The sequence below is a fragment of the Mustela lutreola genome, chromosome 17 (assembly GCF_030435805.1).
Source record: "Mustela lutreola isolate mMusLut2 chromosome 17, mMusLut2.pri, whole genome shotgun sequence".
NCBI classification, from domain to species: Eukaryota; Metazoa; Chordata; class Mammalia; order Carnivora; family Mustelidae; genus Mustela; species Mustela lutreola.
In genome coordinates, this window is record NC_081306.1 from 20,567,465 (window position 1) to 20,770,428 (window position 202,964).

General features: G+C 46.8%; 1 protein-coding gene across 2 annotated transcripts; it reads left to right on the forward strand.

Annotated features, from left to right (window-relative positions):
* The first annotated feature begins 77,163 nt into the window (after positions 1–77,163).
* Positions 77,164–201,975, forward strand: CREBBP (CREB binding protein). Of its 2 annotated transcripts, XM_059155206.1 has the most exons (31): positions 77,164–77,815; positions 100,272–100,984; positions 133,082–133,258; positions 149,537–149,777; positions 151,117–151,230; positions 158,681–158,923; positions 160,358–160,460; positions 160,781–160,927; positions 162,210–162,327; positions 162,990–163,161; positions 163,470–163,514; positions 165,537–165,661; positions 166,432–166,620; positions 168,007–168,423; positions 170,056–170,235; positions 171,165–171,354; positions 174,984–175,102; positions 175,920–176,159; positions 176,607–176,695; positions 181,922–182,002; positions 183,494–183,550; positions 186,363–186,440; positions 186,745–186,812; positions 190,934–191,084; positions 191,608–191,754; positions 192,400–192,513; positions 193,615–193,780; positions 193,991–194,158; positions 196,586–196,747; positions 196,973–197,254; positions 198,690–201,975. In XM_059155206.1, the coding sequence occupies exons 1-31, from the start codon at positions 77,731–77,733 to the stop codon at positions 200,835–200,837; spliced, it is 7,329 nt and encodes a 2,442-aa protein (XP_059011189.1). In that variant the 5' UTR covers positions 77,164–77,730; the 3' UTR covers positions 200,838–201,975. The 2 variants fall into 2 exon arrangements, with proteins under 2 accessions (XP_059011189.1, XP_059011191.1); XM_059155208.1 differs by lacking the exon at positions 163,470–163,514.
* Positions 201,976–202,964: the final 989 nt, after the last annotated feature.

The window sequence follows — 202,964 nt, forward strand, 5'->3', positions numbered from 1 at the left end:
CAAAAATAAAAAGCAGGTCACAGGACAAGTTTGGCTTGCAACGATATCCCTATTTTATTAGGCCTTCGATATAGTTTTTCCTGCAAGGTCTTAGGGGAAGGAATTGACCAAGAAAATGAAGGCAGTTTTCTGAAAGGACACAGCTACACAGCCTGTCCTCACAAAGTTCCTGGGGGTGTCCACATCAGGGAAAGTCATACACCCATCTCAGAATCCATTTAAAGTCATAGAGCCTCTTCCCAGAAACCATTCAGCCGTTTGTACACATCTTGGGCGTTCACAACACCTCCAGATCCAAAGCAAAACTGTAGAGCTATTGGGGTGTAGAGCCTTCTCCCCCAGTGAAGTCTTTCCTGGTGACTGCAGTATTTGTCAGCAACTTCAGAGCACAGGACCCTCTTGAAGACTCAACAGAGGGAGGTGAAGATACGGTCCCCCATCCTTGTTCATCCCCTAAAGAGGGATCGAGCTTCTAGGTTGTTCTCTGCTGGAACATGGCGCCTATGAGGGCACTACTGGTTGACGTGGGCATCCTTCCCTCCCACACCCTAGGAACCTTTTTGGAGGTTAGAGAGTCATGGTCTGTGCTGCACTGAAGGTCTTGTGAGAAGGTGGATCTCTACTAGAAGGGGTACCCTGGGGACTTTTGAAGACTTAGCATTCATGAAAGAATTTTGCAGTAAGACTCAGAACTTAGCTTTTGTGATTTCTCTCTTGCATGTGGTTACTTTTCTGTGGGGAATCTCCTTGTGGCCACCTGGAATAGATCCCGAGGGCCAGGTAAAGGAAGCTAAGTGGGGAAGAGATAGGTAAGAGGAAGTGATTAAGAAAGGTACACACTTGTACACCTTATACGTGTAAATTAAAATCCTCCCTAAGTGTCTATTTTTATATAGTTCCTACGTGAAAATTATTATTTTTAATTACATGACTCCGAAGAGTTGTCACTATCTATTAAAGTAACTTAAGTCTGGGGAATTCTCCCTGTTCCTGTTGGGCCTGGATGCCAGAAGGAGAAGCAAATTAAGTGGCTGTGTATCAAGAGCCCAGTGCCTCCTGAAATCTCAGTCATTGAAAACAGTGATCTTAACCTTTCTTGACTCACAGAGCCTTTGATAATTTGATGACAGTTGTGTCTCTTCTCTCCAGAAAACAAACACACACATGCAAATACACAACACAAATAAACCATCTATAATGTTGCATACAATTTCAGAAGTCCCCAGATTCAGATAAGGTGCCCCCAATCTGCAATGACTAAGGAATGCTGATTTTTCTATTGTAACTCTCTGCAGGTGAGGTTCCCAAGCATTTCCGGACTCTATTGGAAATTTGTCTCACCATGTTAATGCTGGTTTGTTTGCATATGCATTCCCAAGCAAATGATATTTTCATGTATTATGTTTGAGTTCTGTTTAAGTATATTCAAGGAGCCACTCAAAGGACTTTACAGTTTCATAAAGTTAGAGTCTTCCCAACAGATAAGGAACACTCGGCCAGTATTCGCTGAGCGACAACGATGTGCCAAATAATGCCAAACGTCCCTTTCTTTGGACCATTCAAGTTGTTGTGAGGCTGGAGTATATTCCAGCAACAGCCGAGATGAGAGACACTGCTTCTCCTGTTGCTTTCCCATGGTGAATTCTTCAGTAAACAGAAGGGCACTTCCAGGTAGCTGGGCTGGCACAGTGACAGCCTCTCCTTGCTGACGTTCTTACGCAGTGGGTTCTCAGAGTCATTCGTAAACAAAGAGGTGATTTTTGTACTCATGGTCTTAAGGAGTGTTCAGACTGAAGAAAGAGCAACACGCGAGAAGCAGAGAAAACAGCTTTACCCGTATTGTGTTGATCCCTCACGGAGAAAGAAGCTACTCCAAGTACAACCCATGAAATAATCTGTTTTATTTTTAAAACCATCCTCTCCAGATGGCAGGTGGGGCCCCAGCACGAGGGTCTCAGAACAAGGCACTGGCTTGGACTGACTTGGCTGGAGGGAGCCTTTCTGAAATAGCACCACCCTGAGAGGAGTGCCTGGGAGGGAGTTGGGGGCCAGAGGTCTCTGCTCTGACCCCATCTCTGCCCTGGGCCCTGTCACCAGACAAGGCAGCGGCTTCTGGCAGGGGAAAGTTTTCTGAACAAACTGCTCTCTCGTCTTCATCTTTCTCTGACTTTCTTGCCCTTCTCAGCAAAGAAAATTCTTGCCACGTAGGTTGGAAGGCCAGCGAATGGTGTCAGAAAGGAGGGATTGTTTGGATTTGTCCATATGATCCTGGGAAAAGGAAGCAGAATGGGAAAGGGAAGAGCTGCACACCCGCACACTTGCGGGACTGACTCCCTAGTGACACCGTGTACCCAAGGCCAACCTCACAGCTCACCGAGCCCTTCCTTGGGAAGATCTCCATTCATGTTCTCCCTGGCTTCCAGCTTCTTGGGTCTCCAGCACTGGCCTCTTGGGAGGCCTCCCACAACTACCAGCCAGCCCCACCTCATGGACAGCCATGCCTCTCCAAGGACACAGGTGCCTCCACTCTACCTGCTTCCCACCCCCTTCCACTGCCCTCTTTGACCTCCCAAGTAGGTTTCAGTTCCATGCCATATGCCATCCTCACTGTCTAACTTCAGGAATACAGATAACCCTACAACAACACAGTGAGCTGCTATTCTACTGATTGAAAGAAACAAACCCTTTGGCCACTACATTCAGTTCTCACCTAGGCAAACATGTCTGTGCCCACCAAGCAGTTTCCCGTTACAGCTTTCCACGAAAGAACTCAAAACACAGGGGACCCCTTTGGTCTTCAGGATGCCTCACCTGTGTGGATAGGCAGAAGTGTTTTTTCTGTACAACAGATCACAGAGCATAGCTGAGGGGGTTGCCCCAGTCCAGCCGGTTGCTGCCCACGGTTCCCGGCTGCAGAGCTGGACCCCGGAGCGTGCTGCCAAGTCCACGTGACTGCCTGTCATGGCCTCCCCCTTCCTTGCCAGGAAAGAACAAAGAATCCAGGTGGTGGAGTGGGTCATCGTGCAATTAAATGGAAAAATTAGATACCAGGTCCCCAAGCACTCAACAAGGTAAAATAAATCTTCCCTTCTCTCCCTCTCCCCTTCTTTTTGTAAGACTGGCTATTTGAATTAAATGTGGAGTATTTAAGCTATTACCTAGTGTGTGCCTAGAATGGAGACGTTTCGAAATTATTCCAGGGACCGCATGGACTGGTGTCCATGTGCTAACCAAGAGCGCCATGGGAATGCAAAGTTTGCAACTTGTCCGTGCCTTCAGAAAGATCTGTGGAAAGCGCAGGTTATGTTGCTGTCCTGTCCTTCCTGCGAATGGAACAGAAACAGATCGCGTACCTTTAACACAAAATCAGGTTCCCCACCCCCCACAACTGTTAATCACACGATAAATTCTTTATATGTATAATGTTAGGTCATTTTAAAAACACCTTTATCATACATCTGTACATTTCTAGTGTTTCAGGGAACTATTAGAGGGAAAGAAACGTATAACTCAGCTGTTTAACTTGAAGTATCATAGAATGTAATTGTAATTTCCTCCAATTTGGGGCTCCTGGGTAAAAAGTGGACTTTGTTGGCTATGCACAAAGGACTGAGGAAGCCAGTAGTTTAATTTTTAGTGGCAAGTCTTATGTGCTGGGTTGATGGAACTTTTCTTTGGTAATTTTGGTTTGCCAGAATGTTACCTCTTCCTCCTCAAGAGAAGGCTTCTGAGGCATCACAGATATGTTTGGAATTTTCATTTAACGCAGAAAAATATGGCTGAATATTGCCCCAATCTCCTGTTTCTATTATTAATTGCATGTTGTGTTGTACTTTCTTAAAAAGTTCAGTCAAAGACTTCTGTAGACTTCTGAAGCACTTTAATCTACCATGATACCTGGAGAGCATTTGGATTTGTTTGTTTTTAATGTTGAAAAATGTAATTTACATGAACTTCCAAGAAATTAGTTCAATTTAAACCTAACAAGATAAGATAAAACTATGTTTGTGTGTTGGAGGTGGGGGAGATTTGAAGCAGTCATCCAGATAATTTAGGACATAAGCATCCTTATCCCTAAAATATTTCTAATGAGACAAAGTAAATTGATTGCACCGATCACATCATGATCCAAATTCTTCCATTCACGTTTCTTGCGCAGCCAAAACAAGGAGTCTCCTCATCGCTTTCAGTATCTCCTCTCCAAACTTCCTCATCTCCTCCTTCAGCTGCCCATTTTGTCGGCAGAATACAGGAGGCACAGATCTGTGTGCTGTGAGAGCAAACCTAACGTGTTCTAGTGAACCCACTATCTGATCGTTACTCGAATTCCCAAAGAGTCTGCCTGTGTTCCCAACCTGTGGCTCCGGCCACCGCCTCCCTCTGTCATCAGTGCCTCTGTCATCAGTGCCCATAGCAGCAGCCCCTTCGATGTCTTCTAGCAGGAGCACAGCCAGGCCAGCGTGAATGTCTTGTATGCCCTCAGACAGTTGGGCAGTGAGGAACAGAATGGCCACCCTTCCCCTAGTTCCTCTGCCATGCAAGAAGACAATCTCCAAGCACCTACACTGCACCAAGCCTCCTGCTGCCTCCTTGTCTTCTTAGTGAACTCTGGCGTCCTTCAGGTCGTGCTTGTCACACTCCGCCCCACCCCCACCACATCGGTACCTCACACACTGGCCCACCTTCCAATGCTCCAAGCCCCTCGCATAAACTGTCACAAGGTCCTAGGTGAAGCCTGTGGCACCCACGACCCTTCAGGAAATAATCTGCAAGACCCTTCTGTTTTTAGCTCCAAGAAGCTGCCAGAGCAGAGAGCTGGGAATTGCGAGTCTAAACTGAGCTCACAAAGCAGATATTCCAGGGCCATCCTGGGCAGCAGCAAGCCTGACTCTCAGAGACCCCCACCAAACCCCAGTATCCCAGGATTCCCAAAGCTGTCCTTGGACTTGGGGGAGGTCAGGGACAGAACAGAGGACCATCCAGGGATGCCCAGAGAAACAGATGTCCACAAAGAGCAGTTCACCAGCGTCCGTGACCCGGTGCAGCAGGTCTTGGATCCCACACAGCCCTTTGCCACCTCTTCAACCCTCAAGTGCCACAGCTGCAGGTGTGCCATAAGCCATCAGGGTGCGCCAGGCAGGGCGTCCAGGTGCACCCTCTTCACGCTACAGCATCTAATGAAGCACCAGTCACAACACAAGGATGAGCATCCAGTGAAAAACCCAAAGCCTTAACATCCTCTTGGAAATCCTGTGTCAATTTCACGACCTGTAATGGACAGCATTTTAGGATGAGCCGTCCCTGAGATGATCCAGTTACTAAAATCAGCTTCCAAACGTCTCAATTCATGCAATGATCCTTACACCAAAATCAGTTCTGTGAGGCACGCAGGTCCTAATGGAACCCCACGTGCCAACATTGCCCCTTCCAGCTTTGTCCTGACGGGTTCCCCGGGCATAAGCTCCCCCATTCATGGTGGTGAGTCACTGTGGAGGGGCGACAGGGGTTTGTTCAAGTAGCCTTTTGACCTGTGGGTGGTCATACATTCACCCAAAACCTGGCCTTCTTCCACACGTGCTGACGGAGAGCCTCGTACGCATGGGCTTTGCTTCTTGCTTGTCATGAAATGCAGAAAGAAATCCCAGATTCTAATAATCTTTCCATTCTAAAAGCATGGATAGCTTTCTTTTTAATCCAATTTTCTAGAAACTGCTTGTGGCTCTTTCTTTGGTCCCCTCTGAACACATTCCCTCCCTTCTTCTCTCTTCTGAGAGACAAAAGCACTGATGAGAGGGGAACTCGAAGACTGTTTTCAGTTAAAGGGAAGGAGCCTAACTGTAAAAAATAACTAGATACCTAAGAAACTGCTTATGCTTTGTCAACCACCAAAACCAGGAAGAATTGTATCTATGAGATACCAAGCTATATCTGTATATAGATAGAAGCACATTATCTTTAATTCATTCCTACAGACCTTGTAATCTGTTGTATACTCAACTGTTGTCCTGTATTAGAGAAAACTTCACACTAGACATGGAGAAGGCTGGGAAAATAATTCAAAATACAGTATAATTAACTCTGTTTTGTTGTTTGTTTATTCCGGGGTTGGCGCAATTTCAAACAGAAAACGTGCTTCATAGAAATTATCAATCAGAAAGTGAACTTATCTGCAGGAATCCTGAAACTTCCCTTTAACACAGCACGGACTCACAGAGCTTACCCACGTGTGTGCACTCACCACGCAGGCTGAAGGGGTGGGAGGGGGAGAAGGTGCTACAGACCCCCTTCCAGCCGGCCTGCAGGGGCAGGGCTGCCTTCAGTGCTCCCTAGCTGAGTCCGCATATCAGGAACACACAGTGTGGCTGCAAGTTCCCAGGGCCTCACATACCAGCCTGGGGATTAGCGGGTTCATTAGCCCCTCTCTTCAGTCAGCAATGTGTGCAGACAGGCACGTAGAGAAAGAGAGCAAAGAAGTGTACCCTCCCCAGGAGTCTCTCTCCTCCCTCCGAGGGGAAGGTGCCGCCCCTCTGAATCACAGATAGGACACACCATGGCATGTCTGGTGCTAGCTTTCTCTGTGACTTCTCCGGAGTTTGTTCGACACCAAGCTGAGCTCACAGACAGGAGTGAACCAAAACTTGTTTTCTTTGGACTGCTTTGAGCAAAAATGGAAGAAAAGGGCTCATTTTTTCCAGTGATTTTTTTTTTTTTAATCAATAGTACAGATCCAAAGTAAGCATTTATTCACTGGCCCAGTTTCCCAATCTTTTCACTTGGAAGTGTGACTGCCAATTCCCTGGGTTGTAAGAATAGGCTGGAAACAAGCCGACAAGCTGAGGTGCCCGGAATCAGAGAAACCTCTTTCCAAGTGTGGTTGGGTCAGCTTCCCTGGGCAGACTGTTAGGTGTGTACTTCTCAGCTCTGAGTCTGACTGTTTTTAGCTGGTGTTGGGTAAACAGGTGTGTGAAGCCAGCTGGTGAACAGGTGTGTGATGCTGGTTAGCAAACATGATACCAAGAGTAGCTGTGCTCCCTCCAGGAGGAGACCAGGCTTGTTTTCATTTTTGTTTTAAAATTCAGCCCAACTAGCTGGAAAGAGAATAGGCTTGCTCTCCTAGCCCCTTAGTGATATGCAAGGGAGGTAAGAAGTCTTCCGATGTGCTTGTTAACAAAAGCCCTGTGGCAACTTTTTTTTTTCTGTCCAAGAAGGAAATATTGTTCATCTTTTTTCCCGTTGCTAGTTTGTGGGAAAATAAGAAAGCGTTTCTTTAAATAGAATCATACCCTGGAAGGGACCCCTTTCCAGCCCACTGGCTCTCCTGAGTCGATATGGTCATCCAAGTTGGCCCCTAAGACCTTCCCCTTGAGGTTGGAGTCCATGGTTCCCTGCCCATTTGCACCTGAGAGACACTGGATGAAGCCAGCACAGCAAGCCTGTAACATTTGCAAGGAACGCCTGGGTGGCTCAGTGGGTTAACCCTCTGCCTTCTGCTTAGGTCTTGATCCCAGAGTCCTGGGATCAAGCCCCACATTAGGCTCTTTGCTCAGAGGGGACTCTGCTTTTCTCTCCCTCTACCTGCCGCTCTGCCTGCTTTGTTCTCTCTCTGTCAAATAAACGAATGAAATCTTAAAAAAGAAAGGAAGAAAACAAGAGAGGAACTTGTCTAACAAATTCTTACAGCCAAAGGGATCTAGGAGCAAATGCTAAAACTTGGGGATATCATTTTCAATTTTTAAGCTGTATTAGCTTTAAAGTATCCGTTTTTCTGGAAGCATTCGGTTTTGTTTTTCAATTAAATTAGTCACTCTGGTATGTCGTGAGGTAGTCATTTTAATTTCAAGGTTTTCATAAGTTTATACGAACATAAAAATGTGATGCCAATGTAGAGTCCTCTGTTATCTTGTGGTTTGAGTGCCCACCGGTCTCAGTACGTGTTTCCAGCGGTGGCTGACATGGGTTCTCCTCTTATACGGGTCATACGTCTCCTTACTCTGCTCACAGGGAAGCGTAACTGCTGGGAGACCGGAGAGCGGCTGGTAAAATGAGGCCAGCTCTGACTTGGATTCCCAGCCCCACGGAGGAGAGTGTCCCCGAAAAGCACATGTGCACTGCCGAGCTCTCGAGGACTAGACTTCGAAGCCGTCCTTTCAGCTCAGCAAATGTCATTCCGCTTCAGTCTGCTCACCCTTCCATTTGCAAGAACCTGACAAAAACTGCCAAAATGAAAACAGGAATGTTCGTTTGTGAAGGAGAAGTTGGCAGGCAGCCACAGGCTCAGAGGGCGAAAACTAATTCTGCTTTGTTTTTATGTCAGTAGCTCCTGGGCTCCACGCCCCCTCCCCTACTCTGCAAAGGCAGGGCCTGAGGGCGGATTCTCACAGGTCGGAGGCACGCAGGCCACGGGCAGCCCTCAGTGGAGAAGCTGACTGGTAGAGGCCAAGGGAAATCCCTCTGCTCCTGAGCGGACAGCTTGCCTCCTTGTCCCACCTCTCAGCCCTTACAGGTGCAGCGATCCCAGCCCCCGGGGCTGTCAGCTTCCTCAGCCCCTCTGCCGTACAGGGAACGTGGGCCTCAGGCCTTACGCCAACCCAGGGGAGTCCGTGAAGTCTGGCTTACCCAGCCTTCCTCCCCAAGGGGAGAGGATCCTCCACTGCACAGAGGGAGGAAGGAAAGAGAGGAGAGGGAAGGAAAAAGAGGAGGCAGGCAAATGTCTTTACTACCTTTAAAATGCATTTGGATTTTTCAAATGCATTTCTAGATCACATCTCCTGTGGGGTTAAGTGTCCTGCCCCCTCCTGGTAAGGCCCAAGGGGAGGGGGCTCCCCTGTGAAGTTGTTTTGTTTTTGGTTTTTTTTTTGTTTGTTTGTTTAAAATTTTTATCTACTTATTTGAGAGAGAGAGGAAGGAAAGACAGAGCACAAAGTGGCGGGGGATGGGCAGCAAAGGGAGGAGAAGCAGATTCCCTTCTGAGCAGGGAGCCTGACTCGAGAGGACCCTGGGATCCTGACCTGAGCCAAGGCAGCAGCTTAACTGACTGAGCTCCCCCGGCATCCCTCCCCTGTGGAGTTTTAAGCTGAACAAAGCACAGGGGTTCGATTCCTTTCCTCCACTGCTGCGGCCAGGTGGGCAGCCAACCATCCTTCTGATTCGGTTGGGGGGGGCATCCTAATTTTCCAAACTGAGGAACAAGATTAGCCTGGGGCCAAACAGGGCTTGGAGAGAAGATTCAAGGCTCCTGAAGCACGCAGCCATTCAGCCCCACCAGAAGAAGGGGTGGGGATAAGCAGTGAGAGTTCAGCCCTTTCCCAAGCTGTCCTGGACGGGGCTGGGCTCAGAACTGGGAACGTTGACAGGACAGGGCAGGCAGTTAAGGAATCGGCACTGCAGGAGAGACCCCTCGCCATAGCAACATGTAGCCTAGCAGTGGGTCCTAGAATGTTCCAGAAACATTAAAGCCTGGGGTGGGTGGGGAGAGAGGGCTCAGGAGCAGGTCCATGGCAGGAGAAAGGAGCCGTTGCATGAGGCCCTTTTCATGCAGAGTCCCAAGGCTATAAATAGCTGGGCAGATGCCCAAACAGCTAGTGCAGAGAATCCCTAGCCAGGGATGGCGTTGGGAAGGGTGCAGTAAGACAGTATCCTACCCTGGGGCAACTTCGGGCACCAGACTAATCCTAGAGGCCACCTCCGCTGCTAGGCACCCCCTCTTTACACCTGTAACCCATAGCTGGTCAAGACAGGACAAAAGAGAAGCAGGGTCTGCTGTGTGACTCTTGGTGGCTAAGGAGATTGCCTGCTGCCATGTCCATGTGGTTAGCCCAGTAGGGCTGGCTTTTTTTTTTTAACCTTCTTACTTTTTATTGAGATATAACTTACACATGCAGCCCAATGAGTTTTTATGTATTATACACCTACATCACAATCACGCACATCCAAGTATAGGACCCTCTGAGCGCCTGGAGAGACTCTCCCATGACACTGTGGTCAGTGCCCCACCATCCAAGGCTAACTGCTGCATGGACCTCTGTTATCATAGATGGCTTCTTCCTTCTGCTCCACAACTGAGCCACCTCCCAGGAGTCCTACATTAAGTACTGTTTTGTGTCTGGCTTCTTTCACTCCTTGACACTCCTGTGAGATTTCTCCATGTTGCAGGTAGCAGAACTTCGTTCTTTTTCATTGTCCTGTAGGGTTCTGTGGTATGGCGAGAACATACTGTGTCTCTCCACTCTCATGTGGTGGGGCATTTGGTTGTTTCCAGTTTGGAGTTATTATGAATAATGCTGGAATGAGCATTCTCATCAGTGTTGTCATATGTCAGAGTGAGTTTGGGAAAAGAAAATCCTAGAGGGATCTAAACGGATGTGCCCTCCATGGAAGGCAGTTGGTAACAGCTGTCAAAATGAGAAAAGCACACACCCTTCTGGGAACTGATTCTATAGATGCGTTCAAACGTGCAAGTATCTTCTCTACAAGGTTTTTCCGTACAGCATTGATTTGTAAAAGATAGATTTTATCTTTTCATTGTTAAGTTGTAAGCATTCTTTATATAACCAGGATACTAGACCCTTATCAGATCTGTAATTTGCAAATATCTTCTACTCTATACGTTGTCTTCACTTTCTTGATATCCCTTCATACACAGAAGTTTTCCATCCTGATGAGGCCCAATTTATCTATTTGCTCTGTTATATCTAAGATTCCATTGCCAAAACCAAAGTCGCAAAGATTTACCCCTATATTTCTTCTAAGAGGTGTACAGAGTATAATACAGTCACATAATCCCTACCATGGGACAAAACCTATGATGTGGGTTGTACATCATGACTTCTCTCCAAAGAGCATGTATGGGAATAGGAAAGAAAAAGATAACCTTACAGTGGAGAAACCCAGCAAACACACCTCAGCCTGGTGACTGAGGTCAACAAACACAATGATAAGTCACGTCGATAGTACAGACCCTGGATAGGATGAGAATGACACTGTTAGGGGCTGGACTGTGTTGCCCACCCCCACCTCTCCAAGTTTATATGTTGAAGTCCTCTAACTCCCAGCACCTCAGAATGTGACTGTATTTGGAGATAGGATCTTTAAAGAGGTTGTTAATAATGCTACCTGAGATCATGGGAGCGGGCCCTAATCCGACAGAATGGAGGTCCTCCTAAGAAAAGGAGGTTAGGACACGGAGTAAGAACCATGTGAGGATATAGGTAGAAGAGGTTCATCTGTAAGCCAAGGAGAGAGAGAGAGAAGCCTCAGGGGAAACCAGCCCTGCCAGCACCTTGACATTGGACTCCCAGCCCAGAACTGGAAGCGAATAAATTTCTGTTCGTGGCACTGCCTGGTCTGTGGTATTTGTAGGGTGACCCAAGCCAACCTAATGCAGGCACTTTACCTCTGAAGGCTTCCTCGCAAAAACCTATAGCTCCATTCTAATCACGAGAAGAACCAGGGACAAATCCTGATTAAGGGACGTTCTACAAAATACCTGATCAGTCTCCCTCAAAACTACTAAGGTTATCAAAGGTCAAGGTAAAACAACAACAACAACAAAGAAAGAAAAGTCTAAGAAAACTGTCACAGACAGGGCAAGACCAAGGTGACACAACTGAATGTTATGTGCTGTCCTGGATGGGACCCTGGCACAGGAAAAGGGCATTAGGTAAAAACTCAAAAAAGGAAATCTCAAGAAAATGTGGGCTTCGGGGAATTGTGACAAATGTCCGCGACTCGTGTCAGATGGTAACAGCAGGAGAAACTGGGTGTGAGGGATGCAAAGGGTCTGTACTCTCCTCCCAGTTTTTCTGCAAATCTGTAACAAAGTAAAAAGTTTATTTTAAAAACTGGACAACAGGTTTGAATGAACATTTCCACAAAGACGTACCAATGGCCAATAAGCACACAAAAAGATGTTCCATGTTATCATTCATTAAGAACATGTAAGTTAAAACCACAACTAGAGGCCCCTCGACACCCACCAGAATGCTTAAATCATAAAGAAATGACAAGTGTTGGCAAGGGTGCTGAGACACCAGAATTCTTATACGTCACTGATGGGAATTTAAAGTGGTATGTCGGAAAAACAAAAATTTGGCACAAGAATCTTAAAATGTTACATTTACCGTAACATCCAGTAATTCCAATCTTAGATCCCTACCAAAGACATGGGCAATCAAATGTCCAAAGAGTGACTCGAATGTGGACTCCAGTGTGTTAGTCATAACAGCCAAAAAGTGGAAATAACCCCAATGTGCCAACAACTAATAACGGGTAAATACTTATGTGGTCTAAATAATGAACACGTGGTCTCTTCATACAATGGAACGTCATTCTGTAGTAAAAAGGAATGAAGCTCTGATCTGTATCACGACATGGATAAACCTTGAAAACCTGATACTCAGGGAAAGCAGCCAGAAGCAAAAGACCACATATTCTGTATTTCTACTATCTGCAATGTCCAGAAATGGCAAATCAACAGAGATAGAGAGATTGATGGTTGCCTAAGTCTAGAGAGGAGAGCAGGAACTGGTGGCAGAGTCACCTTAAAAATAGTAGTAGAAATATTCTAACATTGCATGGGGTTGATGGTTGCGCAAGTATATATATATTTACTAAAAATCATTCAGTTGTACATTGGGAGTGAGTGCAGTTTTATGGTTGGTGAGGCAAAGATGAGGCAAGACTGGCAATTTTGTAAGTCAGGTGGCAGGTAGACAGGATTCACTTTACTCTTCCTTTTACTTTTGTTTCTATTTGTAATTTTTTTTTTTTTTGTAATACAATGTTTAAAAAGTAATGAGTTGCTCCTTTTTGGGTCCCCTAAACATGTTTCCATAAAATCCCAAGCTCATCTTTTGGGCATTATTCCCCGACCTCCCTCTCTCCCTGTTAGATGGGGCGGTTCCTAGGAGTATGGATGGTTTTCTATTATTTATTGGAGGATTGGGGCGGGGGGGATACTGGAACATTTTTACCCAGAGATTGGCAAATACCTGTTAGTTGAAGAAACTGTTTCAAATAAAATGGGGAGGGAGAAAGGAGACCGGTAATACAGGAAACACCATTTAGCAAAGGTTAACTCAAGCCTCGCAAAAGGGAGTATGTTAAGTGGTCAGACTTGCAAGATGACACCTTCCTTCCAAATGCTTGTTGCCTGTTGGGTTTTCCACGACATTCTGCATCAGGGAAGGCTACCAATAGTAGTCAACCTCAGTGATGGGCCTCTGCTTCAAAATTGTTATAAAATATTTAAAGCACTATACGTGAAAATAACACGGAAGAAAATGGAATCCTTTCGGACTGGGGACTGTGGAGAGTCTCAGGGTCCTCACTGGGACTCTCATTTCCCATCACATAAGTGTAGAGAAAATGCGTTCTTGGACTATTCTGATAAATTTCCTGTTTAAAAACAGAAACAAAACCAAAACAAAACACGTGATTTTCTTGCCAATGGACAGTTCTCTAAGACCTGCCTTGAGTTGGCAAACTTCGCAGAGCCTTCCAGATGTGCTACCAGAGAGGAACGACTCACCTGCTCACACAGACCCACCTATAGTGAGAGAAGGCACGACCGGGAGGGGAACAGGGACCACATCCTCTCCAGGGTCCAGGCAAGGGCTAGGTAATTGCATGTAATCCGCCCAACAGTCCTGCGAAAGAGGCGAGGAAACAGGGCCACGTGAGCGGCCAGGCTCTGCTGCCCAGCCTCGGACTCGGGAACCCGTGGGCCACCGCTCCACCTCGCCGCACCCCTCTGCCCGCCGCTCCCCCCCCCCGCCCCCCGCCCCCTGCCCCGGCGCTCTCCCCAGCCTCCCAGGAGCAGGTCAGGCCCTACTGTCTGGCGCCACCTAGCGTCAGATCCCCGAAGCCTCTAATCCATCCAATTAGAGGTCGTGTACACTGACTGGTTTGGTGGGTCCCGGGAATCACAGGAGACCTTCTTGAAGGACAAGTATATGGGCCCCACCCCAGACCAATTAAACTGGGCGAGGAAAACTGTGCTTTCCACTTTTGCTAGCTGATTCTAATACAAGACTAAGGGGTGAGAGCACAGCCTCACACCTGTAGTGAGCCCACTTGTACCCCTGCCTCCCCCTCCTCTGCTTCTTGAGCCCACCCTCATTCACTGCCTTTGTCCATACTATCGCCTCTTTGAGTTCACCTTCCCTGGATAGGGAAGGCTTGCGTGCAGCCCTGCTGGCGGCCCATCCCAGGCTCTCCTGTCACATTGGACGCTGTGGGGCAGGAGTGGGGCAGAGAAGCACTAGTCTGCCTTTGTGCGGAGAGAACCAGCGGCAGAATCAGGACTAGAGGGTGAAGGGCAGACAAGGCAGGGGTCACCATGCAGGAGCAGAGCGGGGAGCCCAGATGAGCTGGGGACACCAGGGTCCGGCAGCAGAGAACCCACCCCAGGGAGGCAAAGAGCTGGTGGGAGGTGAGGCCCTGAGACGCCAATGTCCACAGAAGACTGCTACCATCTGCAGAACAAGCGCTCAGAGATCAAACTATCAGGAACTTCAAGCTGTAAACAACAGAGCTTTGAACCAGGTATGGGTCCTCGTGAGCATAAGGCCATGTCCCTGCACAGACCAGGAGTGCCTGAAGCCGGTCCTGCCTGGGACCCTGCCTAACTGTGGATTCTTGGGCGCTGCCACAGACCCCAGCCTCAGAATCTCCAGCAAACACATTCGGGAATCTCTGTATCTGAAAAGTTCCCCCAGGGCAGTTTTTTGTTTTTTGTTTTTTGTTTTTTTTTTATCACGGAATTGGGCTGGGTTTCCGAATTGGGCTGATAATGAGGTTTGGGGGCCTCTCCCCTACAGACTCACACTGAAAATTCCTAAGTTCTCTTCTTCTCCTGTGTCCCCTCACCTCCTGGAAGCCCGCTGGGTCTTTGGAAGCCTGCTCCATTTGGGTTCAGATGGTGCATCCCCCACCCGCCTGCTGTGGGACCAGGAGCAAACCTACGTCACACGGAGCAGCTGTGCGGCTTCCATCAGCTCATGGGGCACAAAGGGCCCAGAAGAGCTTCTGCTGCAGAATAAGGACGAAATAATAACTCTTACTATTACCAGCGGCCCTCAGCCCCCCACTGCTCTGGGCTGCATGTGAGGAAAAACCTTTGTCTGCATTTAGCTTATTTGTTTGTAAATACCCATACATGGATCTCAGTCTGGAGCCATCCGGTGAGCATCCACAGTGACTGTGGTGCAGGGACTTGAGGCCCGCCAGTTCCGCACAGGATTTGCTTGGGCCTTTCGGCTATGGGTTGTGGAGCTGCTTCTTCACATCCAGATATATGCAGATATCTGCAGGTCTTCTCTGTCATTTTTTTTTTTTTAACTTTCTATTTTAAGATAACTACCCTATCATTTTAACAGCTGTGTGTTGGTCTGGGGCCCAGACATGGCCTGATCTGGTTCGTCCCATGTTAATGGTGTCAGTCCATGCTGCTCCCACCAGCCCTGTAAAATAAGACTGTCTGCCCTCCTTGGCATGGGGGAGTGCTGCCAAATTCAGAGACTTTCAAGTGCATCATTCAAGGTCAAGAAGCTGGAAAACGGCAAAATAGCTAAGTGATCTTTCCGTGGATTGTTCTGAGCGGCCTCTCAATGAGTCAGGCATAAAGCCCTGTTCTCGGACATTCTTGTTCAAGAGGGGTCAAATCTGGATTTGTTCCCTGTTCTGGGCTGAATTGTGTCTCCTCACCACCACCGCTCCCCAACGCCCCCCCCCCCATTCATATGTTGAAGCCCTAACACTCAGAACCTCAGAATGTGATGGCATTTGGAGTAAGGGTCTTAGACGATAATTTACGTGTGCCTCGTTGGCACAGTTGTAGAGCATACGACTCTTGATCTTGGAGTCATGAGTTCAAGCCCCATGTTGGGCACAGAGCCTACTTTAAAAAAAAAAAAAAAAGGAAAGAAAGAAAGAAAAGAAAAAGAAAAAAGAAGAATAAGAGGGATGTTACTTCTACAGGAGGCTGTTAGGTGGGTCCTAATCCAATCTGACTGACATGCTTACAAGATAAGAAAAGCCAGAGACACAGGGATGTAGAAGCATGGAGGATACAGGATTGGAAGGCAGAGGGAGAAGGTTCCTTTGTAAGCCAAAAGGAGAAACCCTGGGAGAAATCAGATCTACCAGCACCGCCATCTTGGACTTCCCCCTTCCAGAACTGTGAGAAGTCAATTTCTGTTGTATAAGGAACCCGATCTGTGGTAATTTGTTATGGCAGCCCTGGCCAACTAATACCTTCCCTGCTCACTCCCCAGCACCAGAGTTCAAGGGTGACAAGGTGCCAGGAGAGGAGCCTGGCGCACACATTTCTTCCCATCCAGTCTGCTTCCCTTCTATGCGGACTGCTCAGCATAGTGCCTGGCATAGAGCTGTTCTTTTTTTCTTTTTTCTTTTCTTTTTTTTTTTTTTTACAAAGAGAGAGATCACAAGTAGGCAGAGCGGCAGGTGGAGAGAGGGGGGAAGCAGGCTCCCTGTCGAGCAGAGAGTCAGATGTGGAGGTGATCCCAGGACCCTGAGATCATGACCCGAGCCAAAGGCAGAGGCTCAACCCACTGAGCCACCCAGGCGCCCGCAGAGCCGTTCTTAATATGTATATGACACTGAACACAGCCAGGAATATTCCCCCTCCTGTGTCTGAGTGGAATCCTCATTTTCCAGATGAGGAAACTGAGTGTTAGAAAGGATAAGTAACTTCTCTGTGGTCACACAGCTTTTAAACTGGGGAACCAGGATGAAACAGTCAAACCCAGGTAGTTTAATTCCAGATCCCATGTTTTTTTTCCCCCCATGCTCTTTTTTTATTTAGTCAAGTTTACTGAGGTGTAAATTTTATATATATATATATATATATATATATATATAATATTATATAATTATAATCATATATATAATTGAAATGCATAGGTTTTTAAGTCTACAGTCTGATGAATTTTGACAGATGTAGACATATACATAACCACTCTCACAATCAAAATATAGAACATTTTCATCCTTCCAGAAAGTTCCCTTACTCTCCTTTATAGTCAGATCCCCAACCGCAACCACAATGCTCTAGGCAACTACTGACCTGATTTCTGTTGCTTGTTCCAGAACTTCGTATAACCACCACCATGCCACGGGTACTGTTTGCTTTTCATCGTCACAGTGTCTCAAAGACCCAACCGCAGTTCTTGTCCATCAGCTCTTCTTTCCTTGTGATTGCGGCATTGAATTCTGTTGAGCAGCTACCTATCACAGTACATTATCCATTCCCCCACAGATGGACATTTGGGCTGCTTCTACTTTTTAGCTATTATGAATAATGCTGCTGTGAACAGGTGTATAGGAGTCTTTTTTGGACTGTATCACTTTTGTATCACTTTCTGTATCACTTTTGTATCACTTCTGTAAATACCTAGCAGTGGAAATCACAGAAAGGCAAATGTTTCATATTATAAGAAAATGGTCAGACTGTTTCCAAATCTGTTGTAGCATTTTACGCTCCTACTGGCGGTGTTGGAGGGCTCTGGGAATTCCACAACTTCCTCAACCCTTGGTACTGGCCTTTATTATTATTATTTTTGAAGATTTTATTTATCTGAAAGAGAGAGTGTGTGAGCACAAGCAGGGGGAGCAGCAAAGGGAGAGGCACCAGGGAGCCTGATGCAAGGCTGGATCCCAGGATCCTGGAATCATAACCTGAGCCGAAGGCAGACACAACTGACTGAGCCGCCCAGGAGCCCCTAAGGACTGGACTTTAAAAAACCATTTGAGTCATTTCAGTGGGTGAGGCCAGGTACGTGTTGCGGTTCTAATTGGCATGTCCCTGGCACTGATGATTAGTGCTCTAAAGGGTCTTATAAAAAGATGAAATATAACATGTGTATTGTCTACTCATATATCTTCTTCTCTGAGGGGTCTATTCAAGTCTTTTGTCCATTTTGAGAGCATTTTTAAAAAGTCGAGATATACGTCACATAAGAAAATTCGTCTTCAAGTGTGCCTTTCAGTGTCTTTCTGTGTATTCACTACATTGTGCTTGCATCACCACTAATTTCAAAGCATTTCCATCACTCCGAAAACAGCCCTGGTAAGATTTGCTCCGTTTCTAAGTGGATGGTTTATCTTCTATTATTGGGAAAGCCAAGAGGTTTGGGGTTTTTTGGTTTATTTGTTTCTAAGTAGGCTCCATGCCCAGCCCACACAGGGCTTGAACTCACAACCCTGAGAATCTGACCTGAGCTGAGATCAAGAGTAGGACACTTGACTGACTGAGCCACCAAGGTGCCCCAGGAAAGTAAAGACGTTTTTAAGTGTTCTGGACACTATTCTTCTTGAAAGAGGAATAGTGTCCAGAACACCTAAAAACGTCTTTTTTATGAGTACTGGGAATATTTTCTCCCAATTTATGACTGGCCTGTTCATTTGTATTTTCTTTCTTTCTTTTTTTTTCAGCTTTACTGGAGAACGATAGACATATAAAATTGTAAGGCGAAGTGTACGTCATGTTTTGATATATATACATTGTGAAAGGGTTCCCTGCATTTAATTACTCAACCATTTTCATTTTCTTGGTGGTATCTTTGAAGTGCAGAAAATGAAATTTTTAAATAAGCCCATTTTACCTGTTGTTTTTTTTTTTTTTTCTTTTACTGTCAGTCCTAAGAAAATTTTATGTCCTAAGGAATTTTTGTTAACCCCAAGGTTTTCTCCTGGCAGTTTTACATTTAGGTTTTATGCTTGGACCTACGACCCATGTTGAATTAATTTTTGTTTAAAATACATTCTTTCTATACTGATATCCAGTTGTTCCATTGAAAAGACTCTTTCCTGAGGCACCTGGGTGGCTCAGTCGGTTGAGTACCTGACTCAAACTTGGCTCGAGTCATGATTTTGGGGTCATGAGATGGAGATGCTTAAGATTCTCTTTCCCACCCTGGAAAGAAAGTAAGAAGGAAGGAAAGAAGGAAGAGAGGGAGGGAGGAGAAAAAGGAAGGAAAGAAGGAAGGAAGAGGAAGGAAGGAAAGAAAAAAAGAAGGAAGGAAGGGGAACCTTTCCCTCATTGAATTGCCTTAGCACACTCTTGTCAAAAAAATCAGTTTACTGACATTTCACCAAGGCCAGTTTCCTGATTTTCATGTTTTTTAAGAGGTTGCCATTAGTGGAAACTGGGTAAAGGGCAGAGCGGATGTCTCTGTTATTAATTTTGTGATTGTCCTTCCTTCCAGTCTGAAATCATTCTATTTCTTTTTCATGCCTTATTGTGGTGGCTAGCACCGTAAGTACAATGATGACGAGATGTAGTGAAAGTGAACGTCCTTGTCTTGCTTCCAATTTTAGGAGGAAAGGATTCAGTGTTTCGCCACGAATTCTGATGTCCATTGTAGGTTTTTGCAGATTCCTTTTATCATTTTGAGGGAGTTCTATTCTCTTCTTCATTTGCAGAGAATATTTCTCACGAATGGATGATGAATTTTGTTAAGGTCTTTCCTAGGCATTTATTGAGATGAATTTGTCTCATTTATTCTATAGTGGGGCATTGCGTTGGTTAATTTTCAAAATGTTGAACTAACCTTATATTCTTGGAATAAACCCCACATGTTCATAAGCTTTTAAATATATTACTAGATTTTATTTCCTATCATTCTGTTGAGGATTTTTGTGCCTTTGTTCATGAGGTCTATTGGTCTGTAGGTTTTATGTATTACATATAAATATACATTTATATACATATATAATGTCGTTATTACAGAGCCCTACTTCCTCCTTAAATACAATGTGAGGGCTGGGGAGGTGCCCCCACAGAGATTATTTCCAAGCCTGAGATTCTCCCCAGGTGGGGCCCTGATCCCAGGTGGGCCCCTGTTCCCAGGTGGGCCCTGAGTAATAACCCGCCAGTGTTGATGAGATGAGATAAGATAAGCGGGCCAAGAATTCCACCTGCGTCGCTCAGCATGCATGTTTGATGGGAAAAGCTGGGACCAAGGTCTGAGCTTCTACTGTCCAGGTCCAAGAAGTCAATTTTATCAGATGACCCAAGGGTGACAATTTCCTAAGGAATTGTGTCATACTATAGGTACCCATAGAGACGAAACAATTAGACCAGAATGCCGTTTTATTAAAATTTGTAATTGAAGTAGACTTGTCCTCAAATCTGAAAATTCATACCTTTTATTCAAGGAATGCTCTCCCTGTCTTGATCTCTATCTTAGTCTCTAATCAAGAAACCAAATTAGCCACGTGGAGGCTTCTCAGCACGCCCAGAAACGCAGGGGCTGGGTAAGGCTGTTTGTTCTGTCTGGCCTGAGGTGGGACATGATTTCATCCTGTCCCTGGCTCGTGATCTGGTGCCAGTCAGAGGTCTCTCTCCCATTGTTCATATTATAGAAAACAGCAGCTAATGCTTAGACTTGGGGGACAGTCTTTTTTCCCAGTCTCAGCCCCAGCCACTACCTTCTCTTACGAACTTGATCATGTTATGATCACATCATTGGACAGTTGCTGAATTTATGGGTCCTTTCATTTTGCCTCCCTGATGGAGACATAAAGCGCCCTGATTCAGGAATGTGGGAAACAAATACTCTGTGGCTTTCCAGCATCGTTGTGAAATAGGACACCCATACGGGAAAGTGCACAAAACGGTCATAATGGTTAATCATAAAGCAGATTCTTGTACAATCACTACCCAGGCCCCCTGCCAGCAACTCAGAACCCACTGTACTCCCCTCCCTGTCATGCTTCTTCTCCATTCCCCGTCTAATTCTTATTTAATCACTTCCTTGTCCTTAGCCATCATTTCCCACCTGAACATGCATTTCTAAATCCTAGCGCTGCATGCGTGTGTGTCTGTGTGTCTGTGTGTGTGTGTGTGTGTGTGTGCGTGCGAGTCTGGCTTCTCGACAGTCATTCATGTCATTACACATTATTAATTCATTGTCATTCCATCCCCCGGATATTCCATGAGTTATTTACCTGTTCTGCTCTTGGTGGACTGCGAATCAGTTTGACAAGTTTTATTTTAATTTAATTTAATTTATTATTTGACAGAGAAAGACACCTAGAGAGAGAGCACACAAGCAGGGGGAGTGGGAGAGGGAGAAGCAGGCTTCCCACGGAGCAGGGAGCCCGATGTGGGGCTTGACCCCAGGACTCTGAGATCATGACCTGAACCGAAGGCAGAGGCTTAACGACTGAGCCACACAGGTACTCCATCAAGTTCTATTTTTTTAAAAAGATTTTATTTATTTATTTGACAGAGAGATCACAAGTGGGTAGAGAGAGAGGGAGAAGCAGGCTCCCCACTGAGCAGAGAGCCCGATGCAGGGCTCAACCCCAGGACCCTGGGATCATGATCTGAAGCACCCAGGTGCCCCCCATCAAGTTCTATTTTTTAAAAACCTTTGAAATTTGGAGTAGAATTTCTTTGTATCTACAGATCAGTTTGAGAAGTGACGTACTTACATTTTTGGATCTTCTTGTCCGTGAATGTATCATGTCTCCAATTATTGATGTCTTTTCAAATTTCTTGCCATAACTTTTGGGGGTTTATAGTAGTTTTTCATGTGGAGCTCTTTGCCTATCTTTCTCTAGGGTTTTTTTTTTTTTTTCTTTAGGCATTAGTTGTTTGTTCTTTTAAGGCATGGTAGCTAGTATCTTTTAAATTTATTTTTCTGCTTACTACTGGAACACTCCTGATTTTTTCCATATTGAGTCTGCATCCAGTAACTGCTAAAATTCTTTATTATTTCTAATATTTATCAGTAGAGTCTTTTGGCTTCACTTGATATACAATCCTTACCAGAGGATAATGGCTATCTTAGGGTTGTTGTCCGCCCCCCTTCCCAGCCCTTATGTCTGTTCTATCCTTCCTTGCTTACTGCACTGGCTATAGCCTCCAGTACAGTGCGGAATAGAAATGACAGTAGCGAGCTTTCTTACGTCAAGCAGAAAGCAGTCAACTTTTTACCAAGCATGATGCTTGCTGTGGGCTTTTTATTCATGTCCTTTATTCAGAAAGTTTCACTCTTTCCTATGAGTTTTTATTGTATTGGGACACCAAGTTTTGGCAAACACTCCTCCTGCAAGACTTGAGGTGATCATGAACATTCTTTCTTAATCTATTAATGTGGTAAATTCCATTAATTAATTTCCTAGTGCTAAATTGATGTGCATTCCTAGGGTAAGTCCAATTTGATCATGATATATTAGGCTTTTTAAAAATATACTTATTTATTTATTTGAGAGAGAGAGAGAGAGCAGGGGGAGGGGCAGAGGGAGAGCAAGAGAGAATCTCAAGCAGATTCTGCACAGTGTGGAGCCTGAAGGGGGTATGGTGTCACCACCCTGAGATCACCACCTGGTCGGAAACCAGGAGTGGACCACTCAATCGATTCTACTACCCTGGCACCCCGTGATGCATTATCCTTTTATATAACCCCTGATTCAGCTGGTTTCATTTCATTAAGGATTTTTGCATCTATATTCATGAATGAAATTCATCTGTGCCTTTTTTCTAGTGCTATTCTTGTTGAGTGTTAGTAGAAAGTTACCCTAGCCTTCCAAATTTAGTTGGTGAACTTTGTCCTACTTCCTAGAGACAGATAATTAAGAATTTTTTCTTTCTCCAGTGTTTGGTAGGATTCACCCGTGAAGCCATCTGGGTCTTGAATTTTCATCATCAGATGCTGGTTGATTACAGATTTAATTTACTTAATAGTTATGGGACAAAGATTTTTGATGTTTCTTTGTGTCAGATATATCACATTTGTCTGTGAATCTGTCCATCTCACCTAAATTTTCTAGTTTATTGGCATAAAGTTGTTCCTAATATCCTCTTACTTGTCTGGTGAGTCTCTTCTTCATTTCTTATCCTTGCTGTTGTGCCTTCTCTTTTCTGATCATTCATTCTCATTGTAGGTGTATCAATTTTGTTAGTTTTTTCAATTTGGACTTTGCTCATTCTCTCTGTTGTGTGTTTCCTTTTACCTTTGTTTATACTTTTAAATTATTTCCTTTCACCTACTTTTGTTGGGTTTATTTTCTGTCCTTTTCCTAACCTCTTGAAATGAATGCTCAGCTCCTATCTCAGCATTTTTTCTTCTCTAAAATATGCAATCAAGGCTATAATTTTCCCTCCAAGTACTGCTTTAGCTTTATTCCACAAATTTTATTGTGTCATTTTCCTGTATTATATGTAATTTAGTTCAAATAATTTCTGATTTCCATTTTTATTTCTTCTAGGACCATGTATTATTTAGAATGGTATTTTGGAACATATTATTCAAAAGTGTAGTTTGCAAAGATACAGGGATTTTTTCAGTTATATTTTTGTTATTGATTTGTAACCTATTTACAGTGTGGTTAGAAAACTTTATTTATTTTGTGTCTGTTCTTTGAAATTAATTAGAACATGATTTTGGGGGTGCCTGGGTGGCTCAATGGGTTAAGCCTCTGCCTTTGGCTCAGGTCATGATCTCAGGATCCTGGAATTGAGCTCCGCATTGGGCTCTCTGCTCAGCAGGGAGCCTGCTTCCCCCTCTCTGCCTACCTCTCTGCCTATTTGTGATCTCTCTATTTCTGTCAAATAAATAAATAAAATCTTAAAAAAAAAAAAAAAAAGAACATGCATTTTGGTCCAGCATGGAGCCAAATTCCCCCCTTCACACAGAACTTTTTTTTCTAAATTTGTTTGTATTTGTTACAACCATTTATTTATTTATTTATTTATAAAGATTTTATTTATTTATTTATTTGACAGACAGAGATCACAAGCAGGCAGAGAGGCAGGCAGAGAGAAAGGAGAAGCAGGCTCCCTGCAGAGCAGAGAGCCCAATGTGGGGCTAGATCCCAGGACCCTGGGATCATGACCTGAGCCAAAGGTAGAGGCTTAACCCACTGAGCCACCCAGGCGCCCCTTTACAATCTTTTAAAGTAGAATGTGACTTGAGCACTACATTTCCACTCACAGAACTTGTGGGGTTACTTCTCCAACAGCTTTACAACACGCCTAAGTAGGCTGAGAATGTCACTACTCTAAACAACGGTGGAACCAAAATTTTTAATGGATTATTGCTTCTTGAAAATAAGGTGTTCTGTGATTGTTGGGTACACTGTTCTATATACGTCTATAAAGCCAAGTCCATTTATCACATTGTTTCAAATCTTCTACAGAATTATTTCTCTTCTGCTTAGGGACTAGTCTATCTTTCCATATAATTCTGTCTGCATTTGCTCTATATTATTAAGTTCATCCAAATTTAGAATAATCTTTTATTATTATAGAGTGACTCTTAATTCAAAATATGCTTTTTACCTTAAAGTATGTTTGTTTGATATTAAAATTGCTACACCAGCTGTCCTACTAGTATATCAATGGTATATAACTTTTCATTAATTTTCTTTCAAGTTTTCTTTACCCTGATGTTTTAGATGAGTCTCTTGTACTAAGCATGTATTGAATTTTGTTTCTATCGCCTGTAATAATCCTCGATCTGGAGCGGTTGACTCTCTTATCATTAATGTAATTATGGACCCATCATCATTTTACTATGGATGTATTTTCTGCTCATTTAGCCTCTTCTTTGTTCCTTTATCTTGGTTTCATTGGTTAAGTTTTTTATATCTCCCTTTGTTCCTCTGTTAGCTTATGATGATTCAGAATTTTACCATTGTTTTTAGTGATATTCTAGAAATTACGATGTCCAACCTTGACTTACCACCATCAAATAGGAATCATTACCTTTACTCCTAGAGAAATCAAGGAATTTAGAAATTGACATTTCTCTCATAGTAGATGCTTTCATTGTTTTGAACTTTCTCTCTTTCTAGATCATATGAACTTTCTTTCTTTCTAGATCATAAGCCCAATATAATATTCTTTTAAAAAGTCAAAATTCAATTGGATTTTACATTCACATTTGACATTTTTTTTTCTACTTCTATCCTCAACCTCCCTTCAGGGACAATTTTTTTCCTGTTTGAAGTACAGACGAGAATTCCCTTTGGTGAAGTGTTTTTTTTTTTTTTTTTTTTTTTTTTTAACCAGGTAGAAGTCTAGGTTAGCAAGTCTGCTATTTTTATATTGTTTCTTTTTCTTTCCAACATATTGGAGATACAATTCTACTACTTCTGGCTTTTAGTTTTGCTGCTGAAAAGTCAGCAAAACTCGCACTTTTGAAAGTCATCTTGTTTTTCTTTGGCTACTTTTAAAATTCTTTGTTTTGGAGTTTCTGTACCAGGTATGGATTTCTCTTTTTTTATCCTGTTTGCAATTTATTTGGCTCCTTGAATTTGTAGATTACTGTTTTTCATCAGTTTCAGAAAATCCTCAGTTTATTCATTCAAACATTGCTTCTGCCTCACTCTTACTCTTTTTCCTTCCTAAAACTCCAATTAAACATAAGTTAGATATTCCTTCCATATAATTTATATTTTAGTTTACTATATTTTCTATTCTTTTGTCTCTTCATACTTCACTCTAGATTGTTTTCTTCTGGGTATTAACTCAAAGTTAGCCATAAAAACATAAATTCAGTGTGTACTGAGAGAAGCTACTGATCACAGACACACAGTTCACATACATACACACACCCCTCTTCACCCAAGCAGGGAGCAAGTCAGTGGGAGGGAGGCATGGTAACAGGCAGGCACACGTGACTTTATTGGCATTGTTCAGTCTTCTCCTTCAGCCACTGCCGATGCTCAACTGGCAAATCCATGACCTCTGCTAACAACACCTCCCTCCTCAAACCATGAGTTGGAGTCTCCTCATGGTCTGTGTTTTATGACCTGCAAAACACCCAGTTCAGAAATCTCTGGAAAGATGCAGGGAGATTGTTGCTGAGTGTCCACTAGCATTAGAGTGGGCCACTGTTTTATGCTAAAATTTGTACTAGGAGGTTAGAGATTATATTAGCCAGGAGTATTAGCATAGTTTGTTTATTTGTTTGTTTTGCCTCCTTAGGCTTTCTTTGAAATGTAAACCACTTTTTTACATTAATTTTTCTTCATGTATAAACATATTTTCCTTTGTTAAAAAGTTTTCCTGGGATCCCTGGGTTAGCATCTGACTCTTGATCTCAGCTCAGGTCTTGATCTCAGGGTCCTGAGTTCAAGCCTTGCATTGGGCTCCACACTATGCTTGGAGTCTACTTCAAAAAAAAAAAAAAAAAAAAGGGTTTTCTTAAGAGCACCATGTTCAAAACAAGTTTCACCTGAATATATGACATTTTTTAAAGAACAGAGTGTTTTAGTATAACAAAGTGATATGAAATCACTGTCAAAGAATTTCACTTTGACAGGAAAATGAAAAATCCTTCACAAATTCTTATACTAATCACACACGGCACTCAGAACTTTCATTTTACTAAATCTCTCTTTAGCTGTGTCTAATTTTCTGATAGACCCATTGAGTTTTTAATTCTGATCATGCTATCTTATTTTAGCTCTAAAATCCTATTGGATTCTTTTTCAAAACTTTTCACAGCTTTGCAAAATACAATTTCTACTTCCCTGCCAAAAGTTTCAAGCTTGGTTTTTATTTTCTTGAATATGGCAAGCAGAATTATTTTTATAGTCTGTGTTTGATGCTAATGTCTGGGAGCCTCATGGAGCTATTTCTGGGATTCCTGTTATTTATGATCAAGCTGCCTCATGAGCCTTATTATCTCAGTGCTGGATTTTGTATTTGAATAATTATTTGTAGAGTAATCTGTGGCCTGGGATAATGGTATCTTACTCCAGAAAGGATTTTTTTTCTTTTGTCAGGTTATTGAAGACATTAGCAATATGAGACCTCCTGAATCCTTTGTCAGGGCTGTGTATGGTCGGGGACACCTGGGGATGTGCCTCTGGGCTATGATCATGCAGCAGCTGCATTACTTTGGGTCACACTTCCTCCTAATGTGCTGCTCTTTGAAATCAGAGCCCAAACCAAGGGGTGGTTTTCCAGAGCCTTCTCCAGTGGTAGGCCCTGGATCCTGGCTTTTTCCTCAGATCCCCACAAAGTTGGAACACATGCAGCTCAGCTCTTTAGCTGTCCCTTCAGATCAGCAAATAGCCTCTGGATGAGAGCAACAACGACACCAGGGTCATTTCTCAGGATCTCTGCCCCACCTGAATGTTGGCCTAGTGATTCTCACAATTGTGCTTACTCTTCACTGTCTTCTATATATATATATTTTTTAAGATTTTATTTATTTGTTTGACAGGCAGAATCACAAGTAGGTGGAGAGGCAGGCAGAGAGAGAGGAGGAAGCAGGCTCCCTGCCGAGCAGAGAGCCCGAGGCGGGGCTCGATCCCAGAACCCTGGGATCATGACCTGAGCCGAAGGCAGAGGCTTTAACCCACTGAGCCACCCAGGCGCCCCTGTCTTCTATATTTTGTCCAGTATTTTTAGTTGTTGCCATTGGGCAGGTCACTACCAGTTACCTAGACCACCATTATTGGAAATAGAAGTACACCCCCATACTTTTTTTTTTTAAAGCAAATATCGATTGTGTGCCTATTGTGCCTAAGTTACTGTTTTAGAGATACCAAGTATTCAAAGATAAATAAATGAGAGATTTCTGTCCTAAAGGAGCTTAGAACTTCCTAGGGAAGGCACCTTGTGTTCAGTTTATCCACAAGCCAGAGATCAGGACGTGCAGTGACACTGCGATGAACCCTCAGGGAACACAGGAGTGTAGAGGGCTTCTGGATCACGCAACCCACCTGAGCTCACAGAGCCCACAGAGCCTCATGAAACAGGCCCGTGCCGTCTCACATTGCTGAAGCTCGCTGCTGTTTCTGTGCTGGTTCTTGTTGGCTCTGAATCTGCAGGGCGCCCTCTTCTTTTCTGATCCTTATGTTCTGTGGGGGCCTCAGGTAGGATCTGTACCCCTTCTCTTATGCACTTAATAAACCAGAACGTTCTTCATTGCCAGCCCTTTCTTGACTCCAGTCAGTCATTCCACAGACCCAGTGGCGGCTTATGGGGTTATGTGGGATGCCCCTGACTGGCTGAGAACAAACTCCCTACCCCTTCAGGATCCTCTTCCTTTAGGTGGCTTTATTGAGATATCATTCACACCAGACAGTTCATTCCCATTTATGGTGTACAGTTCAGTGGCTTTGAATGCTTTCACAGAGTTGTGATCATCACCACTAGCCATGTTAGGACCCTAAAAGGAGAGCCCATACCCCTTAATCATCACTTCCCTAACCTTCCCATTCCCCACCCCCAGCCCCCAGCAACCGCTCATCTGCTTTCCGTCTTCATGGCTTTGCCAGTTCTGAACATTTCATCGAGATGGAATCACACCATATGTGGTCCTGGGCGTCTGGCTCCCTGCACTGAGAGTGATGTTTTCAAGGGTCATGCACCCCGCAAACAGATGTCAGTGCTTCGCTCTTGTTGTATGGCTGAATAATGTTCTTTCATGGAGGGACCACATTGTGGTTATCCGTGCGGCAGTCTATGGACCCTTCAGTTCTTTCCACTTTGGGCTGTTATGAATAGTGTGTCCATCAACCTTTGTGTACAAGATTTTGTGTGCCTGACAAATTTTCATTTCTCTTGGGTAGATACCTAGGAATAGAACTGCTGGGTCATTTGGTGACTCTGGGTTTAACCTTTTGAGGGACAGCCAGGCCCTCTTCCAAAGTGGCTGCTCCATTTTCTGTTTCCACCGGCAGCGAGTGAGGGCTCCCACACCTCCGCAACCATGTCAACACTTGCTATTCCTGGTGTTTTTGACTATGGCCAACCCAGCGGGTGTAGAGTGGTCTCTCCTGTGGCTTTGATTGGTGTGTTCCTGATGATGAGTGATGCCGTCAGATTTTGACCTGCCTGGAACAGCGCTTTTCTCTCTGGTTTTACTTCTGTTTCTGCTTTGAGCTTTCCTGATGGTAGCCTTTCTACCCATCAAGATAGAGGTGAACCCACTGAGCTTGTTCTGCAGAAGAAAGACATCTCCAAACCTTTGTTAGCAAGACCAGCAAATGCCTAATTCCATCTTTGTTAGAATTCTCCCTCCCTGGCAGGCTTCTCTCCCTATTCTGTAATGCAGAGTCTCTCATCTCATCCCCTTCCCCTCTCTCCCCATGAAACATTGTATCTTACCCAATTTACGTGCAGCTTAAAAAAATCTTCCTGCCAGAGAGATAGGAGACCATTCAAGATTAGCAGAAACAATGAAGTCCTCCAGAGACAGACGTTCCCCTGTCTCCCCCGCTCAGCTCCTGTGAGCGGGGCTTCCTGTGGCACAGCCTTCCCCAAACCAGAACAGGTTTTTCCAGTTCTGGGGCGCTTCCTTCCTCTCTTTCCCAGTCCCCTGCCCGAATGCAGGGGGTCTCACCAGCGAGCAGACTTCCCAGGAGCTGACTGGCAGCGGGTGGACTCGGCAGCTCTGCCCAGGGCTATGCCTGACAGCAACCCCCCAACCCCGTGACCAGCAGGTGGGGATCCCTCCACTGCTGTTTGTTCAGGGGAGGGAACGAGAGCATGGGTGTGTTCCTCCTAGAACAGAATTGCATTCAGCTCCCTGGAGGATCCATCCCAGGAAACATTTGGCTGAAACCTTCCCCATTTAGGCCACTGAATGACAGAAGACCTGTCATCTCTTGCTCACCCTCAGTGTGTTACCCTTAGTATGGAAAGGATGGAATATCACAGCCTTTTGATTTAGCCTGTGCCCTTTAATTAAGGCTCCCTTTTAACCACTTTGGTTTGTTTTACCACCTTTCCAGCCAGTGTAGAAAGATTACATATTTCTAGAGGTAGAGAAAAAAAATCCCGGGAGAATAGTCAAACAGAATGGAGAGAGAAATCAAATAGCATGTTATTTTGTTCATGGCAATGCCATTAATGTTTCTTACCCATGGGTTTGAGATAGGTGCTAAAGGTGAGACAAGGGAGGAGATGTCTGTGCTAAAAAGCTCCCATCAGCATAGCAGCGTGCATCCTGGGCAACCTTCCACTGCACTCAGTTCAGACTTCAAAGGTCTGGCCCTTGGGGGTTGCTACTTTGCTCTCATATTCTGTGGCGGGATCTAGCTACCCTTGCAGCCCCCCATCTGGGCTCTCTTGGCTACAGTGGTCCCAACATCCTTTCAGATGCCACATTTTCCTGACCGTGAGTGGTACCACCTAACTGAAGATGTAGACACAGAAGGGGTGATAGCCCACACAGAGAGTGGTCAATTTTAATCTACTAGTTCATTTGTTCATGCATTAAGCAAATATTTAATGAGAAGTTGATAGACATCTGTTGTAGTTCTGAGCCTCTGGGCTGAGTTTAGTGGGAAACTGTCATCCCTTTGGAATTACAAACTGAAACATGCACCCGCAGTCAGGGCCTGGGGAGGATGAGTGTTTGGGTGGGGGGCACAGGGGGACTATGGGACCTAGACCAGCCTTGGGGGAAGGAAATCCTCCATGGGAATGGGACAACTGAGCTGAACTTGGAAAGGTGTGGAGGGGTTTTGTTTGTTCACTTGTTGTTTTTTATTTTTTTAAGATTTTATTTATTTATTTGACAGACAGAGATCACAAGTAGGCAGAGAGGCAGGCAGAGAGAGAGAGGAGAGGAGGAAGCAGGCTCCCTGCTAAGCAGAGAGCCCATGCGGGGCTCGAACCCAGGACCCTGGGATCATGACCTGAGCCGAAGGCAGAGGCTGTAACCATTGAGCCACCCAGGCACCCCTGTTGTTATTTAAAGTCTGTATTCTCTTTATTTTTTAAATTTTTTAAAAAATATTTTAATTTAAATTAATTTAGTTAACATATACTGTATTATTATATTAGTTTCAGGGGTAGAATTTAGTGATTCATGGGTTGCAGATAACACCCAGAACTCATCACATCAAGTGCCCCCCTTAATGCCCATCACCCAGTTATCCCTCCCCCTCCCCACACCTTGAGGAGGGGTTTTGGGGAGAGCAAAGACTGGACACTAAGGCCCCAGGGAGTGCAGGGTCTTCCAGGGACCACTGGAAGTCTTGGTGGCTCGACTAGGAGAAGGTGTGTGGCCAGTAGGGAGACAAGGCCAGACCTGCTGAGGCTGACTTCATCTGGCTTGTACTGGAGAAGAGGCTCCAGGCATTTAGATCTCAATACTTCTCCCTGCCACCCAATTCCCCTGCTCCAGGGACCCCTGGACCTCCCTGAATGCAGCAAGTGAAGGAGTATGTCTGGCCCAGGGCAGCCTCTGGGAGCAACAGGGTTCCTTCTGGCTGGTCCTGCCCACAAGCCACCTGTTCTGGTCCCTCCTGCTCCCCAGGGTACAAGTGTAGCTGAACCCAAGTGTCCTGTGCTCGCCGAATTGGCCCCAAATCTCCCTGGCAATGGCAGTGACCCCATGCCTATTAGCTGAAGCTGTTGCTCTCCCCTAAGCTCCTCACCCAGAAGAAGGACACACAGGATGCTCTGTCCCCAGCTGCATGAAATGCACCAGAGGGCCACAAGTCCACTCAGCTTCACTTGGCCACTGGGCACCTGTAAGGTCATGGCACTTTCTCCTGATACCTTCAGTCTCTCCATCCTTGGGTACTCCCAGCTCCTCTGCTTCTCCTGGGCTAAGGTCTGCTTCCTGGACACTGTCTTGTGGACATCCCCAGCTCTCCCATCCCTTTCTGCTGGACACCACCTCCCCACTGGCATCTCTGCACATGCCTGCCCACCAGGAGACACAGCCAGGGTGTACCTAAATCATCATCTCACTCTCCAGACCTGACTGCCATTTTCATTGCATTTCCAGTCATGCCTCCTTGACCGTAGATCTTCCTAGTCTTTCACTCAGTAGGTATGTTCTTAATGTCTGCTGAGTACCAGGAAATCCCCAGGCTGTGCCCTCTGGGTGCAGTGGTGAGGAGGTCAGGCAAGTCCCTGCTGTCAGGGGACTGTGGCATCAAGGGAAACAGGCAGTAACCAAGCACACTCCCCAGAGCTGAAAGCCTGGCAGTGCTGTGCCCCCACAGGATAGCAAAGGGGGTGGGATGGGACTGGCCAGGAGGTCCTGGATGTTCTCCTTCAGGAGGGGGCATAGTGGAACAGTTCTGCAGCTTAGGGAACAGAGGAGGCCAAAGCTGGGAACACAGTGAGTGTGGTGAACAGGGATTTGGGAAGAGGTGAGCAGACAGCTCGGAGTGGAAATTCGGTGTGAAGTTGAGTCTGTGTTGACGACAGGGGGAGTATCTCAAGCAGAGGACTGAGGTCATCTTACTGGTCGGAAATGACTCTGTTTGGTGTTCAGCTGCCAAGAGAAGCAGGGAGGCTGGTTAGTGTTGAGGCTCTCTGGGAGCCTGTGCAGCTCCCCAGGTCCTGGAAGCAGGAACAAGCAAAGCAGAGCCTTGTGTGGTTGGCACTGTAAGCCACGGCCACCTCCCCCACTGGCCCAGGGTGCTGGACATCGGCCCATTAGTTGTTCCTTCTGGATGAGCCCCTATCCCACTCAGGCCCATGCTGTGTCCCACTTCCTCCTTTCTCTCTTCCCTCTTCCAACCTCCAGGGCTTCAGAACATTCTGGCTTCTTCATGTTCCCCTTGTTCATTCCAGCCCTCCTGGTGTGTGGGGAAGAGGTTTACATCATAGGGCCACGTTGTCCACAGACTCCTGATCTCCTCAGAGGGACAGTTGCCTGGGTATACCCCAGGATTTGTCTCCCCTAGGAACACCAGTGTTTCTTTCAAAATCCCTAACAAGACCCTTCCTGGATTTAAATGATCACGATGCAGGTAAAACTCACTGTTAGAAAGCCTGAAGGTAATTCATTCCCTTTATGAAGTGATTCTCCAGCATGTTCTCCATGAAGAAAGCTGTCTCTAAAGCTTTCAGAAGGAAGTTTGACAGATGTTCAGAAAGCCACTCAGCCCACAAATGTGAGTGCTGGATCCCATTCTAGCCCTTGGAGTCCAGAGGTACCCTTGCCAGAGTGAGCTTCAGGCGAATGACAAGCCAATGGGTCATTTTAGCTGGTGATAAAAGGTTAAACTAAGACAATGTGTGGGTGAGGAGCTGGAGTGGGTCTTGGGCCCCCAGGAAGTGACATGGACAAAGGAGGAGGCAGCCTCAGGAAGGTCTGGGGGCAGAATGCTCTCCATGGGAGAGGCACAGTGCACATGCTTGGCATGGTTGAGGGTCAAAAGGAGGAGGGAGCTTGGAGAGTAATGATCGGCATACAGCCGGGGTGGGGCGTTTCGCAAGTCTTGTGGCCACAGTATGAGTTGGGATTTTTGCTGAGGGCAAAGGGAAGCCACTGGAGGGTTTTTTCAAAAATTTATTTTATTTTATTTTATTTATTTGACAGAGAGAGATCACAAGTAGGCAGAGAGGCAGGCAGAGAGAGAGGGGGAAGTAGGCTCCCTGCTGAGCAGAAAGCCCAATGTGGGGCTCAATCCCAGGACCCTGAGATCATGACCTGAGCCAAAGGCAGAGGCCACTGGAGGGTTTTTAAGCAAGAGGTGGTATGAATTGATTTACAGTTTGAACATCCCCATTGTGCTGTGTAGAAGGTGATCCTGGGAAGAGAGCCTGTGGTGTTGCTACAGGATTTGAATTAGACCGGTTGCCAGTGAATTTCTTTGATCCTTTGTATAAAATAGAGAGTGGGCCTACCCCTGTGTGTTGATGTCTCTGGGCAAGGCCAGGAGCCACACTGGGGGAATGGGAAGGAAGCCAGGAACCTGGCTGGAGGGCTGGCCCCTGAGAAGGCAGAACCCACAGCCCAAGACTTTACCCCTGGGAGGGGAGCACTGAAATTCCCGAGAGGGAAGGAGCTATCAGACAGAGTGTGCCTGGGGCCTCTGGCCCTTTGTGTATGTTATCTCAGCAAATCCTGAGAAGTACCTCGAGATGGGGGGCATGTATCTGTCACCTGTTGCCGCATAACAAATGATCCCCCCAAATTTACTGGCTTCAAACAGCAAACATCCCTTATCTCACAGTTTCCATGGGTCAGGAATTCAGGAGCTACTTAACCAAGAGGTTCCCCTTTAAGGTTTCCCATGAGGCTGGGGTTGTGTGGGGCTGGAGGATCCATTCCAAGATGGTGCCCTTACACGGCTGTTGGCTGGAAGCCTCAGTTCTTCACAGGCAGGCCTCTCTTCACGATGTGGCTGCCGGCTTCTCCAGAGCGAGTGGTCCAAGGGCCAGAGAAGGGACAGGCGGGAAGCCACAGTGCCCTTTATGGCCAGGTCTCTGAGGCTGCACACTGTCACTTCTGTTTTATTCTGTTAGTAACAAGCAAGTCACTGAGTCTGGCCCACACTCGAGAGGAAGGGAACTGGGCTCCACCTCTGGAAGGGAAGAATGTCAGAGGATCTGCGAACGTATTTTGAAATCACCCAGCCCAGGCTGAGAGTTGTTAGTCTCCCCCAGACATGCTACAAAGACATGGCAGGAGTAGGATTAGAACCCAGGTCTCCAGAGCCTACATCCTTCCTCCAGGGCCAGGCTGCTGAGGAGGTGCTCACGGCCACACTCAGGGAGTCCACGGGCCTCGCCACAGCCCCCGAGGAGACAAGTGTGTCAGTGAGGACACTCAGACAATTGGCCACGGCGCCTTCTCCAAACTCATCTGCTCTCCCAGGGCATGGCGGCTGCTCTAACTGCTGGGGCATGTCCCCATACTGTTTTATAGGGTCGACCCACTGCGCTTGTCTGTATCTACAAGCTCATATCCTTCCCTCTCCCCCAGCTCTCTGCTACTGCCCAGGATGCTCCCAGCTTCCAGGCTGTGGACACAGCTGCCTGTCACGGGATCAGACTGCTGGGCCTGGCTCCCCACTTCCTCAGGTGAGTTATTGTCTGGAAGGTCCTTGGCCTCTGTAGCCAGCTTCTGAGGGGCCTAGACCCCTCCACTCAAACTCATGTTTCCAGAAATGTGTGAGTCTAGCCGTGGGCCCAGCCCGTGCCCAAATCTACGGTTTCCCTGTGGGGGATGGAGACCACAGAGCAGGGCCCAGTGTGTGTCCAGGGCAGCCGCTGGGCTCCAGACCATGGGACGGGGCACTGCTGATCAGGGTTGGGGCAGAGCCTGGAGGAACCCACCCACCGGCTGGATCTCAGGGCGCTCAGCAGAGCGGGGCTGGAAAGGAAGGCTCCTCCTGGCTTTGCCTCTCTTCCTCTCCCTGCCCTCGGCCCATCACCAGGAGGTATTTATGGAGTCTTGTACGAGCCAGTGGGGACTACAGTGATGGGATGTGATAGAACTTGTTTGACTCCTCCCAGCCATGCAATTAAGGGCAGACTCAAGCTCTGTCCACAGCAAGGGACCAACGCTCTGTCTTCCCAGTCGGCTGGGCCATCCTTGAATATGTTTCTGAGCTCTGGGCAATCCGTGTGTAAAATGGAGGTAATAGGAACGCTGACATCCCATGACTGTGGAGAGGATTAAACATCATGTGTGGCAGGGCCTGCCTCATGGTAAGCACTTGGCATGTAGTAAGTGCCCCATGGGCACCATTCAGGAGGCAGCCCCATTTCCTATACTTGGTGCCCGGGTGCCAGCAGTCTGTGCTGTAGCTGGTCGAGGGATGCCGTGACCTCATCGCTGCTGACTCTGACCTTCCCACTGGCCTCCAGTCTGCACGCTGCACGTCAGACTCCTGAGCAGGTCTAGACAGGGGGCAGGGGGCTTGCTGGGCACAGGGCAAGAGCCTCCATGGCTCAGCAGGGGGGGGTCACCTGTGCCCCAAGAGAGCAGACGAGGCCCAGTTCTCCTACATCTTGATGGCCAGCCATATGCGTTTGCCCTGGAGGGGTGTGTCCCCACCAAGGAGCATCGCATTGTCTGAGCAGGGAAGTCTACCGTTCCCTGTGGACAACTGTGGGTGTCATGGTTTATGCGTGGGTTAGTGAGAGGGTTAAGAGAGGTAGAGGAGGGACAAAGGCACCCCAAGTACGTGGTCACACATGTGGGGCATAGAGAGAAGTGGCATGAGGACCAGGAGGACGTAAGCGGGAGAAGAGGCCACCAGGTAGCAGGAAGGGGTGCCCAGAGGCACAGAAGTCCTAGGTCGTTGTCCCGGCCCCAACTCTAACAGGGAGGTCAAGCCCCCAGAGCACCCAACTCCCCAGGCGGAAAGGAGCCATGTAGTTCTGCTCTCTGATCCCCACAGCGAGCCGGCGGCATGTCCACCTGCATCTCAGAGATGGGCCTGCCGGGCGGGCTACACGTGTGTACACGGATATGCGAACACTCAAAACCACGTCGTGGCATGTGTGTCACAAGTCACCAAGCATGACTGCCTTCCTTATGTAGAACCCCATGGTAGGTGAGTCTCAGCGGCCTGAGCCGGGGGCAGCCTTGGGCAAGTCGTTACATTTTCATGTGCTTCAAGTTGAAGAAAACCGTGAACACACAGTGAGGTGACAATCAGGGGTCCCTGGCCCGACCTGGGCACCTAACAGCCACCCTCAGGGCCCCCATCCCAGGACGCGAAGACTCCCATGGAGTCCTTCTATGCTACAGAGGGGAAGGAATTCATGAGTGGAGCCCTCCCCGAGGGCCTGGCACTGAGCTCCCTGCTCCCATGGCCACTGTTCAGGGCACACCTGTGATGCTCCCTGCATTCCAGCATTAGAAACAGGGCTCTAGGAACCCAGTGTGCCCAAAGTCACCATCCTGGGGGGTAGGAAGGCCTGAGGAGGAGCCGCCCAGCCCTGCCAGTGTCCAACACTCAACATCTGCGCCCAACCCCAGCCCTGCCCCCTCATCTGGGGCCCGTGACAACCTGGGCAGGGGTGGTAAGCATGGATTCACCCGACAGGCCAGGGGCTGCAAGTCCCAGGCTGATGTCACACTCACCCCACTGTTCCTCCAGGCCCTTGACACCTGCCGTGTCACGGGGAGCACCTCACATCCTCACACCTCCAGAGATGAGGGTGAGCAGAGCCCCCTGCCCCACACGCCAGCTCACATGTCACCCCCAATGACCATCCTGCATTCTGTCTGAAGGTGTTTGTCCCCCTCGGGTGCTGCCCCTTGAGAACTAAGCATTTCCCCTCCCATCTCAGCTCCATGTTTCCCTTTGAGTGTCTCTGGCTCCCTGGACCAGAGCAGAAGGGCCAGAATCCAAATAAGGACTTGTCCAAATGAGGCCCCAGTCTAGGAAATCAGAGCACAGAATGACCGGAAACCATCACAGGGACGGGGCTAACAATTTCCTTAAGGAGCACGTTCCCCATGAAAAGTGGTTGGATTTACCAGTGGAACCTGGTGTCCCTCAGCTGGAAATCTCAGGGCCACTTTAGCAGGGAGGGTCCCTGAGACTGGCTTAGACCCACCAAAGACTTTTGAGCCTTTATCCTGACAGCTCCGTCCGAAAATAACCAAAAATGGTTATTCTTCCCTTCTTCCCAAGGGGACATTTCAAAAGATGTCCAAACTATTGCCTTTGCTCCCTCTCCTCTGAGCCCTGGGGACATCTCAGGGCTCACCTGTGCTGGACAGCTATGACAGGTGGGAAATTCTTTCCCTCTGGCTGCAGCTTTGCGGGTGTTGGCATGGGGGATAGGCTGTGCCTCCCCCTGCTCTGTGTTGCTCTCAGCACCCCCTTTGCGGGGCCGTGGCCAATGCCATTTTCATGCTGTCTCCCCTTCCGAGGGGCCCCTGGAGGCCGAAACAGGTGCAGCAGAGATCCCTGCCCTCTTGGGAGCTCACAGTTTCCTCTTCCTGTTACCATGGAAATGGAAGCCGTCCAGATGTAGTGGGTTCAATCGTAGCCCCCCAGTATTCGGCCACTTGGAATCTAGAACTGTGACTGGATTTGGAGTGAGGTTCTCTGCAGACATCATTAAAAAAGGGTCTCAAGATGAGGTCCTCTTGGGTTCTCCAGGTTGGCCCTAAATACAAGGGTCCTTGTAAGAGAGGGGGAGTGGAGACACACGGGGTGGGGGGCATGTGAAGATGTGAGGAATAAGGTAGGATTAGGGTGACCCGGCCACAGGCCAAGAGATTTTGGGAGCCACCGGGAGCTGGAGGGGGCAAGGAAGGACCCTCCCCTGGAGCCTCTGGAGGGAGCCTCTGGAGCCCTGCACTTCCTGTATCAGGCTTCTGGCCTCCAGAGCATGAGAAAGACCCATTTTCCCTCATTTTAAGCTGCCTGGTTTGTGGTCATTTGCCGGGGCAGCCGCAGGTAACTCAGCCTAGTGCTGTTGTTGCATCTGCCAGGAAATGCCTCTGAGATGGAGGTGAGCGTCTGGGAGGCTGGGGTGCTCCTGTGTGGGCTGAGAGGGCCGGCCCGGGGAAGGAACCAGGCTGCCACGTCAGGGTGGCACCTCGGAGTGGGGTTGGGTGCATGGCTGACCTTCTCCCCGCAAAGCCACTATCTTGGAGGCAGAGAATCCCCAGTGCATTCCCGGTGGCTGAGGAACCAGGTCCTTCTCTCTGGAATGGGATGGGGGAGGGGGAGACTCATGCAAATGTCCCTGGAGCCCTGGTCACTTCTAGGCCAAAAGTGGGGAGGGGGCGCCCCCACTGCAGGGGACGAGGGATGCCTTGCCCTGAATCAAGTGTGACCCAGATCTCAGCATCCCCCTTGAGCCTTTCTCAGCCATGGGGACAGAGCTGTCAGTACGAGGCTCGGGGGTCCCCTGCATGGGGCGGGAAGGCTGAGGCTTGAGTCTCACTGACTTCTAGTCACAGGGACTTGAGAGGGGTCTCCTCACCAGTTCCTGGTCTCTAACCCTCTCCCTCCCCACGGCTGACTGTGGAAATGCCTGCTGACCTGTCAACAGTAACCCTGATGGTGTTGTTTGCATGGAGGCCTGACAGCGCGGGACCCAGCAGGGGTCACGCGTGGCACGGAAGTTCCATCAGGACAATCCTGCCTCGAGTGTGTCTGCCCGCAGCTCCACTCCCGCATAAGCTCAGCCTCCACCGTGCGGTAAGGTCATCTGCTCTCAGCCTCGGGTGAGAAGAAGCAGTGTCCCCTGGGCTTCTGCCGATGGCTTCCTGGGCCCTGCTGGAGTCCCCAAGGGGGCGGAACAGAGCTCAGCCCCACTCTGGCGTCTTCAGTCAACCCACTGTGGGCCTCGTGCCCCTGGAGCTGTCAGCAGGCATCCAATGCCTCCTTCGGCCCATCCTTCATGCTGACGGTGTTCTCCAGGACACCCTAATCACTGACAGTTTCTCCCGTCATTGAGTTTTTCTCGTGATTTTCAAAACACTTCATTTTCTAAAATTATGCCAGTGAGACATGAAAGTGTTTGTCGCTAGTCTTTCTCCACGCTCAATTTTCTAAACCAGGCCCAGAGGTTTAGGTGACTCGAGCTCTTCAGTTCACGTGGCATCAGTCTGGGCAAGGCTCCTCTTCAGTGGCGGAAAGACGGACCTGGCATGCGGCCTGTGGGCGGAGGGTCGTGCTGCCCACCTTGGAAGCTACGGTTTCCACTCTCCCCATGGCAGAAACCCACACGCAGGCGGCGGCCACCTTGGTGACACTGGCCCAGCAGAGAGCATAATGCTGAGGTCCTGGGGCGGGGGCCAAAGCCGGAGTCCTGGTGCTGGAAACAGACATTCCCAGGCCACCTGTCCCATCCAGAGACTGTCCTGATGGGGTCTCTGGCTTCAGTTGCTCTAGTCCATGGAAGTGGCAGGAAGTCAGTAGACAGAATCCTGAGCCTGACCTGGGTCTCTGTTACCAGGAAACAACCAGATCTGGCAAATGAAATGAAAAAGAAAATGAAACTGTTTACATCATATGCCATCTCTCATGCCGATGAGAAGTGGGCTCTCAAAGACACGCAGCCTCCAGAAGGGACAGTCCCCCAGTACCCAGTTCGGGTGTTTCCACGATGGGCCACACAGGGTCTGAGCAAAGGCTGCACTCGATCCTTGCACGGAGAGGAATGGGGCTGGGGGCCTCATCTCTGGCCCCGGGCAAGGGCTTCTGACTATTCTGGATGTCAGAGTGTATGTGCCCTGGACTGGGGACATACCCAGTCCAATACCCCTCTCCATGTGAGAGTTGTTTGGGGTATCTTGCTAGAATACCCCATTCCTTTGTATGCCCAATGGGCTGGTCAAGTTCTTCACTCAGCCATAGGTGGCCAGACCATGAGGACCCACATCAGACCTACTGGGAAGGTCAGCATGTCTCCCAGAGATTACAGTCTTCAAGAAGGATACTGTGACCGGCTAAAATTTGAGTTGTCTCCCCGGGGGGAGGGAGTAAACACATTTTGAGTATATAGGCAAATGCTTCTTTGTAGGCAAGAGGGAGAGTAAGGAGGGAGGGTGTGTGTGGCTGTTGGGCATCCGGGAAGGGGAAGCACGGGCTGTGATAGCAACTTAAACCTTCTGGCTCCTCTGGTTGCTGTTGCCTGATTTTCCCATCCCTGCTCTCAGTGCAGGTGAGGCTGAGTCAATGAATCAGGATGAACCCCACCGGGGCATCTCATCTCCCAGCAGGAGTGGTGGGTTCATGGAGGGCACAAAGCCTGTTAGACTCAAGGAAGCTTTTGCTGCTTCTGGGGTCAGGCTGAGGGGCAGAGAGAAGCCAAGTTGGGTTTTTTGTTTTTTGTTTTTTAAAGATTTATTTATTTATTTGACAGACAGAGATCACAAGTAGGCAGAGAGGCAGGCAGAGAGAGAGAGGAGGAAGCAGGCTCCCCGAGAGAGCCCGATGCAGGGCTCGATCCCAGGATCCTGGGATCATGACCTGAACCGAAGGCAGAGGCTTTAACCCACTAAGCCACCCAGGCACCCCAAGAAGCCAAGTTTTGATCATATGATTTGAAATCTTGAAGCCTGGGGTATCTGAAGCCAGATCTCCTCAGGGACTCAGACTCGGCTGCATCACCTGTGCGGCCCCTCATTCCAAATACGGGAGTAGAGTGCTAGGAAAGCTACTAAAACAGAGAGGTTTCTTTCCTTTCTTCCATGGCCTCTGTCGACTTCTCGTGGCATTTTAAAATTCGCTCTTTAATGTCATTCTGAGTCAAGAGAAATTAAATTGTAAATTATTAGTTTGAATGTTGCTGTCCACCTTTACAGGTGCAATGACATTTTTAAATTGAAATACGAGAGCACTTAACTTGTATGTGGAATGACCGAGTTACACAGTTTGTGTTGCATAGCATGGAACATGCATGTACGTCTCGTCCTTACCTGAACAGCAGAAATGTGCACAAAGTTAACTCCGTTGTCCCTGTTTTACTTCTTGATAGGAGTACATTCTACCGACTCTCTGCGCCCACTGCTCACTGCTGTGCGAGGAAGGACTGGCAGCTAGAGGACCGCGCTGGCTGTCTGTTTCCCATGATGTCCGCATCTTTGGTGTCATTGGCTGGTGGAGGCAACAACGTCACCTTCGGGTCACACAGGTAGGACAGCGTTCCTTGGTCATTCTATTTCTTAAAGCACCACTGGGTTCTTCTGCATTGGAAACAAGTTCTGGTTCTCTTGAGGGTGTCAGGGCCCCCCAGTTACTCCATCACAGAGGTAAAATGCTGACTTTTGAGTCTTGCTGAACTCCTGGCCATTGTGGGTCCCCAGAATTCTGTGCTCATGGGGCATCTCCACTCGAGAAAAATGAGCGTCATGTCTCCTCTACCTCCATGCTTGCCCTGTGGCCTCACCAGACTTCACTTACAAAACGCAAGTTCAAAGGCGTTCCTAAGAACTGCAAGACAGTGACAGCAGACCATTACCCCAAGCCTGGGGCCCTTCTGAGTGCAGGTTGCCTGCTGCTGAAGCGAGCTCTGCCTAAATTTTTCAGGGTACTCGAGCCCACAGCTTCCCTTTGGTTAAGACAGCTTCCGTGAACTTTCTGTCACTTGCAACTAAAAGAATCCTAGTGGAAAAGGGTTTCCCACATACAGCATCTCCTTATTCATTTCTCCAGCAAGGATTTTCTGCCAGGCTTTACACGGAGGCCTTTCCTCTGATTCTGACTCAGGAGAGCCATGAGTGAAGTGGGCCACGGCCTGTGGGCAGGACACGGAGGCCTGGCCACTTGGCTCTCCCTGTGGGGTTTGCACCACAGGGGTGTGGATGCCTCCTTAAACCTTCCAGGAAGGTCAAGAGTTTTTTGGGCACGTGGGAAGGGAAGAGAGCATTGCAGCAGATGAAACTGGAAAGAGGAATGCACAGTTTCGGGGTGACAGTGGCTGCGGGGTGGTAGGCAGTTGGGTCAGGAGTGATGCAGAGTTTCCACACCAGAGACAAAGGTTGAGGATGTCAGGAGACAGGTGGATGGGCCTGGTGTTCTGTGCTTAAGATCTTAGATGTTATCCTGAAGGCAGCAAGAAGAGCCAGGAGGACTTTCAAACCCCAGTTTCTATTTCTTTATTTTTAGTTTGAAGGATCTTTCTGGAAGTGGTGGATGGGGTGAGTTGGAGAGAATCAGCTAAGGCCACGGACAGCCGCACGGACTCCTCTAAGTGTGCAGATCAGAGCTGAGGGCTCCCACGGGCCCACAGGGCTGCAGGTGGCACTGCTTCTGTGCGAGGTAGAGGGGAGGGAGAGGCTGGGGGTGCTGCCCCGTCACAGGCTTGAACACTTGGGCTGGCTTGGGGGAGGGTTTGGGGATGGGGGAGGGGACCTAGTGGAACAGGTTGAGCTGAAGGGGGCCGTGGGGCAGGTGTGTGGCCTCGGAGAAAGCTAAGCCTCTGGGGGTCCCCAGGCCTGGAAGCCGCAGGTGGTGAGACTCCCCCTGAAGGAGAGCGTCACCTCAGGGACCCGGGTGTGTCCATTTTTTAAAATGTTCCCTCCTTTAGTTTTTATTTTTATCAAAGATAAAAGTAAAAGAATTTTTATAAGACTCGTCGAAGGAAGGAAAGAAGGAAGGAAGGAAGAAAGAGAGAAGAGAGAGAAAGGAAAGGAAAGAGGAAAGAGGAAAGGCAAGGCATTCTCTGCCCAAACACCCCCTTTTAACTGTTTTAGCTGATCCCCCCCCCCCTTATTTCCCACCCTGTCTGTAAACAACAGGCTCCTGTTCCTCATTCTTCGCTTTAAGAGATGGTGTGTATGGAGGGAGACGAGTGCCCCCCCTCCCTCACCACACTTCCTCTGTCCTTATCCTCCAGAAGTAACTGGGTTCCCCCTAGATCGATGCTCAGGTTTCAAGGTATTACAACTGTCGCACTATCCCGACCCCTGAGCCACATGGATGCCATGGTTCCCTTTCCTTTCCTGAGCAGCATTTTGTTTTCTGGGAAGATGTTCGCTGTGCAGTGTTTTGTTTTGTATTTGGCTCAGCTGTCTTTGATGTCGTCTGTAACAGTGCGCAAGCTCTCTCGGGGAAGGACACACGTCTCTCAATATGTTCCAAAACGTTTTTGAAGTCCATTTCACCTTGAAGTGGTCTCCCTGCTCCCTGTGGGCTCCAGCGGCCAAGCTGCCCCCGTCAGGTGTCCTTCTGCTCTCCCTCTGGCAGCAGGATTCTGAGTGAACACGGTGAGCCTGACCCTTGTATGATGCTCTCCCCCGAGGGCAGGCAGAACCCATAGTGATGATGAGATGTCACTTCTGTGACTGGTAGTTTACACAACCCGGGACCATTGGCAGATGCAAACAAGACTTCCCATCACTGGCCTTTAAAACGGAGATTTTCCGGGCGGGCCTAGTCTAATCGCACACACTCTGTCCAAGCAGGTTTTTCTCTGGCGGTGGGAGAAGAGGAACTCAGACGATTCTGAGCAAGACAGGCCTCAGTGTGCAGGACTATGAGACTGAGATGTATTTGGTCTTCCTGCCTAGGTCCTGGCGCAGAGCTTCTAAAACCCTTATAATTTCCTGAGTGACAGGTGACAGGGACATCTGTGGTCACTCATCACAAGGGCCTTTCGACCACAGCCGAGTCTGTGCTCATGCACAGACTCTAGGTGGCCCCCGAGATGGTTTCAGGATGGGGTTGGTCTTGTATCCGGAGGACTCAGCCGTGTGGAACTGTCCGCCCCCTGCCCCCTGCCTTCCGGGGAGAGGGTGGTGCTCAGGACTGAGGATGGACTTAATCCCCCACGGAGTCCAAAAAAACCTAAACGGAGATTCTGAGAGCTTCCAGGCTGGTGAATGCGTCCATGAGCTGGGAGGGTGGTGCACCCCAGTCTCTCCACGGGGAGGAGCTCCTGTGCTCAGGGCCCTTCCAGACTCACTCTGTGTCCCTCTGTATTTGGCTGTCCCTTTAGATCCTTTATAACAAACCAGTAACACCAAGCACTGTCTCCCTGAGTTCAGTGAGCCATCCTGGAAAATGATCTAAACCAAGGAGGGGGCTGTGGGCTACACCTCTCTCTACAGCCACATTAAACAGAAATGTGTGTAACCTGGGGACCCCACACCTGCGATTGACATCGGAAGTGGGAGCAGCCCAGTGGGTAGGGTCAGAGCTGAGTTAAACTGGAGGATACACAGCCAGTGTCCACAGAGAATCGGAGAATTGCTTGGTGTGGAAACCGCACACATTTGGTATCAGAAGTATTGCGAGTAGAGAGTCTCCCTTTAGGGATGCTATCCTTGCTGAGATGGACCAGGCCATAGGACAAAGACCTAAGAGCAATCCCCAGTTGCTGAGAACAGCCAATAAGACAGTGAGGCCTTCTGTCCTGCAACCACAAAGAGCCACATTCCACTGATAACCTGGGTGACCTTGGGAGTAGATCCTTCTCCAGACCCTTCAGGTGAGACTGTATCTCAGTGAACACCTTGGTTTTAACCTTGAAACAACCCAGGCAGAGAACCCAGAGTTCAGTCAAGCTCCCCGCTGACTTCTGACCTGTGGAGATGGAAGGTCAGTGGGCACAACTGTTACATGGCAACAGAGAATGCGGACGCCCACCCTGGGAGGCCTTCGCTTCTCTCTGCAGTGGGCCTCTTGTTTTACTGGACCCTCCTGGTTTATTCTCTGGTTTCAGTGTGGCACGTGCACCAGTACCTTCCAACGAGAGATACATGAGAAGTTAAGTTTGCATGCCTGAAACTGTCTTTATTCAATGTTCACACCTAATTGAAAGCTTGGCTGGCTATTATAAACTTCTTGTTGAGAAGCCACTTCCCCCCAGAATTTTGAAAGTATCACTTCTTGTCTTCTAGTTTCTAGTATTACTATTGAGAAGTCTGTTATCATTCAGATAATCGTAGCTGTTTATGTGAAACCTATTCCCCATCTCTCTATAAGTTTTAGAATCTTCTCTTTCTCCCAGTGTTCTGAAATTTCACAGTGATGTGCCTTGGTGTGGGTGTCTTTCCACCCATCAGGCTACTAAGTACCCATGCCCTGGCAATGACATTCCTGGAATTCCTTGCCCAGATAGCCTAAAGCCCACTTCTAGGACCCACGCAGGCAATTTTCCTAGATCTGTCCTGAGGACAGACCACACCACTGTGGTTTGCAGCCCCAGTCTTTGGAGTAGCCAAGCAACAGCTTTTTGTGGGAAATAAGGATGGAGCTCGGCGTGTCCACATGCGAGCGCGTGAGGCTCTTCATGGCGTGGGACAGATCCAGGAGTTAGACGGGAAAGCGGGTGGGCGAAGGATGTCAGCAGGGACCAGCTCTCCCCACGCTTCCACCTTCTGGAGCAGACCTCCAAAGAACCTGAGTATTCTATATCAGAACCTGGACTCCAGGGTAGTTCTGCAGGTATGTTTGTCAAGGTAGGAAGATAGAACATATTTGACTTACTGGTTTGTTAGCTTCGTTTATAACTTTAAAAATTTAGATATATGGGGCATCTGGGGGGATCAGTGGGTTAAGCCTCTGCCTTCGGCTCAGGTCATGATCCCAGGGTCCTGGGATCGAGCCCCACATCGGGTGCTCTGCTCAGCAGGGGAGCCTGCTTCCCCTCCTCTCTCTTCATGCCTCTCTGCTTACTTGTGATCTCTCTGTCAAATAAATAAATAAAATCTTTTTAAAAATAAATAAATAAAGATTTATTAGACGTATGGCAGATTGGCCCCCACTTATACTCCTAACCCAGACCCTATAAGTGTTAGGAGTGGGCTTGGCACTAGGTAGTGGTGGGTGTCCTCCTATTTGGTGATTCATGTCCATCCATTCTGGGAAATTTTCTTGAGTTACTTCTTGGATGATTTTCTCTCTGCCCACTTTCTGTGTTCTTTCCTTCTGGAGCTCTGATTAGTTGTATGTTGGACCTCCTCTGTAAGTTCTCTAATTTCTTTAGACTTTTCTCTTTTCTTTTCCTTTTCTTTCCTTTTCCTTCTTCTTTCCTTCCTTCTTTACTTTTTTCTTCTGTTTTTTCCTTTTCCAACCTTTCCATTTAAAATTGTTCATTTGCTTTCTTTGAATATTCCTTTAAAAAATGCAATCTCCTCTTTTTAGTGAGCATGTAGTTTTTCCTTCTCTCTGCATGGTCTGTATTCTCCAAGTTATCCTCTTTGTTTGTGTGCTTTGCCAATGGGGGTGGTGCATTATAAGATGGTTTTCTCAAATGTCTGATGATCCTTGATCACCCACTGCTATTTGGCAGTGAGCTGCTAAAAGGCAGACTGGAAGCTCGGTGCATGTGGGAGAGCAAAATCACATTTGCTATTATTGAACTGGCTGGAAATATTGTGAGGAGAACTCACCTGTGAACATTTTTAGGTCTTTTATCTTGGGCTGTCGGATTCTACAGAGAATATCTTTCCATCTCCTGCCTGGGGGTGGGTCTAAGCCCGATTGCTACCATAATGGGATTTGAGTGGGTGGAGAAGGCTGGGTATCTCTGCATTAGTTTGTAACCTTTCAAATAGTCCCTCTGTTTTCAATATCAGAGCTTTGCTTTTCCTGTGTTTCCTGTTCTCTAGCCCAAAGACCATCTTTTGGGCCCTAACCAGACCCTGGCTTCTCTAACTTATGATATTTTTGAGTTCCGTTCATGTTATATAGCATGTATTGATAATTCATTCTTTTTTTTATTGCCAAATAGTATTCTATTGTATGGATATGCCCCATTTTGTCCATCTGATAAACCTTTGAGTAGTTTCCAATTGCGGACTATTATGAATAATGTTGCTAAGTATTTGTGGGCAATTCTAGGTGCAGATTCATGTTTTATTTCACTACTATTCATTTCAAGAACTTTTTCACCATCCCCAACTGAAACTCTGTACCCATTAAACAATAATTTCCATTCAGGTTACAGCCTGGTAACCGCTATTCTACTTTCTGCCCCTATGCACTTGATGTTCTAGGTACATCATGTAAGTGGAATATCACATCTGTACCACTGTGTCTGGCTTATGGCACTGAGCATAATGTCTTCAAGGACTACCCTTGTCATATCATGGGTCAGAATTTATTTCCTTTTTAACACTTAATCATATCCCATTGTACGTATACGCCACATTTTATTTATCCATTCATCTGTCAAAGGACCCTTCTGTTGCTTCCACTTTTTAGGTAGTGCAAATAATGCTTCTATGAACATGGTTATACAAATGTCTGTTTTGAGTCTCTGCTTTGGCTTCTTTTGTGTTTATACACAGAAATGGAATGCTGGGTCATATGGTAGTTCTATGTTGAATTTTTGAAACAAACACGATACTGTTTTCCACAGCGGCTGTGCCATTTTACATTCTTACCAGCGATATTGCACAAAATTTCCAATTTCTCCACATCCTCACCAACACTTGTCATTCTATCTGTGTGTGTGTGGTGTGCATACGCGCGTATGCGTGCGCACGTGTGCGCGCACCATCCTGGGGTGTGAAATGGAATCTCATTGTGGTTTTGATTTGCATTTGCCCATTCCTAGTGATATCAAGTATGTTTTCATGTGTTCATTGTCTTTTTTATGTAGCTTCTTTGGAGAAATGTCTATTCTAGTCCTTTGCCCATTTCTTGACTGGCCTGTTTGTTTTCTTGTTGTTGAGTTTCAGAATTTCTTTGTATATTTGGATATTAACCACTTACTAGATAAATGATTTGCAAATATTTTCTCCCATCCTGTTGGTTACCTCTCACTCTGTTGATAATGTTCTTTATGCATAAATGTTTTCAGTGTTGATAAAGTACAAATTATCGATTTTTCCACTTTTACTAAATGGCCAAATTGTTTTTCCAACGTGGCCACATCATTGTATATTCCCACCACCAATGCTTGTGTTCTGTTTCTCTACATTCTTGCCAACATTTGTTATTATCTGGTTTTTGTTGTTGTTGTTCCTTATTTTTTACTGTAGCCATTCCAGCATGTATGAATTATTATCTTTGTGTGGTCTTAATTTGCATTTCCATAATGATTAATGATTTTGAGTATCTTTTCATGGATGCATTTTCTATTTGTGTATTATCTTTAGTGAAATGACTAATCAAAACTTTTCCCCATTTTTTAAATTAGATTGTCTCTCTTCCTAATCTGTTGTAAGAATTCTTTGTGTATTTTGGATACAAGTCCTTTTTTTTTTTTTTTTTTTTTTTTTTTTGGATACAAGTCCTTTAACAGATACATGCTTTAGAAGTGTTTTCTCCCAGTATTGTCTTGCCTTTCCATTTTCTGAAAAATCGTATCTTCTGCAGAACAAAAGATTTTTTAAAAAGTAGGCCCCAGGCCCAGTGTGGGATTTGAATGAACCACCCTGAGATCAAGAATTGCATTCTCGGGGTGCCTGGGTGGCTCAGTTGTTAAGCATCTGCCTTTGGCTCAGGTCATGATCCCAGGATCCTGGGATTGAGCCCTGCATTAGGCTCCCTCCTCAGTGGGGAGCCTGTTTCTCCCTTTCTCACTTCCCCTGCTTGTGTTCCCTCCCTCGCTGTGTCTCTCTCTGTCAAATAAATAAACAAAATCTTTAAAAAAATAGAGTTGTATTCTCTACCAACTGGACCACCTAGGTGCCCCCAAAAGATTTTTATTCTGATGAGGTCCAATCAATCAATGTTTTCATTTATGTCTTGTGCTTTTGTTATCACATAGAAGAACTTTTTGACTAACCTGAGGTCACAAATACTTTCTCCCATTTTTTTTTTCTATAAGTTTAATGTGTCTTTTTAATTTTTTAAAGTTCTTACACTGAATGAAATGCCACCACTTAAAATTTTGAAAAACTCAAAAAAAAATTTTTTTTAAACTCCATCTATTTTAAGATACTTCAGGGACAAGAAAAAAGAGAAACAAATATAACATGATATAAATAAGTGCCAAATCTAGGTGATGGGTGAGTGGGAATTCATTAGACATTTTGTGGGTTTGAAATATTTTATAAGCAGTATACACGTATAAAATGATGTTTTTAATATCATTTTAGTAGGGTGTTTTGAGGGAGTAGAGCTAAATGCATATGTTCAGTTTGCCATCTTCAACGGGAAGTCTTAAATGAACATGCACATATTTTTTATTATTATGTCTTCCCGATGAGAAGGGTCACCTTTAATCATTATGAAATGTCCGTCCTTTTTTTCTGGTAATCATTTGTGACTTGAAATTAGTTTTATCTGCTATTAATATAACCACTGCAGCCTTATGTCTACTGCTTGTATGAAACATCTTTTCATCTACTTTCAACCTATGTCTTTTTATATAAAGTCAGCTTTTTGGGGTTTTTTTTTGTTTTTTTTGTTTTTTGACAGAGAGTGAGATCACAAGTAGGCAAAGGTAGGCAGTGGGGGGGGAGCAGGCTCCCTGCTGAGCAGAAAGCCTGATGCTGGGCTCGATCCCAGGACCTTGAGATCATGACCTGGGCCGAAGGCAGAGGCTTAACCCACTGAGCTACCCTGGTGCCCCTAAAGTCAGTCTTTCATAGAGAGTATGTCATTGCGTTTTGCTTAAAAAAAAAAAAAAATCCATTTGGGGGTGTCTGGGTGGCTCAGTCGGTTAAGCATTCAACTCTTGATCTCAGCTCAGGTCTTGATTTCAGGGTCATGAGTTCAAGCCCCACATTGGGCTCCACACTGGGCCTGGAAACTACGTAAAAAATAAAATAAATTTAAAAATAAAAAGATTGTGTTGACCATTTTACCTTTTAATTGGACTGTTTAGTTCACTAACATCTAATGTAATTATTTCCATGGTTGGAATTAAGTTTACAATTTTTGATTTGTCTACTCTGCTTTTGTTCCAGTGTTTCCCCTTTCCTGCCTCCTTGTACACTAATTGAATATTTTTAGCAATATTTCTGTACAACATTTCTTTAGTAATTGTTCTAAAGATAGCAATGTACATCCTTAATTTCTTTCAAGTCTACTTAGAGATAATGTCACACTACTGTGCTCAAAAGGTAAAAACCTCATGGAAGTCCATTTACTCCCTACCCTCATCCTTTATGCTAATATTATATCTACATCCATCATAATCCTTACCATCCAATCCTTGGACTTTTGCTTTAAACACAAAACACTTTTCAACAAAGTCAACGGGAGAAAAATGTTCTTTTATATTTTCCCACATATTTATCAATTTCTGTATTGTTCATTTCTTCTTGAAAATTCAGTTTTCCAAGTGGTGTAATTTCTCTTCCATCTATAAGGGCTTCATTTAGCATATCTATAGTAAAGGTTGACTGGCAATAGGTTCTCTTATTTGTATCTGAAAATGTCTACTTCACCTTCAGTATTAAAGGCTATTTTCACTGGCAGATTTTTTTTTTCCCCTCTCAGAGTTTTGGAGATGTTGTTCCACTCTTCTCTGGTCTCCATTGTCTCTGAAAAGTCACTGTCATCCAGGTTCACTTTTCTTTGCTTTCATGATTATCTCTTTATCTTTGGTTTTGTAGCAATTTGACTATGAAGAGCCTGGTTTTCTTTGTGTTTATCCAGGTTGGGGTTTTCTGAGTTTCTTGAGTCTATTAAGTGTATGTCTCCAAATATGGAGAAATCCTATCCATTATTTATTCAATTTTTTTTTTCTGTTCATTCTCTTTCTTCTTTCATTCTAGGACTCTAATTCCACTTAATACTATCGCACCAGTCATTGAGGGGAAAACCTAGAAAGAATAGAAACAGAGACAGAGTGCTCCAGGTTCTGTGTATAAACTCCTGAAATCTCAGCTGACTCATGAACAATGTATGCACATGGAGTCAAGCCAAGGCTAAAGAATTGACCTGAAGTTTCAGCTGCTGCCCACTATGGGGAAGACAGAGTTTGGAAGACAGTTCAGCCAAGTTGAATGTTTGCTTTAAAACGAAACAAAACAAAACCAATACTCTTTGGAGGAAGATAACAGAATTCAGAGTATCTGCATAATATCATTCACCACTCAATGTTACTAGACATACAAGGACACAGGAAATGTGACCTATTCTCAAATGAAAAGACAACCAGTGGATACTGACCTCAAGATAAACAAGCCATTGGAATTAGCAGACAGGGAAGTTACAGCAATGCTTATAGCTTGTATTTGTCTTCCAGGGCAACCTAGACTGGATGGCTTAAACCACAGAAAACTTCTCACAGTTCTGGAGGGTAGAAGTCCAAGATCAAGGTGACAGCAGGGTTGGGTTCTCCGAAGGTCTCTCTTTGGCTTGCAGATTGTCACTTTCTTACTGTGTCCTCAAATGGCCTTTCCTCTGTACATGCACCTCCCTGGTGTTTCTTTCTCTTCTTGTAAAGATGCTGGTCATATGGGATTAAAACTCTAGGCTTATGACCTCACCTGACCTTAATTACCTCTTTAAAATCTCATCTCTAAGCATAGTCACATGGGAGTTAGGGCTTTAACAAATGAATAGGGTGCACAATTGAGTCCATAACATTTTTTTCCTCAAGGACACTACATACATAAGATAGATAGAGATAGAGATAGAAATATAAATAAATAGAGATAGATAGGGATAGAGATCTATGACCTTCTGGCATTTCTAGGTCCCTTACTTTTCATATACATTCTTCAGGCAGCTCTTGTGTGTTTCTTTTAAAAAGTCCTGCCAGGATTTTGATTGGGGTGGCATGAAATCCATAAGTTAATTTGGGGAAAATGGACATGCTAGCAACATTGAGTCTTCCAGTTCAACATGTATCTGCCTTTGTCCATCAGGGTTAGTCTAACAAAGTACCACAGACTGGGTAGCTTGAAAGCATCAGAAATTTATTTCCCACAGCTCTGGAGGCTGGAAGGCTGAGATCAGGGTGCCACACAGACTTCCAGTCATAGACTTCTCATTGTGTCCTTAGACAAAGAAGGGGCTAAGGAGCGTTCTGGGGTCTCCTTTATAAGGGCACTAGTCTCACTTATGAGGGTTGACCTAATCACCTCCTAGAGGCTCCACCTCCTAATACCATCTGCTTTCAACATGTGAATTTTGGGAGAACACATTCGGACCATAGCAGCATCTCTCCTCATTTATTTATTTGGATTTATTTTTTCAGAAATGTTTTACTGTTTAGAGGGTATGTGCCTTGCACATCTGTTGCTAAATTTATTCCTTAACGTTTCATGTTTTTATGCTATTTTAAATGTTATAGTTAATTAGCATCAATTTCGAATTTTTTGTACTAGAAATGCTACTATAGTTATAGAAATGCCTCTGGCTTTTATTTATTGACCTTATATCCTATAACCTTGATAAATTCGCTCATCATATCTACTACTTTTTTCTGGCTTCCTTGGGATTTTATACCGAGACAATTATGTCATCTGGAATTAAAAGTTTTACTTTTTCCTTTGCTATTTCTATATGCATTTTATTTGCTGTCTCTGCTTTGTTGAACTGGATAGGACAACCTTTACAAAGTTAAGTAAGATGATTAGAGTGGGGTGCCCCGATGGCTCAGTTGGCTAAGCCTCTAACTCTTGAATTTGACTCAGGTTGTGATCTCAGGTTTATGAGATCAAGCCGTGTGTGGGGTTCTGTCGCTCTCGGCCCGCAAGAACGACTCGGAGACTCACGTAGCCGCGAACCTTCTTCTTTAATCGCTTTTTTCTTTCTCCTCTTTTTACCCTCGGCGCATGCGTTTTTATACAGGCAGTGTTACCCAATCACAATGCAGTGCTCATGCACCTCCCGCGAGAGTGGACCTAAATGAACAGCCAATCATATTCAGTCCCTTACGGCTCTTAGAGTAGGCCTCCTGTACCGGCTCCCGACATCTCCCCCTTTTTTATTTATTTATAATGGCTGAGATCGTGCCTGTCTTAGGTTGCCAATCCTCAGCACACATGCTTACCCGTCATTGGGTACTCTCCCTGGTCGAAGAGCCCCTGTCTTAGGTTGCTATGGTGTGGGATCAGTCTTACCCGTCTTTGACTACCGATCTAGCATACTTAGCCATATCTGGGGGGAGGTACCAGCTTCAAGAGCCATCATGGCTTGAACCATGAGGTGTTATTGTCGTTGATTGCGACGGACACGGCCACACACCCAACGTAACATTAGTATGTTAGCTGTGATTAAGAGAACAGCCATGGCACCAAGTCCGGCCCACTGTTTGAGGAAGGAAACAGATTGCTGTAACATTTTTTCCACTCACTAACAGGTGCAATAGTTACTTTGGTAGAATATATGGATATAATTTGAGCTCGTAATTGCCTAGTTAAATTTTGAAATTGACGGTTCCAGGTACCATTAAGCATATTTCCCAATTGTCTAGAGAGGTTAGCTGCTAAGGATAAGTTGTTATGAGCTATAGGGGTGATACAAAGTCCGGCCATATTATGTATGCATCCTATCGACACAATTGACTCTAGGATATCAAGTTGTTCCTGTACAAGATCAACCCTTTGATTTACAATAAGGATCCCAGCATGCAAATGTCCGTTAATTTGTTCTTGCGTAGCCAATGCTTCAGCGACCATTCCTGTGACGTTGTTGAGCACAGCTGCTGTCTGTACTGAGGTTGTCAACGCTACTACGGCAGCAGTAGCAGCGGCGGCAGATGCTGCGATAGCTGCAATAATGGCTGCTGTTATCCCAAAATCTCTTTTATGCCGTAGCAACACAGGCAAGTTATCGGAGTTCACTTGCACCGGCATAGGGATGTATGTCGGTATCTTGGCTAATACTGCCGAGTCTCCCACCACGGCGTTCCAACATTCTGATAGCAGACAATTCTGGGACTCACAAGAGAGACTAGATGACTTGTTAATAGTAGAAGCATTAAAAACTATGAAGAGAAAGGGAGCTCTAACACAGACGGGCGTTGGTGAGTAACTTACATGCTTAGCTGAGGTGCAATTGCAAGTAACATTTGTTTCAAATCGAGAGCCTACGTGATAGTTGTACGTACAGTTACGCCATGTAGACCCATTAATAAAGTGAAGGCTTTCCAAGCCTGTACATGCCTGTGCAGCGTTGCAGAGCAGCCACCTATCTAGAAGGTGAACTGACGTGCCTTGCGCCGGGTCTTGGTAGGTATAATTATAGCCAAAAATGGTGGAGTTAGAGTAAGTGAGGATTTTAGGACTGAAGGAGAATCCTGTTCCCACCCAAACTCCTGAGAGGCTACTATGGCAGCCACTCGTGCGGTGCAGCTCGCACAATAGCAGGCCTTGGTGCAGCAAGGTTTATACGGAGGAGGCCCCTCGTAAGGTGGCGCTGTTGGGGCTGGGCGCGTGGGCACAGGATCTAAGTTATCTACCACTTCTGTCTTTGTTTGTAACTGCGCCATAGCTCCTTCTTCCGCTTTTAATTTCAGCTGGGCCATAACTTCCCCCTGCATTTTGAGCTGCGCCATAGCCTTCTTTAGCTTTTCCTCCTTTTTTGCAAGCTCCTTTTGCATCTTGCTCACCTTTTGGCTTTTGGGCCATTTCCCTCCTCTGCTCCTTTCCAAAAACCAGGGAGCCGTTTGTCCCACTTCTCTCAAAAACAAATGAGCTGTTTTATTTTTTAAAGGAGTAAGGATATCAGAAAGCGGCCCCAGCATTTTATATGTGGCCATCTCGTTTCCCATACCGGAAAGCTTTACTCTCGTCCTTATCCTAGGAACTTTGCAGCCATCTCGTTTCCCATCCCGGAAAGCTTTCTACGCTCGTCCTCGACTTGAGGAACTTTCCCTGTCACTAGACAGAAATAGGTGCACTCTTTACCTGATCGTCGCCGACTCCATGCGTCTCTCACGATGAGATTCCCGGGTCTCAGCACCACTTGTCGCTCTCGGCCCGCAAGAACGACTCGGAGACTCACGTAGCCGCGAACCTTCTTCTTTAATCGCTTTTTTCTTTCTCCTCTTTTTACCCTCGGCGCATGCGTTTTTATACAGGCAGTGTTACCCAATCACAATGCAGTGCTCATGCACCTCCCGCGAGAGTGGACCTAAATGAACAGCCAATCATATTCAGTCCCTTACGGCTCTTAGAGTAGGCCTCCTGTACCGGCTCCCGACAGGGTTCCATGCTGGGCATGGAGTCTGCTTAGGATTCTCTCTCTTCCTCTCGCTCTGCGCCCCCTGCCCCCTGCTCCCTGTGTGGGGAAAAGAAAAGAAGGATGAGAATAGGTGGCATTGCCTTGCTTCTCATCTCGGGGGAGTAGTTCAGTCTTTTACCACTAAATGGGATGTTAGTTGTAGGTTTTCTGTCTATACCTCTTACCCAGGTGAAGCACTTCCTTCTACTTCTGTTCTAGTTTTCTGAGAGTTCTTCTTTTTCTTTTGTTCCCCAGTTTTTAAAAGGAAATTTATTTAACAAGCTTCACTTGGTACAATCTGATGGAAATCACCATACAAGGAAAGATTTAAATCAAACACGCAGTATCTCATGCAAACATGACTAAACCCTTAAAGAACTGGTATTACATATTGAAGTTGTCCCAGATCTTTAAAAGAGAAAAGTGGAAGTGTGCACTCATGTGCATTATAGGGTATTAAAGCAAACAGCTAGAATTTAAAAACATGCCACATGTTTTTGCTCCGAATCGTAGACACAGGCATCTGAAGTTTTCAGAGAATTGTGGTATAAGAGCAACATTTAACAATAAGGGCAACTGCCTTAACCTACACATGCTTGCTGCTGAGGTACACTCCTGCAACATAACTAACTTGACGAAAGCCAAAAATTGTTTTAACGGTGATGGTCCATATCGAACTTTGCTGTTACAACCTGGATGAATGTTTCAGTGTTCAAAATTACTGAGCTTGAAGTTCGAAAACAACCTTGACCCTCACCTTGACAATAAGCATGAATCACAAGCCTATAATGCAAAACTGTTAAGCCTATTCTATTTACTTTAAACAAAGACAGAAGAAAGATAAGAAAGAGGAAGCTGATCAAGAGTGATCAGAATCAATATTTCCCATTTACCAATCATATTCGGTATGCTAGACATCCCTCCTATTCTATAACTCTCATAAATGAACAGCTTTTATTTCTGTAAAGGCTGTTTTGTCTTCCTTCTTTACCTAAATGAGGTTTGACTGATAGTCACTGTAGTTTTCCTGCAGTACTTGGTCATATCTTCTTTTCTTTTTCCTTTTTCTTTTTTTTTTTAAGATTATTTATTTATTTATTTGACAGAGAGAGAGAGAGAGAGATCACAAGTAGGCAGAGAGGCAGGCAGAGAGGGGTTGGGGAAGCAAGCTTCCTGCTGAGCAGAGAGCCGGATGCAGGGCTCGATTCCAGGACCCTGAGATCGCGACCTGAGCCGAAGGCAGAAACTTAACCCACTGAACCATCCAGGTGCCCCTCTTTCTGTTTTTTTTAAATCATGAATTTTTATTGACTTTTGTCGGTTTTTTTTTTTTTTAATGAAAAGAGATAATCATAAAATTTTTCTTTTCTAAGCGGCATATTAGGTTTCCTAAGGTTGTTATAACAAATGACCACACACTTGGTGGTTTCAGACAACAGAATTTAATTGACCTCTTTCCATTCTTGAGTCTGATGTCAGAAATCAAGGTGTGGGCAGGTCTCCCCTCCCTCTAAAGGCTCTGGGTCAGGGGGGATCCATCCATTCCTTGCTTCTTCCAGGTCCTGGTGGTCCCAGATTCCCAGGTCCCAGGTTCCTTGGCTTGTAGTTGCATCAATCAAATCTATGCCTTGGTCTTCACATCTTCCCTTGTGTCTGTGTCTCAAATATCCCTCTGCCTTTCTCTTGGAAGAACACTTGTCATTGAATGTAGGGCCTATCTGGGGAACCCAGGATCATCTCCTCACCTCAAGTTCTTTAATATAATCACATCTTCAAAGTCACTTTTTCCAAATCAGATCATCTTTACAGGTCCCGGGGATTTGACATAGATCTCCTTTTAGGCTTATGGCACTCAGCTAATATGGTTCATTGCGATAATTGATTTTCTAATAGTAAACAAATCTGACATTCCTGGAATAAACGCCACTTGGTTGTGATATATTAAATTTGTTTTCTGTGTTCATCTTCACTAGGAATATTCATCTGCAGGGTGTTTTGGTAATCTTTGTCTGCTGTCGGTGGAGAGGAATACAGACTTCATGAAATGAAATAAGTAACCCCTCCTCTTCTTTTTCTAGAAAACCTTGTGTGGTTTTGTTTTTCCCTTAAATCCTTGGTGAAATTCGTAAGTCACCTGAGTGTGGAGTATTCTTTGTTGGAAAGTTAACAACAAATATAATGTCTTCAAGAGACATAGACATTAAATCTATTTCCTCTTGAGTGAACTTTGGAAGACCATGTCAGGGAACTTGTCCATTTCGTCTAAGTTTTTGAATTTGTCTGCATAAAGTTGGATTCTTTTATTATCACTCCCACCAGGATATGTATAGTTTCTCCTCTCTGATTCCTAATATTGGAAAATTTTTGTCTTTTTTTCTAGAAGTTTATCAATTTTATTGATATTTTCAAAGAAGCAAGCAGCTTTTGGTGTCATTAATTTTCTACATTGTTTTTCTGTTTTCTTTCATTGATTTCCCCTCCTTATCTGCTTCTTTTTTCTTATTTTGGCATTCATTTGCTCTTTGGTTTCTAGTTTCTAAGCACGTAAACTTACATCATTGACTTGAGACCTTTTTTCTTTTCTTTTTTTAAAAATATAAGCCCTTCATGCTAAAAATTTCCCTTTAAGCCCTGCTGTTTGTACATCGCACACATTTCAATATGTTGTAGTTTTATTTTCACCCAGTGCAAGATTTTTTCCTACATCTCTGTTGTTTCCTCTTTGAAATAAAATGCTTTTTAGAATAGGGGCACCTGTGTGGCTCAGTCTGTTAAGATTCTGACTCTTGGTTTTGGCTCAGATCATGGTCTCAGGGTGTTGAGGTCTAGCTCTTGTGATCAAGCCCAGTGTCAGGTTCCCTGCTCAGCAGAGTCTGCTTCCCCTCTCTCACCCCCCTTCTGCCCCGCCCCCAGCTCACATGACCTCTCTCTCTAAAATAAATAAATAAATCTCTGGGCACCTCGGTGGCTCAGTGTGTTAGACCTCTGCCTTCAGCTCAGGTCATGATCTCAGGGTCTGGGATTGAGCCCCACATCAGGCTCTCTGCTTGGGGGGGAGCCTGCTTCCCCCTCTCTCTCTGCCTGCGTCTGCCTACTTGTGATCTCTCTCTGTGTCAAATAAATAAATAAAATCTTTTAAAAAAATAAAAATCTTAAAAAATTTAAAAAATAAATAAATCTCTTATAAGGGATTTTTAGAATTGTGTTATTTAATCTCCAAATATTTGGTTCTTATCCAGCTATCTTTCTGTTATTTATTTCTAGCTTCTGTTGTGGTCAGGAAACATACATTATAATTTAAATCCTCTTATATTTGTTTGAACTTGTCTTATGACCCAGAATATGGACTGTCTTGGTGAGTGTTTCATAAATGTTTTAAAACAATGTATATTCTACAGTTGTTAGGTGCTGTGTTCTAGAAATGTTAATTCAGCCAAACTGGCTGACCATATTATTCAAGGTCTATGTCCGTCTTGCAACTCTGAATGCTTGTTCTAGCAATTACATTACTGATAAAGGAATGTGGAAATCACCAAGTCCAGCCATGGATTTTCTATGTATTCAACTCTACTAAGTTTTTGCTTTATAGGTTTTGAATCAGGTGCATATATTTTAGTTTTATTACATACTTTTAATTATTTGATGTCTGTATCAGTGTAAAGTGTTCCTCCTTATCCCCAATAATAATCCTGCTGCTGAACCTGAACCTACCTTGTCTGGTAGGAATACAACCACTCTATAGCCTCCTTTAAATTAGTGTTTGCATGCTCTTCCCCCACCCTTTTATTTTTAACTATCTTTGTCTTTAAAATTCAAGTGCAATGAGAAATTAGAAAGAAATTTAAAGTTTCTTATAGACAGCATAAAATCATATTTTGCTTTTTTACCCAGTTTGACAATCTTTCCTTTTAATTGCGGTGTTCAGGCCACTGACATTGACATTCATATGCAACAGGGATTAGTGAAATAGAAAACAACCAATAAAGTGGATCAAGAAAAACATACTTGGTTTTATAAAAAGAAAAATAAAATAGACAAAACTCTAGTGAGATGGATGGACACACACACACAAATAGAGAAATGCAGGTAAACAGCATCACTCCAGCCATAGTAAACTCTTCAAAAATCAGATTTCTGTGGACTTTTACCCAAACTATTAAAAACAGATAAAATAAGCAGTTTTGAAAAAAAAATGGCTTATTACATGCATTAATGTACAACCATAAGAACTCTGGAGTCAGTAATCATATTCATAAGAGAAACACAAAAATACAACAAACACAAACTTTGTCTTATAGTGAGTTCTACTAACCATTAACCATGATTATATTGTATCTCATACAAATTGTTCCAGAACAGAAAAAAGAAAAGAAAAATGAGAGAAAGCAACTTACCTAATTCTATAAAACAATGACAATTTAAATACAGAAAATTAGAAGCCAATCTGATTTATAAAACTTGATGCAAAAATCCTAAATAAATGCTAACAAAGTCCAGCAATGTATTTAAAAAGGTAACAATCAGGAAAACAAATAAATTCCATTGTGTTATGATCCTGTAAAGTTTGTCTCTAGTGGAGAATGAAGGTTTAACCTGAGAAAATTGACTAGCATATTTCATAGTATTAACAGATTAAAGGACAAAATATATTGGTTCATCTCAAATTCATAAAAACTGATGAAATTCAACATTCTTTTTGATAACTCTCAGTACACAAAGGGGACAAGGGTGACCTTCTTTACTTCAAAAAGTATATCTACCAAAGCCTAGTTTGGTCTGCTGAGATCTGACTCCCAACTCTCTCACCCCAAAATAGTCGGCCACCAGCCCCCTCCCGCTTAGTCAAGGGCAGCCTCAGTGGTCAGATGCTCAGACTAAAGCTTGGAGTCATGCTTGACTCTTTTCCCCTCTCCCCTCTCCACTTTGTCGGGAAATCTGGTTGGTCCTCCGTTCAAAATATGCCTAGAATCCAACCACTTTTCACCATCTCCACTGTGCTAGTCCAGGCTTCCCCCACCTGCTTCAAGGTGTTACCTGGAACTGTGGTTTCCAACACTGCCCCTTAGCCCGTATCTGTTCTCAGTGCATCAAAGACATCCTTTTTTATTTTTGTATTACATTTTTAATTTAAAGCCCAGTCTAGTTAACATACAGTGTTATGTTCGTTCCAGGTGTGCAATATAGTGGTTCAACAATTCTGTACATTGCTCAGCGCTCATCATGATAAGTATACTCTTTTTCTTTTTTAAGACTTCTGGGTTTTGTTTTTTTTTTTTTAAGATTTTATTTATTTGAGAGAGAGAGACAGAGAGTGCATGCTCAGGGAAAGGGGCAGAGGGAGAGGGGTAAGCAGACTCCCTGCTAAGCGGGAAACCCAACGTGGGCCTCGAAGTCAGATGCTTCAGCTGCTGAGCTGAAGTCAGATGCTTCACCAGCTGAGCCACCCATGTGCCCCAGGATTTTTGTTTTTTAAGTAATCTCTGCATGCAACGTAGGGATCGAACTCAGAACCCCAAGATCAAGACTCACATGCTCTACCAACTGAGACAGCGCGGTGCCCCATGATGAGTCCCATCACCTGTCTCACCCATCCCTTTCCTCACCTCTCCTCTGGTAACCATCAGTTTCAGAACCATCATAGTGCAGAGTCTGTTTCTTGGTTTGTCTCTCTCTTTTTTCCCCCTTTGTTCATTTGCTTTGTCAAAGACATCCTCTATTAGAAAACAGCTTTGTTGAGATATAATTCACTTATACTACAATTCACCCATTTAAAGGATACAATTCGGTGGCCTCTAGGGGATTCACGCAATTGTGCATCTATTACCACAATCAATTTCAAAACATTTTAATTACTCAAAAAGAAATCTGCGCCCCTAAGCACAATAACTACCAACTCCTCCATCCCCCACAAACCTAGGTAACTAATCCACTTTCTGTCTCTATAGATTTGCCTGAACATTTCATATAAATAGAATCATATACTATGTGGTCCCATGTGACTGGCTTCTTTCACTTAGCATGTTGTTTTCAAGACTGATCTGTGCCGTAGCCTGTATCAGTGATTCATGCCTTTTATTACTGAATCATACGACCTGGTATGAATATACCACGTTTTGTTTATCCATTCATCAGTTGGCAGACATTTGGGCTGTTTCCTCTTTTTAGCTATTATGAATCATGCTGCGGGGAACATTCCTGTGCGTTTGTATAGACATACGTTTTCATTTCTCCTGGGAACATACCTAGGAGTGAAATTGGCGGGTTGAACGGTGACTCTGTGTTTAGCATTTTGACAAGCTGATGGACTGCTCCGAGGTGGTTGCCTGACTTTACAGCTCCACTGGCAAAGTCTGAGTGCTCACATTTCTCTACATCCTTCCCAGCACTTTGTTTGTCCTGTCTTCTTGATTATAGCTCTGCTAGTGGGTATGGAGGGGTTTCTCATTGTGGTACCACGTGTATTTCCCTGCCCTACAAGTTGCTTATCTGATATGTGATTTGTAACTAAAGGGACCCTTTTAAATCAATTCAAATCACCTCATTCCTCTGCTTTGGGATCTTTCTGTGGTTGCCATCTCATTCAGACTAAAAGCCAAAGTCCTTATAATACCCTGCATGGCCTTACAAGGTCCACTATTATGTCTCCTACCTTCTCCTCCACCCCTCTGTAACTCTGGTGAGGAGTGGTGGTCTATGTCCTTGCTCTTCCTAGAGCATGTCTTGCCTGCTGCTGCCTTTGACCTTGTTCTGTGTATTCCCACCATCTGGGGGCCACTCCTCCAGGAGGCCTCCCAGCTGACCTCCTCCTAGTCTCTGCTCAAATGTCTCTTTCTCAGTCAGGTCTACCTTGACAATCTGATTTAAAATTTAGCTCGCTCGGGACACCTGGGTAATGTCTGCCTTTGGCTCAGGTCATGATCCCAGTGTCCTGGGATCGGGTCCCCCTGCCTCTGCTACTCCCCCTGCTTGTATCCTCTCTCTCTCTCTCTCTCTCTCTCTCTGTGTCAAATAAATAAATAAATAAAATCTTTAAAAATAAATAAACGAAATTAAAAATGGAATTTAGCTGGCTAGCTCAGTTGGTGGAGACTCTAAATCTCAGGGTTGTAAGTTCAAGCCCCACACTGGGCCTAGAACCTACTTACAAATAAATGTATGAATTAATAAATATTTTTAAAAATGTTACCCTGGCCTCCGCTTCCCAATCTCATTTGACTCTGTACTATCGATTTTCCTCAGTGGCGACTTATCCTCTTTTAATACACTGTAGGATTTATTTGTTATGCTCTTTATTTATTAGCATCTCCCAATGTTAGACTCTCTCCCTGTAAAGGTAGAGACTTTCCACTGATTTGTTCACTGATGTATTATAAGTTCCTAGAACAGTACCCAGCCCATAGGAACCTCACAATAAATAGTTTTTTAAATAAATGAATGAATGATTGACAAGTGGGAGGGCCATAGATGGTTTTGAGCAGAGGAGGGTCCTGGTTTGACTTAGACTTTCAAAAAATCATTGTGAATATTGAGTTGCTTGTAGTCTGTAGTGGCACGAGATAGAAACCAGAGACCAGTTAGGAGAGTATTGTAATAATCTAGGCAAGAGATGGCAGTGACCTGAACCAGGGAGGTAGCAGTGAAGTGATGAAGAGGGGTTGTTGGATTTTGGATATCCTTCTGAGGTAGGGCCTAGAGGATTTTTTAAAATTAAAGATTTTATTTATTTATTTGAGAGAGAGAGAGCAAACACAAGAGGGGTGGAATTGGGGGTGAGGAGAAACAGACTTCTTGCTGAATAAGGAGCCAACATGGTGCTCGATCCCAGGACCCCGAGATCATGACCTGAGCTGAAGTCAGATGTTTAACTTACTGAGCCACCCTGGTGTACCTACAGGATTTTTTTTCTAATGAGTTGGATATGGGGCAAAGGAATTAGAAGTATCCAGAATTATTCCAGGTTTTTGATGTAACTGCAAAAACTGAGTTGTGGTCAACCAGAAGAAGACCCTGGGTAGGACAGGTATTGTGGAGGAAATATCAGGAGATCAGTTTTGGAATATATGAATTTTGAGACATGTGTTGCACCTGTATCTGGAGTTCAGGAGAGGGGTCTGGGACAGAGGTGTCTGTTGGAAATCATAGGCCATTAGGTGGTACTTAAGGCCATGAGACCAGATAAAACTATCAACAGGATGAGTGAAGACAGAGAAGACAAAGGAAAAGGACAGAGCCCTGCAGAATCTTGATGATTCCAGCATCAAGAGCTCAAAAGAGGAGGAATCATACAAGGAGAGCGAGGAAAAATTAGTCAAGCTAGGAAGAAAACTGGACAATGAGATGTCCTGGAGGCTAAGAAAAGAAAGTGGACCGAGAATGAGGGAGTCAGGGGTGCCTGGGTGGCTCAGTCGGTTAAGTGTCTGCCTCTGGCTCAGGTCATGATCCCAGGTCCTGGGATTGTGTCCTACATTGGGGAGCCTGCTCCTCCCTCTGCCCCTCTCATTCTCTCTTTTGCTCTTTTGCTCTCACTCAAATAAATAAATAAATAAATAAGATCTTTTTAAAAAGGAAGGGAGGAAGGAAGGAAGGGGGAAGAGGGAGTCCTTAGCTGTGTGTGATGCTGGCAGGTCAGGAAAGGTGAGAACAGTTGCATTCAGCCACTTTAACGTCACTGATGTCCTGGACAGTTGTTGTTTCTAGTGGAAAGGTCGGGATGAAAGCCCACTTGGATTGGGTTTAAGAACAAATGGAGAACTTCCGGTTCCTGCCACGATGAAGTCAGTATTTCCTGGACTAGCCCTGCAAACACAAATGACATTAAAACCAGAGGAATCCATGAAGAGCTATTTTCAGGCATTGGGCATCAGGTGCAGTAAGACTGTGGAGTCCCAGACAAGGGACATCCGTGACTGAGCCCCACCGCTGCTCAGTGCTCTGTCTCAGAACTGTGTCTCAAGCCAGCCAGTCTAAGAGCTGGATAATGAAAGGTCATAGTGGCCACAGGAAGACAAGGAGGCAGAAATTAGGGTTTGGCAAACATAAAGTAGCAGGAATTCCTGGGGCGAGGTATTGGAAAGGTGATAGCTCTGAATTGAGGGACCCTGCAAGTCTTTGGGGGAGTCCCCCATGAGTCATGACTGAGGCCAGGCTGGTACTTGTGCAGGGTGACCCTGCCCCAGGCTTGCCAGAGGGCGACTGGTACAAGAGAGTTCAGCAAAATAGGAGGAAGAGGAGTGCTGGGGGCACTGGGGTTCTGGTCCTTCTCTGGTACAGTGACCTCACGAATATCTCATTAGGACTTTCTGGGAGCCAGCTGAGAGCAGGGGCATAAGAGTCAGGACCATGCCCTGAAGCAGGGGCCAGCAAATGTTTCCTGAAAAGGATCAGTTCTATATTACAGATTTTGGGCTCTGTGGTCTCTCTGATCTCTGCAGCAACTTTTCAACTTCACTGTTGTAATGTGAAAGCAGCTGTAGACATGCACAAGAAATGGATATTGTTGTGTTCTAACAAAGCAGAAAACAGGTGACAGGAAAGTTTGGCCCAGGCGTTGGTGTATTCCCAACCCTGTTCTAGAATCAGGTGCCTTCTAGACTCCGCCGAACGAAGTCTAACACTAAGCCATGGAAAGATCCAAAGCAGAAGCAGAATTTGAAGGGTGAGTCCTGCCAAGTCAGAGGGGCTGATAAAACCCCTAGTTTCTACAGATTTATAGGAACAAGTATGAAAACAAGTCTATAGAAGTTCAAGGGCATCAGCCAGGGGTGGGACTGTTTGCTAGAATAAAAATCAACACTTTTCAGAGGAAGATAACAGAATCCATCATCTCCACAATGTGGAGACCACAATATCTGTTATCCAATCAAAAATCACTAAATGTACAAATAAACAGAAAACCATGATCCAAAAGTCAAGAAAAGAAAAGAAAGAAACAGTCAATAGAAACTGAACAAAAGATGGCCCAGATGTTGGGCTTAGCAGATAAATATTTTTCAGTGGCTATTACAAATATATTTTGAAGGGAAATATGTTTAGTGGATTAAAAGAATTCTGTACTTTTCATTATCGATCTCCCCCTGGACGGCCTTAAAATGGGTTGGAGATGGTAAGAGAGTCAGTAAATGTGAAGACACGTCAATAGAAATTATTCACTCTGAAGAAGAAAGAAAAACGAACAAAGCTTCTAGGACACTATCAAGCAATTTGACATTCACATAACTGGTATCACAGAAAAAGAAGAGGAAGATTTTTTTTTAGTTTTTTAAAGATTTTATTTATTTATTTGAGAGAGAATGAGTGAGAGAGAGCATGAGAGAAGAGAAGGTCAGAGGGAGAAGCAGACTCCTCAAGGAGCTGGGAGCCGGATGCGGGACTCGATCCCGGAAGTCCAGGATCATGACCTGAGCCCAAGGCAGTCGCTCAACCAACTGAGCCACCCAGGTGCCCCAAGAGGAAGATTTTGAGGCACAAAAAGTTTAAGAAAATTATGGCTGAAAATTTCCCAGTTTGATGAAAAATACCAGTTTACAGGGATAAATTTGGAAACAGCACTCTGAGTGTGTGCTGAACAGTTTATTAGCAATAATGGGGGCCAGTGTGCTAGACCAGACTGTGCTAAGGCATCTTCTAGGTGTGGAAAGGAAAAAAAAAACACCTCATCAGCCCCAATTTCATATCCATAAAAATATCCTTCAGATGAGGGTGAAATACAGTGATTTTCAGACAAACGAAAGCTGGGAGAATTTGTTGCCAGAGGTCCTGCAATGCTAAGAGATGCTAAAGAAATCCTTTGGGCTGGAGAAAAATGGTCCTTAATGGGAACTCATATCTACCAGAAGAAATAAAGAGCACAGGAAATAGTAAATAAAATGTTTTTTTGTTATAACTTAAACACAAATGACTATTTAAAGTAATAATAACAATGTTAGATGAGGTCAATTAATGCATGCTGAAGTCAAAGTTATGACAGTCATATAGGAAGGAGGATGGGTAAATGGAACTTTTTTTTTTTTTAATTGAAGGAAAGAAATCGGACACCACACATAGGGACAACTCTTAAAAGGTGTTTTGCGGCAAAATGGAGCTGGGATATGAAGAGGTGACTGACAGGGAATGGGACCAAGAGAAGGCTGTTTTGTTGGTTGGTTGGTTTCTCTTTTTGAAGACAGGAGAAGTAAGAGCACATTTATGTGCTGAAGGGAATGATTCAGCAGAGAGGGGGAAGTTGATGGCCTGGAGAGAGTTCTGGGAGGGTAAGTTCATGGCAGGTAAAAGGAGGGACAGTCTGCAGGTGAGGTGGAGGGGCTGCTCTGGCTGGAAAGCAGGTCAGTGCACATTCAGGGGAGGATGTGCTTCCGGGAATGCTGGGAGGTTCTCATGCAGTGGGTTCCATCGCTCAGCAGAGCCGGATGATGCCTTCAGCTAGGAGCGAGGGTAGGGACGGGGGCAGGCATCCTGGGGTCTTGGGGACGTGCCAGGAAGCCCCTGTGGAACTGCATGATTGCCCAGTGGCAGTCATCACCCATTTGGGGCCTGTTGTCACTAAGGGGATATCAGTCTGTGTGGTCACATTCTTTTTCTCAGCCTCGTGCAACTGATCAGGCAGGGGTCGGGTGAACCAACCCAGTGGTGGCTTCCTCCAGCAAGGGCAACAACGGTGAGCAAGGAAAAGGGAGCCTCCGTGCAGCCTGGTGTCTGGGACAGTCAACCAAGGACTTTAAGGTGGGTAAAAGGGGGAAAGAGGGAGATATTTTAAGATTTAAGATAATTTAAGAGATAGAGGGAGAGAGAATCTCAAACAGACTTGCTGTTCAGCATGGATCTCATGATCCTGAGATCATGACCCGAGCCAAAACCAAGAGTCCAGACGCCTAACACACTGAGCTACCCAGACGCCCCCAGAAGGGATAGTATTCTTAACTGAAGGTCTCTGGAGGGTCTAAGTATTATCGAAGTCAGGATGCTATGTTTGGAGAATGAACTTAAACAAAAAGAAAAAGGAAGACATCTGAGAACGCAGTCAGCACCCCTACAGTGGGCTCCCACTGGTCCATTCCTCCGTGAGCTCACTTCCTTCCTCCTCAGCCTCCCCCAGCCCTGACAGCTTCTCGGGCCCCCTTCTCAACTGCAAACAGCCCAGGGCATCCCTGCTGCAGGGCTGCAAGCTGACTGTGCCGTGTCCCGGACACTCACACACCCACTTCTTTCCTCCTCTAGGTCTCTGCTCTAATATAATTTTCTCCGCAAGGCCCGACTCCATCACCTTATTTAAAATTACACCTGTGGGACACCTGGGTGGCTCAGTGGGTTAAGCCTCTGCCTTTGCTCAGGCCATGGTCTCAGGGTCCTGGGATCGAGGCCAGCATGGGGCTCCCTGCTCGGCAGGGAGCCTGCTTCCCCCATCTCTCTGCCTCTCTCTGCCTACTTGTGATCTCTCTGTCAAATAAATAAAAAAATAAAATCTTTTAAAAAATTGCACCTGTTCCTGCCCCATCCCATCATTGAACTCCGGGATTGAGCCCTGTGTCAGGCTCCCTGCTCAATGGGCAGCCTGCTTCTCATTCTCCACCGCTTCACTCTCTCTCAAGTAAATAAATAAAATCTTAAACAAAAAACAAAAACCAACAAACCAACATTCATCTTCTCTCTTTGCCTACTGGAATGTGAGGTCTGTGAGGACAGGGACCTCTGTTTCGTTGGATATATGTGCATATAACAAGACAAAGAAATGGAAGTTATGAGTACTGGCCAAAAGAAACAAAATTCCATTGTTTTCTTTTCTTGTTTTACATGAGATCCAATGGCTTATACAGAAAATCCAAGAGACTCTAGACAAAAACTATCAGTGCTTTCAGAACCAATTTCAGAAATTGGCAGATTTCAGAAACTGGCAGATTGTTGAATCAGCCAAAGGTGTGCAAGACCTTATAGAAAAAGGTATAAAATTCTATTGAAAGAAGAAGAAAATTTAATCAAATGAATGGCTATATCATGTTTGTAGATGGAAAGAGTCGATATTTTAATATTTTACAAATTTTTTAGTATGAAAATTTCAAGATACACAAAAGGACACAGAATCATATAATGAATCCTTGCCCACCAGTCAGCATCTGTAACTACCAATTCCTAGGCAGACTTGTTTAATCTGTTTTCCATCTACCCCTCCCAGCTATATATTATCCCATCTACAAACATTTCAGCATGTACGTCTAAAATATAAGGACTGTTTTTTTTTTTAAATTTTTTTTTTAAAATTTATTTGACAGAGATCACAAGTAGGCAGAGAGGCAGGCAGAGAGAGAGAGAGAGAGAGAGAGAGGGAAGCAGGCTCCCAGCTGAGCAGAGAGCCCGATGCGGGACTCGATCCCAGGACCCTGAGATCATGACCTGAGCCGAAGGCAGCGGCTTAACCCACTGAGCCACCCAGGTGCCCAATATAAGGACTGTTTTAAAGATACATAATTACAATGTCATTATCACACATAAAAATTAATTTCTTTTTAAAATCTATTTATTTGTAAGTAAGTCATCTCTACACCCAACATGGGACTCAGACTCACAACCCTGAGCTCAAGAGTTGCATGCTTCTCTGACTGAGCTACCCAGAAGCCCCAACACCAGTTTCTTTCTTTATTTTTTTAAAACCTTATGTATTTATTTGATGGACAGAGATCATAAGCAGGCAGAGCGGCAGGCAGAGAGAGGGGGGGGAGGCAGGCTCCCTGCCGAGCAGAGAGCCCGATGCTGGGCTCAATCCCAGGACCCTGAGGTCATGATCCAAGCCGAAGGCAGAGGCTTAACCCACTGAGCCACCCAGGCACCCCCGGACACCAGTTTCTTAATATAATTCCGTACCAGTCAGTAGTTCAATTTCCAGTTGTCTCATCATTTTGATTTGCTGGAATCAGGGTCTGTATAACATCCTCACACGACTGCTTGTTATAAATATAAATATATATAAATTTACTTTGAAATTTATTTGTTAAGGGAAACCAAGTTGTGTTTCCTACACATCTTTCCAGATTATGGGGTTTTGCAGATCACATCCCATAGGGTTGTGTGACGGGCTCCTCCGTCCTCCATCTCGCTTGCCAATTGATAGGAAGACTTGTTATTACGAAAATGGCAATTCTAGGGGCCTGTGGGTGGCTCAGTTGATTAAAGGTCTGACTTTGGTATTGGCTCAGGTCGTGATCTCAAGGTTGGGGGATCGATCCCGATGTCAGTCTCTGTGTCCAGCAGGGAGTCTGCTTCAGGTTCTTTCTCTCTCCCTCTTTCTCAGATAAATAAATAAAATCTTTAGAAACAGATAAGTAAAATATCCGCTCTACAAGTTAATCTACAGATTTATAGAATTTCAATAAAAATTCCAATTTCTTTTTTTTTTTTTTTTTAATGGTTCAGGAAAAAACTAACCCCCTAAAATTTATATGGAAGAATAAGGGGTCAGGAAAAATCAAGACGACTTTGGAGAGGATGAAGGGAGTGGGGGACACTCTCCTTACCACCTAACAGGAATTACTCTAAATTTGAAACATTTGAAACATTGTAATAATAGTGCGGTAGAGTCCAAACAGACTAATTGAATAGAATTGAATAGAGGAGGTAGGAATTAGAAAGCAGTTGACATTACAGCTCAAAGAGGAAAGGATGAAGCACTCAATAAACAAAACTATCTGTCTGCCAGGAAAAACAAGTTGGTTCCTACCTCAAACCACATATAAACCTACAGGTGAAAAAGCAAAACTATACATTTTTTTAGGAGAAAAACATAGAAGAATGTTTTTATGACATCAGGATATGGAAAGAAATCTTAAGCCAAAAGTACACACCATGGAGGGCAAGAGTCATAAATTTGGAGAAATTAAAATGTAAAAATTTCCATATGATAAAAGATGCTAACCGTGTGAAGATAAGCCACAGACAGGAGAAACTATCTTCAATGTACTTTATTATTTGGAGGATTTGCTTCAAAATTTTAAAAGAAACTCGTGTGAATGAATGAGAGAAAGACGAACAATCACATAGTAAACAAGCAAAGGCTACATCAGGCAATTCATTGCATGTAAAACTCCAAACAACTAATAAGTATATAAAAATGCTCAGTCTCATCAGTAATTAGGCAACTGCATATTAAAATTATAATAAGATGGCATTTCATCTTTAAGGACTGAGGGGAAAATTATTAAGTCTGGTAAGCAGCCAATATTGACAAAGATGTGTGGATATGGATTACAATACCATGCTGGTGAGCATGTAAATTCCTTCTAAAGTTGAAGACAAGTATACGCTACATGCCATATATCTGTCATATACGTCCCCCCTCCACGCAACCTTCTCTTCCCAGCCCCATGCTTCAGGAAGCTGAGCTCAGCAGGCTGCCATGCTCTCCGGCTTGAGTTCACAGGGGACAGCCGGGCAGGAGACCAGAGTGGTCAGGGACACCTGCAGCCAGCTGAATCCTCGGAAGATGGCCATCTCCACACAATTCCTTTCTTTCCTGATTTCAGCAAGCATTCCTTTCCACATTCCTTGGACCTCATGGTAGAAACGGCTCAGCTGTCACTAGCCCCTGACTTGCTACCTTGTCCCTTATGGTTTCCGTGCAACCTGTCCTGACTTTGTAAGTGGTCCTTTTATGAACCTTTCCATGAGTTTGTCTCTTCTACAGATGCTATCTCTTTCTACCAGAAATCTGCCTAAAATGCCATCGAACCCAGGAAACCTGCTTCTCAGTGTTCTCCCTGGAGAGACTCTCTTAGGTACAGTTTCAGTATGGGAAGCTGTCTAAGAATATTCATTGCAGCCCTGTTTGCCATAGGAAAAGTAGGAACGGTCTAACTGTCCCTTAGGAGGAGAATAGCTAGATGTAATGTAGTTTGTTCCTGGGACAGAGTGCAATATAGAAGTTAAAAGGAATGAACCAGAAGATACCACCTCACGTCCACTAGGATGGCTACTATCAAACAAAACAAAACAAAAATACAAACAAACAGAAAATGATGTGTTGACAAGAATGGGGAAAAACTGGAACCCTTGTGTACTGTTGCTGGGAATGTAAAATGGTGCAGCTACCATGATCTTTAAAAAATTAAGAATAGGATTATCATATGACCCAGCAATTCCACCTCTAGGTATATACCCAAAAGAATTGAAAAGCAGAGTCTGAAAGAGATATTTGTACCCATTGCTACAGACTGAATGTTTGTGGCCCTCAGAATTCGTATGTTGAAACCTGATCTCTGGTGTGATGGTATTAAGAAGTGTGGCCTTTAAGAAGTGACTCGGTCATGAGGGTGGAGCCCCCATGAGTGGGATTAGTACCTGTATAAAAGACCCGCAGAGCTCCCCGACTCCTTCCACCATGTACACAGTGAGAAGACACCATCTATGAACCAAGAAGGAGGTCCTTGCCAGACATGAAATTTGCAGGCACCTTGATCTTGGACTTCAGCCTCCAGAGCTGTGAGAAATAAATTTCTATTGTTCATAAATTACCCCGTGTATGGTATTTTTATAGCAGTCTGAATGGACCGAGATAGCACTGGGCCTCTAAGAGATAGTCATACACCCACGCTCGCAGCAGCCTTACTCCCAACAGCCAAAAGGCAAAGCAACCTAAGTGTCCATCTGATGACTAGAAAAATGTGGTTCATAGGAGCAATGGAATATTATTCAATCTTTGAAAGGAAGGGAATTCTGCACACACTACAACACAGCTGACTCTTAGAGTCAAAAGGTGATTGTCAGGGGCTGGGGGGAGTAGTAAGTGGAGAGTGATTGTTGAACGGGTGCACTTTCAGTTTGGGATGATGAGAAAGTTCTGGTGCTAGATGATGGTGGTGGTTGTGCTTGTGAATATACCTGGTGCCATAGAACTGTATACTGAAAAACAGTTAAAATGGGCAAAATACTATGAGATACACACACACACACACACACACACACACACACACACACACGTCTTACCTCGGTTATTTGAAAAACTGAATGTTGCATGCAAAGAAGATATTTCCAAAGGGAAGCATATAATATGCCATTTATGTAAACAAGTCTCAGTATTCAAAACAAATACTAATTTTTTAATGATATTATTTATTTGAGAGAGAGAGCGGGGCTAAGGAGGAGCAGAGGGAGAGAGACAAGCAGACTCTGCATTGAGTGTGGGGCTCCATCTCACGACCCTGAGATCATGACCTGAGCCGAAACCAAGAGTCAGACACGTAACCGACTGAGCCACTCATGCACCCCAAAGCAAATATCATTAATGGTTGGTGCATATGTCATCTTAGATGAACCAGAGAAATTGGCCGTAGGAGGGGGAAAAATGGTCAAGTATGGCAATTTCATGTACTTCAACCTAAGGAAAATACACATCTGGCATGGTAACTCCAGATGAATGGTGACTTTGGGGGAGGGAGGCAGGGAAGGATGGCTTTAGTTCTATCTCTGACATGTTAGTTCTTAAATAAATGAATAAAACAAAGATCTGAAACCAGCGTGGCAAGGTGTTAGCATTGCCGGCCTCGATCATGTAGACCTAAGTGTCTATTTATTATTTTCTATAACTTGTTTGAAATTTTTTATGAGTAAAAATAAAAGCAGTGAATGGGAGAAGGGGAAGCAGGTCGGGTCAGTGCAGACAACTGGGTCAAGCAGCTGGTGTGGGAATGGAGGAGATGGGGCCGCATCCGGGTTAACTGTGGAGACTGTGTTTATTGAGGAGTCATCCCTGGGGGGCAAGGGGGCTGAGATGAAATGTTCAGGACAGAGGAGGTGGAAAGCTATGCCAAATCTCACCGAAAAAAGCCAGGGCCGTTCCTGGGATGGGGAGATTGGTGAGGAGGAGCTGGTGTGGGGAGAAGGTTGTGGCCTCTGTTTGGGGCCCACTGAGTGTGAGATGTCCACTGGGGGCTGAGGCCAGAGGCCACTGGAGCCAGCGGGGAGGGCTGTCTCTCCTCAGTTTCCTCTTGGCTGTTCCATCTGTGATCTCGGTCCCTATTTTCTGCCTGCTGGTCCATCCCTCAGCCCCCAGGTAGGAAATGCCAATCACATTGACTCCAACCCTATCCTTGACCCTTCCTCTTGGCACCACAAAAGAAACCCCTTTGTGCTTTTCCAACTGGACCCCTTGACTTGTTTCCTTCTGTGAGAAGGCCTACCTCCCTCTGTCCTTCCTGATTTGTCTTCCCTCCTTCCAAATCGGCATGTTAAAAGCCAGCTTTACTGACATACAACCCACAGACCATACAGTTCACCCCTTGTGTAGATTCTCACGGTGCTTACCATGTTCCGTGTTGTAAAGTCATCATCACCATCGATTTTAAGACATTTTCATCACACCAGACAGAAACCCCATAACATTTGGCTGCATTCACCATCTCCTCTCTGTCCAGCAAGCACTGAGGTGCTTTCCGTCTCTGGATTTGCCTTGTTCTGGACACTTGATACAAATGGAAACAGACAATATATGGTCTTTGGTGGCTGCCTTCTTTCTCTGAGCATCCTATCTTCAAGGTGCATCCATGCCATAGTGTGTATCTGTACTGCATCCCCTTGTGTAGCCAAATGATATGCCTTTATGTGGCCTAACATCTGTTGATCTATTCATCAGTTGATAGATTCATATGGACTTTTCTCACGAAATCTTTCCTTGTGCCTGTTCTGGCCCCTCCCCACTTTATCCTTCTAGCTCTTACTCATTCTGTAAACAGGGATTCCTTGGTCATATGGCCTATGAAACCGGGGTGAGGTTTGTGGAACACACTGGAGCCCCTGTGTGGCTGGGAGACTGGCCCTCCCCTGGACCTTATTTCCTTGCCTCTAACATGAGGACAAGGGTATACCCTTCCAGGACTGTGGGAAGTGCTGACCCAAGGGCAGTGTGGGGCAGAGTGGCCTGGGGCATACAGAGGGCACTTAACAGTGATGTTTTGTTGACCTTGATCCCAGCCAAGAGTGTGTAGGCAGGAACCATGCTTCCTTCCTTGCTATTCCCTATCAAATGTCTTCACACAGTGTTCTTTGACAAGAGTCAGACCAGGGGGTAAGAAATAGAAAGGAAAGAAAGAGCAGGTATCAGGAAATACCAGAGGAACTGATCGAAATGATTCAAATGAAAGAGGAAAAGTAGGTTTCAGGGTTGAGCAGGGTGAGGCAGGAAGACCATGGGGCAGTTTGAAGACTTCGGTTTCAGGTCTGGCCCTGACATGTCCAGATCATTTACCTCTGGGTCATCTGGACTAGATCCCCTCAATTTTCCTCTCTGTAAAGTAAGGCATGACCCATGCCATCGCTGCCCACTGGTGGGGGGATGGTGGCAGATCATGTGCCCCATGTGCCCACTACTGTGTAAACCATGTACTGAGGGACCCAGAGCGCTGGGTAGTGTCCTTACTGCCCTAAGGCAGGCACTGGCTGAGGCCTCATGGGGACCTAACATATTGTGCTCTGCGGAGGAGTCACCTGGACTGTTTCAGGCTGAGCCCATTCTTTTCAGTGTTCTGGAGACCTGTGGGACTTGGAGGAACCTGACAGCATTCTTTCATTCTTCTGTTCACTCATTCATTCATTCAGTTTTACAAACCTACTTCTTGCTGGGCACTGTGCTATGACTAAGACATACCCTGGCCTCTGGAGAGCCCACAGACTCATGCTAATAGGGACATCCGTGACACACTCCCATACAGATGCTGCCAGCCCTGTGTCACCCTATGACTTGATACATTTCGTGCCTTACTGTGCAAACTGACTTCTTGAATACCTGTTTGTGATTTCCAGGGCTTGCTATTTGGCCTCCTTGAATATGTAAGAACTTCTTTATTCTTTGCCCAAGAGATTAGCACAATGACAATGCCCTCAGGAGATTCTCAAGGGATGCCGGATGAAAATAAAAACATGAATGGATGAAAAGAAGTGTGCCTGGAAATGCTGTGGGAGCTCTCAAGTGGGCTAGGAGGGCTTCCTAGGGGAGGTGACATTTGAAGAGGGTCTTGGAGAATCTCAGCATGGGGAACAGTATTTACCAAAGTATAAAAAGGCCTGAATGATGAGAACTTCCTCGAGGCCAGGTGGGTGTGAGGGGATGGTGCAGAGAGAGATGAGAAGTTGAAGAGACAGATATGGGGGCAGCTCAAGGTCTCAACACAAACAGGAAAAGGTAGAGCAATCACTCGGTCTTGACACTGGAGGAGGATCGTTTTTTCTGGTACCTACACTACACATTCTTTATTTTATTTTATTTTTTAAAGATTTATTTATTTATTTATTTGACAGAGAGAGATCACAAGTAGGCAGAGAGGCAGGAAGAGAGGCAGGCAGAGAGAGAGGAGGAAGCAGGCTCCCTGCCGAGCAGAGAGCCCGATGTGGGACTCGATCCCAGGACCCTGAGATCATGACCTGAGCTAAAGGCAGCGGCTTAACCAACACTGAGCCACCCAGGCGCCCCACATTCTTTATTTTAAACAGCTATGCACGCTTTTTTCTGTTTTACAGACTATATAGGTACAGCCCTTTCCCCTCCTCCTCTGTGCAGGAGCCCTTTGTTTTCAACAGAGTTCCTGCTCTTTTTTTTCAGGAACTTAACGCGGGTGCTGCGTGGGTTAAAATGTGTAGCACAAGGGACACAGGTGGGAAGCTGCCACCGGAGCCACCCGGGCGATGCAGGACGACTCTGGGGCAGCGGGACGGGGAGGGACAGGTAAAGGACGTGGGGAGGGCTGCGTGGAGCGGGAGGGAGGAGTGTGCGCGGACTGGCGGGGCTCTGGCGGAGGAAACCCGGCCGCCGCTGGTACCCTTCAGATGAGGACTTCGGGACGAAGCGCGGGCAAGTTTTGAGGAGCAGATAAGGCACTGAGACGTGAACACCTTAGCGTTCTACGGGACTGTCCCGCAGGGGTTGGCAACCCCCGCCTCCGCCGGGCCGGTCTCCCCCGGGCCGCACACATGCCTGGAGCCCCCGTGGGGTGCCCGGTGGACTTCAGGGCGGGGCGCTTCCGAGACGTCCAGGCCCGAAGCCCTGATGTAAGGGGACCCCAGCCCGGAGGCAGCGCCCGCCACCTCCCGCGCAGCTGAGGGTGTCGCATCGCGCTGGGGAGCAGCGGCCCAAGGGTCTCGCGACCCCCTCGCTTCACTTGGGGGTGGGGGGGGTCGAGCCCTGACCTCTGCCACTTCCTGCCTCAGTTTCCCCATCTGCACACACTCGCGGGCGGTCTGTAACCTGCAGGAGACCCGACGCGTCGCTGGCATCCGGCGAGAGGAGGCAGCCAGGCCTGATCACCCGGGGAGAGTGGCGGACTGACAGGGCCCTGAGGAGCCGGGACCCGGCAGAGTCGCCCAGCGGGACTGGCGGGCCCAGCCGGCGCCGACTGGGGGCCCGGCTCGCCGCCAGGCCGCAACTCCGGCCCTCGCCGCCCGGCCGCAAGCAGAACAAAAGTGGCGGCCGCGCCGGGCGCAGGGCGTCCCACAGGCGCTGCCGCTCCGCCGCCGGGGCAGTCCCGCCGCCCCACGCACGCTGGCCGCGCCTTCGGCCCCTTCCGCCCGATCGCGCTCGGCTCTTTCCGCCGCGGACGGCGCAGGTGGAGGGGGCGGGGCGGGGGCCGTGCGTGGTGACGCCGCGGGGGGGTGACGCACCGGCGTGCCCCGCCCCCTCCCCCTCCCCGTTCAGGCTCTGGAAAGAGAAGAAAAAAAACTTTCTTTTTTTTTTAATTGAGGAATCAACAGCCGCCATCTTGTCGCGGACCCGACCGGGGCTTCGAGCGCGATCTACTCGGCCCCGCCGGTCCCGGGCCCCACAACCGCCCGCGCACCCCGCTCCGCCCGGCCGGCCCGCTCCGCCCGGCCCTCGGCGCCCGCTCCGGCGGCCCCGCTCGCCTCTCGGCTCGGCCTCCCGGAGCCGCGGCGGCGGCGGCGGCGGCGGCGGCGGCAGCGGCGGCGGCGGCGGCGGAACGGGGGGTGGGGGGGTCGCGGCGGCGGCGGCGGCGGCGGCGGCCCCGCTTCGCGCATTGTTTTTCCTCACGGCGGCGGCGGCGGGCCGCGGGCGGGGAGCGGAGCCCGGAGCCCCCCGGTCGTCGGGCCGCGAGCGAATTAATTAAGTGGGGCGCGGGGGGGGAGCGAGGCGGCGGCGCGGCGGCGGCGGCGGCACCATGTTCCCGGGGACTGCCTGAGCCGCCCGGCCGGGCGCCGTCGCTGCCAGCCGGGCCCGGGGGGGCGGCCGGGCCGCCGGGGCGCCCCCGCCGCGGAGTGTCGCGCTCGGGAGGCGGGCAGGGGATGAGGGGGCCGCGGCCGGCGGCGGCGGCGGCGGCGGCGGCGGCGGCCGGGGGCGGGCGGTGAGCGCTGCGGGGCGCTGTTGCTGTGGCTGAGATTTGGCCGCCGCCTCCCCCACCCGGCCTGCGCCCTCCCTCTCCCTCGGCGCTCGCTCGCGGCTCGCGGCTCGCGCTCGCTCCTCTCCCCTCGCAGCCGGCCAGGGCCGGCGCCGACCCCCGCCCCGGAGCTCTTGCCAGCCCGGCCGCCCGCGCTCGGGGCTGTTTCCGCGAGCAGGTGAAAATGGCCGAGAACTTGCTGGACGGACCGCCCAACCCCAAACGAGCCAAACTCAGCTCGCCCGGCTTCTCGGCGAATGACAGCACAGGTGAGGGGGGGCCGGGCGGGGGGCGGGGGCCCCACCCGCAGGTGAGCGCCGGGGAGACCCTCTCCGAGGCGCAGGCCCGCGCAGCCGCTTTCCGGGACCCCGCCGGGCCGGCCGAGGGGAAGTTTGTGGCCACAGTGCGCCGGGGCCCCGAGCGGGGGCCGGCCCTGCCCGGGCGCTCGCGGCCGGTCCCGGAGTTGGGGAGCCCTCCGCGCGCCGAAAGCGAGCGGTACTTGCTGGGAGGAAAAGTAAAGTGGAGCGTGCTCGTCTTCGTGGGGATTCCACGCGCCTCCCTGTGCCGCCGTGCGTCGGCTGCCCAGAGGGATGACAGCACAGGGTAGGTTTCACGGTTAGGGAAGGGGAAAGTGCAGCGGAGGGGAGACCCAAAGTGTTTTCTGAACTAGTAGCACAATTCGCAGCTCTGCGACCAGAAGACACACGAGTAGCAGCAGCCAGCCTGCGAGTTAAGACTTGGAAGTTTCTTGGAATGTGCTCCTTGGGAAAATGTTGAGCAGTTATCCTGAAAACTCTCGTTGTTCGGTCACTTATTTCGCCCGCCCAGACTTCGCTAGCAACATGTCATCAAAGTTGCTCTGGTGTGTTTAATTTCAGAGGCATAACCTTAAAAGAAAGTTAGGTAGCAGATCCTTTTGGGCTACAATGTCCACTTGAGCTGATGCGGTTTTTACAGTGTAGATGTATAAAACAAATATGTTAACGAATGTGGGAATTGCAGTTTTTTTCCTCCCCCCCCATTTTTTTTTTTTTTTTAAAGCAGGGTCTTAAATAAAACGTCCTTTGAAACAGCATCTCTGAGAACTTTCTGAGATAATCCCATCAGTTGCTTAAGAAGTATTTTAGTTTCTATTCATTTAATAACTCTGGGCTCTTGTGGGCTGGTCCACGGTACCATTACGATGGAGCTGTATTTCCTCTTTCAGAGCTCCTTTGCAGTAAAAACTTGTGCGCTGCTGGGAACAGTTCTGTCTCCAGCGCAGCCTGCGTTTCTCCAGTACAGTCTTGCAGTAGCAGCATCTGAAAATCAGTTTATAATGAATGGGTCCAAATTGAATTATATTGCTGAAGGCAGCAATGCCTTCAGATTTGCAGTAGACACAGCTGTTCAGCTTGTGCAAATATTTCTGTGGCCACTGGCATATTTCTACTAATGGTCTAAAAAACCTATTTCTCCTGTTGAAACAAAACTACTTCAATTCTATGGCTTCGGTTTTAACACAATTCCTAGAATATTAGGGTAGGCATGAGAGAAACGATTTTTTAAAAATTCGCCCTAAGAAGATTCTTGTCTAGTTTAAATACAGTTTGCGGAATGGTGGGTGGGGGTAGTAAATAAGTTTCATGGGACATAAAAGTCACTAATACTCTTTATTTTTATTAATTTTTTTAAAGATTTTCGTTATTTATATGACAGACAGAGATCACAAGTGGACAGGCAGGCAGAGAGAGAGGAGGAAACAGGCCCCTCGCGGAGCAGAGAGCCCAATGCGGACTCCATCCCAGGACCCTGGGATCATGACCTGAGCCGAAGGCAGAGGCTTTTAACCCACTGAGCCACCCAGGCACCCCCTTTTTTTTTTTTTTAATTGATAAAGAAATGAATGTGATGTTTATTTTGTCAAGTCAACTTGTTTGAAGTAAGAAGTGTGGAAACAGCCATGATTTAAATGCCCTTTTACTGCAAAACAGATCTCCTTTGCTTCATTAATCTTGCTATGTTTGAGTGAAAAGTCTTTAATCTTATGAAACGAAGATCATACCAGGCAAGTTTGGCTTTGAAGCTTGTCTTCCGAAACTGGTAACTTTTTGAATGGCTTTGCAGCTTTGTTGTTGTTGAAGGATTTTATTACAGATTGTGTTTTCTATAGAGGGAGAAATTACTAACACAAGACTTAACAGAAAGGCTTGTGCAACTATATACTTTCCGTTCTTTCCAAGATGGAGCTGAGAGAATGGCCTTTTTGGGTAGTTCTGTTACTGGATGGTCACATATTTACCTGATGCACTGCTAAATCACAGCAAAGTTTATCTGAAAGGATTTTTCCCTCTTGGTCACCTTTCCCCCCCTTCCTTTCTAACCTTGATCCTCCCAAGTCAGGAGCTCACTCTTTTCCAAATGTGGAACAAAAAAAAAGTTTTTAGTAGCTCCAGTTTAAATCATTTAAAGAATAAAATTCTTTAAATCATTAAAGAATAAAATTCATGCTCATACTTGAGTTGAGTTACCCATTCATCACATCATGTTAATGGGCAAGAGTCTGTTAGCATGGGGCTGGGGAAAGGACCATCATCAGGCACATGAAACGAGGCACAGCCTTGTGTCCCGTAACTGCTAGTCTGAGACAGAGATCTTAAGGATATATATTAAGCAAATAAAGGACGAAAGGAATCGCATTGCATACACTCAGAAGAGTGAGGGCATTGGGTTAAATGGGAAAGTAGGGAGACTCAACCGTATTTGTAAGGGGATGTATTTTTGAGGCTCCCAGGAGAAAGTTGTACGAGGTGGAGCAAGGTGTGTTTCTTTCTGTTATAAAATTTGAGTGATGGGAGCTCTATGCATGGGAAAAGCTGAGGGATTAGGAGGAGGAGGCCTGGTGATGTAAGAAACGAGTGATTTGGAGTGCCACCACGCAGTACATGTCTGTGGGACTGGCCTTGGGAGCCTTTGGTGTCCGTTGCGTGTATCTGGGGGGCTGATGTTGGGTGGAGAGGACAGTACTCCTGACATTGGGGAGCTTATTAACCAGGGTGCTCCCTACAGGGCACTTGCAACCTAGTGGGGGGGAGTGTGGATGTGCCTAAAGCATGCCAGCGAGGTAAGGTGGCATCTCTGAGTGATAAATGTCATTGCCACTGATGACAAACAGGAGAGGCTGGGAGTGCTTCTGAGGAGAGTGTGGAGAGGGGATACAGAACTAGAGAATGTGCCCCAAAGGAAGGTAGCAAGAGGAAGAAGGAAAAAATAGTACTTCTGACCTCACCCAGACCTCAGCTCTGGAGTGGCCCTGGATTTAATGTCATGAGATGTTGTGGAAGTAGCATCTTCTTGTTCCAAATCAAAGGCGTAAATGGTTTCTTGCAAGTGCTGTCTTCCTTCACTTGGCATCCATTGGAAGAGGTACGACTGTGTGTTTCCAGTATATAGTTAATTGTGTGTTTTGGAAACTTCTTTATTTAATATGTCCAGATTAAAACAGCATATTAGTGTTTTTCAACAGCAGGGTTTCATGATTTAATAGTGAGGGAGAAGTAAAATACCCATGCAAGCAGTAAACTTTTTTTTTTTTCGGCCAGCTTTATTGAAGCCAGATTTACATACAACAAAAACTTGTTAAGTTCAAGTTTTTTAAGGCTGTCTTCTGAAAATTGCACACAGATCTATTTCATCCTATCCTGTGTAAGTGTCCCTAAGCAGTAGTGATTACACTTTATAATGTGAATCTCTTTAAATGCCATAGGAAACGATATTTAAAGAAAATCTGGAGTGAATATAGTTACCAACCAAAACACCTTTCACAACAAAACGGTGAACTGTTCTTTACGTGTTGTGTGTTACTTACCCGAGCGCTTAGCTCCTGTCCCCTCAGCTCAGGCCTCAAAGTGCGCTGTGAGGCAGGATGGGAAGACACTCTTTCTGCCGATTCTCTGTAAGGAGCCAGACGTGGGAGAGGTGATCCGCCGAAAACTAGAACCAAACCTAGATGATGAGAGTAAATAACTGTATATTCATTTTACAACTCCACGTCCATAAATGTGAAATTTGCTTGAATTGTGGGTTTACGAGCTTGCAGTACTTGGCAGGTTTCAGTAGTGTGACTCCAGCAGGTGGAGTACATCTCGGGGGGAGGTCTGCCACCAGCTCTGGGGGAGCGGGATGTGTTCTTCCTACTGTGGGTAGCAGCAAGGGCTGCCCCTTCCCTCTGGTTCCGGTGCAGCAGTTTGGTCCCCCCTTCTTGCAATGACAGTGGAAAATTGAGGACCAGTCACTTTTTTTTCATCTCTTCATTGAGTTCTGGATAAATAGGAAACATAAACTTTTATAGAGACTTCTAGGGACAGGGATTTTCATGACTTTGCTTTACTTTTATACGTGTTGGAAAAGTAGGGACTTTTGGATAACCTAGGGCTCCGTCGAAGTTGCTTGGGGGTGATGATAGGTAAGTACGAACCCCGCTAGGGGTGCCTCACGGCACAGCAGACCGCCAAGCGTCACTCCTGTTTGACATTGGAGTGTGATCCCCTGATTCTAAAACGGTATGGAAACAGCTTGGAAAGGGATGAAGGAGCTTCTGCTTAGCAGTAGCTGTGTTTGTACAACTTCTACCTCTTGCCTCCGCAGCTCTGTGACCAAGTATGTGATTCCTTGGGGCCATATAAGTGCTGATTTCGTGTTCTACTTAGTGTGTTTGAAAACACAAGAGTTAAAATAACTCTGCTAAAATGTGCCTTCCCTGGTTAGGATGAAACGTACCTTGTTGTGACCTCTGGAAGATGAGCAAAGCTTGCGTTAAGCCAGTTTAGTTCTTGGGTACCATTAGTCGGGACACCACCTCTGCCATCTTAATTCAAGCCAGCATTCCGGGTATGTGCCAGGGAAACTAGAAGTCATGCAAAGAAGCGTTTCTCAGAAAAGGTTTTGTGCTCACATGAGGCTGGGAGCAGCTTTACTGCAAGGCCTTCCCAGAGCCCTCGCATGCTGCGGGGCTCTGGGCCTTGGGGTGCAGGGCTCTGGTTTGCACATTCATTCCCACACCCTTTTTATGTAATGCAGGCGTCCTCGGACTTTCTGTAAAGGGCCAGAGGTTATATTTTTGGCTCTGCAGGCCACAAGGTCGCTAATAGCTACTGAACACTGCCATTTCCAGACCACCTGTACGTACACCAGTGGGCGCCGCTGTGTACCAGCAAACTAGTAACTTCTGTTGGAGCCAGGAGCTGGCCCTCTCGCCACAGTGTGCGACCCTGATGTAATGTGGGATTTCTCGGTTTTCTCTCCTGAAAAGTGAATGTGCCCCATAGTCCCAGTCCCTTGGACAGGAGACCCATTGGTCAGTGGATCTGTCAGAGACGGTAGCCATGCACGTGCGTCCGATCTGTGGTGTAGCAAACACAGTCAGTGAGGATGTAGCCAAGAATTCTGTAGTCAAGACTATTGATCTTGTCTCCATTTCCAGTTATGTTTTTGTAATAGGAACGGGAGGACCATGAAATTTTAAAATTGCAAAAAACTTAGGAGGCGCAGTGTGTTCTGAAGATTCTTAACTGACTTGAAGCATTTTTCATGGGGTTGTTTAAGCAGCAAATGGATAGGTTATTCTGGTTCTTTACTATTGATACGACAATTCAGTCTGAGGTACTGTTAACAGAGTAAGTAGCAGCATGCAGAGGATTCTTATGCGTGGCTCTGAGTAGCTTAGAACCATGTTGACAAAAAAAACCCCCAAAAACTTGGAGGCAAAACTCAAGAATACAAAAGGCTATATTAAGTGCCAGAATGCTTGAGTCAGAAAGGGCAGTCCAGGAGGGCTTCCTGTATCACGTTCTGGTCCCTGAACGTCCCTGCGTGGAGAAGCCCAGAGCTGGATGTCCAGTTGGGGGTAACACCTCAGAAATCCGCTGATCAGCGAGGGAACCTTGACAGAGCAAGGCGCCAGACAGCCGGGGAAGCGGGTGGGCGTCTGTGCCTTCTATAGTGTTGAGAAAAGCTCCCTGTCCATTCACAGCAGTTTCGTCTCTGTGAGTGTCATGGTGCACGGCCTGTGGATATGATCTGTGGCCGCTTGCTCTCCTCGAAGTCCTCTGGTTGTCCCAGACAGTCTCTCCTAAGCTCTCAAACTCCCAGCCATCCGCTCTGGTTTTCGGCACACGTGCCTGCTGTCCCCTAGCCTGCTCTGTGGCCGCTGCTTAGTGGTACATCCGTCCTTAGAAATGCCGTCCTATGACTGATGGGCTCCTCGCGGCTGGCGTGGTCGTGCACAGCTCTGGCGTTAACTGGGGGAGGGTTGCCACACTTGTCCAGCCAGTCTTAAACTTTGCTTTCAGGAAAATTCTCACATTGCCGCACATCCCTGACGAAGAAATCTAAGTCCTTGGAGCAGTGCCTATTGGGGACCTCTTGTACATTGGACTTTCTTTGGGGGCTGTGCTCCTCTGTCCGGAGCGCTGAGATGGAGCCACCCATGGGGTCCCATGGGAGGGGGCAGAGGGTGCTCATCTCCAGCCTGGACTGGCCGGCCGGGAATCACTCAGATTTACGGGATGGCCGGGAATCACTCAGATTTACGGGAGAGCTCTTTAGACGCAGGGAACGGGTGCAGGAAAGGCATGCAAGTAAGCAAAAGTGACTTCTTTTCCCCCCAGGATTTTAGACAATATAGGGAATGACTGTTGCTCACATTGAAAAACTGCCTTCGGGTGTTTCTGGTTCTAAATTTGAGAAGCAAGGCTGTCTCTGAGCTCTGTGTCTAAAAGTTGAATTGCTTTCTTTTTAAACCTTCCCTGTAGAAAGACATCATCCCATGTGACAGCCCCCCCCCCCATGTTTCATTTCCATTAATCAAAGGGATGTTTAGTGAAATCTAATGGTGAAAAAAATGTCACCTGATTATATCTGACTTTCCTGTGTCTAGGTGTCCCATCTGCTACTGTTTGAAAATCTGTTAATTTGCACCTCTTTCTGATCCACCCGTGCCACCGTGTAGACAGTAGGTGGTTCTTAACAGTGGTGAGCTGTTTAATGGGGTTGTACAGTTCTGTTGTGAAGCAGAGTTTTATTATTTCAAAGGCTTCCCTTTGCCCTACCACCCAAATATTTTGGATTTTTTTTTTTAACCAGAACTGTACCATTTATACATGTTTTAACTTTGTAGTTAGAATAACCAATGAGATGGCAAAAAGCCCCAACAAAACAAAACAGAATAACCTCTTTGTTATGAGAGGCTTGTGTGATGTTTAAATAAGGAGATTTTGGTATTTGATTATAAACCAAATGATGACACTCGGAACTGTAGAAATCTATCAAATAATTAGGGTTTGCTTTGACAATGATGGGCTATAAAAGCTTGACCCAGTTCCTTTGGATTAAAATATTTTGAGTATTTGTCACCTGATTAAAAGTAGAACCTTCTACCCATGACTCAGAGTTGAAGGAAATGTCAGAGCTTTTTATATGGGAGGCGGGTGGCGCGGTATTAAGGAAGGAGCCCTGGCCTCTGCTTGGAGTGGACGCTGCATCTCAGCTTGTCATTTCTGAGACTTGGGCCAGTGACTTTACATTGGAGCTTGGGTAGGCGAGGGTAGCAATCTTTTTCTCCAGGGGAAAAAAAGGCCCTCATACTAGGTTACTGTGATTCCTGGTATAAAACAGGCTGTGGTAGCTGTTGCTGGTCTTTAATTGTGTGGGGAACCTTAGTTGTGCCCTTCCTTGTGGGCTGGTGGGGGTTGGGACGATGTAGGTGAGGAGTCTGACCCTGAACCAGATCCACGGGAGTTTCTTGCTAAATGGAAGGTGCCACCCCGCCTGGTTCTCTTCCTACACCAGTGCTACTGTGAGTGTCGTCTCCACCAGCTTGCGGGAGAAGGAATTGGAATCCAAGATGCAGGCATCCTACAGACCGGACTTTACCCAATCTGTGTTTGAAGTTGAAAACGCTTCTCTGTTGGAAAATTGAAGTCTAAATGGAATTGTTTCTCCACGAGGAGTTGATTTAGGTTAGGACTTAGTGAAAAAGGAAAAGCAAGTGTGGAGAAATCATAAAAACAGTCTTTTTCTAAAACCAGTGTTAGGGGAGAAATGGCCTCAGGATCATGGTGCAGTTTAGTCAGGTCGATGGGATGAAAGAAGTGTTGGTGGCGTTCACTTCAGAGCGAGGCTTCTGCCGTTGTGGGGGATTGTCTCTCCTGCAGATTCTGTCCTGGAAGCTGTTGGAATGGAGTTTACTCCTTTCCATTCTCCTGGATAGTTCGGGTGTGGTGATTTGTGGTTTTGCTGGCAAAAAACTGTCTCATGGTGGACAAAGAGCCTTTCTTCTAATTTGTGGGTGTCTTTACATTAAATCTTTTATTTTTAGTAAACAACTTTCACTGACTATGACGAAATGGCATGAAGCTCTCATAGACCTTCTGTGCTGTCTTCGTTGTGCCTCTAGTAATGATGGGGTTGGGTTCTGTTTGCAGAAGAGCATTGTCTGCCCACGGTTGAACTTCTCTTTAAAAATCTTAAGAGAATCATTTGAATTATTGGGAGATAGTTGGCTGTTTTAGCGTACTCTGGTAACTTTCTCAGACTTTGAAAGTGGAAGGAAAAACTGATTTCTTCTAAGAAGGCCGATTGGTACATCTGAAATGCCCGTGTTCTTGTGGTATTCGAGTGAGCAGCATGCAGTAGAACTTTAGGTGATGGTGCCGTGTTCTGATCTGCACTGCCCAGCACTGGAATCACCAGTTACTAATGTGATTCAGGAAATAAATTTCAAATTTTGTTTAATTTTAATTAATGTGCATGTCAACAGCAGCACATGGCTAGTGGCACCCCCCTCAGTGTGTTTATTTATGTCATTCATTAATAGTTGAAGATAATTATGACGAAGTTTCTTCCAAGGGACCATCTTCTAAAGACACTTTCAAAAGTATTTGTTACTTTAGATGTAGGACTTTCCATTTAGAAAATATTTATTACACTGTGGTGTCAGCCCTGGAGATACAGTGTCTGCCTTCCTGGGGGTTCGGCTGTAGTTCGGTGTGACCTCGGACCTCAGAGGGGAGGTCTCTAGGCATGATGTGCCCATGCACGGTGGGGGCAGAGGACAGAGTCTGCTCCAAAAGGTCTTGGAAGGCCTTCTGGGAGAGGTGTCACTTGCGTGGAGACCTGCTGATGGACACCAGATGGGGGTGGAGAGTACTGGACGGTTCCAGGTGTAGGAAACAGCGTAAATAGCCATTGTGAAGGTCTGGAATAGAGAGTCCTGAGCAGGTAATAGTTTTTGCAGAAACCAGTTCTATTGTTGGTTTACACTCCCTGGGCTACCAGTCAGAGGTCACCTGGTCTTGCTTCTGAGAGGCAGAGATTGCCAGGGTGGTCCTGCTCTGGGTGTGGTGGTGGGGAGCTGGGCCAGTCTCCACTGTACTGCTTCATTCTTGGAGGCAACAAAGATTTAAATGCTTATGTCACTCGAATCGGCGATATGTTCTTACTCTGTGTGGGAGACTGCGAGGCTGTGGTGACCAGCACTGTGACGGGAGGCTTCCGGGCCCGAGGTCAGGGAACCTTCTTCATAGAGGAAGGACTGTTGTGGGAGTCAGTCTGGGCACCCGAAGGCAAGGTAAGGTTGTGGAGAGCCTCCGGTGTCAGACCAGGGAGCCCAGATCATCTTTTTAGGGTTTGAAAAACAATACAAAATTTGAGAGACCCATTGTGTCCAGGGTATTTGGAGGAAGCAACCGTGACTTGTTCTCCAGAAATCTAAATAAGCTTTTCCCAGAATGTATTTTTCCATCCGTGTTCCTATCTGCTGGGAGAGTTGACAACTGCCTTCTCTTACCCCAAGCCCTGTTTGTGAGAGGAAAAGCCCCATGAATCAGAATTCATGTACTTATTTAAGATGTTAGGAATTTTTTGTACAAACATAATTTTCTTTCAAAAGCTTTTTAAAAAATCGTTTTCAGTATGGGTAACTTATTCATAGGGCTCAAACTTGTAAACAGCACAAAAGAAGGTGCTGCCTCCCGAGCCCTCAGGCCACCTCCCTGGAGGCAGCCCGTGCTGGCCACTTGTGCGCTTTTCTAGAACTCGCTGTGCGGGTGGCAGCATGTGCTCTCTTGTGCTCTTCCTACCAGAGTGGCACAGCGTACATGTCCATGTACTCCTCACGGAGAAGTATCTCAGAGCTGGTGCAGATACTCATGTTTGAAAAGCAGGCTTCATTCTAAAAATCCCCCCCCCCCTTTTTTTTAAGATAAAATATCTTGGTGCTGTACTTAACACAAAATGATTTTAATGTTTTCACTGTACTATAAATAGGAAGAATTGAAGTTTGTAAAAAACATGAATTTGGTGTCACCCTGAAGACTGTCGGAGGTTTTGTTACTGTCATTATGTTACACATCATGCAACCAGTTCGCACCAAATCTCTGTTATAGTTTCCCAGTTTCTGGAAGAGATTCCCAAAACCAGAGGTTTTTATTAGTCACCTTATTAATTAATGATACACACATATCTCTGGCATAACAACCTACTTGTACACCAAGCAGATAAAGTAAAAATCAGTCTCTTGTTTGGTAGGACTTCTAAGAATGTTCACGTTAACTCCAGACCTTTCATTAATTTAGTTAATTGACCTACAGTTGGCAAAACATGAAGGTGACGGAAGGGTCCTTCAGGAGAGGAGTGGCTAACTCCCCTGCTGTGGCAGTTTGGGGAAGGGAAAGCAATCTTCCCTTCCAAAGGAAGAGAAGTCTGAGGGTTACTAAATTTAAAAAGGAGGGAAAACGTACATGTTAATTAGGTCCTTATTAGGAGTAAAAAGTGGGTGTACGTAGATTTCCAGAAGGTAATCTCTAGAAATTCTTTTTCTCGGTACCGGGGGGCTGAAGATGTTTGGGGAGCTCTCCACTTTGCACTTTATAGTCTTCTGAATGCTTAATAAAAGGTCCATAAACATCGTAATTTCATCACAAAACTAGTGAAAGTAAATCAAATCCAAAGCAAAACATCTTAGTCTTTGTGATTAGAAGACTTTGTTAAATGGCGACAGGTGCAGTTTTGATTAGTTCTGTTGCAAAACCCTTGGACCTCTAGCAAGAAGGATTTGAACAAGTGTAAATTAACTTGGAGGTGTCATCCAAAGATAGGAAAATGTGATCGTGTTTTAGTGCGATGTCCAGTTACCACTTCCTTTGTTACAACTCCAGTTCTAACAGAACCCTTTCTATTAGAGGTTTCTCCATGGATGAGCTGGAAGCTGTGGGACCTTACGGCCACCTAATGTTTGAGTATTTCAAGCTGCTGCCCGCTTTCCCAATATGGGCAACATCATCTCATTATTACGTTGGGTGCAAAATATCCTATATAGATTGTAACTTACCTTTAGGAAAAAAAAAAACAGTAGTTTTTGAAAAATCCTTCTTTAAAGTATTTTTTCTTTTCCTGCCTTTTAAGCTCATGTGAACACTAAAACTATTTTAAACTAATACTGAGCCCGTTTCAAATTTCCTCTTCAAACTACAAACGCTCCCAACTGGAAGTGTTCTGGGTGTCATCATCCGGGCTGAATGAAACTCATCACCTGGGCCTGGACACCCCAGGGGCTGCCGTAAAAAATCAATTTTCTTAATTACTTAAATGATTCGTTCATTCACAGGGTTCAAAAATCAGAGGACATAAAGCTGTAGAGTGAAAGCCTCCCTCCCTTCCTCCCTCTGCCTGGTGCCCCCGGGTAACCACTGTGCGTAGCTTGTGCACCCCTCCTATCTTGTGGAGCAGACACGGTCTGTTCTTGGCTCCCTCGCCCGCTTCCTACCGTCTCCTCTCCTGGAGGTGGCCTGCCGCACACATGCTGCACCCCGGTGCATGGCGGCATGAGGAGGACGGCGTCAGCTCCTTCCACGGTCGCTGGTGTCCATTACAAGATTCGTGCCGTAATGGCTTTAATCTGCTCCCCACTGATGGGTGTTGAGGTTACATCCAGTCTTGTTCTTGCACAAACAGGGCTGTAATGAATAGTCCTACATGGTCGTGTGTGTCTCTGTAGAACAGATTCCTAAACAGGGAAGTGATGGTTAAAAGGAATATGCACTGGTAATTGTGATCATATCATCACATTGTCCTCCCCAGTGCGTGCATGTTGGAGGATTCTTGAAGCTTGAGAAGCCTCACACTCATATCCAGCATCGCCCTCGCTGCGTGTCTGGGGTGTATTAGTTACTAACATAGTCTCGTTGACGGACGGTCGAGTTACTCTCCAGCTTGTGATTCTCCATCATATTGTACATCTCCATCACTTGCAACTTAGCTATAATTCTGTGGTGCTCTTTCCCATGAAGACCTTTTTTAGAGCAGCTTTAGGTTCATGGTAAAATTGAGGGTGGCATACAGAGATTTCTCAAACCCCCCAGCCCCCACGTGCAAGCCTTCCCCATTACGGGCCATCCCACTTGCACGTGTTTGTCATAGCTGAGGAACCTACACGAACACTTGGACACTTGGCGTCACTTTACCTTAGGCTCTTGGTGTTGCACATTCTGTTGGGACAAATGGATCCTGACATGTATCCATCATTGTATTATACAGAGTATGTTCCTGGTTTTGTCTTAAAAACCGCCTGGGCTCCCACCTGTCCAAACCGTCCCCCAACCAAGCTGCTGACCTTTTTACTGTCTCCATAGTTTTGCCTTCTCCGCTTCTCCAGGGCATCAGGTAGATGGAACCACACAGTCTGTAAGCTTTTCAGATTGGCGTCTTCCATGTAGTCATATGCATTGAAGGTGCTTCCGTGTCCTTTTGTGGCCTGGTGGCTCATTTCTTTCGAGTGCTGAATTATACTCTGTTGTCTGGATGTTGGTGTACTTTTTGGACTCAATACATTCACTTCCTGCCAGCGGCGCTCCTGTCGGCTACACACAAGCTCGCTTTTATATGCTGTGCACTGACACCGCAAGTGCAGACGGTGGTCTTCCCCCTTTCTCCTGACTCGGTGTTGCTGCCTGCTGGTCATAGCCCCCAGCATTTGGGCCAGAGGACCTGTCTCTCTGGGTGTCTCCGGCTTATTCCTTACACGGTAGCCAGATAGTTTGAAGAGTCCTGGGGTGGTTTCTGCAGAGGTTCGATCCTAGCTCAGCTACCAACCTCGCTCATCCTCCAGGACTCTGGAGATGCAGAGTGGATCGGCAGCTGATGACAACCCCTCACTTAGGTCTTGGAGCCCCCTCGGCTGTGGTGGTGGTAAACAGTGAACCCCTTTCTGCTCCTTCTGCTCCAGATCATCTGGTTACCATTTGGGGGGGCCGCTGAGGGAATTGTGTTTGGTTTAGTGGTGGCTTGCTGCTGTGACAGCATCTTCTGTCCCACCTTTGTCTTAAAAAGGCTTCAAAATCTCCATCCTACAAGGCTGAGGGAGACAGCACACAAACCACACGTAGTCCTAGCTCTCAGAAGTGGCACTTTCTGCAACTTGTGAGTGTGTGGAGTGAGGATAGGAGGCTGGCTGTGATTCCAGGACTCTGGTGATTCAGGTCTAGGGTGACAGGACTTGCAGTCAGGACTGTCTTGAGTTCCTTAAGGGAAAGGTAAATAGCAAACATTTAGGGAAGCAAGATTTCTTGGTCTCTGAAAAGAGTAACCATGAAATGCATTTGTGAATAAGAAAAGAAAATGCTCAAATTTGAATAGTAAATGATGATACAAAGTAGACTCTATCCTTCTTGGGCAGACTTTTTCTTGAAAAATTATATAGAGGGCATTTTTATAATCCAGGTTTTTTCCTTGTGACTTACATCACAGTTTCTGAGGTATTGTAGTTCCGTTCCAGTGAGGGTCGTCTACTGCAGCAGCGTGCTGTCCTCCCCTCACTTGAGACTGTGCAGTTCGTGGTGTCTAAAGATTCACAGGTAGGTACTGACTGAGGAGGTTTCCGTCTAAGAGTCCACCAGGATGGATTCTTTGGTAATAGGAATATTTGTCCCATAAATTAGCTATATATATATATATATATTTGGGTCGAATAAGTGAATTGCTTTACAACTTGCAACCCAATGCTTACATTAGCGAGTAGACTTTGGGCATTTATTTATTTATTTATTTTCATGCACTCTTCTCTGAATGATGAGTGACACTGACAATGGATCTTCCCCCCCTAAGAAGGCCTTTCTTTTTTTGCTGTTGTTGTTTTTAAGATTTTATTTATTTATTTGATAGACAGAGATCACAAGCAGGCAGAGAGGCAGGCAGAGAGAGAGGAGGAAGCAGGCTCCGTGGAAAGCAGAGAGCCTGATGCGGGGCTCGATCCCAGGACCCTGAGATCATGACCTGAGTGGAAGGCAGAGGCTTAACCCACTGAGCCACCCAGGTGCCCAGGAAGGCCTTTCTTCATGTAAAGTGCTCTGGTGGGGTCCCTCCCTCCCGAACCACACCTGCACGCCTGCAGAGGGAAGCAAGCCATGCTGGAGTTGAAACCCACCAGAGGCATAGCGGTCGGCTTGTTCTGTCTGCTCGGCTCCCTTCTCCGCCCTGTCCACGTGCAGTATTTCTCAGCGTCTTTCCTTCTCAAGATCTGCTCAGAGTCGCCCTGTCATCTGAAGCCTTTCTTGCCTCTGTTTACTCCCTTTTTCTGCTTGCATGTAAATTGGTGTCCGTGGCCTCTCTTCCTCAATTAGATTATAATCCTCTGAGGGGCAGACTTTTGTTCGAGTCTCAGATAAGCCCCTTTAGCCCTGCAGGGAGCGAAGTCCCAGGAGCCAGGAAGTGTGCCCACGGTAGGAAGGCCCCAGGGAGGCAGATCGCTCAGCCAAGTCCGCTCTGGCTCCTGAGCAGATAGCGATTCTGCGATTCTGCGGAGAGGCGGGACTCTGCGTTCAATAGATCACTGTTCCGAATGAAGTAAAATCTCATTATTCTGTACTAATTAGGGGGTAGTGTATCTGCATAAAAAGCTTGAATCACAGAAGATTTAAGAGGGAATTTACTTTAATTATTTCCTAATAGTCATTGTTAAAAAAAAAAAAAAAGTTAGATGTCTTTTGGGAACTAGCTTAAATGCCTACATAGAAATTATTAGTGGGGCGCCTGGGTGGTGCAGTCCATTCAGAGTCTCATTCTTCATTTTGGCTCAGGTCATGTTCTCAGAGTCGTGAGATTGAGCCCCACATTGGGCTCCTCTCTCTCCCTCCCCCTCTACCCTGCCCCTGCAAAACTATTTGTAATGGCCTAAATGCTAAGAAAACAGTGTTGTTTTCTTTTCCTTTTTTTTTTTTTTTTTTTTAAGATTTTTATTTATTTGAGAGACAGCAAGCAAAAGAGCACAAGCAGGGGGCGGGGCAGAGGTAGAGGGCAAGCAGACTCCCCACTGAGCAGGGAGCCCAATGTGGGGCTTGATCCCAGGACTCTGGGATGGTGACTTGAGCCAAAGGCAGACTTCCAACTGATGGAGCCACCCGGGTGCCCCTCTTTTCCTTTTAAAAAATGTTAATTCCGTGTTGCTGAAGAGTTGACCCATTATTTATTTGTACAGTCCCCACCATTTTTTAAAGCAGAGTAAGCTTTACTTGCACTAGCATTGTCACAAATTATTAGGACTTTACCTTAGAGAAGTGACAATCACTGAGCACGAACCCTGTACCAGCCCTATGTCATAGCATCCTTGGAAGATGGTGCTGCGGCAGATAGTGACTGATAAGTGTCGAGTCCTTACTGCATGCCAGGCTAAGTACTGTGTACATGTGGTACAATTTCATTCCTGCGTCAGAGGGTGTAGACAGAGTAAGTGACAGAGCAGGGCCTGAGTCAGGACCAGGCTGTGGTTCCTGTGTTAGGAGTGTCTCCCTGTTAGTATATTGATAAATACACCATGGAGGTCTTGAATGGTCTCCAGATCATCTAAGAATTTAGAATCCTATGAAAGTGCTTTCTGTTCTGTGGATTCCTCTTGTTCAGATGGGAGGTTTTTCAGAATGCATCACCCTTTTTGGATTAATTTTTGTATCCAGTTTTTACTTAGGAATTAAAATTCTTTTTGTAAAAATTTCCAGGTTTGATGAATAAAAGTGCTTAGCCTTTCTAGGGTTTAAAAGAAGGATTTGAATAGTCAGAGTTATAGTACAAGTAATGCTAAAGAACATGTAAAAAGATGATGGAAGGAAAAACAAACTTTTTCACAGAGAAGGAGGGCTGGCCTGAGAAATGGGCGCGGGTGGGGGAGAGGAGGCGTCTGGGGGGGTGGGGAGGTCTCATGCTCAAGAGTAGAGAAACACGAACATGAACCAGCACCTAAACTCTTACTCTTAGGTTTGATTTTCAGGCAATATCTCTTACTCTGTGTTAGGCCATTTAGTCTTCACATGGACCGCAGGATGCCGAGGTGTATACAGAGGGAGGAGTAACCTGACTGGCCCCTGCAGGAAAGAGGGGGAGGTTAAGAGAAGGATGAGTGGAACAGGGAAGCATTTTAAGAGAATTCATTATTGAATTTTGTTTTCTTTGTTTCTTTTTTACTAAACCAGTAATAAATGTTTGGGTTACTACTTCATATCTTCTAAACAAGTAAAATGTTAACAGTGTTACTTTGTATCCTGTCACTTTGGCTCTCTTTGGAATTCATTGGCTTATTCAGGGTGGAGCTGTTTGTGGGGGGCCTGATCCCTCTTTCATGGTCCTTAACAGCCTTGTGAGTTATAACCGAGAGTTGATAATATGATTTTAAGACTCATTATGTCTGCAAAGTCTATAGAAGAGTTCCTACTTCTGGCTAATACAGGATTTGATAAACTAGTTTATATACATTGGCACAGAAAAATCAGTTCTGCCAGTCAGAGAATTTGGGGCCCCAGTTGCCATTCAAAGGGAAGAAAATTAAGTATTACAAAAGAAAGCGAGTTGTTAGAAAAATCTAAGGAAGGATGTGTTTTGTGAATGATTTATTTGCTTAGCTGCATTTGAACAGGCTCTTCAAACAAAACTGTTTTCACATGGTACAGGCTGGGCAGGTGGATTCAGCCTCTTTCTGGTGTTTGATCTGTAAGATGGAGAGCTTTTTTCAGAGTGCCTGATTGTAGTTCATCTCTTGTTTAAGGTGAAATACAGACTTCTGGTAATGATGGCTAAGAATGGATCTTAGTACATGTTTAGGATGCCTTGTCTTCCGGTGTTGAGCAGGGATTGTTTCCCGGAGTGAGGTTTCTCTGAGCGGTCCGAAAGTGGTCCCTTGTGATCGTGCTTGACGAAGATCTGCTGTGCGGTGGGTGCCCCAGCCTTGTATGAGTGTGACAGAGACGGGGAAACCGGTAGCTCCTCTTTTCCCAACTCAGCTTAATGAAAGGGACGGAGTCTGGGTTGGCAGCCAAAGAGCCCCAGAAGAGAGAAAATTCCTGGAGGCTGCGTCCACGTGACAGGCTGTGTTTGCTGTGTGAGGGAGATGTCTCCTGCCAAGGTTGAGCCCCTAGAAAGCAGGGTCCCATGAATCTCGTTCAGCCTCAGCTCTGCTCCCTCCTGGGGCCACTGGTGACTTGGTGGAGGAAAGAAAGGGAAGCTACCTAGGATCAGGAGTGGTGATGCTCAATCTTGAACCTTCAGAACCTCCGGTGCTTCAGATTGGTGTTGCGCAACCGTGCATTGGGACACTTTGGTGTGTAGAAAGCATCAGTGGGGATGTTGCAATATCCTGGCTTTCCTCCTTCACTCTTCCTTTGTCCGTTTTGTGAGATGGAGAGTATGTACGTGGAGACAGTCACAGGAAGAAGAGAGATGGCGCTCTGAGTGGGGGTGGCCCTCTGCACAGCCTACACAGCCCATCTTCTCTTCTTACAAAGATGCCCTCCTTGTGCGTTTGCTCGCGGATGCGCGCACACGCCGTTGGACCAGTAGGTGAGGACGTAAGCAGAGTTAGTTCGTTCTTTCCACAGCCAAACAGCTGTGAGAGGTGTTTGGACTGAAATAGGGTGAGAAAAGTGGTAGAGGTGGACAAAGTGTGGCAGAGCAGCACAAACCAAAACTGAGCCCAAGACATACCACCCGTGACAACTGTCAGAGTCAAACGTGCGTGTGGAGTGCAGCTACAGTAAACCATTAAGAAAGACCAAATGGGTAAATTTGAGAGTGGCAGGATGGTGGGTGAATTATGAAAGGGAGGAAATTTTGAAGTTTGTCTGCAAGAATAGAGTAAGATAACCTGTTCCAGTTCTCACCGTGTAACTCTGGGATATTGTCCCTGCGGCGTGGTTGGGGGAAGTGGGACCAGAGGTTGGGCAGTTTGCTCAAGGACGCGGGCTGGCTGATGGAGCTCGGATTTGAATGCGCGTGTCCCACCTCCAGGTGTGCCTTTTCCTTCCTCAGCTCCGTTGCCACCCTGGAGTTGGGGAAGTGGACTCTGGCACTGTTCATTTGGGGTCACCTGCTCTGGTCCAGGCCCAGCCCCCCTCTGTGGGTGAGTGCTTCGAGACATGGGGAGGAGTCACTTGGAGCTTTGGAAGGTTGATCCCTACTGAAAGTATTTGCAGTTCGTTTCCTTCTAAGATGTACAGTGCTTGCCGCCGGCTCTTCACCCCCTCCCTGGCAAATGGAAAGGAAACTCGGTCTCTGTCATAATGGCTCCTCATGCTGGTTTAGATGAAGTTTCCTTTTCATGCGCCCAGATTGAGGAGCATTGCATTAAAATCACACACACGCTGCAGTTTGGTTTAGTTTTACGAATACAGAGTAGGGGTGCCTGGCTGGCTTAGCTGGCAGAGCATGTGACTCCTGTTCTTGGCGTCATGAGTTCGAGCCCCATGTTGGGTGTAGACATTACTTAAAATCTTCTAAAGAAGAAAGAAAGGGGGCGTCTGGGTGGCTCAGGTCATGATCCCGGGGTCCTGGGATCGAGCCCCAAATCGGGCTCTCTGCTCAGCAGGGAGCCTGCTTCCTCTTCTCTCTCTGCCTGCCTCTCGGCCTACTTGTGATTTCTGTCAAATAAATAAATAAAATCTTTAAAAAAAATGAGAAAGAAAGGATACAGAGTAAAAATGTGCATGCCTGTGGACAAAGTCTGGAAGGCAACAGAAGCATGTTGGAGAGTTGTTTGTTTTCTTTTTACTTTATTTCATGTGTTCTCCATCCCCGCCCCCAATGTGTTCTTTTTATCTGGAGACCTTAGTGGAATTATCCAGATTCAGGACAGCAACATGCCATAAAAGCTATGGAATGGAACCCACAAAACCACTTAGAGATGCAGAAGCTGGGTAGTTGGCAGGACAAAGCCCTGATCCATGGCAGTGTCTCAGCTGTCTGCCAAATCCAGGAGTCGACTCGTAATCACATGTCCTGTAATCAGGAGGAAGCAACCCCAGATTGAGGGACATTCTATAAAACAACTGGCCTGTCTTCTTCAAAAATGTCAGAATTAGGAAAGAACAAGTCGGAGGAAACTTTCTAGACAAAAGGGGAAGATCAAGACATGACAGCTAGGTGCAGTGGGGTCCTGAATTGGATTTTAAACCAGGAAAATAAATGTAATAAAGAGCATTATTGGGGCACCTGGATGGCTCAGTGAGTTAAGCCTCTGCCTTGGGCTCAGGTCGTGTTCTTGGGGTCCTGGGATCAAGCCCCGCATCAGGCTCTCTGCTAGGCGGGGAGCCTGCTTCTGCCTCTCTGCCTACTCATGATCTCTCTCTCTCTCTCTGTCAAGTGAATAAATAAAATCTTAAAAAAAAAAAATAAAGGAGGGGTGCTTGGGTGGCTCAGTGGCTTAAAACCTCTGCCTTCAGTTCAGGTCATGATCCCAGGGTTCTGGGATCGAGCCCCGCATTGGGCTCTCTGCTCAGCGGGGAGCCTGCTTCCTCCTCTCTCTCTCTCTGCCTCTCTGCCTACTTGTGATCTCTCTGTCAAATAAATTTAAAAACAACAACACAAAAAAACAAAACCAAAAAGAATTTAAAAAAAAAAAGATGCATGGTCTAATACTTGGGAGGAAAGGCTCATGTGTCTGCAACTTAATCTCACAGGTTGTACAGAAACGTGTGTGTGTGTGTGTGTGTGTGTGTGTGTGTACAGTTGCAGGTAATCCCTAATTCCTTATAGTCGGGTAGGATGAAATAGATGAAATAGGTATGTGCTGGTTAGAGGTGGTTTGCTGGACATGCATGTACAGAGAGCTCCGGAGGCTGACAGAAAGGACTGGTCTGTTCTGCAGGGATGGCCCAGAGAGTCTTAGTAGTCATTGCACATAATCTGAGTGAGAGATAGGGGTGTGGCTTTGTAGATGAGAGAGAACATCCAGAAGAAGGATTTCTGTTGCATGTGACAGCTCCCTGTTGTGGCCGGAGGGTAGGGTGCGTCGGGAGGTGTGGGGGGGTGGTGAGAAGTGATCAGGAGCCACATCCTCATGGCCTCATATGCCTTATGAAGGAATTTGAACTTCTTTGGGTGACGTTAAACTTCAGCTAGAATGGGTTAAATGACGGGAAATGGATTTTCTTCTCTAGTGAGAAATCTGAAGGTGGGGGGCGCTCCGGCGTTGGAGTTTGTGCTGCAGTCAGCGCGGTGTGTGCGGGACGGGCTGCCTCTCCTGTGTGCAGGTGGCTGCCGCAGGTCCACCATGAAGTGTGCTGAAGGGAAGGGAGACTTCTTCCCCAGCATCCAGTAGAAGGAAGACCTTCTCCACATGTTATGGCCAACTTGCTGTTGACTCCCTTAGCTGGGATTGTGTCACCCGCAAGGAGAAGCTGCTCACGGGGGTGGGGGTGGGGTGGGGTTGGGGGGGTGGCCTCTCCAGTCACTCCTGCTCCTGTGGCTGGGAAGGTGTGGCTGTTCCTTAGCGGAACCTCAGAGCAGCCGCCCCAGTGGGTTGTGGGGGAGGCGGTCTTAGGGTCTGACCCCGCAGAGCAGAGAGTTGTTTTCTCAAAGTGTGGGGGGCTGTGTTTGCAACAACAGCAGAAAGCCTCCTGCATTCATCACCCCCCACTTCTGCCAGCGCGACTCTTTATTTTGGGGTGTTCCTTACCAGCCACTGCCCATGTGCACACACTGCAGTTCTGATCTTACTTGACCTGCCTTTGCATGTTTTTACATCACATGGACATTTTCCTACATTTTTACAGTCTTCATAATTTAGTAGGGGTGTAATTTTTTTAAGGTTTTATTTATTTATTTTAAATATAGTGAGTGGGGGCAGGGGCAGAAGGAGAGGGATAGTGTCAAGCAGACGCCGTGCTGAGCATGGGGCTCGATTTCACGACCCTGAGCCAAAGTCCATAGTTGGATGCCCGACTGACTGAGCCACCCAGGCACCCCAGATGTGTAGTGTTTTCTAGGATTATATGGAATTTATTAAACCTTCTCTTACTGGATAACAGCTGATACTGACAGTACACTTAACTACCCACAGGCACTGTCGGTGGAAGTGCTTTACATTTATTCATTCATTCAGTCCCCATGAAACCCTGTGAGGTGTGGTGGCCATCATCACCGCCCAGGTTCCAGATGGAAGACCCTGAGGCACAGAAGGTCTAGGTGATTTAGAGCTAAGAAGTAGGAGCCAGAGGCAGGGCTGCAGTTCTGAGGCCGACCTGCCTCCGTGTGGTATTCACCCGTGTTCTGATGTTACACATAATCCTGCTGTGGTGGTGTTCTGCACATCTCGTCCCTCGCGCACGCGCGAGTGGCCAGGGTGTTGTGGTCTGAAGAGAGTGTGGTCACTCAGCGACTAGAGATGACACACAGGCCACATGTTAGAGAAATGGCACTTTGAGAGGCACCAGGAGGAAGAAGTTGCTGTACTTGTCATTGATTACCAGGAAGGATGATCTCTTCCCTTGACAGTTCTGTCTCATCTTTTTGATCCTTACCTTTCTGTCTTTATACTTGGGAGTCCGTGCACTGCCGGTCCTTCTGCATGGCTGATGTCAGCCCCTTTCATGTGAGACAAGTAGTTGTTGAACTATTTTCTTTTAACTATTTTTAGTTTCTTTATACATCTTTATTTTCTGCAGCTTCAACATTTGGAGAACTCTCATTTTCTCTTTAGGCTTGAGTGGGGTCTTTTAAATAATTTACCTTTTAAATATGGAATCACTTAAAGTTAGGCTTTACTTAATTCTCCTAAATTGCTGTTCATTTAACCAGATGCCCAGTTACTTTTTTGCACACATATATTCTTAAAAAACATTTTAACAAATTCAGTGATTTCCTTTAGTTTTTATATGTACAATTCTCCTCAAACCACACGATTTAATTACTGTTTTAGAATATGTGGTGACAGCTAGTGGGGCTAACCCTCCTCTCATCTCTGTTTAACTTTTCCTTCTTCAGAATTTGAAAAATATTCTTCCTTTTTTATTTTCCCAAACAAAGTTTCAAGTCCTTTTGACATTACGCTTAAGACATGCTAGCGTTCTGGGGCTCCTAGGTGGCTCAGTCCACTAAGCAGCTGCCTTCTGCTCGGGTCATGATTTCGAGGTCCTGGGATCGAGTCCCACCTGGGGCTCCCTGCCCAGCGGAGAGTCTCCTCCTCCTCCTCCTCCTCTCTCTCCCTCTGCAGTTCCACCTGCTTATGCTCTCTCTCACACATTGTCCCTCTTTCTCAAATAAGTAAGTAACATCTTTTAAAAAAAAAAAATGAAAAGAGTGGGAAAAAAAAAAGACCTGCTAGTGTTCGGTGTGAAGTGCTTCTTTAGGTTAAGATCATAGTAACGTGACATGACAGTTGGAAAGCCGTTATGGTTTCTTCGTGTCTCATTTCCATTTCTGTTTAATTTCTAGATTTTGGATCATTATTTGACTTGGAAAATGATCTTCCTGATGAGCTGATCCCCAATGGAGGAGAATTAAGCCTTTTAAACAGTGGGAACCTTGTTCCAGATGCTGCTTCCAAACATAAACAACTGTCGGAGCTTCTGCGCGGAGGCGGCGGCTCTAGTATGAACCCAGGAATAGGAAATGTCAGCACCAACAGCCCCGTGCAGCAAGGCCTGGGCGGCCAGGCACAAGGGCAGCCGAACAGTGCAAACATGGCTGGCTTGGGTGCCATGGGCAAGAGCCCTCTGAACCAGGGAGATTCTGCAGCCTCCAGCCTGCCCAAGCAGGCAGCCAGCACCTCCGGGCCCACTCCCCCTGCTTCCCAAGCACTGAATCCGCAAGCACAAAAGCAAGTGGGGCTGGTGACCAGCAGCCCTGCCACGTCGCAGACGGGACCTGGGATCTGCATGAACGCTAACTTCAACCAGACCCACCCGGGCCTCCTCAATAGTAACTCTGGCCACAGTTTAATGAACCAGGCCCAGCAAGGACAGGCGCAAGTCATGAACGGATCTCTTGGGGCCGCAGGCAGAGGAAGGGGAGCTGGGATGCCGTACCCCGCTCCGGCCATGCAGGGGGCCGCGAGCAGCGTGCTGGCCGAGACGTTAACCCAGGTTTCACCGCAAATGGCCAGTCACGCCGGACTGAACACGGCGCAGGCAGGAGGGATGACCAAGGTAAGTGAGCTTATGCGCTTTGAATACTTGCTGCTAGCGGGGGCTGGGGGGCGCGGTGGTGATGTGGGACAGGGCGGCCCCTTCCTGTCCTCCTCCAGTCTTCCTTCCTGCCCCTCAGGTTTGGAAGAGGGAGTTTTGGTATCTGGAGCCCAGAGATAAAGATCCCTGCCCCTGTCTCTAAAGTGGGAGCTCTTCAGGGAGCCCGTAGGACAACAGTCTGCATGGGAGCAGTTGCAGACACAGGGGATGTGTTCAGGCCGATGGCCCGTTCACAGCCTCCAAGCATGATGGAGGTAGAACCATGTGGCTGAGAGAGGCAGCTTGGGCCGGGAATCACTTTCTGTTGCACGCGGAGTCTGGTGGAGGCTGCTGTCCCTCTCCTTTCTCAGCTGATGGAGTTCTTACTCGCTGTTTCTTTCTCTTCTTACGTTCACCTGGTGAAGTGTCTTTTGCCACATTCTCCATCTTAACAGCCAAGAAGCTGTGTTCCCAGCTTGTCCCCACACTGCTGGGGTTCACAGCCGGGGAGGCAGAGCGGGCCCGTGGGTCACAGAAGGAGCTCCGTGGCGGTGGTCCCCAGAGTGAGGTCCATGGCTGTGGCTGCGGCTGGGACTTGTTAGAAGCCCTGGGGCTACTGCACTCAGACCCGGGCAGGGCCGGCACCCTGCGCCCTCGGGAGCCTCCAGGTGGCTGCGAGGCTGGCGCAGCTTGAGAGCGCTGCTCTGGGTTTCAGCTGCCAGCCCTGCGGCTGGCGTGCAGAGCAGGGGCTGAACCTGGAGGACAGGGAGGGCAGATGCCAAGGTAGATGGGGGACAGCTGGGATGCTGGAGGCTGACAAGGAGGTGGGGTGCAGGCGGGTTCCCAGTGAGGGAGCAGATGCCACGGTGGCTCCGAGACGGGGGGGGGGGGGGGGGGCTTTCAGTGGCAGCCACCTGTGGCAGGCAGTATTTGCAATAGCAAATTCTAGAACAATAGAACAGTTTGGGCTGTTTCTTGGATTTGGTTATTCCATATGAAGGAAAAGGGCAAGAAAGGGTAGCACACAGTTTCCCCACAAGGCTGTCTTGGGTGCGAGGAGACACAGATGAAGCCCTGGGACTGTCTTCGGTAAGGAGACAATTTGAAGGACAATTGACCCTTGGACAACACAGGCTTGAACTATGTGAGTCTACTTACACGTGGGCGGTGGTGGTTTTGTTTTTTGCCTTTTTTTGGGGGGGGTGGGTAAATACAGTACTATAAATGTGTTCTTCTTTTGATTTTATTAATGTTTTCTCCATCTTTATTGTAGGAAAACCGTACATAGTTCATATACAAAACATGTGCTGATTGACTGTTTATGTTATTGGCCAGGCTTCTGGGTATTAGTAGGCTATTAGTTAGGAAGTCATAATCTTTATGCCATTTTCCCACTGGGCAGGGGTCAAGGCTTCAAACTCCTACATTGTTCAACAGTCATTTGTTGTTAAAGGGGAAGGAATGTGAACTTCAACTTCAGTTGTCCCTGGTGTTTGCAGAAGGGTCTGTGTATGCACTTGCCTTCTAGAGGTAGGTTGAGAAGACATTGCTGTGGGTTTAGGGCTCTGGTCAGCCTGATGTTTGCTCTTTCCCAGCTGACTCATCAATCCATGCCACCCCCTTACAAAAAAATGTTTTATTTTGGAGAATTTAAATCCTGTGTAAAAGTAGACATAGTAGTTTAATGCAAGTGTTCTCAAACTTTTTGGTCTTTGGATTCCTGAATAATTTTAACTGTTGAGGCCCCAAGGAGATTTCTTAAAATATGGGTTAGAGCTATCAGTATTTGCCATATTAAATACTGAAACAGATTTTTGAAAACCAAGCACACATTCCATTAGCTATTAAGCACAGTGATACCACTGGTCACAGAGCTTCTGGAAAGTGCCTCTATGTTTCTGTGAGAGAAGGAGAGTAAAAAAGGTAATAATGTCTTTGTGTTTTATGAAAATAGTTTTGACATCATGACTCTCTCCTCTCTAAAAGGTATCTCGGCTCCTTGACCAGACTTGGTGAGCCACTGGTAATGTATATTCCTAAAAGTTAGACAGGATAGACCTAAACCTAGTGCCATTCTCACATGTAAATAAATGAATGATTTCTTCATGTCCTCGAGGTCTGCTAGATAAGTAGGATTTCCAGTGGTCTATGTGTCCTAATTTGTTTTTATAGCGCCCCCAACCCAACAATTGGAATAGCTAGTGGGTATGACTGTTAAGAATCTTAATTTCTAGGATCCTTACACTTCATTTGTTGAAGAATCTGGTTGTTTTGTTTATTGGTTCTGGCAGGTCTCCTGTAGTCTGGGCTCTGTCGGTGTGTCTCTGCCACTGTGTGCTCCTCTGGGCGCCCAGGGCTTTCATTCCTTTGTACAGCGTGATCTCTCTTTCAGACAACACTTTGCGAGTGTTCACTGTGTGGAACGGAAGCCAAGTTAGTGTTTTGGGGACAGTCATCTCTGTTCCCTGTAGGTATCCAAAGAGGCTGGTGGCAAAGGAAACACAGGGACTGGTGTTGTTTAGAAGGGTTGTCATGGCTTTTCAGGGGGACAAAAGAACTAATAGTGATGGGGAAATGCTTAAGAGCAAGAAATAGGCTCGTTTTAAGTCGATTTAAAAATGCACAGGAGGAAGAAGAAACATTTTAAAAGATAAATTTGTTTAAAAAATTATCATCATAGGACATCTGGGTGGCTTAGTTGTTGAACGTCTTCCTTTGGCTTGGGTCATATTCCAGGGTCCTAGAACCGAGTCCTACATCTGGCTCCCTGCTCAGTGGGGAGTCTGGTTCTCCTCCTCTTTCTGTCAAATAATTAAAATAAAATCTTTTTAAAAAATTATCACAAATGAAATGCAGATTTCCTGTAAAATAATTCAAACAATAGAAAAGTCACCTCATTCTTTACAGATGACCACTTTTTTTTTTCTTGTTTCTGTTTCTGTTTTTGTTTTGTTTTATTAAGTAGTCTCCTTGCCCAATGTGGAGGCCACTGCAGGCTTGAACTCAGGACCCTGAGATCAAGATCTGATTGACCAAGAGTCAGATGCTTGACTGACTGAGCTGCCCTGGCTCCCCCAGATACATGTGAATAAGAAATGGAACCAAGCTACATAAGCACCTGGTTATGTTATATAACAGTACATACCCTACTTGCCTTTCCTTATCAGCACACACAGATTTCCCTTGTTTTCCTACTGATAGCAAAGTATTTCATTCTAGGATGTACCATAATTTATTGCTCTACTCCTCTGATGATGAACATTTGGATTGTTTTTGATTTTTCATTAGTACAGCTGCAATAAATGTATCTTTTTCTGGGGGCATCATAGGATAGATTCTAAAAAGTGAGGTCATTGGGTCAAAGGCTTTATTAAAAGTTTTGTTTCTAGAAAGTAATTCTGTACATGGTTTAACAGCAAACCACACACACAAAAAAAAAAAAAGAAAGAAAGAAAGAAAGAAAAGAAAAGAAAAAAAGACACTAAGAGAGCTGAAAAGTTAATCTCCCTTAACTCTTGACCTTTGGTTCTCCCAAATTATCTCACCAAAGGCAACTATTTCTTATCTATCCTTTAGGGGATGATCTGTGCATATAGAGGCCTAGAGAGGTGGGCGTGTATGTGTATCTCCCCTAAACATAAAGAGTAGTGTAGTATAATCTCTCTCTCTGGCCCTCCCATTATGTATGTAGGTAAACACACAGGCCTCCTTCCTGCCACTTTAATGTAAGTCAGAAGTTCTGTGTTAGATTGAGCTCAGTCCTTCTTACTGGGTATGGTATGGTAGTGGTCCCTGATTTGGGTATGTCTTAATTTATATGACTAGTGCCCTGATGGCTGTGCATTTAGGTAGTTTCCAATGTTTTGCTGATATAACAGTTTTGATAATACATCTTTGTAGAGCTGAGTGTCACTAGATAAATTCTTGGTAGGAGGGCTACCCTCTTGGGACCCCTCTGACTCTGGAGGGCTTTCTACATGTCCCTGCTTAATAAAACTCTATCACTTAACCAAAAAAGAAAAAAAAATCTTGGTAGTGAGACTTCTGGATTAAAGGATATTGACATTTTAAAAAAAATAATAAAAAAAATAAAGAATATTGACATTTTTGGTAAGTGTAGCTATTGTCAAATACTCCATAAACATTGTGCAGATTAGACTCTTACCAAAAGCCAGTGAGTTCCTGTCCCACCCCACCCTTTAACTCCCATCCCCCATTCTTACCAACACTGATAGCATCCTTTTGCTAATTTACCATTCTCTTAGGCAAAAATGTCTCTTCATGAATTCATGGGCATTTATATTGTACTATTCATGTCCTCTTTCTGTTGTGTTTCTTTTTGTTGTTGTTGGCTTGAATTCTTTTTTTTTTTTTTTAAAGATTTTATTTATTTTATTTGACAGACAGAGATCACAAGTAAGCAGAGAGGCAGGCAGAGAGAGAGAGAGAGAGAGAGGAGGAAGCAGGCTCCCCGCTGAGCAGAGAGCCCGATGTGGGACTCGATCCCAGGACCCTGAGATCATGACCTGAGCCAAAGGCAGCGGCTTTACCCACTGAGCCACCCAGGTGCCCCGTTGGCTTGAATTCTTAATATTTGTGTATTCAAAGTTAAGACCTTTTAGTAAATGTAAGCTTTCCCCCCTCTTTTTTGTATTTGCTGAAGTCTGGTTTACAGGCATATAGCTACTAGGGTTTACAAATTTGGTATTTCTGTGTTTTTACCAAATGGAAGTTTTCAGTCTTTATAGGAACAGATTTATCCGTTTTATCTTTTACGGCTTTTGGGGTTTACATTATGTTTAGGAATGCTTTCTGTATTCCAAAATTATTAAATACTCTGTATTTTTTCCCCTTTTATCTTGGGTATTTAGCTCAGAATTGATTTTGGCCAGTGTGAGATAGAGATCTAGCTGTTTATTTTTTTCCAAATTGTAGTCGTCATCCCAGTGCCATTTATTTAGATAGTGCTGATCCAGCTTTTCTCTCCACTAATGTGACGTACCATTTCTGTTATGTTTTACTCCGTTTTCAAATATACATGGTTTAGGTCTAAATCTGGACTAGTCGTTGGTTTGTTTGTTTCATTGATACAAATTTGTTTTATTGATACTTGCGTTTCCTGTGCCAGAAATGTAATGAACTTCAGCATGTGAGGGAGGTCATTGCTCCCCATTCCCTTTAAAGAATCCCATGCTTTCATGGCCACCATTACAATACAGTCTGCGAGGTGTGTGATTCTCAACCCTATCTGCCCATCGAAGTTACCTGGGGAGATTTTTTAGAAATACGATGCCTGAACCCCACTGCACACCAATTACATTAGATTCTTTGGGATGTGGCATGAGCATTGATGCGGTTCCCAGTTCCCTTTCCATGGCAGCCATGGTCGAGAACTATTGTTTCAGATAAGCTTTAGAACTGTCTTTCAAATTCTTAAAAACGAACAAAATCTCAGAATTTGGGATTGTATTGAACTTTATAAATCATTTAAGAAGGAATTTGGTGTTGTGATAGTTTTGTGGCTTCTTGAGTCATCTTATCCTAAACATACAAGTTAGGTCTTTTCATGGAACCTTAACGTTGCTCAGATGCATAGTGTAGTTTTCTTTATGTAGGTGATACACCTTTCTTACTAAGTTTATTTCCACACGTATTCTACACGTATCAGTGGATTTATTGTTGCTTTGGATGAGTTACTCTCTTTCTTTATGTGATCACTGTTTTAGTGGAGGAAAGATGGTAACATATATGTGTGTGTTGCTTTGGTGATCGGGGCCACTTTGTGGAATTTTTTTATTTATTCTAATACTTTTTCAGGTGATTCTCTTGCGTTTTCCTAGTAGATAGTCATCTTTGCGTTTCTGATACTTTCCTCTTCTTGTCAGTATTTCTACCAGTATTTATGTTCTTGGACTTCCCTGTCTTGTATCTGACTTTAATAGAGTTTTATCTAGTGTTTTATTACTAAGTATGATGTGAGCTTTGGTTTGCAGCCATTTTAAATTGGAACATAATTGAATCCGTATTTGTTAGTTGCTGATTTTATGAAATTCCTTTTTAATGTCTGTGATGTGATTATGCTGTGATTTTTCTCTTCTGTCTTATTTATGTGACAAATTACCTCAGTATGTTTCCTAATATCAAATTGAACCATCTCTGTAATTGTGAAGTTGAAAGCTAATGTATTGCTGAATTTTATTTGCTAGTGTTGAGAAAAATTTAGAATTTTTGCTTCTCACTAATCAGTAGTGAGTGATCCATGGTTGTTTTGTGTTTTGACAGGTTTTGATATCAGTGTTCTGTAACTTGGTCAAAATGAGTTTGGAAACCTTTCACATCTCTTCTCTGGAATGGTTTAACATGTGATCTGTTTCTTGAAGAATTGAGAGAGATCACTGTTTAACTCTATGGGCCTGAAGTTCTTTTTCTCTGGGGGGGGGGGGGGTAACTGAAGATCTTTAATAGCACTCTTGATATTTTCTATAGATCCTGGACCTTTTAGACAATTCATGTCTTTGGTCAATGTATTTTTCTTTAAGAAAAGTCTAAATTTGGGACTCCTGGGTGACTGAGTCTGTTAAGTATCTGCCTTTGGCTCAGATCATGATCCCAGGGTCTGTGATGGAGCCCCTGTGTTGGGCACTCTGCCTAGCAGGGAGCCTGCTTCACCCTCTCCTTTGCCTGCCTCTCTCTCTCTCTCTCTCTCTCTTTCTGTCTCAAATAAATAAAAATCTTAAAATAAAATAAAACCAAAGTCTAAGTTTGAGAAAAACTCAAAAATATTTAACTTTTATTCTTCATAAAAATATAGGAAGTGGGTAGTAGGTACTATTTCCATGTCACAGATTAAGACATGGAAGAAAACAGAGTGGAGAAATGAAGGAAAGTTGACTGACTTAGCACAGTGGCAGAACCAGGATTGGATTCCACATAGTCTGGCTAAGGGATATTACTGATCTTCGCAGTCCGTTCTTGAGTCAGTTTTGTAATTTATATCTTAACAGAGATTCTTTTGGGGGGACCTGGGTGGCACAGTCAGTTAAGCATCTGACTCTAGGTTTAGTCTTGGGTTGTGATCTCAGGATCATGAGATGGAGCCCCGTATCAGTCTCTGTCCTTGGCTGCAGAGTCTCCTGGCGTCTCCTCTGCCCCTCCTCTCTCTCTGTCTCTGTCTCTCTCTCTCAGATAAATAAATCTTTAAAAAATTTTTTTCTTTTCATCCAGGCTTTAAGATTCATTGGCTTAGAGCTGTGTAAAAAAAAATCTTTTTTTTTTTTTTTTAAAGATTTTATTTATTTATTTGACAGAGAGAGATTACAAGTAGGCAGAGAGGCAGGCAGAGAGAGAGAGGAGGAAGCAGGCTCCCCGCTGAGCAGAGAGCCCGACGCGGGACTCGATTCCAGCACCCTGAGATCATGACCTGAGCTGAAGGCAGCGGCTTAACCCACTGAGCCACCCAGGCGCCCAAAAAAATCTTTATTATAATTTTAGACTTACTCAGTGTTTGTGATTATTTCTACTTCCTTATTCCTAATTTTGTGGCCATCTTAAAGAAATAATTTAAAATAGAAAATATAAGTTAGAGGGCACCTGGATGACTCAGTGGGTTAAGCCTCTGCCTTCGGCTCAGGTCATGATCTCAGGGTCCTGGGATCGAATTCTGCATCAGGCTCTCTGCTTTCCACGGAGCCTGCTTCCTCCTCTCTGTCTCTCTCTGCCTGCCTCTCTGCCTACTTCTGATCTCTCTCTGTCAAGTAAATAAATTAATTTTTTTAAAAAAAGAAAATATAAGCTATTTCAACAACATAGCAGTAATGTTAACAAGGCATGATATGACTTCAAAAGAAAAAAGGAAACCATCTCAACTTCAACAGTGGCAGAACCTGATATGTTATCTCTTTGGTAGCATGTTCTAGTTTTCCACTGAAAATAACCCAAATGCTTGTCTTTTAGAAGGAAAGCAGAAAAGATAAATTCAAATGGAAATTGGAAGCTGTACACTTAAGTTAGTCTCCTGGGTACAGGTGTTGAGTTGTTGCTCTGTATAGAGAGAGTAGCGGAGGAAAGTCAGCAGCAGATAGAAGGGATGGTGTTGTGATGTGTGTTGCCAGGGGTCCAGAATCTCTCTAATTCTAAGGTTGATAAAAAAGTGTGCTTTTGCAACCCTAGAAATCCTGTTAGTCCTTTCTTAGAAGTAACAAATCTGAAAGGGACCAAAGTAGTTTGCATAGTAAGCTGTCTTCAAAAGGAGTGAGATGAGGGCTTTTTTTTTAAATAACATTTTTGGAATATTCTTCCTTTTTGGAAAGTGGTCAGGAAACACAGAGCTTACTTTTGCCTGGAGCTCTCCCTAAGGGGTATAGGCTTTGATTTGGATGAAGACCCCTTGGGCCCAGTCAGCCAATAACAATCCGCTGTAGGTTTGTTAACCCAGAATCCTGGACCCCTCCCCAGAGTTCCTGATTCAGTGGGTTCGGGGTGGGACCCAAGAATTTGCTTTTATTTTATTTTATTTCATTTTGCCAACTTGCATGTGACCCTGCTTTGCTTTTGCTGGTCTGTGACCACCCTCTGAGAACCTGTGTGCTAAAGGAGAGAATTAGCAGAACATAGTGTATAAAGAATTAGTAGAGCCAAGTTGCATCGTGAAGGAATGAATGATTCATCCGCCTTCTCTATTTTTGAACGATGATAGGAAATCTCTAATACTTAATAGCAAGAGAAATAATACTGTACCTTTGTCTGATATTTTCCTTGTTTTCATGTAATCTAATCCTTTCACCTGATCCTTGAACTAATACAAAGAAGATAAGGAAATTTTAACTAAATCCTAATTTGACCTTTTCTTAAAGTCACAGTGAAAAATCAGTGGTCAGTTCATAGACTGAGAAGACAGAGCTTTGAATACAGTGTGCGGTGAGTTGCGTGTAGCTCCAGGAGGCACCAGTTTTGGGGGAAAACGTTAAGCCAGCTCAGTAGTCATATCCATGATCTTCATGGAAGGTGCTCACAGCTGTGCCTAACTTCTCATGATAATTATCCTTGAATTTGGGGTACTTGGGTGGCTTAGGCCGTAAAGCATCTGCCTTCGGCTCAGGTCATGAGCCTGGGGTCTTGGGATTAAGCCCCCCCATCAGGCTCCCTGTTCGCTGGGGAGTCTGCTTCCCCCTCCTGCGCATGCTTGGACTCATGCATGCTTGCCTTACTTGCTCCTGCGTGCTTGCTCTCCTGTGCACTCTCAAATAAATAAAATCTTCTGAAAAATTATTCATGAATTTATTTCTTTTTCAGACCTTTTAATTAAATGAGACTGTGTATGTATATTAAATGGCTTGGGTACAGGTGGTGCTTGATCTCTTCCTCCTCCTTTTTTCTTCCTCTTCATAGTAGTAGCTGCCACCGCCGCCTTCCCCGCCTTCCCCAGACCAAGTACGGGTCTGTGCTTAAGAGCAGAGCCAGAGCTCTGGAGGAAGCTGCCTCAGTTCAAACCCAGGCTCCGCTAATTGTCAGCTGTGGGAAAATTTATGTAATCACTCTGGGTCTTAGTTTTTTGTCTTTTAAATGAGGATAATAATAGTACCTGCCTTTGAGAATTGTGTAGATTAAGGGGGGGTGATCATAATAATATCTGTCTGGGAGAGTTGTGCTGATCAAATGAGGTGGTGTGCCCCTACTTCTTAGCGTTGTGCCTGGAATTACTGAAAAACTCTCAGGGAAGATAGGTTAGGTGGCTGGTGCTTTCTTGCAGAAAGGATTTGAGATAACCACAGAACATTTGAAGTGATAATGAGACTGCTTTTCTAATGTTTTCAGAGAATATTTTCTAATAATGGAAATAGTTCTATATTGTATAAAATATTGGAAGTCTAGAGAAGAAAACATTGCTCTTGAGGATACTATCACCTAGTTCAAAATTAGTGTTACCTTTTTGATGTCTTGCTTACCAGATTTTTATCTATAATTATGTATCTCTTTTTAAAGTCAAAGTGGGAGTCATGTTTCTTTTTTATAGTTAACTTTGTAGCAGATTATGTTCTGTAAGGCAAACTGAATGGATGTTTTGCATGATAGCAACAAGGAATACCTTGATTAGTAAGTCTCCTGGGTGCCTGGTTTGGAGAGTAACACTTGTAAGGAGACCTACTCAGTCTTGTTACTTTACAGCTAAAGGTCAACTGTTAGGATCTGGAGTTAAAGACCTACTAAATACCTGTTAATTTTAAAATGTTTTATTGTTTTATTATTTTTGGAAATGTAATGTACATACGGTGAAATGCACAGGTCTTAGTATTAATGGATTTGTCAGAACTCATGTGGGTGTAGCTCACACGTCCCTGTCAGGTTACAGGGTGTTTCCATTATCCCAGAAAGTAAGAAAGTACCTTTGCGTTTCTCCCTTCCCCTGTCCTTCCATCCCGCTTCTACAATCACAACGGATTTCTTTCACATTGTACCTGTTCTCGGACTCTGTGTAAATAGAATCCTGTGGCGTGGACTTCAGTTGCAAGGCTTCTTTTGCTTAAAGCGTGTTCTTAGATTCATCCATGTAATTCCTGAGTTCAGTTCTTTTTACTGCCAAATAGTATTCTATTGTGGGAGTGCACTGTGATGTGCTTGTCCAGTCTTCTGTTTGTGGAGGTTGTGGTGGTTTTCAGTTTGGAGCCATCAAGAATAAAGCTCCAGTGAACATTTTGTCAGTCTTTGTGTGGACGTAAATTTTCATTTCTCTTGGATAAATAACTAGGAATGGAATTGACTGGATAAGGAGGGTTCTGTTTCTAGACTCTCTAGTCCAGGGACCAGATCTGGCCTGTGGACAGTTTTTATATGGCCCATAGCATGAGAATGGCTTTTATATTTTAAGAGGGTTAGTTAAAAAGTAAGCTGAAAAACAAATAAATGAAAGAATGAGGGATGGAAACCATAGCTAAGTACCATAGCTAAGACTAAGTCTGTAGCTAAAACTCTAAAACCTTTAGTAACTGTTCCCCTACAGAAGAAGTCTGCCACCCCTGTTCTGATCTATTCCATCGATCTGTCTGTCCATTTCTTTAGGTTTCTGGTAAGTATTGAAATCAGGTTGCTTGGTTCCTCTTTTTCATTTCCATTTAATTTCTAAGTTTTATATCATTGGTTGAATTGTTTTTTGTTAATACAGAGAAATAGAACATTCATGTATTAATGTTAGGTCCTGTAACCTTGCTAAACTCCGTTATTGGTTCTGTTACTTATTTGGTAAATGCCTTAAAATTTTCTAAGTCATGCTGTCTTTGAATAGAGAGTTTTCTTCTTCTACACTTATTTTTCGGGCTTTATTGCTCTGCCTGGGATCTTTAGTACAGTGTTGCATGAAAGTTGTGTAAGCACACACCCCCTGTGTTTTCTTGACCTGTGGAGGAAAGCGTCCTGTCGCTGTTTCTAAGTGTGGTGTTAGTTGTAGTCTTTTTAGAATCTTCTTGACTAAGAAAGGCCCCTGCTATTATGACTGTGCCGAGTCTGTTGACCTTAAATTGTTGCTGAACGTCATCAGATACTTCTGTGTCTATTGAGGTGATCATAGAAATTTTCTTTATTTTACTAATATGGTAAAGAACATCTTTCTAAATGTTGAACCAGCCTTACATTCCTGGGATAGCTTCTCTTGCTCATGGTGCGTAGTCTTCTCTATATATTATTGGATTTGATGTATGAAAACACCGTCCAGGGGCTTCTGGGTGGCTCACTGGGTTAAAGCCTCTGCCTTCAGCTCTGGTCATGAGTCCTGGTATTGAGCTCCGCATTGGGGGAGAGTCTCTGCTTAGCAGGGAGCCTGCTTCCTCCTCTCTCTCTTTGCCTGCCTCTCTGCCTACTTGTGATCTCTGTCTGTCAAATAAATAAAATCTTTAAATAAAATCTATAATAAAATATTTAAAAAATAAAACACCGCATCTGTGTTCATGACGGATACAGATGTGTGCTTCTCTTGCCACGTCCTTACATGTTTTTGATATGGAAACCCTGACAGCTTCACAGAATTACTTTGCAACAGTTTACCCTTCCCTTCTTTCCTGAAAGAGTTTGTCTAAGATTAGTATTGTTTAGTCCTTAAGTGTTCATAAAATACATCAGTGAAGCCATCTGGAGTGTTTCTGGTGGGAAGATTTTTTTTTTTTTAATATTTTATTTATTTATTTGACAGAGATCACAAGTAGGCAGAGAGGCAGGCGGTGGTGAGGTGGTGAGGGGCCGGTGGTGAGGGGCCGGGGAAGCAGGCTCCCTGCTGAGCAGAGAGCCTGATGCCAGGCTCCCTGAGCCAAAGGCAGGGGCTTTAACACACTGAGCCATCCAGGCGCCCCTGATGGGAAGATTTTTTATTATTATTCAGTTCATTTCGTGGGTACAGGCTCTTCAAAATTTTCACTTCTTTGTGCTTCTTTTGTACTGGGAGTTTATTTTTCAAGGGGGTTATCCATTTAATCTAAGTTCATTTGCCATAAATGTGCTCATAATATTACCCTAATTTCCTTCTAATATCTTAGAATCTGTAATTAATGGTCAGTATCCCCCCCCCCCTTCAATCATGTATTTATAGTTTCTGCTTCTCTCTTGTCTCTCCCTGCTCACACTGGGTAGGGTTTGTGAGCTTTAGTTTTTCAAACAATCAATTTTTGATTTATCACCTCTCTTGTTTTTCGTATCATTAATGCCATTTTTGTTAATTTCTTTCCAATTAATTTGGGTTTATTTTGCTCTTGTTAGCTTCTTGGGGTAGGCGCTTAGATCACTGATTTCAAATTTTAACAATAATTAACATTTGAGCAGTAAATTTCATCCAAAGGATTGCTCCATACTGCATCCCGTAAATTGTGATGTTTTGTTTTCATTGCCATTTAGTTCATAGTATTTTACTTGTAATTTCTTTTTTGATTCGTGTTTTTATGTGGAAGCAGGTTGCTTAATTTTCAAATATTTGGGAATTTTGCAGATATTATTTGGTTGCTCATTTCTCATTCATTTAATGGTCAGAAAACATACTCAGTATGATTTTTGTCCTCTGACATTTGCCGAGACCTGTTTTATGGTCCAGTATATAGTGGGCCTTGTGAATGTTCTGCGTGTGGTCTGGGGGAACGTGCATCCCTCATCTTGGGGTAGGGTGTTCTGCAATGGCTGGCTTGTGCCCCCATCAGCTGGATTCTTATGGACTCTTTTTGGTTTTATCAGCTACTGAGAGACTATTAAAATATCCAGTTGTTATTACAGATTTGTCTATTTTTCCTTCAGTCAGAATAAAATCTGTTTATTTCCTGTGTTTTAAAGCCTTTTTATTAGATGAATATACATTTTGGATTATTCTGTCTAGCTGATGAATTGAGCCTTTTATCATTCTAAATGTCCCTCTTAAAATAAATAAATAAATAAATAAATGTCCCTCTTTATTTCTGTTAGTATCCTTTGTCTTGAAATCTACTTGTCTCATTAACATAGCCACTCCTTTTTTATGATTAATATTTGCAAGGCATATTTTTTTACCTTCTTGTGTCTTATAAAGTGTGTGGTTTGGCTGGCTGGCCTGGTGGTGGAGCCTGTGACTCTTGAGATTGAGTTTGAGCTCCATGTTAGGTATAGAGGTTACTTAAAAATAAAATCTTTAAAATAAAAAAAATAGGGGCACCTGGGTGGCTCAGTGGGTTAAAGCCTCTGCCTTTGGCTCGGGTCATGATCTCAGGGTCCTGGGATCGAGCCCCACATTGGGCTCTCTGCTCAGCGGGGAGCCTGCTTCCTCCTCTCTCTCTGCCTGCTTTTCTGCCTACTTGTAATCTCTCTCTGTGTCAAATAAATAAATAAAATCTTTTTTAAAAATAAAATAAAATAAATAAGGGGTGCCTCAGTGGCTTAGTGGGTTGAGTGTCTGACTCTTGATTTTGGTTCAGATAATTATCGCAGGGTCCTGGGGTGGAGCTCTGTATCAGGCTCCGCCCTGGGCATGGAGCCTGCTTCTCTCTAAACAAAATAAATCAGTAAAAATAAAATAATAAAGTTCATCTCTTGTAAAGAGCATATGGTTGGAACCTGTTTTTAATTTATTCTGACAATCTTAGTCTTGGAGTATTTAGTTATTTACAGTGAATGTTGGTAGAGTTGGATTTAGGTCCCCATCTTGCTATCTCTTTACGCTATCTCTTTACTCTTTGTAAGAGATACTATTTGTCCCTTCTGTATTTTGATCCTTTTTTCTCTTCCTTTCTTGTCCTTCTTTTGAAGGCTGATTTTTCATTTGTGGTAGTGTGTGTGTGTGTGTGTGTGTGTGTGTGTAACTTCTGATTGTGGGTTACATTTTCCTACCTATCTATATATGTTGAGTAATTTTTGACTTTGTAGCAGACATTGTGAAGATGTTGTTGGAGATAAGTTTTCTTGTCTTCCTCTAGAGAATGTTGGGTTTGTTCTAGAAGATGTTGGGCTCACAGACTAGTATGATCCTTTCAAGACTTGTTTTTAAACTTTCTTAAGGCAGGTCTTGAGGAGCCCGGCATGGTCTTTTGTGGGGTGTTTTAACTCAATATCTGGGACATTGAGCAAAGTCGTGAGCTTCTGGCCAGTAAGAATGTCCATGTCTTCAGCACTGTGCTGCCTCTGGTATCTGTTCAGTGCATGGTTCCCTGGTAGTCATGCAGACCAAAGCATTCGTGTTCAGAACCCACATTCACTCACTAAGGTGTCCAGGGCCCTTGCACTGCCTTCAGCTTCAACCCTGCTGCACTCCTGTACCGACTGGCCTCTGCTCGGACTCTTCCCTGGGCCTACTCTCTGTTGCCTGTGGGCTCTGCATTTAATTATTTGTTGCCGGTTGTTTCTTGATTGGGAACTTGCCTGACTTGAATGAACAAATGACATGTCTGGGGTTGGGGGGCTCTGAAGCTGTGAGGCTGACTCTCAGGCCAGCCTCTACTGTAGCAGGCATGCAGCCTCAGAGATAGGCTGAAGGGACAGGCTTACCCTGGTATAGCAAGAGACAGCTGCAGATTACCAGGAAGTTTGAAAACATAATTGTGCCTGAGCTTTAATATTACCCTGTAACTACTCAGTAGGTGAAAACTTTGGAGCTCAAAATCAGATGTTTTACTTAGAATGGTGGCTTGGTATTCAAGCTCGGGATCTTTGTGAAGCCTCTGTTCTCATATTACTCTGTGATGCATTTCCATCAGTACAAACATTTTAGGAACCATTCTCAAACCTGGCCAGGAACCAACCTGTCAGACTTCAGCATAGGTTTGGGCAGTGCTTCCTAAACCTTGAGGACTTCAGGATCATCGGGGATCTTGTTAAGATGCAGATTCTAATTTGGAGGTCTTGGGTATGGGGCACTGTGAGTCTGCTTCTGTTACCAGCTCTACAAGGGGCCGTGGTACTGGGAGACCTCTCCAACTTGATGTGAGCATACGTTAGAATGTGGAATGGGGGCTTCTGATTGGCTCAGTAGGTTATGCATCTGACTCTTGATCTCAGCTCAGGTCTTGATCTCAGGGTTGTGAGTTCAAGCCCAGCGTGGGACTCCATGCTGAGTGCAGAACCTACTTCAAAAGAAACAAATAAACAAACATGAGAATATAGAATGGTTGTCCACTGGTGACTAGATACATTTACTTCAGAGGGTGTCTTTTATTTCCTTCTTTGTTCAGTGTGGAGAGTTTGGATGTGCTAAACCTAACATTCCTTCAGTAAGTGGGTCCAAAGCATGACTTCAAGGATCCACTTCTCCAAAAATGTTTCTGCAGTATTTTGGAAAGAATCACATTTACTGTAGACAGTAATTTGCTGTCCATCTGTCACCAAGTTAAAACATTTAGGGTTTTTATGTTGATTACTGTGTAATACTTCTGGCATTTTTCAGAATTATAAAATGCCTATAATGTAACATTTTGGTATGATAAGGTAACAGTTACTGTGTTTACTCTTCCTGAGTTATGGTATGAGAGGAACAGGTGAGGAGTGACCGTTCTTGCGTGCCCATTGTACTGGGCACTGTGCTGGGGAGTTTGTGGCATGATCTCACTTCATCTTGTGCTTGATAGCTGGTGAGGTGGGTGCCTTATCTGTTGGACACATGGAATAAAATATTCTGAGCTACTTGCTTGCCTCCCAGGAAATTATACCAGATGACACGTGCTAGAAAGTAGCAGATACTGATGTACAACCTGTCCGTGTCTGATGCTGAAGTCTGCAGTTACTTGGCTACACCATTTTGTCTGTAAGACAGCAAGATTCAGAATTGGTGGGAAAGTGCCACCCAGTTTTCTGTGTATGTGGCAGGTTTCCCCGTCTGTAAAATGTATAGAACAGATAACTTGGAGAAAAAGTCTTAGCTTACTAGGAGCATTTTTCATCCTGAATGGATTTTCTGCTTACACTTTTCTAGAAACACACCCACACATACTGTGAGCCTTGTCTGTGTTCTGATTGGGCTGTGGCTCTCGTCTGAAATTACCAACTCACCCAAGCAGGTTTTGCAAGACCTGTGAAGAAGTCACCTTTTCTGACTGGTGAGCATGTTTGCTTACCTATGTGCAAGAGGCCAGCACAGTTATAATTTCTTTACACATGATTTTTAAAAGTGATCTTGCCTCTTAAGTTTTTTTCTTTTTTAACAATATTACTGTAGCAAAGGGAGGTATGAATTGTGACTTTCAGGGTTTTTTAAATTTTCAAAACACAAAAGAACACAGAATAAAGTCAGCAATACCTGTGTTTCCATTAGAATTAATACAGTTGGTATTTGTCAGATTATTTTCATGTTTTTTTTTTAAAGATTTTATTTATTTATTTATTTGACAGAGATCACAAGTAGGCAGAGAGGCAGGTAGAGAAAAGGGGGGAAGCAGGCTCCCCACTGAGCAGAGAGCCTGATGTGGGGCCTGATCCCAGGACCCTGAGATCATGACCTGAGCCAAAGGCAGAGGCTTAACCCACTGAGCCATCCAGGTGCCCCTTTTCCCTTGTTTTTAAAAGTATGCTTTTGGGGCGTTTAGGTGGCTTGGATAGTTAAGCATTTGCTTCAGCTCAGGTCATGATCCTCATAGTCCTGGGATCGAGCCTGGCATCAGGCTCCCTGCTTAGTGGGGAAGTCTGCTTCTCTCTCTTTCTGTCTCTCAAATGAATAAGTCTTAAATAAAGTACACTTTTTTTTTTTTAAGATTTTATTTATTCATTTGACGCAGAGAGATCACAAGTAGACAGAGAGGCAGGCAGAGAGAGAGAGAGGAGGAAGCAGGCTCCCCGCGGAGCAGAGAACCTGATGTGGGACTCAATCCCAGGACCCTGAGATCATGACCCAGGCCAAAGGCAGCGGCTTAACCCACTGAGCCACCCAGGCGCCCCACTTTTGTTTTTTTAAGAACAGTTTTAGATTTACACAAAAATTAGTATCACAGAAGATCCTCATACCTTCTCCCCCTGCTTACCAATTACACAGTTTCCACATTATTAAAATCTTGGATGAATATGGTATACTTGTCACAATTAGTGAACCAGTATTGATATATTACTATTATTAACTGAAATCTGTACAGATTTCCTTAATTATCCACTAATGTCCTCTTTTTGTTTCAGTTAGGATCCCATCCAGAATACCACATTATGTCTTCTTAGGCTTACTGCTCTTGGCTGTGACAGTTTTTCAGACTTTACTTGTTTTTAATGACCTTGACAGTTTTGAAGAGGACTGGTCAGGTATACTTAGAGTGCTCCTGTACTGGGGTTTTTCTGATGTTTTCCCATGATAAGACTGAGGTTATGGACTTTGGGGGCTACTGAAGGAAGATGGTAGAGACAAAGTGCCATTTTTATCACATCAAGCGCACATACTGTCAGCATGGCTCATCATAATGGTTGGCGTTGCCCTTGGTCACCTGGCTGAGGTCATGTCCACCAAGTGTCTTCTCTGTAGCCTTCTTCCTTCTTCCCCCTTCCTTCCTGCCCTCTTTTGAAGGAAGTCACTGGGCATGGTCCACACTTCAGGGTTGAGGGGTGTGCCTACCTCCCTTATGCTGGAGTGTCTGTATAATTTATTTGGAATGCTTCTGGGTTGGAGATTTGTCTCTTCTTCTTAGTATGTTAAAATAAATGAAATTTAACAGTTTAAAGATCTAAATGTCTTGGGGCATCTGGCGGGCTCAGTGGGTGGAGTGTGTGACTCTCGATCTCAGGCTTTTGAGTTCAAGTCCCATGTTGGTTGTAAAGATTATTTAAAAATTTTTTAAAAGTTTTTATTTATTTATTTGACAGATAGAGATCACAAGTAGGCAGAGAGGCAGGTAGAGAGAGAGGGGGAAGCAGGCTCCCCACTAAGCAGAGAGCCCGATGCGGGGCTTGATCTCAGGACCCTGGGATCATGACCTGAGGCATAGGCAGAGGCTTTAACCCACTGAGCCACCCAGGTGACCCTAAAAATAAAATCTTAAATATTTGGTATTATTAAAAATGAATACATACAGATTTGATTCCTTTATTATTAACTTCTGTTCATTTTAAATTCTACCTTATATTTTTTCTACTGCAATTTTTCTGTATTGCTTATGCAAACCTTTGAAGGGCCATATAACCAGAAAACTGCCTCCTACCAGGGGTTCAGATAGTGGGTGTGGCTGGACCTCAAACCAGAGGTTTTTAAAATAAAGATGTATTCACTCAGATGCAACCCAAGTATTCATCAGTAGATGAATGGGTAAAATATATATATATATATGGTGGTTATATGTGTGTGTGTACGTTTTAAGTGGAATATCACTCCTCCATAAAAAAAAAAAAGGAGATCTTGCCATTTACAACAACATGGATGGACCTAGAGGGTATTATGCTAAGTAAAGAAAGTCAGAGTAAGACAAATACCATATGATTTCACTTATATGTGGAATAGAAAAAAAAACCTAACGAACAAACAAAAAATAGACTCTTAAATACAGAGAATAAACTGCTGATTGCCAGAGGAGAGGTTAGTAGATGGGCCAGGTGACGGAAATGAAGGGGATTAAGCGTACAAGCATCCAGTTATGAAATAAGTCGTGGAGATGAGAAGCGCAGCATAGGGAGCACAGACAGCAGTACCGCAATCATGTTGTGTAGTCGCAGGTAGTAACCACACTTCCCGCTTTGGGCATAGAGAAATGTATAGAATCGTTGAATCAATTTGTTGTATACCTGAAACATACTGTAACATTGTATGTTAATTGTACTTCCAATGAAAAGTAATTAAAGGCAGATTACAAAATAGGCAGGCAGGGAAGGGGAAGGAATGGATTCAGTTACAAATGGAGTTTTCCCCCATGCATCTTTGATCATCTTTGATTTGCTTGATAAAATGCATTCTGTGTAGGCAGAGATTCCCTTTTGTGGGGGCAGATGTCTGTTGAGGAATATGTACCTTTCCTGAATGTTCTAATGAAGCGAGTGTGCATAGTGCTGGAAGCAGCACCTCATCAGAGCTCTAAATTGAACATTGATGACATCGTCTATTCAGAAGATGTAAGTAATTATCAGTGGATTGTAATTCCAGGCCATAGTTCTATATATGTACACCTGTGCATATTATTACGTATTTGAGGATGGGAATGTGGCACTGTGGTTTGTGGCTTTTGAAAATGGCGCGTAATCTGAGGTAACCTTGTTGCAGTGGTTGCTCTGTTATCTACTCAGTGGAAACTTGATACCCTCAGTAACGAGCCGTATTATTCAGTTCGTGTTTTTCTGCCAAGTGTATGAAGAATGAACTGGAAAACAAGCCATCTTAAATCCTAGAACAGGACAGTAGATTGATAATACTAGGAAATGCCAATTTCAAACACAGTCTTGAAATTACTGACTTTGTGAATTGTTACATTAGGGTACATGCCTGTTTTTCAGTATTACAGAAAATGTATTCACTGTAAAGAATCCTGTCTGATGTTAGAGATTTTCTGTGCTCTAGTTCTGGAAGGAGATCTTAAAGCCACCTCCAGATTGCACAGTGCTTTGCGGTTTCCAGATCAGCTTCCTGTGTGCTATCCCATGTAAGTCAGAGACAGGAAGTCCGAGCAACTCTGTGCACTCGGCTTCCAAGACTGTGTGGTCTCAGTGGCGAGCAGCTGGGCTGACGACGGGCCACCGAGATAAGGGACAGACCAAGGGAGGTTACAGGGCATCCTTTCTCCCCTCATAACATGGCACATTATGTCTGGAGATTGACTGTGGAATGCGAAGCGCTGGCCTGCGTGACATTTGTGCTGGAAGGTGGCAGGGTGTGGCTGTGCCACGTGTGGGTTCATTGAAGGAAAGGTGTGTGGGGGTGGGAGTGTCCTGGAGATGCCGGGCTGTTGCTCTGGGATCGAGTCTGTGAGGGTCTGATGGGAGAAATCGCATCCGCGCTCCTCCCTGGCTGTTCGGGTGGGGAGTGGTGCTCTGAGACTGTGCTGCTTCTGCCGAGCGGCCGTCGGCATTCATACCCAGCTTAGCCCTGCTCTCTGCAGTCTTTATTCTATGAATACCTGAGACCTCTCGGTTGACTCCTGGCCAGATGGCTGCTCATCTCGTCCTGTTGTTGTGGATATGTGAGTAGAGGTAGACTTGGAAACTGCAGGAATGAAAACTTCTCTAGGCCTAGTGTGTTCGCAGACCCCTTCCTGGCGGGTCTTCTGTGTTCCGCTGGGCGGTGAGGATGCAGAAGTAGTTCCCACAGTTGGAAGTCACTGTTACTGTTCAGCCCAGCTCACGTGTGACCTCTTGAGCCATATGTCTCCTGGGCCAGGACCCTTTTGCCCACTTCAGACTGCACTTAGCACTCTGTGTCCGTGCCAGCCACTTATCTTGCATATCTGATTCCCCTGTAGCTTGTGTCTCTCCTTGGGCTCAGGAGGACACGGTCCTGCATGCTGGGCACCGCCACCGCCCCAGAGTGTTTCCCTCCTGGTAGATGCTTACGAAGCATCACCCCACGGTCAGTAAGCATGCATGTTGCTGCAGCCTTTCAGACCACTGTCCCAAAGATCATCCCAAAGACCATCACTGCTCAGAGCTGAGGTCGGAGGCAGGTGGGCTTTAGTGAGAGGTGGGCGGACAGGATAGCTGCTGGATCACTTCCTCCTCAAACAAGTACTTTCTACTTACAAACGCACCTTGCTGTCTGAACCTGGGAGCCAAAGACATTCTGGTCAATCCCTCGTGATCCAGTCTCCTGCCCGTTGCTCTCCAGAGCTCGGGTTCCACGGGGGTTCGAATGGAGCAGTAGCCTTGATGGCCTGAGTTACGAACCGAAGTACAAATAATAGGGTAATTGTGCCTTTGTTGTACCAGGAACCCAGTGTGCAGTTTCCCAGGTTTGAACCTGACCAGTAGAGTGGGTGTGCAGCTTTTTATATCCTGATGGCTGTTGACTGTATTTTCCTCTCTTCAGTGTTCTTTGCAGAGAGTGGTAGGGCATGACTGAGTGGCTAAGTTTTGTTAGGCTTTTTCTGGCCACATCTAGAGTGTGACAACTTAGCCATGTTACAACCAGGGTGAAATTGATTAAATTACCATCCAAGAGTAATCTCTGGCAGTCATAATCAGTTTGATCTACCTAGTTTTATCAGTGTCTGATGACAGCTTAAATTAATATTTCAAATACAGATGGGTAGCCAAACAGTGGGTCATGTGATCACTGTGGGCAGTCAGAATATTTGAGTAAAGGATAGTTTTTTTTTTTTAAAGATTTTGTTTATTTATTTATTTATTTGTGTGTGTGTGAGAGAGAGCCCCTGAGCAGAAGCAGGAGGAGGGGCAGAGGCAGAGGGACATGCAGGCTCCCTGCTAAGCAGCCCCACGTGGGACTTGATCTTGGGACCCTGGGATCATGACCCGAGCCGAAGGCAGATGCTTAATTGACTGAGCCACCCACCCAGGCATTCTGAGTAGAGGATAACTTTAAAAAACAACTTTACTCCTTATGATGAAATAATCCCTTGTGTAGAGAATTTGAATAATATAGAAAATATTTAAGAGAAAACTTTTAAAAATTGCTTGTAAACTCTGTAGAGTTACCACTATTAAATATGTTGGTGTTCAGGACACCTGGCGGGTCTGTGACTCCTCATCCTCAGGGTCGTAAGTTCGAGCCCCATGTTGGACGTAGAGCTCTCTAAGAAGAAAAAAAAGAAAATGTGTTGTTCTTGCTGTGTGTGTGTGTGCACACATCTGATTGTAGGGGTTATATTTTTTGTAGCCTTTCATTAACAGTTAATGCTCAAGGGACATTTTCCCTTCGTCAGTAATGAGTTTTTATAGTAAAAGAAGTTCTACTTGTGCCTTGACTGCCTTCCATAGCCTTCACACTCTTCCACGTGCTATCCAGTACCTCACTTGTGACCGCGGGTACAGAGTGTGGCGCATGAGGGTGACTCTGGGCATCCTCTGAGGCCTGCTCACCTCCTCACCGGAATCCCCAGTGGGCATGATGGAGATGTGGGGCTGCACTGAGCGGACTTCGTTAGCATTCTCGTAGCTCAGTGTTTGGTTAGAAGTGGAGTCACGTGTGTGAAACAGTGCTTTGTCTTTGAGTGTGTTTCGTGGTTTGAGATTTATGGAATTGCCTGAGCTGGGCAGCACCTTACTCTATCCCCTCATGTCGTCTTGCAGCCGAGGCCTGAGAGGCTGGGTAGGAGGAGGCCCCTGGAAGCCCCAGGTTTGGGTCATTGTGCCTGCGTCCTGGGGCTTGTGTTCCACCCTGGCTGTTTGAAGCACTTAATCTGTTTTCCTGCCCCAAGGTAGAAGAAGAACATAATGTTCTGAATTTTCCTCCGCTTTCTTTCTCTGTTAATATAGTAATCATGGGCTCACTTCCCCAAAGCCTTCTTCGTGGGTTCAGTCCCGCCTTCACCTGCCCTTCCCCTTGTGCACATTGCCTTGTTTCTTGTTCCTCTGCGCTCCCTCAGTGCCAGTGCCTCCCTTTTTGTGGGACCGGAAATGCCTGCATGCTCCCTGCAGAGGGCTTGGGCTAGTGGCTTGGGTCACTGAGTGGGCCACTGAGAGCCTGGGTCTCTTCCATTGCGCCACAGCAGAGCTGCAGTGTAAACTCATCTTCATCAGGATTCACTCTTCGTAAAATAAAATGTTTTTCTTTTTTCCCCTTTTCCCTCTTACTCTTTTTTTTTTTTTTTTTAAGATTTTATTTCTTTATCAGAGAGAGAGAGGGGGAGAGAGCGAGCACAGGCAGACAGAATGGCAGGCAGAGGCAGAGGGAGAAGCAGGCTCCCTGCTGAGCAAGGAGCTCGATGTGGGACTCGATCCCAGGACGCTGGGATCATGACCTGAGCTGAAGGCAGCTGCTTAACCAACTGAGCCACCCAGGTGTCCCTCCCTCTTACTCTTTTATCATCTTCTTCTTTTTCTTCTCTCCACGGTTCCTGTGGGCTTTAATTTGCTTTCAGGAAGTACTCAATCCTAAGGAGGCTGCTTCTCTACCTGTAGAAGATATTTGGACTTGGGAGCACCGGGGGAAGGAATTGATAGCAGTTTTATTGTCCCCACCTGGAATTGTTGTACCTGTGATCTGCTGTGGGATGGTGACCTACTGAGGGTGCAGAGCTGTGGAAGGCCTGGGCCCTCTGCAGTGTGGATGGCAGAGAGGTCCTCAGTGTTCTGGATCCTCACAGGTCCTGGCACTTGGCTCAGCTCCAAGTCTCCAGTTTTCACCCACTGTGAGCAGCTGGGCTTTCCAGGAGTGTGGACCTCATAGCGATTCAAGCGCTAATTGTTTAAAACCAAAAAATGTCATCAGATTTAGGCTTAGAAGGAATTTTCAGGATCACCTAGTGGTCATCTGACTGCTCCATGTTGTATATCCAAGGAGAACTAAGACTTAAGAGGGGCAAGAGGTTTGTCACACAGCGGATGAGTGCAGAGCCACGATTGCCGACCGTGTCCCACTGACCTTGGCCTGGTGCTTTTGCCAGTGAGCTGTCAGGGGCCACATCCTGGAGAGCTGGGGTATCTAACTGCTGTGACATGCCGAAGTACCCCCAACTCTGTTAAGGTACTAGTTTTGTTGCTAGAAGCTTCTAGAGTGAATTCTGGATGAATAAAGATGAGGCCTCAGGCCACAAAAGCCTTGGCAGTGATTTGCTGTCCCATCACCTTCCTTTTAGCAGTTTCCATTGTTGTTTCTAAGTCACATTCTGGTCATGTATCATCCAAGTGAAATACCATGAGCGTCACTAAATACTCTTACCGATCTTCCAGTTGTGATTTATTGGTCTAAGGGAAGTGTCCAGAGTTGAGGGCTATAGATTTCAGTGAATAATTTCCAGGTTGGCAGCGCTGTAAGAGTCGAGTCCAGGAGGTGGGTCGGGCCGCTCCTGTGCCCAGTTCTCTTGCTCCAGGTAACTCTACACAGGCCAGGCGATGTCTCGGGCGTTGCGATGTGTTGCATATTTCTGCTTACTCTTTATTTGCCAAGTTGAGGTACTGGAAGGATTCCAAGAGCAAGCGGGTGATAGCAGACAACTGCATGCAGCCATGTCTTTCCATGAACACTGCTTTTCTTGGCTTTCTCCCAGCCACGGTAGATTGCCAAGAGAAAATGCTTTGGGCTTTACAAATGATATGGCCATACTCTGGGTTAGTTCTGGTTCTTTATATCATTGAAAAGAACGAATTCTTCTGGCTTTTAAATTATTTGGCAAGTTTTTGTTGTATGAAATTGCATTGTCTTTCCACGCCCTCTCTTGTGAGTCTTTGGCTTCCTGTATTTGCCAGCATGTGAAGAAACAGGCTGGACCCTTCGGGCCAGTGAACGTGTCGGGCTGGGTCGAAGCCATGTCAGGATGGAACACTGGTGTTGTGTCATGGCCAGCTTACAGGCGAGAGTCCCCTCAGTTTCTTTTCTTTGTAGGCATATTCTTTCGTGTTTTGGTTTAAATTCTACCCCAGGAAGTTTAGGCCTGGGGTGTGCTGGTGTTACATTGTTATTGCTTATGCTATATATTAAGATTGAAATGAACATTCTGAGTAAGGAACAAAGTCTAGAAAACAACCTGAAGTGGGAACTGGAAATGTGTGTTGTTTACTAGGACAGCTTGAAGACAGTGGCCCATTACAAGTACCGCTACAACTGATAAATGCCCGCGATGGGGTTTGTCACAAACTTACTATGTTTCTCTGAAAATGTTTCATAATCCAATGCCATTGTCTCCAGCTGGCCCTTCTCTCTGATCCTAAACTGTCTGAGTCACTCCCCACTATCACACACTCTCTGAAAAACATTCATTTATTTTGTTATTACCCTAAGCAACTTCTGAAAGAAATCCCATCTAACGTGAAACTGTTCCTCCCCAAACGAAGTGAAGTGATAAGAACGTCCTAGCCAGCCCCGAGAGTAGGACATCCTCCTCATGGTTTATGTTTTGGGTTTGTTTAATCTTCTCTCAACTCTAAGAGGAGGCGCTGTTGTGCCTGCATCAGAGACAGTACAGCCAAGGCAAAGAGAGGTGTAATTAAATTGCCTGAGATCACAGAGCTCACCCTTAGCAGAGAGCTCCCCTCAAACCAGGTAAATATCCTGAGTTCATACACCTAACTTTAGCCTGCTGCTTGTCCAAATGAAATCCTGTTTGTGTCTGTGTTCCAATAAAACTTTAGTTTGTTTTGTTTTTTCAAAAACAGGCGTGGGGTTGCCTTTTTGGCCCATGCTGGCTGGTCTTTGCGGACTGAGCCTTCTTGTCCAACAGTATCACGTGCCATGCGTGTGCCGGGCCAAGTGTAGCTGGGGGAAACGTGGTTCTGCCTAAGCACCCAGGTGGTGGAGAGCACCAGGGTCAGTTCTCCAGCTGATTTGCTGTATTTCTCAGCTTTCGCCCCCTGCCCCGCCGGTCCTCATCCACAAAGGGTAAGTTTTAACCAGATTTCTTTGAAGCCCTCGCAGTTGAAAATTGTAACCTGGGACGCCTAGGTGGCTCAGTTGGTTGAGTGATTGCCTTCGGCTCAGACCATAATCCTGGAGTCCTGGGATGGAGCCCTGAGTTGAGTCGGGCTCCCTGCTCAGTGGGGAGTCTGCTTCTCCCTCTCTGCCTTACCCTACTAGTGTTCTCTCTCTCCCTCTCCCTGTCTCAAATAAATAAATAAAATCTTAGAAAAGAAAAGAAAATTCTAGCCCATCCCTTTGTTCCTAGTAGGGTCGTACTCTGTTCCGTTTCCATGTGTTTCCTAAGCACCGTCAGTAATGCCCCCCATAGCAGTACTTCCTCTGATTGCTGCGCTGCGTGGTGTGGTTTTAAGAGTATGTCAGGGTGCGAGGAAAACTGCCGAAGAATTCAGCTTTAGAAAAAGAATGTGTTTAGTGGTCTCGTCGAAACCACATCAAACTCCGCGTTTGTTGCCACTTAAAACCTTTCCGAAGGCCTGGCTGCCTCTGAGTGACATCACGCAGTGGAAGCGTCTTTCCTCCGCGCCTGTCCCGCGTCTGCTGTCTCTCCTGTCCCACATATTCTTAGCTGGTCCCACTGCATCGTCCCATCAGGCTTTTAGCTCCTACATGGTTATGAGCTGATCCTTCCTGAGAGTGTATGTTGAAAAGAGGGTGTTTGGAGATGAAAACTGGGGAGAGTTCACTGGTGAGGGCGGTTGTTTCCATGAGCGGTTGACGTCTTTGGATTGGAGACTGTCTTCTGGCAAAGGCCGGTATGTGGCAGGCGTGGGGAGAGCTTGCCCTTCCCTGAGAATGGAGAGGACCAGGCAGTGAGGAGTTCCTTCCCCGAGGGCAGGCATCCTTTACCTTCAGGGGATGCCAGGGAGCAAGAACATGGGTCCCTGGCTCGCCACTGTTGTAGAAACCTACTTTGGGAGGAAATATCTACTGTCAATGTTACTTAACTTTAAACCCCCCTAGTTGGTACTTTTTTAGTTTAGTAGCTTATTTGATTAGGTGAACATAAAGATGTTCTTAGGCTTAGTGTAGTGGAGAGAATCTTGCTGTTTTGAGGGGAGACCAGAGCTTGTGTTTTTAGTGCTATATGTTGATAGTTGTCATATCATGACACAAATAGAAAATGAAAATATTTGTCCCACATGCGAAGGTCAGCAGAGGGGTTGTTTGCGGCCACTGGCAACCCCCCAGGCCGATAGAGCAGTGTTTCCTTGCACCAGTGGGAAGCCCTGGGCCAGGTGGGGGGTGGTGGGGGGTGGTGGGGGGTGGATGGTGGGCATGGCCTAGAGCCTTGCCCCAAAGCCAGGGCTTTGCTGGCCCAGTAGGTGTAGCACAGAGGCCCTGCTTTCCAGCCGGGCATGGCGCCTGTGTATGACACGGTATCACACGGAGCTCAAATGCTTCTGTGAGACCAGCTCCAGAGGGTGTGGTCTCGTGCTGGAATTCAGCATGGCCAGCCGGCTGCCTGTCTGCTCTGTCCTCCTGTCTACTGTGATGGCTATTGAAAAGGTAGAAGGGACACTGTCCCTGCTGCCTTTCCCAGTGCCCCTCCAACCAGCAGGGACTGGCCCCCAGTTCTTTAGTTGCATCTGCCTTAAGGGCTGACGCTGGGGTCTCTGCTGCTCTGAGCAGCTGTCTCTTAGAGGGTTCATTTATTTGGTTCCTTCCCCAGATGCTAAGTGAGCACCTACTACATGCTAGGGCCCAAGAACACAGTAACTGTTGTTACGACAAATAATGCTATAGACTCATACAGTGTCTTGTACTTTCCACAGTATACCTGTAGTGCATGTCTTTCCTGTCCTTCTGTAGATGGCTGTCACTTACCTGCTTGCCAGACAGCTTAGGACCATAGCAGGTTTTGACTGACGGGCCAGGTACTGTTACCACAATTTGCTTCACACCCTGTTTCAGTGATAAAGGCTAGTATAGGTATTGTTCATGTTTCTCCTCTTTTTTTTCTGAGTGGGGGTGGGGGTGGGGTGGGGGCTGTGGAGGCAGAGGGAGAAGCAGACCCCTTGCTGAGCAGAGAGCTGGCACGAGGTTCTATCCCAGGACCCTGGTATCGTGACCTGAGCCAAAGGCAGAGGCTTTAACCTACTGAGCCACCCAAGTGCACCTTGTTCAGGTTTCTTGAACTAAACTCTAAAGAGAGATTTTCTTTTCAGATCTCAAGCTTTAGAGTCCTGCTTTGGCTAATAAATAATCCACATCCCTGTGGAGTGGGAGGTGGGTAGGCCTCTGGATCTGGCACTAGCAATTTTCTCTCCCTTCTTATCTGGTTGGTGCATTCCTGTGTCCAGGGACGGCCATTTCCACGTCTTACTCTCTCGTTGAAGTGAGTCACAGACCGAATGAGTGGGATTTCCAGAGGGTGATCCACCTGGCTACAGGAATGTTTTTTCATGGGAAAATGTAGTAGACCTATAAGGCATTATTTAATTTAGATTTCATTATAGGAGAGCTTGCCTTTCTTAAGGTACTTATTAACTCGTTCACTTTTCCCATTTCTTGAGATTGAACTTGAATTCAGTCCTTAAAGGAGCTCCAAAAGAATAGAGTTAACAGGTGTGGGCTGTTGCTGAATGAGGCAGGATATAGATATTAATTCCATAGGCTTTAATTGATTCGTACATTAATAAATTTCACCATCAGTTGAACGGTTGCCTATTTTTGCTGTTCTGCCTTTTGAATTTTATGGTAGTTCTCTAGCAGCTTAACCCGGATCCTGGTGAACTTTAGTTGCAAGTAAAGCCGAGTTTACAAAATTGTTAACTGTTGGGAAGTATGTAGATGTTTATTGGAATTTGACATTTTGATTTTACAACTTCATTGTGAGCGTTGGTGCTAAAAATGTGTGTTAGCCTAGACTCGGGACCACATGTAGTTAGTCTGATCAAAGGAGAATATATATAAAACAGGAATTCAGAAATCTACCAATCTCTAGAAGCAAATAGCTTTTAGCCCAAACTGCAGGCTAGGACTGGAGAGTAGCCTTTAGTTCTGCCAGGTTCTGTCAAGATGGGGTAGGTGGGTGGCGGCTGCCCTTTGCAGGACTGTCCACTGGTTTTCCTGTTTGCTTTGACTGGTTAGGGTTAGCCTGGAGCTGGCTGTGGACTGAGGGAGCAGAGCCTGACTTTGCGCAGGCAGCCTGGACTGTGCTCCACCTCTGTTGTCAGAGACGGAGGAGTGGCATTTCCTCCCTGTTTTTTTTAAATGTATGGTCCCCCCTGAGCTGAACATTGCTTACTTGCCATCTGTGATCTTTGACTTTGACTTTGCCTTGGTTCTTGCCCTGTGAGGATCAAAACCATGTTGAGATGGTTTCCTTCATTGTTGATTGGATGGTCAAGAAGAAAAAGTAACAAGAAATCTGTCACAGTGGGATACCTGGAGTGGCTTAGTCAAGCAAACATCTGCCTTCAGCTCGGGTCACGATCCCAGGATCCTGGGATCAAGTCCCATATGGGCTCCTTGCTCAGGAGGGAGCCTGCTTCTCCCCCTGCTTGTGCTCTCTGTCCTTTCTCTCTCTCTCTCTCTCTCTCTCTCTCTCTCTCTCTTTCTCTCTCTCTGACAAATAAATAATAAATAATCTTTAAAGGAAAGAGAGAGAGCTCTGTCAGAGTACATCAAACACTCTGAAACACTTGGGTCAGCCAGCTAGGAAGTGCTTTGCCCAGAGTCTCACCAGGCAGGTAGTAACGCAGCTGACCAGACCACCTACCCACCTCATCTTCACCCTGGCAAGACAATTCTAGAAATGGGTTTTTCAGAACAAGTTGGGTGAACTTTGAGACTCACAGAAGTCCTTTGTGAGTTCATTGGCCTCTTTACTTCCCTCTGCACCAAAGGGGTGGCAACCTTGGACAGTTGGTGTGAGTAGGAGAATAGTTACTTCTCCTTCCCACCCTCTAGCTGTTTCCCACTTTGATTTGTTGATGCTAGAAACTTCTACGACAACATTGATTTTCTTGTTTGTCAAATTGGTGGCTCTAAAGGGTGTGCTGCATGACGGTGGGGAAGTTGCATCTACACGTGCTCAAACCCAGGCATGGCTCTTGGCGGGCGCTCAGGAAGTCCTGGCGAACCATGAGGGCCGGTTCGTGGAGGTGTGAATGGTACACATGGAGGTGTGAATGGTACACATGCCTTCTAGCACACATGGTTCTAAGGAGAGAAATTTTAAATGAAATCCAGGAAGTAGAAATCCTAACTAGTTTTTTTTCCTGCAAATTTTTGGGTCACTAAGAACAGGGTTTGATTTTACTCAATAAAACACAAATTGTGAGAGGAATAATTACTACATGGAGTTAATTTGGGGTAATACTTTTTGAAAATAAGAGTTCGTGCTTCATTTCTTCAGAGTTTCAGATAACAACTGAAAGAATCTAGTCAAGAATCAGAAATGCCCATTAAGTTTCCTGAGCTACCTTGTTGCTTTGGTTAAATCAGCTGAGCTGAAAAGTTGAGCCTGATTACTGGTCTTTTGAGAAAAATTTGTGTTTGTTTCAGTTACTCAGGTTGAATTTGAAGTTCAGTGGAATTTATCTATTTATTTATTTATTTGTTTGTTTATTTATTTATTTATAAAGGATTTTATTTGTTTATTTGTCAGAGTGAACACAGGCAGAGTGGCAGGCAGAGGCAGACAGAGACAGGCTCCCACTGAGCAAGGAGCCCAATGTGGAACTCAATCCCAGGACGCCGCGGCTTAACCAACTGAGCCACCCAGGTGTCCCTGAAGTTTAGTGGAATTTAAATTTGTTTCCATTTACTCAAGGAAATCAAGTAGGGCAAAAGTGGCAACTGGAATGTGTTCCTTTCAAAATGGTGAAAATGTCAATGGTGAGGGCCAGGCCTGGAAGCCACCTGCACACACGGATGTGCTCAGGAGCAAGATCTTCTTGGTTACACTAGTTTGTCTTTATTTGTGTTTTTATGCAGACGTTTCAGCTGAAAGAGGCCAGCTGTGGTGAGCGTTGGTCTGTTTGCAACCTAAAATCTTAGAGCTTAAGGAAATAATGTGATTCTTCTTGTTCAAGACAGTCGTCTTACAGGCGAGATCAGGGTGCACAGGAGGAGGGAATGGAAGTTGCCCCGCAGCAGTGGTCCCCGTGTAGGGTCGGCCGGGAGAGCCGAGCCACGGTCTCTTGATGTGGGGAGCCCTCTTCCCTAGGAGGCACTTTCTCAGAGGACCCCCTTCCTCTCCGTTTCCAAACATCTCACCAAGACACCCGAAAGGTAGAGTGAGCACTGGGCAACAGGTAGGATATTAGAACTTGCAGGAAAAGCCGGGGCAGGCGACCAGAGAAGCCGGTCCCTCCAGAGTGGCAGGTGGGACGGGGTGTTGACACAGGGCTCCGGCCAGAGGCAGGAGCTGAGGGAGGCCTAGAGAGGGGCTCCTCCTGCCTACTCTTGCTTTTAGCTACTGTAGGTTTTATTTCACTAATTTAAGGGAAAAAAAAAAAAAAAACAACTTTATGGAGCCCTGAGACTTGTTATATTAGAGAAAGTAGTATAACAGCCCCCCCCACAGAAACACACACCTGTCACACCTGTTAGGAGTTAAGAACATACATCCAGTTGCACCAGTCACTTTTTCCCTAGGCCCTTCTCTTGCCACTACCTCCTTGCCTCCTGGGATTATTTTAGAGTGAATCCCAGAGTCATCCTGCCTACTGCAGATTTTGAACCAATGGAAACAAAGTTTCAGTCTGATGAGGGAACTTGACAGAAAGTAGTTACTCGGAGTGGTTCAGGACTAAACTCCAGGAAGTTCCCTTTGTCAGTGATTCTGGAAGCTTTTGTTTTCCAGATGATTTTCTTAACGTGTTGCTGCCACTGTCACTGTCGGGGCGTGGGGGTGTGAGGAGGAGGAGTCCGGTTGCGGTGAGGGTGGAGAGGTGCTGGCTCTTGGGACGATGGTTCAGGAGGGGCAGGTGGAGCTGTCGGGAGCGGCTTCTGGGTCTTCTTAGTGTGCAGCCACTAGAGCAGTTTGCTCTGTTCATAATCCCAGTGGAACCTGGAGAATAAGCCTTCGATTTAGAATGAAGATGAGGGTTTCACAAGAAGTAATGATTTTTGCTTCAGCGGGTCAGAGTGAGCATTTTTGAGGCCCTTCTTTTTGTACGTGACTGTGTTGTGACCGCTCATGTTGCCGTTCTCTGTTTCAGATGGGAATGACTGGTAACACAAGTCCGTTCGGACAACCCTTCAGTCAGACTGGAGGGCAGCAGATGGGAGCCCCTGGAGTGAACCCCCAGTTATCCAGCAAACAGAGCATGGTCAACAGTTTGCCTCCCTTCCCTACGGACATCAAGAATGCTTCAGTCACCAACGTGCCAAACATGGTAGGTTGCCCTTGGCCCTCAGGCTGTGGTCTCTGGTGGGTGTGCTGGAGCGTGGCTGCTGGACATGTGTCGTGGGTGAGGGGAAGAGAGACACTGCTGGGGAGCACTGTGTCGCTGAGCGCTTTCCTTTGCTGAGCTGGCAGTCGTATCTCAGCCGGTCCTCCCGGCTCCCTCTGTGCAGGGGGGGCGTGTTAACGCAGTCGCACGGCTACAGACAGCTGGGCTCTTCTCGCTCTTCCTGTTAGTGCTGACGCTGTCCGGAGAACACGAATAGGTGTTGTGTGCCTGGGAGGTGAGGGGGTCGTATCCGTCCATCCTTTTTTTTTTTTTTTTTTTTTTTAAGAATTTATTTACTTATTTGTTAGAGTGATGGAGCAGCAGGCAGAGGGAGAAGCAGGCTCCCCACTGAGCAGGGAGCCCAATGCAGGGTTGGATCCCAGAACCCTGGGATCATGACGCCCCCTAGGCGTCCCATATCCGTCCTGATAGAGAGTTTCATGTGTGTTTCTTCTTCTGAGATTTCCCATCCGTAAGAGAGGAGCTAGTCTTAGAGCCTCCCAGCCTAACAAACCAAGATAGTAATGGGAAAATAGCTCCTTTTGCCCTGCAAAATGGAATCTTCTAAAATTGTAAACCCTGAGGGGCAAGTGTGTTCTTTTGTCAGACTTCACAGTGCACACTTAGGGACTGAATATCTGATGTGCCTTTGGTGGTCAGTCAAGGCCACTGTCCCCTTGTCTGGGCTTGCGGGTGGGACCTGCCCTCCCAAGTTTGCCATCCACATAGCTGTGCAGTGGCAGCTTCGAAAGGCCCAGAAGAAAGCCAGGGATTATGTTCAGAAAAGCATCATCTTTGGTTTGTCTTTTGATTTTTAAAAACTTTTTCTTTATTTTGTCTGTAAAGATACACAGAGAATTCTATGTGTCTGTCACTTGGCTTCTCCTCAGGTTAGCATCTTATGTGACCCTGGTACAGTTGTCACGACTAAGAGATTGACAGTGCTTACAGTGCTTACAGTTGTGAGGCTGTTGGAAGTGGGTTGGGGGGTGGGGGTGGCTTACTCTTAGTTTTTGGTCAAATCAGAAAATGGGGTAAGAGCAAGGTGTCCTGATCAGGTGTTGTCCTCGTTACATCCTTCCTTTTTTTAAAAAAAAAAAAAAAAAAAGGAGGGGGGTTCAAGTAGTAAAGTATGTTCTCAAGCTATTTAAGGTTTTTACTACTTTATTTCTTCTGATCGTCTCCCCATAACCTGCCTTGATTTGCTGCTGTCCTTGCCATAACATTCTGTTGGAGCCTGAACCTGAATCAACGCCTCTGCTCCCTGGGGCAGCTCCTCTGAGCTCTGGGGCCGCAGGCTGGGAGCCGGCACCCACACTCTTCTGCTCTTCCTTCTCTAGTCTCCTTGGGTGGACTCGAGGGCAGGTGATTGTCCCCTCATCTCGGCCAGATGAGAGTGGGTGCTTCTGTACAGACAGTCTGTGTTTCCAAGTGTGGGAAACCCTACCTTATGTTTTCCTCCCTTCTCTCTTTTCAGATCTTCCCCAGCCCATTTCCACCCCCTCTCCGCTTGACCCGCAGCTCGCTGGCAGAGTCCCTTTGCCGTCAGTCCCCCTGCCTGCCTCTGTTCATGGGACCGAATGCCTGGCAGGGTCATTCTGGACTGGGGAGAGGCTTCCGTTTCCCTTCACCTGTGCCAGGGCTGGTGGGGACAGTGGGGACAGCCCTTTGGTCTGGGTCAGGTCTTCTTTCTCCCTAGGCACTGTTGACATTTGGGGCTCGATCTTTGTCTGTCGTGAGGGCCATTCCTGTGTATTGTGCCCCTCACCCGCCAGGTGCTCACAGCTCTTCCTCTCTCCCCACAGTTGCCCCAGGTGAGAGAACACCTGCTCTGGGAAGGCAGTAGCACTAGCACTCCGTCCTCCGTGTGTGTGACATCGAGCCCCCTCCCTCCCTAACTTTTTCTTTTCCTTGCCCTTCCAACGATGCTCTTTCTTACTCCATTCCTCCCCCAACAGCCTCATCGGATCATCAGGGTAAACTGAGGAAGTGTTTTGGTCTGTAGAGCTGTACTCTTTGCCTAGGTACCACTGCCCCACAGGGGTATGCATAGACTTTAACAGAGAGCCCCAGAAGGTATCTTTGGAGGGCAGGCAGGAATGCTGTCCTCAGACATTCACCTGGCACGCTCAGGGCTGACTTTACCAGCATGTGTGTCTGTGAGGGAGCGTGGCCCAGTCGGCAGCCTTGGTGCTTTTGGGATGGGAACCAGAGGGCACTGGCAGAGACATGGGACAGCCAGTGCACGTTTTATGCCTGAGTTTTCATGCCCTCAGTTTACCTTATTTTTATAACCTCTTAAAAGACATTGCTATATGTCCCAGTTTACAGCTAAAGAAGTTGAGGGCTTGAGGGGTTTTCATTTGTTCAAGGCTATGTAGCTCCTGTTTGCAAAGTCTAAAACTCTTTTTAATAATGCCTGGTATCAGGGCACCTGGGTGGCTCAGTGGGTTAAAGCCTCTGCCTTTGGCTCAGGTCATGATCTCAGGGTCCTGGGGTTGAGCTCCTCGAGAGCCTACTTCCCCCTCTCTCTGCCTGTCAAATAAATAAATAAAATCTTCAAAAAAATTTAAAAATAATGCCTGGTATCATGTTTTAGCAGCCCTGAGCTAAATTGGGAATGCTTGCCTGTGTTTACATTGCTTCCTTGAGCATGTGTTGTAGCCTTCCTTAAATTTTCTAAATTATATCTGACCCCTTGGAATCTGTGGATTTTGGTTTTTTCCCCAGAGTGAGGGAGAGAAGGTAGCAAAAACTGAGTGTTTTGGATATGAAGCCTTGATCTTACATGTGTTTTGTTTTGTTTTTGGTCACCCTTCGGGGAATAATCTTTTAAAACCCAGCTTAAGCTGGGGTACCAAACAGTTCAGGTCGGGGCTCTGGTGCCGCAATACCTGATGCCCTGGTCAGGCTCTTCATGGAATGATTTTAAGCTACTCAGTCATTGATTATGGAGCACTTGCTTTTCTCCTCTCCTAGATTGGAAGATTCCAGCATCCCCAGGTAGGTTGAGAAAGGAAGGGGATGTGGCCATCCCTTTAATCCACCCCATTTGGTGAACACTGTCTCCTGGCCCACGTGCCCCATGATACAGGTTTGAGTGAGCTCACCCCCTTTCATGAAATTTCGATGGTGGTGATGGAAAACAAATAATCATAAAGTATAAACTGCCCTAGCAGGTCTGAGGAGCAAGCAGTGACTGAGGTTGACACAGGGACCTCCTTGGGCCAAACCAAGGAAGGACATATCAGGGCAGGGTCAAAAGATGAGCAGAAGCCACAGAAACCAGGGGGCACTGGGAGAGCATTGGCTTGGATAGGGACCAGCAGGCAGCCAGCGGGAAAGGGGACTCTCAAGGTTGAGTGGAGAGCGGTGTACTGGAATGTGGGGGCCAAGCAGGAGCCAGCTCTGGGAGGGCTTTGGGTGCAGGGGTCACCGTGGTGGTCTTGACTAGAGGGCGCATTTGATCACAGAGAAAGGGGGCAGGAGGTCAGACAAGATTTGCCACTGGAACAGAAGTGTGGGGCCACCACATAAGGTGACTTGGTGCTTGGGGGAACCATGTACAGAGCTGGGGGAGGGACAGACCGGAGAGCAGGGAGAATGAGGTGGTCGGCAGCGGGGGGAGGGAGTGCATTTGTAATTGCACTTCACATGTTTTCTTTTGAGATGCTTGTGAGGTGTCCGTGTAAGGGAGTATCAGGCAAACAGGTGGGCATGCAGCAGGGCATCTGCTGTCCCGGTCCACAGGGAATGAGAGCGCTGCAGGGGAGATGGGTGGAGGAGGATCCAGGCGATGGGATTGGGACAGGGAACATGAATAGGAGGAGATGGTGAGTCAGGCACCAGGGCAGAAGAGTGTCCCCAGAACATGCGGGTCAGTCTGCGGGACGAAGAGGCCTGTGGATATGCTCTGTTGTCTCCCTCAGGGTTCCCAACTGTCATTATCCTCTGGGATGTGTTGGGGGGCTCTAGAAGAGGGGGGGCTCCAGGCCCCTGGTGCAGGTGGGGTTGTTTTTGAGGGCTTATAGATTCTCAGGATAATATTTCAAAGCAAACTGGCACATTTTCCCAAATTCTCAAATGTATGTCATAGCAGTTTATGATTTCTAAACTTTCTATAGTTTCTTAACTTTCTACAGATAATATTTAAGTTTGTTAAAAATTTCACCATGCTATTAGGGTATTTCGTGATTCTGAGATGCACTCTTTTTTCAGATTTGTAGTATCTCTGAAATCAGGCTGTGTTTTAGAAATAGTCAAGATTGATTTAGATCTAATAAAATCCAGTGTTTATGCCATTTTACTTGTTTATAATTTGAATTAATAGGAGTGACGTAACAGTTAAACATATATATTCACTGTGTAGTTTTCCAGAACAGCTTTCATGGGTAGAAGGCTTTTTTGGGGGGTTTGTTGTTGTTGTTGTTGGGTTTTTTGTTTGTTTGTTTGTTCTGGGGGGGTTGTTTTGTTTTTTGTTTTTTTTAATTATTTAAATTTTACTGACAAAAGAACAGGTGCAGATTTGAGTTGGGGTAGAGGTCGGGTCAACTTTCTGTGGACTGGGATGGGGGTCCCTGTAGGCCATGTTGAAGGAGGGCTGTGCACAAGGACACGTGAGGAGGCAGAGGTGGGGACATAGTTCCTGGGCGGTGCCCCAAAGAGGAGGCCCCGTCACTCCTGGTGTACTGTCTAGCTGCCATTTTCATCTGAACAAGTCCTAGCATACAAAGTTGGGGAGGAGGGGAGACATCAGACATCATCTGGGACTGGAGTTGTCAGGTCATCGCTGTGTTAAGTGTTAAGTGTTTTTAAAGGTGCGTTTTTAAGATGTGGGACATGTCTTGGGTGTATCTAGTCTGAGAAAGTTTGGTAACCAAAGGGACTCCCTCCTCAGGTTCCCCGTGGACTGTCCTGTGGGGCTCCCAGATGTAGTCTGCTATAGGGTTCTTTCTTATAGGAAGCTCTTGGGAGGGGGAGGTGGTGGTTCTAATTGTTTGGTTTGGGGCTTTTTTTTTTTTTTTTTTTTTTTTTTGAGAAAAACTTAGAACAGTGTTATGGAGATATCCCCATTCTTAAAGTCGTGACATGGGAAATCAGGGTATTGCTTATTTAGTCGCTCACGAGAGTATGTTAGGGTTCACAGGAGTCTGAAGTGCAGGCTTCAGGCAAGGCCCCCAGATCGCGGCTGATCCTGGTCTGTCCCAGGAGGAGAACGTGGCGGGCAGAGGCCTGCGCGCCCTGGACGGCTGCGGGCTCCCGGTCCCTGCCCGCACTCTAGCCACTCAGAGCCATCAGCCGCCCTTGCGGGGCCCTCTTTGCGTCTTTGGGTTTCTCTGTGTCTCAGGGTGTGCCGTGGACCCCCGCGTCAGCGACTGACTCCTGGCCCCATCCAGTCTTCCTGGGCAGAGTCCCTTCGAGGAAGCGGGAGTCTCTGCGTCCACGGTCACTCTTCTGTCCTTCCTCGCACAACCGCTCCGCTCCTTCGAGGGCAGTGGAGAATCACCGCGCTGCTGGCTTTGTCACTCTCTTAACCACACTCGACAGTTTTAAACAAGCTGCTCCGGTGACACAGACGTGGAATAACGTTTTCAGGCGCCTCTGACTGCTGCGGTGCGGGCAGCCCGCTGTCCCAACAGTGTCTCCGTGTCCACTCCGAAGTCTTCCCGCGACCCTGTTTGCCTTATTCTCCTGATTCTGTCTTCGGTATCTGGTTTCTGATCCCCGAGGAGTCAGGACTTGAAATGACCGAGCAGGGTGAAGCCTCATGCATCCAGTGCTTTTCTGCAGAGACGCTCCCCTTCCCACAGCCCCGTGCACTGGCTCCTCGCACTCCACGGCGGGAGCTCACTGGCCCTGACCGGCGAATTGGTCCCTCTGCCCCGGCACTCAGGGCGGCCTCCTGTCCTTGTGGGGAAGCGAACAGCAAGGGACTGATCACTCCAGCTCAGATCGCTCCACAGGCGGGAATGGGGCCTCAGTACATGAACTGGGAAGCCTGGGCGAATGCTAGGAAGCGAGTGTTGTCATTAGTAGGATCGCAGTGTTTGTGTATTTTCAAGGGCTTACGTCTGCTTCTTTCATCTTATCCTACACCTGTGTCTTGAAGATCCCCCAGAGAATGCGGGTGCTGGGGCCTTTGAAGAATGACTTGGTCTAGAATTCTCTTCAGTAGCTGTGTAAATCCCTGCTCCTGCTTAAACTTTTGTTTTGGCAATAAATATCAGCCAGGAGATAGCCTAAGCCCAAAGTAGGATACTTTGTAAATACCAGGAAACTGAATTGAGAAAGATGAACAACATCCCTTGATGTCAGGCATAAGCTCAGGCATCGCAAGTGCTCAGTCGGGGTCATTTGACTTTCTGTCCAGGGTCTGATTAGTACAGACCTTTCTTCAGCCCCCCCGCCCCCACCCCAGGGAGCAGCTCACATGACCTCCAGAGTCACTCTGCTCTCGCGCTTCCTGCCCATTGGAGAGCCCACAGGAATGTCGAAGGCTGGCCTGTGTCCCCACTGTTAGTGTCGCGACTGGCACCTGCCTGTCATCCCCAAGTGCGACCGAAGTTGATCAGACATTTCTGAGGAGTGAGATGACCCTTGGAAGAACTCTGTAGAGAGCGCACTCAGTCTGGATGGGGACGGTCCTAGCTCGCACCGGGGTCGGCACCATCCATCACTGCGTCTGAAGTAACACAGGCCGTGTCCCCTTCCCTTTCATGGCTGCCTGCATCAGCCCTGAGGCTCACGTCACCAGACACCAGCTTGTCACGTGAGGAACGTGCCCAGTTACCAAATACTTACTGTGATGAGTATTCCTAAAGAATGTGGTCACATGTATGATAGAGTCAAGAAGAATATTTTGTAAACTTGTTGGTAGGTTGGTGATTCTCTTGGTCTGGCCATTTGGTGAAGGGCCTGGCGTTGAGACCCTTGGTCTGGCTGGCCCGTCATCTTGGCCATAGGAGTAGATCCAGCATGTCCTACCTCTTAGGGTTTATTGGCGCAGAAGCAGGTACCGCTCGCCATCCTTGGCAGACTGACTCCAGTTGGGAAGGAGTGGACTTGAGGCCCGAGGCTGCAGAGAGAACAGGGTGAGTGTCCAGTTTTTAGTCCTGCGCCTTTGCTGCCACCCCTCCCCCCATCTATCATGTTTCCTTCCTTGGTGTAACCATTTGTTTTCTGTTCTAAAATCACTTCTTATTTGGAAGATTATTTAAGAATCATTCTTGTCCAGCTTGCGCATTTTAAGTTATTGTCTTAGGGGATTTAAATCTTAAATTGTAAGATAATCTAAAACCAATAAGCACGAAGCAAAAAGGAGAGAATACAAGAAACATTATTCGGTCTATCTAAATAGCTGTGTTCTTTTCCTTACAGTTGATCTTTATCATCTCAACAGTAATTATTGCCTCTTCCTAGTTTGATAGCTGTGTGCACTTAATGAGCATTTGCTATTATTTTATGACACCAAAGCTTAGCGTACCCAGCTGTTCTAGGGTCCTTCTGGGGGAATCAGAACAAGCACATATTGCAGAGCAATTCTGTGTCCCACCTGGTGTTTGCTTTGGTGTCATTTCTGAGTTTAATTGGAGGTTGGGGAGAAGTCAGGTTTCCAGGTGGGCCATGGGAAGGATGCTAGAGGAGCATGGGGTTGAATCCCATTGGAGATGTGGAAGGTTTGGGCCAGGTTAATCTGAAGTGCTTGTCTCCAGGAGTCCCGGCCTCGAGTAGACTTAAGGTGGTAGTTGTGTAGAGAGAGGAAGCATGTCCACCTCCTCACCCCCTGCCTCCAGCCACATCTCCCCCAGCCTGTCCCTGTTCTACCCTGATGTGTACTGTTTGCACTAGTTTGCAGACATAGTCTTTTCTTGGATGCTTAATCTAAGATGACTTTTTTCTAGGAAGAATGCCAGGATAGATTTTATTATATGCGCTCTTTATGCACATCTGTGATTATATCCTTAGGATAGAATACAGGGCATACACAGACATGGGTTTGGTGCTGCTTACTCAGACCTGTGTGACAAGAACAATTCTAAGAAAAGTACATCTTAGATTCCTTTAAATATTAAGGAATATCAGAATATTAAAAGTTTAAAAGTTTGCTCTTCAGGGTCGTTTGATGGGTGGGGTCTGAACAATGATTAAGTTAAGGTGACAAGTGGTACATGAAAGAGCATGTGGCCAAATCCAGCAAAGACTGGAGAGGGGCAGGCAGGCTGTGACCCTGCAGCTGCTGGTCCAATGAGCTCTGTGTCCCCTGCTGGCCCTCACGTCTCTGAATGCTCAGATGCAGCACAGACTCATGACTGAGCCGTGGTGACTCCTACACCACGCTGACCCCTCCTTCCGTGATTAGGAATTGCATGCGAGCTCATTTGAGTTCCCGAAATGGATGTTACATATATTTTAAGGCTTTTTTTTTTTTTTTTAAGATTCCATTTATTTATTTGACAGAGAGATCACAAGTAGGCAGAAAGAGAGGGGGAACAGGCTCCCTGCCAAGCAGACAGCCCTTTGTTGGGGTCCATCCCAGGACCCTGATATCATGACCTGAGCCAAAGGCAGACGCTTGACACACTGAGCCACCCAGGCACCCCAATTTTAAAGCTTTTGGTGGATACCATGATATTGCCTTCAACAGAAAGCTGTGTATCTTGTCTACAGTATTACACAGTGCTTCTGTGGCTGGCGCGATCACTCTGTCCTTTGATAGGAGATTCATTATGTTTCATTATGCTAATTTGCATTTCTTTCTTTATTGATGAGAATTAAAGTACTTAGATTTGGAGACTTTTTATTTTTTTAAGATTTTCTTTATTTTAGAGTGAGCAAGGGTTCAAACAGGGGAGGGGCCGAGGGGGAGACTCTCCAGTAGACTGCACATGGAGCCTGACACAGTGTTCCATCCCCGGACCCTGAGATCGTGATCAAGAATTGAATGCTTAACCAACAGAACCACCCAGCCACCTCTAGAGACATGCGTTTCTTTCCTGAGTGGCTTAGTTCCTGTCTTCTACCAGTTTCTGTTAGGCTTTCTTAGAACACTTTCTAAAAGCATTGTGGTTAGCCCTCTGTCATGGTAGGCCTCAGAGAGCTGAAGGGTGGGGCTCTGCTGCTAGGCCACCCTCTGCGCCGCCAAGCAGACCCTCTGAGTGTGAGGCACCCTTCTGGGTCCGAGTTACTTCTCTTGTACCTCGGGATTGGCCCCAGATGAGTTCCTCCCCTGGTGATGGGATATTAAATGAGCTGCTGCTTGTTGAGCACTGAACACAGACTGTATGAAGAACTTGAGAAATGCAGATTGGCCAAGAGGGGGAGAAGGGATTACACCTGCATGATTATTTGCTTTGTCTTGTGTGTTTCAAATATATTTTCCTAGTTTGTTGATGGCCTTTGCATTTGTTCGTGGTTATGAAGAAAATGTAACTTCTTCTGTCCTATGGCCTCTGGCACTTTCCCTTTGTAGACGGGTCTACACTGCATCAGACTCACCTATGTGCCTTTTTTCTTTGCAGTGTTTTGTTTTCTTTTCACTGTGAAAGTACATACATGTTCATTTTGGAAAATCAGGGAAGTAGAACACTTAAAACAATAAAGCTCCCCCTACAGAATGTTAACAAATAGAAATGCTTCTGGCTCTGCATCAGCTCTGTGAATCCTAGTCTAGGAAGGGGGAATGGGGAGTTGGTTCAGAGGGATTTTACTGGGGATTGTTTAGGAACCACTGCTTGATGGTTTGGTTTATTTTGGTTTGGTTTGGTTTTTGATAAAGGCCTTTACCACCTTTGCATTGCAGAATATGCGTCTTAATTACCTCCTGGGATCTTTACAGGTTTTTTGTTGTCGTTTCATTTTGTTTTTGATTTTAAAGATTTTATTTATTTGACAGAGAGAAAGAGATCACAAGTAGGCAGAGGCGGGGTTGGGGGGAGCAGGCTCCCCACTGAGCAGAGAGCCCGATGTGGGGCTCAATCGCAGGACCCTGAGATCATGAACTGAGCCGAAGGCAGCGGCTTAACCCACTGAGCCACCCAGGCGGCCTTGGGATCTTTACAGTTTTAATTTGCACACTAATTCTTAAGTGTTTTCTCTTGATTCCTCTGGTTTCTTTTTTCTCCAAAGTAGAATGTTTTCTCATTCTAAAAATGGTACACACTTATTGTAAAACATTGAAACAATACGTGGTTACAAGCAGGATCTCCCCCTTCCCGGGGAAAGCCACCAAGTCATTGTAACAAGGTTGTCTGAAGAACCAGGTACAGATGTATAAAGTTAATAAGGAAAAACCGAATGATTTCATGGTATTTTTTTAACTTCTTTTATTAGCTTAATATGTTATATATAGACTGCTTTTTGTGAAAGCATAAAGGTCTACATGGTTATTATTGTTACCCTCATGTTACAATCGTTTCATTGTATCTCACAGTTCTGAGGGGGTCATGGATTTGGGCCGGGCTTGGCTGGGCCATTTTTTTCCACATGGCTTTTTGACGAGGGTTACTTGAGGTCTGCCTTTCTTTTTCATGGTTGCATATTGTTTCACTAGGTCTGCAGCCAATAATTCGCCCACCTTCTGTAGGATTTAGAGGTGTTCGGTTTTTAGTAACTTAAGGTTTGATGTCTGTCTTTGCACAGAGTGTTGAGCACGCTAGCCCATTTTCTTAGCTCCCTAATAATAGTTATAAGAAGTGGAACTACTGGATCCAAAAAATGCACATTTTACTCTTTGATACATGTTGCTTTCCAGTTACACTAAATTGCACTATCACCAAAGCACCTGAGAATTGTCTACACCCTCATCAGTACCAGTTATTGCATTATTTTGGTCAGATTGATGGATGGAAAATGTTTTTTGTTTGTTTTTTAATTTTTTTGTGTGTGGTTAGTGAGATAGAGCTTTAAAAAAAATATTTTTTTTACTAAGATACAACTCAGACCATACAATTCCCACCTTTAAAGTGCACAATTCAGTGTTCAGCCATCACCACTATCAATTTTAAAGATTTGTTTTAATTTTAGAGAAAGAGAGTTGAGTGGGAGAGACAGAGGGAGAGAGAATCCTCAAGCTAACTCCCCAATGAGCGCAGAGCCCGATGAGGGGCTTGATCCCAGGGTCCTGAGATCATGACCTAAGCAAAAACCAGGAGCCTGTTTCTTAACCAGCTGAGCCACTCAGGCACCCCTCACCACTTTTAGAACAGTTGTATAACCCTGAAAAGAAACCCCGTACCGTTTGCAGTTACTCCCGATTTTCCTTGAACTCCCAGGCAGAAGCAACTAATGTATTTTCTACCCCTGTGAAATGACTTATTCTGGACAGTTAGAGAAGTAGATTTAAAAGTGTGTGCTTTTTTGTGATACCTGTTTTAACTGAGGGTGATGCTTTCAGAGTTCCTCATGCAGCACGTGTCAGTGTTTCCTTTTCGTGCTTGAATAGTATCCCGTGGATATATCACGGTCTGTTCTCCATTCCCCGCTCAGTGGGCATCTGAGTTGTTTCCGCTTTTTGGCTCTTATGTTAATGCTGCTGCAGACATTCGAGTGAGCAGTTTTCACTTCTTTAGAGTCGATACTTAGGTGGGGAATTATTGGGTCTTGCGGTGACTCTAGGTTTAACCTTTTGAGGAGCTGCCAGACTCTTTTCCGAAGTGGCTGCTCCATTTAACATTGGCTTTGCACATGCCCGTCAGCACATGCTGGGCCTGCGCTGTTCACCATGGCCGTCCTGGGGGCGTGAAGCAGTGTCTCGTTGTAGTTCTGAGTTGTGTTTCCCCGATGGCTCCTGGGGCTGAGCAGCTTTTCTTGTATTTATTGACCGTTTGTTTGTCTTCTTTGGGGAAATACTCAGATAGTTTGCCCATTTTTTAATTAAGTTATTTGTCTTTTTACTGTTGAATTGTAAGAGTTCTTTGTATGTTTTAGATGCAAGTGCCTGTCACATTTATGATTTGCAAATATATTCCCCATTCTTTAAGTTGTCTCTCACTTTCTCAGTGGTGTCCTTTGAAGGAAACAGTTTGTAATTTTAATGAGGTCCAGCTTCTCTTTGTTGTGGCTGCTGTGTGTGCTTTTGGTGACTTACCGAAGAACTCATTGCTTGGTCCAAGATCATGTGCATTTACTCCATGATTTTTCTGAGATCGCCACAGTTTCAGTGCCCCCGGTGGGTCCTGGGTTTGTTCTGAGTTACTGTTTGGGTACGGCGTGAGCGAGGGGTCCACGTTCATGCTTCTAAGGGGGAGTGTCCGTTCCTTCCCTCTTCGCCGCTGGTGGTCAGGAAGACCCTTCCTCCCTCTTGAGCCATAGAACGTGTTTGGCATATCCTTGTATTTCTTTTGTTGAGGTGTCTGCACGTTTCCCCCACACACGTTGCAGTGGCGTGGTGTTGCTTTTTGTTTTCTGTTGTTTTTTCCTCTTAAGAGCTCTATTTATATGATAATAAATGCCATAGTCTTCCTGGAAAATAGACATTTCAGGACCTTAAAAAAATGGTCCTATCAGGGCTCCTGGGTGGCTCAGTTAAGTGTCTGCCTTCAGCTTTGATTCATGGTCTCAGGGTTGTGGGTTGGAGCCCTAGCCCAGCAGGGAGCCCGCTTTTCTCTCTGCCCCTCCCCCCACTCCTGCTTGTACTCTCCCCTACACATGTGCTCTCACGCTCTCTCTCTGAAATAAGTAAAATCCTTTTTAAAAATGGTCCTATTGGGGCGCCCAGGTGGCTCAGTCTTTAAGTATCTGCCTTAGGCTCAGGTCATGATCCCAGGGGTCCTGGGATTGAGCCCCACATCAGGCCACCTGCTCAGTGGGGAGCCTGCTTCTCCCTTTTCCACTCCCTCTGCTTGTGTTCTCTCCCTTGCTGTCTGTCTGTCTGTCTCTCTCTCTCTCTCTGTCAAATAAATAAATCTAAAAAAACCTTTTTTTGGCCCTCTTGTTTGACTATTTTACTTCTCAAAAACAACTATTTTTTCTTCAGGTTTTTTGCTTTTTAAATTTTACTTACGTTAGGTTTTCTTATCTTCATTTTTTAAAGTAGTTTTTATTTTTTTAGTACTTTAGTCAACTTTAATCTATGTTTGTTCACTTTAATTAATCTGGAATTTATATTTAAGGTGACGTAGGAGTCACATATTGCCGCTACCACCACCCTCCAATTTGAGATACCATCTTATGATACACTAATTTCATATACACATGGGTCTTTCTCCAGACTTACATATAAAGAAATCTATAGCTTTATAGTTTTGGTATCTGACAAAATAGGTCACCCCATTGTTTTTACTGTTTTTTGGAATTTTCTTGGCTGTTGAATAAAATGTATACATTTCTTCTAGGCAGATTTAAATCATGGCAGGGATTGTTTTATTTGAAAGAAGGTTCTTGTCTGAGCATTTTCCCCCCATTCTCAGTCCACCCGGGCAGCGAGCTTGAGCAGGGACGTTGGTGGCATCTGAAGGCTGTTTCTGGTGGTATTCCGGACGCGTGCAGTCCTCGCGGCTCTCCCGTCTCCTCAGATAATCAGTCTGAGAGTGGAGGCGCTTGACTCCGCCTCATATTTGTCAGCACCTTGCTAAGTGGACTGGCCCCGTACAAGTCTCCAGAGTCCTTGGGAGGGCCAGACACAGGCACCTGAGGTGTGTCTTCTGTTCGGTTTTGCCTGAGACACGTGTCTACGTTGTGTCGATCTCATTGAGCATCTGCTGATGAACGTGTGCCTTAGACTTCCCGGCTGTGCTCTTTTGACATGTTGAGCTTTCAAAATATGCTAAGTGTAGCCGAAAAAACACCATTAAGAACATCCCAAATGAGAATCAATATGTTAACTTTTAGTAACCTAAAGGCAGTCTATTTATAATTCAATTGTAAGTTTAGGCATTTCACCCGACTTTAATACGATTTATATTTTTATATGTAGCATTTCTGTATTTTAGGAACTAGGACAACTGGTATGGTCTCTTCAACAAGTCAGCATCATGAGAAAATAAAGGGGGAGGGAAGCAATAGATGAATCTTAAAAACAACCATCAAATGTGGGCTGTGGGCCTTAATTGGGTCCTGTTTCTGCAAACCAACTCTAAAAGACACTTTTTGGACAACTAGAGAAGTTGCATATGGACTAAGTATTAATGAATATTAAGAAATTATTGGGCACTTTGTTAGGTGTGATAGTGGCAAGCTTTCTTATCTGCTTTTCTGTATATTTGATATTTTTGCAAATGCAACAGAGAGAAGCCTAAGCAAGGGTCCTCCTCCATTTCTCCATCCCTGTTGATTTCTGATTGGACTTTCTGTGGGAATTGCCCGATTGAGAAGGACACTTTGAATATCAGGGTGAATGCTCCTGGAGGCGTAGTCAGGCTGCTTGTGAAAGCTGTATTTTAAGTTGCAAGGAAAGGGGGCAGGGAGTAGAGTCCCATGTTCAGCAGTGGGAGATTGGGTAAATGAATGAATAGCCGTATGCTCGTTACAGATCCCGCTGTCATATTGTATGAAACAACTTAATGATACGGGACAGAGCCTGGAGTAAATACCAAGTCGCGTGTGTCTGTGAGTGAGTGAGAGAGAGAAGGCTATTGGTTATGATTCGTACCTAGGCGTGGATGCAGAAGAAAAGACTGCAAGAAGAAAAACCTGTCCGTGCTTTCCGAGTGGACTTCCGGATGTTGGGATTTCAAGTGTTAATCATTTCCTTCATAGTTCTGTTGCTTTTCAGATTTTCTGCAGTGTGCATATGGTGTTTTTACACTGGGGAAAAATTAGCGTGAGGAAGGAGAGTTTTCTCACTCTAGGATTCGGTGCTTCTCTGGCCGGCGTGCTGTGCCTCGCAGTTAAGACTTCGTTTTTGTGCTGGACCCCAGTTAGGCTTCCAGGAGTTGTGGTCCTTGCCGCTTTTCTACATACTTACTTTCTGAGTTCTCATAAAGAAACAAAACAAAACTCTTCTAACATTTTTAAAATGAGTTTGCGTTCATTAAGAAATGTTTGTGTGATGGGGTGCCTGGGTGGCTCAGTGGGTTAAAGCCTCTGCCTTCGGCTCGGGTCATGATCCCAGCGTCCTGGGCTCTCTGCTCAGCAGGGAGCCTGCTTCCTCCTCTCTCTCTGCCTGCCTCTCTGCTTACTTGTGGTCTCTGTCTGTCAAATAAATAAATAAATAAAATCTTTAAAAAAAAAAAAAAGAAAAAAGAAAAAAAAAGAAATATTTGTGTGGTTTTTCCCTCCTAATGGCGGGGAGATGGCTTTGCGGCTTCACATGAAAAGTCCAAGAGGTGACGGACTCAGGGGGAGGTGGGGTTGCTGGGAGCCCGAAGCTGTGGGGTCGGGGCAGAGAGGAGGTTAGAGAGCCCAGGACCGTGGACTGTCTTGTTTCCCAGTAGCAACGTCGCAGTCCCCTCACTCCCTGAGTTTCTTCAGTGAGTTTTCTGAAGGATGTCGGCCGTCTATACAGAGTAAGACGACCCTACAAGGTCCCTTTCCCGTTCTCTGAGGTCGGGAGGTGTGGTCGGCCTTGCTTGTTAGTTTAAAAGGATGAAAGCAATTAAACACTTTTTCTGAACCTTAGCAGATCATCAAGTACTTTTTTGAAAAACTTGTCAGATATTTGACTTGACATTTTAATAGAAAGCAAAGCATTTCCTGAGCATGAGCAGCTGTGCAGAAGGGTCTTTAAGGCTGTGTTTCCCGTTATCCTCTGAGGAGAGGTCAGGAGCGAAGCAAGCAGTGTCCTGGCCACAAGGTAGTGAGACCCGCTCTGTGCAGGGCTGCGGTTCTTCTGATGTGCTGGGGGTTCGCAGTGGCTTGTGGCCGGCCAGGCCTCCACAGTCTTTCTCATCAGGTTGAACCGTAGGAAATTGCCAGCGTGTGGCGGTGTGTGCCTCACAGAAACAAGAGTTCTGTTTGGTTCAAGCTCAGACAGCCCACAGCCCCTCCTGAACTTGTGTATATCGTAGAAGAAGCTAGGTTTGGTTATGGTAATTCAAGAATAAGCGTCATTTTCTTGCGCCGAGATCTTCACGCACAAGTGAATTTTAATCAGCTTTCTCAGTTGGTTTATTTCTGTGCTTCTGGATCTTCCTTAAAATTGCTGGTAAATTAAAGAGAACCATACCAGCTGCCTCCTCTCTGTGGCCAGTATTACCCATCGGCTCTAATGTTAGCTTGAGAAATAATGAATGTGCATTAGACCTTTGAAAGCTTATTAAAATGTTTTAATTTGTTTTATTTTAGTCTCAGATGCAGACTTCAGTGGGAATTGTCCCCACACAGGCGATTGCGGCGGGCCCCACTGCGGACCCTGAGAAGCGCAAGCTCATACAGCAGCAGCTGGTTCTCCTGCTTCACGCCCACAAGTGTCAGAGACGAGAGCAAGCGAATGGAGAGGTCCGGGCCTGCTCTCTCCCACACTGTCGAACCATGAAAAATGTTTTGAATCACATGACACACTGTCAGGCTGGGAAAGCCTGTCAAGGTAAGTGCCATTTTCTGAAATCCTGGTGGCGTAGCTTAGGATGAAATGTGTCTTCAGTATTCTTTGGGCGCTCTCCTGTTAGTAAGGTTCCTGCAGCCTCCGTCTGCACACACCAGCCAGGCACAGGCCATGGGCTTGCTCGCCTACTCAGGAAAACGGCGGTTTGGTTTCCTAATATTCTGTGAGCTTCTGCTGGATGAGGCTGGGCCCTGCCTTTGTTCTCTTCCTCCTTCCTCTATCACAGAAGACATTTGTCACTTGTTGAGCACTGTCTTACCATAAATGTCTAGAGCCTGGTTTTCTTTCGGGGAGGATGGCCCAGGCGCGTGTGCGCGCCCCTCCCCAAACCTAGCGCATCTGTCTTGCAGCTGTTTCCTGTGTTCCGACTGCCGGGCCCCTGCCTTGCTTCTCTGCCCTTTCCTCTTGAGGCCAATCAGGATACCAGCGACGTTGTCCTAGGCCACGATCCGTGGTACGGGGAGCCGTGTTCACCGTATCATCCCTGCCACCTCCTTCCTTCTCCTTGAAAAGGGGGTGAATCAGGCGTGTCTTGTGCTCCCTTTCTCCTGTCTTTTCTCGCGGACACCTCAAGTCTGCTGAAGAGAGCGTTTCTTACTAACAGCTGTGCTTCCTTTCATCTTTGTCCTCCTCCTCTCTCTTCTTACTTGTGCTCCTGGACCTTCGGGAGACTCTCTCCCTGACCTCCCTCTCTCTCCTTTTGTGACCTTTGTGAGTCCCCAGCATAACCGTGATCCTGATGGAAAAGCGGAAGAGGGTCATGCTAGACCTTTAGAAAGGAGTCACAGCGCCTCGGTGCGGAGTGAGAATGAAGACTCAGAGTAACCGCTAGGCTCAGTCACCCTCTCACGTACTTAAGAAAAGTGCCCGGCGTCCCCTTTAGAATCTCCCCAGACTTCTCATTTGCTTCTCTGTATGTATTTCTTGAACTTTAGTGTTGAGCTGGTTTCATCCTTGAACATAATGTAGAATTTTTATTTTCCGTAGTGACATGACATAATTTGTCCTAACTCTCATTCCAATTGTTCAGTATTTCAAGTCAAATAGTTTTTGTTCTGTTTTGTTTTTGTTTTGTGGGCTGAACCTTAATCACCATCATCCATGACATTGCCTCTGTGGGAAATTTGTGTTTAGAATTCTCACCAGTCGACTTACAAACGTTTTGGAAAATACCCGGTTTGTAAGTTGAGGACTGCCTGTACTGTGTTATGGTTACACGTGTTACCATTTTCTTATGGAATCTGGCATTATAATTTAGGTGTAATTGAAAGTGTGACGATCTGGATAGAAAAATAACATCTCGTTGTTTTTCTGGTCATAGTTGCCCATTGTGCATCTTCACGACAAATCATCTCTCATTGGAAGAACTGCACACGACATGACTGTCCTGTTTGCCTCCCTTTGAAAAATGCCAGTGACAAGCGAAACCAACAAAGTAAGTGAGCATTGGGGGTAGAGAAGCTCGGAGGTGAGAACAGCTACTTGGAAAGAGAGTGCGGGAGAGGAGGTAGGAAGCAGGGCAGAAGTGACGAGCACAAAGTCTAGCGGCGAGCGGACACGGAGCTGGAGCTGCCCCGCGACACCGGGGGAAGCGGAGCTTAGCAGAAGATGGATTCTGTGTGCACAGGGCCACTTGGGGATCTCGTCCCCACCCCTGCACACGCACACACCACAGTTGGCAGCAGTGGAGCAGAACAAAGGAGGAGGGTCGCTGTGACCGCAGCGCGGACATGACGAGGCTTCTTATGTCTGGACAGACACTCAGTATCTGAGGGTTTGAATGTCACGTCACTATAATGGCAGTGACTTCTGAGGGGAGGGGGAAAGAGAGGGGACACTTACTTTGGAATTGAAATGCCTTATCCTAAAGTAAGTTTGGAGAGGGCTGCGCAGTGGAAGAGTCAGGCAGGCAGGGTCAGAATGAAATGCCACATGTAGACACTTAGGAGGTTTGCCCTCCGTGCAGAGGCAGTTCCCAGACCTGTTTTTGTGACTAACAATTTATTCGGCACAGATTGAGAGTCTCTGCCCCAGGACTGGCCGCATCCTGACCATTCCCATCGTTCCATTGTCTTTCGAGCCATCGTGTAGCCCTTAGCTGGTTGGCGGAGCTGAGGCCCCTGCTCAGGAGGCCTGAACGTGGCTCCCTGATGGGGAGGGTCCCTGCCCTCTGTGGGTATCAGAGCAGCAAAGGCATGAGCATCTCTTCCAGTTTTCAGTCCTTTGCTGTCACTTCAGAGGTTAAGCTGTGGTCTTTGGGTGTGTCTCTCAGTTTGGACAGCTGGGACATGCCCTCTGGTGTCCTGTCGCCCCTCGGGCTGGAGCCGCTCCCCGCGGCCTCCAGCCCCACAGTCTTGCTCATCTTCCTCCATCTCGTCTGTTCCATCTTGTTTGTGGTTGCGTGTTCATCGCTCTCATCCTTCTTGACCATCTGCCTCAAGACCCCACAGCTGCCTGGGGAGCCTGTTCGGCTGTCTCTCTGGTTGTTTCCTTGGGGCCCAGGACACAGCGGGAAGCATGTGCCATGGGTGCTGCTCCAGTGACGCAGGGGGCATCCCTCCTGAGTGGGTGGCTGCTTGGGGGCCCGTCGTCTTCCCTCACTGCAGAAGGACTCACGCTAAGTCTCCTTTATAAAGGCACTTCCCCACATCAGTTAAATTTTTCTTGAACCACAATTAGAATTAATACTGAGTTTTCCAGGCCCTCTCTTACATGAAGTGAAGTTCTAAGAATGTAGATCTCTCAGAACCGTGTATTTGGGATAGTAGTTCTGTTGATAAAGCCTGTTTTTCTTCACAGTGTAAAACTGTTTTTTTAAACTAGTATATTGTGGTGGTTACATTTTCTTGTGTTTTAGGACACGTTTCAGTAACAGGCTTTTTCAGTGCCAAAATACTCATTCCATGAATAATACATTAGGATTTCATTCTGAACCTCTCGTTTGGGGGTGTGGCTTTTCTGGGACCTTTTGTTTTTAAGTGTTGCCATGACAATGTTAAACTTTTGTGATTTCTCTTTTTAAGAAATAGTTATGTGGTTTTGTTTTTAAAAAGAGAAGAAATAAATGTGGGTTTGTTTTGTGTGTGTGTGTGTGTTTTCAACATCCTTGTAACTGCTGCATGTTGTGACAGTTGAGCCAGTGCGTGCTCTGAAGTGGTAAGCCACAGTGTTTCCACCAGTCATAATGTAAGGTGTCACCAGGCTGATTTTATAATGTAGTCACCCAGGAATACTTCAATTAACTTTATACAAGGTTCTGGTAACTTTTCTGTAAAAGAAATGAAAGCGCTTACGTAAATAATGGTTAAATGCCCCTTAAACAGGGTTTGGGGCCTGAGCGTACTCTTCTGGCTCTCTCTAGCACTGTGGTTTTGGGAGGACAGAAGTTGATGTGGTGAGTGAGAAATTTCTAGCAGCATGCTTCCTCCTCACCTGAAGCCGACTGTGCTGGTGGTGTGCGCGCACTGGGAGGCTAGGCAGCAGGGAGGAAGTGTGGGTCCAGCCCTCCCGACAGCTTCCAAGTCAAGGGCCAGAGTCAGAATACATACAGTGCGGTGATGTGACAGTCATGCCACAGGAAGGAGGGGAGGACCCGCGTTCCCTGGAGGCGGGCTTGATGGAGCCCACTTCCAATACGGTAACGATGGGAGGACACTCCACACAGCGCAGACCGTGTGCGCACAACCAGCATGGACTCAGAAGTTCCTGTGCAGGAGAGGGGATCCGAGGAGAGAGGGAGTGTTTGTGGCCAGAGGTTGGGGCCCCTGGGGGCTGCTGGGAGATTTGCCGTGCCTGCCAAGGCACTATTTTGCCGGCAGGCTCCCTACAGATGCTCTCCCACTGCACTGCCTCACTCGCTCCGTGGTTACCTCTGCTGATGGGACCTGCCTGCATCATCTAAGCCACACCGTTGGTTACCTTCCTGGCCTATGCTGAGATTTTGTTGACTTTTCTTTGAGTTGTTTTCTTGAGATTGGGTTGTCACTGATCTTGAGCTGTCCCTCCCTTATAGAGATAATTGGATTTTATTGAATAGTTAGGAGTTTTCAAGGGATACACCTAATGTCAGTTCTGCCATCTGACTTCCAGTAAATTCCAGTGCCACAGTAATACATCACAACTGACTGCTGGGTACTTAAGTTAGGGGCAGACAAGCCTACAGCTCTAACCCTACAGCCATTCAAGTTCCCCTGCAACCTCTGCTCCCCATCCCAGGCACAGGCCGTCAAAGAGGCATCTGTGAGAGTCTCTGAAAGGCCCCAACCTCTGGCCACAGGGCTGTGTGGACATAAGACCGAATTCCCTGTGTGAATTCCTGTTGCCTCATCAGTGGGGTTCTTGCTTCTCAAAGTATAGCCCTTAGACCAGGCTGCACAGGCAAAAATGGAGAAACTACAGCCCCATCTCAGACCTCCTCTATCAGAATTTGCATTTTAACAAGGTCCTAGGTGATCGGTATGCATAGTAAGAGTTGAGATGCGCAGCCCTGGATGCCTTGAAGGGCTGGGTGTCTGTCCCAAAGCTCTTGAAAAGTTTCAAGTCACTCGGGGGAAATCATGGGTTTCCCAGCTCAGAATCCCATAAGGATCGTCAAAATCCGTGCTGCAGGACCAACCTCCTCCCAGACCAAACCCAGTTACTGCTCACAGCCGCCTTAGATGCGTGCTGAGCCCCGCCGCAGCTGACGGGTGAGGAGTGTCTGAATCAGCAGTCCTCTGGTACAGCGCTTGAATACCTCCCGGGCTTGACTCTCACTACCTAGTCTGGCTTTTTGTTCCAGTTTTAAGCCCCTGTGATTGTGAAGTGCCTTCCTTCATGACGTGGGTCCAACTCTGCCTCCTTAAAGCTTCTGCTCATACAGCAGCCTGCTCCGGGGCACAGTAAGTGGTGTTGAACAGGCCCTTGTTCCACCCGAGAGCCCTTCAGAGACTCTCAGATGCCTCTTTGACGGCCTGTGCCTGGGATGGGGAGCAGAGGTTACAGGGGAACTTGAATGGCTGTAGGGTTAGAGCTGTAGGCTTCTCTGCCCCTAACTTAAGTACCCAGCAGTCTGGGTCACACAGTTGTGATGTATTTCATCAAAGTAGCTTTTCGCCTTGCTCTTCTGGGTCCCACAGTGTTCCTCCTCCTGAGTTTGGCTTCTGCAGAAGACACTGTTGCATGCCTGTGTGTTCTTGCTTGGAGGCGGCTGTGCTAAAGGTCCAGCCCTGGGGCTTAGGTGTTCCCGTTTCTTGTCCTGCCCTATGCTGGGCACAGGAAGATGCTGGAGGGTCACCAGGCCAGCTCTGTCAGTAGAACATGTGACTCTTAAAACCGGGTTTGTGAGTTCGAGCCCCATACTGGGTGTAGAGATTGCTTGTTGAAAAAGAGGGAGAGAAGATGCTGGAAAGGAAGGCCGTCCTAGTGCACGCGGCATGTGGGGGCCGCTCTGCAGAGACGTCTGCGGGTCTGAGCTGCAGCAGGGCTTTTTCAGTAGAATCTGAGCGGTTCCTGGTTAGTGGCTGCTCTGCCCGCTTCATGGGAAGTCTCTGACTGTGCAGACAGAGCTTTGAGATTTAGTTTGTCCATTTTCATTGGATTTTCACATCGAGTCCAGTTTTACTGCGGACTATTGGGGACTTGAATGTTCGCAGTGTGACTGGATGTGGGACCTGTTCATGCAGCCATCTCTGTTGTCTCAGAGGAAGGGCATGAAAAGTGGCAGCAGGTCCTGAAAAGGCCACTAGAAGACTTGGCCTTTCCTTTCCCGGATCGCAGGCTCCCGGTTTAGCTGCAGTGGGCGAGTGGTGAGGCAGTGGAGATATGGGGGGTGTCCTGAAGAGGTGCCACTGGCGGGAATGCCACCGACACGGGGAGAAGAGCCACACTGATGGATTCAGACGCTGTGGGGGGACAGACTGTGTATGAAACACACCATTAGGCTCCAAGAAAGGAAAGGAGATGTAAAAATGGGAGAAAGAACAAGAGGGTTTTGCGATTTAAAGAGGTAAATATCAATGCTGTGTAAAAGTGAGGAATGCATAAGGCCTCGTTCTCAGCGATGCCAGATAAATGAGTGTTGCTGACTTTAGTACTCTGGTTTTGTTCAGCCCCAAGATCTGTGGTGCTGCGTGAGGGAGGACCCTGGGAGAGCCGGTCGCTCTGCCACCTGCCACAGCTCCCTGCACTCGGCAGGGGCTTTCCAGGGCTGTGTGCTCGGCCCCATGCGCGGCCTACAGACCAGAGCCTCGACTGGTCCTGCTTTTGGGGTGTGTACAGAGATAAGCTTGGTTTTCTCCCTCCAGGGTCTGGAGTCCCTGTGACTTAGGGGATTATTAGGGTAATATGTCCTCTCTCCCAGCCACCCCTGTGCTCCCTGAGTGCAGACTTTGTGCTCGTGTCCCGAAGCCTCACAGAGCACCCCCACACAGTCCGCATGCACTCCCCCTGTGGACTCAGTGAGTGAGTGTGTGGCCTGGACAAAGGCCCAGAGAGAAACAGAAGCCCAGAAGGCATTGTGGGAGTTGCAGGAAGCAGTTTGGGGCATTTTGATGGAAAGGATGGCATTTGGGACTGGGTGGATAAAAAATGGAATATAGTAGGAAAAGTTATCTCTTCACCCTTATGGCCTCCTAGATACCTTCTTTCTTTAAATTCCTCTCCACAGTTCATGACCGTGTGTCACAAATATACTCTGGGTTTGTTATTTCTTATACCAGTCGGTGATAGAAAAATAAACCATCCTACTATTATTACTTTCTTTTAAACATCAGAATGTTGTGTTTTGTTTTTTAAGTATACTCCATGTCCAATGTGGAGCCTAGCTCAAGGGTTGAACTCACGACCCTGAGATCAAGACCTGAGCTGAGATCAAGAATCTGATGCTCAAACAACTGAGCTACCCAGGCGCCCGTGACATCAGAGTTCTTTTAGAAAATCTGGCCTGGGATACCCTGGTGGCTCAGTTGGTTCTGCATCTGCCTTTGGCTGGGGTCCTGGGATTGAGCTCCCTGCTCAGCAGGGAGCCCACTTCTCCGTCTCCCTCTATTGCTCCCCCTGCTGTGCTCTCTCTCTCCCTCCCCTTTGTTAAATAAATAAATAAAATGAGTTTTTTGTTTGTTTGTTTTTTAAAGAAAAGAAAACCTGGCCTGTCAGTTTTAGGAATACAGTGGGCATATGTTGAAAGTTTGGGGCTGGGAGGGAGTATTAACTGTTAGAGAAAATACTTTTAAAGAAATCATACATGATTTGAGCTACACACATGTCATAACGTGTACTCTGGGAATTGCTTTTCATTTATAATAATGAGGTGCTTGGTGTGTGTAATTGCGTCTAATGAACGTTAATGAGTTTAAGATCTGAATATCCTTATTAGAGAAGTTAATAATATGGAATGTGTAATTACCAAGATTTTTTTTTACACATTTAGCTTTAATTAAAATACTCTGATAAGCACGTGAGTTGTTTATGTTATAGTTGCATGAATGAATGTGAGAATATTACCGTTACATGTAATTGTCAGAATATGACAAAGCTTTGTGATAGTGCTTAATGTATCAAAGATCGTGTATTATAGTATCAGTTTTATAAGCTACTGTTTATACATGGCTCTATGGTTTGGGGAAGTCGGAAAGAGGGGAAATCTTAAGAATAAGAACAAATAATAGGACATAAAACTTCTGCCTTATGTAAGTGCTCACCAAATGAGGACATTTGTATGGTTGGACAGAGGGATGGATTGAAGTTGAAGTGACCAAGGAGATGCAAATTCGGGGTCATCTCTGTTAACTTTGAAGTCCTTGGGAATCTTTATGTTGCTACAGATTTTCCTTTGGTCTTTGGGATTGGCCTCGGCAGGTGGTGGAGTACTGGCAGGGAGTGCCCTGCATGCCATCGGAAGGCCCGGTAGTGGAGGCTGAGGATGGCTGCGCGATGCAGTCCCAGTGTCTGATCCTCAGTGGTACTGAGGTCACGCCTGGATAAATAATCCACGCACAGTCGCCAGACCTCGTTCCATCCATTAATTTTAGCTAGATCACTCCTTCAAGTACAGTATTTCTTGAGCAGCTTTCAGTAGCCAGACGGCTTAGCATGGGGCCTTCCTGTGGAGAAAACCATAGGAAAGGAAGATTTGGTGTTAATGCCATTGTACATAGAAGTTTCAAGGAATTGGAATTTTGTCGTTAAAAAGATCATGTCCTCAGGCACCTGGGTGGCTCAGTTGGTTAAGCAACTGCCTTCAGCTCAGGTCATTATCCTGGAGTCCCAGGATCAAGTCCCACATCAGGCTCTCTGCTTATCAGGGAGCTAGCTTCTCTCTCTGCCCCTTGCCCATTTCATGCTCGCTCTCTCTCTCTCTCTCTCTCACATAAATAAAATCTTTAAAAAAAAAATCATGTCCTCGATTTATAAATACGTAATAAAACTGACCACCTGGGTATCATTGCTGCCCCTTCTTTAATCCTCTGTCCTGGTGCGGTGAGCAGTGAAGGACCTCAGGGAAAGTGGCAGCCCCTTAGTTCCTGTCAGTGGTGGGAAATGACCCCACCCAAAATCAAAACACTTCCTGTTGTCACTTGTCGGCCCCTTTCCTTAAAAAGACTTCTGAGTCTCTAGATTTCATACATAATTTTCATTAATGAGCTCTGATTTTGTGATGTGTTGCTTTGGAAGATCAAAGCTTGAATTTCCTTCAGGTTTTTGCTCCTCAGGCGCTGCTGCACAGAAGAGGTGACTAGCCCAGGTCCCCTTTCCCTGCGTAGTTCCATTCTCAGTAGCCTTGTTCGGTTGCCTCATGACATATACAGTCTGTTGATGAAATTGTACTTGCTTCTCAGGAGCTTGTCAGTCTTTTATGGGCTTCTTCCTTTCACTGACCTTTCTTGTTTGTCTGTTTGTTGTTATAGCCATCCTGGGGTCTCCAGCTAGTGGGATTCAGAACACGATTGGTTCTGTTGGCACAGGCCAGCAGAATGCCGCGTCTTTAAGTAACCCAAATCCCATAGACCCCAGCTCCATGCAGCGTGCGTACGCTGCTCTCGGACTCCCTTACCTGAACCAGCCCCAGACGCAGCTGCAGCCTCAGGTTCCCGGCCAGCAACCAGCACAGCCTCAAAGTCACCAGCAGATGAGGACTCTCAACCCCCTGGGTAGGTGGAGGAGCTCCTGGGAACTTGTCTGTCCAGTGCAGCATTGGGGATGACACGCCCTTCTGGAACCGAAGACTGTTTACTGTTACTGTTGTTACTTTAAATTCAAATTAACAGACGTATAAATTATGATGATGCTATTTTTTTAAGCACTTGAAATAAAGAACTTTCAGGAAAAGCCTTCAGTGCCCGTGCAAGGGAGATGTTATGGGTTTGAGAAAAAAGGAACCAACATGATACCACTCTGCCGCTGCTGTCTGCACCGGGTTCATACGTGGCATTTCACGAGGCTCAGAACGCAAAATGTCCCAAGCTAGAATTACGAATGTCCCACTTAGAATCCACTGATCCGGTGGAGAACTCGTAGGTGGCCCGCCAGGTCCCGGCGGGTCTTGGTCCCAGGCCAGCCCACAGCTGGAGGTGAGCAGCCCGGACAGGAGTGGCCTGAAAGGAGTCTCAGCCAAGGTCTCCTGCCTCGGCCTCGTCCCTTCTGTTACCACAGCTCATCAGTAGCTGGGTTTGTTCATTCGCTCACGCATCTCCACTGTTTCTGCCATCTCTGCATATTGTGTTTTTAAACACTTTGCTTTAAGTTGACACAGTGCTCTTAAAGTGAGCCAAGCAGTTATATCAGTCCAGTGAAGTCAAGATTGTTGTCCTAGTTCAGTTGTTTTCCTGATAAAGGACATATTTTAATCTTAAAAATGACTCTTAAGATTGACCAGTTAAAAACATCTCATTTATTGCTTTTTGGACAAAACTGCCCTCATGTATATCTAACTTCTGCTGGCCTTGTGATTGGGTCAGAGCCCTCAGACCTGAGTTGTAAGCTGACTCTTACTCCTGTTTGAGGGTATAATTTGGGACGAGACTGTTAACCTTTCTTAGTCTCAGCTTTTTCTTACTTTGGGTACTCTATCCCTGAAACAAAGAATACATTGTATGTTAATCTAAAAATTTTTTTTTAATTTAAAAAATTAAAATTAAAAAGTGAATACTCTGCACAGATGTTTTCACTTGCATGTGATTTCCGTGATCTTATTTTCTGAGATGAAAAGGAAAGTTGACTCAAATCTGCATGACACGTCACTTTAGTTGTTGAGGGCACGGTATTAATGGAACCGGAACAAGAGTGTGAAGCTTGCCAGTGGATCATTCTGTCAGTCTTTGCACAGCCACAGAGTCCATTTATGATACCAGCAGCCTCCACAGAAATGCCTGTGGTTGTGGTTACAGAACGCAGTGAGGAGTCTGCAGCTCAGTGGTACACGTTGGTGACCTTCAGAACAGGACTGCCTTGCAGAGTCCTGCCACAGTGGCTGTTAGTGACACTCATAAGAATCACTTACTTATGTGGTGACTTGTTTATGTTATCAGAACTCTGAAGTCTATGTTGTAATTTAGGAGTTGGTTGATTTCTTTCTGTCTTTAAAGGAAATAACCCAATGAACATTCCAGCAGGAGGAATAACAACGGATCAGCAGCCACCAAACTTGATTTCAGAATCAGCTCTTCCAACTTCCCTCGGGGCCACAAAGTAAGACCCGTGTTTCAGTTGGCTCCCATCTGAGTGATGGCGTGCGTGAAAGTGGGCGGGGCATCACAGGACTGTGATAGTTTCTTAAATGTGTGACCGCAAAGGTAATACTGGGGGTGCTTTGTATTATTGTTGTTGTTGTTATTATTATTATTATAACAGCTGTAGATAATACATTAAACACGGCTTCGGTTTTGTTGTTCATACATCACTGGGCTGTCCTCAGTTTTTAGAAGCCCGGTGTGATTGAAAAACCTCCTCTAAACGAAGCCCATCTGTGTCGCTTCGTTGGTGGAACGAGTGTTCTTGTTCTTCCCCAGCCCCCTGATGAATGATGGCTCGAGCCCTGCAAACATCGGGACCCTCAGCACTATACCGACAGCGGCCCCTCCTTCCAGCACCGGTGTTCGGAAAGGCTGGCACGAACATGTCACTCAGGACCTGCGGAGCCATTTAGTGCATAAACTGTACGTGCCCGCCTTGCCTTTATTCACATACGATGAATTCAGTGGCTGACGGCAGTATGACAGCTTTGTGGTGTCCCTGATGTCTGACTGGATTCCTGAGTGGTCCCTGGGTCTCAGCTGACAGTGCCCTAGCAGCTGAAGAGGGTCTCTTGTGCCGGGGCCCACAGCCACTGCTGGCAGGCCTGAGAATCCCAGTTGGCGGGTGTCAGAGCGTCTGTGGCCCTGCCCGGCAGGGGGCATGAATTGTTGCCCGTGTCACAGAGGTCAAGGCTCCTAGTGTGGCCAGACCTTCTGTCCTCTGACCTTTGACATGCAGCAGGGAGTTGGGGTTAGCTCAGAAGCTTTCTCTTGTTTTGTAACTCAAGATTATAATTGTGGAGGCCCCCGAGAACTTGGGGGAATTTGGCCTGGTGAGTACAGAGGGCACAATTGTGCCACATACAGTATGTTCACCGACAGGAACTCAGCAGTTACCTTTCTTGAGCTACTTAAGTTAAATTGAAGGGGAAATTAGATCGGCTTAATTCCCTTAGAGTGGGTTTTTTTCCCTTCATCTTTTTAGTGAAAACTATTTATGATAAATAGTTTAAAAATTAGGAGTTAGGGACGCCTGGGTGGCTCAGTTGGTTGGACGACTGCCTTCGGCTCAGGTCATGATCCCGGAGTCCCGGGATCGAGTCCCGCATCGGGCTCCCAGCTCCATGGGGAGTCTGCTTCTCCCTCTGACCTTCTCCTTGCTCATGCTCTCTCTCACTGTCTCTCTCTCTCAAATAAATAAATAAAAAAATCTTTAAAAAAAAAAAAAAAAAATTAGGAGTTAAAGGGGTGCCTGGGTAGCTCAGTCAGTCACGCACCCAGCTCTTGATTTTGGTTCAGGTAAAGATCTCAGGGTTGAGGGATCGAGCCCGTGCTCAGTGGGGAGTCTGCTTGAGGTTCTCTCCCTCTGTTCTGCCCCCTGCTCGCACGCACGTGCTCACGCGCTCTCTCAAATAAACGGGTATTAAAAAATTAGGAGTTTGACATCATATTATTCTTGAGATGACCTAACAGTAAATAGCAAAATATTGGTGTGTTTGACATGCAGGTAAATTGACAGGTGAGTGTTGTCTCCAGAAAGTGACGTTTGCATACTGGACGACAGAGATTGGGCATTTCTCTCAGCAGTATGTTGCCCCCCATAAGTAGATGGTTTTGTTTCTCTCTCTCCATGTCGTCCTGTATAAATCAGCAAGTTACTGATGGTGTCTTGACAGTCTGTTGACTGGGTGTGTTGTCCTTGCAGCGTGCAAGCCATCTTTCCAACCCCCGACCCAGCAGCCCTAAAGGATCGCCGCATGGAGAACCTCGTGGCCTACGCTAAAAAGGTGGAGGGGGACATGTATGAGTCTGCCAACAGCAGGGTAGGTTGTCGTCCGTGTTCTAGCCGCATGACACACACAGTCGGAAGAATGGCATCTGTCTGGGAATGGGGAAATCCGTTAGTCAGGGAGACTCATCACCTCGAGAACACTGACCAGAGAGACATCCCAGATAAGACAGCAGATCCCGCACAACCCTCTTGGTTGACTACAAACGTCCACTACAGTGGTGAACGAGGCATGTAAAATTGTGTTTTATCCATGGATGGACTTTGCAGTGGGCGCTGCTTCTAATGCTGGTACTGTGTTACCGGCCGTGTCAACCATCGAAGTGATTCGACTGCGGAATGAATGTTACGTGCATTGAGCGCCCCTTGTCTGATAAGTCCTGTAATGTCACTGGGCATTAAACAAGTTGGGCTTTAGGTTTATTGGTTAGAAGTGCTGCTGGATACTGGGGCGCCAGGCTGGTTCAGTTAGTAGAGCATGGGACTCTTAATCTCCGGGTCATGAGTTCAAGCCCCCTGTTGGGCCTAGAGTGAAACAAAAAATAACAACAGAAGTGCTGAATACTGACCTTTGCCTATGTACTTATTGTCAAAGCTCGTTAGTTTGTTAAAATATATAAAACAGATTGGGGTTTTTTTTATTATTATTATTCTTACAGCTTTGGCTGCTTAATGTTGAATGTTATTACTCTTTAGGATGAATACTATCATTTACTGGCAGAAAAAATCTACAAGATACAAAAAGAACTAGAAGAAAAACGGAGGTCGCGTTTGCACAAACAAGGCATCTTGGGTAACCAGCCCGCCCTGCCGGCTCCCGGGGCGCAGCCCCCAGGGATTCCGCAGGCACAGCCTGTGAGGCCTCCAAGTAAGGACTTCACTTTCTTCTGCCAGCCCTCAGTCTGTTGGCTTGTTTTCCCTTCCGGGTTTGGGGTGTATTTCTAAGCCTAGAGAACTGTGCTCTTGGGGAGCGTACACTTTGGAAGCTGTGTGGTAGTGGCTGCGGCCTTCCGCATCGGCCTGTGTGTGGAGAGGCCTTGGGAGGGTGCGCAGGCATCAGAATACATGGTGCCTTTGCACCCACTCCCAGGTGTAGTTTGACTTTCTGAAGGTAAAATTCCTTGTTTCCCGTATGAAGGATTATTTTAAATAAGCAGGTTTTTTCTGCCATTGCAGACGGACCCATGCCCCTGCCAGTGAACCGCGTGCAGGTGTCCCAAGGTATTGAACTGTTGTTGTGAATCATGTTTCGATTTAACATTGAACAGCCACAAAGATGATTCGTTGTTCCTCTTCCCTCTGCATTTCTCTCTAGCTCCTTGTTAGCCCCCCAGTGCCTTCTGCTGATGGTCGGAATTCAGTTCCACAGGCAGTGTTACTCGGTGGTGTTTGGAAGTTAGAAGACCATAGGAAAGCCCCCCCCAGGAGATGAGAAGTAGGGTCTAGCCTTTTCTTACCCTAATGGACAGGAGGGCACATTATTCTTAGGAACAGTCTTCTTGAAAAGCCTCGTTGGTGGGGGAAGGAAGCCTGTCCAAAGGCCGCCGAGGGGAGCACTGAGCCGGACTGAACAGGGTTTGTACTCCTCTCAGGCTGGATGTGCTGGCAGCTGGCCTGAGCCACTTTTAAAGGTTCTTGCTCAGGTTGAGATTCTAGGGTGTCTGTGGCTGGAACAGTTGTTGGAGTCGGGGAGGTTGGGGGAGGGGCATTTCAAGGCTTTTACAGCTCTTGTCTCATGAGACGTTTGCGACAGGACCTGTTCACAGGTTGTGAAATGAGGGGCGACATTATCCAGGAGATTCCAAAGCACGGCCTTGCTGCTGGGTGCAGAGTGGTCCAAGAGGGGAAAAGAGGTCATTTTAAAGGTTGTGGTAGTCTTGGGGTCGTGAGCTTGAGCCGCCATTGGTTTGTAGAGATTACTTTCAAAAGGTAAATAAAACTTTTAAAAGCTGTGGTAATCTTGTATTGCGTACTAAAGAGACATGGTAGGTATACTGGTGTTGGGGAGAAACTTCAGGGATGTGTTTTGGTGGACAGACTAGGTAAGAGAGTGAAGGAAACCCAAGAAGTCGGGAAATGGAGCCTTGAGAATGTAGCTGCGTGCTGCGTGAGGGACAGCGTGGGAGATGGGGGTGATCTGGGCTCCGAGGAGGCCTTTTGAGCAGGGTAGTGAAGGAGGTTCATAGCAGAGCGCTCCTGCCGCGCTCACCAGCACATCTCCAGCCACGTGACAGGGGCTCTTGGTGGTGCTGTTTCTCAGTGCTGCCTTTTTCTCTTACCTTAAAATCCTCTAGGAGAGGGGGAAGCTTACAGCCTTCCTACAAAGTCCTCCTGGGCCCATGCAGGCACTGGTATTTTTAGGGTGACATTTCTAGGTGTCCGTGAAGACAATGCTTTGGGAGATGCATGTTCTCTGAGACTTTTTCACATCTGAGCAAGTGGTAAGGTGGCACCTGGAGGATTGTTAGATGGCCACTGTCAGTTCTAAGACTTGCTTGGACCAGCATTGATATAGAGCTTTACATGTAGGTGTAGAGTTCACAGTGGGAAGTGAGGAAGTGAGGAAGAATGAGACCCCTTGGTCTGGAGACATGTAGCAGCCAGTGAGGTGTCTTTCACGGTGTGACATTCCTGTGGGCTGTGCACACCCCGGGAAGGGAGAAGTGGCCATGAAAGGGAGACCTTGCTGGTCTGGAGTGGAGGTGGGATTGAGAATTGCTGACCCTTGGGCACTTTCTGAACACTTTACATGGTTGCAAAATTAAAACCGTATTTTGAGTCTTATATCAGTTTCTAACAATAAATTTAAACCCAGCTGAAGAGCCAGGAGGCCTGGGATTATGGGACAGGCCTTCCAGCAGAAGAGAAGGGAGCCATGTGCTCTGGCAGGTGTTGGGAGGTTGGCTTAGATGGGTGCCCTGGCTTTAACCAGCACCTCCTCTGTGGAGGGTAGGAGCGCCTTCATGGCGCTATTGTGTTCGTTGGTGGTTGACCTAACGTTTTCCCTTCTCTCCTCGTGCTGCCCTGCCCGCACCTGCCAATCCACTCTTACCACCGCCATGTCGGTGCCGTTTTTCTGTATTTGAAAAGTATTACATCACCATCTTTTCTGATTGCTTGGGGTGATTTCTATTGTGTGTCTTATGTATGTGTTCCAACTTATTTTGCTTAGAGTTTGGAGAGCTGTAGCTCTGTTTTCCTATGGGTGCTTTTTCTAATGAACCATTGTGGGTGCATTTACAGGGATGAATTCATTTACCCCAATGTCCTTGGGGAATGTACAGTTGCCACAAGCTCCCATGGGACCACGTGCAGCGTCCCCCATGAACCACTCTGTCTCGATGAACAGCATGGGCTCCGTTCCAGGGGTAAGCGCTTCTGTTTGCCTCAGCTGTGCTGAGAAGGCCTTGCTCGAATAAGCAAAATTCTCTACGCGTGAAATTGTAGATCAAGAATCTTATGGTGGTGGTTTCTCTGGATTTGGTTATGCTTTATTTACCTCATATCTCTCTTCCTTTTTTTTTTTTTAAGTTTTCATGGCTACAAATGAGAATTATGTGACCATTGTTTATATTTATTGGGATGATAAATTCATAGGGATTTGTGGCGTCTGCCTGGCTCTGGTCATGATTCCAGGGTCCTGGGATAGAGCCCCGTGTCGGGCTCCCTGCTCAGCAGGAAGCCTGCACCTCCCTCTCCCACTCTCCCTGTTTGTGTTCCTTCTCCCCCTATCTCTCTGTCAAATAAATAAATAAAATCTTTGAAAACAAAACAAAAGACAAATTCTGAGGTTGGAGTGTGCAATCTCAGATGAGTCGCTGAGAGATGCTTGACAGCTTTCCTCAGCTCCTGGTGCTTCCTCTCCTAAGGCTGCTTTCTTAACATGTCAGAGAAGTTGTGAAAGTTGTATTTTGAACTTTAAAGTATAGCATGCTATTGATTTCTATTCAGAGATGAATTTGAAATGGGCTTCTTGGAGAAGTTGCATGAGAAAGCGCGCAAAGTGCTTGGGGGCTAGAAAGGCTTAGTGAGAGGCTTTCTCCCCATGGGGAAGGGAGGATTCGGAGTCCCTCTCTCCTAGATTATCTTGAAGACTCGGGCCCTCCCCTCTGATCTCTGGATGCTGCTTGTGTTGTAGATGGCCATCTCTCCTTCCCGGATGCCTCAGCCTCCAAACATGATGGGCGCTCACGCCAACAACATTATGGCCCAGGCTCCTGCGCAGAACCAGTTCCTGCCGCAGAACCAGTTCCAGTCCTCCAGTGGGGCGATGAGTGTGAACAGTGTGGGCATTGGGCAGCCGGCGGCCCAGACAGGCGTGCCACAGGTACCATGCACCCGGGACAGGGCCCAGCTTCCTCCTGACTCAAGGGTGTCTCGTTTTATAGAGATGAGAATTCCAGAATACACATTTCATTATTATGTATGAGCATCTCTTGACTTTTTACCCCCATTTTGTTGTGTTATTTTTATCTTCTTTAGAATTACTTTTATTATGTCTGGGGAGACTTCTAACCAAATTGGAATGGATTGTGGTTTTTTGGTTCATGAGCTTTGTGTTTGGTTTTGGGTTTTTTAATTGTCATCTTCTTGGTTTTTAATTGTTTTAAATTCACATGTGATCCTGAGAGACCTTGAGTTTTAGAGTGAGGACAGGCCCCACGCACTCGGCCAGCACCTTGGTTGGTGTGTACTGTTGCCTGTCTCTCTGGGCATCATCCTGGGTGAGGTCGGCTGACTGGGTCATTTGAGGAGTTCTCTTCTTGTCAAGTGTCTTTTTAATTACTCTGTTTAAAGTTGAAGAGAACCGTCTTCCATTCATTTCAGTGCCTTTTTCACCCTTTGGAGAATTGTTCGTTGTCGTGCATGGAACTGCTGCTGTGTACACATGTACATGTGTTTGGAATAGGCCAGGTCTTACCTGGAAGACAGTACTCCTTTCTTCAGTTTTTACATGCAGTAATGTTGAAAAAAGGTTATTGACTACACCAGATTTACTCACTAAGTATTATTCATTCTTCATTTCTGTAACATCCCATTGTTCTGGAACAGCAAACTTGTTCCTGTAAATATTTTTGACTTTAGGGGCCGCGGTCTTTAACTCCTCCATTCCTTGTTTGGAGCGACCGAGGTTGGACCATTCACACATGGGCGGGTGGGCGTGGCTGTGCTCTGGCGACACTTCTCCCAGGAGCAGGCAGCTCACTGGAGTGGGCTGTGGGCATTAGTTCGCAGACCCCTGCTCCAGAGCAGTGACTTGGAATCACTTTTTTAAAAAGTCAGCATGTAATTGCAAAGTGTGTCCCCATTTGGGAATCACTTTGCTGAAACATTTTTTAGTGTTTTAGTAACTCCTTTCTTGGAAAAAAAAAAAAAAAAGAGAGAGAAATCCCTTTTTCAGTGTTCTAAGCTGTGGGTAGCTGTTTTGGATCATGAAGCTCGTAGGCTGAGTGGGTCTATGTTAGTTTAAGCCAGACGTTTCAACAGTTCTGCAAATCACAGGATGAGAAACATTCCGTAGCAATAACTTTACTGGAAAACGCATGTTATTATGTGTACAGCAGGGTGAATTTTTACAAACAGCACATTGCCTTGAAACTAGCAGACCTCACCAAGAGACCATGATTAGATATTCATGCGTTTAATTCTTCAGGTCTGTTGCCATGTTTTCACATGAGGAAATAATTCTAACCTCCTCTGCTCCCTCTGCTAGGGACAGGTGCCTGGTGCTGCTCTTCCTAACCCTCTGAACATGCTTGGGCCCCAAGCCAGCCAACTGCCCTGCCCGCCAGTGACACAGTCACCGTTGCACCAGACACCACCGCCTGCTTCCACGGCCGCTGGCTTGCCATCTCTCCAGCACCCGACGGCGCCTGGGATGACTCCTCCCCAGCCAGCAGCTCCCACCCAGCCATCGACTCCCGTGTCGTCTTCCGGGCAGACTCCCACCCCGACTCCCGGCTCTGTGCCCAGTGCTAGCCAAACCCAGAGCACCCCTACGGTCCAGGCAGCAGCCCAGGCCCAGGTGACCCCACAGCCTCAGACCCCAGTCCAGCCCCCGTCTGTGGCCACCCCTCAGTCATCACAGCAGCAGCCAACACCTGTGCACGCCCAGCCTCCTGGCACGCCGGTGAGCCCCATAGTCTGTCTTTGGGCTGAGACTCCTAACCAAGAACTTCTCCTGTAAAAAATCCTGTCACAGGGTTGTTTTAGTGTCTTGTGCAGTCCCAGGGAGTATCTGTCCCCTGGGCAAACCATATGAGCTGTGTGTTGTTTCCGACATTGCCTCCGAAGGCCATGTTTGTGTTTGGCAGGATGTGACGTAAAGATTATCTTCTCTGATTAAATGGATTTTCAGAAATCAGTTATATAGAAATCACACCTGGGTCCCCTGTACGTAGGAGCCATGTGTTCCCTATTATCTATCCTAAGTGGGTGTCTTCTGAGTCGTAATAGTTTTTCTCTTAACATCCCGAGGATGTGGCAAACCCAAGTCGCGTTCCTAACTCTATGTGCTTTGACTTTGCCTGTCAGCCATGTTTTCAGACCTGGAGCCTGTTCTTCTCAGGACAGAATGGCAGACCCAGGTTAGCGCTTCCTGTGGCTCATGTCTGCCCAGTCCTCCGTGGACCTGCTTGCTGGCAGGGCCCAGCTGTAGGCTGCCCACTCACCACCCCACATACCCTGCACACCCCTGCCCCATTTACCACTGAAATCTTCATGTCTGTTTTCATAATAGTCTGACTTAGAAACCACCCTTCCCCCTGAAATACGTTAGCCTTATTCTTAGGGACTGAGGATATTTATTTATAAAAATACCAAAATAGATCTTAACAGTACCCCCAGGATAACATTACTCTATGTATTTTTTCATAGGGAGTGTGTTTATTATTTAATCCTTATTTTATATTTCTTATTTTTAAATAAGTTTCCTTTGTAATTTTATATTCCCTTTGTTTACCTAAATTAGAACTCTATGAGGCAGGGGTGCCTGGGTGGCTCAGTCTGTTGAGCATCTGACCTTGGTTTCAGCTTGTGTCTTGATCTCAGGGTCGTGGGATCGACCCTCGTGTCTGGCTCTGAACTTGGGACAGAGTGTGCTTATCCTTTTCCCTCCTCCTTTTGCCCCCCTCCGCAACTCAATGAATCCACTGGGTACTCTGTTTCTCTCTAAAATGGGTAAATAAAATCTTAAAAAACAACAACAACAACAACAAACAAAAAGCAACAATGAATGAGACTTTGAAAATTGAGAATTCTTGTGGTGGTTCCCTAGTTTGATGTTTGCGTACTCCTCCCCCCACCACCACCGGCACCGGCACCGGCCCTGAGTGTGGAGCGGGCTGATGACACGTTCTCAGTCCCTGTAGGCACTACATCCCCCTTCTTACACGTGCACTTCAGGATCTGCAGTTTAGTCTTTTACGATAAACTTTAATGGCCTTATTAGAAGGAATTAATTTTTAAAATCGGTTCTGTGACTTAGATAGAAACTTCCAGAAGATAATTTTATATCAGAAAATGGAAAGTCCGGCTCCTCTCCCTCTGCATTCTTTGTCGGCAGGTCTTTGTGTTTCTGTGCGATGTTGACCTCCTCTGGGACCCTGTTTGAAATCCTGTTCTTAGCTACCTCAGAGAGGGCTGTCTGTTACGGTAGTGTTGAGCCGTGTCACCCTGAAACTGTATGCTGGGTGCCCTGTGGAGTTTGGCAGCATTTCTTTCGTCTTGTTAACAAAAGTAAATAATTCTGGTTTCTCCACAGCTTTCCCAGGCTGCAGCCAGCATCGATAACAGGGTCCCCACTCCTTCCTCGGTGGCCAGCGCGGAAACCAGCTCCCAGCAGCCAGGACCCGATATACCAATGCTGGAAGTGAAGGCAGAGGTCAAGACCGAGGACACTGAGCCTGATGCCAGTGAATCCAAGGGAGAGCTGGGCTCTGCGGTAGGTGCCGTCCCAGGGCGTGAGCAGGTGCGCGGCCTGCGCAGGGGTCACCTGAAGTGTCCTAAGGGGAAACACCACGGCTTCTCCGTGGGTAACGCTGCTTTGTGCTTTAATATCCATTTGATGGTGGGTTCAGAGAGGATATAGGGTGGTTATTTTTAGGTATTAGGTATGGGTTTTCCTTTATTTTGCCAGAAATAAGAGTACTTGTTTATATTTTAAATGAATCATCCAGAAACTTTTCACTGCCGTTCTTCCTAAGTCATTGTGCAGTTAGACCGCACAACCGCACAAGGGTGTGCTCATTCACTGATGAACCTGTGGCAAGAGTTGAAACCTGGATGCGGCTCCACAGACATGTGGTGTTTGGCCCACACAATATTTTTAAAAACGAGGAATTACAAATGAAACTCTGAATTTCTGGCTTTTCTTTGAAAATGAGAAGCTCTGTAAGCACTCTGCTTGCATTCCTGTGGCAGCATTCTGGGTGGGAGCTTTGGCTGGGGCCGGGGCTCTCCAGTTCGCCCGAGTCCCCACTCCTCCTTGCTGCTTCACATACCTCCTTTACCTTGTTTACTTCAGCTGCCTGTCCCTCTGAGCAATGTGGTTTTTCCCTAATTTTCAGGGAGGTTCTTGTTTGAAACTTTGCATACATATACGCGAAACTGCTGAGCAGGCGGTGAGATGTACATATGCAGGGCCTTCAAGCACCGTAGCAGGTGCGATCTGTAGATCAGGACTCTGACTGCAGTGGCACTGTGTTCAGGCAAGTCAGCCGGCCCCGGATGCCTCGTTCCTCCCTCGGGGAGAGGAAGGGGTGGACGGTGTGATAAGCCCAGCAGGTTGTAGGGAGACCTCCAGCGAGGCTGAGTTAGAGTAGAGATCTTTGATGGTCATACATCGATGTCTGTAATTCTGTTTTTCTCAAGATGATGGAGGAGGATCTACAAGGATCTTCTCAAGTTAAAGAAGAAACAGACACAACAGAACAGAAATCAGAACCCATGGAAGTGGACGAGAAGAAACCGGAAGTCAAAGTAGAAGCTAAAGAGGAAGAAGAGAACAACGCTAATGGGGCTGCCTCTCAGTCAACGTCTCCTTCACAGCCACGCAAAAAAAGTAGGTCGTCTTCCCTTAAACTTTCCAGGTGTGCTGCTTTTCTACCGTGTTGTGATTGCACACTGCACGCTAAAGGCTAAAGCTTTTATCTTTCCTGCCTGCCATTCCCCAAGTTTTACCTCTTGAGAAATGATGGCAGTGAGCTAGACTCCGGCCCAAGGGCTTGCAGGGTTGACGGCGGGAATGAGAAATGAGCCACGGCTCTGAGGGGCAGCCCAGGAGCATGTCTCTCCTCTGCACTGTCATTGGCTATGGGGCCAGCGTAGAGGTTGCATCTGAGTCCTTGTGCTGCCGAGGAGCTTGGGCTTTCTGTACTCGCCATGCCTGCGCGGTGTTAGAGATGGGAGCCTGTGTGCCCACAGGGAGTGGCTGGGCGGTAGGCCCCAGCAGCCTCGTGCGGGGGGTGGGCCACAGGTAAGTGAAGGGGCTCCCTTACAGGGGGGGTTGGAGGGGAACCCATTAGAGGGCCAACGTAAGGAGGTTGACCAGGTGTCAGAACATTGTTAGGTGACCCTTGCAAATCGGGAATGTGGCTCAGGAAGTTAAGGGCTGCTTGTGGCACATTTGGGAAAGCCAGCAGAGAACTGTGAGTGGCTGATACTGTATAGTTTTGCCACTGGGAGGGAAAACCTACAGAAGCTTTCAAGTTTTTGGTCTCAGACCTGTTTATGCTCCTAAAAATTAAGGACCACAGAGTTTTTGTTTGTGTGGATTATCTGTCAGTATTGACTATAGTAGAAATTTTTAGGACAGTCATTTAATCTGTTACATGGCATCCATGAACCACACATTTTTATATTAAAGTAAGTTCCGCACAACAAACATATTTAGAGTAGTGACGGGTTTTTGTTTTTGTTTTTGCAATTTTACATCTTGGAGATTACGGCAAATGTGGCTGAATTCTCCTGCTGCCCCTGCTTTCTCTCTGGTGCCCGTTGTTTGCTTCATGTCCCTGAAGACAGCCCTGCCCCAGCGGATAGGTGGCTGATAAAAGAAAGAGTAAGAGCCTTTTCAGATAATTATAGGTGTTCTTTTTTAATACTACACCAAAACTCAATAAGTACAAGCTTCCTGAAGGTTAGTTTCTGTGTGAAGTCTGGATGCATAGCTCTGAGCTTTTCGTGCCCGGTGACATGAGAGCCCATTCGTCTGTTTTGTGCTGTGAATAAGTCTTTTGCCCTTGGGTGATTTTTTTTTTTTTTTAAATAACATAATCCTTTGGTCATCTTGGAGTTTGGCTCATGAGCTACACAGATTTTCCAGATGTCACCACACTTCACTGTACAATATTTTTAAAAACCACACTGATTAATATCACTGTGAATCTCCTCAAGAAAGTCTTGGAAATTTGGGGAAGTGGTCAAACTCATGCAACAGATTCAAGTTCTCCAATTCCAATTTTTTATAATTTTTTTTTTAAAAGATTTTATTTATTTATTTGACAGAGACCACAAGTAGGCAGAGAGGCAGGCAGAGAGAAAGGACGAAGCAGGCTCTCCTGAGGAGCAGAGAGCCTGATGCGGGGCTCAATCCCAGGACCCTGAGATCACGACCTGAGCCGAAAGCAGAGGCTTCAACCCCCTGAGCCACCCAGGCGCCCCTCCAAATTCAAATTTTATTATAAGTCCAAACTTTATCACTGGCAACAAATACTGTCACTTGTCCTTGGTGTAACTGGCCCACTGTGTTGCTTCTTGGGGAAATGTCTGCCGTGTGCCCGGATCTGAAGAACCGCAGCTGGTCTGACCAGCCTGCCCAGTCTCGCGTGCTTGTGCAGGAAGGCAGCCGTGTCCGCTCACTGTGCACGCTCGAGCTCTTCCTCGCAGGATCGCCAGTGCACGCAGCAGGGCTGCCCGGTGCCAGCTTCCCATGTGATCGTGCAATATCCAGACACATAGCCAGGGTTTGAGAGCACGGTGACAGCTAAGGTGGCCTTGGTGCCGCTGCCCATGTTGTGCTGCGGCGCGAGTGACTTTCTTCGTGGTTCCTTTGGCCATTGGTGCCAACGTCGTCCCCGTGGACCAGGCGAATGATGGCCGTGTGTTATCATGAAAGTCGTTTTATGTTATGGAAGTAAACTTCATTGATGGCACAGACCCAAGAAAGAGCCTGGAGCAGTGCTAGGACTTGGTGTGAGGACAGGAATGTCACCTGTCTGTGCTCTCTGTGGTTGTCCCCAGCCGCGTGTAGCTCCTGAGCCCTTGAAATAGGGTAAGGGTGAGTGTGACTGAGGATGTGATTTTACATCAGGCCGCTGCCTAAAGATGGGTTAGGAGCTGCTTTTTCCTCAGCCATAGGGGTTTTCAGCAAACATGTAGTGCATAACGAGCGACTGACCACGGTGAGCTGCATGGGAGATGGCCGCTGGGAGAAAGTGTGCCTCTGCAGCAGGCTTGGCTCGCGCTCCGGGAGGAGCCGGCTCTCTCCCCTCGGGCTCCGTGCTCCAGGAGGCCTCTAGGGCAGCTCCTCTGTTCGGTGGTGTGAAGGCAGACAGTATGTGAGCAAAGGTGCATAACTGCCTCCTGACAAACCTTGATTTTTGGAGACTAACATGTCATTTCATGTATCATGAAATATTCTTTTTTTCCCAACCATGAAGCACCACAGAAACCAATCTTAGCTCACAAGCTATGCAGAGGCAGGTGGCTGGCCAGCTTGGGCCAGTGGGTCCAAGTTTGCTGACCCTGATCTAAGAAAAAAGAAAAAGCTATTGATTAAAGAGTTATTTTCTCAGAAAGAGTTATTCAAAGAAAATGCTATTCCATTAGTGTAGAAACAGAATAGAAGAAAAGGTGCTTGCTGAAGGCAGGATGTGTATGTGTTTTGTGAGGCTCCCGCGGGGCCCATCTGCTCACCGGCCCCCAGTGGTCCCAGCTCCAAAGTGGGATGCAGGGAACACAAGGGCCACACGCTGACCTGCCTCTCTCCTTCATAGGTTCTGCACGTTTCCCCCGGCCAGTAAAGCTGCTTGGGTTTTATATGAATGTGTCGTCTCGAATGTATTTGGCTGGCAGCCTGTGTTTATCCTTGTACTGGGGGAAAAAAGTTTAGTGGGAAATGGAGTGGCTGCGGGGTGGAGGGAACGATTCACAAGTTTTGGGGGAAATACTTGGTTTTGTTTCTCTGTTACTATGTCCATTTGTGAGGTTATAATACAAAACTCTTTGTCCCAGGTGTCTGAGTTTACTTTGTCCAGGGATAGACAAATTTCACCAGAGGGAGAAAGGCCCCCTTCCAGTGAAATGGCTTTGTTACCACTCATTGGATCAAGGAAGCAGATTTGGGAATTAGCTTCATTTTCTGTTCCAATGCGGTTGTAATGTCAGAAACCCGTTACTGGAGAAGCAGACCTGTCCATGCGGCATGTAGCCTGCTGACGTAGAAGCAGTTTCCCAGCTCTACTGTTCTGGTGCTGTCAGAGGCGCTGGGTCGCAGCTTAAGAATGCCCAAAGCCTCTGCGGTAAATGAGGACCCTTGGGAGCTGCACGGCCGGGGGTGGGGGGGGGGGCAGTGGAATGGAGGTGATCGGGGCCTTCTGGAAGCTGCCCAGGCTTCCATCTGAAATGTGGTGGTCAAGGGGTCTGAGTGCCTCGTAAGCAGCGTCACTTCCCGATGTTTTCTGACCATAGTCTTCAAGCCGGAGGAATTACGCCAGGCTCTTATGCCAACGCTCGAAGCGCTGTATCGACAGGACCCGGAGTCTCTACCTTTCCGGCAGCCTGTAGACCCCCAGCTCCTAGGAATTCCGGTAAGTTAATGCAGTGAAAAGAAAGCCTTACCAGCGATCCTGAGAATATCCATGTTTTATCTCTGAAAATTGGGTTTTGAAGATTTTTTCTCCTAGAAAAAAAAACTTCTCTGTCAAAGCAGTAATACACCTTTGGCTCATTGGCTGGAACGTGTGTTTCCCCACCTTTTTGTCAGCCCTGGGGGTCCGTGGCTGGGGTGGCTGCCCGCTTGCCTTAGCACTTGGCCTCCAAAGCCCTGCCATCTATCTGAGGCTTCATGTGAGCCTTTGTCTGAAAGGGAGGTTTGAAGAACCAGCAGACACCAGTTAGAAAGCACGTGCGTCTCGTTCTGGGATCTCTGGGGCATCTGTTAAGGGCCATGGCGACCCCACAGGTTTCCGTTGAGCAGTGTCACTATTTTTGTTTCTGTTCTTGTGTTTGTCTTGGAATTTCTTCTTGTTTGCCAGGACCAAGAGTAAATCTCTAGAAAATGTGTCTGATAAATGTGCTTACCATTTTAATTCAGTGGATTAAAATGCATAAAATTGTATATTAAAAAACGTGTTTTTAACTCATTCTTTTATTAAATAATATATTGATGCCTTAACTTTTGCCTTTGAAATCATTTGGTCATACTTGATAATACTAATTACAGTAGATAATAAAAGCAGAGGAAGGTCAGAGACTGTTTTCTCTTCAGTTCCCACTTATTACTATTAAAAATGGAAGTTGTTCTGGGGATGATTATTTATACTTTGTTTTTAAGGTAAACCTGCTCCATAAGGCTGGCTTTGGTGTTTAGGGCATCCCCTAGACTGAGACTGTTTTGTCTTTAAGGATTATTTTGACATTGTGAAAAATCCCATGGACCTTTCCACCATCAAGAGGAAGCTGGATACAGGGCAGTACCAAGAGCCCTGGCAGTACGTGGACGACGTCTGGCTTATGTTCAACAACGCCTGGCTCTATAATCGTAAGACGTCCCGGGTCTATAAGTTCTGCAGTAAACTTGCAGAGGTCTTCGAGCAAGAGATTGACCCCGTCATGCAGTCCCTTGGATATTGCTGTGGACGCAAGGTACAGTTTAAACTTTTTCTGGAAAGTGAACTTCCCTGGTTAATCCAGCCAGAGAGGGTATGATGGTGACATGATAGACTCAACATTTTAGCCATATCTATGTGCTGGGAAGGACCCAGATGGGGTCTAGGCTTTTGGAAAGACAGTTGATTGCCTGAGGCCGTGTAACGGACGATCAAAGCTAGAGGTGCTTACTGGGGGAGACCTTGGGTTATGCCTTTGGCTGCCCCTGCATCCGTTTATCAACCTGTAATAAGTGTCCTTGGCAACTATTTCTGTCACATCGAATCCAGAAATGTCTCTGAATAGCTGTGAAGATTGTTAGAAAACTATACCGTGTACTAACAGATATTTTACCATCTGAATCTGACTTCTCTGTAGTGAACTAGAACATGATGTGACAGTAACTGGGATATATTTTTAGTATTTTCTCCTTTGTTTTTGCAGTATGAGTTTTCCCCACAGACTTTGTGCTGCTACGGGAAGCAGCTGTGCACAATTCCTCGTGACGCTGCCTACTACAGCTATCAGAATAGGTAAGCACCGAGCCAGTGTCCCGAGTTACAGGACATAAGGAACGTCCTAGGGCAAGGTGTGTTCATCTGATCGTAGCCTGGGTACATTATTTCTTTTCTAAAGTTCTAATGAAATGGGCCACAGTTTCAGGGCAGCTTAGTCACTCGGATAGGCCCACTGCCTCTTAATTTTAAAGCACGCTTTTACAGTTTAAAAATTTAAGCTCGAAACTGCTCGCTGTACCACTTGAATCAGGAGCATTCATTCTTCAGCTGTGGTCCTTCCAAAAACGTAACCACATAAGAGTCTGGAGATGAGTCTAGTCAAGGTTGACTTACCTTTTTGAAGATCTTAGTAAAGTGGATACATTGTATTTACTACTTTTATATAAGTATTTGCCCAGATAACTTGGCCTGGACGGTCTGATGGAAGGCTTGAATTAGTGGTAATTTATCTAAAAAAGTACTTAAAGCTTTAGACTTAGAGAATTTTTTTTTAATTAATAGCACAACACAGAATGAGTGTTCTAGTTGAGTTCCACATGAACTCCCCTGTCACAGGATGGCCGTCTCAGGGTTTTATGAGTGGGAGGTGTCCTCGAGAAATCTTTGCCATTTCTTGAAATGTAGAGATGGATGAATCTCCTGTCTTAAGCAGAATAGCATGAAAGTAATATTTTCTGTTGCTCATTTGCCATACAGAAACGACCCCCACAGTTTGGTGGCGGGGTGGGGTGGGATAGGGGTGAAAATCAAGTTTAGTTGTATCTGTTGCTCCAAGTGGCTCCATGTTGCCAGAGCATGAGGGTGTTGTGCCTGGAGGCACAGGTGGTCAGTCTGAGCACATTCAGTCACTTTGCCTCCATGTTAGGAACAGGCAGTGAAATGTATGTGACCAAGGTGCCGCTTTGTGCCTCTACTTCCTCTTTAGGTTCAATTATTAGATGTCAGCATTAGGGTTTGATGTTTTTATAACTTGATCTTGTGTGCTTATAGTGACTATATGCACATGTCCTCATTTTGAGGAAGTTAAGTAAAGGGCCTTTTTTTTGTGCAGAGGTATGTTCACAGGCCTAAATAATTTGGAGTTTTGAAATATTTGTCTTCTGATTACACTTTTAAAGTACTTGCATTTTTTTTTTTAAATATCATATTTATGACAGTTAGTAACTCCCATCAAAATCCTACTTAAAAAACCAGAGAGAGGGAAAGAACCATTGACTTAAAAGTGTCTCAAGGAAAGATTTCCAAACCCTGCCCAGCCCACTCGTCCTGGCCCCGTGGCAGCGTGAGATGCCGGTGCTAGTTCTGTGGGTACAGGAATGTCGTCTGTGCCCCTGTGCCTGAAACTTAGTTCCTATCATAGTGTCCCTTCTGTCGATGGGAGCGTTTAAAATAATACCACAGTCCTTCATGATCGAGTCGCTCTTGTAGTGACATGTGCTGTTCTGGGGGTTCTGGTCCCACCAGTGAGTTTTAGCCCCGTGTTGTCCAGCACATCCCATAACGTATCAAGTGTGACACCTTCCCTGACAACCTTAGTTGTCAGTTTCCATGAAATAACAAACAGGAATTCACTTTGGGAACTTTTATGGGCCAAGTAAAATAAAGTTCAGAAACTTCAAGAGAACAGATTTTAATTCCTGTTTTTCAGGAATGCTACTGGACGCCCAGCGTGGTTTGGGTCTAGAGGGAAGAACAGACAGCAGGTTGTTTGCTGCCATTTCTTACGTTTTGGGGCCTTTTCACTGTCCCCAGGTCTGTTGAGACCCTGCCTTTGCTGATTAACACAGATTTTGGCCATTTTTTAAGTGGAGAGCAGTTAATTTAAATAGAGCTGATAGGATCAGGCCACACGGCTACTCTCTGACAGAAGGTTATGCGTGGAGTACAAACACAGGGTTGTTTTGAAAGCTCTGAAATGTCCAGTTTTAGTTTTGTAGAATTTTATCTTTATTCAACAAAAGTAATATATTTTCCTTACAAGTAGAGACATAAAGGAGTTTTTTTCTATTAACGATACGTTTTTAAAGTGGAGGGATACTGCTCCCTAGCTGAATCTTATAAGGCGTGCTTCCCAGAACACCGTACTTGGCGAGATGAACAGGTCGTGGTGCTAAGAAAGCAGTGGCCTCACTATGAGGATCATCCTAATGGCTACACTTCTGTTCGCATCTATGACTGCTTGGGAACACCGGTGTTCTCAGGAGTACCTGTTTTGGCACTTACAGTCCTAAACTGTTTGGGCATTTCAAACAGGAGAAAGTCCTACAGACCATTTGAACAAGTGAAACTTAATACTAGCATATGAGTACATTTTCACTTGTTTACATGCTTTGAAAATTTGAAAGTAGCTCACGTTGGGAAAACTGCTTTATAGATTTTCCAGATGCTATCTTCAGCTATCCCAGTTATTTGTATATAGTGACATGGTACTTAAAACAATCTGCATTTGAAAATTTACTCCATACATGAAGTTACCCTTAGAGACGAGCTGTGCAGTCACACTGTATTAACTTCAGGCACCAGGCGCACGTCATCACCATCAGATTATGTGAAGTGTTTCTCCTTTGCAAGTCCGTATTCATCCGGTCGCTTCCTCCACACAAGGCTGATGTTAGCAAGGCTCTTAAGATTGGAAAGTGACTTTCTGAACTGTTCTGTATCTTTATGGTGAATAAAGTTTGGACTAGGTAATCATGTGGGAGCAATCTAGCATTCCTGTCTGTCCCCCCACTGATTACCAAGGCAGTTTCAGCAGACTTGACCAGTGGGTCGCTGTGCCCCTTCTCCAGACTGCCGCCACCTCTCAGGAGGGCGCTGCAGGGAGGCCTGGGGCTTTCCCACTGCCTCTCAGACCCCAGCAGTTTGGATTCTCCCATGTCTCTGCTTGATGTGGGACAAGCACTAGAGCGGCTTAGTTCTCTCCTTGCCTCCCACTTTCTGACCCTGAGGTTCTTCACAGAAGAGAGCTAGTTATACCCGGAGAACATGGGCTTCCACCGCTGCAGGGCCTGCCCTTGAGCCATCAGTGTTCCGTTCTGGGTCGGTTTCCACCACTAGAAAATGGTGGGCTTATGATTCTTGTTTCCTGGATGTTCCTGGCCTTGATATTCTACTCAAATAAAAGCTGAGTTTGTCCAGGATTTTAAAGCCTTTTGGCCTCCCGTGTAATTATCATAGTGATTTTGTTTCCAGGGGAGTTCAGCTTTTGGCTTACCTGCAATGGCTATACGTTTGGTCATAAAATGAATTGGAACATTTAAGTCCAAGTTTTATTTTCAAAAGGGAGACACTCGGTGTTGAGGGGGATGTCTCTTGTGCATATTGCCGTGGTCACCCCTGATTTGGTTTATGATTTCTGTATTTTTAATTCTTTCGTGCAAGTGATGGTCATGCCCTCCTGCACCTGGAAATTCTTTTTACTACATAATTTCAAGGCTACACATGAATATTTACAAAATAGCAAATAGCCCGTTGATTCAGGAGAAGAACGTCTAGATACAGATATTTTTAAACAGCAGGATTTATCTGTTCCTGGTCAGAGTTTTTAATCTTGGCAGAATTCATTGATTGAATCATCCCCAATAACCTGGTCCCAGAAGAAACTTTCATTAACCAAGTTGCTACCCACAGTGAATCTGTTGTGTTCCTCCTCCACGGGCTAAAAGATCAGATCATTTTGAGATGGATGCATGCTCTAAACTTTCGTGCTTTTAACAGACTCTGTGTGTTTAGTCAGAGAAGTACAGCAGACAAATGCTCAGTGTGTTTAACTCAGACTAGAATTAGACCTTGAGGGGGACTGACCCGAGCAGTAACGGAGACAGACGGCCGGGCAGGCCTGAGCCTCCATCCTTTGCAGCCGTGTGTGCGCGTGCGTGAGTGAGCCTGTGAGCTGCCGTGTGCCCTGCGGGTGTCCGTGCGGCGTGGCGCTCCGAGTCTCGTCCCAGTGTCTAACACTAATCCTCGTGGCATCTTGTAGACTTAGTTTTGAGCACTAAAACTGCATTTGATTGTGCTGCTGCCACTACCTTACACTCCTCTCCGCTCGTATAATTCACCTCCATTCGGCTTGTTTTTGCAGCATTCCTGTGTGCCCGTCTTGTTTTATGCAGCATCAGCCTGCGTTTTTGTTGATTCCTCATGCGTGTCCTTTCCAAACATTTAATAGTTTTTAATTGTTCATATTTGGTACTTTGAGCCCAGGCTCCATGTTATCTTTCCAGAAATTGGGGTGATGGATAATTTCTCAAATGCAGATTGTGCTTTAAAGATCAACTCTCTAAATTTGCTTAACTTGGATTGTCACCAAGTCAGAGCAGTTAATCACTAAGGATCTCAGATTGGTGAACGATTGGTCCCATTACCAAAAAGTTTAAACCAAAGCTTAGAATTGAATTTTAAAAGTCTTTTAAGATTGTTCGTGGATTTGCATATATTGTATTATTCATACAATATATCTCAGCTTTTTTTCCTGTACATTCGTACTGATAAATGGCTGGAAAGTCTTTGACCCCGACTGCATTTCTGTTAAATGTTTGTCTAGAATATGGATTTGGTTTCATTTGTATTATAACCCAATTAACTAAGTGATTAACATGAAAAAATAACAAGAAAAAATTAAAACCCATTCTGTGTGCTCAACATTTTTAGTACCTTAAAGATCTGGCTTACTACCACAAATAAAATCTGTGAATTGCTGTCAAGCATAAATTTGCTGTTTTGAAAAATAATTGCTTTTTTAAGGCCTTTGTCAGACTATTTTGTTCAAAAGTGAATTTTTTTCCATCGCAAACCCTGGAGTTATATTTGATTTTCTCTAAGTAATAACAAAAGTCAAACTCCTAAATTGAGGCTCCTTGCAATTCTAGTATTAACAACTCCTTGAAAACGTTTGCATCTCGGAGCTGGCCCGAGCCCAGCCGTTGTTAGCGATGATGGCCTGTGATGTGTGCAGTGAGACCGAATGCTAATCAAGCTTTGCCTTGGCTTTCTGCTCTGTGTTGTCTCGGTGTTTGCGTCTTACCTCTCTGTCTGTGCTATCTGTTCCCTTCCCTGTTCTCTAATCCTGCCCTTCCCCACCTGCCCCTGTTCCTTCCATTGTCCTCACTGACCCATCAATCAACCAACAACGCCCCCCCTTCGTCGTGGTGATCTGCCCTGCTCTGATTGGTGGCTTCGTTGCTTGGGTGGCTGTGTGTTATGATGGACCAGTTCACCCAAGTATGGCCTTCTTGCTGACAGGTATCATTTCTGTGAGAAGTGTTTCACAGAGATCCAGGGGGAGAATGTTACCCTGGGTGACGACCCTTCACAGCCTCAAACGTAAGTACCATCCTGTCATTTTTCTCGGGGTTGACTCGTAATTGTTTTTTCCCTCCTGCCCATGATTAAAAGGGAAGCACCTCCGCTGTTCTGACTTGTACGTGGTGCATTTTCTCAAACTCGCTACGCCCACATGCACACATTGGAAGGTAGCTGTTTAGCTCAACACCAGGGCCATTTCCACATTCTCCCTCCTTCTGAGACCATGATGCTGGAGCCCCCACCACGGTTCTCTGGTCTCTCTCGACCTTGCTCCATGTCTGCCTATGAAACACTTGCCTTTTCCTAGCAGTGGTCCTCCTCCATTGGGGGAAGTTACAGATTTTCAGTTACACCTCAGAAAGCAGATCTCCCTTTTGACAGAACTGGCAAGAGCGAGAAATGAATCTTGTGTGCATACCCCATCTTCAGCCTTCATTCCGTCTTCCACTGAAGCCTTTGTCCCGTCTGCTGCAGAGCCTACCCTAGAACACAGACAGCGAGACCCTGGAGTGGAAACATGGCCCCTCCCTTGCTGGAGTGGTGGCTCTTACTCACTGGCTACGGCCTGCCCAGGCTTGAGTTGGTTCATTGATTCCTTCACTGAGTTCACCTTTGAGTGGGCACATGGTCAGACTGTGGCCAGAAAGAGCACGTCCATCGGTTGAATGGTCAAGTCCTTTATTTGCTTGAGACACCAAAGACCTGCCAGCCACCATGTCTGCCTAGGACTACCAGCGTTTTGTGGTTGTCTCTTTTCTCCTGGCTCTGCCGTGTTCCCTGGCCTGCTGGGAAGTCTGCTGGTGGGACTGTCCCCACAGGCAGGAGGGTTCTCCCACCGGAGAAGCTTCCAGCAGTCTCGGACGTGGTCTCTGGCCTTCACGTTTACTTCCCCCAAAAGCAGAACGAACCGTAGCCACTTAGGAGGCACATAAACTGAAATGCCTGAAATTCTACGTACTTAATTTATTTTTATATCCCTTGTAATCTTAGTTATTTGGTCCAATTATGTGATTGATAATTGGATTGTACAGTTCTGCGAATCAGAAGTAATTTCTGTATACACTGATCATAACAAGAGGACAGTTTAGAAACCAGGTCCTCGGTCCTCTAAGAATAAATAAAATACTCCCTAGTAGATGCTGATTTTGTGTCATCTGATTCGTTGCAATTAGAAGAATTGATTACACCAATTGTCCATCAGATACAGGAACCATTCACCATACAGATTTGATTGAAAATGTATTGGTTTGGATCTCAGAATACATGCTGGTGGTAGTTGGAAGGAAATATCCCATGGCAGATAGAGAAAAACAGAGGGTGGCACTTTCTGCGGAGAGAGACTGTGTGCGTTCATGCTGTCATTATTCTACTTGAGATTTCAGCTGACCATTATTTACTTTTTATTTGAAAAACTAGTTACAAAATAATACCCCACAGACCATGTATTTTAGACTCAGCAGATAATTTTAGTTAATTCACGTTTCTCTTTTTTCTTTTCTTTTAAACAAGGACAATTTCAAAGGATCAGTTTGAAAAGAAGAAAAATGATACCTTAGATCCTGAACCGTGAGTAGACCGTGATTACTTTCTGACTTTAGGATTTTAATTTCTGGTCAGGAAACTCCCTCCTTGTGACTGGGCTGCAGGAGAAGGCGCTGTTGGGACCCTGGAAATAATGTTGCCCTGGGTGGGATTTTTTTTATGACTTTATTTCCGATACGGATTCTTTTTTGACTCAAACCAAACACATATGTCCCTGTAGCGTGTTCTCCAGTTACTGAATTTTAACCTTGGTAAGACGAGGTGGAGGTTCTGGTTGTGTCAGAACCTCTCTGGAAAGCTGGTCGCCATTGTTACTGAAGCCGCTTAGTGTTCAGTGTGACTTTTCAGAGACTAAAAGTAGGAAGATTAGGCGGAGTAGCTCATCTCACTTAAAGGGAAAATTCAGAAAGAAAACCTTGTAGGAGCGACTCTCGAAAGATCAGGAACGGGCATCAGTGAGGGCACCTCATTTGCCAGGTTTACTTTGCGATCGTCCGTAGCCGAGGCCGCAGAGCTGTCTCCATACGGCGGTCCCTCCAGGCCCCCGAAGCCAAACCCTGAGAGCACCCAGTGTGCATCCATGCCCATCTGTGTTCTGGGGGGTGAGCACGGGCTCCAGCGCCACTGGAAGTGTGAGTGCCGAGAAACAGGTCATCCTTCCCTCTGTCCCCGACACCCAGCTCTGGGAAGACAGGCAGCAGGAGTGGAGGACCAGGGCCTCATTTTGAAACTGAACTTTCCTCCTGGGAGCTCACTTAGGGTTTCCCAGCAGCAGTGCCCCGTGGTAGGGAGGGCACACTCCCTGCGGGGGCTCCAGGCTCCACCCGGATCGTTCATGACCAGTGGATGGTCTCTCCTCGTTGTCCCGTGTCCCATTTCACGCAATGTCCCCCTGCGTGGCTTTGCAGTTTGACTTCAGTTTCAGAATCAGTACCTTGTAATACTAGGTGTCGACGGTAGGAAGTACACAGATGGGATCACAGCACACACAGGTGCTCCAGAGATGGAGGGCCCTGGCCTGTGCTGAGTGGCATCCTGTGGAAGGGGACACTCGTCTGACAGCAGGTTGGGGAGGGGAGGGCAGAGCATTCTCAGCACAAAAAAGCGAATGAACGCAGGATGTTCAGTGACAATGCAGGTCAGCTCGAGGGCTTGGTGGGTCGGGAGCAGGGGTGGTGCCCCAAGGGGCGAGCAAGCAGGGGCCCTGGGTGAAGGGCCACGTACAGTGTTCGTTTGTCGACCTGTACATTTCTTCCTGAATGTGCTGGGGAGGCTTTGAGGGACTTTGTTGGTTTCCCTTAGGTAAAGATCATCCTGGATCTATGAGGTGGATTTACCAGGCGAGGAAATGACTTTGATTTCTAGTTGGGAAAGTAGTTAGGAGACTCAGCAACAACTCGGACAGGAAGTAGGAATTGGAAACTTGACCTAAATAGAGAAGGGCCTCCTGTACAAGAAGCTGCACCATGGGATGAGGAAAGGGCCAGTCTAAGTGGCCTGCTGAGATGCTGCTCCTGGGACAGGACACACAGTTGTGGCAGCCCCCCACTTGGTTAGTATTAGTCGGGGACGTTGAAATTCAAAATTGATAGTGTTAGGTCTAGAACTTTTTTTTTTTGATAGTTCTTTTCCCTGGGCATAGGAGGAAAGAGTTGAGGGTCACGTGTTCTCGGAAGGGGAGGGGGCACAGAAGCAGAAGTATTGCCTGCTGACCCTTTGAGTTCTTGGCATGGAGCATGATCCCCATTGCTGGGCTTCCTGAGAAGCGGCCGGTTAGGGGTGAGGCAGCAGCAGAGGGAGCAGCATGGTGTGGGGCGGGGATGGGAAGGTGGCGACAACACAGGATTGCCAGACAGAGCTCGCCGGACAGTGAATTTGGCAGTGGTGCTGCTGGGGTGCATTGTTTGCACATACGTGTCCTTTCTCTCTCTAGACCAAACAGGAACAGAAGCCACTGGGGGGTCGGGGGGTTGGGGTACTGTGCTTAGGTTGGATCTGTGGTTGAAGGCTTGCTCAGCAGCGACAGTGCTGGTAGGGGCCCAGAACTCAGAGAGAGAGAGTCTGATAGGAGCCAGAACCCAGCAAAGTTGTGGGAAGTAGGGTACTTTCTGGTCCCTGAAGCCTTGCTCGAGGCATAAGTTGTGGTGGTGGTGAAGAGAGTGGCAGAAAAAATAGGTTTTGACATCCACACATGTTGGCAACTAAGATTCTCAAATGAGGTGACAAGGGCAGGTGAGGCGGGGTGGGAGCTGTGACAGCGTGAGCAGCATGGGGGGCCCTGCTCTCCTGGGCTTAAGTGAGTAAAGGTCAGCATCGACCAGTCAGGTTGGCGCTTCCCACCTTCATAGCTGACTCCGAGCAGATGCGTCCTGCGCCTCGCCTAAGAGCAGGTGTTTGTGACACCAGAGCATTGTTCTGTTTCTTGAGGCACTTTGGGCATACGTGATCACCCAGAGCAAGCATTGGTCTTGAAAAGGTGTCTCACGTCAGAAATACTGGCCTGTGAAATACACCTCTGTTACACTAGTTTTTGAAAGTAAAGTTTCGTTTCTGGCTGCAGGGAGATGAGGGACGGGCGTTTGTGCAGAGAAAAGGAGCAAGTCCACTTTATCATAGAAAGTATCGTACCGGTGCCACTTGCTCTTGGTTTTGCGAGTTCGAGCCCCACATTGGGTGTATAGCTAACTCTAGAAGAAAAAATAAAGTAAAATGTGGCTGAATCAGGCTGCAGCAGCATTAAAGCCACAGATGACAGAGAGTGGTCCGGAGGGTGATGTGCGGACGCCCCCCTCGCGTGCTCCGCTGTGTGCTGGAGCGTGCTCTCTTTGCCTTCCAGCTTTGTCGATTGCAAGGAGTGTGGCCGCAAGATGCACCAGATTTGTGTTCTGCACTATGACATCATTTGGCCTTCAGGGTGAGTCATTCCCTAGTGATTTCCTGTGATCCTCGGGAAGGGAAAGCCTCCCTGCCCAGCCTGGGGACCGAGGGGTCCTGCCGGGACCAGCAAGGGCTCCAGGCAGAAGCCAGAAGCCGGGTGGCAGCCGATTCTCAGTTTATTTACATCGCAAGTATCTGCCCACTTTGGGGACTTTAGGCTCAAAACAGGCTGCCTCTTCACTTGTAAATAATGACGCCAGCAAAGCACTTCAAGCTGCCTGACGCTGGTTCAGAAGTGTAGACTGTTTTACACTCTGATCACACCCTTTCTTTTTTTGCAGCTTTGTGTGTGACAACTGTTTGAAGAAAACTGGCAGAACTCGGAAAGAAAACAAGTTTAGTGCTAAGAGTAAGTCAGGAGGGCTTCTGTCTCTGTGTCTGCCTGTGAGGGGCTTGTTCCCCTTCTCCGTCGTTCTGCGGCTCCGCTCTGTGGGCGGCTCTTGGGCTCTCTTGTCCGAGGCTCTATACTGGAGTTCGTTTTCCACACTTCGTACTTGTCTGCTCTTACCCTCCATGGAGTCCCTGGCGTGATCTTTACATGAAAACTAGCTTTATGGTCACTTCATGTTTTAAATGAAAGTTCAGAAAGCTCAGATAAAACGTTAAACTTTAAATGCAGAGAGAGAAAATTTGTCAGCAGGTCCTTTCCAAGTAGCTCAGAAAAAAAACCCCTCCCCACAACACACACGCACACACACGCACACACACGCACACATTCACACACGTCCTGTCGTGACCAGGACACTCAGCCCGGTGTGCATGAGGACTTGCGTGCATGGCTGCCGGTGTCGCCGCACAGCAGAGAGCAGCCTCGTGCGCTACTCCGGGTAACTCTTCCAGGGTAGTCTTGATGCTTTCAGAGATAGCATTCTTTTCAGAAGTGTACAATATGAGATCGTCGTCGACTGGTTCTTGAGGGCTAGGGGCCACCTTCCACTGTGTGACATCCCTGAGCTGTCCTCTGCTAAGCTCGCAGTGACCCTGAGTAAGATCGCTGCCTTCGGTGGAGCCTTTACAGCTCGCTTGTCCGGCACTCACTGCAGCTGTCGCCCTCCCCAGCAGGGAGTGGGGCGAGATGGGCTGGAGAGAGATCCCACACCAGGGGGAGGAGAAGAGAGGGAGCATGCAAGGAGGAAGCCACTCTGTGGGCTTCCAGGTAGTTGCTAACTTAGGGACAGATTGTTGTTACCAAAATCCACAGTTACCCTATAACCTAATCTCACTCTTATAAAATCTTTTGAAATACTGATGAACTCACAGACCGTTAAAGTATTTCTCTTCAGATCAGGGTTTCTCAGCTGAGCCACTACTGACATTCAGGGGCAGATAATTTGTTTGGGGTCTGTCCTACACTTTGTAGGATATTAAGAGCATCTTTGCTGCTACCCACTAAATGCCAGTGACATGACCCCTACTCCCATGAGCGGTGACCTTCAGAATGTCACACGATGTCTCCAGAGATTGCCAGATGTCCCCTGGGGTGCGGAGTTGCTCCCACTAAGAGCCCCTGCTTTAGAGAGTCCATTCTGAGTGAGATCACTAAAGCAGTCCGCACGCTAGAAACACTTTTCTAGGCCAGAGCCTTGTGCCTTGTGAACACAATAGCCAGGAGAGCCAGTCCTGGGTTGGACAGCAGTTGCAGCTGGTAGCAGATGGGGGCAGAAGAACCCAAGAGCAGGTCTGCGACGTGAGCCCTGGGGTTGAAGATGAACGGCACTCACGGACAGAAGAACTGGCATCGTTCATCGTGGATGTGTGGGCACAGCCTTTGCGAGAGTCTGTAGGCCACAAAGGACGGGCTGCCTTGTTCGCATCTGCACCGGCACTGTGCTGCTGACCAGTGGGTGAAGGACAGTCCACAACTGACCATCTCCCCTCCCAGCCTCCACCCCTCTCTGCCTGACACCCTGCGCCCTGTGCAGCCCAGCCGGGTAGAGGGAGAAGGGGAACCACTAGTGATGCTTCTGGAGACGGGGCACCCCCGGTGTTGGCAAGCAGAAGGCCGAAGGATGTGATTACGTAAAGGAACAGAAAAGGCCCTGTCACATGCTGTGGGTGAAAGCGCACGAGGAAAGCCTGGGGAGGAAGGAGGACTGTGATCCAGTGTTCGACTCCGTGATCCACTGTCCCGACTCCGTGATTGTGCTTGCACGCGCGTGTCCCACAGAGCTGTTTGTGTGCATGAGGCGTGTGCGAGGACAGCCCTCACAGTGTGAGGAGCAGCCACGGACGGGAGAGCAAGCGGCTGGCCCTCGGGGAAACTGGAAAGCGTGGCAGAACGAGGCAGAGCTGTGTGTGTCACACACCAGGGGCGCGATGCCCCCGAAATCGTTGTGTGAGGACGCCTCTGCACGGGCATCTCCTCTGCCACAGGAGCCACCGCAGCCCTTCCGCTCACACCTCTGAGCAGCTGCAATTCTCGGGGCCCCAGAGGGCACCTCTCCAGCCCTCAGCGCCATCACAGCACTCAGTTTGGTGCCTATAAGATTGTCATACATGGTCTTGTGTACAGCTGCCTTTTTTTTTTTTTTTTTTTTTTTAAGTGCAGGTAATTCAAGTTATTTGAAGAAAAAAGTAAAGACCTAATTTTAAAGGTTTATTTTTCCATTTGTTACTTGGAAATCACTGTGTATAGGGTTCTGTGTTGACATGGGAAGGAGAGTTCTGGACCATGGCAGGGTGGCCCTTCTTAGCTGGGTCCAGCCTTTCTGGGTCAGAAACCACGTCATGAGGGGAGCCAGACTCGCTCAGCCGTGGCATGAGGGGGACTCTGGGGGTCAGAACGTGAGGGTCTCCTCCATGGGTTGCTGCTTGGGTAGATGGGACGGTCCATGGGCCCCTTCTGCACCTGACTGTTTCTTGGGGCGGCCATCATAGCCACAGCGCTCAGCGTAGCTTACACGGCTGTGTGGAGGGCATGCCTTCATCCACGTGTGAAATCTGTACCACATCTACTTTCTCCTCCGTTTTACAGCTTTTCAAGTTTTTTTTTTTTTTTTTTTAAAGATTCTATTTATTTATCAGAGAGAGAGAGGGGGAGAGAGCAAGCACAGGCAGACAGAATGGCAAGCAGAGGCAGAGGGAGAAGCAGGCTCCTTGCTGAGCAAGGAGCCCGATGTGGGACTCGATCCCAGGGCGCTGGGATCATGACCTGAGCTGAAGGCAGCTGCTTAACCAACTGAGCCACCCAGGCGTCCCTCAAGTTTTTATTTTCCAGTGGGGGTTTTATTTTATCTTTGTGTATTTTCTTTTTAAAATCACTTGTGTGCAGGTATAACTTAATTCCTAAAAAAACTCCACTGTTGATAGGTTAATTACAGAAAAGTAGAATTTAGAAAGTCTAAATTCTCCAGGTAGTTCCTGGCCTCATTAAGGAATCTTAGGAAATCCCAAATAGCTTTTTAAAAATATTTCTTATCCATATAGTAAATATTTAAAAGTTAATAAATATAAAGAAGAAAATATCTTTGAAATCCATATCTGTAAATAATCACTGTTAACCTTCTGTGGCTTTTCCTTCTAGCCTCTTTCCCTTTGTGCAAAGAGTTTTTTGCTGTGACCAGTGTTTTGTCTGGGGATGGCTTGCTGGAAAAGTCCTGTCATGGTGGCCACACCTGGCGCATCCCCAGAAGAGGGAGAGGGTGGAGGGGGTTCAGGGCTGAACTGGGTTCTGATAAGGTGTGAGCTGCTGCCTGGGAGGGGCTCGCACACTAGGGGTGGGGGCGGGTGGGGTTGGGGGGGATCCTGTGAGCTGGATGGGAGGGCTAGAGCAGCCCTGCCCTCCAAGGAAAGCAGAGTTTCTGTAGGGTGGATTCTGGCTGCGGGCATAGCTGTGACACCGAGCAGCCACGTGGGGGCGCCCAGGCTAGATCAAGGCCTCTTCAGGGCCAAGGCTTGGGAGGCAGGAGGTGGTCACAGTGAGGCCCCTGTGTCTGCTCCTTCCACTTTACCCCATAGCCTTTTGTCTGCCTTCATGGCTTTTCTGCCCTTGAAGCTAAAAAAAAAGGTGGAAATATGTAGGCATTTAAATGACCGCAGTCGTCACTGTGTGGAGCACCTAGAGATTGCAGAGTTTACCTTTCCCTTACATGCTTACCTTGTAGGACAAGCTAGGTCCCTTCTGGAGTTCGAAAACGCTAATCCTTAGAACATCAGACTGCACTAGGGGCGCCTGGGTGGCTCAGTTAAGCGGCTGCCTTCAGCTCAGGTCATGATCCCAGGATTCTAGGATCGAGCCCCACATCGGGCTCCCTGCTCGGTGGAGAAAGTCGTCTTCTCCCTCTTTTCCCCCTGTGTGTGCTTGCGCTCTCGCTCGCTCGCTCTCCCTCCCTCCCTGTTTCAAAAAAAATAAAATCTTTAAAGAGAAAAGGAAATAAAACTGCCGTATAGGAAGGGTAGGTCCTGTGACCTTAGCCACCTTTTTTATAGCCCATCCAAAGCCCCCTCACCTGCTTGTTCTGGACTTTCCAGGACTACAGACCACACGATTGGGCAACCACCTGGAAGACCGAGTCAACAAGTTTTTGCGGCGACAGAATCATCCTGAAGCTGGGGAGGTCTTTGTCCGTGTGGTGGCCAGCTCAGACAAGACTGTGGAAGTCAAGCCCGGAATGAAGTCACGGTTTGTGTGCACATGTTGTGCTGTTTTGTAACACAGTTTGAGGGGTCCTGTCCCTGGTTAGCCAAAGCCTCACATTCTGGCAAGGCTTTAGAGTTTGTATAATTCAGGGTACCTGAAAAGTAGCACATGTGACTCTTGATCTTGGGATTGTGAGTTGGAGCCCTTCATTGGGCGTAGGGAGTACTAAAAAAATAAGCTTAAGAGTTTGTATAATTTAAAGGTTTTTCAGCGGGTATGGTCTACTCAGCCCTTCTCTCAGTATTCCACATTCATAAGGGGAGGTAAAACTCCTGGCTGAGCGAGATCATGTTACAAAGAATAGGGTCACAGCCCCGAGCTGCTCAAGGCCAGGCTGGCGGGCAGAGCTCTGGGCAGCAGTCAGCAGAGGTGAGCAGGCCTTCAGCTCCTCTGCACTGCGTGGGTTTAGATCAGTAAGTCTCATTTAAAAAGCACCTGGTAAAATAATGACATGTGCAGACGTATAATGACGTGTGCAGACCTCAGGCTCTGACTTTTATTTCAGGTTTGTGGATTCTGGGGAAATGTCTGAATCTTTCCCCTATCGAACCAAAGCACTCTTTGCTTTTGAGGAAATTGACGGAGTGGACGTGTGCTTCTTTGGGATGCACGTGCAAGAGTATGGCTCTGATTGCCCCCCGCCAAACACAAGGTAGTCTTCCTCCTTTTCTCGGGTGCAGATCAGTGGGCCCACGGTGTCACAGCAGACCAAGACCCTAAGTGTCTTGGCGAACCTGTGTGCTTCAGACATGGGTTTAAATCAAATAAGCCATGCCTAACAAACCAAACTTGTTAGTTGAGTTTTCCACTGAGCCAGTGAGAAATGAAGGGTTTTGATGATTGTTTAAACCATGTTTCGTATAGTGAGTGCTCGTGGGTTCTAGTCCTGGTCTTGCTATTTATTGTCCCTGTCTTACCTGGGCCAGGTAAACCTATAGAGAGGGGGTGGGGATCACTCCAGGGTCCCACGACTTGTAAGAGCAAAGGACCTCTGCCGAGAGTTATTTCATGTTCAGTCAAGAATCCAGGGGAGAGGGAATTGGAAGAGGTTTTTGTTAGTTTACCCTGGCCTTTCCATGCCTCTCTGTGGTGGGTGATCCCCTGCTTTTGGTCCAGTGATGGGATCGTTGACTCACAGGCAGTGGCAGTTGGTGATGGGAGTTTTCTTATGTCTTGTCTGTGTGGCCAGTATAAATGCAACAAAAACAGAATTTATTTCTGGAGCTTTTTTTAGATGTTGGTGTTTGGTTTGAAGTTTGGAGGATACCAATTACTTTCATCCCCCCTGCTCCCCTAGGCGTGTGTACATATCTTATCTGGACAGTATTCATTTCTTCCGGCCCCGATGCCTCCGGACAGCTGTTTACCATGAGATCCTTATTGGATATTTAGAATATGTGAAGAAACTAGGGTGAGTTTAATTCAGATTATTTAGAACTAATAAAAATGCTATTTTTAATTTTCACTGTGTGTTTTGTGAAAGAACCAGAGTATTTTTTAAAGTTATATGTGTTTTTATTTTAACGTCCTTGGATCGATTATGAGTTCTCCCGAGCCCCCCTCCCAGACACTCCCCTGGGCCCCGCAGGTCTGGACTTCCCAGCTCAGCACACATGCTTGCCCTGCCCTCTATTGCTCTTCTCACTCTTTTCCCTATTTTAGTCTCTTTTTTTTTTCTTTTTTAACTTTATTGAGAAATATTTTACATATCATAAAACCTGCCTGTGTCAAGTGTACATTTCATTAATTTTTAATAACTTCAATGAGCAGTGTGGCCGTGGCTATCAGTCCTTTTCCAAGCATTGTCCTCCCCTTAGTAGTGGGGCCCCCAAACCCCTTTGTTAATCCCTGTTCTACCCCTACCCCAGTGACCTCGGTCTACTTTCTTTTTATACAAATTTGCCTTTTCTGGACATTTCACATGAATGGGATCCTACAGGATACTGGTCTTTTGCATCTGATTTTTTTTTCTCTGTTTCAGCATTCTAGATCTGTCATATCCCTTCCCAAATTTGAAAAAGTTAGAGTTATTTGACTGACATGTTTCACAGAGTAACAGATTTATTTTGACTTTGACCGCTTAGAAGTGTCCAGCTGCCCCTTCATTGCACAGGAAGTATTAGTAGGAATTGCGGCACATCCTTGGACATAAGCCATTCCATGTGCATGAGAGCCACATCTCCCAGGCTGTGTCCTATGCTGACAGAAGTCCTTGGAGTCTTGACCCCTGCCCATCACGCACCCGGTGAGAGGGAGCATCTGAGGCCAGTTTCCAGGGGTGCTCTTGCTCACGAGATGCAGCCTCCCCCGCCCACACGCCCCTCCCCCACACGCTGGTTTGGAACTTCCTTGACCCTGTTCTATTTCGTTGCAAGCATCGTGGTAGTTTCTTTGTTTTCTTCTAGTTATTTCTGTACTTGCTGTGGTCCCTCTTCCTCGGCTGTTAGTCTCCTTGGGGGCAGGGAGGCTTTCACTCAGCTCTGTGGTCTGAATTGTGCTATGTGTCCTGCAGGTATGTCACAGGACACATCTGGGCCTGCCCTCCAAGTGAAGGAGACGACTATATCTTCCATTGCCACCCCCCTGACCAGAAAATCCCCAAACCAAAGCGCCTCCAGGAGTGGTACAAGAAGATGCTGGACAAGGCATTCGCAGAGCGGATCATTCACGACTACAAGGTACCTGGCGGCTCATGCGAGTGCGGGCTCTAGTCCCCTCTGAGGAGTAGAACGCGGGAAGACGAGCGCGGGGGAAAAGCTGGAGAAGCACCTACCGTGTAGCCGGCAGAGATTCATAGCAGGTGTCTGTAGCATGGCCTCGGCCCCTGTGCCCCCCACCGGAGCGCCACTCACGTCCCTCTTCTCCGCTGTGCTTCCTTTGCTCTCCAGGATATCTTCAAACAAGCAACTGAAGACAGGCTCACCAGTGCCAAGGAGCTGCCCTACTTTGAGGGGGACTTCTGGCCCAACGTGCTAGAGGAGAGCATCAAGGAGCTGGAGCAGGAGGAAGAGGAGAGGAAGAAGGAGGAGAGCACCGCGGCCAGCGAGACCACGGAGGTGAGGCGCCGTGGCGGGCCTGGCCGCGCCCAGGGGCATAGACGCCGCCGCCTTTCTCGGTGCTGCCATTTCTGCACGTGCCCTCCCCTTGTCACCAACCACCGCCGGTCAGGGCCAGAGCTTGCGGGATGAGCAGAGATGGGGGTGCGGGAGACGCGTCACGCGGGAGCGGGCAGGCTGGAGGCGCAGCAGGACAGGAGAGGAGGACATCCTGCCGGGCAGCCGAGCGCGCGCACAGTCCTTTGCTCGCCCTGTGCTCAGACCTTCCCTGAGAAGGGGACGGGCCTCTTTCTCCCACTTTGTCACAAGCCAGCCCACCGCACCAGACGGCCCTCCGTCTGCTGTCGCTCTCGGGCCCGCTCACCAGGTGCCGTGCTCCGCCGTGCGGTGGCGAGCTGGGGGAGGCTCCGTCCCTCCCTCCCAGGGCGAGGGTTCTAGTAGGGAAAACAGCGTGTCCTGAGGCAGCAGTAGGAGCTTATGGAAACAGCGCACCCAGATCGGCCAGGCGCAGGGGCTGCCGGCGGGGCCTGTCTGGGGAGGCGGCAGAGGCTGACCTGAGAATGGACCAACGCTGCCTGGGGTGGGGGAGATGTGTGACGGCTCGCGCCGGGAGCAAGTGTGCGTGTGTTCGGGATGTCTGCGGAAGAGAGGATGGGGGTTTCCATTCAGTCCTTAGCTATAGAGGCAATGTGGAGGGGGTATGAGGTGTTTTGAGAGTAGCAGCCCTAGAACTTGAGGCGGATCATTGTGTTGTGTGAGGGAGATGTTGGATCGGGGCTGCCCGCTGGGTCTGGGCCCTCAGCAACTGAGTCCGTGTTGCCACCTCCACCCAGAGGCTGGGGAAGCATGTTGGGGAAAGAGGCCCCTCAGGAACCCACGCAGAGACGCCTGGTAACACCCAAGAGGGGCTGTGCAGGATGGGCCCTCTGAACTGGGGTCTGCCGCAGGAGTCCTTCCGCCAGGGCCTCCCTGGAGGCAGGATCTGTCATCTGACCGCCGGTAACCATATTTCTGAATATCCAGAATGGGGCTTGAGAAACTGCTCCACCAGGGTCTTTGGGAGGCAGCCGGAAATCCTTTTTGGGTAGAAACCAGGGAGTTCCGGCAGGGGGGTGCGCAGAGCTGAACTGTGAGCCCGGGTCCCTTCTCTCCATGTTGGCCACTGCCTGCACCTCAGATGGGTGGTGGCTTGAGTCAGAACATGCATCTGGGCTCCGGGGCCGGGAGAAGAGGGTCTGGACCCAGATGGTGGAGCACCCGCACCCTGCCAGCCTTTGCGGTATGGGGGAATTGCCCATGGTGGAGAGAGACGGTGGTCTTCTGTGCCCAGTCCACAGAGGCAGTAGGCAGGTCCCACCCCACAGACACCCCAGGACCACGTGGCAGGCAGTGCCTTCCGTTGTGGACGGCACTTGGGCGGGCTGCTGCTTTGCCGTTGGCACTTTCCTTCCTGGGGGACGTGGGGAGGGGAGAGGCTGCAGCGTCATGTGTGCAACCCCAGCTCTAAGGAAAACCACCTGCGGGAGCCACCTGTACGTGCAGCTCCAGGAGGAAAAACCAGAATGCCGTTGCTCTGGGTGGCCAAAAAAGCATTTTTTTGTTACTGTTACTTGGCTATATTTTCTGAACTTTGTGCAGTGTATCTATTTCTTTTATAATTTTCTAAAAGCTTCGTCTTTAGAATGGTTTCAGGGCTCCCTGAGAACTGGAGCGGCTGTGCAGGCTGCCCGCTGCCGTCCCGCCCTCTGTCATAGCCTTCTACTGCTCTGGGCCCCAGACGGGTACTACTAGCGCCCCTTGACACTGAGAGCGTCTGTCTCGCCCTCTCTCTGCTCTTGTTGGGAAGAATGTTCTTTGGACCTGACCTTGGGGCCTGAATGATGAAGGGGGTGCTTTCTGGAGCAGAAGCGCCTTAACTGCAGGGCAGAGCCCCTCACACCTCAGCCCCTGGAGTGCTCATGATGGGGGGTTTCAGGCCCATGCGAGCCTGGGGCTGGGAGCAGGGTCATAGGGACGTCCTCCCTTCAGGCAGCCTTGCCTGGGATGTGGATGGGCCATGCTGGAGCCCCCGCTCCCGCCCACGTGGCAGCTTCCCATGGCTCCTTTCCCTGCCTCATACGCAGTGGACTTTGGGAACCATGTGGGACTGAGCACATGCCACGTGGCATGCAGCGGTCGGGCTCCAGGGCAACGTGGCCTCCCTCCGTTGTTGGAGTCCCTCCTGGGCGTATCGTCCCAAGAGATGACCTGCTTTGTGGCCTCCATGGCCTCTGTGTCCCCACCACACCCCTGGCCAGGCTCCCGTCCTCCTTGCCCCTGCCTCCATGACACCCTCTGCAGGCAACTGTGTGTTTGCAGGCGCAGCGGCCTGGAGCGCCCTCGGGAGGGGAGGCTGGGCTCCTGCGACAGCTCCTTGTATCTTTTCAGGGCAGCCAGGGCGACAGCAAGAACGCCAAGAAGAAGAACAATAAGAAAACCAACAAGAATAAAAGCAGCATCAGTCGCGCCAACAAGAAGAAGCCCAGCGTGCCCAACGTGTCCAACGACTTGTCCCAGAAGCTCTACGCCACGATGGAGAAGCACAAAGAGGTAGAGATGCTCTGGGGGGAGCGGGGGGCTCTCGGGCCAGAGGCTGGCCCCCTCCTGGTCTGTGGGATAAGGGAGAAGGGGTTGCTGAGAATCCACAACGCCGGCCCCTACCCAGAGAAGGGAAAAGTGCTGCTGGCGCTCCATCCTGGGCCTTGTGGAGAGAACTGGCCCCGGGAGGCACAGCGGCCATGGCTCTCCGTGAGCTAACGCTGTCCTCCCCTGCAGGTCTTCTTTGTGATCCACCTGCACGCTGGGCCCGTCATCAACACACTGCCCCCCATCGTGGACCCCGACCCCCTGCTCAGCTGTGACCTCATGGACGGGCGTGACGCCTTCCTCACCCTGGCCCGAGACAAGCACTGGGAGTTCTCCTCCTTGCGCCGGTCCAAGTGGTCCACACTGTGCATGCTGGTGGAGCTGCACACCCAGGGCCAGGACCGCTTCGTCTACACCTGCAACGAGTGCAAGCACCACGTGGAGACGCGCTGGCACTGCACTGTCTGCGAGGTAGGCCGGCGGGCAATGTCTGCACCGCGAGTTGGGCCCCCGGTCGGTCCTCAGTTCTCTGCGCCATCGGTACATTAGCATTTCAGCTCGGACCGTGAAGTGGTCAGCATCTTCCCAGGGACCAGATAAGCAGATGAAAAGGCGCATCTGTCTCCTGGTCCTCTCTGGGAGTTGTTGGTCATGAGGTCGGGTTTCTGAGGTCACGAAGAAGAAACTCTGTGCTCTGCGCTCGCTCCAGGCTCACCAGCATACGTAGAGGGAAGGAAGGAAGGAAGGAGCCTTTCTCCCTTCATGGGGCACATGTGCTCTCAACCCAGCAGAGCATAACAAAGGGCCATCGATGTGTGTCTGGGCTACACCTGGCCCCTGGCAGGAGGCGCTGGTCTCCCAGGGAGGTGGAGTGGGCAGGCCTCCTGGGGGGCAGTGTTTGTGCTGACTTTTTCAGGAAGAATTGATCATAGAGCACTTTGATTTGATCCCTTGTTCGCTAACACCAGCCATGTGTCCAGAGCATCCACGGGCCTTCGGGTGCAGGGCAGGGGCAGGGCAGGAAACAGGCTGTGCTTCAGCCCCCCCGGGATTCTGAGTGGTTTCCCCTGTTCATGCCTCCAGCTGTGACCTAGCCAAGCAGTTAAGAAGGCCCTTGTCCGGTGGACCCCATGGTTGCACGTGCTGGCTCCCTGTGGGAAAGGGTGTGGGCCAACCCTTGCCCAGATGGGTCCCTCACAGGGCGTGAAGTGGGCTGTTGTGGAGCCTCCACCCTCCACCCTGTCCTCACCTTGCCAGAGTTAGCTTCCCAAACGGTTCCCAGAGCCGCACACCTGTAGGGGTTCTGTGATCTTGGGTAGAGGGGGCAGGTGGAGCCTCTGTAATGCCGTTGTCTGCATTTCCCACTTTTTCCAGCCTTCTTTAGTCCTGTATCACTTCCCACTATTGGGATCTTCATGTCCGTTTGGAAAAGGGGTGGGTCCCGGTCATAGGGTCTTCTTTTCCAGACCTGGTACCTGGTAGTCTCTGTCTGCAGGTACAAGCAACTTTAAGTGTGCGTTTTGGGTTCTTTGGGGTTTGAGCCAAAGGCCTGTCTTCTGGGGAAGGTGCCTCAGTCCCCTAGACCCCCTGGGCCACCCAGCAGAGCTCGGGTGATGCACCAGGGCCCCTGGCAGTGGCCCCAAGGAGCTGGGTGGCACCTGGGTGAGCTTGGGAGGAACCGTCAGGCTCCCCAGGCCAGGTTCAGGAGCAGGACACGGTAGGTCAAGGCGCCCTTCCCCAGGGGCAGAGGACGGAAGGAAAGGGGACCAGAGGTCAGCCAACGCACTCGAGAGCCTGTGAGAGCACAGGGAGGGGAGGGATAGGGCTGCGGGGATGGATGCGGTGGCTTCTGTCCGGTCCCAAGGCCCTGGGCTGACCATAGCCTGCGCCCTGTGCTTGTCCACAGGATTACGACCTCTGCATTAACTGCTACAACACCAAGAGCCACGCCCACAAGATGGTGAAGTGGGGATTGGGCCTGGACGACGAGGGCAGCAGCCAGGGCGAGCCGCAGTCCAAGAGCCCTCAGGAGTCGCGGCGCCTGAGCATCCAGCGCTGCATCCAGTCCCTGGTGCACGCCTGCCAGTGCCGCAACGCCAACTGCTCGCTGCCGTCCTGCCAGAAGATGAAGCGTGTGGTGCAGCACACCAAGGGCTGCAAGCGCAAGACCAACGGGGGCTGCCCGGTGTGCAAGCAGCTCATCGCCCTCTGCTGCTACCACGCCAAGCACTGCCAGGAGAATAAGTGCCCGGTGCCCTTCTGCCTCAACATCAAACACAAGCTCCGGCAGCAGCAGATCCAGCACCGGCTGCAGCAAGCCCAGCTCATGCGCCGGCGGATGGCCACCATGAACACCCGCAATGTGCCTCAGCAGAGTCTGCCTTCCCCTACCTCAGCTCCGCCCGGGACCCCCACGCAGCAGCCCAGCACGCCCCAGACGCCGCAGCCCCCGGCCCAGCCCCAGCCCTCACCCGTGAGCATGTCACCAGCCGGCTTCCCCAGCGTGGCCCGGACTCAGCCCCCTACCACGGTGTCCACCGGGAAGCCCACCAACCAGGTGCCGGCCCCGCCACCTCCCGCACAGCCCCCACCGGCCGCGGTGGAAGCGGCCCGGCAGATCGAGCGCGAGGCCCAGCAGCAGCAGCACCTGTACCGGGTGAACGTGAACAACGGCCTGCCCCCAGGGCGCGCGGGCATGGTGACCCCAGTGAGCCAGATGGCCCCCGTGGGCCTGAACGTGCCCCGTCCCAGCCAGGTCAGCGGGCCGGTCATGCCCAACCTGCCCCCCGGGCAGTGGCAGCAAGCGCCTCTTCCCCAGCAGCAGCCGATGCCGGGCCTGCCCCGGCCCGTGCTGTCCATGCAGGCCCAGCCAGCCGTGGCCGGGCCGCGGATGTCCGGCGTGCAGCCTCCCCGGAGCATCTCGCCCGGCGCCCTGCAGGACCTGCTGCGGACCCTGAAGTCGCCCAGCTCCCCGCAGCAGCAGCAGCAGGTGCTCAACATCCTCAAGTCCAACCCTCAGCTGATGGCGGCCTTCATCAAGCAGCGCACAGCCAAGTACGTGGCCAGTCAGCCTGGCCTCCAGCCCCAGCCTGGCCTGCAGCCCCAGCCCGGCCTCCAGGCCCAGCCCGGCCTGCACCAGCAGCCCGGCCTGCAGAACCTGAACGCCATGCAAACCGGCGGGCCCCGGCCCGGTGTGCCTCCGCAGCAACCGGCGATGGGAGGCCTGAACCCCCAGGGCCAGGCCCTGAACATCATGAACCCGGGCCACAACCCCAGCATGGCGAGCATGAACCCGCAGTACCGGGAGATGCTCCGGAGGCAGCTGCTCCAGCAGCAGCAGCAGCAACAGCAGCAGCAGCAGCAGCAGCAGCAACAGGGCAGCACGGGCATGGCCGGGGGCATGGCCGGGCACGGCCAGTTCCAGCAGCCCCAGGGACCCGGAGGCTACCCCCCGGCCATGCAGCAGCAGCGGATGCAGCAGCACCTCCCCATCCAGGGCAGCTCCATGGGCCAGATGGCGGCTCAGATGGGACAGCTCGGCCAGATAGGGCAGCCGGGGCTGGGCGCAGACAGCACCCCCAACATCCAGCAGGCCCTGCAGCAGCGGATTCTGCAGCAGCAGCAGATGAAGCAGCAGATCGGGTCCCCGGGCCAGCCGAACCCCATGAGCCCCCAGCAGCACATGCTCTCAGGACAGCCACAGGCCTCGCACCTCCCCGGCCAGCAGATGGCCACGTCCCTCAGTAGCCAGGTGCGGTCTCCGGCCCCTGTCCAGTCTCCGCGGCCCCAGTCCCAGCCTCCACATTCCAGCCCGTCGCCACGGATACAGCCCCAGCCTTCACCACACCACGTCTCGCCCCAGACTGGTTCCCCCCACCCAGGACTCGCAGTCACCATGGCCAGCTCCATAGATCAGGGACACTTGGGGAACCCCGAACAGAGTGCAATGCTCCCACAGCTGAACACCCCCAACAGGAGTGCACTGTCCAGTGAGCTGTCCCTGGTCGGCGACACCACAGGAGACACCCTAGAAAAGTTTGTGGAGGGTTTGTAGCATTGTGAGAGCATCGCTTTTTTCCCCCCTTTCATGTTCTTGGACCTTTTGTACTGAAATCCAGGCGTCTAGGTTCTTTTTATGCCTAGATGGAACCGCTACTTCCAAGCCGTGGAAGGGTAGATTGCTGTTTAAAGAAACAATACAAAGAATATATTTTTTTGTTAAAAACCAGTTGATTTAAATATCTGGTCTCTCTCTCTCTCTCTCTCTTTCTCTCTCTCTTTTTGTTTTTGTTTTTTGTTTTTGTTTTTTTGTTTTGGGGGGAGGGGGGTTTTGTTTGGATTCTTTTTGTCGTCATTTCTGGTGACTCATGCCTTTTTTTAACGGGAAAAACAAGTTCATTATATTCATATTTTTTATTTGTATTTTCAAGACTTTAAACATTTATGTTTAAAAGTGAGAAGAAAAATAATATTCAGAAACTGATTCTTGAAATAATGCAAGCTTATAATGTATCCCGATAACTTTCTGACGTTGCGGGAAGATTTTTTCTATAGTGAACTCTGTGGGCGTTCTCCAAGTATTACCCCTGGACGATAGGAATTGGCTCCTGCGTGCACACACGTACACACCCACACACACATCTATCTATACATACTGGCCTAAGCCAAACTCTTGTCTTGCAGATGTAGAAATTGTTGCTTTGTTTCTCTGATAAAACTGGTTTTAGACAAAAAATAGGGATGATCACTCTCTTAGACCATGCTAATGTTAATAGAGAAGAACATTCTTTTCTTTCTTCTATGTGAAACTTGAAATGAGGAAAAGCAATTCTAGTGTAAATCATGCAAGCGCTATAATTACTATAAATAAGAAAATTCAAGAAGATTCAATCACTGTATAGAATGGTAAAGTACCAACTCATTTCTTATATCATATTGTTAAATAAACTGTGTGCAACAGACAAAAAGGGTGGTCCTTCTTGAATTCATGTACATGGTATTAACACTTAGTGTTCGGGGTTTTTTTGTTATGAAAATGCTGTTTTCAACATTGTATTTGGACTATGCATGTGTTTTTTCCCCCATTGTATATAAAGTACCGCTTAAAATTGATATAAATTACTGAAGTTTTTAACATGTATTCTGTTCTTTAAGATCCCTGTAAGAATGTTTAAGGTTTTTATTTATTTATATATATTTTTGGAGTCTGTTCTTTGTAAGACATGATTCTGATGGATTGCTCACAGGGGAGAGGCAGGGACCATGGTCCTGGTGGCCATTTGGGTGGCAGCCAGGCCCAGCGAAGGCCTGGGTGGTTCTCTTTCCAGGAACCGAGGTGTCCAGCTCAGTGTGGGCCTCATATACCCACTACTCCGCGGGGAGCTTCACCCACAGAGTTCAGGCCGCAGATGAGTCCGAAGCAGCACTTTGCCTCCTATCCTCCTCCCCGAAGCCTCAAGATGCCAGAGTAGGGATGGTTCCTGCAGCTATTTGCAGTGGTACCTACTCTCCCCTTTCCTTTATGCAAATCCCAGAATTGGTGCAGAATTGGCTCCAGGGACCAGAGGTGGTTCCTGCTTCCCCATGTCCTGTGCTCCGTAGGGGTGGATGCTGCGTGCAGCGTGTCCTGCTGTGGCCTCCGATGCTGGGCTGGGCAGGGCAGCGAAGAGCTCTGGCCTTTGCTCTCTACCCTCTAGAAACCGAGCCTGTGAGGGCAGCACTGTGGTGAAAGAGCCCCCCGGCTTCAAGGGATGGGCGCTTGGCCACATGGTCCCACACGCCACCACCACCCCTTTGCTTCCCCCTGCTCCCGGGTCCAGTTCAGGTGCCCTTACCAAGAGGGTGACACTTGAGTCCCTGGGTGCTGGAAACGACAGGTCTGAGCAGAGGAGCACCTCCGGGGAGCGTGGAAGTCTGCCCTCTAGAGTGCAGCGTCCCTCCCCAACCAAGCACAAGGGACTCTTGTGTCCCTGGTCCTCCAACCCCTGGTGGGGAGGCGGTGGGTGGTGGTGGCAAATTTAGAATTCATGGCCCAAATAGCTCCCCCTTTGGCCATGTATTCACCGAGATCACTTCATAATACTGATTTGGTAATCTAAACTTGAGGAAGCTTTGAAAAAGTTAATTTTTGCACAGAGCTTCAAATCTTGAATTCAAACTAGATTAAGCCAGATAATTAGAC

Excerpts from the sequence above, each read along its gene's own strand:
- CREBBP (XM_059155206.1), top strand. The coding sequence starts at position 77,731 with ATGGCCGAGAACTTGCTGGACGGACCGCCCAACCCCAAACGAGCCAAA. Across the intron at positions 160,928-162,209 it reads AGCCATTTAGTGCATAAACT|CGTGCAAGCCATCTTTCCAA; the intron begins GTACGTGCCCGC and ends TTGTCCTTGCAG. Across the intron at positions 168,424-170,055 it reads CCCAGCCTCCTGGCACGCCG|CTTTCCCAGGCTGCAGCCAG; the intron begins GTGAGCCCCATA and ends GTTTCTCCACAG.